The following is a 288,358-nucleotide window of genomic DNA, read 5'->3' as shown; positions in this document are numbered from 1 at the left end:
GACATATCTGTACATGAAATGTCATCAGCATCTGTTCGAACATGAACTTCTGGAACCTCAGCCGGCTCTTCTTCGGCAAACACTGGGGCTGGAATTTGCTCAGGAGTTGATGGAATTGGAACCGCTGGCACTTGTATTGGAGAGGCTGGAGCCATTGCTGGCACTTTGGAGACAGGTGTATAAGCTAGAGCCAGTGGTGATAGAGCAGGGACTGACGTGTTGATTATCGTTGGCTGGATTAGTCCCGGAGTTGGAGGTAAACAGAAGAATGCTGGCTGACTTGAAGAGAACATAGGAAAATCCATGGATGGGTGGATCCCTTCGCCAGGAACATACTCCTTCGCAGGTCTGACATCTGGAGGAGGTGGTGGTGGAAGTACGGGCAAATCTTCTTTGAGAAGATCTTGATACGATTTTGATGAACGACTTGTGGCTCATACCCAAGCTTCTGGACTACGTGCACATCGGACTCAGGATAGGGTATAGCCATCACCATGTAGACTTCTGTCTCCCAGATGGAACTTCCACAGCCAAACTTTGTCACCCCCCTGGAGTGGTTTGGCAGAGGCATGGCGGTTGTAGTCTTCTTGTTGTCTTTGTCGAGCCTCGCTCATTTTCTTACTGACAATCTCTTTGGCCTCTTGAATCCTTCTCTGATGGTCAGAAACCCACTCAAGGGACGCTTGCAGAGAATTGTTGATCGGAGCCTGCAACCCAAACGTCCGGTCTTTCGTCAGTTGCCTGTGTCGTCGCATTATCAAATAGAAGGGGGTGTACCCGGTGGAGCAATGCACTGTATTGTTGCACATCTTCAGTAACTCAGGCAATAGCCTGGGCCATTTTTCTTGTCTAGACACAGAGGCTGCTCGCATCATATGGACAAAGACTTGGTTGATACGCTCACAGAGCCCATTCCCCTGAGGATGGTAGGCGGTGGTTCGGAGTTTCTTACAGCTGTGGAATTGACACATTTCTTGGAAGAGTTGAGCCTCAAAGGCCGTTCCACAGTCAATTAGAACAGACTCAGGACAGCCAAGGGTTTGCACCCATTTAGAGTAGAACATCTGGGCTGTTGTTTTAGCTGTGAGATCTTTGACAGGTACCACAAAAACCCACTTGGAGTAATGATCCACCATGGTGGGAGCATAGGTATACCCGGACTTGGTAGGAAACAATTTCACATGGTCTAGCGTAACCAACTGGTTGGGTCTGTCACTCTGGATGGAATGGAGGGGTGCTCTTGCGTCCTTGAGCACATTCTTGGTGACGATACAGACAGAGCACTCACTGCACCATTTCTCAATGTCGCTCTGCATTCCAATCTAATTGAATCTTCGCCTGACAGTGCCTTTGGTCTTGGGGACTCCAAAGTGTCCCGGCTAGTCATGATATGCATTGAGGACTCTCAATCTCAGGAGAATCTCATGAAGTTGATCACCAGAGACCGGATTCAAAGAATTTCGGCACAGCAGTCCTTTGTGCACAAACAGTCGCTTTCTCTGTCGCTACAGACGTTTCAACTCACAACTCACAATGGGCCTGGTGTAGACAGGTTGGTACCTTTTTCTCCAGAAGGTAGTCCAGCAGATCCACCATAACTCAACTTTCATCTTGTAGAGTCTTCCAGGTGTACAGGTCTTCTTGTACCTTTTCGGACCGGGCTCACCATCCATGAGGGCGGTAACAACATTCTAGTTCGCAAGCCATTGATAAAAGGGGCATCTCCACATTTTCCCACACAACTTCGACAGGTGGTCGAAGTCGTGTGGGAAATCCGAGTCATCCGAGACAGCACATCGGCATTGTCATTAAAAAAGGAAAACAAAGGTGAGCTTCTAGTGCAGAGGACTTTGGTAAGTGAATACCCCTTTAAGTAAAAAATGTCCTGCTTACCAGATCTAGGTGTGCTGCGGGCACAACACCGTAGTGTGCATGTAGAATCGCAATGGCGTAGGAGGTCAGCTGGCCGCGGCTTCCTTCACAAGTTGCTCAAGGTCACTTCGGCAGTGGATAAGTGGCAGGCGGATAAGGTCCGAAAAAACAGACCGAAATAACAGTCCAGACCACACAGGATAAGTGTGCAAGGAAGAACAGTCAAATTTATTTGTAGTGCAACAACAAGTTTCGAGCCCGGGCTCTTCATCATGCCTGGCATCAGTATAGAGCCAGAACGGCTGACTGTAGTCTAGACATGCCAGGATGGGTGGTTCTATCAGTTTAAGAGCTCAGAATGCTGTCTCTTTCTCTTCAGCCCATTCAATAGGTAATCTTCCATTGTAATTCTCCATTTCCATACCCCGTAGGAGAGCTGTGAGGGGTTCTCCAATTTGAGCGAAGTGTGTGATTACGTGGCAGTAGTAGCCGGCAAATCCCAGGAAGCTCCTGACATCCTTCACCATGTGCGGGGTTGGCCAGTTCTTGACAACTTTCACCTTTTCAAAATTTGGCTGAACTCCCTCTGCACTGACAACGTGGCTCAGGTAATGGACTTGAGGTTTGTGCAAATGACACTTTGATGGTTTGATCTTCAACCCATGCTTGATCAGTACTTGAAAGGTGTCTGACAGATGACTGAGGTGGTCCAGGTAAGACTTGGTGTAGACGTTGACATCATCCAGGTACAACAAGACACTTTGGAAATTCAAATTACTCAGGCACCTTTCCATCAGATGCTGGAACATAGCGGGGGCATTGCATAGCCCAAATAGAAGCCTCTATTCTGGAGGACTGAAGCTCTCCATGTACAGTGACCCCTCGACCTACGATGGCCCCAACATACGATAATTTCAGCATATGATCATTCTTAGAGGCCATCGCATGTTGAAGGCAGCATCAACATACGATGATTTTGTATGTCGGGGCCATCGCATAAACGGCTATCCGGCAGCGTAGACTGCTTCAGTCCACTGTATGGTCACTAGCCATCCAAAATATCCTCCATGAAATTATAAATTTCTCTTGCATGTCATTGTCTGGCCGGCCAGAGATTCCCCCATCGCTGCTGCTCATCTCAGGGGTCAAGTCCTTGGAAAAAAAAAGTGTGGGAACTCCCCCAAGATTTCAACTCAAGGGCTGGTCCTGCTAATGGGAACAGTATTCCCACTGCGGAAAAAGTGCAGGAACTCAGTTCCCATGCGTTCCTGCAGGACTTGAGCCCTGGCTCATCTCCTACTTGTGATCTCCCTCTCCATAATCATCCATGTTCTATAAAATCAGGTCCTGCGCTGGAGGACTGTAACTTTATTTTCACAGCAAACAACTATCTATAAATGGCTACAATGTAACTTTACATTTCTCATGCAGTGGATGCATCAGGGGAATTGCATGGTTGTCGGAAGCTTCCCCCAGCAGAACCACTTGTATCCCGAGGTATGCAGGGAACTAAACCCCTAGTAATCAGCTTATTACCACTAAGGCTGCAATCTTCAAGTGGTTGGCATTGATTTTATGGATGGATGAAAGAATGGAGCTCGTGAATGCAATGAAAATGCAAAAATAAAAATAAAAAAAATTTCGCTTGCGATCGCTTTAGTAATTTTGTTGCGGTGGTGTTTTGATACAACTGTTAGACCAGCACCTTTCCCGTCTTTCTGCTGACAGTGTTGCCTCCGAAAAGCTGCCTCACCACTAAATACGTGGCATTTTTTTTAGTTTAGCATAATATTTTATTCATCAAGTAAAGTTTGCTGACACTAAACCGCAGATAAAACTATTTAAAGCTGCTCAGAAATCACAATGCCTCGGTTACACGAACCATCTGTGGATCAAGGCTGCTCTTCACTGCTCCGTCTTTACTCTTTGATCAAGTCAGTGATGTCATCCTTGTCGAGATCCTGAAGATCACTGAGACCCAAGGAAGCAGAATAAACACGGTTACCTCTGAATCACTTTATTCCTTTGCTTTACCTTGACGCATGAGAACAAAGCGCTCACAGGGACCCCCAATGTTTCACAAAATAATGGGTTGATCGGTTCTGTAAAACACACAAATTGCTTCTGATCCTCTAAATATATGTTTATGTTCCTTCAAGGTTAGGTTGAGCACATGGTGTCTAGGTTCTGGGACCCCCTGGTGGTCAGTTATGATCTGAAGTGGGTGTTTAATCTCTCTTAAAGGGGTACTCCGCCCCTGGCATCTTATCCCCTATCCAAAGGATAGGGGATAAGATGTTGGATCGCCACGGTCCCGCTGCTGGGGACCCCGGGGATCGCCACTGCGGCACCCCGCCATCATTACTGAACAGAGCGAGTTTGCTCTGTGCGTAATGACGGGCGATACAGGGGCCGGAGCAGCGTGACGTCATGGCACCGCCCCTCATGACATCACGGCCCGTCCCCTTAATGCATGTCTATGGCAGGGGGCGTGACGACCGCCACGCCCCCTCCTATAGACTTGTATTGACGGGGGGCGGGCCGTGACGTCACGAGGGGCGGAGCCGTGACGCAACGATGCTCCGGCCCCTGTATTACCCGTCATTACGTGCAGAACGATCTCGCTCTGCGCAGTAATGATAGAAGGGTGCGGCAGCAGCGATCCCCGGGGTCCCCAGCAGCGGGACCCCTGCAATCCGACATCTTATCCCCTATCCTTTGGATAGGGGATAAGATGTCTAGGGGCAGAGTACTCCTTTAAAGGGGTATTCTTTTTCTTTTCATATTAATTGGCTTCAGAAAGTTAAACAGATTTGTAAATTACTTCTATTAAAAAAATATTAATCCTTCAAGTACTTATCAGCTGCTGTATGCTCCACAGGAAGTACTTTTCTTTTAGATTTTTTTTTTTTTGTCTGACCACAGTGCTCTCTGCTGACACCTCTGTCCATGTCAGAAACTATCCAGAGTAGGAGAGGTTTGCTATGGGAATTTGCTCCTGCTCTGGACAGTTTGTCAGCAGAGAGCACTGTGGTCAGACAGAAAAGGAAATTAAAAAAGAAAAGAACTTCCTCTGGCGCATACAGCAGCTAATAAGTACTGGAAAGATTAAGATTTTTTTAATAGAAGTAATTTACAAATCTGTTTAACTTTCTGGGAGCTATTGATAAAAAAATAAATAAAAATAAAAATTCCACCGGAGTACTCCTTTAAGTCTATAGGCTATGTAATGCAAAGTTTGACGGGTCCTCCAAAATGAGAGAGTCCTGCCACCATTACCACAGCACTGGGTCCAGACAGGGAAGCTTCTGCCATGAGGCAAGTTGGATAACTTGCCTCAGACGGTGCAACCTGGTGTAAAAGGGGTTGGGGAGTTTGTCATATCTGTTGTAAGTGTGATGGAACAGAGAGCCATCAGCTTCCTATCCCGATGTTCATTCCTTCCTGTGTTTTAGCACGCCTACCGATTGCACCATGATGCCTGAATATGAAGCCTGTGGCCTAAAAGTGGTCAGGAGCGCACATTGGTGACAAGGTGCAGTTGATGTGATTACATCATTTTTTTTTCCATGCAGGAAGTACTGGGGGGGGGGGGGTCTGCCCAATAGGGTGTGGGGGTCAGCCCAGGGGGTCTATGTCATGAGGGAGGTCTGCCTATATGCCTAATGAGGGGTCTGCCTAGCTAACTGAGGTGGGGGTCTGCCTGACTACCCAATAGGGAGGGGCGGGGGCTGCCTACCTATATCATAAGGAGAGTCTACCTATCTGCCTAACGAGGGGTTGGTGGTCTGCCTACCTAATGGGAAGGAGATTTTTGAAGAAAAATTGAGAAATTAGAGGGGAGGTGGGGCAGTACCTACCTAATGTGGGGGAAGGAGTAGGGAGGGACTACCTAATGGGGACAATTCATGCTTAGTGGCCAATAATAGGGGCCTACCTACCTGGCAACCTGTATGGGAGCATCTACGTATATACTGTATCGGGGGGCACAAGGGGGCCATAACTTCTATTTAGCAAGCACAAAAAGAAACATGATTACTGTGAGAGCACCAAGGGAGGCATTATTACCATTTCGGGCCCTATAGAAGGTAGTTTGTATAGAGGTGACCAGGGGGCAAGAAATGAGAGTAGCCTCATATGTTTGTCAGGCAATAAGTTATGCTGGCAGTCTAGGCTTACTGTGATCAGAGAAAATCCCACCCCTATGAGTCACTGTATGTAAATGCACTGTAATCACTTACATGCATTCCGTTTTCCTCATCCCTGTGTTGGACAATTACACATCCCAACAAGTACTGGCAATTGAAGACCTCCAAGACTTGCTTGGATTAGTAGTTTCCCTTACAGTTGGGAAGGAATCCTTTTTTGTGTGCTTTCGGTTCTACTAAGCCTTAAAGGGGTACTCTGCCAAAAAACATCTTATCCACTATCCAAAGGATAGTGGAGAAGATGACATTATCATGGGGTCCTGCCCCTGGGGACCCCGGCGATCTCTGGGCCGGCAGCAGTGGCATCCGGAACACGGAAGCTTGACGTCATGCCACATCCCCTCCATTCATGCCTATGGGAGGGGGCGTGACGGCTACTACGTAGCCGTCACACCTCCTCCCATAGACATGAATAGAGGGGGCATGGCGGCTATAGTCACCAGTCATCCGGCACGGAGTGGAGTCCGCTCCGTGCATGGATGACTAGGGTGCCGCGCGCAGATCGCGGGGGTCCCCAGCATCAGACCCCCGCGATCAGACACATTTTTTTCCCTATAATTTGAATAGGGAACAAGTTTTTCAGTGGAGTACCCCTTTAAAGCCTTAAGCCTCCTCTACTAAAATTATTATCAATGCTGTATTGTAAGTTGAGATCCAGGAGCATCAAGGTACTAAGTAAAAGTACATATACTCTTGTTGAAATGTGTATATCTATGGTCTCTGTATACAATTTCAGATTTCTACAATTTCTGATAATTTGATACTTTAAAGGGGTACTCCAGTGGAAAACATTTTTTTCTTTTTTTCTTTTTTTTTCCAAATCAACTGGTGACAGAAAGTTAAACAGATTTCTAAATTATTTCTATTGAAAAATCTTAATCCTCCCAGTACTTATCAGCAGCTGAGAGGAAGTTCCAGAGGAAGTTGTGTAGTTGTGTATTTCTGTCTGACCACAGTGCTCTCTTCTGACACCTCTGTCTGTGTCAGGAACTGTCCAGAATAGGAGCAATTCCCCATTGCTAAACTCTCCTGCTCTGGACAGTTCCTGACATGGACAGAGGTGTCAGCAGAGAGCACTGTGTTCAGACAAAAAATAAATTCAAAAAGAAAATAACTATGTGTGGAGCGTACAGTAGAGCTGATAAGTACTGGAAGGATTAAGACTTTTAAATAAAAGTAATTTAGTCATTTACAAATCTGTTTAACTTTCTGGCACCAGTTGATTTTAAAAATATTGTTTCCCACCGGATTATCCCTTTAATGGTCCAGAAAATGCAGGTTTATAGAGCCGAGTGGGAAAGAGTTAAGTGGTTCTTCAATTATCTTTGGCAATATTCTGTAAAGCTGGAAAAGAAAAGCAATATGTAACGGCAGATGCGGCTGAGCGGACAAAACGCAAGTAATACTCTACGTCCGACACCTATGGAAAATGAAGAACATCTTAAAATCCCTCCTGTGGCCCCGTGGGATGTGTCATATCGGAGCAGATACATAGCTTTTTGTGCAAGACGTGATGGTACAGAGCATGTAAAGTGACCTTAAATATACATGTTAAGCGGGAGCGGCGCAGGCGAAGGCGGCCGGGGAATTGAGCGAGGTCGTGTGTTTTGATGCCGGTGTCAGGTTAAATTACACGGTGGTTTTTTAATAGCTTGATCAAAATACAAATCGGAACAGAACGAACCAAAAAAAAAAAAAAAAAAAAAAAAAACAACAACAGCACAAAGGCAAATCCCCCGAAGGCACCGAGGGAGAGGTAAAGCCACAAGACTCAGCTGCCGAGTGGGGAAGTGACATTTCTATTTGTCAATTGATCTGTCCCTTCCATTTCTCACCGTGACTGGAAATTAATTAGAATGCTAATTACATGGCGGGGCCCGGATTGGGGGGGGGGGGGGGGGGGGCTGATGCTGGAGGGAAGCCGAAGTTTACAAACTCATGGCTTCAGCTAAATTGGCTAATGCATAGGAAAGCAGAAAAGATGTACCGTATTTTTGGCCGTATAAGACGCACTTTTTCTTCCCCAAAAATGGGGGGGGGGGGAAGTTGGTGCGTCTTATACGGCGAATACACGCCTATCGCGGTGGTCCCTGTGGCCATCAACGACAGGGACCCGCGGCTAATACAGGACATCACCGATCGCGGTGATGTCCTGTATTAACCCTTCAGACGTGGCGATCAAAGCTGACCGCCGCGTCTGAAGGGAAAGTGACACTAACCCGGCTGCGCAGTTGGGCTGTTCGGGACCGCCGCGGTGAAATCACGGCATCCCGAACAGCTTACAGGACACCGGGAGGGACCTTACCTGCCTCCTCGGTGTCTGCTCCGTGCCAGGATCCCCTGCATGGCCGGCGCTCTCCTTCGACGTCATCACGTCGTCGTGCACGACGTCCCGTCATCCAATAGGAGCGGCGTGCGTAGCGATGTGATGACGGCGACGTGATGACGGCGACGGAGAGCGTGGATCCCGGGGATGAAGACGTCCGGAGCATCGGGGACGCGGCGACAGCAATGAAGCGACATCCAGGGCAGCGGTGACGAGCGGTGAAGGGTCCGGAGCGGCGGGGACACGTGAGTACTACCTCCTATATCAGTGGTCTTCAACCTGCGGACCTGCAGATGTTGCAAAACTACAACTCCCAGCATGCCCGGACAGCCAACGGCTGTCCGGGCATGCTGGGAGTTGTAGTTTTGCAACATCTGGAGGTCCGCAGGTTGAAGATCACTGTTGGGTTCAGAATCTTTTTTTTCTAGATTTTGCACCTTTAAAATTGGGTGCGTCTTATATGCCGGTGCATCCTATAGGGCGAAAAATACAGTATTAGGTAACACGCTTATTTAAAGGAGTCCTCCTTTTTACGGTGGCTCCATCTCGGTTGCGCGTGGCTCCGCACTGCAGCTCTCGAATTGATCTCTTTGTGAAGTCGCTACGATGGTTTTAAAAACCTTTAGTGTTGAGACAAATCTCCTGCCACCAAGTTCAGTAGTAAAAGTTTAAAATGTTCAATAAAAAGTGCTATATCCCAGTTTCGGAAGGCCATTAAAGAAAGGAAAATGAAGCGTATATCCTTACAGGAGCGCCATGTTAGGGAGACGCCTTCCAGTCTGGGGGTTAACCTGGTGACATCTGGCGGCCATAAACTACAATGATGGGTGTGAGACAAAGATATGAAGGATTTAGTGATTTGTAACACACAAATCTATGTGAAAAAAATATATATATATAAAATGTCTACAATGAAAGCCAGGATAACAACTGGGGCCCCAATATAAAACCTCCAATAGGGCCCCCACCGTGCGCAGTCCACCTATAATGCTGGTATTTTCTTATGGGATAGTGGGACCATACCCCGCGACAGTAACAATAATAGGTTAGTATAAAAGCTTAAAGGGGTACTCCGACCTTAGACATCTTATCCCCTATCCAAAGGATAGAGGATAAGATGTCTGATCGCTGAGGGTCCGGCCACTAAGACCCCCCGCACTCTTCGTACCTGCATCCCAGCGTTCTAAACATTATGTTCCGAACACTGCCTTCGGGCGTGATGTCACACCATGCCTCCTCCATTCATGCCTATGGGAGGCCGTCATGCCCCCTCCCATAGACATGAATGGAGGGGGGAGTGGCATGATGTCACAACCACGGAAGCCGGTATTCAGAACATAATTGTCATGAACCCGGGGACGGGGGGGGGGGGGGGGGGGATTCAGGGAGAAGTGAGCCCTAAAGCTGTCCATATAAACCACACTTCCTGCCTACTTGTCTACCTTCCCTAAACGATGGATCAACAACTTGGAGCCAGTCCCTTCCTTGGCCTAAAGTGCATGGGTGTTGAAGTAAAAAAAAACAAACAGAACTGTACAAAGTCGAGGAACAAGTCAGGAACATAACAGGAATACAATAACCAACAAACAGATATATAAATACAAATAAGGCAGAATATAGCATACTAACAGATCAAGAAATTAAGAGCACTGTTTACACTGGACTCAGAACAAGGAATGCACTAGACATCCCCACCCCAAACACGGTGGGACATCAATACCAAAGCCAAAAAGGCTCCTAGCCTGTGTGTACTCTCCACTGACTGATCAAGATACTGGCATAGGAGGAAACAAAAATCCTAAATACAAATAAACATGGGTACAGACACAAGGCTAACTAACTCCTAGATAGACAGATTAGTACAAGGCTCAGAACAGGAGATCCAGAATCAAACAACTTCAAAACAGGACTGACAAACGCATAGTGTGAATATGGACTAAGGCAACACAAAGCATATGCTAACAAACACAAGAATACTAAAACCTGACAAAGGTCAAACAAGGCAAGCCAAAATCTATATATCAAACAGGACAGATAACCATGGTTAAAACTCAGGATATGTGCTCAAACAGACATAGTGAACATATAGCAAACATGGTCAGAGTAAAAGATCTAATAGCCAGCCCAGAACAGCACTTGAATAGGTCTTATATATCCTCCCAGTGCTGAAGTCAAGAAGGTTAACTCTTTCCATCCCATGAAGAATTAGCACAGAAACTGTTCAGACATAAACAATGTCTGAACAGGACTCAAAACAGAAAAATCTAAATACAGATAAATGGACATTACAAAAATGTTCAGAATGCTGGATTACCGACCGGAGATAGTGGGGGGGGGGGTTCCCTTGGGGCAGAGTACCCTTTCAAAGCTCAGATATAACCCTGTGTCCTTCCTTTCCTTATTCTCATGGCTTTATCATGAGATAAAATGACTTTGGGTGATGTTTGAGTAAACTTTGTCCCATTTGTGCCAGGTTTGTTGTCTGAACAGTCGGCAAGCGTGTCAGGCTTGGGGGAAACCCAGCGTGAATTCCACCTGTTTAGATCTGAGAGGATCGTCTTCAAGGAAACCAGATCTGGAGGCAACTTCCTTGCTGTGGCTTCTCTCTGATAACACAGGAGGCAGGGGAACTGGGGAAACTGATACTAAAATATAATAAAATCATAACAATATTCTAATGAGCTATTTATTTGATAAATTTTGAATTACAAAGTAACTAATCTCTAAGAGAATGAGATAAGCACACGAAACAAAACAACGCGCTAATACGAGTCCTGGAAATCTCATTACATCGTTGCTTCATTTGTACTTTGGCTGGCGTTCTCGGCAGGACGATACCGTACAAGATAAATAGTCCTCAACGCGTTCTTCATTTTTCTTTCTTTTTTTTTTTTTTTTGTTTTGGTTCCTTCATTTTTACGACGCGTTCCTTCCGGACAGAATGGAGTCATGTATTTAGTATGGCACATAAAGTACAGTTAAATGTGTAGCTATTAGTTCAGTGCTTGTGGCTGGGAGAGCAGCTGGGATGAGAGAGGCAGCTGCAGTCTGGGTCGCCCCGAGTCATGAATGACATTTGTGATCACATATATAATCATCTATGAGCGTCGCATTTACTTCACTCCATTATTTATCCAACTGGTGGGGAATTACTGCAGATGCAGAGAGATTTCTGGAAATTTCTTTATGCAACTAAGACGCGGCGTCCATGATATAGAGATATGGAGATAAGCAGCGTGATGTGATCATACAGATGTGCCAACCCTCACTTTTCCTCAAATTGAGTTAAAGGGGGTGTCTAGCTAAGTAAACTGTATATGGTGCCAAAATGTATAATAAAGCAACTTACTAGTATAATGTTACTAACCATACTGCAGAAGTCTTCCATATCAGTTGTATTATCTAGCTTTTAAGCCAGTGTTTCCCAAACAGACTGCCTCCAGCTGTTTCATAACTACAACTCCCAGCATGCTCAGACTTGACTAACCGGAACCCCACGATCACGCTGCAGGTGGTCCGATGAGTATCACAAAGCCCAAGTAATGGTTTAGACTACATGATCAGTACTGATCACAATATTTTAAAGGGGTACTCTGGTGGATTTTTTTTTTTTACATTTTTTTTTTTTCAAATCAACTGGAGCCAGAACGTAAAACAGATTTGTAAATTACTTCTATAAAAAAAAAAAAAAAAAAATCTTAATCCTTCCAGTACTTATCAGCTGCTGTATGCTCAACAAAAAGTTGTGTAGTTCCTTCCAGTGTGACCACAGTGCTCTCTTCTGCCACCTCTGTCTGTGTCAGGAACTGTTCAGAGCAGGAGAGGTTTGCTATGGGGATTTGTTCAGACTCTGGACCAGTGGATTCCAAACAATATGACTCCAGTTGTTGCAAAACTACAACTCTCAGCATGCCAAGACTTGACTCACCAGACCCATCTGCGGGTGGTCCGATGAGTATCACAGAGCCCCAGCAATGGTTTAGACTCCATGATCAGTACTGATCACGACATCCTTTCCAGTTTGACCACAGTGCTCTCTGCTGACACATCTGTCCATATTAGGAACTGTCCAGAGTAGGAGCAAATCCCCATAACAAACCTATCCTGCTCTGGACAGTTCCTAAAATGGACAGAGGTGTCAGCAGAGAGCATTGTGGTCAGACTGGAAAGGATTACACAGCTTTCTGTGAAGCATACAGCAGCTGATAAGTACTGGAAGAATTTTTAATAGAAGTCATTTACAAATCTGTAGAACTTTCTGGCACCAGTTGATTTGAATTTTTTTCCCACTAAAGTACCCCTTTATGGTTAACAGCAGAATCGGCAGGATTGCTGATTTCCGCCAACAGCATCGGGCCCCCTGCTGATAACAGCCAGGACCTGCAGTCTATGAAGCAAGTGCAGCTACTTGCTACCTAGATAGTACATCGGCTGTCCAGCCATGCTGGGAGTTGTAGTTTTGAAACATCTGGAGTTCCACAGGTTGAAGACCACTGCGGCCTTTGTCATCACCCAGACCCCCCTTTAGTTTTCTACTCACCTCCCCTCGGTGGGAAGGAAGGGTGAGCTGGTCCGGGCCATCTATGCTGCTTTACCGGGAGGCCCTCTTCTCCGCTCCGGGCCGGCCCCGGACTAGTGACGTTGCCTTGACGACGAAGCACAGGGACGTTCATGCTCAGGGACATCTGCTGCGCACGGACGTCCCTGTGCGTCGTCGTCAAGGCAACATCACTAGTCCGGGGCCGGCCCGAGCGGAGAAGAGGGCCTCCCAGTGAAGATGGAAAGCCCGGAATGACTAACCCACCCCACCGGACGGTCCCTGCAGCATAGATGGCCCGGACCAGCTCACCCTTCCTTCCCACCGAGGGGAGATGAGTAGAAAACTAAAGGGGGGGTCTGGATGATGATGAAGGCTGCAGTGGTCTTCAACCTGCGGACCTCCAGACAGCCCGGAACGACCTCCAGATAGCCCGGAACGACTAACCCGCCCCACCGGACGGTCCCTGCAGCATTGATGGCCCGGACCAGCTCACCCTTCCTTCCCACCGAGGGGAGGTGAGTAGAAAACTAAAGGGGGGTCTGGATGATGACGAAGGCCACAGTGGTCTTCAACCTGCGCACCTCCAGATGTTTCAAAACTACAACTCACAGCATGCCCGGACAACCGATGGCTGTCCGGGCATGCTGGGAGTTGTAGTTTTGCAACTTCTGGAGGTCCGCAGGTTGAAGACCACTGAGAAGGGATTGACAGGCGGAGAGTTCACTCAAGCATAAGCCGAGGGGGGGGCGTTTTCAGCACAAAAAATTGTGCTGAAAAACTCGGCTTATACTCGAGTATATATATACACGGTATATCTCATCAAGTCCAAATTTATTCCAGCTCTCAATATTTTTTATTATTACTATTATCCATATATTGTTTTTTTTGCTTCTGATTGCTGCTTTTCAGTTTTTTTGCCGTCCATATGGCCTCCCTCTCCTGCAGAACATATGTAACCTTTTTATATATGACTCCGGTTATTAGCAGGGAATACAATGTAATCGCCATGACACTGAGAAGTGGACGCCATTCAAATTTTTTTTAAAGCAGCGAATAAGCAAGTCATTTGTTTCCAAAGCCGAACATAATGCAAATTTTAAAGCAGACCCAGCGGTCATGTATGAATCTCGCAGCAGTCACAGCGCACATTGCTGCGGCGTCTGTTCACTCGCCATTTGCAGAGCAGGAAATATTAAATCATAGTTTGAAGCGCGTTCTCTTTTACTTTTATGTGCATAAAAATTACAGAAAAAAAGATAAATAAAATCTGAGGTATTGAAGTTTTTTTATGGAACTTTTGACTACATGTTATCATCCTGTCTAAGGGTACGTTCACACGCGCGGATTTTTTAGCGGGTTTTCCACTGCGTATTTGAAAGGGGCGGGCTCTTCTCGGCTGTCCGCAGCAGATTTTCAGCGGCGGAATTTACACTGCGGAAAATCCACCACAGTCCCTACTGACTTCAATGGGGTTTGCGGCGGATGTTCCGCAGTGTACATTTCGCTGCGGAAAATTGGCTGCGGACAGCCGAGAAGAGCCCGCCCACTTTCAAATACGCAGCGGAAAACCCGCTAAAAAATCTGCGCGTGTGAACGTACCCTTACGATGTTTCTGGTAGTGATGAGCAGCAGGGGCCATATACAAATTTGCGATATTTCGCAAATATATGGACGAATATTCATCCCATGTTCGCGAAATTCGCATATTCGCCATGTTCGTTCACTTTTTTTTCTATGTGAAAATTCGTAATGAAATTTGCATAGTGCGCATGTGCGATTATATCTTTCACCTAAAAGAAGGCAGGGCTCAGTGTCCCCTGGAAGTGCTGATATTAGCAAATATTTGCATATTCGCATATGCTAAATATTTGTGCTCCACACCGACTCAGTAAATAATATTGGAGCCATCTTTGGACCACAAGCTGGAAGCAGGGAGGGATGATCACTTTTTTTTGTTACACAGTACACATCATTCTTGTGATTTGTACTGTGAAGCAAAAAAAAAAAAAAAAAGAACATTTGTCATTACGAATATGTGGTTACGGGGGGTGTGGAGCAGGGCAGATGTTGTTACCCTAGGGGCAGATGGTATTAATCCCTTGTATTCGTGACGCCAGTGCATGGTTAAGCCTATAACCACTTGAAGGTATACCGCTGGATCCTGGGCTAGGCACGGGGGTCAATAAAGACTCCGACGACAAGTTAAGGACAATGGTAGCTTTACTGAGGGTAGACAGAGGGTAAAGTCTATACAGTTCAGCCAGAGCCACAAGGAGGGGACCAGTGACACAGAGACCTTAATCCCTTAACGACGCAGGACGTATATTTACGTCCTGCGCCGGCTCCCGCGATGGGTCCCGGCGCTAATCAACGGCCGGGACCCGCGGCTAATACCACACATCGCCGATCGCGGCGATGTGCGGTATTAACCCTTTAGAAGCGGCGGTCAAAGCTGACCGCCGCTTCTAAAGTGAAACTGAAAGTATCCCAGCTGCTCAGTCGGGCTGTTCGGGACCGCCGCGGTGAAATCGCGGCGTCCCGAACAGCTGATCGGACACCGGGAGGGCTCTTACCTGCCTCCTCGGTGTCCGATCGACGAATGACTGCTCCGTGCCTGAGATCCAGGCAGGAGCAGTCAAGCGCCGATAATGCTGATCACAGGCGTGTTAATACACGCCTGTGATCAGGATGAGAGATCAGTGTGTGCAGTGTTATAGGTCCCTATGGGACCTATAACACTGCAAAAAAAAAGTTAAAAAAAAAGTGTTAATAAAGGTCATTTAACCCCTTCCCTAATAAAAGTTTGAATCACCCCCCTTTACCCATAAAAAAAATATAACAGTGTAAAAAAAAAAATAAATAAACATATGTGGTATCGCCACGTGAAATAGTCTGAACTATAAAAATATATCATTAATTAAGCTGTACGGTCAATGGCGTACGCGCAAAAAAATTCCAAAGTCCAAAAAAGCGTATTTTGGTAACTTTTTATAACAATAAAAAATGAATAAAAAGTGATCAAAAAGTCAGATCAAAACAAAAATCACACCAATAAAAACTTCAGATCACGGCGCAAAAAATGAGTCCTCATACCGCCCCATACGTGGAAAAATAAAAAAGTTATAGGGGTCAGAAGTTGACATTTTTAAACGTATAAATTTTCCTGCATGTAGTTATGATTTTTTCCAGAAGTGCGACAAAATCAAACCTATATAAGTAGGGGATCATTTTAACTGTATGGACCTACAGAATAATGATAAGGTGTATTTTTCACCCAAATATGCACTGCGTAGAAACGGAAGCCCCCAAAAGTTACAAAATGGGTTTTTTTTTTCGATTTTGTCGCACAATGATTTTTTTTTCCGTTTTGCCGTGCATTTTTGGGTAAAATGACTAATGTCACTGCAAAGTAGAATTGGGGACGCAAAAAATAAGCCATAATATGGATTTTTAGGTGGAAAATTGAAAGGGTTATGATTTTTAAAAGGTAAGGAGGAAAAAACGAAAGTGCAAAAACGGAAAAACCCTGAGTCCTTAAGGGGTTAAAGGGGTACGCTGGTGGAAAACTTTTTTTTTCTTTTTTTAAATCAACTGGTGCCAGAAAGTTAAACAGATTTGTAAATGACTTCTATTAAAAATTCTTTACCCTTCCAGTACTTTTTAGCAGCTGTATGCTACAGAGGAAATTCTTTTTTTTTTTTGTCTTGTCCACAGTGCTCTCTGCTGACACCTCTGTCCGTGTCAGGAACTGTCCAGAGCAGCATAGGTTTGCAATGTGGATTTTCTCCTGCTCTGGACAGTTCCTGATACGGGCATCAGGTGTCAGCAGAGAGCACTGTGGACAAGACAAAGAAGAAATTCAAAAAGAAAATAACTTCCTCTGGAGCATACAGCTGCTAAAAAGTTCTGGAAGGGTAAATATTTTTTTATAGAAGTAATTCACAAATCTGCTTAACTTTCAACACTCTGGACAAACACACTAGGCACGACTGCACTGGACCTCAGCAGGAAGCGAGAGCTAAGAGCTCCAAGAAAGAGAAGCTCCACCCAGGGCTTATATGGGGGAGACTAGCAGGGAGCCCATAGGTCACTCCTGGGATCACCTGGTCACTGGTACCTCCTGGGTAACAATCACATGACATATCACATGGTATAACTCTTAAAGCAACATTACATTTTATAACACTTTACATGGTAAACCATATTTACAATGGGGAAACAAGTGCAGGGGAACTTGGGGACAATGAAGGAGACTGCCTGACAGGACAGCAGGAGCACGGGGTAACACCTCCTGCACTTGGCCACCACAAATATATATTACTATATTCTAAATATTAGCGAAATCGCAAAGTGCCGATATTTGCCGCAAAAACTCACATTTCGGATATTCGCGCTCAACACTAGTTTCTGGCAGAGCTATTAGAGGGTCTCTGGCTACAGAGAAAAAATATATATAATTATAAAAAATGAATTGAAAAGTGTCTTAAAAATCAACAAATACATCCCTCCAGATGGTAACAATTTCACTTGAACATATTGCTCATTCCTGGGCAGACGGCTGCTTACGATGCAGAGACGTATAGGAACAACGTCTGCGTCTGGTTTACTGGTTTCGCTCAGTTGCCGGAGATAACCGGATCCTTTTCTGACATATGACTTAAAGGGGTAGTCCGGCCTCATATATTTTATCCCATGTCCAAAGGATATGCCGGGCGCTGCCTATGAGACCTGACTTCACAGTCACACCCCCTTGTGACATCATGCTACGCCCCCCTCCATTCATGTCTATGGGAAGGGGCGTGACGGCCGTCACGCCCCTTCCCATAGACATGAATGGAGGGGGCATGGGCATGACATCACGTCCGGGTCTCGGAGGCAGCGCCCGGCACAGAATGCCGGGGGTTGCCTCAAGATCGCGGGGGGACCCCTGCGATCATACATCTTATCCCCTATCCTTTGTATAGGTTATAAGATGTATAAGGCAGGAATACCCCTTTAAAGGTGAAGTGTCTGATTGCAGGGGGTCTGACCGCTGGGACCCTGCCCGATCTCCAGAACGGGACCCCTCTCCTATCTCCCTTCCGGGATGACTGCTCCACCAGTCCCCACCTTCCGGGATGACTGCTCCACCAGTCACCGGCGATTGAAGTGTGTCATCACCGCCAAGTATAGTTTATTATGGAAGGATGGGATTGTGGAGATCGCATGGGGTTCAACAGGTTGGACCCCCCCCCCCCCCTTGATCAGACACTTATCCCCTAAAATATGGATAGACAATTAGTTTTATAGCCCAGATAACCCCTCAGCCCCCATTTTAGCAATACTCTTGAATATTGATCCAACAATCTAAGAATTCAATAGTATAGTGACCCAACGATCCAAGAATTTAAAAACATACTGATCCAATGATCTAAGAATTTCACAGCAAAGTAAACCAATGATTCAAGAATTCATAGTCATCATAGACTTAAAAGGGGGCTTGAGTCCCTACCCTTTTAATGCACCTTCCCTATAAAGCCCTCACTGATTGGGACCTTCGTGGGACTGCTGAAGGTCCCTTACCTTGGGAACTTTGTTGTGTTAAAATATGTAAGGTTTTTACAAACATTTTTTTAATTTAGAAGTGCTTTTTTTCTGCTTTAGCCCCTGCCCCCCAAAATATCTGTCCACGTCCCTGATCATAGTGATCAAATGATCCAAAAAATCAACAACATAATGATCCAAGAAATCAACAACATAGTGATCCAAGAAATCAACAACTAAGTGATCCAGTGATCCAAAATATCAACAACATAGTGATCCAAGAAATCAACAACATAGTGATCCAAGAAATCAACAACAAAGTGATTCAGTGATCCAAAATATCAACAACATAGTGATCCAAGAAATCAAAAACATAGTGATCCAAGAAATCAACAACTAAGTGATCCAGTGATCCAAAATATCAACAACATAGTGATCCAAAATATCAACAACACAGTGATCCAAAAAATCAACAACATAGTGATCGAGTGATCCAAGAGTTCAAAGAAGTCAACAAAATGTTAATCTCACAATCCAAGACTAGATCAGTATAGTGATCCATTCCAATGACCAATTTATCAGCATAGTGATCCAATAATCCAGGGAATTGGCAGCATAGTGATCCAGTGAGTCTATTATCTCATGGGTATTGACCGTGGTATTGGTTACCCTCCATTTTCTCTCAGCTACGCCATACCAGGGACATAAAGTATGTGGGACCCTGTATTTTAGGTTACTCTACAATAATGTGCAAGGGAAAGACCATATTACTTTTATAGAAAATAAAGGTGTATGGTTCCTAGATGTGATGGGGGATAACAATGGTGAATATAGTACCCCCAGTGCATGTTAATACAATCACATATGTCTCTACAAGTAACCTTAAAGGGGTACTCCGCCCCTACACAACGTATCCCATATCCAAGGATAGGGGATAAGATGTCTGATCGTGGGGGTCCTGCCGCTGGGGACCCCCGCGATCTCCCTGCTGCACCCGGAATTCATTTAGAGCATCGGGTGCAGCGCCGGAGGCTCGTGACGTCCCCCTCCCATAGACTTGCTTTGAGGGGAAGTGGCAGTGATGTCATGAGCGGGGCATGACCATGAGGTCACTAGCCTCCATCCAGCATCGCCAGTCATCAGGCACAGAGCAAAGTTAGCTCCATGCATCAGATGTCTGGGATGCTGCAGCCATGCTTTGGGACCCCCGCGATCAGACATCTTATTCCCGATGCCCTATTTCCTAGGGGATAACATGTCTAGGGACAGAGTACCCCTTAAAGGATTGCAATTTTTTTTTCTGAGACATATTTAAATGGACACGGTCACTTAAAAAAAAATTATAAAAAAAAAATATTGTCAAAAGTTTGATTTGTCTGAGGCCCAGGTGATCTCTCATCGATTGTTAGATCAGGAGAAATGCTCAACTAAACCGATAGAGTGAGGCCATGTCCATGTTGCCAAAATGTGTGAAATGTCTGCCGGGAAAATATAGGTGGACATTTCACATATTTACATGATTTGGTGGCACGAAGACCACTTGGAAATGCCCCTTCTTTATGGAAAGCAATGCACTTCTGAGTGGAATCCCCAGAAACAATAAACCAGTTCAATGTTCAAGCGGATGCCAGAAACTGAAAATTGCGCCGTGTGCACAGTGCAGCAGGTGATAGCCGAGGAGAGAAGCAGACTGATGATCCGTCAGGGTCAGAGCACGAGACCCTGACCAATTAAAACCATTCACATGTATCTAGGATATGTATATATATATATATATATATATATATATATATATATATATATATATATATTTTTTTTTTTATTTTTTATTTTTTTTTTATTGTTTTTAAAGTGACAGGGACACTTTATGACATTATATTCCAAAGAATACGGAATAAGGTGTCTCTGTGCAGCCCCCGGCATTCTGTGCTGGGCGCTGCTCCCGAGACGTGACACCATGGCCATGCCCCCTTGTGATGTCACGTCATGTCCCATTCATGACACCATGGCCATGCCCCCTTGTGACGTCACGTCATGTCTCCATTCATGTCTTTGGCCAGGGGCTGCATGGAGATCGCAGGGGTCACAGCAGCAGTACCCCTGCGATCAGACATCTTATCCCCTATCCTTTGGATAGGGGATAAGCTGTCTAAGGCCGGAATACCCCTTTAACATCACAGACACATTATTTTTCCATTAACAGAGCCAGAGACTTTATTTTTTTATTTTATTTTTTTGTGGAAAGGGTTTCCTGTTTTTACAGACATTCTTTATTTAACCATATATTATACTACTGAGCAGCAAAAAAGTCTATATTTGCTGGGTTGAATTACATAAAAAATAAATATAAATTGATCTCACCATAGTGGTTAACAGGTATCAAGCACCAAGTACACAATCTGCTACAATAGAAATAACAGTCTGGAACGAAGAACCTGAAGTGACACCTATGGCATAAACACCTCCGGACAGAGTATCATGAAATCATGTATGCATCATATATGCAAAATAATATATATATATATATATATATATATATATATATATATATATATATATATATATATTATATATACATTTTGCCCCTCTCTCTCTCTCTCTCTCTCTCTCTCTTCTGAAATGGCATGCTCATTTAAAGGGGTACTCCGCTGCTAGACATCTTACTCCCTATACAAATTCTAAACAAACGTCGGGTTCCTGCGACAGTGGTCATGACATCATGACCGCGCCCCTCGTGATGTCACGCCCCCTCCATTCATGTCTATGGGAGGGGGCGTGCCGGCTGACACGCCCCCTCCCATAGACATGACTGGAGGGGGAGTGTCTTGACATCATGAGAACGCTGGAACAACGGAGTATCACTTTAATCGGGTTTATGCTTTTGGCAGCAAGAACAGTTCTACCAGATTATGGAAAACACCATCTCATTTGGGGCCCTTGGATGGACTTTCTGTCCTCAGACGATCATAGGCCCTTACATCTTTTGCCCCTAGATATTTTCTTCCATTCGGTCTTTTTAGGTGTGTGTCCTTGCATGCGGTGTCAGTCTGTCTCACGCCTGGGGTCTCGCCAGCACGGTCTGTACCATCCCTCGACAGTGCTTTCCAGCCTCTCTCTTGATTTCCTCTCCTTATTTCCCTCCTCTCTTTTTTTCCTCTTCCTCTTCTTGTCTTTTTCTCTTCCTGTTTCCTAATTTTTTTAATTTTTTTTGGTTCTCGTTTTTTCTTTTGTTTAATGTATGCCTTATTCCTGGAGCACCAATGGCATTTTCCCTTTGATTGGTTTGGCCTACTACTCCCTTTTGAGGCATTATGCACTACGAAAGACTGTAACTACCCTCTGGAGTTATTGGTTCCTCCCTGATCCAGGGATTTATTCTGATGGCCATATTGTGGTTGGGAAGGAATTTTTCCTCCGTCGTGGGGCAGTTGGCATAAGCCTCACTGGGGGGGGGGGGGGGGGGGTTGCCTTCCTTCTGGATCAACACAGTAGGGTTTTAGGTTGAACTTGATGGACTCGTCTTTTTCCAACCTTACAAACTGTGTTACTAGGTTGTCACACCACCATTGGTTGCTTTGTCAATATTTGATTGCTCTATGCCATTGGTATTGTTTTATATAGCCTCACGGGTTATTGTATATGGTTTGCTTATTTCCAATTCTTAAAGTGTACCTGTCCTCAACAAAATCTTTTTATATAACGTAGATAATACCATTATATGTATATTTGTAATATGCATTGGTTAAAAAAAAAAATATGTATATTTTTGTCCCTGCAGCTATTGCATGTGAGTCTCTATGAGGAGTCCAAATACAGGAAGTGATGGTGGACAAGCAGGGTTCTTTACACTAAGAAAAAGCCAGACCCCCACTATATAAGGGGCGGCCATTACAATTTGCTCTCTTTGAGATCAATCTTTACTGAGAACAAAGAAACAGTGCTAGTGATCAGCTACCTGGAAGGCCACAAAGCTACAGTCATTCCAGTAAGTCAAAGTCTATGTCTGCTGTCACTACAAATAGTCAAGTCCTACATATAGTAAAGCCTCAAGATAATTGTCTCAAGTATATTACAAGTCTAATTGGTTCTAGCAAGCTGTGAGGTCTTCTGAGTTACTGGCCTCCTCTCTGGGAACTTGGCCTAGCTGTGAAGATAATTCCATCTGTCTTAAACTCAGTAAAGCCTCTGTTAAACCATAACTGGTTTTGGACTCTCCTTTCCTTAACTAGCCATTGGAATAGCGGAGATACTGTTCGCGTGGTTCCGGTACAAAAAACCACTCTGGTGTCACGAACACTAGTGGTTAATAACATCTTGCCCCAGGGATGAATACCATCTGGCCCCACTACCTACACCGCTATACCCGTGGTCTTGCCATACACTGGTGGCCCACCACAGTAGAATTTACTCTTATGGCTGAGGCCCCTGAGTTCCTGTCTTTGTAATTCTCATCCATTTAGTCAGAATCCTTGTAATTGTGACTTATCCGAACGGCTCCGGCTCTTTCTTCTTCTATTTTGAGTCCTAGCAGGTAAGCTCTATGGATAAACATCACATTCAGAGCCCAAGCCGCACAGAATATGCCATTGTTGAAGCCAATTATCGGCACAGTGTGACCCTATTCTAATGCCGCCTCTAATGTTAAGCCACATTTCATGCTCTTCAGGTTGATAAAAGTAAAAACATAAGGAATGGCATAACAATATATCCCTGCTCTTATATATATATATATATATATATATATATATATATATATATATATATATATATATATATATATATATATATATATATATATATATTTAGATCAGGGTAAGTGTGCCGCACGGGAAACTGGGACAAAATGCCTATAAACTCGGCAGACTATACAATTACATGTAATATAGCAGCGGGGGTCATGCACATTAAAACTGAACATTTTATTCATTAATAACCTACAAATTCCATAAGAGAAGCATAAATATAAATACAATAAAAAGTGTTTAATGGGTGAGGTGCTGTACAATAGGGCACCAGAACGTCTCCAAAATCATCTTATCCTGAAATCAGGGGCTTAAATGGGTATTGCATGGAAAAAATAAAAATCATATCAACTGGCTCCAGAAAGTTAACCTCTTAAGGACGCAGGGCATACCTGTACACCCTGCACCCGGTCCCGGTATATAACGTGGGGTCACGCCGTGACCCCGTGTCATACTGGGTCGGTCCTGGCAGCTAATGACAGCCAGGACCCTGGGCTAATAGCGTGCAGAGGTCCCCTCACCTGTCTCTGTCATGTCCAGGCTTGAGCAATCGACCGCCAATAACACTGATCTTTGCCGTGACACGGCAATCACCTGCGTAAACTGAGGGTCCTGTTCCAATTTTTGTTTTGCCCATTCTGCAGCACCTGAAACTATGGATGCTGGAAGCCTGTGCTAGCATTTCTCCTGCGGTGTATATAGTAGTATATAGCAGTGTATACGGATACTGGAAGCCTGTGCTAGCATTTCTCCTGCGGTGTATATAGTAGTATATAGCAGTGTATACGGATACTGGAAGCCTGTGCTAGCATTTCTCCTGCGGTGTATATAGTAGTATATAGCAGTGTATACGGATACTGGAAGCCTGTGCTAGCATTTTTCCTGCGGTGTATATAGAAGTATATAGCAGTGTATACGGATACTGGAAGCCTGTGCTAGCATTTCTCCTGCGGTGTATATAGAAGTATATAGCAGTGTATACGGATATGGAAGCCTGTGCTAGCATTTCTCCTGCGGTGTATATAGTGGTATATAGCAGTGTATACGGATACTGGAAGCCTGTGCTAGCATTTCTCCTGCGGTGTATATAGAAGTATATAGCAGTGTATACGGATACTGGAAGCCTGTGCTAGCATTTCTCCTGCGGTGTATATAGTAGTATATAGCAGTGTATACGGATACTGGAAGCCTGTGCTGGCATTTCTCCTGCGGTGTATATAGAAGTATATAGCAGTGTATACGGATATGGAAGCCTGTGCTAGCATTTCTCCTGCGGTGTATATAGTGGTATATAGCAGTGTATACGGATACTGGAAGCCTGTGCTAGCATTTCTCCTGCGGTGTATATAGAAGTATATAGCAGTGTATACGGATACTGGAAGCCTGTGCTAGCATTTTTCCTGCGGTGTATATAGAAGTATATAGCAGTGTATACGGATACTGGAAGCCTGTGCTAGCATTTCTCCTGCGGTGTATATAGAAGTATATAGCAGTGTATACGGATATGGAAGCCTGTGCTAGCATTTCTCCTGCGGTGTATATAGTGGTATATAGCAGTGTATACGGATACTGGAAGCCTGTGCTAGCATTTCTCCTGCGGTGTATATAGAAGTATATAGCAGTGTATACGGATACTGGAAGCCTGTGCTAGCATTTCTCCTGCGGTGTATATAGTAGTATATAGCAGTGTATACGGATACTGGAAGCCTGTGCTAGCATTTCTCCTGCAGTGTATATAGTAGTATATAGCAGGGTATACGGATACTGGAAGCCTGTGCTAGCATTTCTCCTGCGGTGTATATAGTAGTATATAGCAGTATATAGAGAAGAGGGTTGCATTGACAATCCAACACAATGGGCAGCACATTGAACACATTTTAGAAGCGGTCAGAAACTTGTAAATAACTCATGAAAGAATAAAGTTACGTTAAAACCAATCACATCATTGTTTTTCTTGTGAAACAATACGTTTGATGTGTCACATGACCCTCTTCCTATTGAAAAAACAAAAGTTGGATTCAAAATGTCCGACTTCAAAATGGCCGCCATGGTCACCACCCATCTTGAAAAGTTTCCCGCTCACATATACTAATTTGCCACAAACAGGAAGTTAATATCACCAACCATTCCCATTTTATTACGTTGTATCCATATAACTGGCCCACCCTGTATATGTCCATACAAGTTGCAGCATTAGCTTCAGACTCCTATCTGTCACTGAGGCTGAACTAGGTGACATCCCCCTAAAAAATAAAAATAAAAATAAATAAAATAAAGATTGTCACTGGTTCCATTAAGAATTATAATTAAAATACTTTTCTTTGTATTAATTAATGAAAGGAACATGCGAGGCTTTCAAAGCATTCTAGTGTTTAAATGGCTTCATCCTCCCACTCAGGCGGTATGCTACGGTATTATTCACAGTCCATCTGGCGGCTGGCATTGACTAAGCTGTTACGGTATTTTCTTCGTGAATGGCTTACAGGGTGCAATTACCTTATTAAGGCACATGGTAAAAAAAATAACGATAGAAGATGGAGGGGTAAAGCGCGTCGATGTTGTTTTGGAACGGAGCAGCAGGTGTACCATGGCACCATTCATTGTTTATGGCAGTGTTTCTCAACCAGGGTGCCTCCAGCTGTTGTAAAACTATCATTCCCAGCATGCCCGGATAGCCGAAGGCGGTAAGGATATTTCGGGGGGGTCCTAGCACCCCTGTGATCAAGCACTTATCACCTATTCTGTGGATAGAGGTTAAGATGTTATGTAGCTGAATTCCCCTTTAAGAACAATGGGTGCAAAATTCTCAAATTCTCATCAAGGGTAGAAAGGGGCCAAAAGTGCCCATTTGGTATGATAGCATCTGTCCTATTTAGTCCAGTCGTACAGACTGCAGATGTCACCCAATAGTTAAAATCAATCAGTAGAATTACAAATAGTTGCAGTGTAGCCCTAGACTTAACTCCTTAAAGGGGTACTCCGGCGCTAAGACATCTCATCCCCCTATCCAAAGGATAGGGGATAAGATGCCTGATCGCGGGGGTCCCGCCGCTGGGGACCCCCGTGATCTTCCACGCCGCCCCCCGTTAGAATCAGCCCCCGGAGCGTGCTCTCTCCGGGTCTGATTACTGGCGATCACAGGGACGGAGCATAGTGACGTCACGGCTCCGCCCCCGTGCAACGTCACACTGTGCCCCCTCAATGCAAGCCTATGGAGGGGGCGTGACAGCTGTCACGCCCCCTCCCATAGGCTTACATTGAGGGGGCAGAGCATGACATCACACGGGGGCGGAGCCGTGACATCACTATGCTCCGTCCCTTTCAATTTTGCCCATAAAACTCCATATGATGCTTATTTTTTGCGCCACCAATTCTACTTTGTAATGACGTCAGTCATTTTACCAAAAAAATTACGGCAAAACGGGGAAAAAAAATCATTGTGCGACAAAATTTAAGAAAAAACACCATTTTGTAAATTTTGGGGGCTTTTGTTTCTACGCAGTACATTTTATGGTAAAATTGACACTTTACCTTTATTCTGTAGGTCCGTAAGATTATAATGATCCCCTACTTATATAGGTTTGATTTTTTACGTACTTTTGGAAAAAATCATAACTACATGCAGGAAAATTAATACATTTAAAATTGTCATTTTCAGACCCCTATAAATTTTTTATTTTTCTGCGTACGGGGCGGTATGAGGGCTCCCTTTTTGCGCCGTGATTTGAAGTTTTAATCGGTACCATGTTTGTTTTGATCAGACATTTTGATCGCTTTTTATTCCTTTTTTTATGGTATAAAAAGTGACCTAAAATACGCTATTTTGGACTTTGGAATTTTTGTGTGCGTACGCCATTAACCGTGCAGTTTAATTAACAATGTATTTTTATAGTTCGGACATTTACGCACATGGCGATACCACATTTGTTTATTTTTATTATGTTTATATATTTTTTACATGGAATTTGGGAAAAGAGGGGTGATTTCAACTTTTAACAAGGAACGGGTTAATGTGTGTGTTTTTAAACTTTTATTTTTTACTTTTTTTTTTTTTTTACACTTTCAGTCCCCTTAGGGGACTTTTAGGAGGAATCATTAGGTTCCTTATACAGATCATTATGGTTCCATAGAACCATATTGATCAGTGTGCTCTGCGCTCGATTGGTAAAGCCTGGCAGGGGCCAGGCTGGATCATTCAGAGCTCCGGAGCCGCCGCAGAAGGAGAAGCAAGCCCTTCGGCACCTCCTCCCATAGGCGTGAATGGAGGGTGTGTGGCGGATGTAATCGCCAATCATCCGGCACGGAGAGGAGTTCGCTACGTGCACAGGATGACTGGCGTGCTGCAGCAGAGATCGCAGGGATCCCCAGCGCCAGATCCTCCACAATTAGACATCTTATGCCTTATCCTTTGGATAGGGGATAACATGTTTTCCGGTGGAGTACCCCTTTAAGTGAATGAAAATATGAAACTATGTTAGGGAGCACTTGTCTTTAAAGGGGTTCTCCGGTGTTTAAACATCTTATCCCCTATCCAAAGGATAGGGAATAAGATGCCTGATCGCGGGAGTCCCGCCGCTGGGGACCCAGGTAGTCGCCGGTAATTAGACCCGGAGCGAACACGCTCCGGGGACTGATTACAAACGGGGTGCCGCGTGCATAATCCCGGGGTCCCCAGCGGCAGGACTCCTGCGATCAGGCATCTTATCCCCTATCCTTTGGATAGGGGATAAGATGTTGAAGCACCGGAGAACCCCTTTAATTAACCCATTTTAGGATGTGTCTACTTTGTACACTTTCTCGAGTTTAGTTAAAGGGGTACTTCTGTGGAAATGATTATTATTATTATTTTTTTTATCAACTGGAGCCAGAAAGTTAAACAGATTTGTAAATGACTTCTATTAAAAAATCTTAATCCTTCCAGTACTTATTAGCTGCAGTATGATACAGAGGAATTTATTTCCTTTTTGAATTTATTTTCTGTCTGACCACAGTGCTCTCTGCTGACACCTCTGTCCATGTCAGGAACTGTCCAGAGCAGGAGAGATTTGCTGTGGGGATTTGGTTCTACTCTGGACAGTTCCTGACATGAACAGAGGTGTCAGCAGAGAGCACTGTGGTCAGACAGTAAAGAAACTCAAAAAGTAAAGAACTTCCTCTGTATTATACAGCAGCTGATAAGTACTGGAAGGATTAAGATTTTTAAATGGAAGTAATTTACAAATCTGTTTAACTTTCTGGCACCAACTGATTTAAAAAAAAAAAAAAATAAAGGAGTACCCCTTTAAGGAATTAAATTTCTCCATTTACAAGTAAAAAAAAAAAAAAAAAAAAAAAAAATCACATATAGGCATATAATCATATGGCACATACATCTCCTAACAGAGCAATGCGAACTTCATTTTCTTTTAATAAGGTGATGACACACATTTTAGGATTTTGGGATATGCTGAGTCATGAGAAAAGATTCAAAGAACACATCTGTAATTTGGTTGTGTGTCCTATGTTGTCGGCAACACTAAGGCTAGTTTTTTTTTTTGTTTTTGTTTTTTTCAAAAAGGCCAACAAAAACTTCCAAATTGTTGCACAGAGTTGTATTTTTTTTTTTTTTTTTTTTTTTGTGGCAATCGCCCTGATCTAATAGGGGTAATTAAAGTAAAAAAAAAAAAAAGAAAAGTTTTTTCCAACAACAATGGACAGAAACATAACATAAATGTGGGAAAAGGTGTATTGCTCTCAGTAAGGGAAAGAAAAATATCAATCTTGCAGATATGATACATTTTATTGGCTAACAAATATAAAAAAGATTATATAAAATAGCAAGTTTTCAACACAACTTGGGTTTCTTTGTCAGTCGTAATGTGTTCCTTATGGTAAATAAACAAAATATTTCTAAAGTACTTTGTTAAAAAAATAAAAAATATTTTTTTTTTGTTTTCTATGTTTTATTTGTGTTAAAAAAAAGCTGCCACTAGGTGTCTCCCTACTTGTCCAGTGCACATTTCCCCCCTCCCTTGCACAGATTTTGGACTCCTGCTGGCCTGGCAGAAGTCTAAAATCAGGAAATGCCGTCTGGAGTGCTGAGGGGGGTGCAGCCTTAGCCAATCATAGCTCATCTGACACTGAACTGCTCTGAGCTGAGTGTAGCAGAGTGAGAGAGGAAGTTCTCCCCTGTATGGCTTCAGATGATGTCACGCCTGCTGGGGAACGACATTTCCAAGTCTGTGAATCTGACTGAGACTGAGCAGAAAAAATAGAGAAATATCAGGGTAGAAAACTAAAAAATAATAAAAATAAAGGCCGGGGGTGGTTTATTATAATGGGGGCAGTGACCTGGGAGAATTATAACATTTAACAAGATGATGACAGGTACTCTTAAATATCTTCATTTCTGGAAGTGCCAGTGCAGGAAGGGGTTAATGCATTCCCATTAGGTGCCAATCCTGCCTAGAGAAAAGGTGTAATAGGTAATTGTACCACAACAGTCCAGACATTTATGGGCCGAGATAAATTACCTTAGACTGTGGCCTTCAAACAGGTCAGGAGAAGTAAGGGGAAAGCTAAATGCCTCGCACGTTTCCCTCCTGCTCCCTCGTGAACTTTGATAAAAGGATAAATGAGGTGAATTAAACTTGCATCCAGTGGCATTTACACACTGGTCTGAAAACACATTAAAGTTCAATTTCTTAAACGTCGCTAACAAAATAATTTGTGGCATCAGACGAGTCAAAACCGTGAAGTCACTCCAGAGGATTCTGCACGGAGAAGTCACAGAATTATACTGTCCTTATTTTCTAGAGAAGATCCAATTCAATTCATGATAGATTGTAGGAGACTGCTAAAATACTGCCTTTTATTTACCAGACAATGCTGATATAATACTGCCTCCTATATACAAGAATATAACTACTATAATACTGCTCCTATATACAAGAATATAACTACTATAATACTGCCTCCTATATACAAGAATATAACTACTATAATACTGCTCCTATAGACAAGAATATAACTACTATAATACTGCTCCTATATACAAGAATATAACTACTATAATACTGCTCCTATATACAAGAATATAACTACTATAATACTGCTCCTATATACAAGAATATAACTACTATAATACTGCTCCTATATACAAGAATATAACTACTATAATACTGCTCCTATATACAAGAATATAACTACTATAATACTCCTCCTATATACAAGAACATAACTACTATAATACTGCTCCTATATACAAGAATATAACTACTATAATACTGCTCCTATATACAAGAATATAACTACTATAATACTGCTCCTATATACAAGAATATATCTACTATAATACTGCTCCTATATACAAGAATATAACTACTATAATACTGCTCCTATATACAAGAATATAACTACTATAATACTGCCCCTATATACAAGAATATAACTACTATAATACTGCCCCTATATACAAGAATATAACTACTATAATACTGCTCCTATATACAAGAATATAACTATTATAATACTGCTCCTATATACAAGAATATAACTACTATAATACTGCTCCTATATACAAGAATATAACGACTATAATACTGCTCCTATATACAAGAATATAACTACTATAATACTGCCCCTATATACAAGAATATAACTACTATAATACTGCTCCTTTACACAAGAATATAACTACTATTATACTGCTCTTATATACAAGAATATAACTACTATAATACTGCTCCTATATACAAGAATATAACTACTATAATACTGCTCCTATATGCAAGAATATAACTACTATAATACTACTCCTATATACAAGATTATAACTACTATAATACTGCTCCTATATACAAGAATATATCTACTATAATACTGCTCCTATATACAAGAATATAACTACTATAATACTGCTCCTATATACAAGAATATATCTACTATAATACTGCCTCCTATATACAAGAATATAACTACTATAATACTGCTCCTATATACAAGAATATAACTACTATAATACTGCTCCTATATACAAGAATATAACTACTATAATACTGCTCCTATTTACAAGAATATAACTACTATAATACTGCTCCTATAAACAATAATATAACTACTATAATACTGCTCCTATATACAAGAATATAACCACTATAATATTGCTCCTATATACAAGAATATAACTACTATAATACTGCCTCCTATATACAAGAATATAACTACTATAATACTGCCTCCTATATACAAGAATATAACTACTGTAATACTGTTCCTATATACAAGAATATAACTACTATAATACTGCTCCTATATACAAGAATATAACTACTATAATACTGCTCCTATATACAAGAATATAACTACTGTAATACTGTTCCTATATACAAGAATATAACTACTATAATACTGTTGTAGACCTCAGAGAATCCTCCGGGGGATGTGGGTTAATAAACAGGCGCTCAGTTCTTACTTCCTAATTTATTGTCATTTGTTTGATTTAGGTCTAATTGGCTTCTGGATATAATTGATTAATAAACCATCTGTACACTACAGACCCAGTGCAATGTTTGTCTTACATACAGCATTCAGTCCGCGTCCTGTACTACACCATAGGCGCGGTGACACGATCAGCTCTTCTGTGCGTTATGTAGCTGAGCTCCATGAATGTACATTAGGTTACATGGAATATGTCCTTGAACTATTTTATCTGATGAAAGAAGCCTGAGTCCCTGCAATTTACAAAGCAGAACCTTGGCTGATAAAAAAAAAAAAAAAAAATGAAAAAAAAAAAAAATGTATATATATAAAATAAAAAAACTTCTATATAACAATCTTTTTATCTCTATAGGTCTGTCCTGTACTCTCCTAGGTAAGATGGATCTAAAACTATTCATCACTTATTAATAGGACTGGTACAGAATATTATGCCATTTGGAGCCCTAGAAAAGCTGAATAACAACCACTACAGACAATGGAAAAGCTATCGTTAGTGGCTGTCACCCAGATAAGTCTCTCCAATAAGCTATATCTTCACATAAGTTATGTCACCCAGATAAATCCTGTCACCCAGGTAACAAATCTCCCAGATAAGACTTGTCACCAGGATAAGTCATCTCTCCCAGATAAGTAATGCCACCCAGATAGCTCATGTCTCCCAGATAAGTAATGTCATCCAGATAGCTCATGTCTCCCAGTTAAGTAATGCCACCCAGATAGCTCATGTCTCCCTGATAAGTAATGTCATCCAGATAGCTCATGTCTCCCAGTTAAGTAATGCCACCCAGATAGCTCATGTCTCCCTGATAAGTAATGCCACCCAGAAAGCTAATGTCTCCCAGATAAGTAATTCCACCCAGATAGCTCATGTCTCCCTGATAAGTAATGCCACCCAGATAACTCATGTCTCCCAGATAAGTAATGCCACCCAGATAGCTCATGTCTCCCAGATAAGTAATGCCACTCAGATAGCTCATGTCTCCCTGATAAGTAATGCCACCCAGATAGCTCATGTCTCCCTGATAACTAATGCCAGCCAAATAGTTAATGTCTCCCTGATAAGTAATGCCCCCCAGATAGCTCATGCCTCCCTGATAAGTAATGCCACCCAGATAGCTCATGTCTCCCTGATAAGTAATGTCACCCAGATAACTCATGTCTCCCAGATAAGTAATGCCACCCAGATAGCTCATGTCTCCCAGATAAGTAATGCCACTCAGATAGCTCATATCTCCTTGATAAGTAATGCCACCCAGATAGCTCATGTCTCCCTGATAACTAATGCCAGCCAAATAGTTAATGTCTCCCTGATAAGTAATGCCCCCCAGATAGCTCATGTCTCCCTGATAAGTAATGCCACCCAGATAGCTCATGTCTCCCTGATAAGTAATCTCACCCAGATAGCTCATGTCTCCCACATAAGTAATTCCACCCAGATAGCTCATGTCTCCCTGATAAGTAATGCCACCCAGATAGCTCATGTCTCCCTGACAAGTAATGCCACCCAGATAACTCATGTCTCCCTGATAAGTAATGCCACCCAGATAGCTCATGTCTCCCTGATAAGTAATGCCACCCAGATAACTCATGTCTCCCTGATAAGTAATGCCACCCAGATAGCTCATGTCTCCTTGATAAGTAATGTCACCCAGATAAGTAATGCCACCCAGATAAGTAATGCCACCCAGATAGCTCATGTCTCCCATGTAAGTAATGCCATCCAGATAGCTCATGTCTCCCACATAAGTAATGCCACCCAGATAAGTAATGCCACCCAGATAGCTCATGTCTCCCATATAAGTAATGCCACCCAGATATCTCATGTCTCCCACATAAGTAATGCCACCCAGATAGCTCATGTCTCCCAGCTAAGTAATGCCACCCAGAGAGCTCATGTCTCCCAGATAAGTAATTCCACACAGATAGCTCATGTCTCCCTGATAACTAATGCCACCCAGATAGCTCATGTCTCCCTGATAAGTAATGCCGCCCAGATAGCTCATGTCTCCCTGATAAGTAATTCCACCCAGATAGCTCATGTCTCCCTGATAAGTAATGCCACCCAGATAGCTCATGTCTCCCTGATAAGTAATACCACCCAGATAGCTCATGTCTCCCTGATAAGTAATGCCACCCAGATAGCTCATGTCTCCCTGATAAGTAATGCCACCCAGAAAACTCATGTCTCCCTGAAAAGTAATGCTACCCAGATAGCTCATGTCTCCCTGATAAGTAATGCCACCCAGATAACTCATGTCTCCCTGAAAAGTAATGCTACCCAGATAGCTCATGTCACCCAGATAAGTCATGAGCACCTGTAAGATTATATGTACATATAATGGTCCAGTACAGGTATCAAATTCCCAGAATCACTCAACCACAGCAGATGTTTATATTCTAAAAGCTCAATGACTACAATTTGCTCAAAAGGGAATAAATAAATAATAAATATTTTTTGTTGTCTAAAACTACAGTAGAACACCCCTCCTTAAGCATTTCATGGTAACACAACTCCAACCACTATAAAGATGCAACTCAACACTAGTGTTGAGTGGCATAAGCCATATTCGAATTCGCGAATATTCACGAATATATGGACGAATATTCGTCATATATTCGCTAAATTCGCATATTCGTAATATTCACGTTTTGTTTTCGCATATGCGCAAATTCGCGTATGCGAAAATTATCTTATGCGAAAATTTGCATATTTAAAAATCAGCATAAGCGAAAATGCGCACACCAGTCTCACACAGTAGTATTAGAGTCTTCTTTACACCACACAAGCTGGAAGCAGAGAGGGGTGATCACTGTGATGCATACTGGGAAAAAAAAAAATCAATATTCGTAATTACGAATACATAGTGCTATATTCGCGAATATTCGTGAATTTGTGAATATGCGATATTCGTGAATAAAATTTGTATTGCGAATATTCGCGAGCAACACTACTCAACACGAGTGTGGAATTTTACATTAGCAAAATGAAAATGAAATATATGCAAAAAGGTAAAACATTTAACTATATATATATATATATATATATATATATATATATATATATATATATATATATTATCTTTTTTTTTTTTTTTTTTTTTTTTTTTTAAATCAAAGCCTTACAAAAAGTCTTTTTTTAGATATTTCTGTTAATACACTAAAAGTTACTCTTTTGATGGGTTGTATGCCACAAAATGTACCCTAGTTCAAAATCAAATGAATAAAACAATAAATAAATGAATAAATAATAATAATACAAAAAAACTAAATAAATAATAATACTAAATAAAAATAAATAAATAACAAAACTAAATAAATAAATAATATTAATATTAAACAAATACAAAAAGAAATAATAATACTTAATAAATACAAAAAAAATTTTTTGAAAAATAAATATGTTTTCATCTATTTATTTTCAGTTTTTTTTTTTTCCATTATGTTAATAGAAAAACAAAAACCTAATATTTTTTTTGTTTTGGCATCAGCTATCTACACAGATTATGTATGGTTGCTTGTACCTTTTAGGCCATAACTTGTAGCTTCTAGGCCAGTGTTTTCCAACTAGTGTGCCTCCAGCTGTTGGAAAACTACAACTCCCAGCATGCCCGGACAGCCAAAGGCTGTCCGGACATGCTGGGAGTTGTTGTTTTCCAACATGCTGGGAGTTGTTGTTTTACATACTTACATAGTTCTTAAGGTTGAAAAAATCTTAAACCTCAACCTATAACCTTATGTTGTCCCTCCTGTGTTGATCCAGAAAAAGGTAAAAAAAATAAACGGATGCCAATTGCCCCCTACTAGGAAAAAAAATTCCTTCTCAGCTCCAAATATGGCATCAGAATAAAACCACGTTCTGTCCCTATAAATCTAGTATCCATAACCCGTAATGTTATTACTCTATTGAAATGTATCCAGGCCCCTTCTGATATCTATTACAGAGTTCCCCATGACCACCTCCTCCAGGAGAGAATTCCACAGTCTCACTGCTCTTACAGTAAAGAACCCCCGTCTGTGCTGGTGTAGAAACCTTCTTTCCTCTAGACGTAGAGGATGCCCCCTTGCTGTAGATACAGTCCTGGGTATAAATAGATCCTAGTGAGATCTCTGTACGGTCCCTGATATATTTATACATAGTTATTAGGTCGCCCCTAAGCCTTCTTTTTCCTAAACTAAATAACCCTAATTCTGATAATCTTTCTGGGTCCTGTAGTCCTCCCATTCCCCGTATTACTCTGGTTGCCCGTCTTTGAACCCTCTCCAGCTCCACTATATCTTTCTTGTACACTGGTGCCCAGTACTGTACACAGTATTCTATGTGTGGTCTGACCAGTACTGTACACAGTATTCTATGTGTGGTCTGACCAGTACTGTACACAGTATTCTATGTGTGGTCTGACCAGTACTGTACACAGTATTCTATGTGTGGTCTGACCAGTACAGTACACAGTATTCTATGTGTGGTCTGACCAGTCCTGTACACAGTATTCTATGTGTGGTCTGACTAGTACTGTACACAGTATTCCGTGTGCGGTCTGACTAGTACTGTACACAGTATTCTATGTGTGGTCTTACCAGTACTGTACACAGTATTCCATGTGTGGTCTGACCAGTACTGTACACAGTATTCCATGTGTGGTCTGACCAGTACTGTACACAGTATTCCATGTGTGGTCTGACCAGTACTGTACACAGTATTCCATGTGTGGTCTGACCAGTACTGTATACAGTATTCTATGTGTGCTCTGACCAGTACTGTACACAGTATTCTATGTGTGGTCTGACCAGTACTGTACACAGTATTCTATGTGTGGTCTGACCAGTACTATTCACAGTATTCTATGTGTGGTCTGACCAGTACTGTACACAGTATTCTATGTGTGGTCTGACCAGTACAGTACACAGTATTCTATGTGTGGTCTGACCAGTACTGTACACAGTATTCTATGTGTGGTCTGACTAGTACTGTACACAGTATTCCGTGTGCGGTCTGACTAGTACTGTACACAGTATTCTATGTGTGGTCTTACCAGTACTGTACACAGTATTCCATGTGTGGTCTGACCAGTACTGTACACAGTATTCCATGTGTGGTCTGACCAGTACTGTACACAGTATTCCATGTGTGGTCTGACCAGTACTGTACACAGTATTCCATGTGTGGTCTGACCAGTACTGTACACAGTATTCTATGTGTGCTCTGACCAGTACTGTACACAGTATTCTATGTGTGGTCTGACCAGTACTGTACACAGTATTCTATGTGTGGTCTGACCAGTACTATTCACAGTATTCTATGTGTGGTCTGACCAGTACTGTACACAGTATTCTATGTGTGGTCTGCCCAGTACTATTCACAGTATTCTATGTGTGGTCTGACCAGTACTGTACACAGTATTCTATGTGTGGTCTGCCCAGTACTATTCACAGTATTCTATGTGTGGTCTGACCAGTACTGTACACAGTATTCTATGTGTGGTCTGACCAGTACTGTACACAGTATTCTATGTGTGGTCTGACCAGTACTGTACACAGTATTCTATGTGTGGTCTGACCAGTACTGTACACAGTATTCTATGTGTGGTCTGACCAGTACTGTACACAGTATTCTATGTGTGGTCTGACTAATGATTTGTACAGCGGTAGAATTATTTCCCCTACTGATGTCCCCCATGATTTTATTAGCCTTGGCAGCAGCTGCCCGACACTGGTCATTACAGCAAAATTTACTGTTAACTAAGACTCCTAAATCCTTTTCCATGTCAGTCATTTAGGGACAGCAGGAGTCACACTGGTTGGGAATCGTTGCTGTAGAAGATGGTCATTAGTGTTACTAGGTCTCAGGCATAAATGAGGATCAGGTGTCCTAAATGTGGTGTTATCGCTCTCACACTTCCTAATACTGGTAACTGTCCGGGTATGCTGAGAGTTGTAGTTTTGCAACAGCTGGAGGCATGCTGGTTGGAAAACACTGTTCTAGGCCCTAGTTCATGTGCTATATCCAACACTGGTGTCCTTCTATGGGGCAGACGTGCCTTGGAGCACCAGGGCTCTGGTATGACTGCAACCCCTAAAGTTACACCATTGTCTATTGATATATAATATAAGCAATTCATGGTCCACTATACGGCACCTGGAGCCTGTCACAATTTTCTATGAGATAGGTGAGACAGAGGTTCTACCAGGACCCATAGACTTCTACGCATGTACATTTTTGGCACTTCAGAGCTGGAATTAAGCTGCAGCTCGAACCCTCAGTCTATATTGCTTATACACAAAGGAATTAACTGGAAAAAGGAACATGTGGAAGATGGAACAGGTTAATAAATGCAAAGTTAATAAATGATTGTTATTATTATATTAAATATTACTACTACTACTACTACTACTACTACTTTTACTACTACTAATAATAATAATAATAAATTGCATAATTGCTACTACTTAATAAATGCTAAATAATAATAATAATTACAAAATAAATAATTCATTAAATTATTCATAAATAATGAATACATCTACAAGATAAATACTAAAAATAATAAATAATACTTAAAATTATAATATAAAATAATACTTAACAAACACTAAATAACATAATTTTTTTTGTTTCAATATGAATAAAAAAAAACATAAATGTTTATTTTTGGCGCCAGCTGTATGAGATAGATAGATAGAAAAATATGAGATAGATAGATAGATAGATATAAGATAGATAGAAAAATATGAGATAGATAGATAAAAGCCAAAAAGGTATTGCAGCACTACTCAGCCTCAATGTGTGGGTGCCAGCGTCCAAAAAACTTTTTGACCAAAAGTCCTCAGTTTAAATAGGATCCAACAATAACGCAGCACTCCAAAGAACGGTGAAAAAAGTGTTGATTTATTCCTGTCACATCAGTACAAGCAACGTTTCTGCTCCTATGGAGCCATTTTCAAGCTTAGTGTCACACATCAGTAGGGGGTTTAAATACCCATGTGCATTAAACATCATACAAATTTCAATTAAGTGCTCATTACATAAAAACATTAAAATTTTATAAACAGTGTGTACATACATCTTCCATTGTGTATATATCATAGATCTTCAGTGCATATTTCATATATTAAAGTGCAAATTAGTGCATATTAGTGCATATAAGTGTTTTAAAACATAGCAGCGCTCGAAATTGAATGCTCCACTAACATTATGTTGATACATAGCAGCTGTATGATATAATTATACATATATAATATAATGAAATGGGGAGTTTGACTCTTACCCGCTCTGTACTTGTTTAAAGGCGTCCAGTGGCGTGGGTGAAAACACCACTGCGCCTGTGCAGGAAGCGGTCCCAGTCCAGAGCTGTCGCGCGAACAAGTCACGTGACTAACCCTGGGTCATGTGATCACTTCCGCATACTACTGCACTGAAAGCGTCGCCCGTTGTCCTGGTTACCACCTGTGCTGATCAGCCCTGGTGTAAAGCAGAAAACAGGCGCAGCGGATGTTATAAAGATATATGCCAGACCTGAATACAAGTTATTCCATAAAGGCTTGTGATGTATACTTATTATTAACCGAATCTATATAAATAGTGCATGAAGGTCAGTTCGTTAACCAACAAGGGTATTGGATAAAGAAAATAAAGAATATATATACAAAAAAATTAATAAATAAAAAAATACAAAAAAATAAAAATAAATAAATAAATAAAAAAATAAATAAAAATTTAAAAATAAATTTTTTATAATAAAAAAATACATAAAGAAAGATAAATAAAAAAATGAAAAAAATTTTTTATAAATAAATATCACTCCTTATTTATAAGGATCCCTTCTTTTTTAGGACAATTTTATACCCAGACACACCTTACATTTACATCTCAGTACCGCTCCTCTTATGTAGGACTTTCATCCCTCAGAGTCATCTCTGATCTCCAAAGGGATGTCTGTCACCGGGGGACAGTGACATTGGGATTGTAGGGTCCCAACATGTCTCCGTCTACCCACCTACATCTTAATTGGAGCTTCTCTGCTATCATAGCAGCATCAGTCACACTCAATGTGGTCTGGGTTGTCCATTGATGGTATATGAATAAAAAAGAAATAATAAAAAGACAAAGTAAAAAAAGGAAATAAAAAAGGAAAGAGATTTGGAAAAAATAAAGAAATAAAGAAAATAAATGTGTGTTGAGACAGAGTCACCCACCAACTGTATAGGGGGACTATCTCTCAATTACACATCAAACTGTTGGAGAGGGGAACCGACATGCATGCACACTGAACCAATTCAAATTCTATAATACCATATTATATTCAAGAAAGGCACATATTCTAAGCATAACTCTTGAAGTTTATTGATCTCTAGAATAACGCCATACAGATGATCTACACAGAGCAGGTAATGTCTTCTCCTTGATGTTTCATCTTGAATTAAATCTATAAGAATAGACAAACAGAAAAAATTGTAAAAATAATATCCACATTATACATAGTACCCTATCCAAAACTGTGTGTAACCGCCTTAGGATTCAGAGTCAAAACTCTATGTGGCACCTCTGGTTATGCACTCTCTGCCATATTCTAAATAATGTTAAAATCTACATTTAAGCCCTTTGGTCTTAGTGAATCCAACTTATGAATCCACCACATTTCTCTCCTTTTCAATAATGCCAGTCTATCACCCCCTCTTGTTGGTGCTGGTACAAAGTCAATCGCCATAAATTTCAAGTCCTTCTCGGAATGTTTACACTCAATAAAATGTTTAGGAACTGGTAAATCAACTTTACCTTTCCTTATGCTATACCTGTGATTGTTAATTCTAACTTTTAAGCTCCATGTGGTCTGTCCCACGTATAACTTCTTGCATGGGCACATAAGAATATATATGACCCATGTAGAGTCACACGTGAGGAAATACCTACATGTATGTACTTGTTGGGTTACTGGATGTATAAATGTAGATCCTTTCATCATCTGATTACAATTTATACAGGACAGGCAAGGGTATGATCCCATCCTCCTAGGGGTCAAAAATGTCTGCCCTGTTTTTTTCTCCGGTATGACTTCTGTTTTAACCAATTTGTCCTTGATGTTCTGACCTCTCCTATAGGACATGAGTGGACCAACTGAAAATTCATCAATCTCCTTGTGAGATAGATAGATAGATAGATAAAAAAAAACAAAGGATAAGGAGCAGCACTCTGTAAATTATAGGTCGAAGATGGGTGCACACGGTCGGAATCCCAGGTCACGGGAGACACTTCACAATGTAGAAAGGAGAAGACTGTAGCACTCCAATAAGATGAAAAGTGAATGTGGCTTTATTCCAATTCAAACATCAAGTTTGATGTTTGAATTGGAATAAAGCCACATTCACTTTTCATCTTATTGGAGTGCTACAGTCTTCTCCTTTCTAGATAGATAGATAGATAGATATGAGATAGATGGATAGATAGATAGATAGATATGAGATGATAGATAGATACAGTCCTGTAGGGGAACCGCACTCCCATATGGATTGCGGGTGCAAGCTGGTCCAACCGGGGAAGGGTCCCCAATTACAAACAAAAAAATGCAGCAGCACTCCGTTGTGGATGAAAAAAGTGGAGTTAGGCTTTATTCATCAGGTGCAGTACACAATGTTTCGACCGTCTCTCACGGTCTTTGTCAAGCTTGACAAACGCTTGTCAAACGCTTGACAAAGACCGTGAGAGACGGTCAAAATGTTGTGTACTGCACCTGATGAATAAAGCCTAACTCCACTTTTTTCATCCACAACGGAGTGCTGCTGCATTTTTTTGTTTGTAGATAGATAGATAGATAGATAATAGAAAAATATGAGATAGATATGAGATATATAGATATGAGATAGATAGATAGATATATAATAGAAAAATATGAGATAGATAGATAGATATGAGATACATAGATATGAGAGAGATAGATATGTAGAATGTTATAATGTATAATGTTATAATGTAACAAACTGAAGCACCCTTTAATGTCTGCATATAGTCTCCCATCAAACATTTTGTTCAACTTCCCTTGCTGAGGGTCTGTTTCAATGTTCCAGTGTAGGTTTGAGGAATCGGTCTGCTCTGTAAATGTAAGGGTTTAGCTTAGAGGAAGGCATTTAACATTATTTTAGCAAAATTTGGTTTTTTTTTTTAAACGACGATAATAATAAATAATGAATAAATACATAAATACTACTACTACTAAATAAATGCTTAATAATAATAATAATAATAATAATACATAAATAACACTACTACTAAAAATATACAAAATAATGATAATGAATAAATAAATAAATTAATAAATAATACTACTACTAAATAAATACTAAATAAATAAAAAAATAAAAGGTTTTCATTTATTTATTTTCAATAATAATAATAATAATAATAATAATAATCAAAATAATAATTATTATTATAACCCCATAAAATGTTTTGTTTTGGCATCAGCTGTCTGCACAGGTTATGTATGATGGCTTGTAGCTTCTAGGTTATTGTTTCCCAACCAGTGTGCCTCCAGCTGTTGCCAAACTACTACACAATACACCATATGCAAGAACTGGAGCGATGTAGCTCTTCCTTAAAGGGGTACTCCGGTGCTCCAGTGTTCTGAATATTTTGTTCAGAACGCTTGGAGCCGGAGGCCGCGATCGTGATGTCATGACCAGTGATTAGTGGCACAGGCCATATTCGAAATTGCGATGTTTTGCGAATATATGGGCGAATATTCGTCCTATGTTCGCGAAAACCGCATGTTTGCAATATTCGCTGCCTTTTTTGTTTTTTCAATACGAAAATTCCTCATAAAATTTGCATGCGCAATATCGCGTGATCTTCTGCAGCGAGATTCTCATTGGCCCACAAGCTAAAAGAAGGGAGGGATTAATATTCGCAAATATTCGCCTATGCAAATATTTGTGCGCCCCTCTCACACAGTAAATAGTATCGGAGCTGGAAGCAGGGAGGGATGATCACTGTGATGTGTACGGTGAAAATTATTGTTTTTTTGAATATTCTTAATTGAGAATATATAGTGCTATATTTGCGAATTCGCGAAGTTGCGATATTCGTGACAAAAATTTGCATTGCGAATATTCGCGCCCAACACTCTTCATGACTACGCCCACTGGTGATGTCATGCCACTCCCCCTCCATTCATGTCTATGGGAGGGGGCGTGTCGGCCGTCCGGATTTTGCACGAACATTAAACACGTGTTCACATTTTGCGCAATTTCACGACGGAATCCCATTGGATTCAATTCCTATAATGATATTGTATCACTGCTTTTGCTGCGGAGCAGTGTTTACCAACTAGTGTGCCTCCAGCTGTTGCAAAACTACAACTCCCAGCATGCCCGGACAGCCTTTGGCTGTCCGGGCATGCTGGGAGTTGTAGTTTTGCAAGGTCTTAGACCCTCAGGCTGTATTGAGGAATTAGCTGGAAAAGGGAAATGTGGAAAATGGAACAGGTTAATAAAACGAAACATTTTTCAGGCGTCAGAAAAGCCTTTTTTTTTTTTTTTTTTTTTTTTTTGCGCGGTAAAATCCCTGGCAGCAATTTTCCAGCATCCAGGATATGTTTTGTAATTATGTATCGGGGAAATGAATGGGTCTGTGTAGCCGTGTGACAACCGGCCAGCAAAACCCGGGAAACATCAGCCAATAAGATGATTGATAGTGTGTAGTATTTTCCAATGTTGCGGTGGCAGATGGCGGGTTTAGGTAATTAGACACGAGGGGGTGTAAATGGCGGTGACATTACACAGAGGCTCGAACCGCTTTACAACGTTGTCAGACTTCATGGGCGTCTGCAAAGAGCGTAATAGCTCCTCGCGTCCCATTGTGTTTCATTTGGATTAAATTTTAATAAAAAAAATCACCCCCCCCCCTTTTAATCATTTATTTGTCCTTCCCTTCAAATCGCGACTAATGTAGATAAAACATTGTGTTTACTGTATTCCGAAACTGAGGATGTGTGCACACTGTGGTCTCCAGCCCCCGGCCCAGATATTCTCCAGATCAGGTGGATTTATAGTGTATCAGCCATCTGGTACATAGATAGATAGATAGATAGATAGATAGATAGATAGATAGATATGAGATAGATAGATAGATATGAGATAGATATATAGATAGATAGATAGATAGATAGATATGAGATAGATAGATATGAGATAGATAGATAGATAGATAGATAGATAGATAGATAGATATGAGATAGATAGATATGAGATAGATAGATAGATAGATAGATAGATAGAGAGATAGATAGAAAAATATGAGATAGATAGATAGATAGATAGATATGAGATATATAGATGGATAGATAGATAGATATGAGATAGATAGATAGATATGAGATAGATATATAGATAGATATGAGATAGATAGAAAAATATGAGATAGATAGATAGATATGAGATAGATAGATGGATAGATAGATAGATAGATAGATAGATAGATAGATATGAGATAGATAGATAGATAGATAGATAGATAGATAGATAGATAGATATGAGATAGATAGATAGATAGATAGATAGATAGATAGATAGATAGATAGATAGATAGATAGATAGATATGAGATGATAGATGGATAGATAGATAGACAGATATGGGATAGATAGATATGAGATAGATATATAGATAGATATGAGATAGATATATAGATAGATAGATAGATAGATAGAGAGATAGATAAATATGAGATAGATAGATAGATAGATAGATATGAGATAGATAGATATATAGATAGATAGATATATATGAGATAGATAGATAGATAGATAGATAGATAGATAGATATGATATAGATAGATGGATAGATAGATAGATAGATAGATAGATAGATAGATAGATAGGAGATAGATAGATAGATAGATAGATATGAGATAGATAGATGGATAGATAGATAGGAGATAGATATGAGATAGATAGATAGATAGATAGATAGATAGATAGATATGAGATAGATAGATATGAGATAGATAGATACATACAGTCATGTAGGGGAACCGAACTCCCATATGGATTGCGGGTGCAAGCTGGTCCAACCGGGGCAGGGTCCCCAATTGCAAACAAAAACATGCAGCAGCACTCCGTTGTGGATGAAAAAAGTGGAGTTAGGCTTTATTCATCAGGTGCAGTACACAACGTTTCGACCGTCTCTCACGGTCTTTGTCAAGCTTGACAAACGCTTGTTAAACGCTTGACAAAAACCGTGAGAGACGGTCGAAACGTCGTGTACTGCACCTGATGAATAAAGCCTAACTCCACTTTTTTCATCCACAACAGAGTGCTGCTGCATTTTTTCGTTTGTAGATAGATAGATAGATAGATAGATGATAGAAAAATATGAGATAGATAGATAGCTATGAGATACATAGATATGTAGAATGTTATAATGTATAATGTTATAATGTAACAAACTGAAGCACCCTTTAATGTCTGCATATAGTCTCCCATCAAACATTTTGTTCAACTTCCCTTGCTGAGGGTCTGTTTCAATGTTCCAGTGTAGGTTTGAGGAATCGGTCTGCTCTGTAAATGTAAAGGTTTAGCTTAGAGGAAGGCATTTAGCATTGTTTTTGCACAATTTTGGTGTTTTTTAAAGGGTTTTCTGTCTTGGGAGGCTGTATATGTCCTTCTTATAATTAGTTTTATACAATTTATTTTGTGTGTTGGTGATTTGAGCAGGAATAGTGCAAGAATTCTTACCACCCTGGGGAAAACCTTTGACACGCCCCACCTTACTACTGGGGTGACACACTGTAACAAACCTCCTTCTCATGTAATCACCTTACTACTGGGGTGACACACTGTAACAAACCTCCTCCTCATGTAATCTCCTTACTACTGGGGTGACACACTGTAACAAACCTCCTTCTCATGTAATCTCCTTACTACTGGGGTGACACACTGTAACAAACCCCCTCCTCATGTAATCTCCTTACTAATGGGGTGACACACTGTAACACACCTCCTCCTCATGTAATCTCCTTACTACTGGGGTGACACACTGTAACAAACCTCCTCCTCATGTAATCTCCTTACTACTGGGGTGACACACTGTAACAAACCTCCTCCTCATGTAATCTCCTTACTACTGAGGTGACACACTGTAACAAACCTCCTCCTCATGTAATCACCTTACTACTGGGGTGACACACTGTAACAAACATCCTCCCCATATAATATCCTTACTACTGGGGTGACACACTGTAACACACCTCCTCCTCATGTAATCTCCTTACTACTGGGGTGACACACTGTAACAAACCTCCTCCTCATGTAATCTCCTTACTACTGGGGTGACACACTGTAACAAACCTCCTCCTCATGTACTCACCTTACTACTGGGGTGACACACTGTAACAAACCTCCTCCTCATGTATTCTCCTTACTACTGAGGTGACACACTGTAACAAACCTCCTCCTCATGTAATCACCTCACTACTGTGGTGACACACTGTAACAAACCTCCTCCTCATGTAATCTCCTTACTACTGTGGTGACACACTGTAACAAACCTCCTCATCATATAATCTCCTTACTACTGGGATGACACACTGTAACAACATGATTTTCTGTCTTGGGAGGGACATATGTTCCATTTAGGATTGCTTTTGAGCATTTTTGTGTGTCCTACTGTGTTCTTTGTTTAGTTTTGCTTTTACACAATTAGTGTTTTTTATGCTTTTTTTCTTGTCTTTGGAGACTGTACACTCTATGATTGTTTTACACAATTTTTTAGTGTGGTTTAAGTGGTTTTCTATGTTGAGTGGCGCCTTTACTTTATTTATCATTGCATTTGTACAATTTTTATGTTTTGGTTTGAGTGGATTTCTGTTCTGGGAGCCGTATATTTTTGCTATACTTTTTTGCTATATATATATATATATATATATATATATATATATATATATATATTATTTTTTTTATTTTTTTTAATGCAGGTATACTCTACTTTTGCACATCCTTTTTAAAATTCACAAAATTATTAAGCGTCATGTGCCATTTCTTAAATTAGAACCCAAAAAACCTGCCAGAAAATCTGCAAATTTTCATGCAAATGACAATCCCCCCTATGGAGCGTAAATTGATACATTGCAGAGATCTTTCTCGGTAAACAGAACAAATTTGCAGCTTTTGAACAGAATGAAATGTTCCAATTCCCGACCATCGAGCACAGACTCTGAAACGTGACGCCGTGGATCAGGGCTCGGATTCTATTGGGTGATGCCGTCACGTCGCTCACATTCGCCTTATTTTGCAGGATAGCAGAGCGTTCTGTGCGGAGGATTCACTGGAGAGCTCTGGCTGTATTACCGGAGTTCTCCGTAGCCCGGGGCGTTCAACGATCAACACAAGGAAAGTTTAATTACAGATTGTGCAAACACAACATCGCAACGCGGCTCGGACCAGACATCGATTCCCATAAACTATTAACAGACGTGTAACTGCGGAGCATATAACACCCATCATGTACACAGCAGGAGGGTGATACATGGGAAAGGCCAGATATTGGGCCCCAAACTTACCATATTTTTCGCAGGGGGGGGGAGTTGGTGCGTCTTATACGTCAAATACACATTAAAACCCTGTCCTATCGTGTCGGTCCCTGCGGCCATCACTGGCCGGGACCCGCTGCTAATACAGGACATCACCAATCGCGGTGATGCCCTGTATTAACCCTTCAGACGCGGCGATCAAAGCTGACCGCCTCGTCTGAAGCGAAAATAACACTAACCCAGCTGTTAGGCGGGCTGTTCTGGACCGCCGCGGTGAAATCGTGGCGTCCCAAACAGCTTACAGGACACCAGGAGGGACCTTACCTGCCTCCTCGGTGTCTGCTCCGTGCCGGGATCCCCTGAATGGCTGGCATTCTCCTTCGTCATCATCACGTCGTCGCGCACTCCACCCCGTCATCCAATAGGAGCGGTGTGTAGCGGCATCATGGCGGCGACGGAAAGCGAGGATACCGGGCAGCAGAGATGTACCGGAGCGACGGGGACACCCCGGGGACGTGGCGACAGCGATGGAGGGCGACATCTAGGGCAGCGGTGACGAGCGGTGACGGGTCCGGAGTGGCAGGGACACCTGAGTACTACCTCCTATACCAGTGGTCTTCAACTTGCGGACCTCCAGATGTTGCAAAACTACAACTCCCAGCTGACTTCAACTACAACTACAAAACTACAACTGGGTCAGCTGACTTCCTGTGAACTACAGAATGACAACATCACCTATCAGTTTGCTACATCTATCTCTCAGACCCCTCCCCATCCAGCTCTATCTGTATACTGCTACCTCTATGGAATCAGGATATATAGTCATTATACACAGGGGTCAAGTCCTAGGGGGAAAAAGTGTGGGAACTCACCCAAGATTTCCGCTCAAGGATTGGTCCTGCAGGACTCCTGCTATTTGGAACAGCCTTCCTGCTGTGGAAAAAGTGCAGGAACTCAGTTCCCATGTGTTCATGCAGGACTTGAGCCCTGGTTATACACCTCTCGTCCCAGCTCTATCTGTATACTGCTGCTGTTATCTCTTTGGGATCAGGATGTATAGCAGTTATACACCTCTCCTACTGCTGCTGCTATCTCTGTGGGATTATGATATATATATATATAGTAGTTATACACTTCCTCTACAGCTCTATCTGTATACTGTGGCTGCTATCTCAATAGGATCTGGACATATAGTAGTTATACACCTCCCCTTCAGCTCTATCTGTATACTGCTGCCGCTATATCAATGGGATTAGGATATATAGTAGCTATATACCTCCCCTCCCAGCTCTATATGTATACTACTGCTGCTGCTATCTCTATGGGATTATGATATCTATAGTGCTTATACACTTCCTCTCCAGCTCTATCTGTATACTGTGACTGCTATCTCAATAGGATCTGGACATATAGTTGTTATACACCTCCCCTTCAGCTCTATCTGTATACTGCTGCTATGTCTATGGGACCAAGATATATAGTAGTTATACACCTCTCCTCCAGCTCTGTCTGTATACTGCTGCTGCTATCTCTATGGGATCAGGATATATAGTAGTTATACACCTCCCCTCCAGCTCTATCTGTATCCTGCTGCTATCTCTATGGGATCAGGATATATGGTAGTTATACACTTCCTCTCCAGCTCTATCTGTATACTGCTGCTGCTATCTCAATAGGATCTGGACATATAGTTGTTATACACCTCCCCTTCAGTTCTATCTGTATACTGCTGCTGCTGTCTCTATGGGATCAGGATATATAGTAGTTATACACTTCCTCTCCAGCTCTATCTGTATACTGCTGCTATTTCTATGGGACCAAGATATATAGTAGTTATACACCTCTCCTCCAGATCTGTCTGTATACTGCTGCTGCTATTTCTATGGGATCAGGATATATAGTAGTTATACACTTCCTCTCCAGCTCTATCTGTATACTGCTGCTGCTATCTCAATAGGATCTGGACATATAGTTGTTATACACCTCCCCTTCAGCTCTATCTGTATACTGCTGCTGCTATCTCTATGGGAGCAGGATATATAATAGTTATACACCTCCCCTCCAGCTCTATCTGTATACTGCTGCTGCTATCTCTATGGGATCAGGATATATAGTAGTTATACACTTCCCTCCAGCTCTATCTGTATACTGCTGCTGCTATCTCTATGGGATCAGGATATATAGAAGTTATACACCTCCCCTCCAGCTCTATCTGTATACTGCTGCTGCTATCTCTATGGGATCAGGATATGTAGTAGTTATACACCTCCCCTCCAGCTCTATCTGTATACTGCTGCTGCTATCATGATAACTTTTTTATACACTCTGATGTCATACTGCACAGTGCACACAATGACTCACAATTTGATGTCTGAACAATATCCTCAATGACATAGATGCGTCCTAATTCTACAGTGATGCTCAATGGAGTAGTTACTGCTGTGACTGATATATCAGCCAACAAAGCATCTGTAAGGATATGCCAGACACAGCAACGCCAATAGACATGCCAGGGACAGCAGTGGGCATGCCAATGAGCCCGGCACAATGCCCTTTCCATACAACTTAATAACAAATATGTATTTCTTTACTTTTTTGCTGATGTACAGATGTAGCCATGTATTGTGTTAGAATGCTGCACCATAGTATGTATATTTAAAGGGGTACTCCCGTGGAAAACTTTTTTTTTTTTTTTTAAATCAACTGATGACAGAAAGTTAAACAGATTTGTAAATTACTTCTATTAAAAAATCTTAACCCTTCCAGTACTTTTTAGGGGCTATATGCTACAGAGGAAATGCTTATCTTTTTAGATTTCTCTTCCGTCATGACCACAGTGCTCTCTGCTGACCTCTGCTGTCCATTTTAGGAACTGTCCAGAGCAGGAGAAAATCCCCAAAACATATGCTGCTCTGGACAGTTCCTAAAATGGACAGCAGAGGTCAGCAGAGACCACTGTGCTTGTGATGTCAGCAGAGAGCACTGTGGTCATGACATCAGAGAAATCTAAAAGGATAAGCATTTCCTATGTAGTATACAGCCCCTAAAAAGTCCTGGAAGGATTAAGATTTTTTAATAGAATTAGTTTACATATCTGTTTAACTTTCTGGCAGCAGTTGATTTAAAAAAAAAAAAAAAAAAAGTTTTCCACGGGAGTACCCCTTTAATGCACCAGGGAAATAGAGAACCCTGAAATAGAGAAGCTGCATATTGTAATACAATGGAAGAAAAAACATGATTTTGTATATTCTGTTGAGAGTTGTTCATGCTATATATATATATATGCGAAAAAATGCCAGCAGCACACCCGTTGTTAAAGTGCAAAAGGTGGGATTTTATTAACCCATATCTAGTGTGACGTTTTGACGGCATCCCGCCATCTTTTTCAAGCATGTATATATATATATATATATATATATATATATATATATATATATATATATATATATATATTAGCCACCTTGTGGTTGTGATGGGAGCCACAGACTCTTGAGGGCTGTGATAGTATGTGGGGGTATTGTATTGAATTAGCATAATGAGAAATTGAAGTCGTAAACGAAGCATCTCTATCTCTTTCATGGTTCTGCAGTTAAAGGGGTACTCTACTGAAAAATAAATAAATAAAGATAAATAAAAATAAATAAATAAATACAATTATATATATATATATATATATATATATATATATATATATATATATATATATATATTATTATTATTATTATTATTATTATTATTATTATTTTCTTTTAAATCAACTGGTGTCAGAAAGTTAAACAGATTTTGTAAATTACTTATAAAAGAAAAAAAAAAATTCTTAATTATTCCAGTACTTATAAGTTGCTGTATGCTCCACAGGAAGTTATGTAGTTATTTCCAGTCTGACCACATTGCTCTCTGCTGACACCTCTGTCCATGTCAGGAACTGTCCAAAGCAGGAGAGGTTTGCTATGGGAATTTGCTCCTACTATGGACAGTTCCCAAAATGGACAGAGGTGTCAGCAGAGAGTATTGTGGTCAGACAGGAAAGAACTACGCAACTTCCTGTAGAACATACAGCAGCTAATAAGTACTGGAAGGATTAAGATTTTTCAATAGAAGTAATTTACAAATCTGTTAAATTTTCTGGCATCAGTTGATAAAAAAAAATAAAAAAAATAATGATAATTCCAGCGGAGTACCCCTTTAACTCTTTACTCTTCTACAAGGAACCTGGTCAATCTTGAATGCAATGGTAGAATGGAGCTTAATAAAGTAGCACGGTTCGGTAATCTGTAGAAATTTGTTCAAAGAAATGTACTTAATCGATTAGAACAAGCACTGTCCATAAGCCGGCTCAAGACCCCCCTGAATAAGCCAAAGCAGCAGTACTCGTCAGGGTGCACATGCAATACAACATTTCTCCTGTAGTGGCCGCTGCAGTACAGATAAGCTACAGTGACTTCTTTCATTCAACTGAATGGAAGACAATCCATGGCAATCACATGATCGCAACTTCAGCTGTCATCATAAAGGCTAAGAAACACAGGGAAGAAGCTGGAATCACTGGAGCTGAACGGAGCTTCATACCCAAATAAAGAGAACATTTGTATATTGAGCCACAATGTGACGCGTTTCTCGGCACAATGGTCGCTTCGTCAGGCTTTGCCTGACGAAGCGTCCATTGTGCCGAGAAACGTGTCGCATTGCATTGAAGTACCCTCCATGTGTTCCTCATCCTCATGTTGGGGCTGGAAATATGCAGAAGGACTACACTTGTGTTTGATGCCCATAAGTGATTGTCCATTGTTGTGTATGGTGTGCACCACCACCTGGGGTAGGCACAATCTTATTTCTGGATTTTATCTTATTTGGATTAAAGGGATATTCTAGTGAAAAAAAAAAAATAATAATAATAATCATACCAAGTGGCTCCAGAAAGTTAAACAGATTTGTAAATTACTTTTATAAAAAAAAAAAAAAAAAAATCTTAACCCCATCAGCACTTATCAGCTGCTGAAGTTGAGTTTTGTTTTGAGTTTTCTATCTGACAACACTCTCTGCTGACAACTCTGTCTGTCTCAGGATCTGTCCAGAGCAGGAGAGGTTTGCTATGGGGATTTGCTTGTACTCTGGACAGTTCCTGAGACAGACAGAGGTGTCAGCAGAGAGCACTGTTGCCGGATTGAAAGAAAAAAACAACTTAGCTTCAGCAGCTGCTAAGTACTGGAAGGATTAAAATGATTTAATAGAAGTAATTTACAAATCTGTTTAACTTTCTGGAGCCAGTTGATATGAAAAAAAAAAAAATGTTTTTCACTGGAATACCCCTTTAACTACTCCATGGAGCTCTCCCTCCTGTTATTTCAGGTCATTAAAGAGGAGTCTATAATAAAGATAACCACTGAACTATCTCCAGGAGCGACAGCGATAGACAGAAGATGTACAACGCCAAACGTGTCTCCTGTATCCCTCTTCTATATTCGCCTACATGCACCAAGTTGGCTTATGCACCATTCTGTTAATGGACCGCGTCACTTCTTTGCACCGAAGCTCCGTCCATTGCGTTTCGCGAACTCTCACTACAGACGAATATGAGCAAAACGCCGCAGACTTGTGATGCTGGCTCCATGACTCAGCACTCCGGATGGAGGAGGTGATTAAGGAATAGCTGGGGGGTGATTGTAGTTTATGAGGTAATAACCATTTTCCAGTTAAGTCTACACGGTGGATGAATGTTACAATCTTTCCATACTTAGAGGAATATTCACAGAGCTGCAGTCAGGGGCTAAAATATTTCTGTTTAGTGAACTCCTAAAATAACTGTGCTATACAGTTCTAGTCTACATTACCCGCTGGTCTGGTCTACATTTCCCACGGGCCCTAGTCTAGTCTACATTATGCTCCAGTCTAGTCTACATTACCCCCGGGCCCCAGTCTAGTCTACATTACGCCCCAGTCTAGTCTACATTACCAGCTTGTCTGGTCTACATTACGCCCCAGTATAGTCTTCATTACCCACTGGCCTGGTCTACATTTCACCCCGGGCTAGTCGACACTACGCCCCAGTCTAGTCTACATTACACCCCAGTCTAGTCTACATTATGCCCCAGTCTAGTCTACATTACGCCCCAGTCTAGTCTACATTACCTGCTGGTCTGGTCTTCATTACGCCCCAGTCTAGTCTACATTACCTGCTAGTCTGGTCTACATTACGCCCCAGTCTAGTCTACATTGCACCCCAGTCTAGTCTACATTACGCCCCAGTCTAGTCTACATTACGCCCCAGTCTAGTCTACATTTCGCCCCAGTCTAGTCTACATTACGCCCCAGTCTAGTCTACATTACGTCCTAGTCTAGTCTACATTACCTGCTGGTCTGATCTACATTACGCCCCAGTCTAGTCTACATTGCGCCCCAGTCTAGTCTACATTACACCCCAGTCTAGTCTACATTACGCCCCAGTCTTGTCTACATTACTCTCTGTTCTTGTCTACATTATGCCCCAGTCTTGTCTACATTACTCCATGGTCTAGTCTACATTACCCCCCAGTCTGGTCTACATTACACCCCAGTCTAATCTACATTATGCCCCAGTGTTGTCAACATTACGCCCCAGTCTTGTCTACATTACTTCCTGGTCTAGTCTATATTACTCCCTGGTCTAGTCTAAATTACTCCCTGGTCTAGTCTACATTATGCCCCAGTCTATTCTACATTACGCTGTAGTCTGGTCTGCATTGCTCCCTGGTCTAGTCTACATTATGTCATGGTCTAGTCTACATTATACTCTGGTCTGGTCTACATTACTCCTCGGTCTAGTCTACAATATGCCCTGGTCTAGTCTACATTATGCCCTGGTCCGATCTACATTACTCCTCTGTCTAGTCTACAATACGCCCTGGTCCCATCTACATTACTCCTCGGTCTAGTCTACATTACACCCTGGTCCGATATATATTACTCCTCGGTCTAGTCTACATTACACCCTGGTCCGATATATATTACTCCTCGGTCTAGTCTACAATATGCCCTGGTCCGATCTACAGTACTCATCGGTCTAGTCTACAATATGCCCTGGCCTAGTCTACATTACACCCTGGTCCGATCTACATTACTCCTCGGTCTAGTCTACAATACGCCCTGGTCTGGTCTACATTACTTCCCAGTCTAGTCTACAATATGCCCTGGTCTGGTCTACATTACTCCCCGGTCTAGTCTATTTACTTTATGGCCGCATATCAGCTTACACTCCATGGGCCGGGCGCTCTTCACCTGGCTCAATATATGGCGGAATGTAAAACAATTACCATGGCCCGATTCAGACTAAACTCTGATAAATAAATTTAAGGAGGTTCGCTCATTACTCAGGATACAAATTCAATACATTATCTCTAGTAAACTATGTTAGTAAAACTATGCAATTTACATGACAACCATAGGATCACCACATGTAGTTTAAACCAGTAGTCCTCAATCTGTGGTATGTGCACCCCACAGGGGTGTGGGCCACAAGCTAAGAGGATACATGCTTTGCCTTCTACTTCCTTGTACTTTTGGTGCTGTAACATTGACGGTATTCAGCAATGTCAGGAGGTACCGATCAATGCCCACCCTAATCCGGCCACCATTGTACACAGTGACCCTACCAGCCACCTTCTCCTGCTGCCTGTACCATTTGTTTTAGGCAATAATGTTTCTATAGTGCTACAGGAGGCACATCTGGCTACACGGGCATACTTGGCTACAGGGGGGCATACCTGGCTAAGTAGGGGAACACCTAGCTACTCCCTGTAGCTAGGTTACAGTGGATACATTGTATCTGGCTACATGGGGCATAACCAGCTATAGGGGGCTTATCTTAGGACAGGGGGCATACCTGGTGACATGAGGAATACATATCATGTCAGAAAATACTGAGGGTTCTAAGTCGTTATTATTGAGTATTTAGTTAAATGGGTATTTTAGTTTAGGGAGGTGGTTCAAACAAAAATACAATATACTTACCTTCCTCACTCCCCCACTGCTGCTGGTATCATAGAGCTCCAATCCTCGCTGCTCAGTCCTTCTGGGGTTGGAGCTTGGCACATGCTATTGGTTCCTCAGCCAATCAGTGGCCATAGCCTTGTCCCGCCTCAGGCACTGAGTGGCCAATACCATTATCTGACCCTAAACCTGGAAGCATTGTGCAGCAGGGACCAGCACTTGTCAGTGGGGGAGCAAGTATGGTAAGAAAAGATTATTTTTTACCACCTTCCTAAGCCCCATTCCTGGATTTTAAAGTCCCAGATATATATTTTGCATTGTGGCTCTTATTCTTGCTCTTTGGAAGCTTTTCTACATAACCATTGTTTATACAAGTCACCACATTGGAACATTTTCTACACAGAATAATATTATTGCTGTTTTTGTAATTTTGTGTTGTTATTTTGTTAAGTACATTACGCCACGAAGCATGAATTGTATTCTCACTATGTAGGAGCAATGAGGCCTTCTACCTCTTCGCATATATGGAAATAAATGTCATTATTGTCATAGGACGGCCGATTGACATAACCGTCTATTATTCCTCCTCGGCGCCCCCCGCTGTGCAGAAGCAAGGCTAGCGCTGGTGCATTTCCTTAGTGAAGTCTTGCTGATAGTTCCTCATTATACTGCTATATAAGGTGCACAAATAGAGCACTTTAATCCCCGGCGACTATTGTGTACACTAGAAATACTATCCAGTGGTTCACAGCTACAATAGACACAAAAGGCTAAACTCAATAAAGAAAAGGCGCACAATTTCATAGCGTGGTTATTGCGCTCCCCGATTGTGAGCGGACGGCTGGATGCCGAGGGGCTCTTGTTAACCTCACGTTGGAGAGATTTGATTTTTTCATTTTTTTTAACCTTAACAAAGCCAAAATATGTAAAAGCTTTGATGAAAGACGCGAGCCGTAATTGACAAGCGAAATCGTTCTGTTGGTTGGATATTTCATTTGCTGCGCGTGTATGAGAACGGCTTCGTAGGGCACCACCGCGACAATACTTCCATGACCACGGGGAAGGTTTGCGACCTCAAAAATGAGCTCCAAATTGCAATATACAATGAATTCAGAAAGTCTTCAGACCCTTTCATTTTTTTTTTCACATTTTGTTGCTAAAATAAAAGATAAATAAATAAATAAAAACGATCATTCCGCACTCAATACTCTATAATGAGAATGTGAAAACAGAATTTTAGAAATAAAAATGCTTAAAAAATCATTCAAATAGAAAAAAACTAAAATTTCACACGGATATACGTATTCACGACGTTCACTATGACACTTGAAATTCAGTTCTGGCTCCTCCCATTTTTCTTGATCCTCTCTGACATGTTTCTCCACCTCGGTTGGAGTCATCTGTGGTAAATTCAGCCGATTGGACAAGACCCGACCCTGTCTATATAAGCTCTCACAGCTGACAATTTATATCAGAGCAAAAACAAGGCCATGAGGAGAAAAGAACTGCCTGTAGAGCTCAGAGACAGGATTGTTTGGAGGCACAGATCTGGAGAAGGGGAAAAAACATTTCTGCTGCACTGAATGCTCCCAAGAGAACAGTGGCCTCCATAATTCTTACATGGAAGAAGAAGGAAAAACCAGGACTCTTCTTAGAGCTGCTGCCCAACCAAACTAAGTAATCGGTACAGAAGGGTCTTGGTAAAAAAGTAGACCATGAACCCAATGACTAAGCTCAGAAGATCCTGTGTGCAGGTAGTAGAAACTTCCAGAAGATCCAGAACAATCACAGCAGCCTCCACAATCTGAGCTTCCATAATCTGAAAGAAGCCTCCTCAAAAAGAAAAAAAAAAACACATAAAAGATGTCTGGAGATTACAGAAAAGGGTCAGACTGTGAGGAACAAGATTCTCTGGTCTAATGAAACCAAGATTAAACTTTCTGGCCTCAATTTTAAGCATCCTGTCTGGACCAGGCACTGCCCATCACCTGCCCAATACCATCCCTACAGTGATCATGGTGGGGGCAGCATCATGTCTGGGGGAAACCAGGTACTGCTCATCACCTGCCCAATACCATCCCTACAGTGATCATGGTGGGGGCAGCATCATGTCTGGGGGAAACCAGGCACTGCCCATCACCTGCCCAATACCATCCCTACAGTGATCATGGTGGGGGCAGCATCATGTCTGGGGGAAACCAGGCACTGCCCATCACCTGCCCAATACCATCCCTACAGTGATCATGGTGGGGACAGCATCATGTCTGGAGGAAACCAGACACTGCCCATCACCTGCCCGATACCATCCCTACAGTGATCATGGTGGGGGCAGCATCATGTATAGAGGAAACCAGGCACTGCCCATCACCTGCCCAATACCATCCTTATAGTGATCATGGTGGGGGCAGCATCATGTCTGGAGGAAACCAAGCACTGCCCATCGCCTGCCCAGTACCATCCTTACAGTGATCATGGTGGAGGCAGCATCATGTCTGGGGGAAACCAGGCACTGCCCATAACCTGCCCAATACCATCCCTACAGTGATCATGTCAGGGGCAACATCATGTCTGGAGGAAACCAGACACTGCCCATCACCTGCCCAATACCATCCTTACAGTGATCATGGTGGGGACAGCATCATGTCTGGGGAGACCAGGCACTGCCCATCACCTCCCCAATACCATCCCTACAGTGATCATGGTGGGGGCAGCATCATGTCTGGGGGAAACCAGGCACTGCCCATCACCTGCCCAATACCATCCCTACAGTGATCATGGTGGGGGCAGCATCCTGTCTGGACGAAACCAGGAACTGCCCATCACCTGCCCAATACCATCCCTACAGTGATCATGGTGGGGGCAGCATCATGTCTGGAGGAAACCAGGCACTGCCCATCACCTGTCCAATTTCATCCCTACAGTGATCATGGTGGGGGCACCATCATGTCTGGAGGAAACCAGACACTGCCCATCACCTGCCCAATACCATCCCTACAGTGATCATGGTGGGGGCAGCATCATATCTTGGGGAAACCAGGTACTGCCCATCACCTGACCAATACCATCCCTACAGTGATCATGGTGGGGGCAGCATCATGTCTGGGGGAAACCAGGCACTGCCCATCACCTGCCCAATACCATCCCTACAGTGATCATGGTGGGGGCAGCATCCTGTCTGGACGAAACCAGGCACTGCCCATCACCTGCCCAATTTCATCCCTACAGTCATCATGGTGGGGGCGGCATCATGTCTGGAGGAAACCAGACACTGCCCATCATCTGCCCAATACCATCCCTACAGTGATCATGGTGGGGGCAGCATCATATCTTGGGGAAACCAGGTACTGCCCATCACCTGACCAATACCATCCCTACAGTGATCATGGTGGGGACAGCATAATGTCTGGGGGAAACCAGGCACTGCCCATCACCTGCCCGATGCCATCCCTACAGTGATCATAGTAGAGGTAGCAACAGAGAGATGTCAGGTTTGAACAAGAGCTGAAAGAAGCAATGTACAGAGATATGCTTAATGAAAACCTGACCCAGTGTGCTCTGGACATCAAACTGAGTGATGTCCGAAGACAATCTTCCGAAGTACACAGCCAAGACAACAAACAACCCCCTAAGGGACAACTCTGTGAATGTTTTGGAGTGGCCCAAACATAGCCTGAACCCAATGGAACATCTCTGGAGAGACCTGAAAATGGTTTCCACCAATGGTCCCATCCAACCTGACAGAGCTGAGAGGATCTGCAGAGAAGAATGGCAGAAAATCCCCAAATCCAGGTGTGTAAACCTCGTGGCCTCATCCCCAAGAAGACTGGAGGCCAGAATCACTGCCAAATAGGCTTCACATTAGTGAAGGGTGTAAATATTTATGCCATTGTAAGCTTGTAGTTGTCTGTAAAGGTGCATTATTACAAATTAAACTTTCCTGAATCTATATGGTTTCGAATCACTGCCTCACAAAAAAATTCTCAAATCCATGCCTCCAAGGTCAAGGATGATATTTTGTGTGTTTTTGGGTGTATATAGAGGGGAAGGTCTTAAGCAGAGTTCAAAGTTTATCTGTCAGCTCTCCTAATGTCATTCTTTTTAATAAATTATTGTATTTTCTATAGATAAATTTAAAGAAGTACTCTGCCCCTCGACATCTTATCCCCTATACAAAGGATAGGGGATATGATGTCTGATCGTGCGGGTCCCGCCGCTGGGGTCCCACACGATTTCCCTCCTGCATCCGTTCATTTAATGCAAGTCTATGTTATGGGGCGTGACATCATGAGCAGGGCGTGACCATGATGTCACGGGCACACACCTCCACTCATCCGGCACGGAACAAAGTTCTCTCCGCGCACCGTATGTCTGTGGTACCGCCACCGAGATCGTGTTGCTCCTCAGCGACGGGACCCCCCTGCGATCAGGCATCTTATCCCCTATCCTTTGGATTGGGGATAAGATATCTAGGGGCGGAGTACCCCTTTAAGTCTATTCTCTTATAGCTCTGTGTTGTGCCATTCCTCTGTTATGATGGCTCCTGACATCTAGGACTGTCGGAAGGAAGTGAAGTCCAGCAATTGTAATCAATGAAAACCACTTCATTAAGGAGAACAGGATGGTGCAGTCCGACGCATTTCAAGTATAGACTCTTCATCATAAACGTCTAGTAATGGACAGTTCTGTCACACTCCTGACCAACCGAGATAAAAGAACTCAGTGCTTATTTGCTTCATCCTGTTTTTATGATCTTTGGGTTAAAGGGGTACTCCACTGGCCAGCGTTCGGGAACATTTAGTTCCACATGCTGTGTGCCCGCTGTGGGGTCAAACATGCCCCCTCGAGATGTCACATCATTTGCCCCTTCAATGCAAGTCTCCCTTAGACTTGCATTGAGGTGGCATTGCGTGACTTCCTGAGGAGAGCGTGGGCGACCCCAGCAGTGCACACACGGCATTCGGAAATAAATGTTCCTGAACGCTGGTCTCAGTGGAGTACCCCTTTAATGCCTTGTGGTCTGAAAAGACAGGCTTTTTTTTGTCTTACATATTTGTAAATTACTTCTATTAAAAAATCTTAATCCTACCAATACTTATCAGCTGCTGAAGTTGAGTTGTTCTTTTCTGTCTGACCACACTGCTCTCTGCTGACACATCTGTCTGTCTCATGAACTGTCCAGAGTAGGAGCAAATCCCCATAGCAAACCTCTCCTTCTCTGGACAGTTCCAGAGACAGACAAGAGGTGTCAGCAGAGAGCACTGTGGTTAGACAGAAAAGAGCAACTCAACTTCGGCAGCTGATAAGTACTGGTAGGATTAAGATTTTTTAATAGAAGTAATTAAAAAATCTGTTTAACTTTCTGGAGCCAGTTGATATGAAAAAATAAATATATATGTTTTTTAACGGAATACCCCTTTAAACAGTGACAAGCATATGCCATGGACTCTATTAGACTGGGAATGCAGTCAGGTAGTTGCCGAACAGTCCCACTATTCGGATTACAATTCGGACTACCGACATTTGTGGATTCCTTCTTATTACTGGGAGGGAAAGTCTAAATATTGGAAGACTATATATGCTGTATTTTTCACCCTATAGGACGCACCGGCATATAAGACGCACCCAATATTAAAGGGGTACTCCGGTGAAAACCTTTCTTCTTTTAAATCAACTGGTGGCAGAAAGTTAAACATATTTGTAAATGACTTCCATTAAAAAATCTTAATCCTTCCTGTACTTATTAGCTGCTGAATACTACAGAGGAAATTCTTTTCTTTTTGGAATGCTCTCTGATGACATCACGAGCACAGTGCTCTCTGCTGACGTTATTATAATAATAATAATGCTTTATTTATTGTTGTCCTTAGTGGGATTTGAACCCAAGTCCCTAGCACTGCTCACCACTGAGCCACCATGCTGCCCTTAGCATACATCTGCTATGCACGGTTGCTAAAATGGATGTCAGCAGAGAGCACTGTGCTCGTGATGTCATCAGTGTTCCAAAAAGAAAGGAATTTCCTCTGTAGCATTCAGCAGCTAATAAGTACTGGAAGTATTAAGATTTTTTAATAGAAGTAATTTACAAATATGTTTAACTTTCTGCCACCAGTTGATTTAAAAGAAAAAGGTTTTCACCGGAGTACCCCTTTAAAGGTGGAAAACCAAGGGAAAAAAAGATTCAGAACCCAACAGTGATCTTCAACTTGTGGACCTCCAGATGTTGCAACATCTGGAGGTCCGCAGGTTGAAGACCACTGGTATAGGAGGTAATACTCACGTGTCCCTGCCTCTCTGGACCCGTCACCACTGCCCTGGATGTCGCTCCATCGCTGTCGCTCTGGACGTCTTCTTCCCCGGGATCCACGCTCTCCGTCCCCATCATCACGTCGCCGTCATCACGTCGCTACGCATGCCGCTCCTATTGGATGACGGGACGGCGTGCGTAATGACTTGATGATGACAAAGGAGAGCGCCGGCCATGCAGGGGATCCCGGCACGGAGCAGACACCGAGGAGGCAGGTAAGGTCCCTCCCGGTGTCCTGTAAGCTGTTCGGGACGCCGCAATTTCTCCGCAGCGGTCCCGAACAGCCCGACTGAGCAGCCGGGTTAGTGTCACTTTCGCTTCAGACGCGGCGGTCAGCTTTGATCTCCGCGTCTGAAGGGTTAATACAGGGCATCACCGCGATCGGTGATGTCCTGTATTAGCCACGGGTCCCGGCCGTTGATGGCCGCAGGGACCGCCGTGATAGGTGTGTATTCGCCGTATAAGACGCACCAACGGGGAAGAAAAAGTGCGTCTTATACGTCGAAAAATACGGTATATATATATATATATTAGACTGTATGTTTATACCCCACGCCTGCAGAGGAGGGATTCTTGCACTGATTTTCGGTGTTTTGACTCCTATAATTCCTCCCATCAGGGATCTCCATCTTTCCCTTAGCTCTGATGACAACTTGAAGATTGTTCTTGTGCAGCAAGATCATTGCTGATGTTTCCGCAGGCAAGAAAACAAAGACGCCATGGACGCCCGCAGGCGACGACCGAAGTTTGCAGAATACCAGATTAGCAGAGACTTCAGATGGCGGATAAAAGGATTTTCCTTGCTTAGCATTTTCTTCAGTGTTGTTATAAGGATCTGACTAAGACCTGACTCCAGGAGTGGCAGCAGTGAAGGGGTTACTGGGCTCATTGCTGGGGGACGCCAGGAGAACGGAGATGGAAATAAACCCAAAAGATAACCAACAAAGAAGAAACGATTTCCGTAATTACCGTATATACCCGAGTATAAGCTGAGTTTTTCAGCACAATTTTTCGTGCTGAAAACGCCCCCCCCCCCTCGGCTTATACTCGAGTGAACTCTCTGCCTGTTAATCCCTTCTCAGTGGTCTTCAACCTGCGGACCTCCAGATGTTGCAAAACTACAACTCCCAGCATGCCCGGACAGCCGATGGCTGTCCGGGCATGCTGGGCGTTGTAGTTTTGCAACATCTGGAGGTCCGCAGGTTGAAGACCACTGCGGCCTTCATCATCATCCAGACCCCCCTTTAGTTTTCTACTCCCCTCCCCTCGGTGGGAAGGAAGGGTGGGCTGGTCCGCGCCATCTATGCTGCAGGGACAGTCCGGTGGGAAGGGTTAGTCGTTCCAGGCTGTCCATTTTCACTGGGGGGGGGCCCTCTTCTCCGCGCTCCAGGCCTGCCCCGGACTAGTGACATTGCCTTGACGATGACGCACAGGGACACGCATGAAAGCGTCTGGATGATGATGAAGACCGCAGTGGTCTTCAACCTGCGGACCTCCAGAGGTTTCAAAACTACAACTCCCAGCATGCCCGGACAGCCGTTGGACATGCTGGGAGTTGTAGTTTTGCAACATCTGGAGGTCCGCAGGTTGAAGACCACTGATGAAGGGATTGACAGGTGGTGATGATGATGAGGAGGATCAAGAGGGGAAAGGTTTTGGCACAGGGACTGATGAAATAGCACAGGAGGGTAGCGGCTCCATTTTTATGCTGATATCAATAACTGGTGTCAGGTTGTGCGTCGTCAATGTGCAAAATAATATGTGCAATTGGCGGTAAGGCAAGGAGTGTGTCACCAAACTATGTATATCTGAAAAGGGGTCACCGACATGAAAGGTTTGGGGAGCTCTGATCCACAGTATGCTGTCCTGTCTGATCCACAGTATGCTGTCCTGTCTGATCCACAGTATGCTGTCCTGTCTGATCCACAGTATGCTGTCCTGTCTGATCCACAGTATGCTGTCCTGTCTGATCCACAGTATGCTGTCCTGTCTGATCCAGAATATGCTGTCCTGTCTGATCCACAGTATGCTGTCCTGTCTGATCCACAGTATGCTGTCCTGTCTGATCCACAGTATGCTGTCCTGTCTGATCCACAGTATGCTGTCCTGTCTGATCCACAGTATGCTGTCCTGTCTGATCCACAGTATGCTGTCCTGTCTGATCCACAGTATGCTGTCCTGTCTGATCCACAGTATGCTGTCCTGTCTGATCCACAGTATGCTGTCCTGTCTGATCCACAGTATGCTGTCCTGTCTGATCCAGAATATGCTGTCCTGTCTGATCCACAGTATGCTGTCCTGTCTGATTCAGAGTATGCTGTCCTGTCTGATCCACAGTATGCTGTCCTGTCTGATCCACAGTATGCTGTCCTGTCTGATCCACAGTATGCTGTCCTGTCTGATCCACAGTATGCTGTCCTGTCTGATCCACAGTATGCTGTCTTGTCTGATCCAGAATATGCTGTCCTGTCTGATCCACAGTATGCTGTCCTGTCTGATCCACAGTATGCTGTCCTGTCTGATCCAGAGTATGCTGTCCTGTCTGATCCACAGTATGCTGTCCTGTCTGATCCACAGTATGCTGTCCTGTCTGATCCACAGTATGCTGTCCTGTCTGATCCACAGTATGCTGTCCTGTCTGATCCACAGTATGCTGTCCTGTCTGATCCACAGTATGCTGTCCTGTCTGATCCACAGTATGCTGTCCTGTCTGATCCACAGTATGCTGTCCTGTCTGATCCACAGTATGCTGTCCTGTCTGATCCACAGTATGCTGTCCTGTCTGATTCAGAGTATGCTGTCCTGTCTGATCCACAGTATGCTGTCCTGTCTGATCCACAGTATGCTGTCCTGTCTGATCCACAGTATGCTGTCCTGTCTGATCCACAGTATGCTGTCTTGTCTCATCCAGAATATGCTGTCCTGTCTGATCCACAGTATGCTGTCCTGTCTGATCCACAGTATGCTGTCCTGTCTGATCCACAGTATGCTGTCCTGTCTGATCCACAGTATGATGTCCTGTCTGATTCAGAGTATGCTGTCCTGTCTGATCCACAGTATGCTGTCCTGTCTGATCCACAGTATGCTGTCCTGTCTGATCCACAGTATGCTGTCCTGTCTGATCCACAGTATGCTGTCCTGTCTGATCCACAGTATGCTGTCTTGTCTGATCCAGAATATGCTGTCCTGTCTGATCCACAGTATGCTGTCCTGTCTGATCCACAGTATGCTGTCCTGTCTGATCCACAGTATGCTGTCCTGTCTGATCCACAGTATGCTGTCCTGTCTGATCCACAGTATGCTGTCCTGTCTGATCCACAGTATGCTGTCCTGTCTGATCCACAGTATGCTGTCTTGTCTGATCCAGAATATGCTGTCCTGTCTGATCCACAGTATGCTGTCCTGTCTGATCCACAGTATGCTGTCCTGTCTGATCCAGAGTATGCTGTCCTGTCTGATCCACAGTATGCTGTCCTGTCTGATCCACAGTATGCTGTCCTGTCTGATCCACAGTATGCTGTCCTGTCTGATCCACAGTATGCTGTCCTGTCTGATCCACAGTATGCTGTCCTGTCTGATCCACAGTATGCTGTCCTGTCTGATCCACAGTATGCTGTCCTGTCTGATCCACAGTATGCTGTCCTGTCTGATCCACAGTATGCTGTCCTGTCTGATCCACAGTATGCTGTCCTGTCTGATTCAGAGTATGCTGTCCTGTCTGATCCACAGTATGCTGTCCTGTCTGATCCACAGTATGCTGTCCTGTCTGATCCACAGTATGCTGTCCTGTCTGATCCACAGTATGCTGTCTTGTCTCATCCAGAATATGCTGTCCTGTCTGATCCACAGTATGCTGTCCTGTCTGATCCACAGTATGCTGTCCTGTCTGATCCACAGTATGCTGTCCTGTCTGATCCACAGTATGATGTCCTGTCTGATTCAGAGTATGCTGTCCTGTCTGATCCACAGTATGCTGTCCTGTCTGATCCACAGTATGCTGTCCTGTCTGATCCACAGTATGCTGTCCTGTCTGATCCACAGTATGCTGTCCTGTCTGATTCACAGTATGCTGTCCTGTCTGATCCACAGTATGCTGTCCTGTCTGATCCACAGTATGCTGTCTTGTCTGATCCAGAATATGCTGTCCTGTCTGATCCACAGTATGCTGTCCTGTCTGATCCACAGTATGCTGTCCTGTCTGATCCACAGTATGCTGTCCTGTCTGATCCACAGTATGCTGTCCTGTCTGATCCACAGTATGCTGTCCTGTCTGATCCACAGTATGCTGTCCTGTCTGATCCACAGTATGCTGTCCTGTCTGATCCACAGTATGCTGTCCTGTCTGATCCACAGTATGCTGTCCTGTCTGATCCACAGTATGCTGTCCTGTCTGATCCACAGTATGCTGTCCTGTCTGATCCACAGTATGCTGTCCTGTCTGATCCACAGTATGCTGTCCTGTCTGATCCACAGTATGCTGTCCTGTCTTATCCACAGTATGCTGTCCTGTCTGATTCAGAGTATGCTGTCCTGTCTGATCCACAGTATGCTGTCCTGTCTGATCCACAGTATGCTGTCCTGTCTGATCCACAGTAGGCTGTCCTGTCTGATCCACAGTAGGCTGTCCTGTCTGATCCACAGTATGCTGTCTTGTCTCATCCAGAATATGCTGTCCTGTCTGATCCACAGTATGCTGTCCTGTCTGATCCACAGTATGCTGTCCTGTCTGATCCAGAGTATGCTGTCCTGTCTGACCCACAGTATGCTGTCCTGTCTGATCCACAGTATGCTGTCCTGTCTGATCCACAGTATGCTGTCCTGTCTGATCCACAGTATGCTGTCCTGTCTGATCCACAGTATGCTGTCCTGTCTGATCCACAGTATGCTGTCCTGTCTGATCCACAGTATGCTGTCCTTTCTGATCCAGAGTATGCTGTCATGTCTGATCCAGAGTATGCTGTCCTGTCTGATCCACAGTATGCTGTCCTGTCTGATCCACAGTCTGCTGTCCTGATGGGTCGACCAGTTTCCAATTTCCTGTCTCCCGTCTTAGCTTCCCGGCTCTCATCTCGTATTGAAAGTTAAGGGCTGTGATAATCTACATGTATACAAACTTTCAGCCATAATTTAAAAAAGAAAAAGCTCTAAATCTCCTACGTGCAATATACAATGATATAGTGTTTGTAATTAAGTGTTTGATGGGGGAAAAAAACAAAATATGAAAACAGGAGTCGGTCTAGTCTTCCAGTTACATCTGCTGACTATATGAGAAACAGGCAGCTGTGATCGAGCGTCTACTCTCACGTCTGGCCCGTGGCTTAGCCGAGACGGCTGACACTGCACTGTGCAATCATCCTGCGAAGGGAATACCCAGTGGAGCAATGGAAAAGTGTAGCAATTCAATGGCTCTCAATGGCACGCAAGTCTACAGAGAACCCCCCCCCCCCTACCCCCTACCATTCCCTCACTCGACCTCTCCCCCGGGGAAGCCCCTAGCTTTCTCCATGGCATTTCATTTTTTCTCATCCTGCTGACAAAAACCTGAAGATTCGAAGGCGTCTGACGAGCGAGGATCACAGTTGGTGAATTTGTATTCGGCTGTCGCGCTCCGAGGCTTTTTATAAGTAATGAAAACCAATTAGAAAATTCTCCGAAGGTACAATGAGCAAGAACTCTGCAATCTTCTTCCAGGATGAACTAATGGCTGTTGTGTGCGCAGGTTTTTATTTATTTATTTATTTTTTTAGTTTTTGTTTTCATAATGTTTAGTTTGTGTTGTATAAACGCACCAGGTCTTATTTTACTTGCAAGGCATAGCGATGAGGAATGTCAGCAATTATCTCTACATTAGTCTGACGATGGCGGCACTGCCGGATAGTCTTGATAGACCGCCGTAGTGTTGCCTAGACCTAGGAACTTTGTGGTTATACAGCTGTTCCTACTATACAGGTCTTCTGAGGTTTCTCTTTCTTTCTTTTTTTTTTTTTTTTAAATATACAGATCTTTGCCTTTCGAGAAAGCATGTGGAGGCCGCGATAGTTAAGGCTTGGTTTAAACTGCGTCACCGGTCACCTAGACATTTTATCCCCTGTCCAAAGGATATGGGATAAGATGTCTGATCGCGTTAGTCCTGCCACTGGGTACTCCCGCGATCTCCCTGCTACACCCAGCAGTCGTTTAGATCATCGGGTGCAGCGCCAGAGGCTCGTGACTTCATGGCCGTGCCCTGCTCAGGATGTCACGGCCACACCCCTCAATGCAAGTCTATGGGAGGGGGCGTGACGGCCGTCACGCCCCCTCCCATAGACTTGTATTGAAGGGTGTGGCCGTGACGTCATGAGCGGGGCGTGACTGTGATGTCATGAGCCTCTGCCACGTATCGCCAGTCATCCGGCACAGAGCAACGTTTTCTCCCTGCACTGGATGTCTGGGGGGTCGCAGCCAAGATTGCGGGGGTCTGCAGCGGTGGGACCCCCATGATCAGACATCGCATCCCCTATGCTTTGGATAGGGGTAAGATGTCTAGGGGTGGAATACCCCTTTAAGATGCTGGATGTACAAATATAGCAGTGATGCTATATCACCATTTAACAACACTTTGGGCAAGAAGGAGCTATGTCCAAAGAAGAGGACTATAGCTGGCACAACTACAAGCTCCAGTACTGGTGATAAGCCACTAGTCCACAACACCAAAAGCAAACAAAATTCCCCGTACAATGGTTGACAGTGCTCTAGTCAAACAGATCATTGACACAATAACCCAATTGAAGAAGAAAAATAACTCACTCAGAAATATTCATTGGAGACGTGGGGACGGACATACACAGGCAGATGCGTTATCGCACCAATGGACATTTTTGGGTGAGTTGCCACCATCTTTTTCTTCTTCTATTGAACAATAGGAGCTGTCAATGCACATCCAGAACAAAGAGTCCCACCCAAACAGTGTACAGCATCTCTACATCTGTTGGTGGCCAAAATGACTTATGCTATAGAACTCCCGTGGTGGCCCCATTCCCTTTATTGGGATGAGCAATATTTAAGTCTTTGGGGTTTCTAGAAGTCGTTTAAGAAACTATGTAATAAAAGAAAACAAAACAAAAATAAATAAATAAAAACCTAAATTAAGCAGCTCTTTCTTCCCCTCTCTAAGTAGGAAGTCCGAGCAAGTAAAAAAGAAATCAAAAGTCAAATTATATCAAGAAAATGATCTATATATTTTGTGAAAAAGGATTTTAGCAGTCATAAAATATAAAGGGCTAAATGCAATAAGGATGTCGAGATACCAAGTACTCAGCGATACCAATTACTGAAAATGTCATGTGACAGAAGAGGTGGTTCTAGACTGTGTGAAGCCGTAGTCGGCAGTAAAGAAAATAAACAGGTACATACCTTCCTTCGCTCCCCCGGAGCCTCAGGTAACCGGCTCCGGCCTCCGTCGCGATCCTCTTCCTGGTTGCCGGTGGTCAGCGAGTCATACTGCACTCAGCCAATCACCAGCCGCAGTGAAGTCCTGACTTGGCCGGCGATAGGCTGAGCGGCAGTCTGACGTTTTCGGCCCCGGCAGCAGGTGCCCATGTAGTGAAGAATTGTGTGTCCTGAAGCATTCTCACACTGCCGCTCAGCCTATCGCCGGCCGAGTCGGGACTTCACTGCGGCCGGTGATTGGCTGAGTTCAGTATGACTCGCCGAACACCGGAAACCAGGAAGAGGATCGCGGTGGAGGCCGGAGCTGGTTACCAGAGGCCCCGGGGGAGCAAAGGAAGGTATTTACCTGTTTATTTTTTTACTGCCGGCAGTATGGATGATAGTTTTCCTATTCCCGAGTTCTCCTTTAAGGAGTATTCTGGGATTTCTTTTTTTATTTGACTATGCTACAGGGGCTGTAGAGTTAGTGTAGTTTATAATATATAAAATGAAAAGAGGGGAACTTGCACTCACCGTCCATGTAGTACATTCATTCACAGGACCTCCGTGCGGCAGGGAGACATTCAGATGAGAGCGCTCAGAGGCTAACATCCATTTTTGCACACAGCTGTGTGCTTCTTCCGGCCTCACTTATAAAGTAGTTTATAATATAGTGTCTGTACTTGTGTTTCATGGTGGTCTCGTAATTCTTCTGTGATTTTTTTGCCCCAATGTTTAGTTTTAACAGCATACACAATGACCGTTGTCTCAGGTTTTCCCATGCTGCAGTGCGGCCCGAGACAATGACAGTGGAAAGTTGTCTTTGTTTTAATGGGTGGAGCGACCGCTGGGTGAGAGAGATCATTCTGCAGTGAATTGTAGTTTTGCAACAGCTGGAGGTGCCCTGATTAGAAAACACTGGTCTATTGCTTTGAAGATATCACAGGTGTGTTTTAAAAGGTGGGGTGGCTAATGTGTGGGAGGGAGAAAAGTGACCTCACACTTACAAACAAGGAATCCTGGGACTTGTAGTTTAAGGGAACATACTCCAACAAGAAGTAGCCAGTTCACAAAATAATAGCCTCAGCATTATGGTGATCTCACAACTCAGCCATTTAGCCCCAAGACAATTGCAGATCCTTCCTAATCATGTCCATTACTGTCTGGTAGGTAGGTACTAAAATCACTTTATGGTGGAGAAGCCCATTGAAGTAAATCATCTACATGTAGCTGCAGTCACTATAAAGTTTTAATCCACATAGGAAAACGTCTATTATCAGGAACGCAAGACACTTATCAAAATTGATCATCTTTTTCCTCCAGACAACATAAACTTTGCTGATCCCCTTTGAGAACATTCTAGAATGTTGCCAAGGTGAAGCAGAAGGGTAAACAAACTTTACGGGAAAAGACAATAAAGCTGGTGGAAGTTGTCCTCTCCTGCTAACGCTGAAAACTCTCTTTTATTTCCCATGGTCAGAGCTAATGACTCATTAACCTTGATTTCCTCAAGACGGGCGAACGGAACACGAATATCATACATGGACCTTTTTTTTTTTTATTCCGTTGTCGTGGAAACAGTAATGACAATTTCTTAGAATTGTGCCTAATGTATTCCTAGCTTCCAGGGCTGCACCTCGGCGTTGGTTTTTCCGTGATGGCAATGTGGTCTGACGGTAATGGGCGCAGAGCGAAGCATTTCATTCTTCAATAATGTCTCTCATTTTCTATCTGACTTTTTTTTATTCTCCGCGCGGGAGCCCTACTGATGTCTTATGTGATATGTATTTACTATGATCAATTCCGCTAATGACTTCAATACTTTAAGCATTTGCTGTTATAACGCACTAGTTGTGGCTGACAAAGGAAACCGGGCAACAGATTGAACAGGAAAAAAAGAAAATACAAAACACATACATGGCAAATGTGGTGCCAATATAAAAAGGGGTCAAAAGGTTAACCCAGGGAATTATAGACCTGTTAGTTTAATCTCTGTTGTATGTAAATTGTTTGAGGGTTTTCTAAGAGATGCTATTTTGGAATATCTTGATACAAATTAATGTATGACTCCGTATCAGCATGGATTTATGAGGGATCGGTCCTGTCACCTGATCAGCTTTTATGAGGAGGTGAGCTCCAGACTGGACCAGGGGCAATCGCTGGATGTCGTATATCTGTTTTTTTCCAAAGCATTTGATACGGTGCCACATAAAAGGTTGGTGCATAAAATGAGAAGGAACGGGCTGGGGGAGAATGTGTGTAAGTGGGTAAGTATCTGGCTCAGTGATAGGAAACAGAGGGTGGTTATTGATGGTACTTATTCTGATTGGGTGACTGTTACTAGTGGGGACAACAGGGGTCAGTCTTGGGTCCTGTTCTATTTAATATATTTATTAATGACCTTGTAGAGGGGTTGAATAGTAAAGTAACAATCTTTGCAGATGATACTAAACTCTGTAAAGCGGTAAACACTATAGAGGACAGGGCACTGTTACAAATGGATCTGGATAGGTTGGAGGTTTGGGCTGGGAAATGTCAGATGAGGTTCAACACTGATAAATGTAAGGTAATGCACATTGGGGAAGAAAAATCTGGGCTGGGATTATGTATGAAATGGCAGAACACTTGGGACGACTGACGTGGAAAAGGACTTAGGAGTCTTAGTTAGCAGTAAATTTAGCTGTAGTGATCAGTGTCCGGCAGCTGCTGCCAAGGCAAGTAAAATCATGGGGTGCATCAATAGGGGCATAGATTCCCACGACAAGGAAATACTTCTACCGCTGTATAAATCACTAGTCAGATCACACATGGAATACTGTGTACAGTACTGGTCAGACCACACATAGAATACTGTGTACAGTACTGGTCAGACCACACATAGAATACTGTGTACAGTGCTGGGCACCAGTGTACAAGAAAGATATAGAGGAGCTGGAGAGGGTTCAAAGATGGGCAACCAGGGTAATACGGGGAATGGGAGGACTATAGTACCCAGAAAGATTATCAGAATTAGGGTTATTTAGTTTAGGAAAAGGAAGGCTTAGGGGAGACCTAATAACTATGTATAAATATATCAGGGGGCAGTACAGAGATCTCTCCATGATCTATGTATACCCAGGACTGCATATATAACAAGGGGGCATCCTCTACATCTAGAGGAAAGAAGGTTTGTACACCAGCACAGATGGGGGTTCTTTACTGTAAGAGCAGTGAGACTGTGGAATTCTCTGCCAGAGGAGGTGGTCATGGGTAACTCTGTAAAAGAGTTCAAAAGGGGTCTGGATGTATTTTTGGAGAATAATAACATTGATGGTTATGTGTAATAGAATTATAGGGACAGAACGTTGATCCAGGGATTTATTCTGATTCCATATTTGGAGTCCGGAAGGAATTTTTACCTCCAGTATGAGGTTTTTTTTTTTCCTTCCTCTGGATCAACTCAGTAGGGACTCATTTGGGACTCATTAGGGTTATAGGTTAAACTTGATGGACTCTGGTCTTTTTTCAACCTTATGAACTATGTACATACATATATACAAAACACATCCATGCATACATACAAAACACATCTATCCATACATTCAAACAAAGCACATCCATCCATAGAAAACACACCCATCTCTTCATACAAAACACATCCATTTGTACATACAAAGCACATCCATACATACATTCATACAAAACACATCCATACATACATACAAAACACATCCATCCTTACATACATAACACATACATACATACATACAAACAAAGCACATCCAACCACACATACGAAACACACCCATCTTCCAAAACACATCCATTCATTAATACAAAACCTATCCATTCATACATACATCCATACAAAATACATCAATTCATACGTATAAAACACATTCATTCATTTATACATACAAAACATATCCATCCTTACATACAAAACACATCCATCCATATATATTAAACACATCCATACATACATACAAAACACATCCATACATACAGTACATACATACAAAACACATCCATCCATGCATACAAAACACATCCATCCATATATACTAAACACATCCATCCATACATACAAAACACATCCATACATACAGTACATACATACAAAACACATCTACCCATCCATACAAAAAACATCCATCCATACATACAAAACACATCTATTGATACTTACAAAACACATTCATCCTTACATACAGAACACATCCATTCATACATAAAAAAAACACATCCATTTATACATACAAAACACATCCAACCATACATACAAAACACATCCATTCATATATACAAAACACATCCATTCATACATACAAAACACATCAATTTATACATACAAAACACATCAAACCATAGATACAGAACACATCCATTCACACATAAAAAACACATCCATTCATACATACAAAACACTTCCATTTATACATACAAAACACATCCAACCATACATACATAACACATCCATACATACATACAAAACACATCCATTCATACATACAAAACACATCCATACATACATACAAAACACATCTATTCATACATACAAAACACATCCATCCTTACATACAAAACACATCCATTCATACATACAAAACACATTCATTCATACATACAAAGCACATCCATCCTTACATACAAAACACATCCATCCTTACATACAAAACACATCCATTCATACATACATAACACATCCATTCATACATACAAAACACATCCATCCTTACATACAAAACACATCCATCCTTACATACAAAACACATCCATTCATACATACAAAACACATCCATTCATACATACAAAACACATCCATTCATACATACAAAACACATCCATCCTTACATACAAAGCACATTCATCCATACATACAAAACACATACATTCATACATACAAAACACATCCATTCATACATACAAAACACATACATTCATACATACAAAACACATACATTCATACATACAAAGCACATCCATCTTTACATACATAACACATCCATCCTTACATACAAAACACATCCATTCATACATACAAAGCACATCCATCCTTACATACAAAACACATCCATTCATACATACAAAACACATTCATCCATACATACAAAACACATCCATTCATACATACAAAACACATCCATTCATACATACAAAACACATCCATTCATACATACAAAGCACATCCATCCTTACATACATAACACATCCATCCTTACATACAAAACACATCCATTCATACATACAAAGCCCATCCATCCATGCATCACATCCATTCATGCATACAAAGCCCATCCATCCATGCATACAAAACACATCCATTCATACATACAAAACACATCCATACATACATACAAAGCCCATCCATCCTTACATACAAAACACATCCATTCATACATACAAAGCCCATCCATCCATACATACAAAACACATCCATTCATACATACAAAGCCCATCCATCCATGCATACAAAACACATCCATTCATACATACAAAGCCCATCCATCCATGCATACAAAACACATCCATTCATACATACAAAGCCCATCCATCCATGCATACAAAACACATCCATTCATACATACAAAACACATCCATTCATACATACAAAACACATCCATTCATACATACAAAACACATCCATTCATACATACAAAACATATCCATTCATACATACAAAACACATCCATTCATACATACAAAACATATCCATTCATACATACAAAACACATCCATTCATACATACAAAACACATCCATTCATACATACAAAACACATTCATCCATACATACAAAACACATCCATTCATACATACAAAGCCCATCCATCCATGCATACAAAACACATACGTTATACATACAAAACATATCCATTCATACATACAAAGCCCATCCATCCATGCATACAAAAACATCTCTCCATACAACATAATTAGCATATTTTCAACATAGATAGCAGATGGTTACATAGGTGTACAACACAGGCGACAAATAGGTACATAGACTCGATACAATTGTAACAAACTAACAGCTCAGGAAATGTTGAAATACAAATATCATCTACAGGGAATCCTTGCACCTTTTATATGCACCAAGTTACAGTAGAGTTCTATACAGTGTGAATGGTGCAAACATCACCATCAAACCAACAAATAGTCTAGTCTTAAAATGATACATGAGGAAAACATTTTTCACACTTTACATACATTACATACAACCGAATGGATGGCCTATGTGAGTCTGAACATGCCTTTGCGTTGCTCATGGACACATTTTACAGCACTCCATGTGGTTAGATTTGGTATTGCAAATAATAGCCGATTTCTATGTTTCTGTTTCATGTGGTCAGATCTGGTATTGCAAATGGGAATTCATTTGTTCTGTATGTTTCTTTTGATTCTCCTGTTTCCACTTTAGAGCAGCACATCCTGTGGCCAGGAGGGGTATTGCACTTGAAACTCAAATTGCAACTCAATTTTAATATGAGAACAAAGAAGAAGAAAATCAATATACGTTGGATGTTCAAAACGTTTCCACATTTTGTTGTTCTCTATTTCAAAATAAAACACAGAGAAATTAAATCACGTCAGATGACGTGCTGGGATATGATCAATTATTATTCCTCCCGCCAACGCCGTTTCCAATGAAAATAAGGCTAGTTTTAGGGAACTTTTGAACATCACTTATGTATTTTTCTTTTTTTTTTTAAGTCCTTTACTGTTGTTTCCATGGATATTCGTCCCTTTTCATGACATTTATAACGGGCGAAAAAAGTGACCTCCTAAATTTAATTTCTATCTCCCCTCCTGGAACAAGTCATTGAAGCTCTTTTGTTAGGCCTATAAAAGTGAAATGAATAAAGGTTGTTTGGCGTGTAATTTGCTCTACAATGTCCAGCTGTTTCCTTCTATTACCGCTGACTCTGGGCCAAAAAGTTCATCTCTTTCAAGATTGTCAGGCTTTTCTTTTGGTTTTGTTTTGGTGCATCAGGATGGACTCATTTTTCGCACAGCTGCTCTGTGCGCCTGTAGTACTTGGCCGACTCCGAGCCTATGTGGCTAATTAAGGAACTTTTGGATAGACGGCCACTAGGGTCTTCGGTGCAGGACCTCACGCGGAGAGAGCGCCCATTGTGTCCGCATTGTCCGGACAGAACCTTTTCTTCTGGAACCAGAAATAGACCCCGACTCTGTTTGAGAAGGAAAGGTTATCCGTGTGCGGAAATAATGGCTGTCGCTTCAATCATGTATGTTTACGGAATCATTTTTGTCAACAAAACAATTTAATAGTCGGAATCGCTGGCACAACAACAGCTCTGACTCTCATTTTCCCCCTTTCCTCTCCAGCGTCGCTAACCTTGTTTCCTTCTTGCAAATTAATCCGCAAAACACAAGCACCTGCCGGAGCCATACTTCATTTTCTGTAGTGCTAAAATTATGTTTACAAAACTTTAGCTTTGCGGATGGAGCTTTATCAGCCCAAATTATCTTGTTTTTGCCTATTTTTTTCCCTCCAATTTTACAGGCTTTTATACAATTAACCAATCAAAGGCTCGAGATTAAATGGCATCTGGAAAAAAATCAGTGTGCATAGACAAAAACCCAAATGATGTAACAAAGGTATAATATACAGTACCGAATAATAAAGAGACGAACGTAATACATATTTCTTTTTTTTTTTTTAAAGATGGTTATAAATACAAGTACATGAATCGATTTGGAATTAATAAATATTTAAAAAAAATGATAATAATAATATATATACACTGCTCAAAAAATAAAGGGAACACTAAGATAACACATCCTAGATCTGAATGAATGAACTAATCGTATGAAATACTTTCGTCTTTACATAGATGAATGCGCTGACAACAAAATCACATAAAAATTATCAATGGAAATCATTAACCCATGGAGGTCTGGCTATGGAGTCACACTCAAAATCACAGTGGAAAACCCCACTATAGGCTGATCCAACTTTATGTAATGTCCTTAAAACAAGTCATAATGAGGCCCAGTAGTGTGTGTGTGGCCTCCACGTGCCCGTATGACCTCCCTACAACGCCTGGGCATGCTCCTGATGAGGTGGAGGATGGTCTCCTGAGGGATGTCCTCCCAGACCTGGACTAAAGCATCCGCCAACTCCTGGACAGTCTGTGGTGGATGGAGCGAGACGTCCCAGATGTGCTCAATTGGATTCAGGTCTGGGGAACGGGCGGCCAGTCCATAGCATCAATGCCTTCCTCTTGTAGGAACTGCTGACACACTCCAGCCACATGATCTAGCATTGTCTTGTATTAGGAGGAACCCAGGGCCAACCGCACCAGCATATGTTTTCACAAGGAGTATGAGGATATCATCTCGGTACCTAATGGTAGTCAGGCTATCTCTGGTAAGCACATGGAGGGCTCTGTGGCCCCTAAAGAAATGCCACCCCACACCATTACTGACCCACTGGCAAACTGGTCATGCTGGAGGATGTTGCAGGCAGCAGAACGTTCTCCACAGCGTCTCCAGACTCTATCCTGTCTGTTACATGTGCTCAGTGTGAACCTGCTTTAATCTGTGAAGGGCACCAGTGGTGAATTTGCCAATCTTGGTGTTCTCTGGCAAATGCCAAACGTCCTGCACGGTGTTGGGCTGTAAGCACAACCCCCACCTGTGAACATCAGGCCCTCATACCGCCCTCATGGAGTCTGTTTCTGACCGTTTGAGTTGACACATGCATATTTGTGGCCTGCTGGAGGTCATTTTGCAGGGATCTGGCAGTGCTCCTCCTGCTCCTCCTTGCCCATAGGTGGAGGTAGCGGTCCTGCTGCTGGGTTGTTGCCCTCCTACGGCCCCCTCACATCTACTGATGTACTGGCCTGTCTCCTGGTAGCGCCTCCATGCTCTGGACACCACGCTGACAGACACAGCAAACCTTCTTGCCACAGCTCGCATTGATGTGCCATCCTGGATGAGCTGCACTACCTGAGCCACTTCTGTGGGTTGTAGACTCCGTCTCATGCTACCACTAGAGTGAAAGCACCACCAGCATTTTTTGCCTATAATTTCCACCTGTTGTCTGTTCCATTAGCACAACTGCATGTGAAATTGAGTGTCATTCAGTGTTCTTCCTGAGTGGATAGTGGGATTTCACGGAAGTGTTATTGACTTGGAGTTACATTGTGTTGTTTAAGTGTTCCCTTGATTTTTTTGAGCAGTGTATATACACATTTCTCAACAAATGCCCAGGAGATAGTGCTGGGGTATTATTATACAAAAAACAACCAAACCCACACCTAGAATTACTTCCATGCGGGGGTGCAAAACCCCTTTAAAGTGTACCCTCCCTTAAAACTTCACTTTTATTTGATTATATTTTAAAATTTGCATTTTAGTGAGGAAAATACTAGGTTAAAAACCCAACAGCTTAAACACACTCTTATTGGTATGAGTGGACTTCCTACTGAAAACCAGTTTGAGAGCCCTATGCCTGCAGTGCTACAGGGCCACGTGGAAGGTTATCACGGTTTTAATAACAACACCTTCACCCACGTGGCCCTGTAGCACTGCAGGCACAGGGCTCTCAAACTGGCTTTTGGTAGGAAGTTTTGAATAAATACCAAAAATAAATAATAATAATAAGCAGATTCATCTGAATTCATATATTTGTGCTTCACTTCAGGCAACTCCTGGAGCAGGGACAGGGAACAGTGACTTTTGTCATTGACAGGAGTCCCTTCTCCTGTATTACTGAGCAGCATGGCATACATTGTATGCCTGCTGCTCAGTTTACATGCTGGGAAAACAGCACCAGGCCCAATGAATTATAGCCACCCAGAGGTAGGGGGTGATGCTAAAAGCATCGCTATTGGTACTGTTCACAGCCCAATGAGGGTTCCTAACAGGCATATGTTCAGTATAAAGTTTCCATGTTGCCATAGTGAACTATGAAAACTAAGAAGAGGAGCAGGGGCTTTTGTCGAAGACAGTATCTCCTTCTTTTTTCAGTTAGTAGTTATGCACTACGGATCCTTGCGTAAAGTTTTTTTTATTTGTATATAAAAGGAATGTAAGCATGGATGTTACTCTACTTGCACTCTTATTCTCTGCACTTGGCCTAGAGAGTGTTCACCGAGCAAGAGGCATTCAGTATCCTCCACTCTAAAACATACTGCAGGTAGATGCACAATGTAGCAGTTTCTCCTTTAGGTGGTATATATATATATATATATATATATATATATATATATATATATATATATATATATATATATATATATGGCCGCACATCCCACATCCAAATGTTTAACATTGATCATTTGTTACTCAAGTCATCAGTGAGCGTTAAAGGGGTATTCCCACCATAGCCATCTTATCCCCTATCCAAATGATAGAAGGATAAGATGTCTGATCGCGAGGAGCCTGCCGCTGGGACCGCCTGCGATCTCCGTCCAGCACTTGCATTCTATGCCAGGCTGCTGCTCCATTCTCGGAAACCTTTGTGTTTCCGGGACTTGAGACGTGACGTCACGCCATGCCCCCTCCATATATAACTATGGGGCGGTCGTCACACCCCCTCCCATAGACATGAATGTCTAAGGGGCCGGAATACCCTTTAAATCCCTAAGCTTCTCTCAATTCTCTGGCTGGGAGCACATGGTTGGGTGAGCTTTGTGATTAGTTCATACTGGTGTGTTGCGCCCATTGTTGCTGTGTCACTGTGTCCGTGGGATGGTGTTGCAGTAGTGGCAGTAGTGGCGCTGGTGGACCACTTGGTTGTTCTTCCCATGGGCACTTGTGTTGTGGCAACGGTTATCGCTGCCCAGCAATGTGTCATTTTAGTTAGGGATCTGCTTGAAGTGGGGGGCCATGAAGTGGCAAGTGGGCTTGTACAGATTCATCAATATGTATTTTATCTACCTGATATTAGTTTGAAATTATCCTAAGAAGCAATGGGTCAACAGATTTTTGTGGTACATTATATATGATCACTCTTCTTACTGAAGGAATATGCCATTAATGGACACGTCTGGTGGCGGTCTACCTGCCATGAGAACAAGGGATGTTAATCCTTCTTTCTCTTCTTTCAGGGAGGGTTAAAAAATTGAATATTGGTGGTGATGGCACCAATCTTTTTGAGCCTGTTTCTGGGTTCTGATACAATAATGTAACGATGTATAAATATGGCGCATTGTGACTGAGGTGCAGCGATGGCTTTTTCCTTTTACCTTGTTGAAAGTGGTTTCAAAACGATTAAAAGCCAAACAATCTGAAGGGTGAGACAACCAAAAGGGATAGACTATGGGAGCGCGCACTCCCGAAGAGCTGGGTTGGGAATTCTAATTTGCTGTTGGTTGTGTAACAGATTTGGAGACAGATGTTTCATGTTTCATGCGATTACGCTCCATGTTATTAACTGCTAGTGACAACTTTGAGGATGAGTGAATCAATGGGTTTTCAGATTTCCCCGGGAGATAAACAGAGGTGGGAGGGCTTCTTGCCAACTCCATCAATGAGCGCAGAGCACTCAGTGTAGTTTCCATGTTACAGGACCGTGATACATAAATAGTGTCTTAGAAACTACAGATGTAGCAGAAGTAATTTACTCTGAAATAGCAGAGATGAGTGTCACATAGTGGGAATAGTGCGGCCCTACACTCCCTTCACTCCACTATTACTAGATACTTAGAGCCCCTAACTGGGCAACGGCCCCTACACTGACCAAGTACATGGGTAAAAACAAATAAGGGACATCAGACATCTTAACCGAGTGGATACTAGGGATCGACAGATATCGATTTTTTAGGGCCGATACCCATAATCGGTGGAGGTTAGGGCCGATAGCCGATAACTTATACCGATATTCCGGTATAAGTTATCGGCTATTTATCTCCCCGCGACACCGCTTCTCTCCCGGGCGTCACTGCGCAGCGGCGTCTATACTGTGTTACTACGTTACTGCCCGGAGTGGAGAAGAGGACCCCCGGAGAAGAAGGACAGCCTGGACCGGTTCACCCTCCACCCGGAATGCTGCCGGACACTACAGGAAGGATGGATGGCCCGGACCACCCTGACAGTGCGCAGCGACGCACCTGACGTCACTGCGTAGCGGTGTCTATGCAGCGTACTAGGCCGGAGCCTGCCCGGAGTGGAGAATAGGACCCCCAGAGAAGGACAGCCCGGACCGGTAATTGCCGATACCGATAATGCCCAAAATCGTGATTATTGGCCGATATTATCGGCTATACCAATAATCGGCCGATCCCTAGTGGATACGTCAGAGACAAAATCAGAATAGACAGAGAGCAGGTCAGAGGTCAGAACCAGAAGAGAATATCAGAGCCAAATCTGATCCAGAGACATAGTAAATTACAGGCGGGGTCAAACAGTAAGGGTGCATGGTAAAGATGCAACCAGTTGTACTTTGTAATATAAAAGGGAAACACATTGTTGGAATATAAGGATGTAAATGTGCATTCTGGTGCGTTACGCACCAGAATGCACATTTACATCCTTATATTCCAACAATGAGTTTCCCTTTTATATTACAAAGTACAACTGGTTGCACATAAAACAAGCCTCATATGGGTCTGTGGACGAAAAAATACAAGAGTTACGACTCTTAAAAGGTGAGAAGAAAAAAACGAAAATGCCAAAAAGGGAAAAGGCCAAAATAGGCTGTTGCCAGAAAGTTAAAAAGATTTGTAAAGGATTTCTATTAAAAAAAAAAATCTTTATCCTTCCAGTACTTTTTAGCAGCTGTATTCTACAGAGGAAATTATTTTCTTTTTGAATTTCTCTAATGTCTCGTCCACAGTGCTCTCTGCTGGCACCTGATGCCCGTATCAGGAACTGTCCAGAGTAGGAGAAAATCCTCATAGCAAACCTGTGCTGCTCTGGACAGTTCCTGACACGGACAGAAGTGTCAGCCAAGAGCACTGTGGACAAGACAAAAAAGAAATTCAAAAAGCAAAGAATTTCCTCTGTAGCATACAGCTGCTAATAAGTACTGGAAGGTTATTGATTTTTTAATAGAAATAATTTACAAATCTGTTTAACTTTCTGGCTCCAGTTCATTTAAAAAAAAAGTTTTTCACTGGAGTACCCCTTTAAGGGTTAATCATTAATCAATGTGGTCTTCCTGGTTTTTCCATTCTTTTAGTTTTGGACACCCCTGAAAAAACAAACATTGATCTCACGATTGGACCGATTCCATAATTTAACAGCTTATTCCAATTATGTTTGTCATTTATTGTTACTGCCTAAATAGATCCAGAATTCTGTGCAGTCAATTTTTGTAATTAACTTTTTTTTTTTTGCATTTTCATGACAAATTAGTTGCAGTTGGTTAAAAAAAAAAAAAAAAAAAAAACAACAATGTTGGACAGATAAAGATGGTCTCCATGAGTTAAAGGGGTTATCCAGGAAAAAACTTTTTTTTATATATCAATTTACTTCTATTAAAAAATCTTAATCCTTTCAGTACTTATGAGCTTCTGAAGTTAAGGTTGTTCTTTTCTGTCTAAGTGCTCTCTGATGACACCTGTCTCGTTGGGAAACGCCCAGTTTAGAAGCGAATCCCCATAGCAAACCTCTTCTAAACTGGGCGTTTCCCGAGACAGGTGTCATCAGAGAGATCTTAGACCGAAAAGAACAACCTTAACTTCTGAAGCTCATAAGTACTGAAAGGATTACGATTTTTTAATAGAAGTAATTTACAAATCTGCTTAACTTTCTGGAGCCAGAAAAGGGCATCTTACGATGGAATGAATGGGTTATCCTGTACCATGTAAATGTGGCACATAGGCTCTGGCAGAGAAAAAAAAAAGACTCTGACCCCTACAGATGTTCCCCTTTCTTACCATTGTTCATGGCTCAACATAAGACATTTCATGAGCTGACTATAGCACTGATTATGTTAATGCTCTGTCAGGAGTTCTTTATCCTATATATGTCTATGTGTTCCACCCAGTGGTTGTGATGTGAATTGCAGCTAGTTGCAGGCTTTTCTTGCACATCATGAGAATCTGGAATCCTTAAAGGAGGTAAGTGATGTTTCTAAAATAAATATTCTGCTGGGGTCAGGCAAAAACAAACAGACCTGTACTTACCTAGCCCCAGTCCCCCACTGGTCCCTTATGGGTCTTGTCTTGCTCCATCTGATCCCCAAATCTTCTGTTTTCTTATTGCTTTTGAGCACTCACTGCAGGAACATTGCTGCGATCAGTGATTGGCTGAGCTAGAAGGTCCTCCTTTCAGAAGCTCGGAGAAGATCAGACAACCAGATGGAGCTAACAGTGAGCTAATGCTCTGTCTGGAGTTGTTTGTCCCATGTATGTCTAAGTGTTCCATCCAGTGGTTGTGATATGAATTATAGCTAGTTGCAGGCTTTCCTAACATGTCATGAGATATTGGTTTCAAAAATTAATATCCTGCTTGGGTGAGGAAAAAACAAACAAACCTATACTTACCTAGCCCCAGTCCCCCGCTGGAACCTTATTGCTCCTGTCCTGCACCCTCTGATCCCCCAATCTTCTGTCTTCTTACTGCTTTTGAGAAAAGTGCTCATTGCCAGACTTGAATGGAACATCGCTGCGATCAGTGATTGGCTGAGACAGCAGGTCCTCCTCAGAAGCAGGAAGAAGAGAGAAGATTGGGGGACCATACAGAGCTGAATGGGAGCTGCTGGGGACCAAGGATAAGTAAATATAGTTTTTATTTTCTTTAGTTTTCTGGCCCCAGCGGGATATTAATTAAATACATTTTAATTAATAGCAGGATATTAAATTAATTTTAATTAATTAAAAACACCCAATAACCCCTTTAAAGGGGTACTCCACTGCTCAGGAGCTCGTAATGTCAAAGCCCCGCCCCCTCATGACATCACACCCCTCCGCCTCAATGCAAGTCTATGGGAGGGGGCGTGACATCTGTCACGCCCCCTCCCATAGACTTGCATTGAGGGGGCGGGGCGTGACATCATGAAGAGGCGGGGCCATGGCGTCACGAGCTCCCAATGCCGGCTCCAGCATTCGGAACAGTTTGTTCGAAACGCTGAGCAGCGGAGTACCCCTTTAACTAAATTCAGGGAAATGGTATTGGTGGACAAACCTGTATTTCTCCATGACCTGTGATATTTTTCTTGCCCTTGACAATAGGCTGGATGGACCCAGCAATGAGCTCACGCGGTGAACCGAAAGGTTAATGTGAACGTTCCAGAACACATTAGAGATACGAGCGCATAAAACGCGGCTCAAGATGTTAACTCAGCCAAGTCAGGGGCTCGGATACATAGTGTACGGAGGCCAGACTTAAATGGAAAACCAATAAAGCAATATTATGATGGGGAATCAATATGTATGTGTAGTTAATGAGGAGAAAAGGTCGTCGCAGATGGACAGCGATGCCGAGGGAATGGAGAGAATTGATATTCTACAAAGACCATGGCGGCCGGGGAAGATCAGAGGGCAAAGTATCCAGGATCCAAATACTTCTGCCTTGTGTTACCTGTCTCATATTGTATTTCTGTGTATTAAATAGTAGGACATTGTGACTGTGCCCGTCCAGTCCCCTCCAATGCTCTACAAGAGACATTACCCGATTGTAAATGTCCCAGAAATCCTTCATCCCGATAGCTTAGGCATTTTCTTCTGCCAGGGATGACAGCTATATTTATCACTCACTGACACAATACTGGATACAATGTTGTGGATATATCGATTATCTGCCGTCATTATGGACTCAATCAACGTAAGTCCAGGTGATGGGATCCCTAGAGGAAGACATTTCTGTCATAACTTACTTTCCTGTGTATAGACGTAGTAGGGCTCCATTTTATTTGGCTACGAGCTGAATACCCCGTGTTGCCCGTTTTTTTCCTTCCGAATCTTTGTTGGGGAGGAAAATAAACAAAGGAGGAAGCTTTTGACTTCATAACTCGTCCTCATATATTGTTGTCATATCCCAACCCCATATCCTGACCTCCTATCCCAACCTTCTATCCCGTCCTCCTATCTCGACCTCCTATCCTGACCTCCTATCCCAACCTTCTATCCCGTTCCCCTATCTCAACCTGCTATCCCAACCTCCTATGCCGACCTCCTATCCCGACCTCCTATCCCATCCTCCTATCCCAACCTCCTATCTCAACCTCCTATCCCGATCTCCTATCCTGACCTCCTATCCCGACCTCCTATCTCGACCTCCTATCCCGACCTCCTATCCCGTCCTCCTATCTCGACCTCCTATCTCAACCTCCTATCCCGACCTCCCATCCCGACCTCCTATCCTGACCTCCTATCCCGTCCTCTTATCTCTTCCTCCTATCCCGTCCTCCTATCTCGACCTCCTATCTTGACCTCCTATCCCATCCTCCTATCTCGATCTCGTCCTATCTCGACCTCCTATCACGACCTCCTATCCTGACCTCCTAACCCGTCCTCCTATCTCGACCTCCTATCCTGTCCTCCTATCCTGTCCTCCTATCTCGACCTCCTATCCCGACCTTTTATCTCATCCTCCTATCCAGTCCGTCTATCCCAGTGTCCTACCTCGACCTCCTATCCTGACCTCCTATCACGTCCTCCTATCTCGTCCTCATATCCCATCCTCCTATCCCGACCCTTAATATGTGTACCAGGTATTGAAATATCTCCAGGCGTACGCAAGTTATGTGGGAACATATATTTCCCATTGATTTGCATGGGACTTTAAACAAAAACCCTGACCCTCACAAATGGGGGTAGTTAAGGGTTAAATTAACTATCCTATATTTTATATGGACATAAAGTAACATGTGATCAAGTATTATCAAAATATCTCCAGCCGTTTGGAAGTTATGCGGTAACATATATTTCCCATAGACTTGTATGGGACCTTAAACATAAACCCAGCCCCTGGCAAATGGGGGTGAGTAAGGGTTAAATCACCTATCCTATGTTTGTCGGTGACATATAAGTAACATGTGACCAAGTTTCATGTAAATATCTTTAGCCATTTGGACGTGATACTGGAACATACATACATACATACATACATACATGTGCATAACCAGAGTAGCCCTTTACAAGAGAGGCTGATGCTAGCAGAGCCCTCAACAGGTTGCAATTCACATCATGGCCACTGGGTGGCCACCGATACATCACAAACTGCATAAACAACTCCTGACCAAGTATAGCAAAAATGAGAAAAAATTAGGAAGGACACAAAAGTACTGGGGGAGAGGAAAAGTCCAGAGGAAAAGTTGCTGATGCCAGTAGCAATCAATCAGCTTGCATTATTTAATTTTGGAAAGACCTGTGAAAAATGAAAGAAGCGATCTGATTGGTTGCTATGGGCAACTCAAACCTCCCCCTGTATATCTAGCACAATATTCTATAGTGCCAGCTAGTGGTAGAACTCTCAACAGGCTGCAATTCACATCACGGCCACTGGGTGGCCACCTATACATCCAAAACGGCATAAGCAACTCCTGACTGAGAATAACAAAAATTTGAAAAAGTGAGGAAGGACACAAATGTACTGTATATTTACCAAAATCCTCTATAGTGCCAGCTAGTGGTTGCTGCAATTCACATCACGGCCACTGGGTGGCCACCTATACATCCAATACAGCATAAACAACTCCTGACTGAGAATAACAAAAATTTGAAAAAGTGAGGAAGGACACACATGTACTGTATATTTACCAAAATCCTCTATAGTGCCAGCTAGTGGTTGCTGCAATTCACATCCCAGCCACTGGGTGGCCACCTATACATCCCTATGGCATAAACAACTCCTGACTGAGTATAACAAAAATGTGAAAAAGTGAGGAAGGACACAAATGTACTGTATATTTACCAAAATCCTCTATAGTGCCAGCTAGTGGTAGAACTCTTGAAAGGCTGCAATTCACATCCCAGCCACTGGGTGGCCACCTATACATCCCAAATGGCATAAACAACTCCTGACTGAGTATAACAAAAATGTGAAAAAGTGAGGAAGGACACAAATGTACTGTATATTTACCAAAATCCTCTATAGTGCCAGCTAGTGGTAGAACTCTTGAAAGGCTGAAATTCACATCCCAGCCACTGGGTGGCCACCTATACATCCCATATGGCATAAACAACTCCTGACCGAGTATAACAAAAATGGGAAAAAGTGAGGAAGGACACAAATGTACTGTATATTTACCACAATCCTCTATAGCGCAGCTAGTGGTAGAACTCGTAAAAGGCTGCAATCCACACCAATGCCACTGGGTGGCCACCTACACATCCCATATGTCATAAAAATCTCCTGACAGAGTATAACAAAAGTGAGAAAGGACACATGTACTGTGTATCTACCACAATCCTCTACAGCGCCAGCTATTGGTAGAACTGTATATAGCACAGATAGTTATTATTTCTATGTTTATTGCTTTAACATGTCCCATATTAGATTAGATGACAATTAATGACTGCGCCTGTATTTCCCGGATCTGTTCTTGGTATCTGGAAGTTGGGTGTAAAAGTTACCTAAAAATCGATACAAGTATTAACACAGAGATGAGGTTTAAGCAGATACACGAGATACAAGGGGGTATATCAGAGTTTATCTATAACACAATAGACCAATGTAAATTATAGCAGCTATCAAAGTCTGCACCTTTGCATCTCCCCGGAGATGATCCAGAGGAACACGCTAACCTCGGGCGCCGGCGGATAGATGTTTTATCTCCGTTTTGTCGCAAACACAATTCAAATTAGGTCAACAGCTCCCAGCGAAGAACATTACACGTTACATTTGCCAGATAAAGCCGAAGAAAAAATATCTCATCCTATCTGAGTAAGAAGGAAATATTAATACAATGTGGCGCAGTGTCTTATGTTAATCCGTCATTGCGGTGCGTGGCTCAATGCTCAAACACCCGGGGGGCAAATGGTCGCCCCGAGGATAAGGCATTAGTGGTAATAATGCATCAGAGATGGTACCTTGATACAGAAGCATCACTTTCTGTTGTGACTGTTTTGTTACCATCACTTACTGCTGTTACTATTTTGTTACCATCACTTTCTATTGTTACTATTTTGTTACCATCACTTTTATTGTGACTGTTTTGTTACCATAACTTTCTAATGTTACTCTTTTGTTACCATCACTTTTATTGTGACTGTTTTGTTACCATAACTTTCTAATGTTACTCTTTTGTTACCATAACTTTCTATTGTTACTATTTTGTTACCATCACTTTCTATTGTTACTATTTTGTTACCATCACTTTCTATTGTGACTCTTTTGTTACCATAACTTACTGTTGTTACTATTTTGTTATCATCATTTTATATTGTTACTGTTTTGTTTCCATCACTTTATATTGTTACTGTTTTGTTTCCATCACTTTATTGTTACTATTACATCTTTTTTTTTTTTTTTTTATCAGGGTCCGGGTGGGATCATCACAAGATTCACAACTCCAGACCCTTCAGAGAGAAGGAATTTAACAGAAGATTGAGATGTATTGGTGTAAAGTTTAGGGTTGGAAGGAAAGATCGAGCGAGAAATATGGCGTCTGTGAACTTTACAAGTGAAACGGGTAACTTTGTCTCATTTCTTCTTTTTATTTTTATTTTTTATTTAGACTCCATGTTGGAACCTGTGTCCACATCTGTGTCCTGTTGTTTTTAATGGAAATTCTGAACTGAATTTCATATAGAGGGGATTTCTTCCACCATAAATCTGAAAGTTGTGATAGATATGAGATAGATAGATAGATATGAGATAGATAGATATGAGATAGATAGATAGATAATGAGATAGATATAAGATAGATATGAGATAGATAGATAGATAGATAGATAGATATGAGATAGCTAAATAGATATGAGATATATGAGATAGATAGATAAATCGATAGATAGATAGATAGATTGATAGATATGAGATAGATAGAAAGATATGAGATAGATAGATGGATAGATAGATAGATATGAGATTGATATATATGAGATACATAGATAGATAGATAGATAGATAGATAGATAGATAGATATGAGATAGATAGATATGAGGAAGATTTATATGAGATAGATAGATATGAGATAGATAGATATGAGATATAGAGATAGATATGAGATAGATAATATAGATAGATAGATATGAGATAGATAGATATGAGATAGATATGAGATAGATAGATAAATAGATAGATATGAGATAGATATGAGATAGATAGATAGTTATTAGATAGATATGAGATAGATAGATAGATAGATAGATAGATAGATAGATAGATCGGAGAAAATTAGATAGATATGAGATAGATAGATAGATCGGAGATAATTAGATAGATATGAGATAGATAGATAGATAGATAGATATGAGATAGATAGACAGACAGATAGATAGATAGATAAATATAAGATAGATAGATATGAGATAGATAGACAGACGGATAGATATTTAGCATTTCTATATAACATTTAGCCCAGTACTGCATAGACACCACATACAGTATTGGGACGTATTGGGCTTCTTATGATCCACCTCCCTCTCGTAGACAATGACTGACAGTAAATCGATCTCTATACCGCCCTCGTACTCACAATACCGCCATCATCTCCCTGTTCGTCATTTTCTGGCCCGTGAGCCGATCATCCATTAATACTTTGTCTCTCTGACCTTGTTCCCTTACACACAGGTCCATCCTCTCTATTAGAATCACCACAGATCAGGGTCTTACACAGTGGAGATCAATACCCTGATGGACACCTCCGGAGGACCCCCTAATGTCAGGTACTGTGTATAAATGACATCATATATTATACATCACTCATGGCTTGGTCTACTGGATCTGTTCTTGGACTTTGATGAAATATAAAACAATGCAGCTTAATCTATTGTGCAAAGACAAAGTAAAAACTAAGATAACCAAAAAAATAAACCAATAGATGTAATGGTGGTCTGGGGCAGTGTTTTCCAAACAGTGTGCCTCCAGCTGTTGCAAAGCTACAACTTCCAGAATCCTACAATCTCTTCCTTACAGCTTAGCCCCTCCTAAGAACAGCATACGATGTGGTGAGGAAATGTGGTCAGGATATGAGGCCGAAATATGGGGGTGGCGGTGTAAGGATATGATATGAGGACGGGATGTGAGGACGGGACATGAGGATCGGATATGGGGATGGGATATGAGATCAGGATATGAGGACAGGATATGAGGGCAGGATATGAGGACGGGATATGAGGACGGGATATGAGGATGGGATAGGAGGACAGTATATGAGTACAGGATATGAGGACGGGATATGAGGACGGGACATGAGGATGGGATATGAGGACAGGATATGAGGACGGTTCTGAGGTCAGGGTTATGAGGTCAGGATATAAGAACGGTATATGAGTACGAGATATGAGGACGGGTTACAAGGTCAGGATATGAGGTCAGGATATGAGGTCAGGATATGAGGATAGGATATGAGATCGGGATTTGAGGACAGGATATAAGGACGAGATATGAGGTCAGGATATGAGGTCAGGATATGAGGTCAGGATATGAGGTTAGGATATGAAGATAGGATATGAGATCGGGATTTGAGGACAGGATATAAGGATGCTATAAGAGGTTTCCTCTCCCACAAGCTTTATGCAAGAAGAGAGGGGAATGCTGGATACTCTGTTAGTGAGCAAAAAAAGACAAGAAATAGGATTTGATACACTGCATGCTAGTAAAAGTGTAAACCACATAACCCAAAATCAATGAGCCGGATATGAATTCAAGTTCTTAAACACTGAAAGGAAAGTGTGTAACACATTGTGATACTTGTGCCTATGGAGACAAATATCTTTCTTATACCCTTGAGTAGACTACAATCTTAATCGGGGGCTCAGGTTGGTCAAGAGCAGAAAAAGCAGGTTAAAGAATAACAACATTGTGGCGGAGTCCGACCCCGAATACAAATGTTTCCAATTTAAAGTCCACGACTCCTTCACTTAACACATCATCGCTCCGGTTAATTGCTACACAAATCGCTTCCTAATGTAAGCGGGTCAAGGGCGCCCAGGCTTGTTTCACGTCGGCGTTATGTTTAATGACAACTTGTCCTTTTATTTAGATCCCGCAAAGCAGAAACTCGTGTGATTGAGTAGAAATGTTAGGTTAAAGGCCTGGCGGAAAACACCGGCACATGAAGCGGAGCAGATTCATGTCAAGACTAAGAAGTACGGGGAAATTCAATGAAATGGATTGTCTGCTTCAGAATTATTTTTTTTTATTATTAATTTTATTTTTGTATTATTTATTTATTATTTTGAATTACTTTTATTTATGCGTTATTTATTTATTTATTTTTTTAATTAATTTTATTTATGTATTATTTATTTATTTATTATTTTTAATTCATTTTATTTCTGTATTATTTATTTATTTATTTATTATTTTTAATTCATTTTATTTATGTATTTTTATTTATTTATTTATTATTTTTAATTAATTGTATTCATGTATTATTTATTTATTTTTAATTAATTTTATGTATGTATTATTTATTTATTTATTTATCATTTGTTTATGTATATTATTTATTTATGTATTTATTTTATGATTACCCTTTTAGATCATTTAACATCTACAAAGAACATCTGTCTCTGGAGGACCCAATATGTCTGTACATGACATAGGAAGCCCACTGATTTCAGTGACAACTATGCAGTTCTTAAGTCAACCTGTGGTGGCGCTATATGTAAATTGAACAGTTGCTTCCAAATTTCCTCATAAGTCAGTGATCTCAAACTGTGGCCCTCCAGATATTGCAAAACTTCAACTCCTAGTATGCCCAGACAGCCAATGGCAACTGCGCAATTCTTAAGTCAACCTGAGGTGGTGCTATAGGAAAATTGAGCAGTTGCTTCCTAATTTCTCCATAGATCAGTGGCCTCAAACCGTGGCCCTCCAGATGTGGCAAAACTTCAACTCTCAGCATGCCCGGACAGCCGTTGGCTGTCCGGGCATGCTGGGAATTGAAGTTTTGGAACTTATGGAGTACCACAGTTTGAGACCACTGCCATATTGTGAGGCCACTATATTGCCAATAGTCCCATAGAATTGAATGGGGCTTCCAGCAATTGTGGAGACCATCTGTTTAAGCAGCAGTCTACGGATTTTCTTGGAAGTTTCAAAAGTGTATCCTGCCGCCTCAAAAACATTGTAGTTACACCTTAAATAATTTGGATATTTGGGCAATTATGGAAATGTATGTTCAATATCTGCCCAAAACCTCCAAGCAAACAACTTGAAATCCTTCTTGTCACTAGAGAGGAACAAAGTCATTCTGGACAATTGGAATTTTCTCAAACTTTCCCCCAAAACTCAGATTATTCTGCAACTTTTGAAAATGTATCCATTGATGCCCTGCACCAATAGTGTAGTGTGCCATGGAAAGTATGGACTGAAGCAGGGACTCCTATCAAAGGCAGGAGTCCCTGCTCATGTACACTACATAGTAAATCATGTGCTGTACGTCACTCAGTTAACTTGCGGTACACAGCTGCATGAATGGGAGCGTCAGTGCTGTATGCATTTCCTCTTATGTTGACTACATTTATGGGGGCCAAGCAAGGGAAGAAGGAAAGAAGGGTAAAATAAAAAGAGAAGGATGAAGGTAGAGGAAAGAGGAAGGAAGGAAGGAAAATGGGGAAGGAAGAAAAAGAAGGAGGAAGGAAGGAAGGACGGAAAGAAGGAAGGGACATAGGAAGGAAGGGGAAAAGAACATGAAAAGGATGAAGGTAGAGGAAAGAGCAAGGAAGGAAGGAAAAGAAGGAGGAAGGAAGGATGGAAAGAAGGAAGGGACATAGAAAGGAAGGAAGAAAGGAAGGGGAAAAGGATGAAGGTAGTAGAAATAGCAAGGAACAAAGGAAGGAAGGGGAAAAGAAAAAGAAAAGGATGAAGGTAGAGTAATGAGGAAGGAAAGAAGGAAAAGAAGCAGGAAAGTAGGACGGAAAGAAGGAAAGGACTTAGGAAGGAAGGAAGGGGGAAAGAATGACGGTAGAGGAAACAGCAAAGAAGGAAGGAAGGAAGGGGAAAAGAAAAGGCTGGAGGTAGAGGAATGAGAAAGGAAGGAAAAGAAGGAGGAAGGAAGGACGGAAAGAAGGAAAGGACATAGGAAGAAAGGAAGGGGAAAGGATGAAGGTTGCAGAAAGAGTAAGGAAGGAAGGAGGAAGAAAGGAAGGAAGGAAGGGACATAAGAAGGAAAGGAAGGGAGGGGGAAAGAAGAAAAACAGAAAGGAGGGAAGCAATGAAGGGCATAAATTAGAGAAAATAATAAAAGAATAAAGAAGGAAATAAAGCAAGGAAGGAAGGGAGGATGGAAGGAAGAAAGGAAGGGAGGAAAGGAAGGGAGGGAGAACAGAGACCTGTAGAGAATACAGCAAGCTACAGACAATATGAGAAATGTTACAGTTGGTAGAAAATTGTTTCCAGTTGACAATCTACAATGTAGCTCAGTTGTCTTGATGATACAGATAATAAGGAGCCAAAAGACACCACAGAAATAATGTAAAATGGTTTAGAAATAATAAGTGAGCAATTGTCAGTGCACAGAACAGCAATGTTGTCACTTGTTACACCAGTTCTATGACCACGTAGTATTCTGTTTTTTTTTTTTTCCGTTTTTTTGAAAATTGTGGAAACATTTCTCATAGATTCGGCAGCAAAGCAAATAGAAAAAACTGTATTCCAGCCCCACTGGAGCTTTATAAAAAGCAATCTGTACACGGCACTATGGAATATGGCAAAACGGTGTAACTGATGGCCCCCAGGACACGTATGAAGCCTAAACCCAAATGCAACAGATGTATCGAAAACCTTGTATCAATGTATCTTCCCTACATATGGACGACCAGAGGGACTGAGAGGGACTGGCACAGAACAACTGAACAACACATGTCACCCACTAACATTATTTTTAGCCTCCAGTAAGAAATTACACCAGTTCTGTTATTTATTTCTTGGAAAAATCTGAACATTTTTGGCTCCGTATTTTAACTATTTGCTATCCAGATAGTTATTCCCCTCCCCCCGAGAGTTTATTTCAGCTTAATCAAAACATATTCAAAGATTTTGTCCATAAATCTCAGAAAATATTTGGCCGCGATTGTAAAGTTGTCTCGTAAATTAAAATGGCTGCCAAAGAAATTGGCTTTGGTGTGCCAGTCAATAAATAGGAGCGAGGCTGCGGAGCCTGTGCCAGGAAGCTGCATCTCAGCCTTATTGTGTCACCAAACCAATCTGCTCCACTTGTCAGATGTGTTTGTATTCTGCCTTGGTGAGTAATGTTCTGTGGATTAGGAAACACGAGGCTCACTGACTGGCGGTAGACATGTTTATATGTGATGTACCTGACATTGACTGACATGGAAAGTTTTCTGTTTGGTTTGTGTTTTACGTAAATAGTGCGGTTCAGCCAAGAGTGTTACGATAAAACGTACTGAAAGAATAGATTATCACAGTGTTACTGTAGATATATTACAGGACAGTGTTATGAGTGGTATATTCTTGTATATAGGAGGCAGTATTATAGTAGTTATATTCTTGTATATAGGAGGCAGTATTATAGTAGTTATATTCTTGTATATAGGAGGCAGTATTATAGTAGTTATATTCTTGTATATAGGAGCAGTATTATAGTAGTTATATTCTTGTATATAGGAGCAGTATTATAGTAGTTATATTCTTGTATATAGGAGGTAGTATTATAGTAGTTATATTCTTGTATATAGGAGCAGTATTATAGTAGTTATATTCTTGTATATAGGAGCAGTATTATAGTAGTTATATTCTTGTATATAGGAGGTAGTATTATAGTAGTTATATTCTTGTATATAGGAGCAGTATTATAGTAGTTATATTCTTGTATATAGAGAGCTGTATTATAGTAGGTATATTCTTGTATATAGGAGGCAGTATTATAGTAGTTATATTCTTGTATATAGGAGCAGTATTATAGTAGTTATATTCTTGTATATAGGAGGCAGTATTATAGTAGTTATATTCTTGTATATAGGAGGCAGTATTATAGTAGTTATATTCTTGTATATAGGAGCAGTATTATAGTAGTTATATTCTTGTATATAGGAGCAGTATTATAGCAGTTATATTCTTATATATAGGAGGCAGTATTATAGTAGTTATATTCTTGTATATAGGAGGCAGTATTATAGTAGTTATATTCTTGTATATAGGAGCAGTATTATAGTAGTTATATTCTTGTATATAGGGAGCAGTATTATAGTAGTTATATTCTTGTATATAGGGAGCAGTATTATAGTAGTTATATTCTTGTATATAGGAGCAGTATTATAGTAGATATATTCTAGTATATAGGAGCAGTATTATAGTAGTTATATTCTTGTATATAGGAGCAGTATTATAGTAGTTATATTCTTATATATAGGAGGCAGTATTATAGTAGTTATATTCTTGTAATTAGGAGCAGTATTATAGTAGTTATATTCTTGTATACAGGAGGAGTATTATAGTGGTTATATTCTTGTATATAGGAGCAGTATTATAGTAGTTATATTCTTGTATATAGGAGCAGTATTATAGTAGTTATATTCTTGTATATAGGAGCAGTATTATAGTAGTTATATTCTTGTATATAGGAGGAGTATTATAGTGGTTATATTCTTGTATATAGGAGCAGTATTATAGTAGTTATATTCTTGTATATAGGAGCAGTATTATAGTAGTTATATTCTTGTAATTAGGAGCAGTATTATAGTAGTTATATTCTTGTATATAGGAGGAGTATTATAGTGTTTATATTCTTGTATATAGGAGCAGTATTATAGTAGTTATATTCTTTATATATAGGAGCAGTATTATAGTAGTTATATTCTTGTATATAGGAGCAGTATTATAGTAGTTATATTCTTCTATATAGGAGGCAGTATTATAGTAGTTATATTCTTGTATATAGGAGGCAGTATTATAGTAGTTATATTCTTGTATATAGGAGCAGTATTATAGTAGTTATATTCTTGTGTATAGGAGCAGTATTATAGTAGTTATATTCTTGTATATAGGAGGCAGTATTATAGTAGTTATATTCTTGTATATAGGAGGTAGTATTATAGTAGTTTTATTCTTGTACATAGGAGCAGTATTATAGTAGTTATATTCTTGTATATAGGAGGCAGTATTATAGTAGTTATATTCTTGTATATAGGAGGTAGTATTATAGTAGTTTTATTCTTGTACATAGGAGCAGTATTATAGTAGTTATATTCTTGTATATAGGAGGCAGTATTATAGTAGTTATATTCTTGTATATAGGAGCAGTATTATAGTAGTTATATTCTTGTGTATAGGAGCAGTATTATAGTAGTTATATTCTTGTGTATAGGAGCAGTATTATAGTAGTTATATTCTTGTATATAGGAGGTAGTATTTTAGTAGTTATATTCTTGTGTATAGGAGCAGTATTATAGTAGTTATATTCTTGTACATAGCAGCAGTATTATAGTAGTTATATTCTTGTATATAGGAGCAGTATTATAGTAGTTATATTCTTGTATATAGGAGGCAGTATTATAGTAGTTATATTCTTGTATATAGGAGGCAGTATTATAGTAGTTATATTCTTGTACATAGGAGCAGTATTATAGTAGTTAGATTCTTGTATATAGGAACAGTATTATAGTAGTTATATTCTTGTATATAGGAGCAGTATTATAGCAGTTATATTCTTGTGTATAGGAGCAGTATACTCCAGCTGTCCGGGCCTTCTGGGAGTTGTAGTTTTTCAACAGCTAGGGTAAGCCTGGTTGGGAAACTCAGATGTCAGTTAATATTACTGTATCACTGATACATTTGAGTCTGTTGTCCTATGAGAATGGAGATTACATAATGTATATTAAGCATTGGTGCATTATGTTGATTTTTTTGTCTCCCCCATTCACTGGTTGTAGGAAACACCACCGTTTTGTTTTTCTTTCGCCTCTGTTCTGATATCTTACCGTATTTTGGCGTACAGCATGTAGCGGTCCCAGTGCTGAGCAATGTCCTGTAAGTGGATTACAATTAGATTAAGGCATTTTAGGGCCCAATTAGATACAGAAGCCTTAACTTCCATTAAGCCATGGAACGGTCTCCGCAGACTTAATGTTCTCCATGGCTTGTAATGGAAGACAGTCGTCCTTAGCTAAGTCAGGATTGATAAGATTATGACGGGAAGACATTGACACTCCAGCGCCGATCATTAGAGAAAGGTCAAAGATGTCAATGATACGATCTATAGAGAGTTCAGATTATGGCACCGTGGACTGGACTATGTGTAATTAATACTATACAACCGAAGATGATACAATGTAACAAACCTTCAGCTTATGACACTGTGGACTGGACTATGTGTAATTAATACTATACAACCAAAGATGATACAATGTAACAAACCTTCAGCTTATGACACTGTGGACTGGACTATGTGTAACTAATACTATATAACCAAAGGTGATACAATGTAATAAACCTTCAGCTAATGACACCATGGACTGGACTATGTGTAACTAATACTATATAACCAAAGGTGATACAATGTAACAAACCTTCAGCTCATGACACCGTGGACTGGACTATGTGTAACTAAAACTATAGAACCAAAGGTGATACAATGTAACAAACCTTCAGCTTATGGCACCGTGGACTGGACTATGTGTAACTAATACTATATAACCAAAGGTGATACAATGTAACAAACCTTCAGCTAATGACACCATGGACTGGACTATGTGTAACTAATACTATAGAACCAAAGGTGATACAATGTAACAAACCTTCAGCTTATGACACCGTGGACTGGACTATGTGTAACTAATACTATAGGACCAAAGGTGATACATTGTAACAAACCTTCAGCTTATGGCACGGTGAACTGGACTATGTGTAACTAATACTATACAACCAAAGGTGATACAATGTAACAAACCTTCAGCTTATGACACTGTGGACTGGACTATGTGTAACTAATACTATACAATCTGAGGTGATACATTGTAACAAACCTTCAGCTTATGGCGCCGTGGACTGGACTATGTGTAATTAATACTATACAACCAAAGGTGATACAATGTAACAAACCTTCAGCTTATGGCGCCGTAGACTGGACTATGTGTAACTAATACTATACAACCAAAGGTGATACAATGTAACAAACCTTCAGCTTATGACACAGTGGACTGGACTATGTGTAATTAATACTATACAACCTGAGGTGATACAATGTAACAAACCTTCAGCTTATGACACAGTGGACTGGACTGTGTGTAATTAATACTATACAACCTGAGGTGATACAATGTAACAAACCTTCACCTTATGACACAGTGGACTGGACTATGTGTAATTAATACTATACAACCTGAGGTGATACAATGTAACAAACCTTCAGCTTATGACACCGTGGACTGGACTATGTGTAACTAATACTATACAACCTGAGGTGAAACATTGTAACAAACCTTCAGCTTATGACACCGTGGACTGGACTATGTGTAACTAATACTATACAACCTGAGGTGATACAATGTAACAAACCTTCAGATTATGACAATGTGAACTGGACTATATGTAATTAATACTATACAACCTGAGGTGATACAATGTAACAAACCTTCAGCTCATGACACTGTGGACTGGACTATGTGTAACTAATACTATATAACCAAAGGTGATACAATGTAACAAACCTTCAACTTATGACACCGTGGACTGGACTATGTGTAATTAATACTATACAATCTGAGGTGAAACAATGTAACAAACCTTCAGCTTATTACACTGTGAACTGGACTATGTGTAAGTAATACTATACAACCAAAGGTGATACAATGTAACAAACCTTCAGCTTATGACACTGTGGACTGGACTATGTGTAACTAATACTATACAACCTGAGGTGATACATTGTAACAAACCTTCAGCTTATGGCGCCGTGGACTGGACTATGTGTAATTAATACTATACAACCAAAGGTGATACAATGTAACAAACCTTCAGCTTATGGCGCCGTGGACTGGACTATGTGTAACTAATACTATACAACCAAAGGTGATACAATGTAACAAACCTTCAGCTTATGACACAGTGGACTGGACTATGTGTAATTAATACTATACAACCTGAGGTGATACAATGTAACAAACCTTCAGCTTATGGCACCGTGGACTGGACTATGTGTAACTAATACTATATAACCAAAGGTGATACAATGTAACAAACCTTCAGCTAATGACACCATGGACTGGACTATGTGTAACTAATACTATACAACCAAAGGTGATACAATGTAACAAACCTTCAGCTTATGACACCGTGGACTGGACTATGTGTAACTAATACTATACAACCTGAGGTGATACAATGTAACAAACCTTCAGCTTATGACACCGTGGACTGGACTATGTGTAACTAATACTATAGGACCAAAGGTGATACATTGTAACAAACCTTCAGCTTATGGCACGGTGAACTGGACTATGTGTAACTAATACTATACAACCAAAGGTGATACAATGTAACAAACCTTCAGCTTATGACACTGTGGACTGGACTATGTGTAACTAATACTATACAATCTGAGGTGATACATTGTAACAAACCTTCAGCTTATGGCGCCGTGGACTGGACTATGTGTAATTAATACTATACAACCAAAGGTGATACAATGTAACAAACCTTCAGCTTATGACACTGTGGACTGGACTATGTGTAACTAATACTATACAACTCGAGGTGATACACTGTAACAAACCTTCACCTTATGACACAGTGGACTGGACTATGTGTAATTAATACTATACAACCTGAGGTGATACAATGTAACAAACCTTCAGCTTATGACACCGTGGACTGGACTATGTGTAACTAATACTATACAACCTGAGGTGATACATTGTAACAAACCTTCAGCTTATGACACCGTGGACTGGACTATGTGTAACTAATACTATACAACCTGAGGTGATACAATGTAACAAACCTTCAGATTATGACAATGTGAACTGGACTATATGTAATTAATACTATACAACCTGAGGTGATAAAATGTAACAAACCTTCAGCTCATGACACTGTGGACTGGACTATGTGTAACTAATACTATATAACCAAAGGTGATACAATGTAACAAACCTTCAGCTAATGACACCATGGACTGGACTATGTGTAATTAATACTATACAACCTGAGGTGATACAATGTAACAAACCTTCAGCTTATGACACTGTGGACTGGACTATGTGTAATTAATACTATACAATCTGAGGTGATACAATGTAACAAACCTTCAGCTTATGGCACCGTGGACTGGACTATGTGTAACTAATACTATATAACCAAAGGTGATACAATGTAACAAACCTTCAGCTAATGACACCATGGACTGGACTATGTGTAACTAATACTATACAACCAAAGGTGATACAATGTAACAAACCTTCAGCTTATGACACCGTGGACTGGACTATGTGTAACTAATACTATACAACCTGAGGTGATACAATGTAACAAACCTTCAGCTTATGACACCGTGGACTGGACTATGTGTAACTAATACTATAGGACCAAAGGTGATACATTGTAACAAACCTTCAGCTTATGGCACGGTGAACTGGACTATGTGTAACTAATACTATACAACCAAAGGTGATACAATGTAACAAACCTTCAGCTTATGACACTGTGGACTGGACTATGTGTAACTAATACTATACAATCTGAGGTGATACATTGTAACAAACCTTCAGCTTATGGCGCCGTGGACTGGACTATGTGTAATTAATACTATACAACCAAAGGTGATACAATGTAACAAACCTTCAGCTTATGACACTGTGGACTGGACTATGTGTAACTAATACTATACAACTCGAGGTGATACACTGTAACAAACCTTCACCTTATGACACAGTGGACTGGACTATGTGTAATTAATACTATACAACCTGAGGTGATACAATGTAACAAACCTTCAGCTTATGACACCGTGGACTGGACTATGTGTAACTAATACTATACAACCTGAGGTGATACATTGTAACAAACCTTCAGCTTATGACACCGTGGACTGGACTATGTGTAACTAATACTATACAACCTGAGGTGATACAATGTAACAAACCTTCAGATTATGACAATGTGAACTGGACTATATGTAATTAATACTATACAACCTGAGGTGATAAAATGTAACAAACCTTCAGCTTATGACACCGTGGACTGGACTATGTGTAATTAATACTATACAACCTGAGGTGATACAATGTAACAAACCTTCAGCTTATGACACTGTGGACTGGACTATGTGTAATTAATACTATACAATCTGAGGTGAAACAATGTAACAAACCTTCAGCTTATTACACTGTCAACTGGACTATGTGTAACTAATACTATACAACCTGAGGTGATACAATGTAACAAACCTTCAGCTTATGACACCGTGGACTGGACTATGTGTAACTAATACTATACAACCTGAGGTGATACATTGTAACAAACCTTCAGCTTATGACACCGTGGACTGGACTATGTGTAATTAATACTATACAACCAAAGGTGATACAATGTAACAAACCTTCAGCTTATTACACTGTGGACTGGACTATGTGTAACTAATACTATACAACCAAATATGATACAATGTAACAAACCTTCAGCTTATGGCACCGTGGACTGGACTATGTGTAACAAATACTATACAACCAAAGGTGATACATTGTAACAAACCTTCAGCTTATGACACCGTGGACTGGACTATGTGTAATTAATACTATAGAACCAAAGGTGATACAATGTAACAAACCTTCAGCTTATGACACAGTTGACTGGACTATGTGTAACTAATACTATACAACCAAAGGTTATACATTGTAACAAACCTTCAGCTTATGACACTGTGGACTGGACTATGTGTAACTAATACTATACAACCAAAGGTGATACAATGTAACAAACCTTCAGCTTATGACACTGTGGACTGGACTATATGTAATTAATACTATACAACCTGAGGTGATACAATGTAACAAACCTTCAGCTTATGACACTGTGGACTGGACTATGTGTAACTAATACTATACAACCAAAGGTGATACATTGTAACAAACCTTCAGCTTATGGCACCGTGGACTGGACTATGTGTAATTAATACTATACAACCTGAGGTGATACATTGTAACAAACCTTCAAGATAAGACATTGTGGACTTTATTATACATAATTATACAACCTGAAGTCTTCCAATGTAACGAGTCTTCAGCTTATGACACAGTGGACTGGACTATATGTAACCTACGATGGCCCCAACATATGATCATTTCAACATACGATGGCCTCTCAGAGGCAGCATCAACATACGATGCTTTTGTATGTCGGGGCCATCTCATAAACGGCTATCCTGCAGCGCAGACTGCTTCAGCTGCCCCCAGATAGCCGTATACGGTGCCCCGTGTGGTCCGCTGACGATCACTTACCTGTCCTCGGGGCTCCGGCGCGTCCTCTTCGGGATCCTCTCCATCGTCGGCGCTCTCCATCGTCCTCATCACATCGCTGCGCACGCCGTCCCGTCATCCAATAGGAGCGGCGTGCGTAACGACGTGATGGCGGCGACGGAGAGCGAGGATGCCGGGGAAGCAGAGGCCTTGCCGGAGCGTCGGGGACACCTCGGGGACGCAGCGACAGCGATGGAAGGCGACATCCCGGGCAGCGGTGACGAGCGGTGATGGTCCGGAGCGGTGGGGAGACTTGAGTACAACCTTTAATACCAGTGGTCTTCAACCTGCGGACCTCCAGATGTTGCAAAACTACAACTCCCAGCATGCCCGGACAGCCTTTGGCTGTCCGGGCATGCTGGGTGTTGTAGTGTTGCAACATCTGGAGCTCCACAGGTTGTAGACCACTGTCCTATACTTTACATTGCACGGATCCCTCAACATACGATGGTTTCAACAAACGATGGTCCATTTGGAACTGATTACCATCGTATGTTGAGGGACCACTGTATATGACCCAATGTGATACATAGTAACAAACCCTTGGCTAATCACACTGTGGACTGTACCGTATGTAATCATACAACACAAGGTGATACAATGAAACAAGCCTTCAGCTAGAGATGAGCGAACTTACAGTAAATTTGATTCGTCACAAACATCTCGGCTCGGCAGTTGATGTCTTTTCCTGCATAAACTAGTTCAGCTTTCAGGTGCTCTCGTGGGCTGGAAAAGATGGATACAGTCCTAGGAGACTCTTTCCTAGGACTGTATCCACCTTTTCCAGCCCACCGGAGCACCGGAAAGCTGAACTAATTTATGCAGGAAAAGTCATCAACTGCCGAGCCGAGAAGTTCGTGACGAATCAAATTTACTGTAAGTTCGCTCATCTCTAGGCACAACGCTCACATAGGTGTATACACAATGAGACTGCAGCGGCTTCCCACGCCGACCGGCGGACGTGAAAATATGCAAGAAAGGAGGAAGGAGAAAATGGAAGCTGAGGTCGCGAAGTGGGACAAATCCGGGATATGGAAGTGAATTCCTTTATTTAAAATACATGCAACGCGTTTCAAAACACTCAGGTTTTTTCATCAGGCATTATGTCTGATGAAAAAACCTGAGTGTTTTGAAACGCGTTGCATGTATTTTAAGTAAAGGAATTCACTTCTATATCCCGGATTCGTCCCACTTGATGAGGGTGCGACCTCAGCTTCCATTTTCTCCTTTCTTGCTCTCTCCCTATGAGAATTCATGCATGCTCGGCCAAGCCAAGTACACTTGTATGGGAGGGGATCGGGAGCAGGGCTCAAGTCCTGCAGGAACTCATGGGAACGGAGTTCCTGCACTTTTTCCACAGCAGGAATGCAGTTCCCATTAGCAGGGGTCCTGCAGGGCCAGCCCTTAAAGGGTTACTCCGCCCCTAGATATGTTATCCCCTATCCAAAGGATAGGGGGTAAGATGTCTGATCGCGGGGGTCCCATAATTACAACTCCCAGCATGCTCCAGCTAAACCCCCAATGACTAGACTGGAGTTGCATGTCCTTTCCCAACACACCATGGGAAATCCAAGACCAACATTCTCCAACCTGAGATCCTCCGGCACTTAGGCTGCTTAGAAGAATGGCGGGTTGGACATCAATGACCGAGACCAACGATTATGATCAATGAGGGGTTAAAGAGCTGGTTAACAGATAGACGGCCAAAATAAAGAATAGTGGGGACATCAATGACGGAAATCACGAAAATGCCTCCAAAAGATCTAAAGAACCAAATAAAGAATAACTCTACTGGAAGTGGAAACCAACTTGATGGCACGTTCGATGGTCATTCAATGGTTTATATGAGTCCTACGATAAATATTGTTCATGCCTCTATTATTAATATATATTTATTTTAGAATTTTTTGACTCATGCTCCTTACATTTTGGTCAACGTGTCTCAACGCGACCCCCCCCCCCCCCAACCCCCCCTCGCCCCCATCACAGAGTGTTCATGCATCTGCGGAGCCATGATAGATGACTTTAGTTGATTTTTTTTTTTCAATTAAGAAAGTTAAACAGATTACATTTAAATTCCATCCATTTAAAAATCTTAATCTTAACAGCTGCTGTATGCTCCACAGGAAGTTCTTTTCTTTTTGAATGTCCTTTCTGTCTGACCACAGTGCTCTCTGCTGGCACCTCTGTCCATTTTAGGAACTGTCAGGAGCAGGATAGGTTTGCTATGGGAATTTGCTTCTACTCTGGACCGTTCCTAATATGGACAGAGGTGTCAGCAGAGAGCAAATTAAAAAAAGAAAAGAATTTCCTGTGGAGCATACAGCAGCTGGTTAGTACTGGAAGGATTACGATTTTTTTTTTAAATAGAAGTCATTTACAAATCTGTTTTTAAATTTCTGGCATCAGTTGATTTCGAAAAAAAAATTTTTTTTCCAGTGGAGTACCCCTTTAATTTCCAGCAGTAAAGCGATGTATCACCGGGTTACATGAAAGTTACAGGACAGTGAAGTGTATTTACAATTACTACAGAGCGCGGTGGTCAATGGCTATTAATAGGCCCCGGACTTAAGGGCATCCCGGGCTGGAGTCACTCAATTGAATTCAATCAGATTGATGGAAAGTCCTAATCAACTGGGATATCCTGAGGGCCCCAACACAATGAATGATTTTACCAACCTGTCACATGGATGGATTGTAGTGACATCTGGGCCGGGGACAAAATATACCGCATTTCTATACCGTTTTATAATTAATGGTGGTATATGGTTACAGGGTTTTATTCACATAGCTGTATATATATATATATATATATATATATATATATATATATATATATATATATATATATATATATATGTATTTGATATTGTCGACTTCTCAATGCATGTACAGTGGTCCCTCAAGTTACAATATTAATTGGTTCCAGGATGACCATTGTATGTTGAAACCATCATATCTTGAGACCATAATTCAATGGAAAATGTCATCCAAAAATAGGAAAAAGGGAGGATTAAAGAAAAATAAGTAGATAACTGATATAGATAAAGCAAATCCTTACATATAAATGTAAGAAAGATCTGCTGGGAGCTGTAAATTACTGTCTATTTCAGTGTTTCCCAACCAGGGTGCCTCCAGCTGTTGCGAAACTACAACTCCCAGCATGCCCGGACAGCCTTCGGCTGTCCGGGCATGCTGGGATTGTAGTTTTGCAACAGCTGGAGGCACCCTCTTTGTGAAACACTTGTCTATGTAGAGGACAGAAGCTTCTTCAGGGTCCTGTACAGTACACAATGTCCTAAAAAAAAGAAAAATGGAGCCGCCCTCACCTGATGTCCAAAGGAGCAGCTAACCCTGGTACAGGTAAAGAGTACAGAACATGTAATACTTTCCTGTACTGTAGGGGGCGCTACCAGACACCAGTCAGTGCATACACTTCAGTAATACAGGTAAAGAGTACAGAACATGTAATACTTTCCTGTACTGTAGGGGGCGCTACCAGACACCAGTCAGTGCAAGCACTTCAGTAATACAGGTAAAGAGTACAGAACATGTAATACTTCCCTGTACTGTAGGGGGCGCTACCAGACACCAGTCAGTGCATACACTTCAGTAATACAGGTAAAGAGTACAGAACATGTAATACCTCCCTGTACTGAAGGGGGCGCTACCAGACACCAGTCAGTGCATGCACTTCAGTAATACAGGTAAAGAGTACAGAACATGTAATACTTCCCTGTACTGTAGGGGGCGCTACCAGACACCAGTCAGTACAAGCACTTCAGTAATACAGGTAAAGAGTACAGAACATGTAATACCTCCCTGTACTGTAGGGGGCGCTACCAGACACCAGTCAGTGCATACATTTCAGTAATACAGGTAAAGAGTACAAAACATGTAATACCTCCCTGTACTGTAAGGGGTGCTACCAGACACCAGTCAGTGCATACACTTCAGTAATACAGGTAAAGAGTACAGAACATGTAATACCTCCCTGTACTGTAGGGGGCGCTACCAGACACCAGTCAGTGATTGAGCCCAGGACTGGGGAGTGAAGAGCGCTACTATGTGCTATACCCGACTATATCTAGAGATGGGTGGAGGACTCAATAGTGAGGACCCTGACCATGCAACAATTTTTAACACGTCTGCATGACATGACAATTCCCCCCCCCCCCCTACATTTACACATTTAAAAACGACCCAAAAGAAGCATCAGGCCGAAGTGAAACAGCATGTTGCCTCTGTGATTGCCCCTGTTTACCGACCACCTCTGCCAGCGTTCCAGCCGACTGTTATTTGCTGTAACGCAAGATGTTTATGCACCAAGAAAATAAACATTTTGAAGTAAATTCTACAACATTTTTTCATACCTTTATAGGATTGCATCTATCGGATCTGGTTCAATAGTATATTATATGATCATAAGCCATAACAAGCTTGTTAAGTAGCCCTATAATGTATTATAAGTAGTATAGTCCATTTGTTACTTTTTAGTCCTGGAAAACTATTATGAAGCTCAATAATAGATTAGGCAATATATATATATATATATATATATATATATATATATATATATGCAGAATATAGTAACCACAAGACAGTCTATAGATACAATAATGGCCATACTGCTCCAACAAGTCAAGTCTACCGTCTTTTGGGCATGAAACTGACTAGGAATGACAAAGAGCCTTTCACCTCCTAATGTCTCAGCCAAAGAGATCACCACTAAGACCTTTCCCATTAAATCATTGATTCGTCCCACAATATGGCGGCATCAAACATTTTCCAATATCAACTTTGACCGATTTACGTGTTGAAATCACATTGAAAGGTCAATATGACAAGTCATGATATTCAGATATTCCATTCAAATGTTCCAGACCTCAAAGATGGAGAAATGGATAAACATGCCGACCCACTATCCATGATGCTTCCCAGAGGCCCAAAGCTTCTTAAAGGAATGTACAGAAAGTCCACTTACCTATGGAGACAAAAACAAAGAAGAATGAAGGGTTAATCATCTGAATTATCAAATTATAGTCAATAGTCAATTAAATAAAGAGATTCTTGGGGGAACTAAACCCATAGCCCATTCTTTCACTCTCACCAACCTATTTAATTGTCTATATATAGAGCAGTTTACCCTTTCTTAGTTGTCATTAGATGCAGGGAGGGAGAAAAATATGTCATCCAGCCATCCACTCTGTCTCTGTCCAAACCCCTCTCTGAAAGCAGCCCCCACCATGTGGTTTTTGCATTGATGACTCAGTCTCCCTTTAGTGCTGAGAGCTTGGAGGTGTGTGCAGCTTCAGCCAATCAGACACTGAACTCCTCTATGCTGCTCAGAGCAGGAGGGTGAGGGCTTCTCCCTGAGAGTGAGCTGGCAGAGCAGAGCCGCAATGACTGCTGGGAGATGTAGGCAAGGGAAGGAAAGGATGGCAAAGAATATCAAGCAGACATAGAAGGCAACAGGGGTCACATGAGCCATGCAATATATATATATATATATATATATATATATATATATATATATAATGTGTAATGGATACAGCACCAAAAAGCCGGAGACTCAAATGTTAATGGAGTGTGACTTTATTTGCTCCCCAAAGTGCAAAGTTTGCGCAACAAACTGCCTATTTGAAAAAGGCAGTTTGTTGCCGAAACGTTGCACTTTGGGGAGCGAATAAAGTAGGTTGGTGACAGCACTGTGGAGTACAGTGCTGTCTCTCCTACATATTTTCTTTATATATATTCTTTCCTGGAGTACCCCTTTAAATAAGGCTAAGTTGCAAGAGGCCACATATTTACATATGCAGCATAAACAGCTCCCGACGGAATATCACAAAATCAAGTTTTTTGTTTTTTTGTTTTTTGTATTTTTTTCCACTGAACTGCCTGTCTCGTGACATACATTGACCCTTTATTACCCTAAGGGGTCTATAAAGTTTGTCATATCTTGAGTCTATTCGCCTACATGTTTGGTTTTCCTTTTTAGTCATACAGCTGCGTCCATCCTTTACCTTTCCACACATTTAGTTAAGGACCCCAATTTCTCACTATACAAATTCAGTACCTTGTAGAAAGATAGCAAAACCCATGACAGGCTGCAGTTTACATAGCAACCACTGGGTGACCACATACAGGCAAAAACTGCATAAACAGCTCCCAACAGAGCAAAGAAAAATGATGCTTTTTGTGATAAGCTAGTGACCTTTTGGCACATATTTTTGGATTAACTGAGTCAGGAAGAAAAGTTAGAAAGGACACATGCATAGTAAGGTTTTTTTTTTGTTTGGGCAGTGGCAGTGTGAAGCCTCCCTCCTCGTCACATCAAACAAATAATGTCATTATATTCTGTAGTAGAGATCTGTAAAAACTCAATTATACAAGACCCATGCAGACGACTTATCCATGTGCAGAAGGTCTAATAACTGTGACCCACTGTAACCTTGCTTTATACTACTGCACTGCTCTCTGCTAGTCCAGCATTGCAACCTTTATAGGTGCACCTGATACCAGATTTACAAAATTTTCAGATTAATCAAATTTTTTGAACGTAACAAACCTCCCCAAAGAAAACAACTTAAATCGGATTCCCGGGACTCGGTAAACACCATTTTGAAGGCGCATTCCTTATGAAGTTATTGCAAAACGATTTCCTAAAAAACCACTAAGTGACAGTAAATGTTGGTAATGGAAGCAAATAATACATTTACATCTTTCAATTACACGTTTTGTTAGAAACACAATTTCCGATCTGTAATTCATCTACGGTAAAGTGCGTTGTTTATACTGCCTTAATCCCTACGAACTGAACTAATACAAACTTCGGCGCTTCCCATTGAACACAATGACTATAATGATTCCTATATACAGCCTGAGCGCATAAACCCGAACAAGTAAACATGATACAAAAAACATAAGCAAATCGGGGAGAATTCACCATCCAGGACCAGCTACCTTTTTTTATTATAGGCCCATATAAGTCAATGGAGGGTGAATTAAAATGCTGGTCTTATATGTGGCAAATCCGAAACTGTCACGCTCATCGCAACGCAGCCAAGGTGAATTTCCTCATCTCCAGTTGACGTTGTTAATAAAGCCATATCGTCGAGGTTGCTGAAATGATGGGTTTTCATAAGAGCCCCATATCCTATTGTCCTCCTTTCTAATAATTATTTCCCAATGGATCACATTAATTTAATTTTCAAAGCTCATTAGTCAATCTTGTCCTTCAATTAACTCCTAATTTACATTGGTCCTTGCCAAAGGGTTAGGAGAATTTTATTGAAGACCGAGATACCTTAACATCTAGTTTACAAAGTTATTAATTTTTTGCCTTCAACATCATTGTTAAGGAAAAAAATCCAAACAAGTTTGATTCTTTTTATTAATTTATCCTTAAAGTGGCCAAAGATGACACTAATCTCCAAGACATAGGCAGCAATGTCAATGGATGTGATGCATCGCAACTTAGATCCTTATACTTTAAGGGTCAAGCATTCTAGAGCACCATGAAAACTACTTATGGTACAGGGACACCTGTTATTTCAACAAGAGTCCCTGCTTCAATACAAGTGGCGATGCATGGGCCAGGTGTTCTAGGCTATCATGGCAACCTATAAAACTTCAGGACTCCTGTCATCAACTATACAATAAACAAACTACAGCTGATTAAGGCAAGTGGCGATGCATGGGCTAGGTGTTCTAGGCTACCATGGAAACTAGTTAGAGTACATGGACTCCTGTCATTAACAAGAGTCCCTGCTCCTGTACAATAAACAGCCTACAGCCTATGGAGGTAAGTGGCAATGTATGGGCGAGGTGTTCTAGGCTACCATGGAAAGCATTTAGAGTACAGGGATTTGTGTCATTGACAAGAGTCCCTGCTCCTATACAATAAACAGCATTTAGCCCAAGTTGGTAGGTGATGATGCATGGAGGGAGTGTAAGACCAAATCCCATTCGGCATTCAATCAAAAAAATAATAATTTGATGGCCCAAGGTGAACTAAACCCCAGGAAAATAATTTTTTGAGGTTCTGTTCTTTTTTCTGACCTGTAACACAAGAATTAAAGGAAATCTGTCACCAGTGTCACCTGCAGTAACCTGTCGGTACCAACAGATGCAGGTGACACTGATGATAATGATTCTCACCTTATCCTGTTCCATAGTGGAGATCTCCGGTAATTTTCTCCGTTAGCTCCAGTCCTGGCAGCCGGCTTTGGGCATGGGCGGAGCTTTCTGACATCACCGCTGCTGCTCCCGGCTGGGTCTTGCTGTGAGGGAACAGCAGCGGTGACATCAGTAAGCTTCGCCTGTGCTCCAATCCGGGTGCTTGAAGCGGAGCTAATGGAGGAGATTACCAAAGATCCCCGCTACAGAACGGGACAAGGTGAGTACCATTGTCATCAGTGTCACCTGCATCTGTTGGTACCGATAGGTTAGTGTGGGTGACACACGTGACAGATTTCCTTTAAATGTTGCCATAAGTATGTAGCTGTGCTTGGTATCGTATCACAGCGCAGTGTATGTCTCTATAATGAGACTAAGCTGCAATGCCTGGAACAGCCACTATTAATCCTATGGCGCTGTGCCAGAAAAACAACCAACGGGATGCAATGCCTGATGCATAACAGCTTCTTTTGTCAGCTGATCGGCAGGGGTGATCAGACAGCAGAAGGGGTTGAGAATATTTATTAGGGGTGTGCTTCATGGATCAATTGGGAAACAGTGCCAATCCATCAAGGAGCTAGGGAACGCCCCCAGTGCATAGAAGACCCCAATTTACATATGACGATTTTTAATGATATTGTGGGACCTGAGTCACATAGAATAATAAGGTAAAGATCATTGTGTCCAGCATCACTCCGCAGGACCGGCAGGGTATTGCAGGTGATGCTTCTGTCAGTTTCCCTTTAAGGAAGAGCCCTGCGTGTGTCACAAATAATTTTATTCGGCTTCCGATCAGGGATTTATACACCGCAAGGTTGAATAGTGAAGTTTACAGCTCAGGATGAAGTTCAATGGATACATGTCAAGAAGGATTGGATGCTGTTCTCACAAGGAATGGCATCAATAGCTGTCAATCAAATACTAACGGAGACATTGATCCGAAAAGCTGCTCTGAAAGCAAGGTCAGAAGAAAGGAGGTTATTACTTCTAAGTTCTTTGAAGTTTGGAAGTTGCCAGATGACAAATGCAGAAACGATGACAGATTGAGCCTGACTGGACATTTCTCATCTTCACTGGTAGACAAAAGTTACAGAGTTTTTTTTTTACCCTAATATTTCTGCAAATCTCGTAAGGGACACTGATTTCTTATCATACAAATTCAATGCATTATCACAACATGCTAATAAATCCTCGACGGGCTGCAATTCCAATTACAGCCACTTGGTGTCCATATAGAGGCAAATATAGAGTAAACAACTCCTGACAGAGTACACTGATTTCTTATGATACACGCTCAATCTTACGACATGCTAACAAACCCAAGATGGCCTGAAACTCCAATAACAGCCACTTGGTGGTCACATATAAGCACATGTAGTATAAACAACTCCTGACGGAGTACACAAAATCTCTCCAAAAGACTACTTCTTTGAGAAGACCACGCCGTTACCCAGAACAGATTTTAAAAAGAAAAAAATGCTTATTCCCCTCCTATTTTCTCATGACACATTCCATCTCATCACAAGGTGCCTTCATGCTGCTTCCCCCAGCAATTGAATGTAATCAACAGGGAACATAGCAGCAAGTGCTCAATTTCCCTATAGCACCCCCAGAGGTAAATTAAAGAATTACACACTTCTCCCAAAAAATAAATAAAATCCATCAATCAATCAATCGGCTAACTGTATAATACACAGATGTGCTAAGACATGATCTTTTTACTAACTCTTTACTTTGATTGATGGTTTAAAAAAGATTCTAATAATAAAATGTGCATTAAAGGGGTACTCATGTGCTCCAGTGTTCTGAACATTTTTGTTCAGAATGCTTAGACCTGGAGGCTGCGATTGTGACGTCACAAACACGTCCCCTCCACCCATGTCCATGGGAGGGGGGCATGTCTGCCAACACGCCCCCCCCTCCCATAGACATGAATGGAGGGGGCGTGACATTGCAAGGCGACCACTGCCACAGAAACCTGACATTTGTTTAGAATGCCAGGCACTGCAGGAGATCATGGGGGGGCCCCAGCAGCGGAACCTCTGCGATCAGACATTATATCCCCTATAATTTGGATAAGGGATAAGATGTCTAGCAGCGGAGTACCTCTGTAAGGACCTTACATTGAAAGTAAAGCAAATTAAAAAGAAAAAAAAAACAATAATGCAGTTGAAATGATTTCAGATATTCAATATTGGGGAACTCCTAAGCACCCGCAGAGCACTGTGGCATCTTTGTGTCGGTGAATTAAAAAAATATGAAAATATATATATTATTATATATATTTTTTTATTCACCGACATTTATGTAACAGTGCAATGTCCGATGGCAAACACAAAGATGCTGCAGTGCTCTGCGGGTGCTTAGGTGTGCCCGAACATTGAATATTTGAAATATCTGAAGGATATATATATATATATATATATATATATATATATATATATATATATTTATTTATACAGCTATGTGAATAAAACCCTGTAACCATATACCACCATTAATTCTAAAATTGTAAAAAAATAATAATAATAATTAAAAAAAAATTATAATAAATATATATATATATATATATATATATATATATATATATATATATATATATATACATACAGTGGTCCCTCAAGTTACAATATTAATTGGTTCCAGGACAACCATTGTATGTTGAAACCAATGTATGTTGAGACCATAACTCTATGGAAACCTGGTAATTGGTTCTGAAGCCACCAAAATTTCATGCAAAAATAGGAAAAAGCGAGGATTAAAGAAAAATGAAGTAGATAACTAATATAGATAAAGCAAATCCTTACATAATAAAAGTAAGAAAGATCTGCTGGGAGCTGTAAATCACTGTCTATTTAAGTGTTTCCCAACCAGGGTGCCCCCAGATGTTGCAAAACTACAACTCCCAGCATGCCCGGACAGCCTTCGGCTGTCCGGGCATGCTGGGAGTTGTAGTTTTGCAACAACTGGAGGCACCCTCTTTGGGAAACACTGGTCTATGTAGAGGACATAAGCTTCTTCAGGGTCCTGTACAGAACACACAATGCCCTAAAAAAAGGAAAATGGAGCCGCCCTCACCTGATGTCCAAAGGAGCAGCTAACCCTGGTACAGGTAAAGAGTATAGAACATGTAATACCTCCGTGTACTGTAGGGGGTGCTACCAGACACCAGTCAGTGCATGCACTTTAGGAATACAGGGGTTTTACCAGTGAATGCCCATTTCTGTTGGTCGGTTCTTCCAGCCATTGACACGTTTCGCAGATTCCATAGCATTGTTGAGTCTGGTTTCAAGTTACAATGGTCCAGAAAAGACTATTGTATGTTGAGGCCATTGTAAGTTGAGGGATCACTGTATATATATATATATATATATATATATATATATATATGTTATTGTATGTATTTAATAGTGTCTCATCTTCAGGGTAAGATCTACAGACAGTGAGAGTTCCTGTTTGCGCAGCGGGGACATAAGAATGAGATGTCTCTGGCTGATATTCCGCAGCCATTCCACAATTCCGGGCCCAAAACTAACACACAACAGAGTCAATATAAAATCCCAGTTAGAAGCCTTTGCTGGTGCTGGATCCCTGCCCATTGCAGACTCTTATACACACACCATCCATCTCCTCCCCCCGCAGCTGCTCTCAAATGGTTCCCAGCAAGTGGCAAATTCCTTAATTGTGTTATTAGCTGAATTATTAATTGATATAAAAACAGCATTTTACTGGGCATAAAAAGTCATGGGGAAATTAGATAAAGCCGGCACAAGAGCGGGTGACTCTGACGGCGCTTCAGTACATTAGTGTAGTCACGCTGACTCTACGCGGCAAATGCATCTTCTGGTGTTGTGTTCAAGAACATTATCATCCAGAAAACACAATTTTGCATCTAGGAACTGAATAGTTAGAACTAAATAATTACTAGTCCAATAAACAGTCCAAATGAAAGATTATAATCTGCCTCCTCCGACCAGAATCACTAACATTCTCCATAGGCCTACGGCGGCCATCTTCCCTCATTGATCATTTCTATGACTTTTTTTTCATGCTGCTTCCCTATTCTAGAATAATGTCCTCCAGTCACCGTATGCTTTCTGTTATAGTGAATTCTACAGATGTGTCCACTCTTATCCTTCCAATTTCTCATGATGGAAATTTGTTACAATATGGAAACTGAGTCCTTATCAGGCTGCAATTCACATAACCGCCACTGGGTGACAACACATGGGGCATAAACACCTCCCAGCAGAGTATTGTCACGTCATGGGGTTTTTCCTAAGCTGCTCATCTCTTATCCTCTTTGGTATCAGTTGAGCAATGAGGAAAGCGAGCACATTTATACCCTTTTAAAGTGCACCTGTCACCTGAAATTCTATTACTAAAGCCCAAACAGTATCAGAGAGCTCTCAGGAAAAGGATACAAGTAATATATTCCTTTTTCTGCCTGTGGAAACTTTTTTCTTATATTGAAGTGTCAAAGAGGCGTGACCCAGAGAGCTGCAATGCCTATCTGCTTTTATTTCCTGCCCTCTTCCTTTTGTGATGGACAAACAGGGCTTGGCTACCAATGCCAAGCCCTGTTTAAATTTTGTACAGGGACAAAGTTTTGAATTGCTGCACATGCTCAATGGATATTTCCAAGTTCAGCAATGTAAGCCTTGTGTCACCCTGCATCCGCCACAATTTGAAACCACGGCTCATGAAAGGAATTTAAACAGTGCTTGGTGCTGGATGAACTGCTCCTTTACATAGTAATCATGAAGCGCTAGACAAAGGTATGTTATGCCACCTTGGGACAGATAGAGTACCCCAGTTGGAGGCTACATCTGTTACTTCAATCATGGCTGTTGGAACCTCCAGATGTCGCGGTCAATAGGAACAGTGACATGATGGCAATTTGGTTGGCGGGGTCGGGGTTTGGGGTGGTGGGGGTGGAGGGGTTGTTTTTACATAGCCAGATCACCTCCTTGGTTGAACTTGATGAACATGTGTCTGTTTTTCGACTGTAATATCTAAAACGCAGAGGGTAGTAGAATATCAATAATAAGTTAAATGACAATACACTGCAAAAAAAAATAGTATTGCAGTGTACTGTAAGTTCCCCGAATATATATATATATATATATAAAAAAAAAATGTAAAGACAAGAAATATAAAAATATAAACATTACTGATATTGCTGCATGGAAAATTGTCCAAAATTTTAACAAAAATGTGTTTTAGGGGTGAGAATATTGGGATAAAATGTATTTTTCTAAATATTTTAAAAGTAGAAAAAGAAATAACAAAAACAATCAAAATTTGATATTGCTGTAATGGTAATGACCATGATTTTTATTTTTATTTTTTATTTTTTTTAATTCTCCATACATTATATAGTAAAAAGGGTGTTATTAAAAATAACCATTGTGTGCCAAAAAAAAAAAAATTATAATAATAATATTATTAATAAAATAAATAAATAAATACAATAAATAAAATAAATAAACAAAATAAAAAATATAATACATAAAATAAATAAAAAATTCAATAAAATAAATTAATTAATTAAAATAAATAAATCATGGCTCTTAAAAGGCAAACAGGGAAAATGACAAATGGTCTGCATTTTCAAGGAGTTAATGTCCAGACCCTCACAAGCACCTATGGCAGTGATTGATACAAACTCCATTAGATTGAGTCATAGTTTTCACACAGCGGCTCCTATATACTGAAGGATAATGTGCAGGATACGTCCTCAGGGAGTTATCCTTGTACAATACCGCACCATCTAGCTACAGTATATACCGTATGTAATTATACTTTATTACCGCAGACAAAAGAAAACACCAAACATAATATTGACTGATTCATTTCCATAGACAGTGACCGACAAAAGAACCCATTATGTGAGTCACAGATTATACAAACAATCGTATACAGTGCATTAAGTTTAATTTATTGTATAATTTATGTGATATTAATGGATATTGTAGTCATAGGGCCTGATAGAAAAACACTTCTACTTTACATCATAGTGACTATGAGACGGTCTATGAGGATTCTAGTGCAAATCAGACTATGACATCTTAGAAATAAATTTAAAAAAAGTGTCCATAAATATATTTTTTGCTAAAATATACAAAAAAATATACAAATATATATATATATATATATATATATATATATATATATATATATATATATATATATATATATATTGTATCACTGCAGTCAAAGCAACCCTACAGAAGAAAAAACACTGGGTCCTAAACAGCCAAAGGGGTTAAAACCTACAACACAGTAAAACATTAGAATCGACTCAGTCCCCCGGACAATGACTGGGAAATCTATAGGAATGAGTTACAGTGCACACACCGTCCTACAGGATTGTGGTGATAGAAGACATAATAGGAGGGATAAAAAAAATCTACAATTCTAAGATGGTGTAAACTTAGTGACTGTTATATTGACTACTGGAAAAAAAAAGTCTGATCCTTCCTTTTTCCCCCCTTTATCCTCCTGGGGGCAGCACCTTTGCATACGTATATATATATATATATATATATATATATATATATATATATATATACTTAGGGTTGTATTCCACCACTAACCTATTTATATGATTACACAACAGATAGGGAGACACTGTCCATGGTACTGAAATAATTGTACTCTGAACATGGTGCTGAAATGGTTATCTGATAATGGTACTCTGCCTGTAATACTGAAATGGTACTCTGTAATACTGAAATGGTACTCTGTCTGTAGTACTGAAATGGTACTCTGTCTGTAGTACTGAAATGGTTATCTGATAATGGTACTCTGTCTGTAGTACTGAAATGGTACTCTGTCTGTAGTACTGAAATGGTTATCTGATAATGGTACTCTGTCTGTAATACTGAAATGGTACTCTGTCTGTAATACTGAAATGGTACTCTGTCTGTAGTACTGAAATGGTTATCTGATAATGGTACTCTGTCTGTAGTACTGAAATGGTACTCTGTCTGTAGTACTGAAATGGTTATCTGATAATGGTACTCTGTCTGTAATACTGAAATGGTACTCTGTCTGTAGCACTGAAATGGTTATCTGATAATGGTACTCTGTCTGTAGTACTGAAATGGTACTCTGTCTGTAATACTGAAATGGTACTCTGTAATACTGAAATGGTACTCTGTCTGTAATACTGAAATGGTACTCTCTCTGTAGTACTGAAATTGTACTCTGTCTGTAATACTGAAGTGGTGCTCTCTCTGTAGTACTGAAATGGTACTCTCTCTGTAGTACTGAAATGGTACTCTGTCTGTAATACTGAAATGGTACTCTGTCTGTAGTACTGAAATGGTACTCTGTCTGTAATACTGAAATGGTTATCTGATAATGGTACTCTGCCTGTAATACTGAAATGGTACTCTGTTCATGTCACTGAAAACATACACTGTCCATGATATTAAAAAGATACAGAAGTGTTACTCTGTCCGTGTAGTCTATGGTATTGAAATTATTCTCTGACCATGATGCTGAAGCAATACTCTCTCTCCATTGACTCTTTCCATGGTACTGAAATGATACTCAAACCATGATAAATAAATGGTTATCTGTTCACAGTACTGAAATTATACTCTGTCCATAGTATTGAAGGGAAACTCTGTCCATGGTAATACAATGGCACTCTAACCATGATGCCACAATAATTATCTTTCCATAGAAGTGAAATGGTACTCTGTCTGTAGTACTGAAATGGTACTCTGTCTGTAGGACTGACATGGTACTCTGTCTGTAGGACTGACGTGGTACTCTGTCTGTAGTACTGAAATGGTACTCTGTCTGTAGTACTGAAATGGTACTCGGTCTGTTGTACTGAAATGGTACTCTGTCTGTTGTACTGAAATGGTACTCTGTCTGTAGTACTGAAATGGTACTCTGTCTGTAGGACTGACATGGTACTCTGTAATACTGAAATGGTACTCTCTCTGTATTACTGAAATGGTACTCTGTCTGTAGTACTGAAATGGTACTCTGTCTGTAGTACTGAAATGGTACTATGTCTGTAATACTGAAATGGTACTCTGTAATACTGAAATGGTACTCTGTCTGTAATACTGAAATGGTACTCTGTATTACTGAAATGGTACTCTCTCTGTAGTACTGAAATGGTACTCTGTCTGTAATACTGAAATGGTACTCTCTCTGTAGTACTGAAATGGTACTCTGTCTGTAGTACTGAAATGGTACTCTGTCTGTAATACTGAAATGGCACTCTCTCTGTAGTACTGAAATGGTACTCTGTCTGTAGTACTGAAATTGTACTCTGTCTGTAAGACTGAATGGTACTCTGTCCATGGTACTAAATGTACAGAAATACTACTCTAACCATGTCTCTGAAAAAAATACTCTGTCCATGATATAAAAAAAATTCTGTTGTTACTCTTTCTGTGTAGTCTATAGTATCTAAATGATACTCTGACCATGATACTGAACTACTCTATCCATGGTACTGAAAAGGTACTCTGTCTATGGTGCTGAAATGGTACTCTGTACTACTAAAATGGTACTCTGTCTGTAATACTGAAATGGTACTCTGTCTGTAGGACTGAAATGGTATTCTGTCTGTAGTACTGAAATGGTACTCTGTCTGTACTACTGAAATGGTCCTCTGTCTGTACTACTGAAATGGAACTCTGTCTGTAATACTGAAATGGTACTCTGTCTGTAGGACTGAAATGGTACTCTGTCTGCAGTACTGAAATGGTACTCTGTCTGTAGTACTGACATGGTACTCTGTCTGTAGGACTGAAATGGTACTCTGTCCATGGTACTGAAATAGTTATCTGATTCTGTTCACGGTACTAAAATTGTACTCTGTCCATGGTAATAAAATGGCACTCTAACCATGATACCACAATAGTTCCATAGAATCTTTCCATAGAAGTGAAATGGTACTCTGTCCATGGTGCTAAAATGGTACTCTGTCCATGGTGCTAAAATGGTACTCTGTCCATGGTGCTAAACTGGTATTCTGTCCATGGTGCTGAAATGGTACTCTCTCCATGGTGCTAAAATGGTACTCTGTCCATTGTACATGTCCATTTCTCTGTCATTGTCAATGTATCTTGAATGTTGTGGTAGAACCTCTTGGACATCTCAGCCCTCCTACACTTCACATTTCAAATTTTTTCAATATTCTTTTATCTATCCACTTCATAATTTGGGAGGGACCTGACCTCTGGCACCCTGCCCCCCTCCCAAAGAAAGGTGGACACACTTTTGGTAGTTTTTCTTTACAGAATATAGGCCCGTGATACATTTCCCTGTGTGAGCAGAATGTCCCTTTTAGGACACAATTCATTGGCAAAATCCCAACATTGGAACAAAAACATATTTTGTAAGGATACATTTGCAGATCCGTTCAGGGTAATCTATGTTCTTCATATGTTTCAATGAAAGAGAAATTCATCTTAAGAAGCCGGATTTTAGTGCAGATATATGGAGCAGTCTTGTAATTTAAATTAAGAAGAGAAAGGGAAAGACTGTAAATAAAATCTCCTATAAATCTCCCGTATTAAACCATGTTCATGGAAACAATCTCCGCAGCGCCCGGCGTCACCCTCAGATATCAGGATCACTATTTTGTGACAGATTTATCAAGATTTGGACGTTGCTGCCTGTCTGCGCTCAAAGCCTTCCGCCTGCCTGAGAATTCAGGGGGAAATGATAAAATGTCGGCGGCTGCAATTCATTTCCCATTTCCCATATTATACGGATCTGTCCTGGTGCCGCCTGCTTTACTAATCAATGAGCGGCATTGTACTGACCCAGGCGGCTAACACTTCCCCCGAAATGTCAGCAAATCCGCATCATTCTGTCACATTCTGGCAAAAGTAGTAATTTAGTAATAACCGCATGACAGTCACCGAATTAACTGGACTGGTGCAACAGCAACAATTGCTATCGAGCCATAAAGACTGTGTCTGAGTTATAAGGCGGACAAGACCGTGCCAGAATATGCCTTATCCTGTAACGAGGGTCTGCTTCTCAAACACTTTATCTATCTTTCTATCTATCTATCTCATATCTATCTATCTATCTATCTATCCATCTATCTATCTATCTCTCTCTATCTATCTATCTCATATCTATCTATCTATCTATCTATCTCATATCTATCTATCTATCTATCTATCTCATATCTATCTCTATATCTATCTACCCATTGATCATCTATCTATATTTTATCTATCTATCTATCTCTCTATCTCTCATCTGTCATTGTCTAAACTCAGTATGTAATCCTGATACACTAACAAGTTAAATTACAAATGTTGCTCTGCTGCCCTTATCTAGCTCCTATTACAGTGGGGGGGGGGGGGGGGGGGGAGTATTTAGTCAGCCACCAAATGTGAAAGTTCTCCCAATTAAAAGGATGAGAGGCTGTAGTCGTCATCATAGCTACACTTTAACTATGAGAGACAGAATACAGGAAATCACATTGTAGAATTTCTAATTAATTAGTTGGTAAATTCCTCTGTGAAATAAGTATTTGGTCACCTACAAACAAGTAAGATTTCTGGCTCTCACAGACCTGTAACTTCTTCTTTAAGAGTCTCCTCTGTCCTCCACTTGTTACCTGTATTAATGGCTCCTGTTTGAACTTATCAGTATAAAAGACACCTGTCCACAACCCCAAACAGTCACACTCCATACTCCACTATGGCCAAGACCAAAGAGCTGTCGAAGGACACCAGAAACAAAATTGTAGACCTGAACCAGGCTGGGAAGTCTGAATCTGCAATAGGCAAGCAGCTTGGTGTGAAGAAAATCAACTGTGGGAGCAATTATTAGAAAATGGAAGACATACAAGACCACTGATAATCTCCCTCGATCTGGGGCTCCACGCAAGATTTCACCCCGTGGTGTCAAAATGATCACAAGAACGGTGAGGAAAAATCCCAGAACCACAGGGGGCGAACTTGTGAATGACTTGCAGAGAGCTGGGACCAAAGTAACAAAGGCTATCATCAGTAACACACTATGCCATCAGGGACACAAGTCATACAGTGCCAGACGTGTCCCTCTGCTTAAGCCAGTACATGTCTCATATCTATCTATCTATCTATCTATCTATCTATCTATCTATCTATCTATCTTACTATCTATCTCATATCTATCTATCTCATATCTATCTATCTCATATATATATATATATATATATATATATATATATATATATATATATATATATCTTACTATCTATCTCATATCTATCTATCTAATATCTATCTATCTATCTATCTATCTATCTAATATCTATCTATCTATCCATCTATTTGTCTATCTATCTATCTATCTCATATCTATCTATCCATCTCATATCTATTTATCTATCTCATATCTATCTATCTTCTATCTATCTATCTATCTATCTCATATCTATTTATCTATCTATCTATCTATCTCATATCTATCTATCCATCTCATATCTATTTATCTATCTCATATCTATCTATCTAGCTTATATCTATCTATCTAGCTTATATCTATATATCGATCTATCTATCTATCTCATATCTATCTATCTATCTATCTATCTATCTATTTATCTATCTATCCCATATCTATCTATCTATCTATCTATCTATCTCATATCTATCTATCTATCTATCTATCTATCTATCTATCTATCTATCTATCCATCTCATATCTATCTCATATCTATGGATCTCTCATCTGTAATTGTCTACACTTAAATAAATAATCCTGATACACAAACAAGTCAAATTACAAATTTAGCTCTGCTACATCCCTATGATTAATTCTACATCTTGAGTCTAAATAATGTTTGTTTTATGTGACAGACACAGATCCAATGATTGTAATGGTTTTGCTACATGATGCTCCTTCCTATCCAAATTGAATAACTGCTATTTTAATGACAGATGTGTCCACCCTTAAGTTTCCATTTTAAAGTTTTCTTATGGATTCTAATTTTTCATGCTGCAAACTAAATCTATAATCCAATCCTGCTAGCAAAACAATTAGCAGGCTGCAGTTCATTACACAACCACTAGGGGACCAGGTACAAGCGCATACACTATAGCATAAACAACTCTTGCTAGAGTATAAGAAGAGCAGATAGCTCCCCTAGTGGTGACTGCAATCAGACAGCATTTTGTCTTCAATCTCATCACTATTTGAATAGAAACAGGCGTTTTGGGAGAGATATTTTAGAATATTGAGCCCCTTAAACAATATTCATAGTCACAGACTAGTCTGACTAGTAAAATGGAATAAATGAAGGAACCTTGTGCTTTCACACTGTATTTAGCCTGGGCTTTAATGTATGTTGTCTCAGTAAAAGGCAATAATGAAGCGGGGGCTGGGGTTAAAGGTGCAGATGTGTCTATGAATTTTATTTTTATGCATTTGGCTTATTAACATTATTCCAGATGAGAAATATATTTTAAAACTTCTCATCATATAAAATGATACTAAAATATGAACAGCTTAACTCTCTTATCCTTACGGAAGATTTCTGCTAAGACCCTTATATGTATAAATAATATAAAAGAAAACTTAGATAGCTCTTACTTTTTATTACTCAGTGCCGGTGTCTTTTTAAAGGAGTATTCTGGTGTCAAAAATGTACATTTAAATAAAATTATCCTCTTCAGGATATAGTATATAACTTACTATTATAGTGTTATAATAATGTGTACTGGCTTCAGCATGTTTGTGTGTGATTTACCCCCAACAGGAAGTTGTGTAGTCCTCTCAATGTCAGTTCCACAGCTCTTTTCCTTTCTTCTGACAGGAAGTTGTGTTGTCCTCTCAATGTCAATGTAATGTTGCGTCAGCAGCTCCCTAGCTCCTTCATCTCTCCTGACAGATAGTTTTGTAGTCCTCTCCTTGTCAGTAAGGTGTTGTCTCAGCAGCTCCCTGGATTCTCCCTCTCTCCTGACAGGAAGTTGTGTGGTCCTCTCATTTTCAGTGTGGTGTAGTCTCAGCAGCTCCCTGGGTCCTCCCTCTCTCCTGACAGGAAGTTATGTGGTCCTCTCATTTTCAGTGTGGTGTTTTCTCAGCAGCTCTCTGGATTATCCCTCTCTCCTTACAGGAAGTTTTCTAGTCCTGTCATTGTCAGTGTGGTGTTGTCTCAGCAGCTCCCTGGATCATCTCTCTCCTGACAGGAAGTTGTGTGGTCTACTCATTTTCAGTGTGGTGTAGTCTCAGCAGCTCCCTGGATTCTCCCTCTCTCCTGACAGGAAGTTTTGTTGTCATCTCATTGTCAGTGTGGTGTAGTCTCAGCAGCTCCCTGGATCCTCCCTCTCTCCTGACAGGAAGTTATGTGGTCCTCTCATTTTCAGTGTGGTGTTTTCTCAGCAGCTCCCTGGATTATCCCTATCTCCTTACAGGAAGTTTTCTAGTCCTCTCATTGTCAGTGTGGTGTTGTCTCAGCAGCTCCCTGGATCCTCCCTCTCTCCTGACAGGAAGTGTTGTAGTCCTCTCATTGTCAGAGTGGTGTTGTCTCAGCAGCTCCCTGGATCATCTCTCTCCTGACAGGAAGTTGTGTGGTCTACTCATTTTCAGTGTGGTGTAGTCTCAGCAGCTCCCTGGATTCTCCCTCTCTCCTGACAGAAAGTTGCGTGGTCATCTTATTGTCAGTGTGGTGTTGTCTCAGCCGCCACCCGCTCCTCCCTCCCTCCTGAGACAATGCATTATCCTCTGATGTTGCAGGAGGCATGGCCGGATCTTGTCTCTGAACTCTAGGCCCACCCCCAGAAAGATGTCATCACCCCTGACCAGCCCAGCCCCTACAGCCTACATCACCATTTCCCTGCTGTATATATATATATATATATATATATATATATATATATATATATATTTATTGGGACATTTAGGGAAGAATGAGAAATAGTTATAGTTACAGCATGCTGCCTTGTACTGAGCAATGCCACAGGCAGGGAAGCAGTCAGGGAATGAATACAGCAGTGGCAAACCCCCTGATTGACCTATATTCTGCTGTGTAATAAAATTCTTTGTAGCAGCTCTGGGTATGGAGTTGACAAGAGTGCTGTGAGGAAAATAGGAATGGTGGGAGGGCTGAGGGAAAGCAATGCATTCTGGGTGTTGTAGTTAGGACCATCTGCTTAACATAATGTAGTAGGGGACATGAGAGGAAAAAGGATTACATGCCCACAAAACAAATGGATTTACAGTGGTTTCGGAACTGGGGCAAACAGGTTATGTACTTTTTTTAAAATGTTTTTGCCTGATGTTGGAGTACCCCTTTAAAGGGGTACTCTGTTCCCTTGCATTCGGAGCTCCGCTCCCCAGAGTCCGGAAGTTATTGCTCCGAACGATGTGTGTGCAGGCTTCCGTGTTCATGGCTGCCCCTCGTGACGTCACGCAAGCCCCCTCGCAACATCACGCCCGCCCCCTCAACGGAAGTCTATGGGAAGGGGGTGTGACAGCTGTCACGCCCCCTTCCCATAGACTTTCGTTGAGGGGGCGGGCGTGATGTTGCGAGGGGGCGGGCTTGACATCATGAGGGGCAGCCCTGAACACGGAAGCCCGCACACACATCTTTCGGAACAATAACTTCCGGACTCTGGGGAACGGAGTACCCCTTTAACAAGACCAGAGACATCAGGTTAGCTGAATTGTATATTAGAGTCTGAGGGAGACATGAATCCACACTCAGACTCAACTGTGACTCAGACTGCCTTGTCCAATATAATCACAGTGAAGATATCAGGGGGTTCCAGAAAGGGAAAATAGCCCTAATATGGGGGACGTGGTGTTTTGTATTTAAAGGGGTACTCCGGTGAAAACCTTTTTTCTTTTAAATCAACTGGTGGCAGAAAGTTAAACATACTTGCAAATTACTTCTATTAAAAAATCTTAATCCTTCCAGTACTTATTAGCTGCTGAATGCTACAGAAGAAATTCCTTTCTTTTTGGAACACTGATGACATCACGAACACAGTGCTCTCTGCTGACATCTCTGTCCATTTTAGCAACCATGCACAGTAGATGTATGCTAAGGGCAGCATGGTGGCTCAGTGGTTAGCACTGCTGCCTTGCAGTGCTGGCGACTTGGGTTCATATCCCACTAAGGGCAACAATAAATAAAGCATTATTATTATTATTATTATTATTATTATAATAACGTCAGCAGAGAGAACTGTGTTCATGATGTCATCAGAGAGCATTACAAAAAGAAAAGAATTTCCCCTGTAGTATTCAGCAGCTAATAAGTACAGGAAGGATTAAGGTTTTTTAATAGAAGTAATTTACAAATATGTTCAACTTTCTGCCACCAGTTGATTTAAAAGAAAAAAAGTGTTCACCGGAGTACCCCTTTGAACCCAATGACATTGTGACGAGGATCTAATCTTATGTTTCTAGTTAATTGTCGATAAAGTAATGGGAGATCAGATGTGTCCACCTTTACTTTTGCACCAATTTTGTTAAGGATTCTAATTTGTCATGATGCAAGTTTAATAGGGTAGAAAAACCCTCAACAGCTGCAATTCACATCACAACCACTAGGGTGAAGTTATTATTGGGGGGGTATCCCGTTTATATGCTAATTTTACGCCAAACAAATGTTGAAAAATGTATGCAAAATATATGACTTTCCCAATCTCCTTTTTATACCTCCTTTGCCACTTTTTGAAAAAGCTGATATGGCTTAAAGGGGTGCTCCAGTGGAAAAAAATTATTTATTTATTCATTTATTGTATTTATTTTTAAATCAACTGGTGCCAAAAAGTTATACAGATTTGGAAATTATGTATATACGTGGTAACACTGGGCTCTTTGGAAAATTAAATGCCTATCCTGCCGTCTGGTAAATTGTGGGTCCCTGATGCCCAACAAAGTGTGAATAAAGATATAATAAAATAAATACTGGCACCAGTATTTATTTTATTATAGATTTGTAAATTACTTTTATTTAAAAATCTTAATCTTTCCAGTACTTATCAGCTGCTGTATGCTCCACAGGAAGTTGTGTAGTTCTTTCCAGTCTGACCACAGTGCTCTCTGCTGCCACCTCTGTCCATGTCAGGAACTGTCCAGAGCAGGATCAAATCCATAGCAAACCTCTCCAGCTCTGCACAATTCATGACATGACAGTACTTATCAGCTGCTGTATGTTTCAGAGGAATTTATTTTCTGCCTGACCACAGTCCTCTCTGCTGACATTTTAGGAACTGTCCAGAGTAGGAGAAAATCCCCATAGAAACCTCTCCTGCTCTGGACAGTTCCTGACATGGACAGAGGTGTCAGCAGAGAGCACTGTGGTCAGACTGGAAAGGACTACACAACTTCCTCTGGATACATACAGCCGTTGATAAGTACTGGAAGGATTAAGGTTTTTTAATAGAAGAAATTTACACATCTGTTTAAAGGGGTACTCCGCTGCTCAGCGTTTGGAACAAACTGTACCAAACGCTGGAGCCAGTGTCGGGAGCGCATGACATCATAGCCCCGCCCCCTCATGGTGTCACACCCCACCCCCTCAATGCAAGTCTATGGGAGGGGACCCCCTCCCATAGACTTGCATTGAGGGGGTGTGGTGTTACTTCATGAGGGGGCGAGGCTATGATGTCATGAGCTGCCGGCACCGGCTCCAGCGTTCGGAACAGTTTGTTCCAAACGCTGAGCAGCAGAGTACCCCTTTAAGTTTCTGGTATCAGTTGATTAAAAAAAAATTGTTTTCCACTGGAGTACCCCTTTAAAGTATTACCTCACATCAAAAGGATCCTGTCTCCTGCTTTATGCTGCCCAAACCGTGGGCAGCATGAAACAGGTACAGGGATCGGGGCCCCAGAAAAAAGCTGCTGTAACCCAGGTAAGTAGTTTTGGGGAGGAGGGGGTTGTCCGCATGCCTGCTCTCCGACCTTCAGGGTTAAATTATAGTGTTCCAAGACCTCACTGTATGGGCAGCAAAAAACTGGTGGCAGGTTCCCTTTAACCCAAGTGGACCTGGGATCATTTGTGTCTTTGGGGTCACAACTGGCTCCAGAAATTTAAACAGATTTGTAAATTACTTCTATTAAAAAATCTTAATCCTACCAATAATTAACAGCTGCTGAAGTTGAGTTGTTCTTTTCTGTCTGGCAACAGTGCTCTCTGCTGACATCTCTGTCTGTCTCGGGAACTGCACAGAGTAGAAGAGGTTTGCTATGGGGATTTGCTTCTACTCTGGACAGTTCCCGAGACAGATGTCATCAGAGAGCACTTAGACAGAAAAGAACAACTCAACTTCAGCAGCTCATAAGTACTGAAAGAATTAAGATTTTTTTAATAAACTTTTTTTTTTCTGGAATACCCCTTTAAGACAACATTTATGCCAGAAATGTACTCTAGCTAATAGCCAATACAGAAAGTTACAAACATAGACATAGCAGTAGGTTGATCCAAACATAATAATGGCTACTTTTAGGCAAAGACATAATTATAAAAATAAACCTGAAGTGCCTAAAATGTAGCTTTTAATAAATAGGTTAAAATTCACCAAACGAATGTATAGAACTGTGTAACTAGAATACTCTAACAATACTGCCCCCTATATTAGAGGTAGTGGGCTGGATCTCCGGGTATACAAGTCAAATTAGCAATATACCAACAATGTGCCACCATTAGCCATTGGCTGTCCGGGCATGCTGGGAGTTGAACTTTTGCAACATGTGGAGGGCCACAGTTTGAGACCACTATTCTAAACCATCAGCCTGGGCCCATTTATATAATCATTTAAAAAGTTGGAGAGTCACTTTAAGGTCTATTGTTCAGGTTGGCACCCCATCCTTCTATGTGAGGAGCGGGTGTTGTCTACCGGTAGACGGCACGTGCTCCATTCATTTCTATGGGAGTGCTGATGATGCCAAGAGCTCTACTCGGGTCTTTTCGGCGTTCCAATGGAAATGAATGGAGTGTGTGCCAGCTGCAGCATGCGCTCCTCACCAAACACTGGTGTCCCGTCCTGGTGAACGCGGGGGGCCCCAGCGGTCGGACCCCCTGCGATCAGTAGCTTGTCCCATATCCTTTTGTTTTTTATGCCGGAGATCTCCTTAAACAGATTGTTATTCCTTACTATAGGCAATGTATCGTGGACTCTTACGATACGACGTGACAGCTTTATTTTCGCTCAGCGGCCCGGTTGGCATCGATGGTCCGTGGCCAGGTTACAGTAGGATTACATGTAGATTAGTGCTCCATACTGGGAATGCAATAGTTGTGCCAGCAGTGACCGCAGTGCTCAAGGATTCCTGCAATGTAAATGTATCTGGGCTTCTGATCCCTCCGGCACATTGTACAGGGTGTACACCACTTAGATGTCAATTCACAAATGTCTAAGTGATTTCCCAATGATTTACAGCCACAATACACCGGGACACAATACCCACAGATTTCTCTTTTTTTTTTTTTTTTTTTTTTAAGGACAAATCCTGACCCCCTCTTCTGGGCTCATTTTCTATTCCAAACCTATTTAGATGGACTTCAAACTGCGCACAATTTACAGTCACCTCTTTACATTTAGTAAAATTACTTTCTGGAGCCAAAGTCTTTTCATCACCTTAATGAATGAATTTATCACCTCACGGCTCCATTGTCTGCACAGGCTGAATAAATATTTTGTGGATGTCGGGTTAAAGAAAAGACGGGGAGGTTGTACTCCGGTACATTCCCACCGAGCACATGAAAGGCCTCCTATTTATACATTAATGCGGAAGGCCGGAATGCAATCTACAAGGAGAGCGACCGAAACCTCTGTAACCTGCACATAACCCAATGTATGATATAGGGGCACTCTACCCAATCACCACTGATATCATTGTGCGGATTTAGTGCTTATTAACCTCATACAGCTCAAGAACATTCTTATAGATCCAAATGTGGTTATTCTGCATACAATAGGATAGAGACTGAGGAAGGAGAGACAATAGGAAGGAAGGAAAGAAGGGGAACGAGGGAGGAAGGAAGGGGAACGAGGAAGGAAGGAAGGGAGGGAGGAAGCAAGAAAGGAAGGAAGGAAGATACAAAGGAAGGAAGGCAAGAAAGAGATACAAAGGAAGGAATAAAGGGGAACAAGGAAGGAAGGAAGGGAGGAAGGGATAAAGGATAAAGGAAGGAAGATAGAAAGGAAGGAAGGAATGAAGGGGAACAAGGAAGGAAGGAAGGGGAACGAGGAAGGAAGGAAGGATGGGGAACGAGGAAGGAAGGAAGGGAGGGAGGGAGGGAGGGAGGGAGGAAGAAAGAAAGGAAGGAAGGGAGGAAGGATAAGGGAAGGAAGGAAGATAGAAAGGAAGGAAGGCAAGAAGGAGATACAAAGGAAGGAATAAAGGGGAACAAGGAAGGAAGGGGAATTAGGAAGGAAGGAAGGAAGGGAGGAAGGATAAAGGAAGGAAGGGATAAAGGATAAAGGAAGGAAGATAGAAAGGAAGGAAGGGAAGAAGGGGAACGAGGAAGGAAGGGAAATGATGAAGGAAGGAAGAGAGGGGAATGAGGAAGGAAGGAAGATAGAAAGGAAGGAAGGAATGAAGGGGAACAAGGAATGAAGAAAGGGGAACGAGGAAGGAAGGAAGGAAGGAAGGAAGGAAGGGAGGAAGGGAGAAAGGATAAAGGAAGGAAGATAGAAAGGAAGGAAGGAATGAATGAAGGGGAACAAGGAAGGAAGGAAGGGAGGGAGGGAGGATAAAGGAAGGAAGGGAGGGAGGGAGGAAGGATAAAGGAAGGAAGATAGAAATGAAGGAAGGAAGGAAGGGGAACAAGGAAGCAATGAAGGGGAATGAGGAAGGAAGGAAGGAAGGGAGGGAGGGAGGAAGGATAAAGGAAGGAAGATAGAAAGGAAGGAATGGATGAATGAGAGACAAAGGAAAGGAGGAAAGAAGGGGAACAAGGAAAAAAGGAAGGAAGGGGGAAGGGAAGATGAAAAGGGAAGAGGAAAATAAATAAAAAAGGGTGGAAGAATGGATAGAAGGCAATAAGGGTGGGAGAGAGGTGAGGATTATGGAGGGAGGAAGAAATGAAGAAAGGTAGAAAGAAAGGGAGAAAGGAAGGAAAAAGGAAGGAAGAGAGGTAGGAAGGAAGGAGAATTAAGAAAATGTGGGAGGCCTATGAAGTGGGAAAAGGAGAAAGGAAGTGAAAAAAGGAAGGAAGGAGAGAGAGAAAGATGAAGTAATGGTTGGTTGGATGCATAAGGTATGGGAAAGGGAGGAAAAAGGAAGGAAGGGAGCAAGAGTGGGAGAAGTCTTAGAAAGAGTAGAAAAAATAAGGAAGGAGGGTATGATGATCATAAGAAAGAAAAGAAAGAAGGTTAAAGGCATGCTAAAAAGTTAGGTTGAGGGTAAGAAATAAGGGGGGGGAAAGGACGAGGAAGAAGACAAAAAGAAGGGAAAGGAGGGAGTAAGGAAGTAAAGAAAGAAGAGGAATAGAGCAAAGGTGGGATAGAGGAGGGGGGAGGAATAAAGAAAAGAAGAAGACAGAGAAAGGGAATGAGGGATAGAGGAGGGATGAGAGGAATGAAGGAAAGGTAAGAAGGAAGAAAGGAAAAAAGGAGGAGAGGGATGGAAGGTAAAAGGATACTGAATGAGAGAATGACTAAGAAATAAATGAAGGAAGAAGTAAATTCTGGAATACCCCTTTAACGGAAAAGTAGGACGTAGAAAGAAGGGTAAGGAATAAGAGTTAAAGAGGAAATAAAAGAAAAGAAAAACTTGGAAAAGAAGAAACATTAGAAGGGGTTAAGAAGATTATGGTGGATGGAAAAAAGGAAGAAATAAAGTGAAAAGTGAAAGAAGGAAGGAAGGAAATAAAGGGGGGTGAGATTTATGGGGTGATTTATTGTATCAAATTAAATAGGGAATAAACTCAATTGTGAAATACAATAATAAAGTGTATAACATAATTGTCAGAACCTATAGGGATAAAAGGTCCTGACAGGTTATTTGTTGTTTTTTGTTTCTGGGTTACGCTCGGCTGTCTGGACTGGTCAACTGACCTTGATTGAACACCTCCTGTTCTGGCTCCATATAAGCTGGTTGTCTACTTCCAGTCTTTGCCTACTAAAGAGCTCAGTTTGTAGTCCTAGCAAGCTTAAGGGTATGTTCACACTATGGAATTCCCCGCAGAATTCCGCGGTGTGAACTTAACAATAGTGTGAATGGGTCTCCGCGAGACCCGTTCACACTGCGGAGTTTCAGCGGCGGACAATTCCGCCACTGAAATTGTTCCGCGCAAAGAAAGAACATGTTCATTCTTTGCGCTGAAGTCCGCGAGCACTGCATAGCCATCAATGGTGACGGCTCAGTGCCACGCGGTCCTACCGCCATCTGCCAGGCTGAATCTCCGCTTGCTGAATTCAGCGAGCGGAGATTCCGTTCACACACTGTAGTGTGAACATACCCTTATACTGTTTCTGATATATCCGGCATTTTTTACCCTTTGGCTCAGCTCTCTGACTCCTCTTCTGGTATTAGAGTTTTTGTACTTTGACAACTCCTGGCTTTTGATGCGGATAGTGGACTTTGATTTATTGTGTGAGTATTTGTTAGTTTTGCTTCTGTTAGTCTGTTTGTTCCCTACTGTTCCTTGACCTATGTCTGTATTATTGTATTTTGTTATTTTGACAGTTGACTTCCCTCACTTGTCTAGGGAGGGATTGTCACCGTGGTTACAGACCCGTCGCCTAGGGCAGGTACGTAAGTAGGCAGGGATAAGGGAGTGGGTGAGTATAGTGTGCACTTCTTCCCTGTCCAGACAGGACAATAATAAAAATTTTGGAAACCAATAAGTAAGATTATATGATAATAGTCTCTATGCTCTGCTGTCATCCTCACACGTCTATCGTATTCTTATCACATGCATATATTTTGTTAAAAATGACATTTTAGTCATATGTGGACATTTTCCTCTCTGGTCTCATCCCCCACATAATAGCATTGTTTATTATTTAGAAAGCCAGTTCATGAAGAATCCCTCTCGTCCTTTGTTCTAATCTGCTCTGATACCAACCCGGGTGCCTACTGCATAGACATATTTTGGCGTCCTTAGAATAACTTCTAGCACAGATGTCACCTCAGTGTGTTCCCCACAGGACAACCCCCAGCACAGATCCCGAAATATGCAAAGATTATTATCCCATTAACCTTCATGCATTTTGACTATAAGACAGACGCTAGGCTCAGCCTGCTAAAACAGGCACCAGAGGCAGGAGACTGCGTCAGTCACTGCCGTTCTCCCATCTTTTGCAGACTACATTATGGCTGTCCGGGCATGCTGAGGATTGAAGTTTTGCAACGTCTGGAGGGCCACAGTTTGAGACCACTGACTAAATCAATGGTTTGATTTACAGAACATATTTCTTGAAGGAGATCTCAAGCATAAATTAACTAAGTAGCTGATCATGGGGGACCCGACCTCTAGAGCACCCTGCGATCACCAGGATGGGACGCCGGCTCTCTCAGTGAGGAGCGAGTGTCATCTACCGGTAGACGGCACGCACTCCATTCATTCCTATGGGAGCATCGGTGATGCTCGAGAACTGTACTCTGGTTCTTTTGGCACTCCCATGGGAAGCACCGTGCTCCTCACCGAGCACCGGGTCCTGTCCCGGTTATCACGGGGGGCGTTGCATGATCGGCTACTGATCCCCTATCCTGTGGATAGTGGATATGTTATTTTCCGCTGGAGATCTTCTTTAAAGGGGTGCTTTTCCCCTAGACATCTTATACCCTATCCAAAGGATCTCTGTGTGACACCCAGCAATCGTTTAGAGTGCTGGGTGTGGGCGGCTGGGTCGTGATGCCCCTCGTGACTTCTCCTCAATGATAGTCTATGGGAGAGGGTGCGGCGGCCGACACAAAGGGGTGTGTGTCCGTGACATCTATCCCTCTCCAAGCATTCAGGACAAAATGTTCTGAACGCTGGGGCAGCAGAGTACCCCTTTAAAGACATTGGGGGTATTCATGAAAAATGGAGTAGGTGAACGTCTTTTTACTCCATTAATTCAAGTGGTGGAAACCATGTACCTGCACCAAATCTGGTACCGATCCCATTTCTTACATCAGTACTCCACTTTGCATGGTGTTTTTGTGTGACAATTATGCAACTTTATAATAATGCTGTCCACAGTTAGTTTGCATGCTTTAGTTTTTATGTTCTTTTCGTTGGTGGTGATTCACGCCCTTTTGGGTGCTTTGTGCCAAAGTGTGCAACTTTTTCAAAATTCATGACCTCTGGAAAAACTCAAGACACGTCTACCACAGCAAAAAAAAGCACGTAAATGAAAAGTCATAAAAATTTACACTGTACCAAAATATTGCGCCAAATTTACCCAGGAAAGCCTGAGTAAAAGGCTTTATAAATGCCCCCATTGTACCCAGGAAATCATTGCTTTGCATTGTATGATCAGGGACTTGTGTAGGACACAATGGGTTATTTACACTTGGGCACAGCTAAAAGCCATATTACAGGCCCAGCGTCAGGCTTAGTGACACTGTGACCCTCATCTGTCTTGTGAGTGTCTTTCTTTAAATGCAAATCTCAATGAATGACTTGAAGGACGTTTATCCAAGGACTTTATGTCATTTTCGCATTACATTATATCTCCTGAATCAATTACAGCTGAGACCACCCACTGTCAGGATGGGGTATAATAGGCAGGACCCAAGAATGATATACTGGCTGCAGATGTGCCTTCCCTTGGCTTTAGTAATAGTAAGGGTTTCCAAACCACGTGACTCCGGCTTTTGCAAAACTGCAACTCTACAACGACCACCTTTCCTCTTGGCTTGGCTTTTCTCATGTGGTGCAAGATGGTCGACTTTGGAGAAAACAAAACCTTGATGCTCTGTCAGGTGTTGTTTATGCTGTTTCTGTCTTTCTATGTGGTCACCCAGTGGTCTTGATGTGAATTGCACCCCGTCTGACAGCCGCAGATATTTTAATAATGTTATCCTCCACTAAAGATACCTTGAAAACGGAGTCCTGAATGTTATTTCTGATACTTTTAGGAAATTAAAGGGGTTATGAAAACCTTAATGGGGTACTCCACCTCTAGACATCTTATCCCCAAACCAAAAAATCTCTGGCCAAGCATCCCGACATTCTAAACATATATGTTCAGACGCCGGCTTTGGGAGGCCGTGGTTGTGACGTCACATTGTGCCCCCTCCATTCATGTCTATGGGAGGTGACGTGACGGCTGTATACTTCTGCTCCACAGTCATCGCGCCCCCTTCCCATAGACATGAATGGACGGGTGTGGCATCACATCACGAATACGGAAACCCAAAGCCGGCATCTGAACATAAATGTTCAGAAAGCCGGGGTGCCGAGCCAGAGATTGTGGGGGTCCCAGCAGCTGGACACCCATGATCATACATCTTATTCCCTACTCTTTGGATAGAAGATAAGATGTCTAGTGGCAGAGTACCCCCTTTAACTCACCTTCTTCCACTCCCCCGTTTTGCCAATATGGCTCTCTAGTAATCCGATACTGTTCTTCTTCAGCATTCTAGGGCCCAAAGCGTTAGACTGCACCAAGCTTATCGCCGACCGCAGAAATGTCCCGGTGATATGCTGAGTGGCAGTGTCATGTAATGGGCCTATTTCTGGTGCCTGGGCCTGTTACATTTAAAGGGGTACTCCGGTGCTCCAGTGTTCTGAACATTTTGTTCAGAATGCTTGGAGCAAGAGGCCGTGATCGTGATGTCACAGCCATGCCCCCTCATGACATCACACCATGCCCTCTCCATTCATGTCTATCGGAGGGGGGGTGTCGACCAACACACCCCTCCTATATACATGAATGGAGGGGGGGGGGTTGGAATGACGTCACGGGGGGACGTGGCCAGGACTTTACGACCCCGCGATCTTCGGGCCGACAAAAGCAGCGTCCGGAACATTGAGCGTGAAACTCTCGAGTTCGTGATGTCACGCCACGCCCCCTCCATTCATGTTTATGGGAGGGGGCGTGGCAGCTAGTACGTAACTGTCACGCCTCCTCCCATAGACCTGAATGGAGAGGGTGCGGCGGCTGAAGTCACCAGTCATCCGGCACGGAGCGGAGTTCGCTTCGTGCATGAATGACCAGGGTGCTGCGCCGGCGATTGCGGGGGTCCCCAGCAGCGAGATCCCCACTATCTAACATATTATCCCCTATCCTTTTGATAGAGGATAAGATATTTTGCGTCGGAGTACCCCTTTAAGGTTTGTTATTTTTCTTGCTGCAGCCCGGGCAGAATAACGAAAATAAATAAAAAAACAAATATGTTGGATAACTTCTTTAATAAAAACAAGATCTCACCACATCTTTCCGCCTCTTCTTTCATCTGGGAAACATGATGGATCTTATTATTAATGTTGTTTGCAAACTCCAGGGTCTCCCATTAGAAGTATTTCCACCAAATATTAACAAGCCGGTGTCAGGATTAGCACCTCCGAGCAGGTGATAAGTCTTAGACAGTAATGGTTCCATATCTATCGGAATATGTAATGAAGTGAGATTTCTTCATTTGCATGGAAGTTAATGTAGCCGGGAATGTATGGTTCTCCCTCAGGAGGATTTCCAATCAGAGGATTTTTTATTTTTTTTGCATCTGCAAAGCTTTCTAGAAGAGCGCTCGTGTATTTATTACCTAACGCTGAACGGCTCCTGGACCGAGATATGGCGTATACTGATGATGGAGGGTCCCCCAATGAACCATCCCTTTCATCGGCAGAGATGTAACTTGGCTTTTCTTTACCTGGGGCAAATATTCAGCTTGCAACTAAACACGCTGGCCTTGGTTGAGTAACTTGATGGCGCCATCCCTGGCGCCAAACATTAATGCGCAAGCCCTATTTGGAAAATATATACATATATATATATATATATATATATATATATATATATATATATATATATGTGTATTTTTTTTTTTTTTTTATAATTATGCCCAATCATCCACAGAATACATTATGTGTTTGGGGTGCTGCATCCGAGATTGGGGGGTCCCCAGTGGCATGACCCCCGCAATTAGACATCTTATCCCCTATCCTAGAGGATGAGATGTCTAGGGGTGGAGTACCCCTTTAACCTTCTAAAGGGGTTATCCAACATAAGGTGACTTTAGTTATTAGGTGTCATACAGTAATGGACATGCTTACCAAGGATCTGTGCTTGTGTTGGTGGTAAATGACCGTGTCCTGTGCCCCCATCACGCTGCTGGCTTGTTTTTGAGAACTGGTTACTTCCGATTTCCATGGCCTGCCTTAGACTACAATTCCAAGATCCATTGTTTCAGGGTGGATGGTAAGTTCTCCCATTTCAATACAGCTACGCTCCCTTTGATCACATGGCTTGCCTGACATTACATGACACACAAGCTGTAGATCTGCACCAGGACACTGGCTTTATACACAAGAGACAAAGCAGCCCAGCCTATAACTTGTGACGTAATGTCTTGGGCCTCACAGTGAGCTGGGAAAGGTACGAGACAACGCTCATTTTGTAGGCGCAGAAAGTGAGCTTTTATTTACCCCCCCCCCCCCCCAACAGACCCATATGAGGCTTGTTTTTTTGCAAAGCAAATTGTACTTTGTAATTACACCTTTCATTCTGGAATAAATTGTACAGTGCAAACAAAAAAATTTATTTGTGAGGAAGATAGAAAAAAAAAATAATTTTTGCAACTTTTGGATTTTGTTTTTACGCGGGGCACTTTTCGCTACAACTGACATGTTCTCTTTATTCTGTAGAATAAATTCAATTAAAACGATACACAGAAAATTAAGTGTAGGGTAGTTGGGCAGCAGGATTCCAGGTATCAATCCATCTTCTTTATTAAGTTAACCACACAACATAAAAACGATATGCATTAGGCCTGACGGGTTTTGATCTTACGACCATAATCATAGACCCTATGGTACCCATGGTAAAATGCTTTGCTATTATTGTATTGTTTAAAAATAATAATTATAATCATCATCATTATAATTATTATTAGTAGTAGTATTATTAATTATTATTATTTTATTTTAATTGATTTTTTTTTTTTTTTTAACAAGATAAGTATGTTAAAAATTTCCCTATTCCAACCCCAATACATTTCTTACAGCTTTTGGCTGCCTGGGCATGCTGGGAATTTTTTGGGTAGTTTGCAAAAAACTATAATACATAATGTATGATCAGGGAAGCTGAATGCAACAAAAGCAATGTGTTCAGCTTCCAAAACACATCTAATACCATTGTTTCCCAACAAGTGCACCCTCAGCTGTTGCAAAACTACAACTTCCAGCATGCTCGGACATATTGGAAGATCACTCCCTACATCAGGGTTTGGGTATGCTGGGAATTGTAGTTTTGCAACTGCTGGAGACACATTGTTTGGGGAACACTGCTCTAGGATGTGTCAAAAGTTTTTTGTTTTTTTAAAGTGACAGTGCCCATTTAACTTAACTCGGCAGCCCCTCCAATGGCATCGCTATGCCTTTACAGGTCATACAGAGCGAGGTCCCCTTCGTAAGACAACTTCTTTAAAGGGGTATTCCAGTGAAAAACATTTTTTTTCATATCAACTGGCTCCAGAAAGTTAAACAGTTAATCTTCTATTTAAAAACTCTTAATCCTACCAGAATTTATCATCTGCTGAAGTTGAGTTGTTCTTTTCTGTCTGTCTCAGAGCAGTAGAGGTTTGCTATGGGGATTTGCTCCTACTCTGGACAGTTACGAGACAGACAGAGATGTCAGCAGAGAGCACTGTGGTCAGACAGAAAAGAACAACTCAACTTCAGCAACTGATAAGTACTGGTAGGATTAAGATTATTTAATAGAAGTAATTTACAAATCAGTTTAACTTTCTGGAGCCAGTTGATATGAAAAAAAAAAAAAAAATGTTTTTCACTGGAATACCCCTTTAAGTGCACAGACACCATTTCCTACAGAACGAGGAAACAAACATTGCTCCATTTCCACCACTGCTGACAGTCATCATCCTTTCCCTGGAACGTTTCATTGAGTTTTAGGATGAATTCCTTTGTCATCCACAGTCTTTTCCACCCAGGCCCACGCTTAATTCTTTCCCCTTGACTGATTTGACAGATTTGTTTAACAAGTGATTGACAGGCACCGTATGCCATATGCAGCCCGCTATTTGGACACCTTACAGAAGGCCCAGGAGCAGATGTAGTCGGCTCAGCCAGGGCCAAGGTAAAGAATGGGGGGGGGGGGGGGGGGGAGATGTAGGTGCGTTAGCAAGCCAAATTTTTAGACACAGTCAACAATGTTCAATCCTAAGTAATGAGTATTTACAAACAATAAATAAATAAATACATAATTAATACACAATTCTGATGAATAATTACAAACTAACTGTATTAAGATTACAGAACTCCAACGGGTCTAAATATTTTGGAGTTCTATGCAAATTATATATTGTAATATATAGTATACAACCTAATGGAAACCTTATGCTTTGTAATTCTGACCCTCAACCTCATGCTTCCTAAACTTTAACCAAAAATTTGTAAATGTCATCTTGTATTTATGTCTCTTTCTGTCGGGAGTTGTTTTTGCTATATGTGTCTGTGATCGGTCCCCCGGTGGTTGTAATCTGAATTGCAGTTTATTCAGAGTTTTGCTAACAAGTCTTTAATAATGCAATGTTTCCCAATCAGTGCTGGAAAAAACTACAACTCCTAGCGTGCACCGACAGCACACTGGATATGAAACACTGGTATTGTGTTTAGGAAGCTGAACACATTGCTTTCATAGCATTCAGCTTCCCTGATCATACAATGTCTATTGTAGTGTATCCCTACCAGTCAGCCTCAAGTTGTTGCAAAACTACAACTACCACCATGCTGGGAGTTGTAGTTTTGCAACTGCTAAAGGCCCACTGGTTGGGAAACCCTGTAATGTATAGATTATGTGTGTACATATATATATATATATATATATATATATATATATATGTATATATATATATATATATATATATATATATATATATATATATTTAGTAGTAGTTGTAGTAGTAGTAATAGCAGTAGTAGTCATTGTTGTTGTTGTTATTATTAATATTATTATTACTATTACTGTTAATAATAATAATAATAATAATAATAATAATAATAATAATAATATATTATTAATAATAAACTATTATACCAGAAATGCAAATAATATATATATAAAAAAAAAAAAAAAAAACTGTCAAAAGCATTACAACTCATCATCAAGGGAGTCTTACATTTCTATATTTATTAAGATTTTTTTTTTATAACTTAAAAATTATGATTATGTCCATTCAATCCATACTAATCACATTGTGCTAAAAAAATATATTATTTTCCATTACTTATTATTTTAAATAAATAAATTACATTTTAATTATTTTTTTTTTTTTTTACTTTTATTTAACTTTTATTGCTCTGATCACTATTTTGATTACTTAATAGATAATTTTAATAATTTTCCAACAATACTTCGAAAAAAAAAGAAAGAAGAAAAACAGATCTAAGGGTTACGGGAAGGTTCTAGACATGTGTTTGTTAGGGATGATTGATCTGCGTCTGTCTGAAGATGAACTCCATCATTCTTGGAAGCATGGGATTCAGAGGAGACTCGTAAAGCCTGAGCCTTGCACAGTAACAGAGCTGGGCGCTTGCTGCTTGTCAGCTGGCTGCAGAACAGAGTGCCTGGTTAAGTGCTGCGGAGCACAGGGGGAGCAGGGGATATTAATATAAAGCGGTGGAAACAAGATATGACAGCGCTCGACAGGAGCAAAGACAAGCTGGCTGGGGCTGGAGATGGCTGTTGCCGGGCTTTACAGGCCTGGCTGGTGAATAGCACTCTGTCAAGCAGACAACATTAGACTTTTGTGAGCTCGACTGATTATGATGGAAGGACTGGACTGCCGCTGCTCGGTACACTATGTATTACTGGCTGAGGGACTTGTCAAGAAACGTGGTCTCTTCAATCTCTACACTGCGGGAAGATATAATGTCTACAGCAGTGTTCCCAACCAGTACACCCCCATTGTTTCCCAACCAGTGTGCCCCCGGCCTCTAGTGACTATTTAGTGATCACTAGAGGCCGTAGAGCAGTGTTTCCCAACCAGGGTGCCTCAAACTATTCTCCTGTCAGGATTGGATGGAATTTTTTTTTTTGCATGGCCTCTTGTGACCATTTATTAATCACTAGAGGCTGTAGAACAGTGTTTCCCAACCAGGGTGTCTCTAGATATTGCAAAACTACAACTCCATTTAGTGATCACTAGAGGTCGTAGAGCAGTGTTTCCCAACCGGGTGCCTCTAGCTATTCTCCTCTGAGGATTGGATGGGATTTCTTTTTGCACAGCCTCTAGTGACCATTTAGTAATCACTAGAGGCTGTAGAGCAATGTTTCCTAACCGGGGTGCCTCTGGCTATTGCAAAACTGCAACTCCATTTAGTAATCACTAGAGGCCAAAGAGCAGTGTTTCACAGACAGGGTGATTCTAGTTTTCGCAAAACTACAACATTTGGCTGTCCGGGCATGCAGGGAGTTGTAGTTTTTCAATAGCTAGAGGCACACTGGTTGGAAAACCCTGCTCTGCGGCCTCTAGTGATTACTAAATGGTCACTAGAGACTGTGCAAAAAGAAATCCCATCCAATCCTGACAGGAGACTAGCTAGAGGAACCTGGTTAGGAAACACTGCTCTAAGGCCTCTAGTGATCACTAAATGGACACTAGAAGCTGGGGGCCCACTGTTTGGGAAACACTGGGGGTGTACTGGTTGGGAAACACTGCTGTAGACATTATATCTTCAGCCTTTGGCCATCCGGGCATGCAGAGAGTTGTAGTTTTGCTACAGCTGGAACCACCCTATTTGGGAAACACTACAGCCTCTAGTGATCACTAAATGGTCACTAGAGGCTGTGAAAAAAGACATCTCATCTAATCTTGACAGGAGAAGGTAAAGGCACCCTGGTTGGGAAACACTGCTCTTCAGCCTCTAGTGATTAGAGATGAGCGTATTTTTGAAAAATTTGATTCGGACGATTCGCCAAATTTTCTGAAAAAATTTGGTTCTACTCGAATTTATTTGCGGTGAATATGCATTAAAAATTGCTATTTCTGGGATACAGAGAGCCTCAATAGGGGTGTAGAACACTTTGCCTTGCTGTAACACGCATATGGAGTGGGCTGGGTTACTGAAATAATACTGTTATTCAGTATGACATGCAGATTAGAGGTGTCACTATTAGAATCACTGATGCAGAGCAGCACAATGACAGAGCCTGGTGGTGGCGACAGTATGAGGAGACCATATAGAGGCTGAATGACACAGCGTGGAGGTGGCGGCAGCATGAGGAGACCATATAGTGGCTGAATGACACAGCGTGGAGGTGGCGGCAGCATGAGGAGACCATATAGTGGCTGAATGACATAGCCTGGAGGTGGCAGAATCATGAGGAAACCATATAGTGGCTGAATGACACAGCCTGAAGGTGGCATCTGCATGATGAGAACATATGGTGGCAGTATGAAAAAGCCTGGAGGTGGCATCAGCAGCATCAGGAGTCATGAAAGTGACCCGGTGACATAGTGCGGCAGTGGGTGGCAATGCCAGTACCCGGTGACGAAGGTGGGTGAAAAAAGGAGAACTTGGCCTCAGATGTGTGGCATCAGGTGGGTGGCAGGATCAGAATAGTAGCTGAGACAGGTAGGCAGAAGACATTTTTTTTGTAAAAGTGTTAGTGTGTTTGTGACACTCATGTTTCTGAAGACAGGAACACCGGTGGATGTGGATTCGCTGAACCTGTGTGGCAGATGACTCAGACTGCACCTGGGAGCGAAGTCTAAAGTGCCGCTGGTTTTCACCAGAGCCCGTCGCAAAGTGGGATGGACTTGTTCCGGCAGGCGGCACCCAGGTCGCTACCCCTGGCACGGTTCGACCACACAAGCGGCTGAGGAGATGCGAGGCACAGGATGTCCTGCTGTCAAGGAAGAACTACCCCATTTCAGTACCTTGCGTCTCAATCTGGCAGGCACAAAGGATTTTCCCGGAGAAACTTGCTGAATTATGGCAGGAGCAGCAGGAATCAAATGGTCATGAGGAATAATATGCCTAGGCGTGGAGTCCAAACCAGTGATGTCAGAGGATCTGGAGAGAGCATGTTCTGTGGTGTTCTTGTCTGCTGGACGGAAGTGGATGAAGAAGTTGAACCTAGAATAGAACAGTGACCACCTTGCCTGGCGGGGGTTCAAATGCTGAGCAGACTGAAGGTATAGAAGATTCTTATGGTCGGAGTAGATGCTGACTGGATGCAAAGAACCTTCCAATAAATGTTGCCATTCCTCCAATGCTAGCTTGATAGCGAGGAGTTTATGATCTCCAATGGAGTAATTCCTCTCAGCAGGAGAGAAGGTTTTGGAGAAGAAACCACAAGTTACAGTCTTGCCTTTTGCATTTTTCTGAGTAAGATTGGCACCCACTCCAATAGATGAGGCATCAACTCCAAAACAAAGGGTCTCTCTCGATCAGGTCTTGTAAGCACGGTAGCAGAGGCAAATGCAGACTTTAAAATGGAGAAGGCGTCTCCAGCCTCTTGAGGCCAAGACTTAGGATTAGAAGCCTTCTTAGTGAAAGCCACAATAGGAGCAACCAAGGATGAAAAAATGTGGGGTAAATTGATGATAATAGTTAGCGAATCCAAAAGCGTTGAACAACACATAGACCTGAAGGATGAGGCCAATCCAACACTGCAGACAATTTATCTGGATCTATCTGCAGGCCCCGATGAGAGACAATGTAGCCAAGAAACGGAAGACTAGACTTCTCGAACAGACATTACTCAAGTTTGGCGTAGAGATGATTCTTACGTAGTCGCAGAAGAACCAGACAAACATGAGTACGATGCTCCTCTAAGTTGGAAGAGAATATCAGGATGTCATCTAGGTATACGACAAAACAGATGTAGAGAAGATTCCAGAAGACATCATTGACAAACTCTTAAAAAATGTTTACGAGATACTCAAAATTTCCGTTACAAGTATTGAAGGCCGTTTTCCATTCATCTCCTTTGCGGATACGAATGAGGTTATAGGCTCCACGAAAATCCTATTTGGAAAAGACATTGGCACCACGTAGACGGTCGCAAAGTTCAGAGATGAGAGGTAGAGGGTAACGGTTCTTGACAGTGATTTTGTTAGGTCTCCTGTAGTCAATTCAAGGACGTAGTGAGCCATCCTTCTTCCCCACAAAGAAGAAACCAGCTCCAGCAGTAGAAGAGGACTTACGGATAAATCTCTTTTGGATATTCTCCTGGACATACTCAGCCATGGCTTTGGTCTCAGGAACCGATAGAGGGGATATCCTTCCACGAGGAGGAGTGGTACCAGGCAGAAGATCGATAGGGCAGTCGTAAGGATGATGTGGAGGCAGAGACTCCGCCTGTTTCTTGCAGAATAGATCAGAGAAATCTTGATAAGGTGGTGACAAGCCAGGTAAAGGAGGAGGTCGAGAAACAACTTTAGGATGAACTGGTTGGAGGCAAAGATTTTAACAGAATTGTCCCCAGCAAATCATTTCTCCAGTTCCCTAATCCAGTTGCGGAGAATGGCGTTGCAGCCAGGGAAGGCCAAGAAGAATCTCTGAAGTACAGTGTGGCAGAACATAGAATTTAATCTTTTCTTTATGCAATACACCCACTTGCATGACGAGATATTCTGTATGGAAGTGAACCATACAGTCCAGATTTTGTCCATTAACAGAGGAGATGAACAAGGGCTTGGCAAGCCGAGTAAGAGGAAGATGATACTTGTGGAGCAAAGAAGCATCAATAAAGTCACCTGCTGATCCAGAATCCAAAAATGCTGTAGCGCTGAAGGAAGACTTGGCTGAAGCGAAGACATGTACAGAAATAGTCAAGCGAGGAAAGGTGGTATTCACACCTAGGGTCGCATCTCCTACGTGCCCTAGGTGCGAGCGTTTTTCCGGAAGCTGTGGGCGAGCTGTACAGTCCTTGAGGAAGTGCTCTGGGCTGCACAATACAGGCACAAATTCTCACTGCTTCGTCGTGATCTCTCATATTGCGTAAGACGATAACCACTTGCATAGCCTCTTTGGCAAGAGGCACAGGAAACTGAAGAGGTGGAAGTTGAAACATGGGTGCCAGGCGAGGATATCTCTGTGTTCGGGCAGGTTCCCTCTCTTAGCGCAGTTCCTCCTGTCTCTCAGCAAAACACACGTCAATGTGTGTTGCCAAGTGGATAAGTTCAGTCAAAGAAGATGGAGGATCACGTGCTGCAAGGGCATCTTTAATCCTGCTTGACAGTCCTTTTTTTGAATGTGGCACACAAAACCTCATCATTCCATGCAAGTTCAGGGGCTAGAGTACGGAATTGAACCGCATAGTCACCAACAGAAGAATTCCCTTGACAGAGGTTCAGCAAAGCCATCTCAGCAGAAGAGGCATGTGCGGGTTCATCAAAGACACTGCAAAATTCTGCCAAGAAAGCCGACAAATTGGAGCATACCAGATCACCTTGATCCCAAAGGGGTGTAGCCCAGGCCAGGGCTTTTCTGGACAGTAGACTAATGACAAAGGCTACCTTTCATGTTCCGTGGGAAACTGTTCAGACATGAGCTCCAAGTGCAAAGCCTCTGCATAACAAAGCCTCTGCATAACTTGGAATTCTCATCATACTTAGAAGGTAAAGGCAGATGTAGCTGGGAGGAAGAAGACACTGCAGGAACTGGTGGTGGGAGTGGGCCAGGTTGCGGTACCTGCTGCTGTTGTTGCTGCAAGGCCAATAGCTGTTGTAACATAGCAGACAGTTGGGTAAGTTGCTGCGCCTGTTGCGCCAATTGCTGAGACTGATGTACCACAATGGAGGGAAGATCTACGACTTCAGGCAGGGGTACCTCAGTGAGATCCATGGCCGGATCTTACTGTAACACTCACGTTTCAGAAGACAGGAACACCAGTGGATGAGGATCCGCTGGACCTGTGTGGCAGATGACTCGGACCGTACCAGGGAGCAGAGTCTAAGGTGCCGCTGGTTTTCACCAGAGCCCGCTGCAAAGCGGGATGCAGCAGGCAGCACCCAGGCCGATACCCCTTGTACGGCTCGACCACACAGGTGGCTGAGGAGATGTGAGGCACAGGGGAGATAAGGCAGCTCGTAGTCAGGATAGCAGAAGGTAAGGGCTGGCGGCACAGTAGCATAGTCAGGATGTAGCAGGAGGTCAGTAGGCAGATGGCAGAGGAGCAAGGTCAGGTCACGGAGCAAAGGATCAGATACACGGCAAGGCAACTCTCAAGAATGCTTTCTCTCCGGCACAAGGCAACAAAGATCTGGCAGGGAAGTGTGGGAGGAGGAGGAATTTATCAATGATTCACAGGTGTACCACACTAATGGGCGCACTGGGCTTTTAACCTCTTAAGGACGTAGGGCATACCTGTACGCCATGTCGAAAATGAAAGTGAAAGCTTCCTGGCAGCTCAGTCTTGCTGATCAGGACTATAGCGATAAAATCCTGAATGCATGAAGAAGCTGCGCAAGCGCAGTGAAACACATTGCATCTTGGGAATAGTGTTTTTATCCTTATGATCCTATGTAGCTTGAGTTGGTCCTGCGCCTGACTGAGCCGGCGTTCACGTTGAAGCTATCTTTACCTGCATCCTCCACTTCTTGGCTGGGCAGTAGCTGCTGACTGTCCTCTATTAGATCATCCTCACTAAATAGTGAAGCTGAACCCACAGCATAAGATACTTCTGTGGGGAAGGGAACAGCATGCGAGCTGAGGGTTGTGTCTGAGGAACCCACCGACTGTTGACTGAGGGTGTCAGATGTCACTTGTGATGAAGTGGATGACCGCGTTAACCAATCGATGACGGAAGATGAGTTGCTGGTCGAGACACAACTAGTAGCTGATAACGGGAGCTCAGGCCTCTCGCTGCGAATCCTGCTGCCATTCACCCCTAGTCTGCTGCGACCTCTGCCTGATGACTGCCTGATGAATTTAGGCCTCTTCCACTCCTCTTTGCACTTCCTGGCACTTCTCTGCCTGACATACTTAGTGTGTATATGAGAGGAGTACAATGCGCTCCACTACCCTTAAAACAGTATTTGTCTACAACACCAGCAGGTGTGTACTTTTGGCTGGCCTTTCACAGTATCTAGGCCCTTGAGACTTTAATAGGAACAAAATGGTTCACCACCTAGATGTACATATGTGGTATGCACTTATGAGGGTAGCACAATGCACCCCAGTACTCTTAAAACAGTATTTGTCTAAAACACCAGCAGATGTGTACTTTTGGCTGGGCTTTCACAGTAACTAGGCCCTTGAGACTTTTACAGTGGTACACCACTTAGATGTACGCACAGGTTACACTTAATAGAGGACAATACGCTTTTAGTGCTCTTCTCACCCTAACTGGCTGGCTACTATTAGCTTTTCAGTTGTTGTACACACCAGTGCTGCAGCACACAGTCGCTGTGTAATACACCCACAATTTCACTTACTCTCTCCATCTCTCTCCCTTCCCTATCAGTGCTTCTAGACTAGATTTGGGCTTAAGGTGAATCACTGCTGTAAAAAAGCTTTTCTGTGCAACACACTGCTCTCTGTCCCTCTCTCTCTGCAATAGAACGCTGATGTGAGTGGCCGCAAAATGGCTGCCGATTATATAGGTCTGTGACATCACAGGGGTGGCTGGCTGCTGATAGGCTGCATGTGATTCAGGGACATCCAAACGACCCTTGTTCCCGCCTTCCCAGGATTCCTTGGCCGATGTCCTCACATGTGGATCCACCATTTTAGATGCCCTGGAGCCTGGACCGCACTAAATTAAATGACATTTTTTATTTTTATTTTTTCAAATCAACTGGCTCCAGAAATTTAACCTGTTGGTGACACATGACGTTCCGGAACGTCATGAATGTCCAGTAGTTAAGGACACATGACGTACCCAAACGTCATGGCAAAAACATGGGGGATGCCTGCTGTAATCATCGGCGATTGCCGCAAACCGCCAGTGAAATCGCACAGGCGATTTGCGGCGATTTCGGCCTGATCGGGTCTATTGTGACCCGATCAGCCGGGAAAATGGCGATAATCGGGGTTGTCATAGACTACCCCGATCATCCTAACCAATAGGAGCGAGGTGGCACGCTGCCACCTGTGATAGGCCGATCACAAGAGACGGTCTATCACAGGCCTCAGGCCGGGGTCAGGGTTAACTTCCCCTGGTCTCCCCGCCCCTAGGCGTGCGGGGAGACCAGGTGAAGACAGAAGATGGCGGCAGGGACGTGCGGTACCTGAGGAGGAGCAGCGGTGGTGGGGACCGGAGGAGCAGAGGACCAGGAGCGTCTGCGGCGGTGGATCGTTGGTGGGTAAGTGGATGTCGGCGGCGTTGTTAGTAGCAACAGTGAAGATCCAGTGATCTTCACTGTTGCTACTAACAGTTTGAAAACTACAACTCCCAGCATAACTAGGTAGCCTTTGGCTGTCTGGGCAGGCTGGGAGTTGTAGTTTTGCAACATCTGGCGGGCCTCAGTTTGAAGACCACTGTATAATGGTCTTCAATCTGTGCTCTTCCGGATGTTGCAAAACTACACATCTCAGCATGCCCAGCCATGCTGGGAGTTGTAGTTCTCTAACATCTGGCCCTTCAGATGTTGCAGAACTACAACTCCCAGCATGCCTGGGCAGTCTCGGCTGGGAGTTGTAGTTTTGCAACATCTGGAAGAGCACAGATTGAAGACCATTATACCAGTGGTCTCAAAACTGTAGCCCTCCAAATGTTGCAAAACTACAACTCCCAGCATGATCAGACTACCAAAGGGCATGCTGGGAGTTGTAGTTGGAACTCCAGCTGTTGCAAAACTACAACTCCCAGCATGTATGGTCTATCAGTGCATGCTGGGAGTTATAGTTTTGCAACAGCTGGAGGCACACGGGTTGGGAAACACTAAGTTAGGAAACAGACAATGTTTCCCAATCAGTGTCTCTCCAGTTGTTGCAAAACTACAACTCCCAGCATGCATTGATAGCCAAAGGACATGCTGGGAGTTGTAGTTAGGCAACAACTGGAGGTTGCCCCCCCCCCTGTGAATGTACAGGGTACACTCACATGGGCAGGAGCTTACAGCGAGTATCCGGCTGCAAGCTTGAGATGCAGCAAATTTAGCGTGGCAGCTCAAACTCCAGCGGGAAACTCGCTGTAATCCCCCGCCCGTGTGACTGTACCCTAAAAACACTACACTACACTAACACAATGGATATGAGGATGGAATATGAGGACAAGATATGAGGTCAGGATATAAGGACAGGATATGAGGACGGGATATGAGGAAGGGATATGAGGAAGGGATATGAGGACGGGAAATGAAGATGGGATATGAGGACGGGATATATGGTCAGGATATGAGGACGGGATATGAGGATGAGATGTGAGGACGGGATATGAGATCGGGATATGAGGACGGGATATGAGGTCAGGATATGAGGACAGAATATGAGGACAGGATATGAGGACGGGATGTGAGGATAAGATATGAGGATGGGATATGAGGACAGGATATGAGGACAAGATATGAGGATGGGAAATGAGGATGCGATTTGAGGACTGGATATGAGGAAGAGTTATGAAGATGGGATATGAGGAAGGGATATGAAGATAGGAAATGAGGATGGGATATGAGGACAGGAAATGAAGTTGGGATTTTAGGAAGGGATATAAGGACGGATATGAGGTTGGGATGTGAGGATGGAATCTGAGGTTGGGATATAAGGACAGGATATGAGGACGGGATATAAAGATGGGATATGAGGAGGATATGAGGACAGATATGAGGTCGGAATATGAGGACGAGATATGAGAAGAGGATATGAGAATGGGAAATGAGGATGAGATATGAGGTCGGGATATGAGGTTGGGATATGAGGACGGGATATAAAGTCAGGATATGGGGTCAGGATAGGAAGTCGGATATGAGGACAGGATAGGAGGTCGGGATATGAAGACGGGATATGAGGACGGAATATGAGGATGATATATGAAGTTGTGATATAAGAACAGGACATAAGAAGAGATATGAGGACAAGATATGAGGACAAGATATGAGGACAGGATAAGAGGATGAGATTGCTTTTTCCCTCCCAAAAGGTGTAGACTTTGACTGCCGGACATACTGGGAGTTGTAATTTTGTAAAGAAACAAAATAAACTATCCATATTTTCTCTAGTTATTTTAGCCTTCACGTCCCTTTTCCTCACGGTGAGACGCCTGACCCTTCCTCTCCCTTCTCATGTTGAGCTCGGCCCAGTAATTGTATTTCACTCTCCGCTTTGTCGCGCTCTCTGTCGCTTCACACCGTGACCTTGCCCACAACCCTCATCAGATCTATTTATGTTTCTAAGTAATTTAAAAGGGTTTTCTCGTGTCCTTGTGAAGTTTAAAGGGTTCACTGAATGCCCAGGAGCCACGCGTTATACTGTAAACAGACGTGCAGCCCCAGCATAGACTTCGGATAACCTTGCTCGGCCTCGGAATGGCGCAGAATCCCGACTACATGCATTGCTAAACAAGGTTTGCTTACAGACTGTGACAGCTGCCATCGGCTTGACATGAACAACACCGAAGGCGGCTTTGTAAACGCTCGACGAAAATGTGGCGTAGTAAATGCATTTCTCAGAGCTTGTAATTTTATAAATGTATTATGTAACTATGTATAATACAGATATGGTTACCGATGCAGCGCAGCCTCGTTTCGCACAGTGCGATGAGATATCATCATTGTATTAGATCAGTCATTCCCAACCAGGGTGCCTCCAGCTGTTTCAAAACTACAACTCCCAGCATGCCCGGACAGCCTTTGGCTGTCCGGGCATGCAGGGAGTTGTAGTTTTGCAACAGCTGGAACGACCCTGTCTGGAAAACACTGCTCTACAGCCTCTAGTGATCACTAAATGGTCACTAAAGGCCACAAAAACACATCCCATTCAATCCTGACAGGAGAAGGGAGAGGTGAGTATTTTCACAACACCTTGCAAGAGGAACAGATTGCTTGTGAATAGATCAGTGATTCCCAACGAGGGGCCTCCAGCTGTTGCAAAACTAAAACACCCGGCATGCCCGGACAGCCAAAGGCTGCACTTTAATACACAATGTATGATCAGGGAAGCTGAATGATATGAAAGGAATGTGTTCAGCTTCCTTATACCACTGTGCAATATATATATATATATATATATATATATATATATATATATATATGTGTATATATATATATATATATATGTGTGTGTGTATATATATATATATATATATATATATATATATATATATATTTGTGTGTGTGTGTGTGTATATATATGTCACGATTCGGCTTCCAGGTAGTGGATCCTCCGTGTCAGCGAGGGATTGGCGTGGACCGTGCTAGTGGACCGGTTCTAAGAGGCTACTGGTTTTCACCAGAGCCCGCCGCAAAGCGGGATGGTCTTGCTGCGGCAGTAGCAACCAGGTCGTATCCACTAGCAACGGCTCTACCTCGCTGACTGCTGAGAAGGCGTGGGACAGAAGGACTAGGCAGAGGCAAGGTCAGACGTAGCAGAAGGTCGGGGGCAGGCGGCAAGGTTCGTAGTCAGGATGGGTAGCAGAAGTTCAGGTACACAGGCTTTGGACACACTAAACGCTTTCACTGGCACAAGGCAACAAGATCCGGCAAGGGAGTGCATGGGAGGAGGTCAGATAAAGGCAGGGAGCAGGTGGAAGCCAATTAGACTAATTGGGCCAGGCACCAATCATTGGTGCACTGGCCCTTTAAGTCTAAGAGAGCTGGCGCGCGCGCTCCCTAGAGAGCGGAGCCGCGCGCGCCAGCACATGACAGCAGGGGACCGGGACGGGTAAGTGACCTGGGATGCGATTCGCGAGCGGGCGCGTCCCGCTGTGCGAATCGCATCCCCAACGGCCAAGACAGTGCAGCGCTCCCGGTCAGCGGGACTGACCGGGGCGCTGCAGGGAGAAAGACGCCGTGAGCGCTCCGGGGAGGAGCGGGGACCCGGAGCGCTAGGCGTAACAGTACCCCCCCCCTTAGGTCTCCCCTTCTCTTTGTCCGGTAACTGCCTCCCCTGGGATGAGGACACCGGGAAAGAATGGAGGGTTTCCTCAACGGCAGGCAGTACAGCAGGAGTGGGAATGGGGAGGGAGGGCAGAGGGCGAGGCCTGGCACGGGGCAGTGTGACACCAGGACGGGGGCCATGGGGAGGCACAGAGGCTTGCCTGACGGGACTGGGAGGGGGGGAGAGGCACTTCCTGTGGCAGGCAGAGTCCCAGTTCCTGATCTCCCCGGTGGTCCAATCAATGGTGGGGGAATGAAGCCGGAGCCAAGGCAGACCGAGGAGGACCTCAGAGGTACAGTTGGGGAGAATGAAGAACTCAATCCTTTCGTGGTGGGGTCCGATAGACATCAGGAGGGGTTCTGTGCGGTAACGCACGGTGCAGTCCAATCTGGCTCCGTTGACCGCGGAAATGTAGAGCGGTTTGACGAGACGGGTCACCGGGATGCTGAATTTATTAACAAAGGACTCCAACATAAAATTCCCGGAGGCACCAGAGTCCAAGCAGGCCACGGCTGAGAGGGAGGAGTTGGCTGTAGGAGAAATCCGCACGGGCACCGTGAGACGTGGAGAAGAAGACTTAGAACCAAAAGATGCAACACCCACGTGAGCTGGGTGCGTGCGTGCGTTTCCCAGGCGTGGAGGACGGATAGGGCAATCCACCAAGAAATGTTCAGTACTGGCACAGTACAGACAGAGATTTTCTTCTCTACGGCGATTCCTCTCTTCCTGGGTCAGGCGAGACCGATCCACTTGCATGGCCTCCTCGGCGGGAGGCCCAGGCGAAGACTGCAAAGGATGCTGTGGGAGAGGTGCCCAGAGATCTAAGTCTTTTTCCTGGCGCTCCTTGGTGTCGCTCAGAAAAACGCATGTCAATGCGGGTAGCCAAATGGATGAGTTCTTGGAGGTTGGCAGGAATCTCTCGTGCGGCCAGCACATCCTTGATGCGACTGGATAGGCCTTTTTTAAAGGTCGCGCAGAGAGCCTCATTATTCCAGGATAGTTCAGAAGCAAAAGTACGGAATTGTATGGCGTACTCGCCAACGGAAGAATTACCCTGGACCAGGTTCAACAGGGCAGTCTCGGCAGAAGAAGCTCGGGCTGGCTCCTCGAAGACACTCCGGAGTTCAGCGAAGAAGGCCTGGACTGTGGCTGTGGCAGGATCATTGCGGTCCCAGAGCGGTGTGGCCCAAGACAAGGCCTTTCCTGAAAGAAGGCTTACTACGAACGCCACCTTAGACCGTTCTGAAGGAAACAAGTCCGACAACATCTCCATATGCAGGGAACACTGAGACAAAAATCCACGGCAGAGTTTAGAGTCCCCATCAAATTTGTCCGGCAGGGACAAGCGGAGGTTAGGAGCGGCCACTCGCTGCGGAGGAGGTGCAGGAGCTGGCGGAGGAGATGGTTGCTGCTGTAGCAGAGGCAGAAGTTGCTGTAACATGGCGGTCAACTGCGACAGCTGCTGTCCTTGTTGGGCAATCTGCTGCGATTGCTGAGCGACCACCGTGGGAAGATCAGCGAGACTTGGCAGCGGCACCTCAGCGGGATCCATGCCGGATCTACTGTCACGATTCGGCTTCCAGGTAGTGGATCCTCCGTGTCAGCGAGGGATTGGCGTGGACCGTGCTAGTGGACCGGTTCTAAGAGGCTACTGGTTTTCACCAGAGCCCGCCGCAAAGCGGGATGGTCTTGCTGCGGCAGTAGCAACCAGGTCGTATCCACTAGCAACGGCTCTACCTCGCTGACTGCTGAGAAGGCGTGGGACAGAAGGACTAGGCAGAGGCAAGGTCAGACGTAGCAGAAGGTCGGGGGCAGGCGGCAAGGTTCGTAGTCAGGATGGGTAGCAGAAGTTCAGGTACACAGGCTTTGGACACACTAAACGCTTTCACTGGCACAAGGCAACAAGATCCGGCAAGGGAGTGCATGGGAGGAGGTCAGATAAAGGCAGGGAGCAGGTGGAAGCCAATTAGACTAATTGGGCCAGGCACCAATCATTGGTGCACTGGCCCTTTAAGTCTCAGAGAGCTGGCGCGCGCGCGCCCTAGAGAGCGGAGCCGCGCGCGCCAGCACATGACAGCAGGGGACCGGGACGGGTAAGTGACCTGGGATGCGATTCGCGAGCGGGCGCGTCCCGCTGTGCGAATCGCATCCCCAACGGCCAAGACAGTGCAGCGCTCCCGGTCAGCGGGACTGACCGGGGCGCTGCAGGGAGAAAGACGCCGTGAGCGCTCCGGGGAGGAGCGGGGACCCGGAGCGCTAGGCGTAACAATATATATATATATATATATATATATATATATATATATATATACACATACATTGTATATATATATATATATATATGTATATATATATATATATGTATATATATATATATGTATGTATATATTGGAGTCCCAGCAGTTATAATGCAAAGAAGCCTTGCCCAAGTATGTAGAGACCCCAACGTACATTTCGCTTCAACTGTACTTCATCAGGGTGTGTTCCTTTAGGTATAAAACCCAGAGCTATGGTCACAGATGGCTTTTGGAGTAAGGTACATTTTTTCCAACCTGCTTGATGATGGTTTCCAGAAGAAATATATATTACAAATATGGTCCAATGTACTCTTGTTGACCGTATACCCAATGTCAGAGCTTCATATTAGACACCTCCTCTCTGCTACATCTTCTTTGGTGACTATTTAGCTATACTTTACCATGCCGATCACATACTTGTGCGCACTAAATCTAATAATGGCATTCTATTTATACAGGAAATCTATCAGAAATGAAAAGCTATAGTGATTTTTAATTATTTTATCACCGTCTGCATTAAAGCCGTAGGAAACACTTGTAATAAATTGTTGTTCTAAGTGCTCCTGGATGTTATTGTCTGAGAATCCGGGAGGAGGATTCTTCTCATAGGTAACAAAGGAAATAAAGGGCACAGATATCCTCCGCTAACTCCGCTTCCTTTCATATGACATTTTACATCTCTATTTTGTATAACAGTTTTATTGTAGTGGTTTCCAATCTCTGACACTCCAGCTGTTGCCCATCTACAACTCTCAGCATGTCCCGATAGACTGTGTAAGGTAGGGATAATAATTCATGACTACAAGGGTTGTGTTTCTGGGCCTCTTCCTGGCCCTTAAACGTCACATTAATCTAGTGACCACTTCTATCTCTCCTCCTGCCGTAACGTCCTGTTCAACATAATACCATGACTTCCCCTTCCACTACAACATAATACCATGACTTCCCCTTCCACTACAACATAATACCATGACTTCCCCTTCCACTACAACATAATACCATGACTTCCCCTTCCACTACAACATAATACCATGACTTCCCCTTCCACTACAACATAATACCATGACTTCCCCTTCCACTACAACATAATACCATGACTTCCCCTTCCACTACAACATAATACCATGACTTCCCCTTCCACTACAACATAATACCATGACTTCCCCTTCCACTACAACATAATACCATGACTTCCCCTTCCACCTTCCACTACAACATAATACCATGACTTCCCCTTCCACTACAACATAATACCATGACTTCCCCTTCCACCTTCCACTACAACATAATACCATGACTTCCCCTTCCACTACAACATAATACCATGACTTCCCCTTCCACCTTCCACTACAACATAAACTTCCCCTTGTCACTATAGCTGTCTCTTCCTCCTGCCACTACAATCTCTTCTTACCCCGGCTATGACAACTTTCCTTTCTCACTACAACTCCCTTTTCTTCAGCTTTCTCTTACCCCTGCCATTACAACTTCCTCTTGCCACAACTTCCCCTTCCACCTACCACTAAAAATTATTTTTCAAGCCCCTATTTGACTTGTCGCTACAGCTTCCTCTTCCTTCTGCCAATACAACTTCCTCTTCCACATATCACTATAATCTCCTCTTACTGGTTAAACTTTCTCTTGCCAATCCAGCTCTCCCTTCCAGAGGTGTAGCTTGTAGCTTCTGGGCCCCGATGCTAAATCTGCAACAGGGCCCCATATGCCAATTATAATACTCGTTTCATTTGGGGCAGATGTTCTTTGGGGGCCCCTTAGGCCCCGGTGCGACTGCAACTTCTGCTACCTCTATGCTATGCCCCTGTTCCCTTCCTCTTACCTCTAAAAATTCAATTTCCTCCCATCACTATAAATTCCCCTTTCCCTTGTTGCCGCAGCTTACTTTTGCTCCTTTTAATACAACTTCCTCTTCCTCTTGGTACTCCAACTACCCCCCCCCACTATAACTTCCTCTTGCCATAACTTCCCCCTCCATCTCTCAGTAAAGCTTCCTCTTGCTACTAAACATTCATCTTTCCTCCTGTTTCTACAAGTCCCCCCTTTTCCTTGTCACTGGAGCTTCCTCTTCCTCCTTTCAATACTGCGTCCTCTTCCTCTTGGTACTTCAACTTCCCCTTCCCCAATGCAACTTCCTCTTGCTATAACGTCCCCTTTCACCTACCTCTAAAACTACCTCTTAGTACTTGAACTTCCTCTTGGCACTTTCACTCTTTATTCCTCTTACCACTTAAACTTCCTCTTCCTGTTATTACACATTACTTTTTTATTGTTGCTACAGCTTTTTCTATCTTTTGTCACTAAAACTTTCTCCTCCTTCTAGAACTCCAACATCCCCTTCTCCTGCCAAAACTTTCCCTTTCACCTACCACTAAAACTTCCTCCTACTCCTGCCACTACAGCTTCCTCTTTACTAAAAGCTGTATTATTCATTAAGTTACACTATTGGGAGGGGGACAGTATTACAATGTCCGTGTTTAGGTAAGACCCCAAAGAATAGGTAAATTTACTAGAACATTACATCTTTTTTTCAATATCTACCTAGAGCATCTACCTAGAACATCTGCCTAGAACATCTGCCTAGGCACTCGCTCCGTCTGGAGAAGAAAAAGTTTAGTCTAAAGGGGCGACACGCCTTCTTTACCGTGAGGACTGTGAATTTATGGAACGGTCTACCTCAGGAACTGGTCACAGCAGGAACAATTAACAGCTTTAAAACAGGGTTAGATACATTCCTGGAACAAAATAACATTAAAGCTTATGCAGAATTATAAAACTACATCCCTTTCCCTTATCCCCTTACACCCTTCCCTTCAATTCCCTGGTTGGACTTGATGGACGTATGTCTTTTTTCAACCATACTAACTATGTAACTATGTAACTATGTAACACCTACAAAGAGAATCTACCTAGAGCATTTCATGATGTCTTGTACACATTCAAGGCCCCCATTGCCAGAGACAGCAAAACGACCCCAAAATATCATTGACCTCCACTATATATCATTGTAGGTACTGTGTTCTTTTCTTTGTAGGCCTCATTACATTTTCGGTAAACAGTAGAATGATGGGCTTTACCAAAAATCTCTATCTTGGTCTCATCTGTCCACAAGACGTTTTTTCCAGAAGGATTTTGGTTACTCAAGTACATTTTGGCAAAATGTAGTCTTTCTTTTTTATGTCTCTGTGTCAGCAGTGGGGTCCTCCTGGGTCTCCTCCATAGTGGGGTCCTCCTGGGTCTCCTCCATAGTGGGGTCCTCCTATGTCTCCTCCATAGTGGGGTCCTCCTGGGTCTCCTCCATAGTGGGGTCCTCCTGGGTCTCCTCCATAGTGTGGTCCTCCTGGTTCTCCTCCATAGTGGGGTCCTCCTGGGTCTCCTCCATAATGGGGTCCTCCTGGGTCTCCTCCATAGTGGGGTCCTCCTGGGTCTCCTCCATAGTGGGGTCCTCCTGGGTCTCCTCCATAGTGGGGTCCTCCTGGGTCTCCTCCATAGTGGGGTCCTCCTGGGTCTCCTCCATAGTGGGGTCCTCCTGGGTCTCCTCCATAGTGGGGTCCTCCTGGGTCTCCTCCATAGCGTTTCATTTCATTTAAATGTCGACAGATAGTTCGCGCTGACACTGATGCTCCCTGAGCCTGCAGGACAGCTTGAATATCTTTGGAACTTGTTTGGGGCTGCTTATCCACCATCTGGACTATCCTGCGTTGACACCTTTCATCATTTTTCTCTTCCGTCCACGCTCAGGGAGATTAGCTACAGTGCCATGGGTTGTAAACTTCTTGATAATGTTGCGCACTGTGGACAAAAGCAAAACTAGATCTCTGGAGATGGACTTGTAACCTGGAGATTGTTGATATTTTTCCACAATTTTGGTTCTCAAGTCCTCAGACAGTTCTCTTCTCCTCTTTCTGTTGTCCATGCTTAGTGTCGCACACACAGACACACAATGCAAAGACTAAGTGAACTTCCCTCCTTTTTATCTGCTTTCAGGTGTGATTTTTATATTGCCCACACCTGTTACTTGCCCCCAGGTGAGTATAAAGGAGCATCACATGCTTGAAACAATCTTATTTATCCACAATTTGGAAAGGATGCCTAATTTTCTCCAGCCCATTTTTGGAGTTTGGTGACATTATGTCCAATTTGCTTTTTTTCCTCCCTTTTTTTGTTTAGTTCCAATACACACAAAGGGAATAAACATGTGTATAGCAAAACATGTGTTACTGCAATCCTTTCCTGTGAGAAATACTTCATTTTCTTGAAAAATTTCAGGGATGCCAACATTTACGCCATGACTGTATAACATCTACCTAGAGCATCTACTCAGAACATTTACCTAAAACATCTACCTATAACATGTACCTAGAGGATCTACCAAGAACATCCAACTAGAACATCTACCTAGAGCATCTACCTAGAGCATCTACCCAGAGCATCTACCTAGAGCATCTACCCAGAGCATCTACCTAGATCAAGCATCTAGAATTAATAGGCAAATTCATCTCAGCTACATCTGTATCTGGAGATGTCCAGGAGGGATTTCCTATCTTTGTTATACAGATGATTTCTGATTAAAATGCACAAAACCAGCAAACGGCTTTAAATTGAGAACGCTGACACATGGATTACAGCCGACTTCACCCTCTTCACAGTTGTTGTCACTCACCGCGGCCGCGCTAATGCCCGACATCCAAGCCCGAGCTTTATTAGTTTAATCCCGAAGACTAATGATTGGTTAATGTAATATTAAAGCGTTGGCCCATTCATCGTATCCCCTCACCGCGCTGCACACCGCAAGACGCCGGCTAATTAAGGTCCCTCCGAAGACTCCATAAAAGGTAACCTTGCATTATTAGAAGGATCAGCGTTCATGGAATGCAGACACAGCATTGCCGCTGATCCCCAGGCTCAAATACAACCATGATAACTCAATAAGGAGCTTGTCACGTCTTCATGTTTGGCCTCAAAAAACTTTTACATTTTAAGTTTTATTTTTAGCTTGTACATTGGACACTGCCTGTTTCAATTGCTATTGACCATAGATAGAGATTAATAATAGAAAGAGGTCAAATCAACACCTCCTGATGTCAAAAACATGATTCAAAAATGTTAGCGAAAAACTACTTTTTTTTAAACTAAAAAAGTTTTAATAACAGGTAATATAGTCCCATGTAAGCCAGATTGTCATTCCCTCATACAGAGTTGTAGATAGTCATAGCCACTGCCATAGCTCCAGGGCCGTCTTTACCGTGGGGCAAAAGGGGCAGCTGCCCTGGACCCTGTCATTCCTGAGGGCTCAAAACAGCAGCTAACCCTTTAGCTCCACAATAAAGCAGTTAGCCGCCACTCCAGGAAGGGCCGGGCTGCGGCTCACTGTTCTAAAGCGGCCGCTGCAGGAAAGAAGAAACCACGGACGGCCAGGTGAGTGTGTCTGTAGTGTGTGTCTGTAGTGTGTCTGTAGTGTGTCTGTAGTGTGTGTATGTAGTGTGTGTCTGTAGTGTGTAGTGTGTCTGTAGTGTGTGTATGTAGTGTGTGTCTGTAGTGTGTCTGTAGTGTGTGTATGTAGTGTGTGTCTGTAGTGTGTAGTGTGTCTGTAGTGTGTGTATGTAGTGTGTGTCTGTAGTGTGTCTGTAGTGTGTGTATGTAGTGTGTGTCTGTAGTGTGTAGTGTGTCTGTAGTGTGTGTATGTAGTGTGTGTCTGTAGTGTGTCTGTAGTGTGTGTATGTAGTGTGTGTCTGTAGTGTGTAGTGTGTCTGTAGTGTGTGTATGTAGTGTGTGTCTGTAGTGTGTGTATGTAGTGTGTGTCTGTAGTGTGTGTCTGTAGTGTGTGTCTGTAGTGTGTGTCTGTAGTGTGTCTGTAGTGTGTCTGTTGTGTGTATGTAGTGTGTGTCTGTAGTGTGTAGTGTGTCTGTAGTTTGTGTATGTAGTGTGTGTCTGTAGTGTGTCTGTAGTGTGTGTATGTAGTGTGTGTCTGTAGTGTGTAGTGTGTCTGTAGTGTGTGTATGTAGTGTGTGTCTGTAGTGTGTCTGTAGTGTGTGTATGTAGTGTGTGTCTGTAGTGTGTAGTGTGTCTGTAGTGTGTGTATGTAGTGTGTGTCTGTAGTGTGTCTGTAGTGTGTGTATGTAGTGTGTGTCTGTAGTGTGTAGTGTGTCTGTAGTGTGTGTATGTAGTGTGTGTCTGTAGTGTGTGTATGTAGTGTGTGTCTGTAGTGTGTGTCTGTAGTGTGTGTCTGTAGTGTGTCTGTAGTGTGTCTGTAGTGTGTGTATGTAGTGTGTGTCTGTAGTGTGTAGTGTGTCTGTAGTGTGTGTATGTAGTGTGTGTCTGTAGTGTGTGTCTGTAGTGTGTGTATGTAATGTGTGTTTGTAGTGTGTGTCTGTAGTCTGTCTGTAGTGTGTGTATGTAGTGTGTGTCTGTAGTGTGTGTCTGTAGTGTTTAGTATGTGTCTGTAGTATGTGTCTGTAGTGTGTGTATGTAGTGTGTGTCTGTAGTGTGTTTGTAGTGTGTCTGTAGTGTGTGTCTGTAGTGTGTGTCTGTAGTGTGTGTATGTAGTGTGTGTCTGTAGTCTGTGTCTGTAGTCTGTGTCTGTAGTGTGTGTCTGTAGTGTGTGTCTGTAGTGTGTCTGTAGTGTGTGTATGTAGTGTGTGTCTGTAGTGTGTAGTGTGTCTGTAGTGTGTGTATGTAGTGTGTGTCTGTAGTGTGTGTATGTAGTGTGTGTCTGTAGTGTGTGTCTGTAGTGTGTCTGTAGTGTGTGTCTGTAGTGTGTGTCTGTAGTCTGTCTGTAGTGTGTCTGTAGTGTGTCTGTAGTGTGTCTGTAGTGTGTGTCTGTAGTGTGTGTCTGTAGTGTGTCTGTAGTGTGTCTGTAGTGTGTGTCTGTAGTGTGTGTCTGTAGTGTGTGTCTGTAGTGTGTAGTGTGTCTGTAGTGTGTGTATGTAGTGTGTGTCTGTAGTCTGTCTGTAGTGTGTCTGTAGTCTGTCTGTAGTGTGTGTCTGTAGTGTGTCTGTAGTGTGTCTGTAGTGTGTGTCTGTAGTGTGTGTCTGTAGTGTGTGTCTGTAGTGTGTCTGTAGTGTGTCTGTAGTGTGTGTATGTAGTGTGTGTCTGTAGTGTGTAGTGTGTCTGTAGTGTGTGTATGTAGTGTGTGTCTGTAGTCTGTCTGTAGTGTGTCTGTAGTCTGTCTGTAGTGTGTGTCTGTAGTGTGTGTATGTAGTGTGTGTCTGTAGTGTTTAGTATGTGTCTGTAGTGTGTGTATGTAGTGTGTGTCTGTAGTGTGTTTGTAGTGTGTCTGTAGTCTGTGTCTGTAGTGTGTGTCTGTAGTGTGTGTATGTAGTGTGTGTCTGTAGTCTGTCTGTGGTGTGTCTGTAGTCTGTCTGTAGTGTGTGTATGTAGTGTGTGTCTGTAGTGTGTGTCTGTAGTGTTTAGTATGTGTCTGTAGTATGTGTCTGTAGTGTGTGTATGTAGTGTGTGTCTGTAGTGTGTGTCTGTACTGTTTAGTATGTGTCTGTAGTATGTGTCTGTAGTGTGTGTATGTAGTGTGTGTCTGTAGTGTGTTTGTAGTGTGTCTGTAGTCTGTGTCTGTAGTGTGTGTCTGTAGTGTGTGTATGTAGTGTGTGTCTGTAGTGTGTGTCTGTAGTGTTTAGTATGTGTCTGTAGTATGTGTCTGTAGTGTGTGTATGTAGTGTGTGTCTGTAGTGTGTGTCTGTACTGTTTAGTATGTGTCTGTAGTATGTGTCTGTAGTGTGTGTATGTAGTGTGTGTCTGTAGTGTGTTTGTAGTGTGTCTGTAGTCTGTGTCTGTAGTGTGTGTCTGTAGTGTGTAGTGTGTGTCTGTAGTGTGTAGTGTGTGCCTGTAATGTGTAGTGAGTGTCTGTAGTGTGTGTCTGTAGTGAGTGTCTGTAGTGTGTGTCTGTAGTGTGTGTCTGTAGTGTGTAGTGTGTGTCTGTAATGTGTAGTGAGTGTCTGTAGTGTGTGTCTGTAATGTGTAGTGAGTGTCTGTAGTGTGTCTGTAGTGAGTGTCTGTAGTGTGTGTCTGTAATGTGTAGTGAGTGTCTGTAGTGTGTCTGTAGTGAGTGTCTGTAGTGTGCGTCTGTAGTGTGTAGTGTGTGTCTGTAGTGTGTGTCTGTAGTGTGTCTGTAGTGTGTGTCTGTAGTGTGTAGTGTGTGTCTGTAATGTGTGTCTGTAGTGTGTGTCTGTAGTGTGTAGTGTGTGTCTGTAGTGTGTGTCTGTAGTGTGTAGTGTGTGTCTGTAGTGTGTAGTGTGTGTCTGTAGTGTGTGTCTGTAGTGTGTAGTGTGTGTCTGTAATGTGTAGTGTGTGTCTGTAGTGTGTGTCTGTAGTGTGTAGTGTGTGTCTGTAATGTGTAGTGTGTGTCTGTAGTGTGTGTCTGTAGTGTGTAGTGTGTGTCTGTAGTGTGTAGTGTGTGTCTGTAGTGTGTAGTGTGTGTCTGTAGTGTGTGTCTGTAGTGTGTAGTGTGTGTCTGTAATGTGTAGTGTGTGTCTGTAGTGTGTGTCTGTAGTGTGTAGTGTGTGTCTGTAGTGTGTAGTGTGTGTCTGTAGTGTGTAGTGTGTGTCTGTAGTGTGTGTCTGTAGTGTGTAGTGTGTGTCTGTAATGTGTAGTGTGTGTCTGTAGTGTGTGTCTGTAGTGTGTGTATGTAGTGTGTGTCTGTAGTGTGTCTGTAGTGTGTAGTGTGTGTCTGTAGTGTGTAGTGTGTGTCTGTAGTGTGTGTCTGTAGTGTGTAGTGTGTGTCTGTAATGTGTGTCTGTAGTGTGTGTCTGTAGTGTGTGTCTGTAGTGTGTGTCTGTAGTGTGTATCTGTAGTGTGTAATGTGTGTCTGTAGTGTGTGTCTGTAGTGTGTATCTGTAGTGTGTAGTGTGTGTCTGTAGTGTGTGTCTGTAGTGTGTGTCTGTAGTGTGTATCTGTAATGTGTAGTGTGTGTCTGTAGTGTGTGTCTGTAGTGTGTATCTGTAGTGTGTAGTGTGTGTCTGTAGTGTGTAGTGTGTGTCTGTAGTGTGTAGTGTGTGTCTGTAGTGTGTAGTGTGTGTCTGTAGTGTTTGTCTGTAGTGTGTATCTGTAATGTGTAGTGTGTGTCTGTAGTGTGTGTCTGTAGTGTGTATCTGTAGTGTGTAGTGTGTGTCTGTAGTGTGTAGTGTGTGTCTGTAGTGTGTAGTGTGTGTCTGTAGTGTGTAGTGTGTGTCTGTAGTGTGTCTGTAAGTGTATTTCTGTTAGTGTGTGCTTGCCCAGGGTCCAATCAAAATTAAAGACAGCCCTGCCTAGCCCTATATCCAAATATCTTGCCCTAGGTAGCACTTCACACCAGCTAGGTTCACACTACGGCATTTCCGCCTGCAATTCCGCTTTGAAAATTGCAGGCAGAAATTCCGGGTTTCCGTTCACAAATTCACACTTCGGAATTTGTGAAGCGGAATTTGTGAACGGAAAATCCACTTGGAAATTTCTGCCTGAAGAATGGCGTTGCTTATTCTTCAGGCGAAAATACTTGCGGAACATATGCCAGTCTATTAGACTGATTCAGTAGGCGCTGGCCGCACTCGGAATCTCCGGGTGGAAACTTTCTGCCCGGAGATTCCGCAGTGTGAACCTAGCCTTTGTGTCTATTCACATGGTGGATTTTCAACTTGTGGAATTTCACCTCAAATTAAAGCCCATAGACGTCTATGGGATTCCGCACTCCCATTCAAACTTCTGAATTTCCGCTTGTGGAATTCTGCAAGCGGAAATTCAGAAGTGTGAATGGGAGTGCGGAATCCCATAGACGTCTATGGGCTTTAATTTATGGCAGAATTCCACCGTGTGAATAAACCCTTAGGCTAGGTTCACACTACGGAATCTCTGGGCAGAATTTCTGCCGGAGATTTAGCCGGCACCACTAAGACCGCACGGGCTGCATTGCCGTCCCCATAGACGGCAATACATTTCTTGGTGGATCTTTTGGGAGATCAGCTCAGAAATGCATTGACATCTTTGGGGACGGCAATGCAGTCCACGCGGTCCCAGTGTCGCCGGCTTGATCTACGGCAGAAATTCTGCCCAGAAATTCCACAGTGTGAATCCAGCCTTACAGTCATGTCCACCTTTTTTTTTCCACAAATTTTATTAAGGACTTTGATTTCAATGCAATAACATGACATGTCAGCAAAACCCTAAACAGGCTGCAAGTCACATCACAACCACTAGGTGGCCACATATAGACACATACAGCATAAACAAAGCCTGACAGAGTATAGAAATATATATATATATATATATATATATATATATATATATATATATATATATATACAGTGATCCCTCAACTTACAATGGCCTCAACATACAATAGTTTCAACATACAATGGTCTTTTTTGGACCATTGTAACTTGAAACCAGACTCAACATACAATGCTACGGAAAGTCCAGATCTGTGAAACGTGTCGCAACTGGAGGAACTTACCTATCAGAATTGGCAGTTTACTGGTAAATCACCTCTATCACTGAAGTACAAGCACTGAATGGCTGTCTGGTAGCGCCCCCTACAGTACAGGGAGGAACTACAAGTTCTGTATACTCCTTACCTGTGCCAGGGTTAGCTACTCCTTTGGACACCAAGTAAGGGCGGCTCCATTTAGGACACTGTGTGTACTGTATAGGACCCTGAAGAAGCTCCTGTCCTCTACATAAACCATTGTTTCCCAACCTGGGTGCCTCCAGCTGTTGCAAAACTACAACTCCCAGCCGTTGGCTGTCCGGGCATGCTGGGAGTTGTAGTTTTGCAACAGCTGGAGGCACCCTGGTTGGGAAACACTGACATTTACAGCTTCTAGCAGCTATTTCTTACTTTTATATGTAAGGACTTACTCTATCTGTAGTGTCTACCTATTTTTCTTTAACCTCTTGAGGACACAGGGCGTATGGATACGCCCTGCATTCCGAGTCCTTAAGGACACAGGGCGTATCCATACGCCCGTGGGAAATCCGTTCCCCACCGCTAGCCGGTTGGGGACCGGAGCCAGATGCCTGCTGAAATCACCCCGGCACATCAGGACCCCCCCCCCCCCATGTCGGCGATCAGAGAAAATCGCATGTCAATTCAGAAATGCGATTTTCTCCAATTCCGGGCTTATCGGGTCTCTGGTGACCCGATCACGTGGAAAATAGGGCTGATCAGAGTTGTCAGGTCTGCGATCTCCTCCTATCCCCTGCCATTAGTCAGAACAGAGTTCTTACCAATGGCAGCGCAGGACAGGGGGTTGCCATAGCAACCCCCCACTCTGCCCGCCCCTGGATGTGGAGGGGATCTGGGAAGAAGATGGAGGCCGTACCTGCAGGAGAAGATGCCTGGGGACCCGGGATCTTTGCTGGAGCCTGCTGGATACTGGATCAGGTAGGGAATTGTCGTGGGGGGGGGGGGATTGAAAGTGAAAGTAAAATGATCTTTACTGTGGCAACCACTAGGAAGGCCAAACTGCAAAAAGTTGTAGTTTTGCAACATCTGGAGGGTCACAGTTTGGAGACCAAACGATAGCCCTCCAGATGTTGCCAAACTACAACTCTCAGCATGCCTCGACTGCCCAGGCATGCTGGGAGTTGTAGTTCTGTAACATCTGTCCCTTCAGATTTAGCAATTTTCATGACATTTTTGAAAATTGCTGCTCTACTTTGAAGCCCTCTAATTTTTTTCAAAAAACAAAACTATGTCCATTTTATGATGCCACCATAAAGTGGACATATTGTATTTGTGAAGAAAAATAAAATGTATTTGGAATATCCATTTTCCTTACAAGTAGAGAGCTTCAAAGTTAGAAAAATGCTAAATTTTCACCGAAAAAAGGATGCCAGTAACGACGAAAATTTACCACCAAAATAAAGTAGAATATGTCACGAAAAAACTGTCTCAGAATCAGAATATTTGGTAAAAGCGTTTTTGCATTATTAATTCGTAAAGTGACGGTGGTCAGAATTGCGAAAAAGGGCTCAGTCCTTAAAGGGGTACTCCGGTGAAAACCTTTTTTCTTTCAAATCAACTGGTGGCAGAAAGTTAAACATATTTGTAAATGACTTCTATTAAAAAAATGTAATCCTTCCTTTACTTATTAGCTGCTGAATACTACAGAGGAAATTCTTTTCTTTTTGGAACACAGAGCTCTCTGCTGACATCACGAGAACAGTTCTCTCTGCTGACGTTATTATAATAATAATAATACTTTATTTATTGTTGTCCTTAGTGGGATTTGAACCTAAGTCCTCAGCACTGCAAGGCAGCAGTGCTAACCACTGAGCCACCATGCTGCCCTTAGCATACATCTGCTATGCACGGTTGCTAAAATGGACAGATATGTCAGCAGAGAGCACTGTGCTCGTGATGTCATCAGTGTTCCAAAAAGAAAGGAATTTTCTCTGTAGCATTCAGCAGCTAATAAGTACTGGAAGGATTAAGATTTTTTAATAGAAGTAATTTACAAATATGTTTAACTTTCTGCCACCAGTTGATTTAAAAGAAAAAAGGTTTTCACCGGAGTACCCCTTTATGGTGAAAAAGGGCTGCGTCCTTAAGGGGTTAATCCTTACTTTTTCCTATTTTTTGGATGACATTTTGGTGGCTTCAGAACCAATTACCAGGTTTCCATAGAGTTCTCCTCTCAACATACAATGGTCTTAACATACAATGGTTGTCCTGGAACCAATGAATATTGTAATTTGAGGGACCACTGTATGTATATATATATATATCTATATCTATCTATCTATCTATCTATATATATATATATATATATATATATATATATTTTTTTTTTTTTTTTTGCTTTGAATGGAAATAAAAATTAAAAAAATCCAAAGCTAAATAGCAGAAATCAGGGATCTAGATGTCATATATGAATCTTCTCAGCTCCTCCTCCTCTATAACATGCTGCCTGCAGATTGGATGGAATTTTTAACTTGGCAGGTTCCCTTTAAAAAAAATAAAAAATAAAAGTTCAAGGGCAAAAAGTAAAAAAAAAAAAAATGTAAAAAATTTAAAAAAGTTATAGAAAGTATAAATAATGGAGGGAAAAATAAACCAGAAAGCATCTCAACGTACAGAAAAGTATAATAAAGCTTTTTCATTTTCCTTTGCTATATACAATGTATTTGTTCCTTCTATATTCTTTTTTTCCGGGGGAAATAATATTTTGCGCTATCCTATAGGGATATCTTAATAAGTTGCCGTAGCAGGTACACAATCTCTTCCCTAAACATAACACCCATAAAGTGAGATTTATGAGCGCACTTAGCGATATTAGACAAGGTAACACCTCATCGTAATATACAACGTCTCCGCACTGATCGCACATGGGGGATAGACAATCTGCGGAGTGCCACCGCTCGCCGTATATATCACGCCATTGTACACAGAGGCGGAGATAATTCTCATAACTTTTTAATGAATGCCTGATGAATCTCTCGCTCTTTGCCTATAGTCTGTTATGGAGAACGGCGTCTACCACCGCCAGGTAACCTCCTGGGAGCGAGACGATTTATTGAGTAACACATTACCGCCTCCATTTGTGAAGATGTGACCTTTTTTTTGAAGCTCGGGAAATCCATAAGTCATATGGAAGCCATTATTTGTCCAAGCTAATTAACCATATTTTTAACGGATTACTTTGCGGCATGTCAAGGGGAGACGCGCGCGCCGATGTTTATCTGCAGGAGATGGCGCTGGGGGCGCGAATGTGATTGGAGAAAAGTTTTTAATTTTATTTTTTTTACTTAAGTTGAGGATGATCTGGATGTGAGAATGTGTAGAATATGTAAGATAGTAATGCGGGTACTAAGAGAAATGGCATTGTTCTCCATACATTGTTATCTATACATTGTTCTCCATACATTGTTCTCCATACATTGTTATCTATACATTGTTCTCCATACATTGTTCTCCATACATTGTTATCTATACATTGTTCTCCATACATTGTTCTCCATACATTGTTCTCCATACATTGTTCTCCATACATTGTTCTCCATACATTGTGCTCCATACATTGTTCTCCATGCATTGTGCTCCATACATTGTGCTCCATACATTGTTCTCCATACATTGTTCTCCATACATTGTTCTCCATACATTGTCCTCCATACATTGTCCTCCATACATTATGTTCCATACATTGTTATCTATACATTATTCTCCATACATTGTTCCCCATACATTGTTCTCCATACATTATTCTCCATACATTGTTCTCCATACATTGTCCTCCATACATTGTTCTCCATACATTGTCCTCCATACATTGTTCTCCATACATTGTTCTCCATACATTATTCTCCATACATTGTCCTCCATACATTGTCCTCCATACATTGTCCTCCATACATTATGTTCCATACATTGTTATCTATACATTATTCTCCATACATTGTCCTCCATACATTGTTCTCCATACATTGTCCTCCATACATTGTCCTCCATACATTATGTTCCATACATTGTTATCTATACATTATTCTCCATACATTGTGCTTCACACATTGTTCTCCATACATTGTGCTCCATACATTGTTCTCCATACATTGTTATCCATACATTGTGCTCCATACATTGTCCTCCATACATTGTTCTCCATACATTGTCCTCCATACATTGTCCTCCATACATTATGTTCCATACATTGTTATCTATACATTATTCTCCATACATTGTGCTTCACACATTGTTCTCCATACATTGTGTTCCATACATTGTTCTCCATAAATTGTGTTCCATACATTGTTCTCCATACATTGTGCTTCATACATTGTTATCTATACATTGTCCTCTATACATTATTATCCATACATTGTTCTCCATACATTGTTCTCCATACATTGTGCTCCATACATTGTCCTCTATACATTGTTCACCATACATTGTACTCCATACATTATTCTCCATACATTGTGCTCTATACATTGTTGTCCATACATAGTTGTCCATACATTGTTCTCCATACATTGTTCTCCATACATTGTTCTCCATACATTGTGCTCCATACATTGTTCACCATACATTATTCTCCATACATTGTGCTTCATACTTTGTAATACTCAACCACTAGACATAATACAATTCTATAACACTCTATACTTAGAGTACTACAACCCCCAACATGAGCGAACCATTGGACATGTCCATAATACAATTGTCTTATACTCTATAAATAATACACTTAAACCTCCAATATCCCCTGACCACTTGGTATAATCAGCCATTTTAGAGATAGCAGGTGTTAGGTGAAGATCTCTGTGAGGGACAGTGAGTGGTGACTAACACACATAGGAATAGGAGCCACATATATAATAATTGTAATAAAGCATCAGAGAGAGTTCTGTTCTGTGAGTGCAAAATATGTTTTTATTGAAAGTTAAATGTGACAGTGTGAAGTGTTGCAATGCCATGCATAGAGGTTTTTTTTTGCCACTTCTGTGCACTTTCAAGAATGCCAATCCTGGTGCTATGCCCCAAAATGGGAATAATTTTTCACAGCTCGTAAAAATCCATTGCTTCTTCAATGTAGAGACACAAAATATCCTGCTTCTCCCATAAAGGGATCATTTTTTTACCTTAAAGGGGTATAGGTCACGGTTACACCCCGCTCGTTCTGTCACGACCACGCCCCCTCAATGCAAGTCTATGGGAGGGGGCGTGACGGCTGTCACGCCCCCTCCCATAGACTTTCATTGAAGGGGCGTGACCGTGACAGCACAAGTTGGGCATGACTGTGACGTCACAAGCCACCGATGCTGCACCTTATGCTCTAAACAAATGCCGGGTGCAGCAGGGAGATCACAGGTGTACGTCTTATCCCGTATCCTTTGAATAGGGGATAAGATGTCTAGGGGCAGAGTTACCCTTCTTTAATTTTAAAAAGCATAAAAAAATCTAGTGCAGTGTGCCGTGTGTTCTTTTATTCAATATGTTAGCTACCACCAAGCAGTGTATATGTATGTATGTATGTGTATATGTATGTGTGTGTATTTATGTGTATATGTATGTATGTGTATATGTATGTATGTATGTATGTATATATGTGTATATGTATGTGTGTATTTATGTGTATATGTATGTATGTGTATATGTATGTATGTATGTGTATATGTATGTGTATATGTATGTATGTATGTATGTATGCATGTATGTGTATATGTATGTATGTATGTATGTGTGTATTTATGTGTATATGTATGTATGTATGTGTGTATTTATGTGTATATGTATGTATGTGTGTATTTATGTGTATATGTATGTATGTGTATATGTATGTATGTATGTATGTGTGTATGTATGTATGTATGTATGTGTGTAAGTATGCATGTATGTGTATATGTATGTATGTGTGTATTTATGTGTATATGTATGTATATGTATATGTATGTATGTGTATATGTATGTGTGTATGTGTATATGTATGTATGTGTGTATGTATGTGTATGTATGTATGTATGTATTTATGTGTATATGTATGTATGTGTATATGTATGTATGTGTGTGTGTGTGTGTGTGTGTGTGTGTGAGTGTGTGTGTGTTCCAGCATCAGCATGAGGACAGGATATGAGGTCGGGAAATGACGTTGAGATATGAGAATGGGATATGAGGATGGGAAATGAGGATGGGATAGAAGTTAAGGATATGAGGTTGGGATATGAGGTCAAGATATGAAGTCGGGATATGAGGACAAGATATGAGGACGGGATATGAGGATGGGAAATGAGGATGGGATATGAGTTTGGGATATGAGGTCGGGATGTATGGATAGGATATAAGGACGGGATATGAGGACAGGATATGAGGATGGGATATGAGTTTGGGATATGAGGTCGGGATGTATGGATAGGATATAAGGATGGGATATGAGGACAGGATATGAGGATGGGATATGAGGATGGGATATGAGGACGGGATATGAGGTTGGGATATGAGGTAGGGATAAAAAGAAGTGATATGAGGACGGTGTTACGCCGAGCGCTCCGGGTCCCCGCTCCTCCCCGGAGCGCTCGCTACACTCTCGCTACTGCAGCGCCCCGGTCAGATCCACTGACCGGGTGCGCTGCGATACCGCCTCCAGCCGGGATGCGATTCGCGATGCGGGTGGCGCCGTGGCTTTCTTTCACAATGTTCCCTGCACTTGGAGATGATGTCGGACCAGTTTCCTACTGAAAGGTCTAAGGTGGCTTTCGTAGTCAGCCTTCTGTCTGGAAAAGCTCTGTCATGGGCCACACCGCTCTGGGACCGCAATGACCCCGTCACTGCCTCTGTACACTCCTTCTTCTCGGAAATTCGTAGTGTCTTTGAGGAACCTGCCCGAGCCTCCTCTGCTGAGACTGCCCTGCTGAACCTGGTCCAGGGTAATTCTTCCGTTGGCGAGTACGCCATACAATTCCGTACTCTTGCTTCTGAACTATCCTGGAATAATGAGGCCCTCTGCGCGACCTTTAAAAAAGGCCTATCCAGCAACATTAAAGATGTTCTGGCCGCACGAGAAATTCCTGCTAATCTACATGAACTCATTCATCTTGCCACTCGCATTGACATGCGTTTTTCCGAAAGGCGTCAGGAGCTCCGCCAGGATATGGACTTTGTTCGCACGAGGCGTTTTTTCTCCCCGGCTCCTCTCTTCTCTGGTCCTCTGCAATCCGTTCCTGTGCCTCCCGCCGTGGAGGCTATGCAAGTTGACCGGTCTCGCCTGACACCTCAAGAGAGGACACGACGCCGCATGGAGAATCTCTGCCTGTACTGTGCCGGTACCGAACACTTCCTGAAGGATTGTCCTATCCGTCCTCCCCGCCTGGAAAGACGCACGCAGACTCCGCACAAAAGTGAGACAGTCCTTGATGTCAACTCTGCTTCTCCACGTCTTACTGTGCCTGTGCGGATATCTGCCTCTACCTTCTCCTTCTCTACTATGGCCTTCTTGGATTCCGGATCTGCAGGAAACTTTATTTTGGCCTCTCTCATCAACAGGTTCAACATCCCGGTAACCAGTCTCGCCAGGCCCCTCTACATCAATTGTGTTAACAATGAAAGATTGGACTGTACCATATGTTACCGCACGGAGCCCCTTCTAATGTGCATCGGACCTCATCAAGAAAAAATTGAGTTCTTGGTCCTCCCCAATTGCACTTCCGAAATTCTCCTTGGACTACCGTGGCTCCAACGCCATTCCCCAACCCTGGATTGGTCCACAGGGGAGATCAAGAGATGGGGTATCTCTTGTTTCAAGGACTGCCTTAAACCGGTTCCCAGTACTCCCTGACGTGACCCTGTGGTTTCCCCTGTAACCGGTCTCCCTAAGGCCTAAATGGACTTTGCTGACATGTTTTGCAAAAAACAAGCTGAGACTCTACCTCCTCACAGGCCTTATGACTGTCCTATTGACCTCCTCCCGGGCACTACTCCACCCCGGGGCAGAATTTATCCTCTGTCCGCCCCAGAGACTCTTGCTATGTCTGAGTACATTCAGGAAAATTTAAAAAAGGGGTTTATCCGCAAATCCTCCTCTCCTGCCGGAGCTGGATTTTTCTTTGTGTCCAAAAAAGATGGCTCCCTACGTCCTTGCATTGACTACCGCGGTCTTAATAAAATCACGGTAAAGAACCGCTACCCTCTACCTCTTATCTCTGAACTCTTTGATCGCCTCCAAGGTGCCCACATCTTTACCAAACTGGACTTAAGAGGTGCTTATAATCTCATCCGCATCAGGGAGGGGGATGAATGGAAAACGGCATTTAACACTAGAGATGGACACTTTGAGTATCTGGTCATGCCCTTTGGCCTGTGCAACGCCCCTGCCGTCTTCCAAGACTTGGTTAATGAAATTTTTCGTGATCTCTTATATTCCTGTGTTGTTGTGTATCTGGACGATATTCTGATTTTTTCTGCCAACCTAGAAGAACACCGCCAGCATGTCCGCATGGTTCTTCAGAGACTTCGTGACAATCAACTTTATGCCAAAATGGAGAAATGTCTGTTTGAATGTCAATCTCTTCCTTTCCTAGGATACTTGGTCTCTGGCCAGGGACTACAAATGGATCCAGACAAACTCTCTGCCGTCTTAGATTGGCCACGCCCCTCCGGACTCCGTGCTATCCAACGTTTTTTGGGGTTCGCCAATTATTACAGACAATTTATTCCACATTTTTCCACCATTGTGGCTCCTATCGTGGCTTTAACCAAGAAGAATGCCAATCCTAAGTCCTGGCCTCCTCAAGCGGAAGACGCCTTTAAACGGCTCAAGTCGACCTTTTCTTCTGCTCCCGTGCTCTCCAGACCTGACCCATCTAAACCCTTCCTATTGGAGGTTGATGCCTCCTCAGTAGGAGCTGGAGCGGTTCTTCTACAAAAAAATTCTTCCGGGCATGCTGTTACCTGTGGTTTTTTTTCTAGGACCTTCTCTCCGGCGGAGAGGAACTACTCCATCGGGGATCGAGAGCTACTGGCCATTAAATTAGCACTTGAGGAATGGAGGCATCTGCTGGAGGGATCTAAATTTCCAGTTATTATTTACACCGATCACAAGAATCTCTCCTATCTCCAGTCTGCCCAACGGCTGAATCCTCGCCAGGCCAGGTGGTCTCTGTTCTTTGCCCGGTTTAATTTTGAAATTCACTTTCGCCCTGCCGATAAGAACATCAGGGCCGATGCTCTCTCTCGTTCCTCGGATGCCTCGGAAGTAGAGCTCTCTCCGCAACACATCATTCCTCCTGACTGCCTGATCTCCACTTCTCCAGCCTCCATCAGGCAAACTCCTCCAGGGAAGACCTTTGTCTCTCCACGCCAACGCCTCGGAATCCTCAAATGGGGTCACTCCTCCCATCTCGCAGGCCATGCGGGCATCAAGAAATCCGTGCAACTCATCTCTCGTTTCTATTGGTGGCCGACTCTGGAGACGGATGTTGTTGATTTTGTGCGGGTCTGCACTGTCTGTGCCCGGGACAAGACTCCTCGCCAGAAGCCTGCTGGTCTCCTTCACCCTCTGCCTGTCCCCGAACAGCCTTGGTCTATGATTGGTATGGACTTTATTACAGACTTACCCCCATCCCGTGGCAACACTGTTGTTTGGGTGGTCGTTGATCGATTTTCCAAGATGGCACATTTCATCCCTCTTCCTGGTCTTCCTTCAGCGCCTCAGTTGGCAAAACAATTTTTTGTACACATTTTTCGTCTTCACGGGTTGCCCACGCAGATCGTCTCGGATAGAGGCGTCCAATTCGTGTCAAAATTCTGGAGGGCTCTCTGTAAACAACTCAAGATTAAATTAAACTTTTCTTCTGCTTATCATCCTCAATCCAATGGGCAAGTAGAAAGAATTAACCAGGTCCTGGGTGATTATTTACGGCATTTTGTTTCCTCCCGCCAGGATGACTGGGCAGATCTTCTACCATGGGCCGAATTCTCGTATAACTTCAGAGTCTCTGAATCTTCTTCCAAATCCCCATTTTTCGTGGTGTACGGCCGTCACCCTCTTCCCCCCCTCCCTACTCCCTTGCCCTCTGGTTTGCCCGCTGTGGATGAAATAACTCGTGATCTTTCCACCATATGGAAAGAGACCCAAAATTCTCTCTTACAGGCTTCATCACGCATGAAGAAGTTTGCTGATAAGAAAAGAAGAGCTCCCCCCATTTTTTCTCCCGGAGACAAGGTATGGCTCTCCGCTAAATATTTCCGCTTCCGTGTTCCCAGCTACAAATTGGGACCACGCTATCTTGGTCCTTTCAAAGTTTTGTGCCAGATTAATCCTGTCTCTTACAAACTTCTTCTTCCTCCTTCTCTTCGTATTCCTAATGCCTTTCATGTCTCTCTTCTTAAACCACTCATCCTCAACCGTTTCTCTCCTAAACTTATTTCTCCCACTCCTGTCTCCGGTTCTTCGGACATCTTTCCTGTAAAGGAGATACTGGCCTCCAAAAAGGTCAGAGGGAAAACCTTTTTTCTGGTTGACTGGGAGGGCTGTGGTCCTGAAGAGAGATCCTGAGAACCTGAGGACAATATCCTAGATAAAAGTCTGGTCCTCAGCTTCTCAGGCTCAAAGAAGAGGGGGAGACCCAAGGGGGGGGGTACTGTTACGCCGAGCGCTCCGGGTCCCCGCTCCTCCCCGGAGCGCTCGCTACACTCTCGCTACTGCAGCGCCCCGGTCAGATCCACTGACCGGGTGCGCTGCGATACCGCCTCCAGCCGGGATGCGATTCGCGATGCGGGTGGCGCCCGCTCGCGATGCGCACCCCGGCTCCCGTACCTGACTCGCTCTCCGTCGGTCCTGTCCCGGCGCGCGCGGCCCCGCTCCCTAGGGCGCGCGCGCGCCGGGTCTCTGCGATTTAAAGGGCCACTGCGCCGCTGATTGGCGCAGTGGTTCTAATTGTGTGTTCACCTGTGCACTCCATATATATACCTCACTTCCCCTGCACTCCCTCGCCGTATCTTGTTGCCCTTGTGCCTAGTGAAAGCGTTCCCTTGTGTGTTCCTAGCCTGTGTTCCAGACCTCCTGCCGTTGCCCCTGACTACGATCCTTGCTGCCTGCCCCGACCTTCTGCTACGTCCGACCTTGCTTCTGTCTACTCCCTTGTACCGCGCCTATCTTCAGCAGTCAGAGAGGTTGAGCCGTTGCTAGTGGATACGACCTGGTCACTACCGCCGCAGCAAGACCATCCCGCTTTGCGGCGGGCTCTGGTGAATACCAGTAGTGACTTAGAACCGGTCCACTAGCACGGTCCACGCCAATCCCTCTCTGGCACAGAGGATCCACCTCCTGCCAGCCGGCATCGTGACAGATGGGATATAAGGATGGGAAATAAGGACGGGATATGAGGACGGGAAATGAGGACGGGATATGAGGATGGGAAATGAGGTCGGTATATAAGGATGGGAAATAAGGATGGAATATGATTACAGGAAATGAGAACGGGGTATGAGAAGGGGATATGAGGAGGGGATATGAGGTCAGGATATGAGGACAAGATATGAGGACGGTATATGAGGTCGGGATATGAGGTCGGGATATGAGGACGGGATATGAGTTCGGGATATGAGGTCGGGATATGAGGTCGGGATATGAGGTCGGGATATGAGGTCGGGATATGAGGTCGGGATATGAGGACAGGATATGAGGACGGTATATGAGGTCGGAATATGAGATCGGGATATGAGGACGGGATATGAGTTCGGGATATGAGGTCGAGATATGAGGTCGGGATATGAGGTCGGGATATGAGGACGGGATATGAGGAGGGGATATGAGGATGGGATATGAGGACAGGATATGAGGTCGGGATATGAGGACAGGACATGAGGACGGTATATGAGGACAGGATATGAGGACGGTATATGAGGACGGGATATGAGGAGGGGATTTGAGGACAGGATATGAGGTCAGGATATGAGGACAGGATATGAGGACGGTATATGAGGTCGGGATATGAGGTCGGGATATGAGGACAGGATATGAGGTCGGGATATGAGGTCGGGATATGAGGTCGGCATATGAGGATAGGATATGAGGACGGGTTATGAGGACAAGTACTTCCTCTTTTGTTGCTTTTCCTGCCCCACAAAGATTAGGTAGGAAAAACCAGGCAATGCCAGGCACTCAGCTAGTAATCAATAAATAGAACACTACAACACCCAACATGGCCTGACAGCTGGATATAACCATAACATTGGCCTAGAGGCTTCAGAATCTCCTGAGACTTGTTGTTCCTTTAGAGTCTGTGGACTGAGAGTTCCTGCTCTCCCCCCAGAAGGCTCCAGATGGAGGAGCACGCGGCGCTGTGATCATCCTCATACATTTCTGTTATAATTAATCATTGGTGCTGCCATCAGTCATTCTGTGCCTAATAAACCTGTCTATTCTGCTGAGCGTCACATGAGTCTTGTTTATTCCATAACTGACACAAATATATTATTCCTGAATTGTGCGGATAATAGATGAACAGACCTTATAATTAACCATAAAATACATAAGACGTTAGCAGAAGAACAATACACAGCAGACATCCTTACATCTCCAAATAAACTGGGGATAGCTCCAAGACAAAGAGATGGAAATATTACAAGAATATGACTACTGTAATACTTCCTCCTACTGTATATACAAGAATATAACTAATATAATACTTCCTCCTACTGTATGTAGAAGAATATGACTACTATAATACTTCCTTCTATATATAAGAATATAACTACTATAAATCTGCTCCTATATACAAGAATATAACTACTATAATACTGACCCCTATATACAAGAATATAACTACTATAATACTTCCTTCTATATTTAAGAATATAACTACTATAAATCTGCTCCTATATACAAGAATATAACTACTATAATACTGACCCCTATATACAAGAATACAACTACTATAATACTGTCTCCTATATACAAGAATATAACTACTATAATACTGCTCCTATATACAAGAATATAACTACTATGATACTGCTCCTATATACAAGAATATAACTACTATAATACTCCTCCTATATACAAGAATATAATTACTATAATACTGCTCCTATATACAAGAATATAACTACAATAATACTGCTCCTATATACAAGAATATAATTACTATAATACTGCTCCTATATACAAGAATATAACTACTATAATACTGCCTCCTATATACAAGAATATAACTACTATAATACTCCTCCTATATACAAGAATATAATTACTATAATACTGCTCCTATATACAAGAATATAACTACTATAATACTGCTCCTATATACAAGAATATATCTACTATAATACTGCTCCTATATACAAGAATATAATTACTATAATACTGCTCCTATATACAAGAATATAACTACTATAATACTGCCTCCTATATACAAGAATATAACTACTATAATACTGCTCCTATATACAAGAATATAACTACTATAATACTGCTCCTATATACAAGAATATAACTATTATAATACTGCTCCTATATACAAGAATATAACTACTATAATACTGCTCCTATATACAAGAATATAACTACTTAAGAAAAAACTATGGGCTGGACCTTTACAATTTAACACTTCACCCGTCGATGTATATTGGATTACCCCTTTAATGTATCCTTTTGAAATATATATTTATATATTAGACATTTGACAATTAAATATTGTATATTACTCATGGATAATCATATTTAGACCAATATATATATATGGCGGTATGTCCAGGTTACTAAGTCGTAATGTGTGAGTTAGAGAAGAAGCATTGGGTCAGTCTTGAATTATCCATAAAGATGATGTAACAGACGGCGGACGCTGTGTTAAATGTCTTGACATTTCCTATTCTAGCAGACGTGCCGTTACTTTCCCTCTTGGCCGAGCGGACGGAGCCGTCATCTATATTCTCATCCATTGTGGCGTCCATAACCCCGGGTGGAGCTGAATGCATTGTCCACATGAAGGTCATTCTAGTGACCCTAATGGCATTAATAAAGGACGAGATCAGATTTCATGATCGCCGCATTTACGGAGACAAAATATTCAATGCTCAGAGACGAGATTACATTTTATATTTAAAGGAACGGGCCACGTTTTAGAAATGTTTCAATGTTTTCCACCTTAAAGGGGTACTCCAGCGCTTAGACATCTTATCCCCTATCCAAAGGATAGGGGATAAGATGCCTAATCGCGGGGGTCCCGCCACTGGGGAACCCATGATCTTTCACGCTGCACCCCGTTTAAAATCAATCCCAGGAGCGTGTTTGCTCCGGGTCTGATTACTGTCGATCATGGGGCCGGAGTGTTGTGATGTCAAGGCCCGTGTGACGTCACGCTCCGCCCCCTCAATGCAAGCCTATGGGAGGGGGGTGTGACAGCTGGAGAGGATTTACATGTCTTTATTAATGTGTCTATCTCCTGTATTTTGCTCCCATATCCAAAATCTGCTCACTCATTCTCACATCCTCTGCATAGGAAGGGCATGTCTCTGCAAGCACTGAGCCCACCCTCACTCACCATGCATTCACCTCCTCCCTGAGTCTGCTGTGCTGTGCTGGGTCTCTTCATCCAACTCTTCAATCCCCTCCTCTCTGTTTTCATGCTGCAGTCTGATAGGACAGGAGTGAGCACAGAGGAGTGCCAGTCCCGACCTCACTTCCTGGACTTTGTCCTATCCAGTGCTTCAGCTGAGACAAAGATGATGCTTAAGCTGGACAGGAATATGTTCTGCATCGTATGGGGACCCCTATTGGCCTTTTTTTTTTTTTTATTAAAGGGGTACTTATTTTTTATTTATTTTTTTTAATCAACTGATGCCAGAACGTTAAACAGATTTGTAAATTACTTCTATTAAAAAATCTTAATGCTTCCAGTACTTATTAGCGGCTGTATACTACAGAGGAAATTGTTTTATCACCCGTGCTTCTTCTGGCCTTCAGAGGAGATCTTGCAAAAAGGGCAGCAGTCGCCTCTGAGCTCTCCCTAATCTATATGTGGAATCTACGCTACAAACTATTCTTGTGGCATGGTTTAGCACCCCGCGTGTGTGTTACATGACCTTCTGTCAGGTACCGCTTTCCTGCTGGAGCACTTTATTACAAACTGTGGCAGACGATCAGGATATCTAGAGCCCGCCCCCAAGTACACGTGCACTTGTATCTTTACATTCCCACTGATGTCCCCCACTGTATCTATTGGTTATTGTCATCGATGATACACAACACTGGAGCAAGAAGAAGTTGTTGCGCTGCAGAAGCCCCTAGCGTTTTGCATACCAGGAACTGCAGTTCCAAGCTCCTCCTACAGGCACGAAACACCCCACGAACAATGAACGCCGAAACAGTGGAAACCAGAGGCGTTGAGGATATGAAACTTAAACATTTTTTTTGAGGATTTTTTTTTTACCCTTTTAGACCCTATTAAAGGGCTACTTCACCGAAAAACATCTTATCCCCTTTCTAAAGGATAGGGGATAAGATGTCTGTTCACAGAGGTCCCGCCGGTGGGGATCCCCACGATATCCGGGGAACCCCGTTCCATGCCGGATGACTGGTAGCTACAGCTTCCACTCCCCCTCCATTCATATCTATAGGATGAGGCGTGATGGCTATGTACTAGCTGTCAGCCCATAGACATGAATGGAGGGGGTGTGGTGCGACAAATGTGGTCACAAATGCAGAAGCTCCAGTGTTCCAGACACCACTGCTGCCAGCCCAAAGATTGCAGGGGTCCCCAGTGGCGACCCCCCTGCGATCAGACATCTTATCCCCTATGCTTTGAATAGGGGATAAGATTTTTTTTTTTTTTTTTTCGGTGGAGTACCCCTTTAAAGAATTTTGTTGTCTCTTTAAGTGAAAAATGAAATTACATTTATTTTTTTTTATTTTTTTTAAATCTTTTTAATTTATGTTAAACACATCCATTGGATCTGGAAGCCTCACAACGTCTGATTACCTATAAGCCGTTATTTGTCACCGCCGCGGTCTTTATCTGCTGAGAAATTTAAATAGTTTATCGGAGTATTATCACCGCCTCTCCGCTGAGATAACTGGCGTTCTCCAGAATTGCACGTATTATCCTCCCAGCTCCTAGCGTGCACCCAGCGTGCGGAGACCAGTGGAAACGTTTGCTGTAAAGAAGACTTTCCTGACATCTCGGCACCGATTGACAGGAGAGGGACCCCGCGTCTCTTCCAGCATTAGAATACCCACATAAATCACTGTCCGAGCGCTCACTCCTATTGACAGGTTCATTCCTCTCTCCAGATTGGTTTAAGGAAACATCCCGGAATACTAATACGATTCTCTATCAATTAAAAGTGTAAAGTTATCCTGCAGAATACATAATACGGAGCTTGGAGCCTTAAATTGGAAGCATCACTTTTTACTCCACCTATTTTTTAATCTCTCATTTTATATTTATTATTTCAAACTAATCGTAGTCTGTAAGTTCTCGCGAGCAGGGCCCTCACTCCTGTGTCATATTGTTATTTCTGATACTTGTCATTATATGTACCCTAATATTGTAAAATTCTGCGGAATCTGTTGGTGCTATACAAATAAAATTATTATTATTATGACAGAATTATGGATAGCGACCATCTTGCCAACGTAGCGGCAGCAGTAGTTCCAGAGATTTTCTTTATAGCTGCCAAGTAGACAAAAAACTAAAAAAGGCTTAAAGGGGTACTCCGACCCTAGACATCTTATCCCCTATCCAAAGGATGTCTGATTGTGGGGGTCCCGCTGCTGGGTTCTCCCGGGATCTCGGCTGCAGCCCCCCCCCCCCCCGCTGTCATTACTGCACAGAGAAAACACGCTCTGTTTGTAATGAAGGGCGATACAGGGGCCGGTGCATCGTGAGATCACGGCTCCGCCCCCTCGTGACATCATGGCCCACCCAAGTCTATGGGAGGGGGCGTGATGGCCGCCATGCCCCCTCCCATAGACTTTTATTGAAGGGGTGGGCCATGACGTCATGAGGGGGCGGAGTCCGTGACATCACAATGCTACATCCCCTGTATTGCCCGTCATTACGCACAGGGCAATTTTTTCTCTGTGCAGTAATTACAGCGGGGTGCTGCACCCAAGATCCTGGGGGGCCCCAGCAGCGGGACCCCTGCAATCAGACATCTTATCCCCTATCACAAAGGATAGGGGATAAGATGTCTAAGGGCAGAGTACCCTTTTTAAGGGATATGCATAAGGCTGCCTTCATATTAGATAGGGATAGGCATAAGGTTATCCTTTATATAACATAGGGATAGGCATAAGGCTATCCTTCATATAAGATAGGGCTAGGCATAAGGCTATCCTTCATATAAGATAGGGCTAGGCATAAGGCTATCCTTCATATGAGATAGGGCTAGGCATAAGACTATCCTTCATATTAGATAGGGCTAGGCATAAGGCGATCCTTTTTATAAGATAGGGATAAGTATAAGGCTATCCTTCATATAAGAGAGGGCAAGGGACTATTAAAGATATTCAGAATATTGGGCCGACTATTTGGGCCAAATGGTCCTTATCTGTTATCTGCTGACACATTCTATGTTTCAAGGCACAGGAATAACGAATTAGCTGGTTAGTGATAAACTACATGTAAAATGTTGGTATATTTACTGGAACGTTGTCTTTGAAGTTGCGATTCTGTGTTCTGTGACCTGCGGAGGATGATTTCTCTCATTCCAATAACAGGTAAATCCACAAGAATTGAAGAAGAAGTAAAAAGAAGGTGGACAAAAAAAAAATCGTCAATTAATGTCGGCGGCGAGACGGGCGTGATTGATACGGTGTTAGTGTAGCCGGAAGGATTCCGATCCATCCTCTTCTCTTCTTTATTCGTCAAGGAGTCTGGTGGATTTTAGAGTGAAAAATGGAGCCGGTTGTATCTCCAGTTTATCAATGTCGGCAGCCCAGGTGTCAAACTCCGAGAAATCATTTGTCATCCCAATGTTGGCTGGCATCTGCTGACCACAGAAAAGAGTGGAGGGTGGCAGGGGAAAGGGAGGGGGGCACAAAATTAAATGTTATTCTGGCACAGCACAAACTCCATCCAATATTCAGCTGTCACGGGGAAGAGAACTTTATTCCGCTGAATGATTTAGAAAGAGGAAAAGCCGAAGTGACGGGGGACTGGCCTTTGGTTAAAAAGCCGAGGAGTTGTCAGGTGGTGATTGGCATACAAGGGGAAAGATCATTCAGGGGAGTCTCCGAGTCGGAATAACTCAGCCAGATCTCATTAAAATACTTAAACCAATTATAGCAGAAAACAAAGCCGTTGGCCTACACCGGCAGAAATCTAATGCGCTATTCTTGTACGCCGGTGACGCGCACGACTGAGATCACTGTCAGCCTCGCAAATGTAAAAAAAATCCGAACAAACCTTCATATTAGAGAAAAGTTTTGTGTTATAAAAAAATTTTATAAAAAAATAACCAGTGGTTCCTATCTCCTTGCACCAACTAGAAAAGAGGGAAATATCTGCACCATGTTCGGTAGTGCCGTCGGCAACTTCTGCTGCGCTTCTGGTTCCTTTGACTATGACACAGACCCCCCTGAAGTCCATCAGGTACAGACTTATCCCTTTAAAGGGGTATTCCAGCGTTCTGAACACTTTGTTCAGGACACTTGGAGCCGGAGGCTGTGATCGTGATGTCGTGGCCATGCCTCATTGTGACATCACGGCATGTCCCCTCTTCCTTCATGTCTATGGGAGGGGGCGTGATGACATGCCCCCTCCCATAGACATGAATGGAGGGAGCGTGGTGTGACATCACAAAGGGGGGTGGCTGTGACATCACAACTACTGCCGCAGGAACCCGGCATTTGTTTAGAACTCCAGGTGCTGCAGGAGATCATGGGGGGGGGGGGGGGAAGCAGCGGGACCCCGGCAATCCAACATCTTATCCCCTATCCTTTGGATAGGGGATAAAATGTCTAGCAGCGGAGTACTCCTCTAAATTCTACATACAAAACATTTAAGGCTATGTTCCATTTTCTGCAGCACAATACTGATCACAGGACCCTGATTACTAATCGAGGGGGATGGCAAAAGGTGGCAGAACCTACAGTAAGGATAGGTTATGAATATTAAAATGTCCCCCTAAACTCCACACGTAGAAATGCTATTCTTTGTGTAGAGAAAATAAAAAATGAGGTTTATAAAAAAATATATGCAAACCAAGTAGAAAATAACTCAAAGCAATCAGAGCCCCAATGTGTTTCTTCCTAGTGATAACTGAGGTTCGTCAGGGGACTTTAAAGGAGATATCAAGTGGTCAAAAACTTTTCCTAAGGATAGGGGATAAGTTTCAGATCACGGGGAGGTCCGACCGCTGGGGCGCCCCGTGATCTCCTGTACGGGGCCCGACAGCTGCGGGAAGGGGGAGGTGTTGACCACCACATGAAGTGGTGGCTGACACGCCCCCCTCAAAACAACTCTATGGCAGAGCCGGAGCGCTGCCTTCGGCAATCTCCAGCTCTGCCATAGCGATGTATTGAGGGGGCGTGTCGGCCACCGCTTCGTGCGGTGGTCAACACACACCATCTGACCAGCGAGCCGGGGATAAGTTTTTCACCACTGGACTACCCCTTTAAGACAAACCAAGTTTTTAGATAGAAAATGGACTGGAGGCCAACATAGTTCATATTTCCTACATGTCTGGATAACAACACTTCACCCAGAAGATTGTAGCAGTGCCACTACACAACACTACTAAAAGCCAAAGGGATGGCCAAAGGGATGATCAAATCTCCCAAAAATTCATTAAGGTTTATAAGAGATTTAAAAAAGAAATAAAAAAAATCTAAAAAATCTAAGGGAAAGGCCCCTCCCATGGACATAAATGGAGGGGGCATGGCGTGATGTCACAAGGGGGCATGGCCACGACATCACGATCACGGCCTCCGGCTCCAAGTGTCCTGAACAAAATGTTCAGAATGCTGGAGTACCAATTGGGCGGGACTGTGAAGTCATGACCACCTCAGCAGGAACCCAGCGTTTGTTTAGAATGCCGGGTGCTGCGGGAGATCGCGGGGGCCCCCAGCAGCGGGATCCCCGCGATCAGACAACTGTCTAGCAATGGCATACCCCTCTAACATGACAAAATCTTTTTGAAATGACAGAGACATTTTTAACTTATTTTAAGTAAAAAAAATAAATAAATAGAAGCTTATAAGATCACCATATGGGATATTTTATTAATTTGGCCATTTACAGATGTGGCAATACCATTTTTTCATGCATTTTTTATGTATTCTAAGGTATTTGTTAAAAGTTTAAAACCTTATTTTGTATTTTTTTTTTTTTTTTTCCTTTTTTTAGGCCCACTAAGACTTGGAAAATGGCATAATTTAATTAGTGGTTCTACTGATAATTACTAGCTGCTAGCTATTTAAACAAAATTGCAGTAAACATTGTACAGTTTTACTACAAATAGCACAATTCTACCATGATTATGCAAATTGTGGTAAATTTGCTCAATTTTCCCACTGATTTTGGCAAATAGCAGTAAAAATGCATCTGTAATTTGCAGTGGTACTGCTAATTAAATGCACCCATGTGAACACAGCCTGAAAGGAGTATCAAAAAAAGCAGACCAGGGTGGAGTCCTTCATTAGGTCCGTTCATAAACAGCAACTCTACATTAGTGTCACTATTAACTGCAATGTCTGAGTGGTTAAACAGCTGGGATCAGTGTTATTCCTGATCCCGGCCAATGTAGGTTGGTGACAGCTGTATAGCACAGACAGCACCCGCCACATATGAAGCAGGCTCATCTCCTAATGCATCACTGGTTACAGATCTGTTCATTCCACTGACTAATACTAATCAAACAGCAGCAAAATAAAAATTGTAAAATATAAAAATTCTGTAGATTATGAGAAAACATTTTCTATCCCGGATTAAGTCGAAAGCTTTTCCAGTTGGATATCACAATCGTCCCCAGTGAGACCCCGAACTCTCCGCTCCATTAAACAGAAAATGTGTTAGTTTTAGTAAAATATAATAATTTTAATTAATTAGTCACAGTTAAGGAATCTTCTTCGTTAGCACAAGGAAGGATTTACCAAATTGGAGGATAATTGGACTTTTAAGATAATGAGGGAATCTTGCAGTGACACAATGCTAATGCGTTATGTCTCAGTGAATTTAAGAGACCCTAAAATGACATTGTGTGCTATGGATCATTCTAATAATTTTAGAGCCGTTCCCTCTTATAATTATTTTTCCAATAACTTTCTCTGTTATTTGTGCTTTAATTGAAGCTCTGTCCTGAAGATGAGGGTCTGTGTGTTCTCTGATCAAGTTCTATATCATGGCATGAGTTTTATATCGGTACGACATTGGCTTACAAGGGAGCAACCAATAGGGGCAATAGACAGGCATTTGTATCCTTTTATAGCAGAGCTATTTTTCCTTTTTTTGCTCCAGCATGACTGTGAGATGGTGTCTATTGATGGGGGACATGCTGAGAAGGGGGGCACAGTGTGGATGGAAGTGGACATGCTGAGAAGGGGGAACAGTGTGGATGGATGTGAACATGCTGAGGAGGAGGAGCATAGTGCGGATGGATGTGGACATACTGAGGAGGAGGAGCACAGTGTGGATGAATGTGGACATGCTGAGGAGGAGGAGCACAGTGCGGATGGATGTGGACATACTGAGGAGGGGAGGCACAGTGCGGATGGATGTGGACATACTGAGGAGGAGGAGCACAGTGTGGATGGATGTGGACATACTGAGGAGGAGAGGCACAGTGTGGATGGATGTGGACATACTGAGGAGGGGAGGCACAGTGTGGATGGAAGTGGACATGCTGAGGAGGAGCACAGTGTGGATGGATGTGGACATACTGAGGAGGAGGAGCACAGTGTGGATGCATGTGGACATACTGAGGAGGAGAGGCACGCTGTGGATGGGTGTGGACATACTGAGGAGGAGGGCACAGTGTGGATAGATGGGGACATGCTGAGGAGGGGGGCACAGTGTTGATGGATGTGGACATTCTGAGGAGGGGGTTCAGTGTGGATGGATGTGGGCATGCTGAGGAGGAGAGGCACAGTGTGGATAGATGTGGACATACTGAGGAGAGGCACAATTTGGATAGATGTGGACATACTGAGAAGGAGAGGCACAGTGCAGATGGATGTGGACATTCTGAGGAGGAGAGGCACAGTGTGGATGGGTGTGGACATACTGAGGAGGAGGGCACAGTGTGGATGGATGTGGACATACTGTGGAGGGGGTAACAGTGTGGATGGATGTGGACATACTGAGGAGGGGGGCACAGTGTGGATGGATGTAGACATACTGAGGAGGGGGGCACAGTGGGGATGGGTGTGGACATACTGAGAAGGAAGGACACAGTGTGGATAGATGTGAACATGCTGAGGAGGAGAGGCACACTGTGTATGGATGTGGACATGCTGAGGAGGAGAGGCACAGTGTGGATGGGTGTGGACATACTGAGGAGGAGAGTCACAGTGTGGATGGACGTGGTCATGCTGAGGAGGAGAGGCACAGTGTGGATGGATGTGGACATTCTGAGGAGGGGGCTCAGTGTGGATGGATGTGGACATGCTGAGGGGGAGAGGCACAGTGTGGATAGATGTGGACATGCTGAGGAGGAGAGGCACACTGTGGATGGGTGTGGACATACTGAGGAGGAGGGCACAGTGTGGATGGATGTGGACATGCTGAGGAGGAGAGGCACACTGTGGATGGGTGTAGACATACTGAGGAGGGGGCACAGTGTGGATGGATGTAGACATACTGAGGAGGAGGGCACAGTGTGGATGGATGTGGACATGCTAAGGAGGGGGGCACAGTGTGGATGGATGTGGACATTCTGAGGAGGGGGTTCAGTGTGGATGGATGTGGACATACTGAGGAGGAGGAGCACACTGTGGATTGATGTGGACATACTGAGGAGGGGGGCACAGTGTGGATAAATGTGGAAATGCTGAGAAGGGGGCACAGTGTGGATGGACGTGGACCTGCTGAGGAGGAGAGGCACAGTGTTGATGGATGGGAACATGCTGAGGAGGAGAGGCACAGTGGGGATGGATGTGGACATACTGAGGAGGAGAGGCACAGTGTGTATGGATGTGGACATGCTGAGGAGGAGAGGCACAGTGTGTATGGATGTGGACACGCTGAGGAGGAGAGGCACAGTGTGTATGGATGTGGACATACTGAGGAGGGGAGGCACAGTGTGTATGGATGTGGACATGCTGAGGAGGAGAGGCACAGTGTGTATGGATGTGGACATGCTGAGGAGGAGAGGCACAGTGTGTATGGATGTGGACATACTGAGGAGGGGGGCACAGTGCGGGTGGAAGTGGACATGCTTAGGAGGAGAGGCACAGTGTGGATGGATGTGGACATGCTGAGGAGGAGAGGCACAGTGTGTATGTATGTGGACATACTGAGGAGGGGAGGCACAGTGTGGATAAATGACTGGGAGAGCATGGTAAGTGAGCCATTACACCTTGTTCACACTGGTGTGGTGCTGTGCGGTGTTCGTTGCTGCCGTGGCCCGTGTCTTCGGGGGGGGGTTCCGCCCATAGACTGGTTTGAGTGGCATTGGGGCCGCTTTGCCGGTGGGTCGTTCCCCCCTGTGGGCATTGGTGTCGCGGCGGTGGTGGTCGCTGCCCGGTGCTGCGCCATTTTATGCTAGGGACGTTAGGGACCCACTCTAAATAGGTGGCCTTGACGTGGCGAGTGGGCTTGTACTTTTTGATCAAAAATGTATAATAACAACCTGTTAGTTTTTGATATTATGCTGAGAAGCAATCAGATCATTATACAAGATTGTAGATGTGCACCATGTCTGTTTTTCTACCCAAATTCACACCCGAATGTGGATAAATGTGGACATGCTGAGAAGGGGGCACAGTGTGGATGGAAGTGGACATTCTGAGGAGGAGAGGCACAGTCTGGATGAATGTGGACATACTGAGGAGGGGGGCACAGTGCGGGTGGAAGTGGACATGCTGAGGAGGAGAGGTACAGTTTGGATGGATGGGAACATGCTGAGGAGGAGAGGCACAGTGTGGATGGATGTAGACATACTGAGGAGGGAGGCACAGTGTGGATGAATGTGGACATACTGAGGAGGGGGCACAGTGTGGATGGATGTGGACATGCTGAGGAGGGGGTCACAGTGTGGATGAATGTGGATATACTGAGGAGGGGGGCACAGTGTGGATGGATGTGGACATGCTGAGGAGGAGGGCACAGTGTGGATGGATGTGGATATACTGAGGAGGGGGGCACAGTGTGGATGGATGTGGACATGCTGAGGTGGAGGGCACAGTGTGGATGGATGTGGATATACTGAGGAGGGGGGCACAGTGTGGATGGATGCGTACATGCTGAGGAGGGGGGACACAGTGCAGATTGATGTGGACATACTGAGGAGGTGCACAATGCGGATGGATGTGGACATGCTGGGGAGGGGGGCACAGTGTGGATGGATGTGGACATACTGAGGGGGTGCACAGTGTGGATGGATGTGGACATGCTGAGGAGGGGAGACACAGTGCAGATGGATGTGGACATACTGAGGAGGAGGGCACAGTGTGGATGGATGTGGACATGCTGATAAAAGGCGCAGTGTGGATGGATGTGGACACACTGAGGAGGGGGGGCACAGTGTGGATGGATGTGGACATACTGAGGAGGAGGGCACAGTGTGGATGGATGTGGACATGCTGATAAAAGGTGCAGTGTGGATGGATGTGGACACACTGAGGAGGGGGGGCACAGTGTGGATGGATGTGGACATACTGAGGAGGGAGGCACAGTGTGGATGAATGTGGACATACTGAGGAGGGGGGCACAGTGTGGATGGATGTGGACATGCTGAGGAGGGGGTCACAGTGTGGATGAATGTGGATATACTGAGGAGGGGGGGCACAGTGTGGATGGATGTGGACATGCTGAGGAGGGGGGACACAGTGCAGATGGATGTGGACATACTGAGGAGGTGCACAATGCGGATGGATGTGGACATGCTGGGGAGGGGGGCACAGTGTGGATGGATGTGGACATACTGAGGGGGTGCACAGTGTGGATGGATGTGGACATGCTGAGGAGGGGAGACACAGTGCAGATGGATGTGGACATACTGAGGAGGAGGGCACAGTGTGGATGGATGTGGACATGCTGATAAAAGGCGCAGTGTGGATGGATGTGGACACACTGAGGAGGGGGGGCACAGTGTGGATGGATGTGGACATACTGAGGAGGAGGGCACAGTGTGGATGGATGTGGACATGCTGATAAAAGGCGCAGTGTGGATGGATGTGGACACACTGAGGAGGGGGGGCACAGTGTGGATGGATGTGGACATACTGAGGAGGAGGGCACAGTGTGGATGGATGTGGACATACTGAGGAGGAGGGCATAGTGTGGATGGATGTGGACATGCTGATAAAAGGCACAGTGTGGATGGATGTGGACACACTGAGGAGGGGGGGCACAGTGTGGATGGATGTGGACATACTGAGGAGGAGGGCACAGTATGGATGGATGTGGACATACTGAGGAGGGGGGGCACAGTGCAGATGGATGTGGACATACTGAGGATGGGGGCACAGTGTGGATGGATATGGACATGCTGATGAAGGGCACAGTGTGGATGGATGTGGACATACTGAGGGGGGGCACAGTGTGGATGGGTGTGGACATGCTGAGGTGGGTGGGGCACAGTGTGGATGGATATGGACATGCTGAGGAGGAGGGTCACAGTGTGGATGGATGTGGACATGCTGAGGAGGGGGGGCACAGTGTGGATGGATGTGGACATGCTGAGGAAGGGCACAGTGTGAATGGATGTGGAAATGCTGAGGGGGGCACAGTGTGGATGGATGTGGGCATGCTGAGGAGGGGGGACACATTGTGCATGGATGTGGACATACTGAGGTGGAGGGGGGCACAGTGTGGATGGATGTGGAAATGCTGGGGGGGCACAGTGTGGATGGATGTGGACATGCCGAGGAGGGGGGGGGGCACCGTGCAGATGGATGTGGACATACTGAGGGGGGTGCACAGTGAGGATGGATGTGAACATACTGAGGGGGGGTGCACAGTGCAGATGAATGTGGAAATGCTGAGGGGGGCACAGTGTGGATGGATGTGGACACGTCGAGGAGCGGGGGTCACAGTGTGTATGGATGTGGACATGCTGAGGAGCGGGGGGCACAGTGTGGATGGATGTGGACATACTGAGGGGGGTGCACAGTGTGGATGGATGTGGACATACTGAGGGGGGTGCACAGTGCGGATGGATGTGGACATACTGAGGAGGGGGGCACAGTGCGGATGGATGTGGAAATGCTGGGGGGGCACAGTGCGGATGGATGTGGACATACTGAGGGGGGTGCACAGTGCGGATGGATGTGGACATACTGAGGGGGGTGCACAGTGTGGATGGATGTGGACATACTGAGGAGGGGGGACACAGTGCGGATGGATGTGGACATACTGAGGCGGGTGCACAGTGCGGATGGATGTGGACATACTGAGGAGGGGGGACACAGTGCGGATGGATGTGGACATACTGAGGGGGGTGCACAGTGTGGATGGATGTGGACATACTGAGGAGGGGGGACACAGTGCGGATGGATGTGGACATACTGAGGGGGGTGCACAGTGCAGATGGATGTGGACATACTGAGGGGGGAGCACAGTGCAGATGGATGTGGACATATTGAGGAGGGGGGACACAGTGCGGATGGATGTGGACATACTGACGGGGGTGCACAGTGAGGATGGATGTGGACATACTGAGGGGGGTGCACAGTGCGGACGGATGTGGAAATGCTGAGGGGGGCACAGTGTGGATTGATGTGGACACGTCGAGGAGCGGGGGGCACAGTGTGGATGGATGTGGACATACTGAGGAGGGGGCACAGTGTGGATGGATGTGGACATGCCGAGGAGCGGGGGACACAGTGTGGATGGATGTGGACATACTGGGGGGGTGCACAGTGCGAATGGGGGGCACAGTGTGGATGGATGTGGACATGCTGAGGAGCGGGGGCACAGTGTGGATGGATGTGGACATATTGAGGAGGGGGGCACAGTGTGGATGGATGTGGACATGCCGAGGAGCGGGAGGCACAGTGTGGATGGATGTGGGCATGCTGAGGAGGGGGGACACATTGTGCATGGATGTGGACATACTGAGGTGGAGGGGGGCACAGTGTGGATGGATGTGGAAATGCTGGGGGGGCACAGTGTGGATGGATGTGGACATGCCGAGGAGGGGGGGGGGCACCGTGCAGATGGATGTGGACATACTGAGGGGGGTGCACAGTGAGGATGGATGTGAACATACTGAGGGGGGGTGCACAGTGCAGATGAATGTGGAAATGCTGAGGGGGGCACAGTGTGGATGGATGTGGACACGTCGAGGAGCGGGGGTCACAGTGTGTATGGATGTGGACATGCTGAGGAGCGGGGGGCACAGTGTGGATGGATGTGGACATACTGAGGGGGGTGCACAGTGTGGATGGATGTGGACATACTGAGGGGGGTGCACAGTGCGGATGGATGTGGACATACTGAGGAGGGGGGCACAGTGCGGATGGATGTGGAAATGCTGGGGGGGCACAGTGCGGATGGATGTGGACATACTGAGGGGGGTGCACAGTGCGGATGGATGTGGACATACTGAGGGGGGTGCACAGTGTGGATGGATGTGGACATACTGAGGAGGGGGGACACAGTGCGGATGGATGTGGACATACTGAGGCGGGTGCACAGTGCGGATGGATGTGGACATACTGAGGAGGGGGGACACAGTGCGGATGGATGTGGACATACTGAGGGGGGTGCACAGTGTGGATGGATGTGGACATACTGAGGAGGGGGGACACAGTGCGGATGGATGTGGACATACTGAGGGGGGTGCACAGTGCAGATGGATGTGGACATACTGAGGGGGGAGCACAGTGCAGATGGATGTGGACATACTGAGGAGGGGGGACACAGTGCGGATGGATGTGGACATACTGACGGGGGTGCACAGTGAGGATGGATGTGGACATACTGAGGGGGGTGCACAGTGCGGACGGATGTGGAAATGCTGAGGGGGGCACAGTGTGGATTGATGTGGACACGTCGAGGAGCGGGGGGCACAGTGTGGATGGATGTGGACATACTGAGGAGGGGGCACAGTGTGGATGGATGTGGACATGCCGAGGAGCGGGGGACACAGTGTGGATGGATGTGGACATACTGGGGGGGTGCACAGTGCGAATGGGGGGCACAGTGTGGATGGATGTGGACATGCTGAGGAGCGGGGGCACAGTGTGGATGGATGTGGACATATTGAGGAGGGGGGCACAGTGTGGATGGATGTGGACATGCCGAGGAGCGGGAGGCACAGTGTGGATGGATGTGGACCTGCCGAGGAGCAGGGGGCACAGTGTGGATGAATGTGAATATGCCGAGGAGCGGGAGGCACAGTGTGGATGGATGTGGACCTGCCAAGGAGCGGGGGGCACAGTGTGGATGGATGTGGACCTGCCGAGGAGCAGGGGGCACAGTGCGGATGGATGAGGGACATTCTGAGGGGGGACATGGGATGGATGGAGGGATGACCACTCACACTAGGGCCCAAGAACCTGTCTTGTCCTCCCTGTATCTCACATCATGTCTATCCCTCTTCATGTTCCTATCTTCCATGTCTCTCAGTCATTGTCTCCTATCTACTTATCTATACATCTGTGTCCTCCTGATGTGATTGATGTACAGACACATTAGTCCACGGTAACCAGTTTTACATTAAGAAATATTCTCTGACAAAGGCAAGAAGAAAGTTACAGCAGCCGGCGGAGTAGATTAAGCCGGAGTCCTGACAGATTCATGTGTTCACAGTCAGAGAGAGCGCTCCAGTAATTACAGGATCCCAGCTTCCCCCAGGCAGAGGAGCAGACAGGAACCTGACTACTCTCTCCTCAGGTAACGCAGCTTTATCACTTGAATTAGTTGAAAGAATCCAGGATGACTTTGTTCTGCCATAGCATCCGGCTAACAAAGAAAACTCCATCTTAAACTCTAGATATAATGAGCCGCAGTCAGAAACAAGTGATCGGCCCCGAACAAAGCTCCTCTCTAATTACCTACTTATCTAATGGGGCTCCCCCTTTTTTGGGGGGACGATCTCTTTGGTGCAGTCATTATGCAAAAATCTAAAAATTTTCCATAATTCCTACATTTAGTCCAGTGTATTAACTTTATTATTTTATATATATATATATATATATATATATATATATATATATATATATATATATTTTTTTTTTTTTTTTTTTTTTTTTTTTTTTTCCTTCAAAAATTTGCCACTGGTTCATTTCCCACAGAATCTTTATTAGGGTATGTTTCCCCCCCCCCCCCCCAATCTTCCTAGACATAAGGATAAAGAATAACATCCAGGCTGCTTGCAGACACCATGGGGGGAAGGCGGGGGCTTACAAGCCAACTACATAGTGTTCTGTAATTGAGTTTAATGGAAATATGTAAGAAGTGTGGTCCCTGGTGGTGACTGTAGGCAGCCTGGATTTCATCATTTAACCTTTTGTTTATGCAGGGGATTTGGAGCTTAGTACATGCTAAATGGAGCTTCAACACCAATAAAGCTAACAGATAATAATAATATTAATAATAATCATATTAAATAATATTTATGTATTATTTTTAACAATAATATTATTGTTATAATATTAATTAAAACAATAAAAAATAATAATAATAATACTTGTTAAGTATATTATTATATATTATTTGTATATTATTTTAACAATAATATTGTTATAATATAATTTTTAGAATAATAATAATAGCTGTACCACGAGCCACACCAGAGAGGCAGCGGGAGATTAGGGAGGTAAAAAAGTAACTCAGAAGCTGGTGTAGGAAGGAGGGGTTTAAGTTCAGGAAGAGAACTGGGCCGACTTCACTGTTGGTTCTACCGTAGGGACGGGCTGCACCTCAAATGGGGTGGGGGCAGCTGTGCTTGGGGAGAGGATGGCTAGAAGGGTGTAGGAGTGTTTAAACTAGGGACTGGGGGGGAGGGAACCTACAACATAGAGGGGAAAGATAGTGTAGATAGAGAGAGGGGGACTTATTAATGTACCTGGGGGTGGAGTGGAGGGGGGGGTTAGAATAGTTAACAGGGATAGGAGCGGGAGAGGGGTTAGAATAGTTAATAGGGATAGGAGTCGGGGAGGGGTTAGAATAGTTAATAGGGATAGGCTTCATAGGAAAAACATACACCATTGAATTGAAGGATGACTAATGCCAGAAGTCTGACCAATAAAACAGATGAACTGGAGTGGTTGATGTTTGAGGAGGATTATGACATAGCGGGTATAACAGAGACTTGGTTGGACGATAGCTGTGACTGGGCGGTCAACATACAGGGTTATAGTCTATTCAGGAAGGATCTGACAAAACGGAAAGGGGGAGGAGTTTGTATTTATGTAAAGTCCAGTCTGAAGGCCGCACTGCGGGAGGATATACGGGAGGGAAACGATAATGTGGAGACATTATGGGTAGAAATATATGGAGGAGTTTGTTATAAGCCACAAACATAATGGAAGAGACAGAAGATTAATTACTGAGGCAAATAAACAACAAATCAGAATGAGGAGATAATAATGGAGACTATAACTATCCTGATATAAACTGGAGACTGAGACCTGTGAATCTCATAAAGGGAACAGGTTTCTGACTATAGCTAAAGACAATTATCTGTCCCAAATGGTGCAGAGCCCGACCAGAGGGGGCGCCCTACTAGACTTAATATTAACCAACAGACCTGACCAGAGGGGGCGCCCTACTAGAATTAATATTAACCAACGTACCTGACAGAGTAACTAATGTGCAAGTAGAAGGACACCTAGGAAATAGTGATCATAATATAATACATTATAACTTGTTCTTCAATAAAGGAATCTCTCGAGGGGCCACAAAAACAATGAACTTTAGGAAGGCAAAGTTTGATCAATTCAGAGAAGCCCTTAACAATATAAAATGGGATAATGTCCTCAAAAACAAGAATACTGACACTAAATGGGAGACTTTTAAGGATATTTTAAATTCTCACTGCAAGAGGTATATACCTTATGGTAATAAAAGGGTCAGGAATACAAAATAAAAAATAAAAGAAAAATAATGTGGATGAATAAAAATGTTAAGGGGACAATAAATGACAAAAATAAAGCATTTAAACTACTAAAACATGACGGCAGGGAAGAAGCATTAAAAAGCTATAGAGAAAATGTAAAATATGTAAAAAACAGATAAAAGCCACAAAAATAGAGACTGAAAGACTCATTGCCAAAGAGAGTAAAACTGACTCCCAAATGTTCTTTAACTATATAAAAGCAAAAAGGTCAAGAATGAAAGTGTGGGCTCTTTAAAAAAAGAATGAGGAAGAAATTGTAGACGGGGATCATGAAAAAGCAAATATATTAATGAAATGCCAGGTGAAATACAGCGAGATAAGATAAACTACAGTACAGGTCACCTGTCTAGCCCAGGAAGAAGTACAGGTCACCTGTCTAAACCAGGAAGAAGTATGGGTCTCCTGACTAATCCAGGAAGAAGTACAGGTAACCTGTCTAATCCCAGGAAGAAGTACAGGTCACCTGTTTAACCCAAGAAGTACAGTGCCACATACAAAAAAATCTAAATAGACAAATCTCCAGGTCCAGATGGCATTCACCCCCGTGTTCTAAAGGAATTAAATAATGTAATAAACAGACCCCTATTTTTAATATTCAGTGACTCTATAGTAACAGGGACTGTTCCCCAGGACTGGTGCATGGCGAATGTGGTGCCAATATTTAAAAAGGGGTCAAAAGGTGACCTTGGGATGTATAGACCTGTTGGTTTAACCTCCATTGTATGTAAATTGTTTGAGGGTTTTCTAAGAGATGCTATTTTGGAGTATCTTGATAAAAATAAATGTATGACCCATATCAGCATGGCTTAATGAGGGATCGGTCCTGTCAGACTAATCTGATCAGCTTTTATGAGGAGGTGAGCTCCAGACTGGACCAGGGGCAATCGCTGGATGTCGTATATCTCGATTTTTCAAAAGCATTTGAAACAGTGCCATATAAAAGATTGGTACATAAAATGAGAAGGATTGGGTGGGGGGAGAATGTGTGCAAGTAGGTAAGTAACTGGCTCAGTGATAGATAACAGAGGGTGGTTATTGATGGTACTTATTCTGATTGGGTGACTGTTACTAGTGGGAACCACAGGAGTCAGTCTTGGGGCCTGTTCTATTTAATATAATGACCTTGTAGAGGGGTTGAATAGTAAAGTAGCAATATTTGCAGATTATACTAAACTCTGTAAAATGATAAACACTAAAGAAGACAGAGCACTGCTACAAAGGGATCTGGATAGGTTGGAGATTTGGGCTGAGAAGTGGCAGATGAGGTTCAACACTGATAAATGTAAGGTAATGCACATGGGGAAGAAAAATCCGGGCTGGGATTATGTATTCAATGGGAGAACACTTGGGACGACTGACGTGGAAAAGGACTTAGGTGTCTTAGTTAACAGTAAATTTTGCTGTAGTGATCAGTGTCGGGCAGCTGCTGCCAAGGCAAATAAAATCATGTGGGGGCATCAATAGGGGCATAGATGCCCACGACAAGGAAATAATTCTACCAATGTACAAATCACTAGTCAGACCACACATGGAATACTGTGTACAGTACTGGTCAGACCACACATAGAATACTGTGTACAGTACTGGTCAGACCACACATAGAATACTGTGTACAGTACTGGTCAGACCACACATAGAATACTGTATACAGTACTGGTCAGACCACACATGGAATACTGTGTACAGTACTGGTCAGATCACACATAGAATACTGTGTACAGTACTGGTCAGACCACACATGGAATACTGTGTACAGTACTGGTCAGACCACACATAGAATACTGTGTACAGTACTGGTCAGACCACACATGGAATACTGTGTATTGTACTGGGCACCAGTGTACAAGAAAGATATAGTGGAGCTGGAGAGGGTTCAAAGACGGGTAATCAGAATAATACAGGGAATGGGAGGACTACAGTACCCAGAAAGATTATCAGAATTGGGGTTATTTAGTTTAGAGAAAAGAAGGCTTAGGGGAGACATAATAACTGTGTATAAATATATCAGGACAGTACAGAGATCTCTCCATGATCTATTTATACCCAGGACTGCATATATAACAAGGGGGCATCCTCTACGTCTAGAGCAAAGAAGGTTTCTACACCAGCACAGACGGGGGTTCTTTACTGTAAGAGCAGTGAGACTGTGGAATTCTCTGCCTGAGGAGGTGGTCATGGAGAACTCTGTAAAAGAGTTCAAAAGGGGTCTGGATGCATTTTTGGAGAATAATAACATTACTGGTTATGTATACTAGATTTATAGGGACAGAAGGTTGATCCAGGGATTTATTCTGATGCCTTTTTGGAGTCGGGAAGGAATTTTTACCTCTAGTATGAGTTTTTTTTTTTTTGCCTTCCTCTGGATCAACTCAACTCAATAGGGACTTATTAGGGTTATAGGTTGAACTTGGTAGACTCTGGTGTTTTTTCAACCTTATGAACTATGTTACTGCAAACAGTATGAAAAACAGTCCTATAATATAGGACAAAACAGCAAGAAAATGAGGGACAGATCGGTACAGAAAGAAAACAAAAATGAGGGCTTACAATCTATAAATAAATATAGAATCAACAGAGTCCTTAAAAATGTATATTCTTTTAAACTTATTTAATCAAATGTTTTGATTCTTATATATTCACAACTAAACAATTCTTAATAAGGATTTAACCTTTGTGGGCTGAGTGCTGTCGGGCTCGCCAACTTGTCGATTCAGTATTACAAATAGGATCAATCAATAGAAAAACAAAGATAAATGATAATTAATTTTAGAATACAGTACTCAGTCACTATAGTGTCTTCATAATTGGACAGTGTTATGAATTAGTATCTAATTCCACTGCTCTGTAACACTATGTTTTTGTATTTGTTGTTGTTTTTATTTTTATTTTTTTTAACATATTGCCTTTATGTAACCTATTTGTAAATATTTACATTCTTACAAATCAACAGTTCTTATTATGAAATTAACCTTGGTGGATCCAATCCCGGCGAGCTCGCCAACTCGTCAATTCCGGATCATAAATAGGATCGATATAACAGGGACGATGAATGATAATTAATTTTAGGATACAGTAATCGGTCAATAGAATGTCTTGACTACTGGACACCGTTATCAATTAATGTCTAATTCCACCGCTGTGTAACACTTTGGCCAATTGTAAGACTTTGTACACATTTGTGTGATCTATTTGCAAATATTTAGATTTTTGCAAATCAACAATTCTTATTATTGGGATTAACCTTGGTGGCCTAAATCCTGGCGAGCTTGTCAACTTGTCGATTCAGTCTCACAAATAGGATCAGTAAAAACAGCAAAAAATAAAATTAAAATAAAAGATAATTTTAGGATACAATTGGGTATACTTCCAGGATATACATGGAACAGACCTTAGTCAAATAGGCATTAGGATAAAATTATTATAGAAATAATTATTATAGAAAGCTAAGGTTGGTGCCCCACTTTTTTTTGGCTTATTACAAGATTGGGAAGGGGTATTTGAAACTGAATTTGCCTTTTTTGTGTAAACTGTGCTTGTGAATGATTGTTTGAAAAATTCTTATTTATTTATTTATCTATTTTTTTTAAGGGGGCAAGAATAAAAAAAATAAAAAAATGTGGCAAAATGTGTACCAAATTTTCATTAGTATGTGCCATGTGCCAACAAACCTTGCCTAAATTTTACCATCTAAAAGATGGTGCAGACTAAGAGTAAACAGTGGTAAGATTTTATGCCTGATTTGAAGGGATTATCCAGGAATAGAAAAACAGAGCTAATTTCTTTCAAAACAGCTCCCCCAATGGAACTGTGCTGCAGAACTACACCCAACCTGGAGACTTACGGGGAGCGGTGTTTGAAAGAATTTAGCTCTGTTTTTCAATTCCTGGATAACCCCTTTAAATTAAAACTAGAAAGTTTTTGAATAAGCCTCAGAGATTTTTATTTTTTTAGTATTATGTTCAGAAATGTCTTCGGAATCGAGCGTTTCAGTCCTTTGAATTGTAACGCCCATTTCCTAATGGTTGCCTATCTACCATATCCACTTTCAACTCTTGTACTTTATCTTTTACATTCGCTTTGAGTTTTCCTTTTACTGTTACCTCTATTTTTCTCATATATTTTAGCGAATGTTTATAGAAAAATGACAGAACCCGCGGCTTTCGCGCAGGCTGTAGTTACCCTTCACAAATGCGCCGCAGAGAACTGTAATTCATGCACATAAATAGCCATTCTCTCCCAGTCCCCATTTATCCCCCAACGTTATCATTACATAAATATGTCAGATCTACGATACCCGCTAGAATATGGCGCATTTCTCCAGCCCGTTATTCCCTGCCAGCTTATATTCAAAATACACATAGACAAGGGGATGAGCGGCGGAGTTACAGGAGAGCGCTGACAGGGCTGATACATTGTGCCGTGTAATTCACTTTTCAATACCTGATTTCATTTGGAATCCTTGAGTTGTCATATAAATCACTCGATTCTAAAAGAGAAGGCAGCACGGAAGGTAAAAATATAATAATATTACAAAAGATCATTTCATTCTCAAGAGCAAATAATGAAAAAAAAATATTTGCAGAAGGAGATAAAATGTTTAGAAAGAGGCAGAAGCCATCGAAAAAAAACAAATGAATTATTCAGATGTTTGTCGTTACCGGGGAAATTCTATTTTCCGTGGTGGAGAGAGGGCAAAATGCGATGCGACATGACCAAAATGCGACGCAGTATGGTCCTCCTTGTCATCTCACTCCCGCCAAACACAAAGGTCATGTGACCTCCATCTTGCCTTTGGGCTTGCTCTAGTGCCTTTCACCAAGCCGGGCTCCTAGGCTATGTTGCAAAAGAAACCTGACCCCTTAATGTAACGTTTCACCTTCACATGACTAAACTAAACTAGAAGAAGGAGCTCATTGAGCTGGGTTTAGGCAAAGTTGAAGGGTTCTCGGCACAGGCATTGCTTGTAGCTACTGGGTCCCGAGGAAAAACTGCAACAGGGCCCCATGTGCCATTTATAATTCTGGTCTCTTATGAGGCAGATGTGCCTTGGTACCCCTTTAGGTACCAGGATCCCATTGTGACTGCACCCTCTATAGTTACGCCCCTGGTTCTCGGTCGTTTCGGTGAGGAAGCAAGGACATGCCGGGAAATGTAATTTTAGGGTGGCCGAAATTATAGCATTGGTGGACCAGGAACCAGACTTCTGTCCATCAAACATTCAAGGGCAGGGGCATAGCTATATGGGGTGCAGAGGAGGCAGTCACTCCGGGGCCCTGGTGCCTAAGGGGGCCCCAAAGCAAATCTGCCCCATTAGAGACCAGTAATATAATTGGCATATGGGGCCCTGTTGCAGATTTTACTTTGGGGCTCAGAAGCTACAAGCTACGCCTCTGTTCAAGGGGGCTTAGTAGTATACAAGCCATGGGGAGTATTTATTTATTTTTTAAGATGGTCCTCGGATAGCCCCTTTATTCAGAACTAGAAAAAGAGAGCTCAAACAGTGCCACACGTGTTTTGAGGTTGTGGGTGGTATAACAGCTCGGCACCATTCACTTTGATGGGACTGAACTGCAATACCACAAACAACCTGAGGACAAGGGGGGCACTGTTTTTTGAAGAAATCATCTTTGTTTTTGTTTTTTTGTTTTTCTAATTCTGAGAGGAAGTGTCACAAAGTCATGTTGTTGTGTTAAGATATATGTTGTGTTAAGATATATATATATATATATATATATATATATATATATATATATATATAACGAACATCTATAACAGTGTTTCTCAACCAGGGTGCCTCCAGCTGTTACAAAACTACAACTTCCACCCTACAAATTAGAGATCTGTGTCTTCTCCAGATTTTGGTGTCTTGTTCTTCTTTTACATCCTAACAAACGTATCCCACTATATGCTTATTGTATTATAAAAAATAAATACCTCAAGCCAAATGTTTATTGAATATCATAGTAGATTACATTTTTTATTTTTTTTTCAATATTGCAAACAAGCAATCCCCTTATGTCATATGTGAAAACTCTTTTTGGTGCACGTGTGGCTCGGAGGGACCTGAGAGTACATCCCATGATTGGTTTTAATAGATTTTCTCACTGGCTACGGTAAATGTGGTGTGGGTAGGACGGATACTTTTCTAAAGAGAAGCTTGTTAGTTCTCTGCACTATATATGTCTGTACCTGTCTGGTTACAATGTGATAATAATTTAGTTTTTCACACAAAAAGAAAAAAAAATCATATATACATATATATATATATATATATATATATATATATATATATATATATATATATAAAATTATTATTATTATTACTATTATTATTTAGACTATAATTTTTTCTATTATTATTATTTATATTATTATTACTATTTTTATATCTACTATAATTTTTTCTATTATTACTACTATTGTCAATAATAATAATGATAATAATAATAATAATAACAATAATTGTTATTATCATCATCATCATCATTATTATTTCTATAATAATTATTATTATTACTATTATTATTTATATTATATTTTTTTGTCTATTATTAGTATTATCATTATCAATAATTATTATTATTACTATTATTATTATTTTATATTTTCTCAATTTTTATTATTATTATTACTATTTTATATCTATTATTATTATTATTATTATTATTGTCGATTATTATTACTGTTGTTAATAATAATAATTGTAATAGTTGTTGTTATCATAATTATCATTATTTATATTATTATTATTATTATTATTATTATTATTATTATTATTATGATTATTACTACTACTAATAATAATAATATAATAGCAATAACAACAATAATAATAATAATAATAATAATAATGACAACAACAAATACTTTGACAACTACTACTACTACTACTACTACTACTACTACTATTATTATTATTATTATTATTATTATTATTATGATTCATTATTATTATTATTATTATTATTATTATTATTATTATTATTATTATTATTCTCCATGCAGTCAGTGTGGGATAATGGACTATTCCTATTCCTTTACCCCAGTCATTTATTGATGTAAAGTTTTCCACTCAGCGAATTCCTCAGTTTTTCATCAGTCACACATTCTGCATAACTGGATGTGACTTTATTGCTCGGCTTGTAATGTCTACTATGGATGTTTGTTCTTTCAGTCTTCAGTAAAAGGTTCTCATTACATAAAATGTAGTGGTGCCCATCAGTTTGTCATCCAAATCAATAAGGCGCTCCCTACATCCATTGAGACTGGTTACTCCGCCCTATAAAACTCAGGATTAGTATTACTGATAAATACCTGGTAAATATTATATAAAGGTTGAGTGCTGTATATTAGGGATGAGCAGCAGGTGCCATATTCGAATTTGCGATATTCGCCATGTTCTTTCCCTTTTTTTTCCATGTGAAAATTCGTAATGAACTTTGCATAGTGTGCATGCGCAATTATATCTTTTACCTAAAAGAAGGGAGGGATCAGTGTCCTCTGGAAGTGCCGATATTCACGAATATTTCCTTATTCGCGTATACAAAATATTTGCGCTCCACACCGACTCAGCAAATAATATTGGAGCCTTCTTTGGACCACAAGTGGAAGCAGGGAGGGATGATCACTTTTTTTGTTACACAGTACACATCATTGTTGTGATGTGTACTGTGAAGAAAAAAATATGACTATTCGTCATTACGACTATATATATTGCTATATTCTAAATATTCACAAAATCGTGAAGTGCCGATTTTCGCGGTAAAAATTAGCATTTCGAATATTCGCGCTGAACACTACTGTATATTGGGTCACGCTTGAAGGGAAAAAAAAAAAACATTTCACAATACTCTGTCGGCAGATGTTTCTGCTGTGTGTGGCCAACCAGGGATTTGATGTGTTTTGCTGCCTGACGCCACGCCCCCTCAATGCAAGTCTATGAGAGGGTGCGTGGAAGACGCTATACCCCCTCCCATAGACTTTCATTGAGGGGGTGTGGCATTACGTCACGAGGGACGTGACATCCTGACCATGCACCCAGCGTTTGGAACAAAATGTTCCTTTACGTTGGGGCAGTGGAGTACCCCTTTAAAGGAGTACTGCAGCCGAACACAACTTAGCCCCTATCCTGTGGATACATGTCTGATTTTGGGGGTCCGAGCGCTGGGATACCCTGCAATATCCTGTACGGGAACCTGGAACTGTGCCCCTCCACCTCTCCTATAGAGCTGAATGGAGGGGATGTGTTTGATGACCCCTAGTGAGGTAGACCACACAAGCATTAGCCGTGCAGAGCCACAGCAGTTCTGGGTCCACATTCTGGAGATCGTGGGGGGTGCCAGTGGTTGGACCCCCGTGATCAGACACTTATCCCCTAACCTGTGGATAGAAGAGAAGTTGTCTTTGGCCGCAGTACTACTTTAACTAAATTTGAAGTGGAACTCAGGTACAGAACATCTTATGCCCTATCCAAAGGATAAGGGATAAATGTGTGACCATGGAGGGGTCTTACCACTGGTTGGACGAGTTTTTGGGTGAGTGCCGATCTATTTCCTTACTCTCTTATGCTAGTAATCTACATATCGCTGTACTTGAACAGAGCCTCACCTCACTGGAATATGTTTCTCAGCCTATGAAAGTGTTTCTCAGCCTATGAACTGCCATTACTCCATTACACCCCACTAGTAGTATACATAGCGATTGGTGCACCCTACCCTTACATTTTCTGTTGCAGTATGTACCATACAGGGTCACTCCATTTTGGGGGCTCCATACATGTGTCCTGGATTGGCTGAGGAGTGCCCAGTTTAATAGATGTAGAGAATGTAAGCAGCAATGCTGTATGCATCTATGCACCTGGTCCAGTCAGCGTGTCCGATGTGAATCAAATAGGATGACTGATTCAAAATAATCCCCTCAAAATGAGTATCGGGAAGAATAGACAAAATAATAATAATGATAAATAATTTTTTCTATCTCTCGAGTCACGTGTGGTCAGACCCACTTTCTATGCAGCCAACTCTTCCCTCCCTATCATTATGCCTTAGTACTTTGTTCTTCCCGGTGTTGAACCTTTGATTAATTTGCAGCTCTGCGCTCATCATCTGGTGCATCAGCAATGGCCGCTGAAGGGAATATTACCCCCGGAGAGTTAATTCCTCTGTAGAAACAGACAGCGGGGAGGGAACTGCGTGAATGATGAATATATCCAGAATAACATCTGTATATCTCCTCTCAGCCTCAAAACAATATACCGGAAACAACTCACCATGAAATGTTACAGTTTGTTCCAATCTTAAACAAATTCATCCATCTATTTTCAGAAACGGAACATTCTGTTCTTCAAAGGTGACAACAGATGCGAGCAATCAATAACGTAATGTACCAGCAAACACAGCCAGAAAGAGACTATTGTGTAAAGAACAACATAAACATAGATAACCCAGGAGCCATGTAATGATATGCAACATCTCTACAACCTCGGTACATGGGACCAAGCCAAGACACCATGACCTAGACGTGACACCAAGACCAAGCCATGACACCAAGACCAAGACATGATGTCATAACACCAAGACCAAGCCATGATACCAAGACCAAGACGTGACACCAAGATCAAGCCATGACACCAAGACCAAGCCATGACACCAAGATCAAAATGTGACACCAAGACCAAGTCATGACACCAAGACCAAGCCATGACACCAAGACCAAGCCATGACACCAAGCCAAAGCCATGACAACAAGACCGAGCCATGACACCAAGACCAAGCATGCAAACCAACTAAAAAGCTAGCAACTATGTAATGATGCAAACCCAATAATTAGAAATAATGAAACAATTTTATTAGACACAAAAAATGTGTACAAAGACTTAAAATATGTATGACCGGAGTGGAGGATTGTAATCCTAATACACTTTGCCCTGTGCTAGGTATAATAACAAAAAGGGAAATAGTTCCAATACAATACAATGATAACTTACAATGAATTGCAATTACTTCTATACCCACAGAAGTAAAAAATCTTTGGATACATATAAACCATGCAAAATGCAAATGACATTGAACCTACCTATAAATAATAAAGTGTCTATGTTTACCTAAATTGATATATGCATACATATAGTGTGCAAAATATGTATAATGAAAGCAGAACTACTGGGGTGTTCTCAAGCTGACCAATGTTTACACAACCCTACCGGGACTCCACACGTTCCACCAACTTCTATGGCAAGACCAAGACCAACCCTGACCCCAGACTCTGAGGAGGGATTCAACTAGAGATGTCTGAACAGGTACAATGAGTAATAGTACTTTTAATTGTAGGTTCTGCTATCCAAAAAAGGGTTGTCTCATTGAAGACAGTCTTTATCAGCATTATCATATATCAGTCTATTTCAGCATTCCCAGCAAAAGGCCAGTAAGGCATTTGTTTCCAATACAGCACACGTGTCTATCCCTACCTTTCCAAAAACTAAATTTTCTCAAGATACAATTCCATACATCTTGACATACTAGCAAAACCCTCAATAGGCTGCAATTCAAATCACAACCACTGTGTGACCATACATAGAAACATATAGCATAAACAACACCTGACAGAGCATGACAATATTATGTTTTATTTCTAAGCTGGTCATCTCATGGCATACATTTTGGGATATGTGGAGAAATGAGGGAAGATAAGGGAGGACTCATCTGTAGGTATCAAAAGGGAATCCGGAGCTAAATGTAAAAAGTAGATGAAGTCCTCCTTAAGATTTTCTACTCGCTTTCTCCTTACATATAAACTCTGATGTTGCAACATAGGTAATTCATACAATCTATATGCCAAAGTAATTTTTGAACTAGTTATGGATCTGGTTATATTGTTTATCATATGAAAATGAGCCTTGACACACTAGTGAAATAGTCCTATAGTGTTGGCTCAATACTACAAAAAGATTCTAGAGACAGAAAGACACAACACATGTAGTATATAGTATGCATTGTACCAAGAGAATATAGACAATAGAGGATATACAATAGGTGCCATACTGCCCCAACAAGTCAATTTAGGGTTGATATGACAAGTCATGATATTCCATTCAAATGTTCCAAACTTCAAAGATGGAAAATGGATAATGGACCCACTATTCTTTATGCTTCCTCGAGACCCAAAGCTTCTTAAAGGGATGTACAGAAAGTCCACTTACCTATGGAGACAAAATCAGAACAGAAGGAAGGGTTAATTTTCTGAATTACTAAATGTTTAAAACATAATAGTAACTTAAAAGGTTTCATTCACAATTACTATTGAATAGGGTTAAGTTGCAAGTGGCCACTCATAGATCACATATAGCATAAACAGCTCCCAACAGAGTTTCACAAAATCATCACATATGAGATCACATATATCAGTTGTCCGACACAGTTTCCCTCCGGCGAGCACCTGATGCAAACTGATGCTAGAACTGATCCTATTCATTTGAATGGGTCAGTTCACAATCATCCAGCATCTCAATTTTAACGCCGGATGGTTGGACATGCCGGAGGGCACTGGACAGGGGAACACAGTTTGCTGTGTTCCCCTGTCCGCTGTCCAGAAACAATGGATACCATACAACTGATGACAACTTGTCATCAGTTTGGGCATCAGTTGCGTCGAGATATAGGCTGAGTTCCCCCCTTGACGGATGCCGGACATATGTGAACCCAGCCTTAGCTAGTTATCTCATGACCCACATATTGGCATATATTGAACCATGAGGAACTGGTAGAAATGACACATCATAAATCTACCAAAAGCTCCAACATTGATCACCTAACAGATAATTTGCCTTCATCTAAAACACCAATTGGGTCACTTCATTAAGGCTCGGTTCACATCACGTTTTCTCCCATATGGGAGCACATAAGGCAGAGGAGAGCTAAAACCTCATGCTCCCGTATGCCTTTCTATGCGCTCCCGTATGTAATTCATTTCAATGAGCCAGCCGGAGTGAAACGTTCGGTCCGGTCGGCTCATTTTTGGGTGACCACAGTTTTAGGTTCGGTTGTAAAAGTGCATACGGCGTAAAAATGAGCCAACCGGACCAAACATTTCACTCCGGCCAGCTCATTGAAATTAATTACATATGGGAGCACGAGGTTTTAGCTCTCCCCTGCCGTATGTGCTCCCGGGTGGGAAAAAACTTGATGTGAACCAGCCCTAACAGTGCGAGTGTCACGATGCCGGCTGGCAGGTAGTGGACCCTCTGTGCCAGAGAGGGATTGGCGTGGACCGTGCTAGTGGACCGGTTCTAAGCCACTACTGGTTTTCACCAGAGCCCGCCGCAAAGCGGGATGGTCTTGCTGCGGCGGTAGTGACCAGGTCGTATCCACTAGCAACGGCTCACCTCTCTGGCTGCTGAAGATAGGCGCGGTACAAGGGAGTAGGCAGAAGCAAGGTCGGACGTAGCAGAAGGTCGGGGCAGGCAGCAAGGATCGTAGTCAGGGGCAACGGCAGAAGGTCTGGAAACACAGGCAAGGAACACACAAGGAACGCTTTCACTGGCACTAAGGCAACAAGATCCGGCAAGGGAGTGCAAGGGAAGTGAGGTAATATAGGGAAGTGCACAGGTGAAAACCCTAATTGGAACCACTGCGCCAATCAGCGGCGCAGTGGCCCTTTAAATCGCAGAGACCCGGCGCGCGCGCGCCCTAGGGAGCGGGGCCGCGCGCGCCGGGACAGAACAGACGGGGAGCGAGTCAGGTAGGGGAGCCGGGGTGCGCATCGCGAGCGGGCGCTACCCGCATCGCGAATCGCATCCCGGCTGGCAGCAGGATCGCAGCGCCCCGGGTCAGAGGACGTGACCGGAGCGCTGCAGCGGAGGGAGTGAAGCGAGCGCTCCGGGGAGGAGCGGGGACCCGGAGCGCTCGGCGTAACAGTACCCCCCCCCTTGGGTCTCCCCCTCTTCTTGGAGCCTGAGAACCTGAGGAGCAGACTTTTGTCAAGGATGTTGTCCTCAGGTTCCCAGGATCTCTCTTCAGGACCACAACCCTCCCAGTCTACTAAAAAAAAATTTTTCCCTCTGACCTTTTTGGCAGCCAAAATTTCCTTGACCGAGAAGACGTCCGAGGAGCCGGAAACAGGAGTGGGAGGAACAGATTTGGGAGAAAAACGGTTGAGGATGAGTGGTTTGAGAAGAGAGACGTGAAAGGCATTAGGGATACGAAGAGAAGGAGGAAGAAGAAGTTTATAAGAGACAGGATTAATTTGACACAAAATTTTGAAAGGACCAAGATAGCGTGGTCCCAACTTGTAGCTAGGGACACGGAAGCGGACATATTTAGCGGAGAGCCATACCTTGTCTCCAGGGGAAAAAACGGGGGGAGCTCTTCTTTTCTTATCCGCGAACCTCTTCATGCGTGAAGAAGCCTGTAAGAGAGAATTTTGGGTCTCTCTCCATATAATGGAAAGGTCACGAGAAATTTCATCCACAGCGGGCAGACCAGAGGGCAAGGGGGTAGGGAGGGGGGGAAGAGGGTGACGGCCGTACACCACGAAAAATGGGGATTTGGAGGAAGATTCAGAGACCCTGAAGTTATACGAAAATTCGGCCCATGGAAGGAGATCTGCCCAGTCATCCTGGCGGGAGGAAACAAAATGTCGCAAATAATCACCCAGGATCTGGTTAATTCTTTCTACTTGTCCATTGGACTGGGGATGATATGCAGAGGAAAAATTTAATTTAATCTTGAGTTGTTTACAGAGAGCCCTCCAGAATTTAGACACGAATTGGACCCCTCTATCCGAGACAATCTGCGTAGGCAACCCGTGAAGACGAAAAATGTGTACAAAAAATTGTTTAGCCAACTGAGGCGCAGAAGGAAGACCAGGAAGAGGGATGAAATGTGCCATTTTGGAGAATCGATCAACGACCACCCAAATAACGGTGTTGCCACGGGAAGGGGGTAAATCAGTAATAAAATCCATACCAATCAGAGACCAAGGCTGTTCAGGGACAGGCAGAGGATGAAGAAAACCAGCGGGCTTCTGGCGAGGAGTCTTATCCCGGGCACAGATAGTGCAGGCTCGCACAAAGTCCCCAACATCCGTCTCCAGAGTCGGCCACCAATAGAAGCGGGAGATGAGTTGCACAGATTTCTTGATGCCCGCATGACCTGCGAGATGGGAGGAGTGACCCCATTTGAGGATTCCGAGGCGTTGGCGTGGAGAAACAAAGGTCTTTCCTGGAGGAGTCTGCCTGATGGAGGCAGGAGAAGTGGAGATCAGGCAGTCAGGTGGAATGATGTGTTGCGGAGGGAGATCAACTTCTGAGGCATCCGAGGAACGAGAGAGAGCATCGGCCCTAATGTTCTTATCGGCAGGACGAAAGTGAATCTCAAAATTAAATCGGGCAAAGAACAGAGACCACCGGGCCTGGCGAGGATTCAGCCGTTGGGCCGACTGGAGGTAGGAGAGGTTCTTGTGGTCGGTGTAGATAATAACAGGAAATCTTGATCCCTCCAGCAGATGCCTCCATTCCTCAAGTGCTAATTTAATGGCTAGAAGCTCTCGATCCCCGATGGAGTAGTTCCTCTCCGCTGGAGAGAAGGTCCTAGAGAAAAAACCACAAGTGACAGCATGCCCGGAAGGATTTTTTTGTAGAAGAACAGCTCCAGCTCCTACTGAGGAGGCATCAACCTCCAATAGGAAGGGTTTGGAAGGGTCAGGTCTGGAGAGCACGGGAGCCGAAGAAAAGGCAGACTTGAGTCGTTTAAAGGAGTCTTCTGCTTGAGGAGGCCAGGACTTGGGATCAGCATTTTTCTTGGTTAAAGCCACGATAGGAGCCACAATGGTAGAAAAATGTGGAATAAATTGCCTGTAATAATTGGCGAACCCCAAAAAGCGTTGGATAGCACGGAGTCCGGAGGGGCGTGGCCAATTTAAGACGGCAGAGAGTTTGTCTGGATCCATCTGTAGTCCCTGGCCAGAGACCAAATATCCTAGAAAAGGAAGAGATTGGCATTCAAACAGACATTTCTCAATTTTGGCATAGAGTTGGTTGTCACGAAGTCTCTGAAGAACCATACGGACATGCTGGCGGTGTTCTTCTAGATTGGCAGAAAAAATTAGGATATCGTCCAGATATACCACAACACAGGAGTATAACAGATCACGAAAAATTTCATTGACAAAGTCTTGGAAGACGGCAGGGGCATTGCACAGTCCAAAGGGCATGACCAGATACTCAAAGTGTCCATCTCTGGTGTTAAATGCCGTTTTCCACTCGTCCCCCTCTCTGATGCGGATGAGGTTATAGGCGCCTCTTAAGTCCAATTTAGTGAAGATGTGGGCACCTTGGAGGCGATCAAAGAGTTCAGAGATGAGGGGTAAGGGGTAGCGGTTCTTAACCGTGATTTTATTAAGACCGCGGTAGTCAATGCAAGGACGTAGGGAGCCATCTTTTTTGGACACAAAGAAAAATCCGGCTCCGGCAGGAGAGGAGGATTTACGGATAAAGCCCTTTTTTAGATTCTCCTGGACGTATTCGGACATGGCAAGAGTCTCTGGGGCAGAGAGAGGATAAATTCTGCCCCGGGGTGGAGTAGTACCCGGGAGGAGGTCGATAGGGCAATCATAAGGCCTGTGAGGAGGTAGAGTCTCAGCTTGTTTTTTGCAGAAAACATCCGCGAAGTCCATATAGGCCTTAGGGAGACCGGTTACTGGAGGAACCACAGAGTTACGGCAAGGGTTACTGGGAACCGGTTTTAGACAGTTCTTGGAACAAGAGGACCCCCAACTCTTGATCTCCCCAGTGGACCAATCCAGGGTTGGGGAATGAAGTTGAAGCCAGGGAAGTCCAAGGAGAATCTCCGAGGTGCAATTGGGGAGGACCAAAAGTTCAATCCTCTCATGATGAGATCCGATGCTCATAAGAAGGGGCTCCGTGCGGAAACGTATGGTACAGTCCAATCTTTCATTATTTACACAATTGATGTAGAGGGGTCTGGCGAGACTGGTCACTGGGATGTTGAACCTGTTGACGGGAGAGGCCAAAATAAAATTTCCTGCAGATCCAGAGTCCAAGAAGGCCACTGTAGAGAAGGAGAAGGCAGAGGCAGACATCCGCACAGGCACAGTAAGACGTGGAGAAGCAGAGTAGACATCAAGGACTGTCTCACCTTTGTGCGGAGTCAGCGTACGTCTTTCCAGGCGGGGAGGACGGATAGGACAATCCCTCAGGAAGTGTTCGGTACTAGCACAGTACAGGCAGAGGTTCTCCATACGGCGTCGTGTCCTCTCTTGAGGTGTCAGGCGAGACCGGTCGACCTGCATAGCCTCCACGGCGGGAGGCACAGGAACAGATTGCAAGGGACCAGAGGAGAGAGGAGCCGAGGAGACGAAACGCCTCGTGCGAACAGAGTCCATATCTTGGCGGAGTTCCTGACGCCTTTCAGAAAAACGCATGTCAATGCGAGTGGCTAGGTGAATAAGTTCATGTAGATTAGCAGGAATTTCTCGTGCGGCCAGAACATCTTTAATGTTGCTGGATAGGCCTTTTTTGAAGGTCGCGCAGAGGGCCTCATTATTCCAGGACAATTCTGAAGCAAGTGTACGGAATTGTACGGCATACTCGCCAACGGAAGAATTACCCTGGACCAGGTTCAACAGGGCAGTCTCAGCAGAAGAGGCTCGGGCAGGTTCCTCAAAGACACTTCGGATTTCCGAGAAGAAGGAGTGTACAGAGGCAGTGACGGGGTCATTGCGGTCCCAGAGCGGTGTGGCCCATGACAGGGCTTTTCCGGACAGAAGACTGACTACGAAAGCCACCTTAGACCTTTCAGTGGGAAACAGGTCCGACATCATCTCCAGATGCAGGGAACATTGGGAAAGAAAGCCACGGCAAAACTTAGAGTCCCCATCAAATTTATCCGGCAAGGATAAGCGTATCCCAGGAGCGGCCACTCGCTGCGGAGGAGGTGCAGGAGCTGGCGGAGGAGATGACTGCTGAAGCTGTGGTAGCAACTGTTGTAGCATAACGGTCAGTTGAGACAGCTGTTGGCCTTGTTGCGCTATCTGTTGTGACTGCTGGGCGACCACCGTGGTGAGGTCAGCGACAACTGGCAGAGGAACTTCAGCGGGATCCATGGCCGGATCTACTGTCACGATGCCGGCTGGCAGGTAGTGGACCCTCTGTGCCAGAGAGGGATTGGCGTGGACCGTGCTAGTGGACCGGTTCTAAGCCACTACTGGTTTTCACCAGAGCCCGCCGCAAAGCGGGATGGTCTTGCTGCGGCGGTAGTGACCAGGTCGTATCCACTAGCAACGGCTCACCTCTCTGGCTGCTGAAGATAGGCGCGGTACAAGGGAGTAGGCAGAAGCAAGGTCGGACGTAGCAGAAGGTCGGGGCAGGCAGCAAGGATCGTAGTCAGGGGCAACGGCAGAAGGTCTGGAAACACAGGCAAGGAACACACAAGGAACGCTTTCACTGGCACTAAGGCAACAAGATCCGGCAAGGGAGTGCAAGGGAAGTGAGGTAATATAGGGAAGTGCACAGGTGAAAACCCTAATTGGAACCACTGCGCCAATCAGCGGCGCAGTGGCCCTTTAAATCGCAGAGACCCGGCGCGCGCGCGCCCTAGGGAGCGGGGCCGCGCGCGCCGGGACAGAACAGACGGGGAGCGAGTCAGGTAGGGGAGCCGGGGTGCGCATCGCGAGCGGGCGCTACCCGCATCGCGAATCGCATCCCGGCTGGCAGCAGGATCGCAGCGCCCCGGGTCAGAGGACGTGACCGGAGCGCTGCAGCGGAGGGAGTGAAGCGAGCGCTCCGGGGAGGAGCGGGGACCCGGAGCGCTCGGCGTAACAGCGAGCAAGGTGCCTCCATAAACAGTGAAGGGAATGTGGCACCAAAATGTATTGTCAGCAGATTATTCCCCCATAAGCAATACTGCCTAAAAAGTGCTCACCAGTGCCAGGAAGCTTTACCAGCACAAACCTCCAATTCACACTGCCATCTAACATTAAGGGTACCCGTCACAATCTTCAGTGGCAGGATATGTTGAAAGCTCGCTGGAGACTGTGATAGGTGTCATGTAAGTTTCCATATTTTCCAGCTGGCGATTGTGACAGGGCCACTGAATCACAACTTATCTTCCTGCGATCTCCTAAACTGGACTTTGGCTCTCTAAAAGGAGCATATGCTGCTTACAGCACATGCTCCATTCATTCTCTACAGAAGGAGCATGGGCTGTCTTGTTCAGGAGATTATGAGTGGTCCCAATGGTCAGACCCCTGGAGATCAGTGTGTAAAGTACAACATAAACATAGATAACCCAGTAGCCATGTAATTATATGCAACATCTCTACAACCTCCATCTGTGGGATCAAGCCATGACACCAAGACCAAGCCATGACACCAAGACCAAGCCATGACACCAAGACCAAGCCATGACACCAAGACCAAACCATGACACCAAGACCAAGCGATAACACCAAAACCAATCCATGACACCAAGACCAAAACATGACACCAAGACCAATGTTACGCCGAGCGCTCCGGGTCCCCGCTCCTCCCCGGAGCGCTCGCTACACTCTCCTCACTGCAGCGCTCCGGTAAGATCCACTGACCCGGGGCGCTGCGATACCGCCTCCAGCCGGGATGCGATTCGCGATGCGGGTAGTGCCCGCTCGCGATGCGCACCCCGGCTCCCGTACCTGACTCGCTCTCCGTCGGTCCTGTCCCGGCGCGCGCGGCCCCGCTCCCTAGGGCGCGCGCGCGCCGGGTCTTTGCGATTTAAAGGGCCACTGCGCCGCTGATTGGCGCAGTGGTTCCAATTAGTATGTTCACCTGTGCACTTCCCTATATCACCTCACTTCCCCTGCACTCCCTTGCCGGATCTTGTTGCCATCGTGCCAGTGAAAGCGTTTCCTTGTATGTTCCTAGCCTGTGTTCCAGACCTCCTGCCGTTGCCCCTGACTACGATCCTTGCTGCCTGCCCCGACCTTCTGCTACGTCCGACCTTGCTTCTGTCTACTCCCTTGTACCGCGCCTATCTTCAGCAGCCAGAGAGGTTGAGCCGTTGCTAGTGGATACGACCTGGTCACTACCGCCGCAGCAAGACCATCCCGCTTTGCGGCGGGCTCTGGTGAAAACCAGTAGTGACTTAGAACCGATCCACTAGCACGGTCCACGCCAATCCCTCTCTGGCACAGAGGATCCACTACCTGCCAGCCGGCATCGTGACAGTAGATCCGGCCATGGATCCCGCTGAAGTTCCTCTGCCAGTTGTCGCTGACCTCACCACGGTGGTCGCCCAGCAGTCGCAACAGATAGCGCAACAAGGCCAACAGCTGTCTCAACTGACCGTTATGCTTCAGCAGTTACTACCACAGCTTCAGCAATCATCTCCTCCGCCAGCTCCTGCACCTCCTCCGCAGCGAGTGGCCGCTTCTGGTCTACGACTATCCTTGCCGGATAAATTTGATGGGGACTCTAAGTTTTGCCGTGGCTTTCTTTCCCAATGTTCCCTGCACCTGGAGATGATGTCGGATCAGTTTCCCACTGAAAGGTCTAAGGTGGCTTTCGTAGTCAGCCTTCTGTCTGGAAAAGCCCTGTCTTGGGCCACACCGCTCTGGGACCGCAATGACCCCGTCACTGCCTCTGTACACTCCTTCTTCTCGGAAATGCGAAGTGTCTTTGAGGAATCTGCCCGAGCCTCTTCTGCTGAGACTGCCCTGTTGAACCTGGTCCAGGGTAATTCTTCCGTTGGCGAGTATGCCGTACAATTCCGTACTCTTGCTTCAGAATTATCCTGGAATAATGAGGCCCTCTGCGCGACCTTTAAAAAAGGCCTATCCAGCAACATTAAAGATGTTCTGGCCGCACGAGAAATCCCTGCTAATCTACATGAACTCATTCACCTAGCCACTCGCATTGACATGCGTTTTTCCGAAAGGCGTCAGGAGCTCCGCCAGGATATGGACTCTGTTCGCACGAGGCGTTTCTTCTCCCCGGCTCCTCTCTCCTCTGGTCCCCTGCAATCTGTTCCTGTGCCTCCCGCCGTGGAGGCTATGCAGGTCGACCGGTCTCGCCTGACACCTCAAGAGAGGACACGACGCCGCATGGAGAATCTCTGCCTGTACTGTGCTAGTACCGAACACTTCCTGAAGGATTGTCCTATCCGTCCTCCCCGCCTGGAAAGACGTACGCTGACTCCGCACAAAGGTGAGACAGTCCTTGATGTCTACTCTGCTTCTCCACGTCTTACTGTGCCTGTGCGGATGTCTGCCTCTGCCTTCTCCTTCTCTGCTGTGGCCTTCTTGGACTCCGGATCTGCAGGAAATTTTATTTTGGCCTCTCTCGTCAGCAGGTTCAACATCCCGGTGACCAGTCTCGCCAGACCCCTCTACATCAATTGTGTAAACAATGAAAGATTGGACTGTACCATACGTTTTCGCACGGAGCCCCTTCTAATGTGCATCGGACCTCATCACGAGAGGATTGAACTTTTGGTCCTCCCCAATTGCACTTCTGAAATTCTCCTTGGACTTCCCTGGCTTCAACTTCATTCCCCAACCCTGGATTGGTCCACTGGGGAGATCAAGAGTTGGGGGCCCTCTTGTTCCAAGGACTGCCTAAAACCGGTTCCCAGTAACCCTTGCCGTGACTCTGTGGTTCCTCCTGTAACCGGTCTCCCTAAGGCCTATATGGACTTTGCGGATGTTTTTTGCAAAAAACAAGCTGAGACTCTACCTCCTCACAGGCCTTATGATTGTCCTATCGACCTCCTCCCGGGCACTACTCCACCCCGGGGCAGAATTTATCCTCTGTCCGCCCCAGAGACTCTTGCCATGTCTGAATACGTCCAGGAAAATTTAAAAAAGGGCTTTATCCGTAAATCTTCCTCTCCTGCCGGAGCCGGTTTTTTCTTTGTGTCCAAAAAAGATGGCTCTCTACGTCCTTGCATTGACTACCGCGGTCTTAATAAAATCACGGTTAAGAACCGCTACCCCCTACCCCTCATCTCTGAACTCTTTGATCGCCTCCAAGGTGCCCACATCTTTACCAAACTGGACTTAAGAGGTGCTTATAATCTCATCCGCATCAGAGAGGGGGATGAATGGAAAACGGCATTTAACACCAGAGATGGACACTTTGAGTATCTGGTCATGCCCTTTGGCCTGTGCAACGCCCCTGCCGTCTTCCAAGACTTTGTTAATGAAATTTTTCGTGATCTCTTATACTCCTGTGTTGTTGTATATCTGGACGATATCCTGATTTTTTCTGCCAATCTAGAAGAACACCGCCAGCATGTCCGTATGGTTCTTCAGAGACTTCGTGATAATTAACTCTATGCCAAAATAGAGAAATGTCTGTTTGAATGCCAATCTCTTCCTTTCCTAGGATACTTGGTCTCTGGCCAGGGACTACAAATGGATCCAGACAAACTCTCTGCCGTTTTAGATTGGCCACGCCCCTCCGGACTCCGTGCTATCCAACATTTTTTGGGGTTCGCCAATTATTACAGGCAATTTATTCCACATTTTTCTACCGTTGTGGCTCCTATCGTGGCTTTAACCAAAAAAAATGCCGATCCCAAGTCTTGGCCTCCTCAAGCGGAAGACGCCTTTAAACGGCTCAAGTCTGCCTTTTCTTCGGCTCCTGTGCTCTCCAGACCTGACCCATCTAAACCCTTCCTATTGGAGGTTGATGCCTCCTCAGTGGGAGCTGGAGCTGTCCTTCTACAAAAGAATTCTTCCGGGCATGCTGTTACTTGTGGTTTTTTTTCTAGGACCTTCTCTCCGGCGGAGAGGAACTACTCCATCGGGGATCGAGAGCTTCTAGCCATTAAATTAGCACTTGAGGAATGGAGGCATCTGCTGGAGGGATCAAGATTTCCAGTTATTATTTACACCGACCACAAGAACCTCTCCTACCTCCAGTCTGCCCAACGGCTGAATCCTCGCCAGGCCAGGTGGTCCCTATTCTTTGCCCGATTTAATTTTGAAATTCACTTTCGGCCTGCCGATAAGAACATTAGGGCCGATGCTCTCTCTCGTTCCTCGGATGCTTCTGAAGTTGAACTCTCTCCGCAACACATCATTCCTCCTGACTGCCTGATCTCCACTTCTCCAGCCTCCATCAGGCAAACTCCTCCAGGAAAGACCTTCGTTTCTCCACGCCAACGCCTCGGAATCCTCAAATGGGGTCACTCCTCCCATCTCGCAGGTCATGCAGGCATCAAGAAATCTGTGCAACTCATCTCTCGCTTCTATTGGTGGCCGACTCTGGAGACGGATGTCGTGGACTTTGTGCGAGCCTGCACTATCTGTGCCCGGGATAAGACTCCTCGCCAGAAGCCCGCTGGTTTTCTTCATCCTCTGCCTGTCCCCGAACAGCCTTGGTCTCTGATTGGTATGGATTTTATTACTGACTTACCCCCATCCCGTGGCAACACTGTTATTTGGGTGGTCGTTGATCGATTCTCCAAAATGGCACATTTCATCCCTCTTCCTGGTCTTCCTTCAGCGCCTCAGTTGGCTAAACAATTTTTTGTACACATTTTTCGTCTTCACGGGTTGCCTACGCAGATCGTCTCGGATAGAGGCGTCCAATTCGTGTCTAAATTCTGGAGGGCTCTCTGTAAACAACTCAAGATTAAATTAAATTTTTCTTCTGCATATCATCCTCAATCCAATGGACAAGTAGAAAGAGTTAACCAGGTCTTGGGTGATTATTTACGACATTTTGTTTCCTCCCGCCAGGATGATTGGGCAGATCTTCTACCATGGGCCGAATTCTCGTATAACTTCAGAGTCTCTGAATCTTCCTCCAAATCCCCATTTTTCGTGGTGTACGGCCGTCACCCTCTTCCCCCCCTCCCTACCCCCTTGCCCTCTGGTCTGCCCGCTGTGGATGAAATTTCTCGTGATCTTTCCATCATATGGAGAGAGACCCAAAATTCTCTCTTACAGGCTTCATCACGCATGAAGAAGTTCGCGGATAAGAAAAGAAGAGCTCCTCCCATTTTTTCCCCTGGAGACAAGGTATGGCTCTCCGCTAAATATGTCCGCTTCCGTGTCCCTAGCTACAAGTTGGGACCACGCTATCTTGGTCCTTTCAAAATTTTGTGCCAGATTAATCCTGTCTCTTACAAACTTCTTCTTCCTCCTTCTCTTCGTATTTCTAATGCCTTTCACGTTTCTCTTCTTAAACCACTTACCATCAACCGTTTCTCTCCCAAATCTGTTCCCCCCACTCCTGTTTCCGGCTCCTCGGACATCTTCTCCGTCAAAGAGATTCTCGCATCAAAAAAGGTCAGAGGGAAAACCTTTTTTTTAGTTGATTGGGAGGGTTGTGGTCCAGAAGAGAGATCCTGGGAACCTGAGGACAATATCCTAGACAAAAGTCTGCTCCTCAGGTTCTCAGGCTCTAAGAAGAGGGGGAGACCCAAGGGGGGGGGGGTACTGTTACGCCGAGCGCTCCGGGTCCCCGCTCCTCCCCGGAGCGCTCGCTACACTCTCCTCACTGCAGCGCTCCGGTCAGATCCACTGACCCGGGGCGCTGCGATACCGCCTCCAGCCGGGATGCGATTCGCGATGCGGGTAGCGCCCGCTCGCGATGCGCACCCCGGCTCCCGTACCTGACTCGCTCTCCGTCGGTCCTGTCCCGGCGCGCGCGGCCCCGCTCCCTAGGGCGCGCGCGCGCCGGGTCTTTGCGATTTAAAGGGCCACTGCGCCGCTGATTGGCACAGTGGTTCCAATTAGTATGTTCACCTGTGCACTTCCCTATATCACCTCACTTCCCCTGCACTCCCTTGCCGGATCTTGTTGCCATCATGCCAGTGAAAGCGTTTCCTTGTATGTTCCTAGCCTGTGTTCCAGACCTCCTGCCGTTGCCCCTGACTACGATCCTTGCTGCCTGCCCCGACCTTCTGCTACGTCCGACCTTGCTTCTGTCTACTCCCTTGTACCGCGCCTATCTTCAGCAGCCAGAGAGGTTGAGCCGTTGCTAGTGGATACGACCTGGTCACTACCGCCGCAGCAAGACCATCCCGCTTTGCGGCGGGCTCTGGTGAAAACCAGTAGTGACTTAGAACCGATCCACTAGCACGGTCCACGCCAATCCCTCTCTGGCACAGAGGATCCACTACCTGCCAGCCGGCATCGTGACAACCAAGCAATAACACCAAGACCAACCCTGACCCCAAACCCTGTCTGCAGCACGCGCTGGGGTCCCATTCAGGAGATTGCAGTTGGAGCAACTGGACACTTGTCCCCTATCCTTATTCTTGGGGGATAAGTTGTGCTTCAATGGACAACCTCTTAATGCATATATTCATGTCACGATTACTCCCATTTAAGTCAATAGGCACATATGAATACAGATGTAGCAAGCTTCCTCTAGTGGAGTCTATTTGCAGTCTTTCAGGATAATTTGGTTGAATATCTCTATTCCAGGAGACTCATTCACATGGTGGAATTTCTAAGCAGAATCCTGTGAAAAAAAATTTTGCTAGGAAATTCTGTTGCAGCAGAGTCCCAGTCTTTTCAATGGGATTCTGTTGCACTGTACCCATGGTGGAATTTCCGCGACAAAAGCATTGGCCGCAAAACTCCCAATTTCGGCCTCCGCAGAAAGAATTGACACACCGATTCTTTCTGTGGAATCTGCTCGGAAATGCATTGCTGTCTATGGAGGGTAAAAGAGGGTAGAAATTAAAAACTAGAAATACAATAAACAAAAAAACTAAGGGAAAAAAAGATATAGATGGTGTATATAAATAAATAAAGTACAATAAATAAATAACTATATAAATAAATAAAAATAGATAAATATAAATACCGTATATACTCGAGTATAAGTTGAGTTTTTTAGCATGATTTTTCATGCTGAAAACGCCCCCCTCGGCTTATACTCGAGTGAACAAAAAACGCTTCTGGCTTAGCTGTGAGGGGATGGGCCAGGCCATCCATCTTCGGCCATCTATGCTGCAGGGACCGTCTGGTGGGGACACCAGGAGGCCCTCTTCTCCGCTCCGGGCTGGCCCCAAACTAGTGACACTGCATTGACGTCCCTGCACGTCATCATGAATGCAACGTCACTAGTCCGTGGCCAGCCCTGAGTGGAGAAGAGGGCCTCCCGGTGAAGATTGACAGCCCGGAATGACTAATCCTCCCCACCAGACGGTCCCTGCAGCATAAATGGCCGAAAATGGATGGCCCGGACCAGCTCACCCTTCCACTACTGGGGAGGTGAGTAGAAAACAAAAGGGGGGCCTGGATAATGAAGAAGGGATTGACTGGCGGTGATGATGAAGGGGGGATGACGAGGGGGATGATGATGAGGGTGATAATGACAGGGTGATGATGACGGGGTGATAATGACAGGGTGATAATGACAGGGTGATGATGACGGGGGTGTTAATGACGGGGGTCTGGATGATGACAGGGGGGGATGATTACATGGGGGGATGATGTATTTCCCACCCCAGGCTTATAGTCAAGTCAATAACTTTTCCTAGGTTTTTGGGGTGAAATTAGGGGCCTCAGCTTATATTCAGAACGGCTAATACTCGAGTATATTTGGTAAATAAATAAATGTGATTGAGAAGTGTCACTAATAAGAAAGAACCAGAAGGGTTGGATGATATTTGTATTCAGCTCCACCTTGGTCATTCCCAAAAAAATAACAAATAAAATAAAAAACTATGGGGGAGAAAAGCTATAGATGGTGTTAGGTTTAGTCCACTAGAGCGAAAAGGAAAATGAATAGATTAATTAAATAAAATAAATAACTTAATATATATATATATATATATATATATATATATATATATATATATATTAAATATAAATTATAATATAAATTTATAAATATTAATAACTACATAAATAAATAAATACACACACATATATACAAATAAATACATATAAATAAATAACTATAATAATAAATAAATACATACATACAAATAAATAAATATATATAAATTAAAAGAATAACAATATAAATAAATACATACAAATAAATAAATAAATCGAAAAATATGATTGAGCAGTGCCACTAATAAGAAAGAAACAGAAGGATTGTATAATATTGGTATTCAGCTCAACCTCGGTCATTCCAGGTTCGCAACCCTCACCGATCCATCTCTGTATTGAGGAGATTGACTGCGGAGTTAGAATTTCTCACGCTACAGTCAGTAACAGTTTATAGATTTCGCCTCTGGTGAATCTACAATTGCACAGTTCGAGAGTTATGACGAATGGGCTTTATTCACCGTCTGCCTTGAATGGAGGCAATCGATTCGCTCATATCTTCTTTTCACACTTCAATTGATAATAGCGAGTACATACACACACCTGCCTATAGGAGTTAAGGCCGGCTATAAAGTGTTACTGATAACCTCGGCTTCAGACAGAATGAGTTTCGATCAACGAAAAAATTTGCTTGGAAATTGACCCAAATCCAACGCGGGATCACAAAATGTAAAACCGTATATAAGACACCAGAAGCAACTAAAACTATCTGGAAACAAAGTCAACGCTACTTTTAGGGTCTCCAGGATTTGTTCCTATAAAAAAAAAAAAATAAGGTGTTTAGTTATGATGTAGTACGGTGGTCTCCAAACTATGGAACTCAAGTTGTTGTAAAACCTCAACTCTTGCATGATGGGAGTTGAAGTCTTGTAAAAGCTAAAGGTTCATAATTCGGAGACCAATGATCTAGAAGATGTTGTCAAGGATGTTGCAAAGAACATTTTTGAACATGTTAAATCTTTGGCAACATCTTCTAGATCTGATGGTGGAAAACTTCAACTCCCAGCATGCCCGGACAGCCAACGGCTGTCCGGGCATGCTGAGAGTTGAAGTTTTGCAACACATGGAGGACCATAATTTCAGACCACTGTTCTATGACGACCATTGAATGTCATTCATTCTTATTGCTTACAGTGCCGGCTCTGCCTTTAGGCAAATTAGGCAGCCGCCTAGAGCGCACTCTTGATGGGGGCGCCGCTTTACCACTAGTGTCAAGGATTTCGAATAGAGAAAAATTTTTCTGAAAGGGGTTATCCAGGAAATAAAACTTATATATATATATATATATATATATATATATATATATATATATATATATATATATATCAACAAGCTCCAGAAAGTGAAACAGATTTGTAAATTATTTCTATTAAAAAATCTTAATCCTTCCAGGTTTCGGGCAGCTCTGGTCATGACATCACACCCCCTAATTCATGTCTATGGGAAAGGGGTGTTGCGCCTGTGGTCGAGCGATTTTTCAATTTTCCCTTAATGTTTTTTCCTCGCCTTTTAATAGCCATAATTACATTTTCCACCTACAGAGTTTTTTGCACCACCAGTTGTACTTTGTAATGACTGCACTTATTATACGCCAACATCTATGGTGAAACAAAAATAAATAAATAAATAAATAAATAAATAATTGTTACGCCGAGCGCTCCGGGTCCCCGCTCCTCCCCGGAGCGCTCGCTACACTCTCCCCACTGCAGCGCTCCGGTCAGATCCACTGACCCGGGGCGCTGCGATTCCGCTTCCAGCCGGGATGCGATTCGCGATGCGGGTAGCGCCCGCTCGCGATGCGCACCCCGGCTCCCGTACCTGACTCGCTCTCCCTCGGTCCTGTCCCGGCGCGCGCGGCCCCGCTCCCTAGGGCGCGCGCGCGCCGGGTCTTTGCGATTTAAAGGGCCACTGCGCCGCTGATTGGCGCAGTGATTCCAATTAGTGTGTTCACCTGTGCACTTCCCTATATCACCTCACTTCCCCTGCACTCCCTTGCCGGATCTTGTTGCCATTGTGCCAGTGAAAGCGTTTCCTTGTGTGTTCCTAGCCTGTGTTCCAGACCTCCTGCCGTTGCCCCTGACTACGATCCTTGCTGCCTGCCCCGACCTTCTGCTACGTCCGACCTTGCTTCTGTCTACTCCCTTGTACCGCGCCTATCTTCAGCAGCCAGAGAGGTGAGCCGTTGCTAGTGGATACGACCTGGTCACTACCGCCGCAGCAAGACCATCCCGCTTTGCGGCGGGCTCTGGTGAAAACCAGTAGTGACTTAGAACCGATCCACTAGCACGGTCCACGCCAATCCCTCTCCGGCACAGAGGATCCACTACCTGCCAGCCGGCATCGTGACAGTAGATCCGGCCATGGATCCCGCTGAAGTTCCTCTGCCAGTTGTCGCTGACCTCACCACGGTGGTCGCCCAGCAGTCACAACAGATAGCGCAACAAGGCCAACAGCTGTCTCAACTGACCGTTATGCTACAGCAGTTACTACCACAGCTTCAGCAGTCATCTCCTCCGCCAGCTCCTGCACCTCCTCCGCAGCGAGTGGCCGCTCCTGGTCTACGCCTATCCTTGCCGGATAAATTTGATGGGGACTCTAAGTTTTGCCGTGGCTTTCTTTCCCAATGTTCCCTGCATCTGGAGATGATGTCGGACCAGTTTCCCACTGAAAGGTCTAAGGTGGCTTTCGTAGTCAGCCTTCTGTCTGGAAAAGCCCTGTCTTGGGCCACACCGCTCTGGGACCGCAATGACCCCGTCACTGCCTCTGTACACTCCTTCTTCTCGGAAATCCGAAGTGTCTTTGAGGAACCTGCCCGAGCCTCTTCTGCTGAGACTGCCCTGTTGAACCTGGTCCAGGGTAATTCTTCCGTTGGCGAGTATGCCGTACAATTCCGTACTCTTGCTTCAGAATTATCCTGGAATAATGAGGCCCTCTGCGCGACCTTTAAAAAAGGCCTATCCAGCAACATTAAAGATGTTCTGGCCGCACAAGAAATCCCTGCTAATCTACATGAACTCATTCACCTAGCCACTCGCATTGACATGCGTTTTTCCGAAAGGCGTCAGGAGCTCCGCCAAGATATGAACTCTGTTCGCACGAGGCGTTTCTTCTCCCCGGCTCCTCTCTCCTCTGGTCCCCTGCAATCCGTTTCTGTGCCTCCCGCCGTGGAGGCTATGCAGGTCGACCGGTCTCGCCTGACACCTCAAGAGAGGACACGACGCCGCATGGAGAACCTCTGCCTGTACTGTGCTAGTACCGAACACTTCCTGAGGGATTGTCCTATCCGTCCTCCCCGCCTGGAAAGACGTACGCTGACTCCGCACAAAGGTGAGACAGTCCTTGATGTCTACTCTGCTTCTCCACGTCTTACTGTGCCTGTGCGGATGTCTGCCTCTGCCTTCTCCTTCTCTACTATGGCCTTCTTGGACTCTGGATCTGCAGGAAATTTTATTTTGGCCTCTCTCGTCAACAGGTTCAACATCCCAGTAACCAGTCTCGCCAGACCCCTTTACATCAATTGTGTAAACAATGAAAAATTGGACTGTACCATACGTTTCCGCACGGAGCCCCTTCTAATGAGCATCGGATCTCATCACGAGAGGATTGAACTTTTGGTCCTCCCCAATTGCACTTCTGAAATTCTCCTTGGACTTCCCTGGCTTCAACTTCATTCCCCAACCCTGGATTGGTCCACTGGGGAGATCAAGAGTTGGGGGCCCTCTTGTTCCAAGGACTGTCTAAAACCGGTTCCCAGTAACCCTTGCCGTGACTCTGTGGTTCCTCCAGTAACCGGTCTCCCTAAGGCCTATATGGACTTTGCGGATGTTTTCTGCAAAAAACAAGCTGAGACTCTACCTCCTCACAGGCCTTATGACTGTCCTATTGACCTCCTCCCGGGCACTACTCCACCCCGGGGCAGAATTTATCCTCTCTCTGCCCCAGAGACTCTTGCCATGTCTGAATACGTCCAGGAAAATTTAAAAAAGGGCTTTATCCGTAAATCCTCCTCTCCTGCCGGAGCCGGATTTTTCTTTGTGTCCAAAAAAGATGGCTCCCTACGTCCTTGCATTGACTACCGCGGTCTTAATAAAATCACGGTTAAGAACCGCTACCCCCTACCCCTCATCTCTGAACTCTTTGATCGCCTCCAAGGTGCCCACATCTTTACTAAACTGGACTTAAGAGGTGCTTATAACCTCATCCGCATCAGAGAGGGGGATGAGTGGAAAACGGCATTTAACACCAGAGATGGACACTTTGAGTATCTGGTCATGCCCTTTGGCCTGTGCAACGCCCCTGCTGTCTTCCAAGACTTTGTTAATGAAATTTTTCGTGATCTTTTATACTCCTGTGTTGTGGTATATCTGGACGATATCCTAATTTTTTCTGCCAATCTAGAAGAACACCGCCAGCATGTCCGTATGGTTCTTCAGAGACTTCGTGACAATCAACTCTATGCCAAAATTGAGAAATGTCTGTTTGAATGCCAATCTCTTCCTTTTCTAGGATACTTGGTCTCTGGCCAGGGACTACAAATGGATCCAGACAAACTCTCTGCCGTCTTAGATTGGCCACGCCCCTCCGGACTCCGTGCTATCCAACGCTTTTTGGGGTTCGCCAATTATTACAGGCAATTTATTCCACATTTTTCTACCGTTGTGGCTCCTATCGTGGCTTTAACCAAAAAAAATGCCGATCCCAAGTCTTGGCCTCCTCAAGCGGAAGACGCCTTTAAACGACTCAAGTCTGCCTTTTCTTCGGCTCCCGTGCTCTCCAGACCTGACCCTTCCAAACCCTTCCTATTGGAGGTTGATGCCTCCTCAGTGGGAGCTGGAGCTGTTCTTCTACAAAAAAATTCTTCCGGGCATGCTGTCACTTGTGGTTTTTTTTCTAGGACCTTCTCTCCGGCGGAGAGGAACTACTCCATCGGGGATCGAGAGCTTCTAGCCATCAAATTAGCACTTGAGGAATGGAGGCATCTGCTGGAGGGATCAAGATTTCCAGTTATTATTTACACCGATCACAAGAACCTCTCCTACCTCCAGTCTGCCCAACGGCTGAATCCTCGCCAGGCCCGGTGGTCTCTGTTCTTTGCCCGATTTAATTTTGAAATTCACTTTCGGCCTGCCGATAAGAACATTAGGGCCGATGCTCTCTCTCGTTCCTCGGATGCCTCGGAAGTTGAACTCTCTCCGCAACACATCATTCCTCCTGACTGCCTGATCTCCACTTCTCCAGCCTCCATCAGGCAAACTCCTCCAGGAAAGACCTTTGTTTCTCCACGCCAACACCTCGGAATCCTCAAATGGGGTCACTCCTCCCATCTCGCAGGTCATGTGGGCATCAAGAAATCTGTGCAACTCATCTCCCGCTTCTATTGGTGGCCGACTCTGGAGACGGATGTTGTGGACTTTGTGCGAGCCTGCACTATCTGTGCCCGGGATAAGACTCCTCGCCAGAAGCCCGCTGGTTTTCTTCATCCCCTGCCTGTCCCCGAACAGCCTTGGTCTCTGATTGGTATGGATTTTATTACTGATTTACCCCCTTCCCGTGGCAACACTGTTATTTGGGTGGTCGTTGATCGATTCTCCAAAATGGCACATTTCATCCCTCTTCCTGGTCTTCCTTCAGCGCCTCAGTTGGCTAAACAATTTTTTGTACACATTTTTCGTCTTCACGGGTTGCCTACGCAGATCGTCTCGGATAGAGGCGTCCAATTCGTGTCTAAATTCTGGAGGGCTCTCTGTAAACAACTCAAGATTAAATTAAATTTTTCTTCTGCATATCATCCCCAATCCAATGGACAAGTAGAAAGAATTAACCAGGTCTTGGGTGATTATTTACGACATTTTGTTTCCTCCCGCCAGGATGACTGGGCAGATCTCCTTCCATGGGCCGAATTCTCGTATAACTTCAGAGTCTCTGAATCTTCCTCCAAATCCCCATTTTTCGTGGTGTACGGCCGTCACCCTCTTCCCCCCCTCCCTACCCCCTTGCCCTCTGGTCTGCCCGCTGTGGATGAAATTTCTCGTGACCTTTCCATCATATGGAGAGAGACCCAAAATTCTCTCTTACAGGCTTCATCACGCATGAAGAAGTTCGCGGATAAGAAAAGAAGAGCTCCTCCCATTTTTTCCCCTGGAGACAAGGTATGGCTCTCCGCTAAATATGTCCGCTTCCGTGTCCCTAGCTACAAGTTGGGACCACGCTATCTTGGTCCTTTCAAAATTTTGTCTCAGATTAATCCTGTCTCTTACAAACTTCTTCTTCCTCCTTCTCTTCGTATCCCTAATGCCTTTCACGTTTCTCTTCTTAAACCACTCATCATCAACCGTTTCTCTCCCAAATCTGTTCCTCCCACTCCTGTTTCCGGCTCCTCGGACATCTTCTCCGTCAAAGAGATCCTAGCATCTAAAAAGGTCAGAGGGAAAACCTTTTTTTTAGTGGATTGGGAGGGTTGTGGTCCAGAAGAGAGATCCTGGGAACCTGAGGACAACATCCTAGACAAAAGTCTGCTCCTCAGGTTCTCAGGCTCTAAGAAGAGGGGGAGACCCAAGGGGGGGGGTACTGTTACGCCGAGCGCTCCGGGTCCCCGCTCCTCCCCGGAGCGCTCGCTACACTCTCCCCACTGCAGCGCTCCGGTCAGATCCACTGACCCGGGGCGCTGCGATTCCGCTTCCAGCCGGGATGCGATTCGCGATGCGGGTAGCGCCCGCTCGCGATGCGCACCCCGGCTCCCGTACCTGACTCGCTCTCCCTCGGTCCTGTCCCGGCGCGCGCGGCCCCGCTCCCTAGGGCGCGCGCGCGCCGGGTCTTTGCGATTTAAAGGGCCACTGCGCCGCTGATTGGCGCAGTGATTCCAATTAGTGTGTTCACCTGTGCACTTCCCTATATCACCTCACTTCCCCTGCACTCCCTTGCCGGATCTTGTTGCCATTGTGCCAGTGAAAGCGTTTCCTTGTGTGTTCCTAGCCTGTGTTCCAGACCTCCTGCCGTTGCCCCTGACTACGATCCTTGCTGCCTGCCCCGACCTTCTGCTACGTCCGACCTTGCTTCTGTCTACTCCCTTGTACCGCGCCTATCTTCAGCAGCCAGAGAGGTGAGCCGTTGCTAGTGGATACGACCTGGTCACTACCGCCGCAGCAAGACCATCCCGCTTTGCGGCGGGCTCTGGTGAAAACCAGTAGTGACTTAGAACCGATCCACTAGCACGGTCCACGCCAATCCCTCTCCGGCACAGAGGATCCACTACCTGCCAGCCGGCATCGTGACAATAATAATAATATATATATATATATATATATATATATATATGTGTGTGTGTGTGTGTGTGTGTGTGTGTGTGTGTGTGTGTGTGTATCCTCTAGGGGTTAGAAGTTTACCCAAAATTATTTCCAAAAGTTTTGGGTGCTCCAAAATTTCCCAAAACTTTTAGGAAATTCAGAACAAATTTGTAAAATACAATTTTTTTTAAAATACAAAAATTAATCTCTACTTCATATCTGTCCCTGCTGTTTGGATGCTGTGGTCAAATGTTTTTTGCCATCTCATGTGACTCTTAGCACCATTATCTTCTGGTAAAAATTAGATATCAAATATACGAAAAATATGAGTTTGACCAATTATAAAAAAGCGATAGATTGCTACTAAAGACCTCAGAGATCTGGAGAGACGGAATATAAACCCTATGTGAAAAGGTAAAATAACAAGGACATGGACTGAGGACCCTGTAGAGTGTTCTCCAGAGATGTCCTATTTTATAACAAATAGAAGAGACCAAGTTCAGCCGGATTACAGCCACAACAGAGATGTCTATTTTATTTTTAAAAATCTGGAGCCAGCGGGAGCCCCACACCCCCGGAACTGAAGAGAAAAATAAGCACAAACCGCACACAACAGGAAAACACAAGGGACAGGATAAAAGGATTTCTGCTATTTAGTTTTTTATATGGCAACAGGAGCATTGGGCAGGAAGGGTGAGACCGAGACACAAGGTATAGAGGAAAACGGCAACCGTTTCTGTAAATGATTAATTCTGGCAAGGTTAAAGGTGAATAAATAAATATAAAAAAATAATAATATTAATAAATAAATTAAACAACAAACTAATAAAAGGGGAATATGATGAACTAACATACAAAACTAATGGTTAATATTGTAGACTACACAGTATAATATAACTACTATATTACTTCTCCTATATATAAGAATATAACTACTATAATACTTCTCCTATATACAGGAAAATAACTACTATAATACTGCTCCTGTATACAGGAATATATCTACTATAATACTGCTCCTATATACAAGAAAATAACTACTATAATACTGCTCCTGTATACAGGAATATATCTACTATAATACGGCTCCTATATACAAGAATATAACTACTATAATACTGCTCCTATATACAAGAATATAACTACTATAATACTGCTCCTATATACAAGAATATAACTACTATAATACTGCTCCTATATACAAGAATATAACTACTATAATACTGCTCCTATATACAAGAATATAACTACTATAATACTGCACCTATATACAAGAATATAACTACTATAATACTGCTCCTATATACAAGAATATAACTACTATAATACTGCTCCTATATACAAGAATATATCTACTATAATACTGCTCCTATATACAAGAATATAACTACTATAATACTTCTCCTATATACAAGAATATATCTACTATATTACTTCTCCTATATACAAGAATATAACTACTATAATACTGCCTCCTATATACAAGAATATAACTACTATAACACTGCTCCTATATACAAGAAAATAACTACTATAATACTGCTCCTGTTTACAGGAATATATCTACTATAATACTGCTCCTATATACAAAAATATAACTACTATAATACTGCCTCCTATATACAAGAATATATCTACTATAATACTGCTCCTATATAAAAGAATATATCTACCATGAGGCCGGCTTTTCCAATTGTTTGATGGTTCAATAAAGATTACACTTTTGTACAGGTGAGTGCCGATTTGCATTTCTTTCTCCGCATCCATAACTATTATAATACTGCTCCTATATACAATAATATAACTACTATAATACTGCTCCTATATACAAGAATATAACTACTATAATACTGCTCCTATATACAAGAATATAACTACTATAATACTGCTCCTATATACAAGAATATAACTACTATAATACTGCTCCTATATACAAGAATATAACTACTATAATACTGCTCCTATATACAAGAATATAACTACTATAATACTGCTCCTATATTCAAGAATATAACTACTATAATACTGCCTCCTATATACAATAATATAACTACTATATTACTGCTCCTATATACAAGAATATAACTACTATAATACTGCTCCTATATACAAGAATATAACTACTATAATACTGTCCTCTATATACAGGAATATAACTACAATAATACTGCTCCTATATACAAGAATATAACTACTTTAATACTCCTCCTATATACAAGAATATAACTACGATAATACTGCTTCTATATACAAGAATATAACTACTATAATACTGTCCTCTATATACAGGAATATAACTATGATAATACTGCTCCTATATACAAGAATATAACTACTATAATACTGCTCCTATATATACAAGAATATAACTACTATAATACTGCTCCTATATACAAGAATATAACTACTATAATACTGCTCCTATATACAAGAATATAACTACTATAATATTGCTCCTATATATACAAGAATATAGCTACTATTATACTGCCTCCTATATACAAGAATATAACTGCTATAAAACTGCCTCCTATATACAAGAATATAACTACTATAATACTGCTCCTATATACAAGAATATAACTGCTATAATACTGTTCCTATATACAAGAATATAACTACTATAATACTGCTCCTATATACAAGAATATAACTACTATAATACTACTCCTATATACAAGAATATAACTACTATAATACTGCTCCTATATACAAGAATATAACTACTATAATACTGCTCCTATATACAAGAATATAACTACTATAATACTGCTCCTATATACAAGAATATAACTACTACAATACTGCTCTTACATACAAGAATATAACTACTATAATACTACCTCCTATATACAATAATATAACTACTATAATACTGCTCCTATATACAAGAATATAACTACTATAATACTGTTCCTATATACAAGAATATAACTACTATAATACTGCTCCTATATACAAAAATATAACTACTATAATACTGCTCCTATATACAAGAATATAACTACTATAATACTGCTCCTATATACAAGATTATAACTACTATAATACTGCCTCCTATATACAAGAATATAACTATTGTAATACTGTCCTCTATATACAGGATACTATATCCTACTGTTAGGTGTTTCTTTATGGATTGGTGGATGCTGATCATTTCTCTTTTAGATTTCACTGTCATAAAGCATCTTGGTATAAGTGTAAATGGAGTTTCCAGTAAACCATATTGCGGACATAAATGACTGATCACTCGGTAATGAGTCCTAAGGCAGACGGTAAAACCACTGAAATATGAGAAGTTACATGGTTCTGCCGCTAACATTAGGTATCTTTGCACTTGGATAATGTATTCAATAGGTTTGAAATCCCAACCACTCTGCACTTATATATTACATGTGGTCAGTAATGGGGGCTCCAAAATAGTATCAGGAGGGCCCCAGATGGGAAAACCATTAGCAAAGTAGATTCTCTGGAGGACATGTATAAGGTGGTCTACTGACTTGGAGCATATGTCGATGACTTTAGTATGGCACATTGTTCACCTGCATTATGGATCCTAGTTCTACTGAACCCTAGGTAGACCTCCAGTCTGGCTCAGCAGAACCTGGGGAGGTCCAGGCGCTGCGGTGTAGACGTTTAAATAAGATCTTATTATAGCCATCTAAAACCAGACTTAATTGGGTACTCTTCCCCCAGACATCTTATCCCCTATTAAAAGGATAGGGGATAAGATGTCTGGTCACACTGCTGGAGACCCCCGCGATCTCCCTGCTGCTCCCATCGTTCATTTAGAGCATGGGGTGCAGCGCCGGAGGCTCGTGACATATCATGGCCGCACCCCGCTCATGATGTCATGGCCACGTTCCCTTAATGCAAGTCTATGGAAGGGGGCGTGACGGCTGACACGCCCCCTCCCATAGGCATGAATGGAGTGGGTGTGGTGTGACGTCACAACCACTGCCTCTGGAACCCGGCGTTTGTTTAGAACAAAATAGTACCCCTTTAAAGAGCTTGGATACAGTTGGACACAGTCTCAGGAGCCCTCAGAGTGGCATAAACAACTTTTTAGGTCAGTTGGGTCACTTTCAAGTTTATTCAGTCTGAATCAATCTAATTTGACTGATTGGGATGTGAAACAAATTTTCGGTAATTTGCTCATCTCTATTCCCAAGCAATGGTAACTATGGAAGTAAATGGTTTATGTAGGGGAAATATGTAACCAAATAATATTACCGTATATACTCGAGTATAAGCCAAGTTTTTCAGCACGATTTTTTGTGCTGAAAACTTATACTCAAGTGAACTCTCCGCCTGTCAATCCCTTCTCAGTGGTCTTCAACCTGCGGACCTCCAGATGTTGCAAAACTACAATTCCCAGCATGCCCGGACAGCCATCGGCTGTCCGAGCATGCTGGGTGTTGTTGTTTTGAAACATCTGGAGGTTCGCAAGTTGAAGCCCACTGCGGCCTTCGTCATCATCCAGACCCCCCTTTAGTTTTCTACTCACCTCACCTCGGTGGGATGGAAGAGTGAGCTGGTCCGCGCCATCTATGCTGCAGGGACCGTCCGGTGGGGAGGGTTAGTCGTTCCGGGCTGTCCATAGGCCCTCTTCTCGGCTCTGGGCAGGCCCCGGACTAGTGACGTTGCCTTGACGACGACGCACAGGGACATCCGTGCGCAGCAGACGTCCGTGATGTCCCTGCGCATGAACATCCCTGTGCCTCATTGTCAAGGCAACGTCACCAGTCCGGGACTGGCCCGGAGCCAAGAAGAGGGGCTCCCGGTGAAAATGGACAGCCCGGAACGACTAACCCTCCCCACCGAACGGTCCCTGCAGCATAGATGGCCCGGACCAGCTCACCCTTCCTTCCCACCGAGGGGAGGTGAGTAGAAAACTAAAGGGAGGTCTGGATGATGACGAAGGCCACATTGGTCTTCAACCTGCGGACCTCCAGATGTTTCAAAACTACAAATCCCAGCATGCCAGGACTGCCGATGGCTGTCCGGGCATGCTGGGAGTTGTAGTTTTGCAACATCTGGAGGTCCGCAGGTTGAAGACCACTGAAGTAGGGATTGACAGGCGGTGATGATAAAGGGGGGGGGGGATGATGACAGGGTGATGATGATAGGGGTGTTGATAACGGGGGTCTGGATGATGACAGGGGGAGATGATGTATTTCCCACCCTAGGCTTATAGTTGAGTCAATAGCTTTTCCTGGGTTTTTGGGGTAAAATTAGGGGCCTCGGCTTATACCCGAGTATACACGGTATACCCCAATAACTCTTTATTCCCACAGTCCCCAGAACTGGAACCAAAATTTTACATGCGATGAAAGTAATAATTCAGCTTTATGCTCCGGTAATGGATCAGAGCCGAAGCCTTCTCTTCCGTCCTCATAAAGCTGCTTTATCGAGTGGTTATTGAGTTGTTTTTCTTTATTTTCTTTTCCCCATTCGAGGAGTAATAAATGGCACGTCAGCGGTAAGACTCACATATAGTATACATGAAAAGGAGATATTTATGGTGTGTTCACATGGCGGTGGCAGCGGCGGCTCCAGTACACAGCGTGCTGCCTGATACAGAATGCGCCACTCTATATAACGGATGGGCCGTCTCTATCAGATGGAGGAGCCGCCTGCATTTTGCCGGCTTCCATTTATTATTTCCCATCTTCTCCATCTTCACCTCCATCCGTGCAGCTAATCAGCCTTGATAGATAGAAGCTCAGGCTTGTACCTTCCTGCTGGCACCCGGTCCCCTCATTTGTCACCCAGTCCATGTCTTCGGCTTACCCAATCCTTAATTTCAATGTGATAATGGAGATAGGAGTCCAGGATGATGGAGTATAGGCAGCAACTGTAACTAAAGTCCAATGAATCCTCCAATGTGTCTCTTATACCAAAAGTTCTTCAAGGAACTTTCCCAGGAGCCTCGGTAGATCGCTAATACTTGATATGGAAAAAAAAAAAAGGGGGGGATATACATATACCGGTGCACCCTATGCCTTTATCTTGTGTTAACAAGAGTGTGTGAGTGGTGAGTGTGTAAGTGAACTGCTCAGCTTGTTGTGTTGCGCTCAGGGAACAACACCGAAAATCTCCTTGGGGGCGTGAGTAACAGCAGAAGCCCGTGTCCGTCTGTGCCTGGAATCCTGGAACGGTCGCAGAACTGGAGGGAACCAAAACTTGTGGTGATGTGGGGAGAAAAAGGGACACTTTCTCCGGCACTTGCTGGAAGTAACTCTGTAATGATGATCTCAGACTCCAATGAGGTGAAAGTAATAAGCATTTTATTCATGCAAAAACGGGATGACAACGCGTTTCGAGAGGACAGCACCCCTCTTCCTCAGGTCATAGACCCAGGAGTAAGGCAGAGACAGATCCAGGTACAGGCAAAGGTCTTTAGCTGGCAGTGTACTTGCATTGTCAGGGCCAGGCAAACAGGTCAGGGCAGCTGCTCAGTTTCGGAGTCAACAGTCCGGGTCATACACTGGAAAGGCGATACAGTACACGGGATTACGAAAACAAGAAGAGGTCAAACACACAATATGGAATACCTGAAAAAACATCTTCACTTTGAACATTAGTCCACAAATAACTTATTTGGCCAAGGAGGAGCAGGTGTGGCTGTCTGATGTAGGCAGTAGCGGAAGGGGAATGGTCATGGAGAGATTTTGGGTTTGCACGCTGGCCCTTTCAATGGCAGGGAGCACACACTCGCACCCTAATGGCAGGAGACAAAAATTAACCTATTCTTTGGCAAAGTGCTCTATAGATAAGACAATTGTAGCTCATCCTTTTAAGCTTCCACTAAACTCATGTCTTCAGTGAGCTCCCCCTTGTGGCGGCTTCAGGTATTCATAATCAATGTTGGTATGATGATAAGCATTGAGAGCAGCTTCTCTAAACATGAAAGACACATGACCTGCTCCTATCCAATGGACTGATTCCACCCGATTCCACCTTTTTGCTCCAGTATTCGATGCACTTAGTAGTTAATGCCCAGTTCAGGAAGGCGGATTTTAATATATCTCCACTGTTACGCCGAGCGCTCCGGGTCCCCGCTCCTCCCCGGAGCGCTCGCTACACTCCTCTCACTGCAGCGCTCCGGTCGGTTCCACGGACCCGGGGCGCTGCGATACCGCCTCTGGCCGGGATGCGATTCGCGATGCGGGTAGCGCCCGCTCGCGATACGCACCCCGGCTCCCGTACCTGACTCGCTCTCCGTCAGTTCTGTCCCGGCGCGCGCGGCCCCGCTCCCTAGGGCGCGCGCGCGCCGGGTCTTTGCGATTTAAAGGGCCACTGCGCCGCTGATTGGCGCAGTGGTTCCAATTAGTGTTTACACCTGTGCACTTCCCTATATCACCTCACTTCCCCTTCACTCCCTCGCCGGATCTTGTTGCCTTAGTGCCAGTGAAAGCGTTTCCTTGTGTGTTCCTAGCCTGTGTTCCAGACCTCCTGCCGTTGCCCCTGACTACGATCCTTGCTGCCTGCCCCGACCTTCTGCTACGTCCGACCTTGCTTCTGTCTACTCCCTTGTACCGCGCCTATCTTCAGCAGCCAGAGAGGTTGAGCCGTTGCTAGGGGATACGACCTGGTCACTACCGCCGCAGCAAGACCATCCCGCTTTGCGGCGGGCTCTGGTGAAAACCAGTAGTGACTTAGAACCGATCCTCTAGCACGGTCCACGCCAATCCCTCTCTGGCACAGAGGATCCACTACCTGCCAGCCGGCATCGTGACAGTAGATCCGGCCATGGATCCCGCTGAAGTTCCTCTGCCAGTTGTCGCTGACCTCACCACGGTGGTCGCCCAGCAGTCACAACAGATTGCGCAACAAGGCCAACAGCTGTCTCAACTGACTGTTATGCTACAACAGTTACTACCACAGCTCCAGCAACCATCTCCTCCGCCAGCTCCTGTACCTCCTCCGCAGCGAGTGGCCGCTTCTGGACTACGACTATCCTTGCCGGATAAATTTGATGGGGACTCTAAGTTTTGCCGTGGCTTCCTTTCCCAATGTTCATTACACTTGGAGATGATGTCGGACCAGTTCCCCACTGAAAGGTCTAAGGTGGCTTTCGTAGTCAGCCTGCTGTCTGGAAAAGCCCTGGCTTGGGCCACACCGCTCTGGGACCGCAATGACCCCGTCACTGCCTCTGTACACTCCTTCTTCTCGGAAATTCGAAGTGTCTTTGAGGAACCTGCCCGAGCCTCTTCTGCTGAGACTGCCCTGTTGAACCTGGTCCAGGGTAATTCTTCCGTTGGCGAGTATGCCGTACAATTCCGTACTCTTGCTTCTGAATTATCCTGGAACAATGAGGCCCTCTGCGCGACCTTTAAAAAAGGCCTATCCAGCAACATTAAAGATGTTCTGGCCGCACGAGAAATGCCTGCTAATCTTCATGAACTTATTCACCTAGCCACTCGCATTGACATGCGTTTTTCCGAAAGGCGTCAGGAGCTCCGCCAAGATATGGACTCTGTTCGCACGAGGCGTTTCTTCTCCTCGGCTCCTCTCTCCTCTGGTTCCCTGCAATCTGTTCCTGTGCCTCCCGCCGTGGAGGCTATGCAGGTCGACCGGTCTCGCCTGACATCTCAAGAGAGGACACGACGCCGCATGGAGAACCTCTGCCTGTACTGTGCTAGTACCGAACACTTCCTGAGGGATTGTCCTATCCGCCCTCCCCGCCTGGAAAGACGTACCCTGACTCCGCACAAAGGTGAGACAGTCCTTGATGTCTACTCTGCTTCTCCACGTCTTACTGTGCCTGTGCGGATGTCTGCCTCTGCCTTCTCCTTCTCTTCTGTGGCCTTCTTGGACTCTGGATCTGCAGGAAATTTTATTTTGGCCTCTCTCGTCAACAGGTTCAACATCCCAGTGACCAGTCTCACCAGACCCCTTTACATCAATTGTATAAACAATGAAAGATTGGACTGTTCCATACGTTTCCGCACGGAGCCCCTTCTAATGAGCATCGGATCTCATCACGAGAGGATTGAACTTTTGGTCCTCCCCAATTGCACCTCGGAAATTCTCCTTGGACTTCCCTGGCTTCAACTTCATTCCCCAACCCTGGATTGGTCCACTGGGGAGATCAAGAGTTGGGGGTCCTCTTGTTCCAAGGACTGTCTAAAACCGGTTCCCAGTAACCCTTGCCGTAACTCTGTGCTTCCTCCAGTAACCGGTCTCCCTAAGGCCTATATGGACTTCGCGGATGTTTTCTGCAAAAAACAAGCGGAGACTCTACCTCCTCACAGGCCTTATGATTGTCCTATCGACCTCCTCCCGGGCACTACTCCACCCCGGGGCAGAATTTATCCTCTCTCTGCCCCAGAGACTCTTGCCATGTCTGAATACGTCCAGGAGAATCTAAAAAAGGGCTTTATCCGTAAATCCTCCTCTCCTGCCGGAGCCGGATTTTTCTTTGTGTCCAAAAAAGATGGCTCTCTACGTCCTTGCATTGACTACCGCGGACTTAATAAAATCACGGTTAAGAACCGCTACCCCTTACCCCTCATCTCTGAACTCTTTGATCGCCTCCAAGGTGCCCACATCTTTACTAAATTGGACTTAAGAGGCGCCTATAACCTCATCCGCATCAGAGAGGGGGATGAGTGGAAAACAGCATTTAACACCAGAGATGGACACTTTGAGTATCTGGTCATGCCCTTTGGCCTGTGCAACGCCCCTGCTGTCTTCCAAGACTTTGTTAATGAAATTTTTCGTGATCTGTTATACTCCTGTGTTGTTGTATATCTTGATGATATCCTAATTTTTTCGGCCAATCTAGAAGAACACCGCCAGCATGTCCGTATGGTTCTTCAGAGACTTCGTGACAATCAACTCTATGCTAAAATTGAGAAATGTCTGTTTGAATGCCAATCTCTTCCTTTTCTAGGATACTTGGTCTCTGGCCAGGGACTACAAATGGATCCAGATAAACTCTCTGCCGTCTTAGATTGGCCACGCCCCTCCGGACTCCGTGCCATCCAACGTTTTTTGGGGTTCGCCAATTATTACAGGCAATTTATTCCACATTTTTCTACCATTGTGGCTCCTATTGTGGCTTTAACCAAAAAAAATGCCGATCCCAAGTCTTGGCCTCCTCAAGCGGAAGACGCCTTTAAACGACTCAAGTCTGCCTTCTCTTCGGCTCCCGTGCTCTCCAGACCTGACCCATCTAAACCCTTCCTATTGGAGGTTGATGCCTCCTCAGTGGGAGCTGGAGCTGTCCTTCTACAAAAAAACTCTTCCGGGCATGCTGTTACTTGTGGGTTTTTTTCTAGGACCTTCTCTCCGGCGGAGAGGAACTACTCCATCGGGGATCGAGAGCTTCTAGCCATTAAATTAGCACTTGAGGAATGGAGGCATCTGCTGGAGGGATCAAGATTTCCAGTTATTATTTACACCGATCACAAGAACCTCTCATACCTCGAGTCTGCCCAACGGCTGAATCCTCGTCAGGCCAGGTGGTCTCTGTTCTTTGCCCGATTTAATTTTGAAATTCACTTTCGGCCTGCTGATAAGAACATTAGGGCCGATGCTCTCTCTCGTTCCTCAGATGCTTCTGAAATTGAACTCTCTCCTCAACACATCATTCCTCCTGACTGCCTGATTTCCACTTCTCCAGCCTCCATCAGGCAAACTCCTCCAGGAAAGACCTTTGTTTCTCCACGCCAACGCCTCGGAATCCTCAAATGGGGTCACTCCTCCCATCTCGCAGGTCATGCGGGCATCAAGAAATCTGTGCAACTCATCTCTCGCTTCTATTGGTGGCCGACTCTAGAGACTGATGTGGTGGACTTTGTGCGAGCCTGCACTATCTGTGCCCGGGATAAGACTCCTCGCCAGAAGCCCGCTGGTTTTCTTCTTCCTCTGCCTGTTCCCGAACAACCTTGGTCTCTGATTGGTATGGATTTTATTACTGACTTACCCCCATCCCATGGCAACACTGTTATTTGGGTGGTCGTTGATCGATTCTCCAAAATGGCACATTTCATCCCTCTTCCTGGTCTTCCTTCAGCGCCTCAGTTGGCTAAACAATTTTTTGTACACATTTTTCGTCTTCACGGGTTGCCTACGCAGATCGTCTCGGATAGAGGCGTCCAATTTGTGTCTAAATTCTGGAGGGCTCTCTGTAAACAACTCAAGATTAAATTAAATTTTTCTTCTGCATACCATCCTCAATCCAATGGACAAGTAGAAAGAATTAACCAGATCTTGGGTGACTATTTACGACATTTTGTTTCCTCCCGCCAGGATGACTGGGCAGATCTTCTACCTTGGGCCGAATTCTCGTATAATTTCAGAATCTCTGAATCTTCCTCCAAATCCCCGTTTTTCGTGGTGTACGGCCGTCACCCTCTTCCCCCCCTCCCTACCCCCTTGCCCTCTGGTCTGCCCGCTGTGGATGAAATTTCTCGTGATCTTTCCATCATATGGAGAGAGACCCAAAATTCTCTCTTACAGGCTTCTTCACGCATGAAGAGATTCGCGGATAAGAAAAGAAGAGCTCCTCCCATTTTTTCCCCTGGAGACAAGGTATGGCTCTCCGCCAAATATGTCCGCTTCCGTGTCCCTAGCTATAAGTTGGGACCACGCTATCTTGGTCCTTTCAAGATTTTGCGCCAGATTAATCCTGTCTCTTACAAACTTCTTGTTCCTCCTTCTCTTCGTATTCCTAATGCCTTTCATGTTTCTCTTCTTAAACCACTTATCATTAACCGTTTCTCTCCCAAATCTGTTCCCCCCACTCCTGTCTCCGGCTCCTCGGACATCTTCTCCGTCAAAGAAATTTTAGCATCTAAAAAGGTCAGAGGGAAAACCTTCTTTTTAGTGGATTGGGAGGGTTGTGGTCCAGAAGAGAGGTCCTGGGAACCTGAGGACAATATCCTGGACAAAAGTCTGGTCCTCAGGTTCTCAGGCTCCAAGAAGAGGGGGAGACCCAAGGGGGGGGGTACTGTTACGCCGAGCGCTCCGGGTCCCCGCTCCTCCCCGGAGCGCTCGCTACACTCCTCTCACTGCAGCGCTCCGGTCGGTTCCACGGACCCGGGGCGCTGCGATACCGCCTCTGGCCGGGATGCGATTCGCGATGCGGGTAGCGCCCGCTCGCGATACGCACCCCGGCTCCCGTACCTGACTCGCTCTCCGTCAGTTCTGTCCCGGCGCGCGCGGCCCCGCTCCCTAGGGCGCGCGCGCGCCGGGTCTTTGCGATTTAAAGGGCCACTGCGCCGCTGATTGGCGCAGTGGTTCCAATTAGTGTTTACACCTGTGCACTTCCCTATATCACCTCACTTCCCCTTCACTCCCTCGCCGGATCTTGTTGCCTTAGTGCCAGTGAAAGCGTTTCCTTGTGTGTTCCTAGCCTGTGTTCCAGACCTCCTGCCGTTGCCCCTGACTACGATCCTTGCTGCCTGCCCCGACCTTCTGCTACGTCCGACCTTGCTTCTGTCTACTCCCTTGTACCGCGCCTATCTTCAGCAGCCAGAGAGGTTGAGCCGTTGCTAGGGGATACGACCTGGTCACTACCGCCGCAGCAAGACCATCCCGCTTTGCGGCGGGCTCTGGTGAAAACCAGTAGTGACTTAGAACCGATCCTCTAGCACGGTCCACGCCAATCCCTCTCTGGCACAGAGGATCCACTACCTGCCAGCCGGCATCGTGACATCCACAATCTGTCAACAATAGGGACATGCACAGACATTTTGGGGGGCAGGGGCTGAACTGAAGAAAGGGCACATCTCATAATTATTTATATAAATTCCCATATAATGATGCCAGACAGCTCAGCATTGGCCAGGGCACTTGTAGGAAAAACATCAAAAGGGCAGGGACTCAAGAACCCTTTTCAAGTCAACCTGTGCCCGTTCCTGTTCAACAATGTACGTTTCGACATCTCTACACGCCCGCCAAGGACCAAGGGTGATGTTTCAGAAGGTTCGTATTGAATTCCGGTGTCTTAAGAGACATTGGCCGTTCCCTGTAGGCTCGGGTTAAGATTCATTACTGGAATACTCTTAGAAAGAAATGAGTGAATATCAAAACTGAATTCCTACGTTCCCCAAGGAGAAATTCATTGCTGCAGGTAAGATTCCAGGCAATAACAGAGTTTCATTAGCATTCAAAGTTTCTCCTCGGTTATGGCCCCAGAGCGTGTAACGTTTGGATAAGCATCTGTGTCTCAACCTTCATCAATACCGTGATTTACTGCTAAACCTGTACGGTGGAGACTACGGATGTGTTCCTTAATGCTAGGACTTAATCCTATTATATGCACTTATGATATCTCCCAGTCTCCCGCGCAACTTTCCCTCATTACCGCGTGAAGTTTATGTTGTTATTTTATACTTTTAATTAAGATAAATGAAGAAAAATGTAAGAGCGTTCCTTGATGTATTTCATGTTTGTGAAACGCGGCTAAACCCTCAGTGGGGCATTCAGAAAGAATAAGAAAGGTTCTCATTAGGATAAAGCAGTGATCTCCAAACTCTATACCCCCGGCTATTGCAAAACTACAACTCCCAGCATGCCAAAGCCTGGTCGGGCATGCTGAGAGTTAGAGTTTTGCATCAGCTTGAGGTCTGTAGTTCATTGACCCCGCCAATAGACATCTCCTTACTCCTGGGGTGACACACTGTAACAAACCTCCTCCTCAAGTAGTCTCCTTACTACTGGAGTGACACACTGTAACAATCCTCCTCATGTAATCTCCTCACTACTGGGGTGACACACTGTAACAAACCTCCTCCTCATGTAATCTCCTTACTACTGCGGTGACACACTGTAACAAACCTCCTCATGTAATCTCCTTACTACTGGGGTGACACACTGTAACAAACCTCTTCCTCATGTAATCTCCTTACTACTGGGGTGACACACTATAACACACCTCTTCCCCATGTAATCTCCTTACTCCTGGGGTGACACACTGTAACAAACATCCTCCTCATGTAATATCCTTACTACTGGGGTGACACACTGTAACAAACCTCTTCTTCATGTAATCTCCTTACTACTGGGGTGACACACTGTAACAAACCTCTTCCCCATGTAATCTCCTTACTCCTGGGGTGACACACTGTAACAAACCTCCTCCTCATGTAATCTCCTTACTACTGGGGTGGCACACTGTAACAAACCTCCTCCTCATGTAATCTCCTTAATACGGGGGTGACACACTGTAACAAACCTCCTCCTCATGTAATCGTAATCTCCTTATTACTGGGGTGACACACTGTAACAAACCTCCTCCTCATGTAATTACGTTACTACTGGGGTAACACACTGTAACAAACCTCCTCCTCATGTAATCACCTTACTACTGGGGTGACACACTGTAAGAAACCTCCTCATCATATAATCACCTTATTACTTGGGGGACACACTGTAACAAACCTCCTCTTCATGTAATCACCTTACTAATGGGGTGACACACTGTAACAAACCTCCTCCTCGTGTAATCTCCTTACTACTGGGGTGACACACTGTAACAAACCTCCTCCTCATGTAATCTCCTTACTACTGGGGGTGACACACTGTAACAAACCTCCTCATCATGTAATCTCCTTACTACTGGGGTGACCCACTGTAACAAACCTCCTCCTCATGTAATCTCCTTACTACTTGGGGGACACACTGTAACAAACCTCCTCTTCATGTAATCACCTTACTACTGGGGTGACCCACTGTAACAAACCTCCTCCTCATGTAATCTCCTTAATACGGGGGTGACACACTGTAACAAACCTCCTCCTCATGTAATCTCCTTACTACTGGGGTGACACACTGTAACAAACCTCCTCCTCATGTAATTACGTTACTACTGGGGTAACACACTGTAACAAACCTCCTCCTCATGTAATCACCTTACTACTGGGGTGACACACTGTAAGAAACCTCCTCATCATATAATCACCTTACTACTTGGGGGACACACTGTAACAAACCTCCTCTTCATGTAATCACCTTACTACTGGGGTGACCCACTGTAACAAACCTCCTCCTCATGTAATCTCCTTACTACTTGGGGGACACACTGTAACAAACCTCCTCTTCATGTAATCACCTTACTACTGGGGTGACCCACTGTAACAAACCTCCTCCTCATGTAATCTCCTTAATACGGGGGTGATACACTGTAACAAACCTCCTCCTCATGTAATCTCCTTACTACTGGGGTGACACACTGTAACAAACCTCCTCCTCATGTAATTACATTACTACTGGGGTAACACACTGTAACAAACCTCCTCCTCATGTAATCACCTTATTACTGGGGTGACACACTGTAAGAAACCTCCTCATCATATAATCACCTTACTACTTGGGGGACACACTGTAACAAACCTCCTCTTCATGTAATCACCTTACTAATGGGGTGACACACTGTAACAAACCTCCTCCTCGTGTAATCTCCTTACTACTGGGGTGACAAACTGTAACAAAACTCCTCCTCATGTAATCTCCTTACTACTGGGGGTGACACACTGTAACAAACCTCCTCATCATGTAATCTCCTTACTACTGGGGTGACCCACTGTAACAAACCTCCTCCTCATGTAATCTCCTTACTACTTGGGGGACACACTGTAACAAACCTCCTCTTCATGTAATCACCTTACTACTGGGGTGACCCACTGTAACAAACCTCCTCCTCATGTAATCTCCTTAATACGGGGGTGACACACTGTAACAAACCTCCTCCTCATGTAATCACCTTACTACTGGGGTGACACACTGTAAGAAACCTCCTCATCATATAATCACCTTACTACTTGGGGGACACACTGTAACAAACCTCCTCTTCATGTAATCACCTTACTACTGGGGTGACACACTGTAACAAACCTCCCCCTCATGTAATCTCCTTACTACTGGGGGACACACTGTAACAAACCTCCTCCTCATGTAATCTCCTTACTACTGGGATGACACACTGTAACAAACCCCTCCTCATGTAATCTCATTACTACTGGGGTGACACACTGTAACAAACCCCTCCTCATGTAATCTCCTTACTACTGGGGTGACACACTGTAACAAACCTCCTCCTCATGTAATCTCCTTACTACTGGAGTGACACACAGTAACAAATCTCCTCCTCATGTAATCTCCTTACTACTGGGGTGATACACTGTAACAAACCACCTCCTCATATAATCACTTTACCACTGGGGTGACACAATGTAACAAACCTCCTCCTCCTCATGTAATCTCCTTACTACTGGGGTGACACACTGTAATAAACCCCCTCCTCATGTAATCTCCTTACTACTGGGGTGACACACTGTAACAAACCTCCTCCTCATGTAATCTCCTTACTACTGGGGTGACACACTGTAACAAACCTCCTCCTCATGTAATCTCCTTACTACTGGGGTGACACACTGTAGCAAACCTCCTCCTCATCTAATCTCCTTACTTCTGGGGTGACACACTGTAAAAAACCTCCTCCTCATGTAATCTCCTTACTACTGGAGTGACACACAGTAACAAATCTCCTCCTCATGTAATCTCCTTACTACTGGGGTGACACACTGTAACAAACCACCTCCTCATGTAATCACTTTACCACTGGGGTGACACAATGTAACGAACCTCCTCCTCATGTAATCTTCTTACTACTGGGGTGACACACTGTAACAAACCCCCTCCTCATGTAATCTCCTTACTACTGGGGTGACACACTGTAACAAACCTCCTCCTCATGTAATCTCCTTACTACTGGAGTGACACACAGTAACAAATCTCCTCCTCATGTAATCTCCTTACTACTGGGGTGACACACTGTAACAAACCTCCTCCTCATGTAATCTCCTTACTACTGGGGTAACACACAGTAACAAATCTCCTCCTCATGTAATCTCCTTACTACTGGGGTGACACACTGTAACAAACCTCCTCATGTAATCTCCTTACTACTGGGGTGACACACTGTAACAAACCTCCTCATGTAATCACTTTACCACTGGGGTGACACAATGTAATGAACCTCCTCCCCATGTAATCTCCTTACTACTGGGGTGACACACTGTAACAAACCCCCTCCTCATGTAATCTCCTTACTACTGGGGTGACACATTGTAACAAACCTCCTCCTCATGTAATCTCCTTACTACTGGGGTGACACACTGTAACAAACCCCTCCTCATGTAGGCTACGTTTCCACTTGGTCTTTTTTCTTGCCATTTTTGGAGATCTGCCACTGCAGTTTTTGAGCCAAAGCCAGAAGTGTATTCAAAAGGAATAGGACATATAAAGGAAGGATTAACACTTCTCTTCCCTTATGGATCCACTTCTGACTTTGGCTAAAAAAACTGCAGTAGCAGTTTTCTAAAAACTGCCAGAAAAACCAAGTGGAAACTTAGCCGTAATCTCCATACTACTGGGGAGATTCACTGTAACAAACCTCCTCCTCATGTAATCTCTTTAATACCAGGGTGACACACTGTAACAAACCTCCTCCTCATGTAATCTCTTTAATACCAGGGTGACACACTGTAACAATGGGGACAAAACAAAAAAAAATACTGTATTTTTCGCCCTATAGGACTCACCGGCATATAAAATGCACCCTATTTTAAAGGTGCAAAATCTAGAAAAAAAAGATTCTGCACCCAACAGTGATCTTCAACCTGCGGACCTCCAGATGTTGTAAAACTACAACTCCCAGCATGCCCGGACAGCCGTTGGCTGTCCGGGCATGCTGGGAGTTGTAATTTTGCAACATCTGGAGGTCCGCAGGTTGATGACCACTGAATAGGAGGTAGTACTCACCTGTCCCTCCCGGTGTCCTGTAAACTGTTCGGGACGCTGCGATTTCATCGTGGCGGTCCAGAACAGCCCGACTGAACAGCCGGGTTAGTGTTATTTTCGCTTCAGACGCGGCGGTCAGCTTTGATCGCCGCGTCTGAAGGTTTAATACAGGGAATCACCGCGATTGGTGATGTCCCCTATTAGCCTCGGGTCCCGGCCGTTGATGGCCGCAGGTATTTGCCGTATAAGACTGTATAGAGTTTTGGGGAAGAAAAAGTGAGTCTTATACGGCGAAAAATACTGTAGTAAAAAATAAAAATTGTAAAAAACAAAGTAAAAAAATGTAAATAAGCCCCACAACTTATAAAAGTTTACATCACTCCTTAAATATAATGTTAACTATAGAGCACGGTCAATATTGAAAACATAAAAAAAAAAAAAAAAGTCCAGAATAGTATTTTGTAGTAGTAAACAGTAGTTTTATTGCTTTTGTTTTTTCTTTCTTTGTTTTTTTTTTAAGTAATTATTTAAAAAAAAAGAAATAATTATTATGGAAATATGTTATTTAAAAAATATATATGTATATATTTTTTTGGTCACTGCACCTGCACTCACATTTAAGCTCAGAAATGTTTTATTTATACAATTATCACTTGTCTGGGTACTAGTACCAATGGAATATTTTGTGTGATGCTACCGCCAGAGTTTTCTGGGATGTGAAATTTGGAGCCAAAATCTGCAATTTTGGCGCCAAAATTGCAGATTTTTGTGCCAAAATCGGCAATTTTGGCACAAAAAAAAAATCCAATATTGCTGCTCCAATAATACTGGGCACAAAAAAAGAAAAAAAATGGCATTGGATAGGGTATAAGATGTTTTCCGGCAGAGTACCCCTTGAGGGGTACTCCGTTGCACACATCTTATCCTAATTAAAGGATAGGGATAAGATAGACAGCACAGAAAAAAGTCCTCAGCACACGTGTACTTGATGCAAATAAAACATAACATAACAACATAACAGGCAAAAACGAGAGGATTGCACCGACGAGCGCTAGTTTTGTGTCATGTGATACTTTCTCAAGGCCTAAGATGTTAGGGGATAAGATGTTTGATCGTGGGGGACCCACGCGATCTCCGAGCCGGCACCCCAGTCATTCGGGTCAAGGAACGATGCAGGCCACCACGCCCCCTCCATTCAAGTCTATGGGAGGAGGCGTGGCCGTCAAGCCCTCTCCCTCAGACATGAATTTAGGGGGCATGGTGTGACGTCAAGCTTCCGTGTTCCGAATGCCACTGCTGCCAGCCCCGAGAATGTGGGGGTCCCCAGCAGCAGGACCCTCTTGATCAGACATCTTATCCCCTATCCAAAGGATAACACATTTTCTGGTGGAGTACCCCTTTAACCCCTTAAGGACTCAGCCCATTTTGGCCTTAAGGACTCAGACAATAAAATTTTTACGTTTTCGTTTTTTTCCTCCTCGCCTTCTAAAAATCATAACTCTTTTATATTTTCATTGCCAGACTAGTATGAGGGCTTTTTTTTTGCGCGACCAGTTGTCCTTTGTAATGACATCACTCATTATATCATAAAATGCATGTTGCAACCAAAATACACTATTTTTGTGGGGAAATTAAAAAGAAAAACGCAATTTTGCTAATTTTGGAAGGTTTCGTTTTCACGCCGTACAATTTATGGTAAAAATGACGTGTGTTCTTTATTCTGAGGGTCAATACGATTAAAATGATACCCATTATTACATACTTTTATATTATTGTTGCGCTTAAAAAAAATCACACACTTTTTAACCAAATTAGTACGTTTACAATCCCTTTATTTTGATGACCTATAACTTTTTCATTTTTCCGTATAAGCGGCAGGATGGGGGCTCATTTTTTGCGCCATGATCTGTACTTTTTTTGATACCACATTTGCATATAAAAAAAAACTTTTAATACATTTTTTATAATTTTTTTTAATAAAATGTATTTAAAAAGTAGCAATTTTTGACTTTTTTTTTTTACGTTCACGCCGTTCACCGTACGGGATCATTAACATTTTATTTTAATAGTTCGGACATTTACGCACGCGGCGATAACAAATATGTCTATTAAATTAATTTTTTACGCTTTTTGGGGGTAAAATAGGAAAAAAACGGCCGTTTTACTTTTTTATTGGGTGAGGGGATTTTTCACTTTTTTTTACTTTTAATTTTACATTTATTTACATTTTTTTTTTAACACTTGAATAGTCCCCATAGGGGACTATTCATAGCAATACCATGATTGCTAATACTGATCTGTTCTATGTATAGGACATAGAACAGATCAGTGTTATCGGTCATCTCCTGCTCTGGTCTGCTCGATCTCAGACCAGAGCAGAAGACGCCGGGACCTCCGTGCGGCGTTCAGAATGATCGGATCCCCGCAGCAGCGCTGCGGGCGATCAGATCATTCATTGAAATCGCATATTGCCGCAGATGCCGGGATCTGTATTGATCCCGGCATCTGAGGGGTTAATGGTGGACGCCCGCGAGATCGCGGGCGTCGGCCATTGCCGGCGGGTCCCTGGCTGCGATCAGCAGCTGGGAACAGCCGCTCATGACACGGGCATCGCTCCGATGCCCGCGGTTATGTACAGGACGTAAATTTACGTCCTGGTGCGTTAAGTACCACCGCACCAGGATGTACATTTACATCCTGCGTCCTGAAGGGGTTAATTAAATTGATAATTTATTTCAATTTTGCCATAAAAATATGTTATTTTTTTTTGTCACCATAGATTTTATGGTAAAACGAGTGATGTCATTATAAAGTAATATTGTTCAATTTATCTTTCATTTATCAATTTAATTAATCAATTTATCTTTAAAAATAACGAGATGATTCTGCTTATACAGTCCAAGTCTACACAGCAAAGCTTAAAAGTATAGTGACTGCTCTAATGGGCAGAGTGAAAACTGCAATATTTACACCCACTGTCATTTCAGATATCCTGACACTGAATCTAATAAATAATTCCACTTTCTTGGGGTGGCGATATACTCTACATATTTTTGCAGAGCGGAGTTTCTCTCGATTTTTCTGTGTGCATTGGAATTTCTCTTTTATTACGTAGTCAGGTCAGGACACACTGAACCAAAGGATAAAACCTTCATTCTGTAGCAGAAAGTTTAATTACATATTTATTGTTTTTCATTTGAATAGTTTTTTTATTTTTTATTAAAGTTTTCATACACAAAAGGGTAATGACAAAATAAAGGAATCTTTTTCCATAGTATTTAATCTGGCGCTATAGTTCAGGGAGGTAGGCGGCAGTCGTGTTTGGTTTAGAGTTTCCTAAATCAATCAAAAACAAACAAAAAGAAGAAAAAGCGCCACACGTGTTTTATCACAATATGACACGGTATTTGATTAAACAGATCATGGCGTAACATATGGCTCAACACATTATGACATAACTTGAATGAACAGATGCAGTGATATAAGCAAAATAATGTCACTTCTCTCATTTCGAGGGGGGGAAATTTATCATGCGGATATGTGTGCAATAAAATAGCACGTTTTTTGCACAGTAAGGTTTGAAGGTGAGCCTGCGCGTCACAATCAGATCAGAGTGCTGGGTCCGCCTCCAAACCTTACTGCACACACAGGGCTGCGGAGGGGTAGCCCTATGTGTCTGCTCAAAATCTGCAACTTATTTCTCACTGCAAAGCTAATTTCCTGCAACGTTAAAGGGGTACTCCGCTGCTAGACATCTTATCCTTTATAGATAGAGGATAAGTGTATGATTGGAGGGGGGCCGAATGTGATCTCCTGTATGGGGCCCACGGTTGTCCGGGCATGCTGGGAGCTGTCATTTTGCAACAGCTGGAGGCATCCTGGTTTGAAAACACTGCTCTATGGGACTACAAGGATTTTTCTTTTCTTCTTCCCTTTTTAGCTCATACAAAAATCAAGTCAAATAAATAAATAAATAAATAGATAAACCTGACGCCTCACCGACTCGTATGGGGCTGATAAGGAAATGAAATTCCACCGAGATGTCTGATTTATTCGACCGCTCCGCATCTCGGAATCCTACACCATTATTTAAAAAAAAAAAAAGATTTAACACAGTTTGATCCCGTCATGTGATTTAAAGGAAAGGGCGGCTGCCGTGCAGTTTATGTTCAAAGCCGGATCCTTAAATATGTTTTTTAATCTTGAAGACCACATCAAACATTATTTTTTTCTTTTTGCCGATAATTCAAGGAGCTCCCCATAAATAATGCATGGAATGCGAGCAACCTGAAACTCTTACGGAAGAGATTAAGAGGGGAGATATGTCCTCTGATCCCCCCCCATCCCCCGTCTTCTTACAATAAATGTGTAAATATCATCTCTTATTCCCCGGGGCCACATTAAGCTAAAGAGGACGGGAAGTTTTAGCTGGAAATCAAATTTGAAATTCACGCTGGGAATGGCCTATCTCTTAAACGTATTATCAAGCCCTTATTGGCCTCTATCGAGCGTACGCTGTCACCGCGCCGCGATGCACCACTTAACCACAGTCAGACAATGCGCAAGGACAGTGGAGATCAACAACGAGGACCAGGGATTTTTTTTTAAACAAAATTCCACTGTATATAATGACTTGTCGTGAAGCCTAATACCTGTTTCGGTTGACATACCGAGAAGACAAAAATATCTCAATGAGGGCTGGAAATAGTATCAAAGCCAGGGTCATGTCTATAAAGAACCTTAAAAAAGGGAACCTTGTCTATTGATAAAGGGAAAATTATAGATATAAAATTATCAAAAATCTAAGAAAAAAAGTATTTTATAGAAAAGGAGCGGAATTAGTTACTTTGATGCTATATCATTATACATAAGGTGCAGTGTAGCCCTACTCTCACCCCAACCATGTTCCCTACCTACTACGATAATCTGTCCTAAATGGCGGCCCCTTAACTTGTCGACGGTCCCTACACTCACTATGTGTTTTCGCTATATGTTTTGTAGAACAGGAGTGGAATTAGTTGCTTTGATGCTATGTCATCAAAGGTAGGGAGCAGTGCAGCCCATCTCTCACCCAAACTGCTGTCATTACATACTTGGATGATTCATCCTAAATGGCGGCCCCCAACTGGGTGATTGTCCCTATACTCACTTTGTGCATAAGGCACTAAAGGGTGGATCAGACGGGCCAGGTCAATAACACATGGACATGCAAAGTACAGAGTCAGGGAAAATTAAAAACAAGCCAGAGGGTCAGAATCAGGACAAAAAAGCAGGGGTCAGCCTGAAGAGTCAGAGCCAGGTCCAAAGAGGCAAGAGGAAAGGCCAAGAAACATGCAACTGTCAGGACCACTATAACAGACTTCTAAGAAAAGCAGGCACTGTCATTTGAACAAATGTTCTATAGATCAATAGTACCCGCTATTATAAGAAACGTTGTAACATATCTTATTAGACAACAATAATTTTCTCCTGTTATCATTTTTATTCCTTCTTCCCCCTCTCCTACTGTCAAATTATATTTTCTGAAAATCTGCTCAGCTTTGTCCTGTAAATGCAAGAGTAGCAATACAAGTCTTTGGAGGGAGTAGGAGGGAGCACAAGAAAAGCAATACAAGTCTATGGTATGGAGGGAGTAGGAGGGAGCACAAGAAAAGCAATCCAAGTCTATGGAGGGAGTAGGAGGGAGCGCAAGAAAAGCAATACAAGTCTATGGAGGGAGTAGGAGGGAGCACAAGAAAAGCAATACAAGTCTATAGAGGGGGAGGAGGGAGCACAAGAAAAGCAATACAAGTCTATAGAGGGGGGAGCACAAGACAAGTGATACAACTCTTTGTAGAGGGGAGGAGGGAGCACAAGACAAGTGATACAACTCTATGTAGAGGGGAAAAGGGAGCACAAGACAAGCAATACAAGTCTATAGAGGGAGGAGGAGGGAGCACAAGAAAAGCAATACAAGTCTATAGAGGAGGGGAGCACAAGACAAGTAATACAACTCTATGTAGAGGGGAAAAGGGAGCACAAGACAAGCAATACAAGTCTATAGAGGGGGAAAGAGGGAGCTCAAGACAAGCAATTCAAGTCTGTGGAGGGGGAGGAGGGAGCACATGACAAGCAATTCAAGTCTGTGGAGGGGGAGGAGGGAGCACAAGACAAGTAGTACAAGTCTATGGAAGAGCAGCTGGAGGCACACTGGTAAGAAAACAATGCCCCAGTGAATTTACAATGAATTAATGGGGACTTCAAAAGGCCCTTTGCTTGTTGCATGCTGCCCGATTTTTTTAGCGAGTGCAGCTCTGCAGTAATGGATCAGCATTGGTGTCAAAGGCTTTTTGGGCATGTTGGGAATTGTAGTTTTGCAACAACTGGAGGCACCCTGGTTGGTAACACTACAATAAGGTCTGCTGACTGAACATGGTCACCAGTTAATCATATTTGGTCCATTAAGCTCTAAAGATTTAAGCTCTAAAGATTTTCTGATATTCAAATCGATCATTGGGTAGAGACCAATGATCCCTAATTGGAGAATCTTTGGCCAGAGATCAGCAAATATGGACATTATCTGGAAATTGACCAGTGTTTTTTTTTTTCTTTTTCTTACTAGAAAGATCCAGTTACTGGAACATGCTCTTTTTAACTTTTTTTTTTTGTGCATTATGATGTTAGCAACCATCTTGACTGAATTATTTTTAACAGCATTTTTAGAAATGCTTTACGGAAGGCACCATAGACAAAGGCAACAATAGACAGGAACTGTCCCATTCACATGAATGGGAAAGGTTTATGGGCTGGCACTGTAACCTCTGCAGAGGTCTTTTTTTTTTTTTTGAAGGAAGGGGAGGCTGATCTGTGAGCAACATCTGTTATCTATACATTGGTGTCACCTTTCACTGTACAACTCCTGATCTGTACCAAACAGGAAGTCTCAGCTTAGTTTTAGGCCTAGTGGCCAGAATGGAAATTGCAAAATATCAAAATTATTTTACAATGTAGGCAGTAAAACAATAAATTAATTAATTAAAAAAAATAATAATAATAATGATTACTTATTTGTTAAATTATGAAATGAAATATTACAAAAAAACTTTATTTTAACAATAAGCTATTTTTTTGATGACACATTCACTTTATAACTTTGCTAAATTTAACTCTACAGCACGGGGAGTTAACAGTTCAGGGCTTCAGGGTTATACATTTAGATAATACAGGGTGGAAGGGGTTAATATATTTTATTATATGAGTCAAGTTAAGTTGTCACATGACTATGAGCAACCTGACAACTAATATGAGTCTAGTCGTTACTATGTAGAGACCATACTGTAACCGGTAATAAAAGGATATTATAACCATGTCACCGCACAGGGTGGGAGGATTACGGGAGAGTTGTCATTTTTGACTTGATTTTCTCACTTATTTTGGAGAAAAATTAAGCAAAACAATTCTTATAAATACCCTCTGAGTGATCGGTGGTTTCTGCTAGTTCTGGGCTTGTTAATATGTACGGAAACCATGTGCCAAGTCCTGTACCCAGCTGTGGGGATCATTTACATAGATGGCAGGCAGACATTTAATATAGGGCACGATAAGAGGAGATCTAGATAAGGGGAACACTGTGGAGCCCCATAGACCTTGTGTATAACCATCTGCTCAACACAGAGGTGATTATGTGCAATAAGAGGAGGGGAGCGGGGGGTGATATAAGAGTAGAGGGGCGATATAAGGGGGCCCATATAAGAGGACAGGGTGATACAAGAGGAGGGGGGCCATATAAGAGGAGTGGGCGATATAAGATGAGGGGGAGATATAAGAGGAGGGGGTGATATAAGATGAGGGGGAGATATAAGAGGAAGGGGGCGATATAAGAGGAGGGGGAGATATAAGAAGAGGGGGCGATATAAGATGAGTGCGAGATATAAGAGGAGGTAGTGATGTAAAGGGGGCGTATAAGATGAGGGGGAGATATAAGAGGAAGGGGGCGATATAAGAGGAGGGAGGCCATATAAGAGGAGTGGGCGATATAAGATGAGGGGGAGATATAAGAGGAGGGGGCGATATAAGATGAGGGGGAGATATAAGAGGAAGGGGGCGATATAAGAGGAGGGGGAGATATAAGAGGAGGGGGCGATATAAGAGGAGGGGGAGATATAAGAGGAGGTAGTGATATAAAGGGGGCGTATAAGAGGAGGGGGAGATATAAGAGGAAGGGGGCGATATAAGGGGGGCATAGAAGAGGAGGGGACGACATAAGAGGAGGCGATGATATAAGATAAGGGGGAGATATAAGAGGAGGGGGGCGATAAAAAAGGAAGGGGGCGATATAAGGGGGGCATATAAGAGGAGGGGGTGATAAAAGAGGAGGAGGGCGATATAAGAGGAGGGGGCGATATAAGAGGAATGGGGCGATATAAGAGGAGGGGGGCGATATAAGAGGAAGGGGGGCGATATATGAGGAGCGGGGATATAAGAGGAGGGGGCGATATAAGATGAGGGGGAGTTATAAGAGGAGGGGGCGATATAAGATGAGGGGGAGTTATAAGAGGAGGGGGCGATATAAGATGAGGGGGAGATATAAGATGAGGGGGAGATATAAGATGAGGGGGAGATATAAGAGGAAGGAGTGATATAAGGGGGGCATATAAGAGGAGGGGCTGATAAAAGAGGAGGGGGGCGATATAAGAGGAGGGAGCAATATAAGAGGAATGGGGCGATATAAGAGGAGGGGGGCGATATAAGAGGAGGGGGCGATATAAGAGGAGGGGGGATATAAGAGGAGGGGGCAATATAAGAGGAGGGGGGCGATATAAGAGGAGGGGGGATATAAGGGGGGCATATAAGAGGAGGGAGAGATATAAGAGGAGGGGGCAATATAAGATGAGGAGGAGATATAAGAGGAGGGGAGATATTAGAGGAATGGGGTCATTTAAGAGGAGGGGGAGATATAAGAGGAGGGGGCGATATAAGAGGAGGGAGGCAATATAAGATGAGGGGGAGATATAAGAGGAGGGGGCGATATAAGGGGGGCATATAAGAGGAGGGAGAGATATAAGAGGAAGGGGCCAATATAAGGGGGGCATATAAAAGGAGGCGGTGATATAAGAGGAGGGGGGCAATATAAGAGGAGGGGGGCAATATAAGTTGAGGGGACGATATAAGAGGAAGGGGAGATATAAGTGGAGGGGGTGATATAAGGGGGGCATATAAGAGGAGGGGGAGATATAAGAGGAGGGGGAGATATAAGAGGAGGGGGCAATATAAGGGGGGCATATAAGAGGAGGGGGGCGATATAAGATGAGGGGGAGATATAAGAGGAGGGGGCGATATAAGAGGAGGGGGCAATATAAGAGGAGGGGGGTGATATAAGATGAGGGGGCGATATAAGAGGAGGGGGCGATATAAGAGGAGGGGGGTGATATAAGATGAGGGGGAGATATAAGAGGAGGGGGGCGATATAAGAGGAGGGGGTGATATAAGATGAGGGGGCGATATAAGAGGAGGGGCGATAAAAGAGGAGGGGGCAATATAAGATGAGGGGGAGATATAAGAGGAGGGGGCGATATAAGAGGAGAAGGCGATATAAGAGGAGGGGGAGATATAAGAGGAGGGGGCGATATAAGATGAGGGGAGATATAAGAGGAGGGGGCGATATAAGAGGAGGGGGTGATATAAGAGGAAGGGGGCGATATAAGAGGAGAAGGCGATATAAGAGAATGGGGGAGATATAAGAGGAGAAGGCGATATAAGAGGAGGGGGAGATATAAGAGGAGGGGGGCGATATAAGAGGAGGGGGAGATATAAGAGGAGGGGGGCGATATAAGAGGAGGGGGAGATATAAGAGGAGGGGGCGATATAAGAGGAGGGGGGCGATATAAGAGGAGGGCGCTCTCAGCCTTCAGTTAACATTATTACAATTGATGGGTTCGCTATATTGGTGATAGATAGATATGAAATAGATAGATAGATAGATAGATAGATAGATTAAAAAAAACAAGGGATAAGAAGCAGCACTCTCTGTGACAAAAGTAGGAAATGGGTGCAAACGGCCGGAATCCCAGGTCACGGGAGACACTTCAGATATGTAAAGGAGAGGACTGTAGCACTCCAGTAAGATGAAAGTGAATGTGGCTTTATTCCAAGTCAAACATCAAGGCAACGTTTCAGCTGCACACAGGCAGCCTTTATCAAGCCAATGTGTCTTGGATGATGGCTACCAAATTGAACAACGGAGTTATAATCAGAACTCTTCGTATATAGGTCCGTGTGTAAAGTATTGTCGACTATAGAAACCGTAGTAACAAAATATGAACTGAATGATGTGAATAATCTAGTGCGAACTGAATACATGGATTGATGGAGTTAAGAAATGAATGAAAGGCATGTCATTCTAGCTCACTCCCTCTCCAGATGAGGAACACATCATCTATGTACTGCCACCACTTCAACACTCGGTCGCAGCGGGGCGATACATAGATAGATGTTTCCTCCATGGCGCCCAAGAAGATATTTGCATACTTGGGCGCCACGTCCATGCCCATTGCAGTACCGGGGCATACAGTTGATCATTGAAAAAGAAATAGTTGTTCTCAAGTCAACAGTTTGATCAATAGTGTGGATAATGCTGGACCTCATGTGGCTGGAGTGTGTCAGCAGTTCCTACAAGAGGAAGGCATTGATGCTATGGACTGGCCGCCCGTTCCCCTGAATCCGATTGAGCACATCTGGGACGTCTCGCTCCATCCACCACAGACTGTCCAGGAGTTGGCGGATGCTTTAGTCCAGGTCTGGGAGGACATCCCTCAGGAGACCATCCTCCACCTCATCAGGAGCATGCCCAGGCGTTGTAGGGAGGTCAAACGGGCACGTGGAGGCCACACACACTACTGAGCTTCATTGGGACTTGTATTAAGGACATTACATAAAGTTGGATCAGCCTGTAGTGGGGTTTTCCACTGTGATTTTGAGTGTGACTCCATATCCAGACCTCCATGGGTTGATGATTTCCATTGATAATTTTTGTGTGATTTTGTTGTCAGCACATTCAACTATGTAAAGATGAAAGTATTTCACACGATTAGTTCATTCATTCAGATCTAGGATGTGTTATCTTAGTGTTCACTTTATTTTTTTGAGCAGTGTAGATACATAGATAGATAGATAGATAGCAACAGGAGAATACAGCAGCACACGGCTAGCACAAAGATATAGATGAAACATGAGTATATAGATAAAACATGAGTATATAGATAGAACATGAAAAGCTATACAGCTGTAATGCAATAAATGAAGATATGAAACTATAAAAATATGAGGTACTTAGCTTGCAAATTTGGCGCCAAAATTACATTAGTTTGGATCAATAGTGCTGGCCAATTTATCCTTTGGTTGTATTACACATACGGGGGAGTGGCTACCTCCATGTTGGCTCCTGCACCCCACCCACTTCTATTAGGTGTATATAAGGTGCCTTGGATGTTTCCGACCTTGCAATGCCTGTTGTACTGTTCACACAGAGGCATATACACAGGGTAGGGTCTGTCCCAGAATGAGGTCACCTTACCGTGGTGGGACGGTCCACGCTTTTTGGCGCCAAATTTGCAAGCTAAGTACCTCATATTTTCATAGTTTCATATCTTCATTTATTGCATTACAGCTGTATAGCTTTTCATGTTCTATCTATATACTCATGTTTTATCTATATACTCATGTTTCATCTATATCTTTGTGCTAGCAGTGTGCTGCTGTATTCTCCTGTTGCTGTATATTTAGCCCAGCAGCTTGCACCTGCAAGCCGGGTTTTTACATTAGTTTGGATCAATAGTGCTGGCCAATTTATCCTTTGGTTAGATAGATAGATAGATAGATAGATAGATATAGATTGACTAATTTTCTTAGTGACCATAAACATTTCGGCACTTTGGTCTTATAAGACTTTTAACCTCTTATAAGACTTAGAACACTGATGTAGTCATGCACTGACATCTGGGGGTCTGGATGGAGGAGCGGAGTGCAGGGGTCTGGATGTAGGAGCGGAGCGCGGGGGTCTGGATGTAGGAGCGGAGTGCGGGGGTCTGGATGGTGGAGCGGAGTGCAAGGGTCTGGATGGAGGAGTGGAGAGCAGGGGTCTGGATTGTGAAGTAGAGAGCGGGATCTGGATGTAGGAGCGGAATGCGGGGGTCTGGATGGAGGAGCGGAGTGCGGGGGTCTGGATGGAGGAGCGGAGTGCAGGGGTCTGAATGGAGGAGCGGAGTGCGGGGGTCTTGATGGTGGAGCGGAGTTCGGGGGTCTGGATGGAGGAGCGGAGTGCGGGGGTCTGGATGAAGGAGCAGAGTGTGGGGGTCTGGATGGAGAAGCCGAGTGTGGGGTCTGGGGGGTCTGGATGGAGCAGCGGAGCGCGAGGGTCTAGATTGAGGAGGAGATCGCGGGGGACTGGATGGAGAAGCAGAGTGCGGGGGTCTTGGGGGGGTCTGGATGGAGGAGCGGAGTGCAGGGGTCTGGGGGGGGCGTCTGGATGGAGGAGCGGAGTGCGGGGGTCTGGATGGAGGAGCGGAGTGCGAGGGTCTGGATGTGGGAGCGGAGTGCAGGGGTCTGGATGGAGGAGCGGAGTACGGGGGTCTGGATAGAGGAGTGGAGTGCGGGGGTCTGGGGGGGTCTGGATGGAGGAGCGGAGTGCGGGGGTCTGGAGGTAGGAGCGGAGTGCAGGGGTCTGGATGGAGGAGCGAAGTGCAGGGGTCTGGATGGAGGAGCGGAGTGCCGGGGTCTGGATGGAGGAGCGGAGTGTGGGGTCTGGATAGAGAAGTGGAGTGCGAGGTCTGGGGGGTCTGGATGGAGGAGCAGAGTTCGGGGGTCTGGGGGGGTCTGGATGGAGGAGCGGAGTGCGAGGGTCTGGATGTAGGAGCAGAGTGCGGGGGTCTGGATTTAGGAGCGGAGTGCAGGGGTCTGGATAGAGGAGCGGAGTGTAAGGTCAGGGGGGGTCTGGATGGAGGAGCGGAGTGCGCGGTTCTGGATTGAGGAGCCGAGTGCTGGGGTCTGGATGGAGGAGTGGAGTGCGCGGTTCTGGATTGAGGAGCCGAGTGCGGGGGTCTGGATGGAGCAGCAGAGTGCGCGGTTCTGGATTGAGGAGCCGAGTGCGGGGGTCTGGATGGAGGAGCGGAGTGCAGGGGTCTGGATAGAGGAGCGGGGTACAGGGTCTGGGGGGGTCTGAATGGAGGAGCGGAGTGCGCGGTTCTGGATTGAGGAGCCGAGTGCGGGGGTCTGGATGGAGGAGCAGAGTGCGCGGTTCTGGATTGAGGAGCCGAGTGCGGGGGTCTCGGTGTCTTTATGATGATACATAACATAGTAATTCTCTTTGGTTGGGATGTTGTCATGTTTGCTGAGAGTCTGTAAATAATCATCCGGCTCCTTCCCCTGCCCCATACATTATGTATGCTCTTTCCTACTTCTCCAGTCTTTAATAAACATATATTCATCCTCCCGTTGCGCAGACGTTACTTATCAAAGCCTGCGGTAAAGGTTGGAGGAGACTCGGCGCAGCCTCCCGTGTAGTTCACCACATCGGACGTGTTAACAAATGACCAGAGATGAAGCTACATCCGCTCTGCGGGAGTAATATTTACAATGCAGAACACACTTATCCTATGGAGTGTCATGAAGTCTGACAGAACGGAGCCAGCATGAGGGACGGGGGGACATCATTGTAGTACACCACCCGGAGACCCCCAGAAGCATTTACCCGTCCTTGGATTATCATTATTCATGCCATCGTTCTCACTACTTTATGTATTTTTTTAGATGACAATTTTTTGAAGACTTTCTTAGATATGCAAAGTCTATAAGACAGTATTCCCAACCTGTGTAAAGATGAAGCTACAAGTTCTCTTTGTGTCTGTGAGCAGCATGCTGTGAGAGGGGAAGAGGGAGCAGGGGGGTCATTAAATACAATAGATGGGAGGAGGGGGATGCAGCTGAAGCTTTTCTCTGTCTGTATTCTGCATGCTGTGAGAGGGGAAGAGGGAGCAGGGGGATCATTAAATACAATAGATGGGAGGAGGGGGATGCAGCTGAAGCTTTTCTTTGTCTGTGTTCTGCATGCTAAAATAGGGGAAGAGGGAGCAGGGGGGACCTTAAATACAATAGATGGGAGGAGGGGGATGCAGCTGAAGCTTTTCTTTGTCTGTGTTCTGCATGCTTTTAGTATGCAGAACACAGACAAAGAAAAGCTTCAACTGCATCCCCCTCCTCCCATCTATTGCAAGAGGGATCAGAAAAGAACTACACAACTTCCTGTCAGGAGAGAGGGAGGGATCGGGGAGCTGCTGAGACAACAATACACTAACAATGAGAGGACTACGTAATTTCCTGTCAGGAGAGAAGGAGTAGACAGGAAGCTGCTTAGACAACACCACACTGACAGTGAGCAAACTACACAACTTATTGTCAGAAGAGAGGGGGGAATCTGCCGAGACAACGCCACACTGACATTGAGCGAACTACACAACTTATTGTCAGGAGAGAGAGTGGAGCCAGATGCAGGAGACATCACCATACTAGCAATGAAAGTAATACACAACTTACTCTTAGGAGAGAGGGAGGATCCAGGAAGCTCCTGAGATAACACCACACTAAACCTGAGAGGACTACACAGCTTCCTGTCAGTGTCGGATCCAGGGGGGGCAATGGCGATTTATTTCCCCCATCACATTCAGGACATCCCTGTGTCCCTATCTTTTCGAGACACAAGGATGTCCCGGTTACCTGTCTGTGGCCCCGGCTCAACTTTAAAAATGCAGGGGCCGCCGGGAGGTAGCGCACGAAGGGACGTCACTGACGTCCCATGTGTGCGCCCATAGGAGCAGAGCAGAATGGAGCAGCGAGGGAGGAACTGGGAATCTGCCGAGACAACACCACACTGACAATGCAAGGACTATACAACTTCCTGTCAGGAGAGAGCGTGGAGCCAGATGTAGGAGACATCACCATACTAGCAGTGAAAGGACTACACAATTTGCTCTTAGGAGAGAGGGAGGATCCAGGAAGCTCCTGAGATAACACCACACTAAGCCTGAGAGGACTACACAACTTCCTGTCACTGGTGGATCTAGGGGGGCAACGGATCAATCCCACCCCCCTCCCGAGATTAATCTCCCCATCACATTCAGGACATCCCTGTGTCCCAATCTTTTCGGGACACAAGGATGTCCCAGTTACCTTTCTGTGCCCCTGGCTCAACTTTAAAAACGCAGGGGCCGCCGGGAGGTAGCACACGCAGGGACGTCACTGACGTCCCATGTGTGTACCCATAGGAGCAGAGCAGAGCGGATTAGAGAGGATGCACGCATGGTAAGTTACCAGTGGCACATCGTCTTTGGTGCTCCGACCACCGCTCTTCCTGTCCCGGGACCTACTGCTATGGCCTATAGGCCATAGCAGTAGATCATGACCCCTGACCGGAGGAGCCATGGTTGGAGCTCTGAAGTGGGGCAGTACATAGACATACAGCCTCCAGCCATACACTGTATATGGTTGAAGGCTGTATGTCTGTGGGGGCCACTGCCTAATAATGTGGGGGGAACTACAACCTAATGTGGGGGAACTATACTGCCAACCTAATGTGGGGGAACTATACTGCCAACCTAATTTGGGGGAATTACTGCCTAATGTAGGGGAAATACAACCTAATGTGGGGGAACTATACTGCCTACCTAATGTGGGGGAACTATGCTGCCAACCTAATGTCGGGGAAACTATACTGCCAACCTAATGTGGGGAAAATATGCTGCCAACCTAATGTGGGGGAACTATGCTGCCAACCTAATGTGGGGGAACTATACTGCCAACCTAATGTGGGGGAACTATGCTGCCAACCTAGTGTGGGGGAACTATACTGCCAACCTAATGTGGGGGAACTATGCTGCCAACCTAATGTTGAGGAACTATACTGCCAACCTAATGTTGGGGAACTATGCTGCCTACCTAGTGTGGGGAACTATGCTTCCTACCTAGTGTGGGGAACTATACTGCCTACCTAGTGTGGGGGACTATACTGCCAACCTAATGTGGGGGAGCTGTGCTGCCTACCTAGTGTGGGGGAACTATACTGCATACTTAAAGGGGTACTCCACTGCCCCAGCGTTCAGAAAATGTTGTTCCAAACCCAGTGTGCGGGCTGACGTCACAGCCACACCCCTTGTGACGTCACACTACGCCCTCTCAATGCAAGTCTATGGGAGGGGCATGTCGACCACTGCACGATACTCTAATGACGCCCCTCCTGAGACTGGATTCTGGATCTGCCTTTGCTTCCTGTCACAGGTGAATCGAGCAAAAACATGCTGAGGCCAGTACTATTGTAGTAATGTATTAGTAGGTTATATGTCTTGGGGCAGCTGTCTTAAATGCAATTTTCTGATACCGGAATAACCCTTTAACATTTCTGTATCTCTAGTGTGAATTGCAGAGGGCAGCAGAAGAAGTGAGTGGATATTTGATACAATAGCAGGGAGGTGAGGATGTAGTATATATATATATATATATATATATATATATATATATATATATATATCACTGGATGTCTGGGGTGCCGCAGCCGAGATCAGACATCTTGTCCCAGATCCTTTGGATAGAAGATTAGATGTCTAGGGGCGGAGTACCCCTTTAAATCCTCTGTGCTGTTTGGTTATAATCCTGGAGTCTATGTATACAGTGACAGGTCCTGTAATTCTGCTCATTCTGGTTGATAACAGCCTTTTATACTCTCAGTAGTCAATTGATACCAACATAGTCCTTCCAAACCTGACCTTCTGGAGAGCGATAGGAGATCAGCATCAAACCAAAGACATGGCGTGACAGATGTGAGCGCCGCTGCTTTGTTATTTAGTTTTCCGACATTTGATTGGAGTGTTTGATATACAGCTCATGTGTATAAAACAATTTGTCACAAATGAGAGCGCAACACTCACAGACCATTAATCCTTCCCAAAAAAACACAACCAGACGGTGATTGATGGAGCCGTGCAAAACGCCTCTGTTACCTAACCGCGGGACAAACACCACATCCCAGCAATGTACTGACACATTCTCATCAAGTCACAGGTAATGAGGGAACATCCCAAATCCTAAATGTAATGTAGACCTGGAGAGAGATGATAACATAGATGATCTATACCATAGATGGAACAAGATGGGACCTTAGGAGACATCTATACCAAATATGGAACAATATGAGACCATGGAAGATATATATATATATATATATATATATATATATATATATATATATATATACACCATAGATGGAACAAGATGGGACCTTAGAAGATATCTATACCATAGATGCAACAAGATGAGACCATAGAAGATATCTATACCATAGATGGAACAAGATGAGACGTTAGAAGATGTCTATACCATAGATGGAGTTAGATGAAATCATAGAAGATATATATATATACCATAGATGGAGATAGATGGGGCCATAGAAGATATATATACCATAGATGGAGTTAGATGAGACCATAGAAGATATCTATACCATAGATGGAGATAGATGGGGCCATAGAAGATAACTGTCCATAGATGGAGTTAGATGAAATCATAGAAGATATATATATATATATATATATATATATATATATATATATATATATATATACACACCATAGATGGAGCTAGAAGATATCTATACCATAGATGGAGATAGATGATACCATATACAATATCTATACCATAGATGACACTAGATCATATCATAGAAGATGTCTATATCATAGATGGAGATAGACGATACCATAGAAGATATCAATATCATAGATGGAGCTAGATGAGACCATAGAATATATATATATATATATATAATATATAATATATATATTCTATGGTCTCATCTAGCTCCATCTATGATATTGATATCTTCTATGGTATCGTCTATCTCCATCTATGATATAGACATCTTCTATGATATATATATATATATATACCATAGATGGAGTCAGATGAAATCATAGAAGATATCTATACCATAGATGGAGATAGATGGGACCATAGAAGAGATATGTATACACAGTTGGTGATAAATTGTTGCTACTACATTGGTACTTATATGACGACAACTAAAAACTAGAGATTAGCAAATTGATTCAGAATGAATCAAATTTGTAATAAATTTCCCCAAAGTTTAGAATTTTGAAAACCTGAAACTTTGAGGATTCATCTCAGTTGGCTTTTTACCACCAGTTTACTTTTTAACAACAGTTTACACTTACCAGTGCCAGACAGTTCTAAATAGATGGTCATCCTTGAACAAACTAAACAAGTCCTATTATGGCTCCAGTACGGTGACATAAATACAAAATATTTTGACTAATGTTATTGATGCGATGAGAAATGTCGTGCAGGGTTAACATTAAAGCCTTCCTTACATCTATTCATCTACATCTTCCCATATTGTAACTTGTGGGAACATTCTCTAGAGTCTTAGAGACTTTTCTTCATAACTCGCGATCTCCCGTATCACTTATTATCTTCCTTTCCCTACTTTGAATGTTCTTCGGCTTTTTTAATAACTTTCTTTATGAACTAGAAATCCATATTTAAGAAGCGGCGCTGCCGGCGCTGTATTGAGGGGTGTAATTATTCTATATTCTCTAGAAGCCGTGCCCGTCCTGATACAAGATGATACGGTTTTAGCTTTTGTTGCAGCAGACTGGCATTGAGCGCTCTAATACAGATTTAAACTCCCAGCTGAACTACAAAATATAAACCTGAATACGATAAAATTACTTCTATTAAATTTGTATTAAAGGGATTTTTTGTGTATTTTCTATAGAAAAAAAGTCTTTTTTTGGGGTAAGGTAATGGATTTCTTCACTAAAAAAATGTGATTAAAATTCAGAGATAAAGTTTGAGCGCTGCCAAGTTTTCCTGATCTCTGCCCCCGGCTCAGTGTCAGTTCTGCCATCATCTGCGGCCGGAGACTGATCGGTTGCTAGAGACCTGCTGTCTAACAACCAAAGGGTTTCATTGTAACCATGGCAACCGGTTACCAATGACCCATACATAACCTGTATGATTAATTATATTTTGGTAAATACAAGTTAACAAGTGATATCCAGTAGACCCGCGCCTGAGTTCACCGGCCCACAGTTGTACAGGTGATCACAATGTAGCTTTATGAATATATCATAGTACGAGCAGAATAGAAGAATAAACTAAGGGAAATTGCATATTCCAGGCCTTTCAACAGTATAACATTTTTTATTTCTCTACCTTCAAAGTTTTCTGTAAATTTTCAAAAAGAGAAGGGGGAGGAGGGGGATGAAGCTGCAGTGTGTCTGAGAGACTGCAGGTTGTGAGAGAAGGGAGGAGGGGGATGAGGCTGCAGTGTGTCTGAGAGACTGTAAGCTGTGAGAGAAGGGAGGAGGGGGATGAGGCTGCAGTGTGTCGGAGAGACTGTAAGCTGTGAGAGGGGGGAGGAGGGGGATGAGGCTGCAGTGTGTCGGAGAGACTGCAAGCTGTGAGAGGGGGGAGGAGGGGGATGAGGCTGCAGTGTGTCTGAGAGACTGCAAGCTGTGAGAGGGGGGAGGAGGGGGATGAGGCTGCAGTGTGTCTGAGAGACTGCAAGCTGTGAGAGGGGGAGGAGGGGGATGAGGCTGCAGTGTATCGGAGAGACTGTAAGCTGTGAGAGGGGGGAAGAGGGGGATGATGCTGCAGTGTGTCTGAGAGACTGCAAGCTGTGAGAGGGGGGAGGAGGGGGATGAGGCTGCAGTGTGTCTGAGAGACTGCAAGCTGTGAGAGGGGGGAGGAGGGGGATGAGGCTGCAGTGTGTCTGAGAGACTGCAAGTTGTGAGAAGGGGGAGGAGGGGGATGAGGCTGAAGTGTGTCTGAGAGACTCCAAGCTGTGAGAGGGGGGAGGTGGATGAGGCTGAAGTGTGTCTGAGAGACTGCAAGCTGTGAGAGGGGGGAGGAGGGGGATGAGGCTGCAGTGTGTCTGAGAGACTGCAAGTTGTGAGAAGGGGGAGGAGGGGGGTGAGGCTGCAGTGTGTCTGAGAGATTGCAAGTTGTGAGAAGGGGGAGGAGGGGGATGAGGCTGAAGTGTGTCTGATAGACTGTAAGCTGTGAGAGAAGGGAAGAGGGGGATGAGGCTGCAGTGTGTCTGAGAGACTGCAAGTTGTGAGAGGGGGATGAGGCTAAAGTGTGTCTGAGAGACTCCAAGCTGTGAGAGGGGGGAGGCGGATGAGGCTGAAGTGTGTCTGAGAGACTGCAAGCTGTGAGAGGGGGGAGGAGGGGGATGAGGCTGAAGTGTGTCTGAGAGACTGCACGCTGTGAGAGGGGGGAGGAGGGGGATGAGGCTGCAGTGTGTCTGAGAGACTGCAAGCTGTGAGAGGGGGGAGGAGGGGGATGAGGCTGCAGTGTGTCTGAGAGACTGCAAGCTGTGAGAGGGGGGAGGAGGGGGATGAGGCTGCAGTGTGTCTGAGAGACTGCAAGCTGTGAGAGGGGGAGGGGGATGAGGCTGAAGTGTGTCTGAGAGACTTTAAGCTGTGAGAGGGGGGAGGGAGCAGCAGGAGTGAGATGTGGATAGCTGATTGGCTCAGAACATGTGACTTTGCAAGACGAAACCCGGGCCGGAGATCCCAAGGGCTGCAAAAGTACTGCATGGACTGCATTACTGTCCCCATGTTAATTCTTTTGGTGGATTTGCTCAGAAATGCAGGATCTTCGTCAGAAATATGTGGTGTGAACCCGGCCTTAGGCTACACCAACATGGGGTGAAAACATTGTCAGTAAAATCCCCAGCAGGATACAGTATAAGCCAATCCCATGAAGAAAAGAAACATTAGGAGGGGATTTATAATTAGCGCAATATTTTGTGGTCATTTGTTTCCTTTTCATTTGCGCAGTATTTCTGCCAGAGTTTCTGGGAAGAATTTTCCATCGGTTTTACACAGTTTTGGTTGTAAAAAGTCATAAAATTTTACACAACGGGTTGCAAAGTAGCACATTTTTACGCAAATCATTCAGACTCATTCGAGAAAACAACTTGAATGCCGTGTGGCAACTTTTTTTTTAATTTGTCGCAAGTTTTTGCAGACCGTTTCATTTTTCTGTGGTGGTAACTGCGCCAAATTTATTAAATGGTGGTTTGGCATATTAATTCTGCTGCTGACTGTGGATTTGTTGATGTGTGGTGGGGTGTGTTCACATGGAGAGGGTGGGCTGTAGGGTTATTCAGAAATAGAAAAACGGAGCTGATTTCTTTCAAAAACAGTGCCACCCCTGTCCACAGGTTGTGTGCGGTATTACAATTTGGCTCCATTTGCTTAATTAAACTGAGCTGCAATACCACACACATCCTGAGGACGAGAGTGGCACTGTTTTTTTTAATTTTTTTATATTTTATTGAAATTGACTACATATTAAAATTCTGCAGAGTGTCAATGCTTATTGTGGCTGCACTGCTGACTGGTTGCAGATTTTCTCCTGAGTCTTCAGGGGAAAAGTCAAAATGTGCAGGAGATCCATAATGATATATATATATATATATATATATATATATATATATATATATATATATGTATATATATATACATATACTGTTTTATGTGGACTTGCAGCTGCAGATTTCCATACAAAAGCCTGAAAAAATCAACATTTAACAAAAGAATAAAAAAAATGCCAAAAGAGCCATTCTCAGAGCACAACTTTTTTTTTGGGGGGGAGGGGGCTTTTGGCTTTTTCCCCGGAATACCCCTGTCATGCAGCCCATTTGGCTTTTTTTTTAAATGTATTTCTTTTTGCATTTTTGACAAAGACAATAGCCTAAAGCTTGGTTCACACTGGATAAAAAATAAATAAATATACGTCCATTTTCCTGTCGCATTCTGCGGGAAATCCACTTATAGACTTAAATACGAGCAGAAAAATGTGCGCAGTGTCAACCCAGCTTTAGGTTATGTTCACACTGTGTATTTCAGGCGTGTTTCTAAATTAAAAAATAATGCATCCGTAAATCCGCAGTAAATTAGCACCTATTTTTGCAAAAATAATGTGCATTACGCTTTTTTTTTTGGGCATGCATAAAAAAAAGTGACAGGCCATGTATTTTTACGGATGCAAAAAATATGTCTGATATATATATATATATATATATATATATATATACTGAACTCACAATCACTTAACTATAGACTTGCATTAATTTAGCAAAAATGGACACAAATGTATTTTACCGTTTTTTTTTTTTTAAAGGGGTACTCTGCCCCTAGATATGTTATAGGGGATTAGATGTCTGATCGCAAAAGTGCCACCACTGGGACCCCCATGATCTCTGTGCAGCACCCGGCGTTCGTTTAGAATGCTGGGTGAAGGAGGCGGGGTTGTGGCATCACAGCCACGCCTCTTGTGACATCACACCACACCGCCCATCTATGTAAGCCTATGGGAGGGGGTGTGGCTATGGCCACGCCCCCTCCCATAGACTTGCATAGAGGGGGAGTGATGTGACGTCATCGGGGCGTGGCTGTGACATCACGACCCCCGCCACTCGCTCCAAGAGAAGTACCCCTTAAAATAAAATATGCCCGAAAATACACTATGGGAACATGGCCTGAATCTATTTCACACTTCCAGCTGTCTGAGGACGCACCGCGATGTTTTCGTGCCTCTACGTAACGCTGCGCTCCTGATAAATACATCCCCTGTCACACTGAGCTATTTCTTTATGGACTATGAATTTTATGGTTCCCATTGTCAATCTTACAATTTGCGCATGGCGATATTATTGAGGTCTGCGGCTCACGCCTCATTACACCGTGAACAAGATAGCTCAATCCTGACCCATGACCGGTAACAATGTATCCATTCATCACTGGGGACATTAGCTGCGGACAGGAGTGCTCCTTTAAGATAAATGCCTTAAGCCTCGCTGCTTTACTTTTTGAAATAGATAATTTGGTATCGTTTCCACTTTACTTGTTTCCCGGAAAAGACAAAGCTGAAAAGTCAAAGGAAAAAAAATAAATAAATCCCCTAGTCCTTAGTCACACGACTGAAATCAACATGGAGGACGCTGACTGAAGCCGCCAATGTAAAGAGTCAATAACCAGACCCACCAATCGCCTCCAATAACCGATCAATACAATAAAGACACAAGCGCAGAAATAACATTGTGATCAATCTGTGTTTCCTCTCGGGAGCCCTGACATTTTCCTTCTGTTCCTTGATATGAAATGCTCTATGACATCTAATGACTTATTGTAAGGATACGGCAGGGCGGCCGCCCATTGGATGGTGTCCTGTGTATTACCGTCTGTTTACACAACGTACTGTAAAAATAACATGTAATTATCAATACCATAAAGGGCAAAGTCTATAAATCACTGCTATATTATGTTGTCACAAGCTTATTCTGGAAAAAAAAAAAAAAAAAATATATATATATATATATATATATAGTGTACAGTGCCTAAATAACAGAAAATACCACCATACAGTACTCAAATAATACCAAAATATAAAGCTCACATAATACCATCATACGGTGCTTAAAGGGGTATTCCAGGCCAAAACTTTTTTTTATATATCGACTGGCTCCGGAAAGTTAAACAGATTTGTAAATTACTTCTATTAAAAAATCTTAATCCTTCCAATAGTTATTAGCTTCTGAAGTTGAGTTGTTGTTTTCTGTCTAACTGCTCTCTGATGACTCACGTCCCGGGAGCTGTCCAGCTCCTATGGGGATATTCTCCAATCATGCACAGCTCCCGGGACGTGACATCATCATTGAGCAGTTAGACAGAAAACTTCAGAAGCTAATAACTATTGGAAGGATTAAGATTTTTTAATAGAAGTAATTTACAAATCTGTTTAACTTTCCAGAGCCAGTTGATATATATAAAAAAAGGTTTTGCCTGGAATACCCCTTTAAATAACATCACATAAAACCATCTTACAGTGCTCAAATATTACTCAAATACAAAGCTCACATAATACCGTATTACAGTGCTCAAATAATACCAAATGGTTAAATGGTAAAATAATACCATCATACAGTACTCAAACAATACCATCATACATAGCTTGCATAATACCATCATACAGTGCTAAAATAATACTCAAATACATTGGTTAAATAATACCATCATAGAGTGTTCAAATAATACCACCATAGAGTGCTGAAATAATACCATCATAGAGTGTTCAAATAATACCACCATAGAGTGCTGATATAATACCACCATAGAGTACTCAAATAATACCACCACAGAGTGCTCAAATAATACCTCCATAGAGTGCACAAATAATACCACTATAGAGTGCTCAAATAATACCACCTTAGAGCGCTCAAATAATACCTTCACATTGTGCACAAATAATACCTTCATGGAGTGCTTAAATAATACCACAATAGAGGGCTCATATAATTCTGTCATTGATTGCTCAAATAATACCGCCAAAGAGTGCTCAAATAATACCTCCATAGAGTTATAAAATAATACCACCATAGAGTGCTTAAAAAATACCACCATAGAGTGCTCAAATAATAACACCATAAAGTGCTCAAATGATATCTCGAGAGAGTGCTCAAATAATGCCTCCATAGTGTGCTCAAATAATACCATCATAGAGTGCTCAAATAATACCAACATAGAGCGCTCAAATAATACCTTCATATTGTGCACAAATAATATCTCCATAGAGTGCTCAAATAATACCACAATAGAGTGCTCAAATAATACTGCCATTGATTGCTCAAATAATACTGCCATAGAGTGCTCAAATAATACCTCCATAGAGTTCTAAAATAATACCACCATAGAGTGCTCAAAAATGCCACCATAGAGTGCTCAAATAATACTGCCATAGAGTGTCCAAATAATGACACCATAAAGTGCTCAAATGATATCTCGAGAGAGTGCTCAAATAATGCCTCCATAGTGTGCTCAAATAATACCATCATAGAGTGCTGAAATAATACCTCCATAGAGTACTCAAATAATACCACCATGGAGTGCTCAAATAATACATCCATAGAGTGTTCAAATAATAACACTAAAATGTGCTCAAATGATATCTCGAGAGAGTGCTCAAATAATGCCTCCATAGTGTGCTCAAATAATACTATCATAGAGTGCTGAAATAATACCTCCACAGAGTGCTGAAATAATACCTCCATAGAGTTCTCAAATAATACCACCATGGAGTGCTCAAATAATACCTCCATAGAGTTCACACATAATACCACCATAGAGAGAGCCCAATTAACAGCTCCATGTATAAAGTATCAAACATATAACAACAGTGCCAATACCCGGTAATGCAGCTCATCTGATTATGTGGTTGTGCCCCAGGCATTGTCCGGACCTCCACTGATTCTAAGGACGGGCCATCGATGTCATGGTGTCGGGGAACCCCTTTATGTTCTATATTTTATCTCCTAATACCCCCTAAGTACAGACAACTTTGTAGTACCATGACCCTGAATACAGACGTGCATCCAGAAGAGATTGGAGGAGACTCTCAGGTCCCTCAGTGTTCGTATTTCTCTTCCGGAGGTGCCAAGAATAAAGCGGACTCTCTCAGTGGCCGAGAAGAAGGAGAAGCCAATATAAGCTTTTAAATTGGATTCACAGATATAAAATCTTGAACTGTCTGAACTCGCCCCTGGAAATCATCCATTAAGGATGTTACAGTTTACGGCATTAAATCTTCCAAACAACTGCGGTTTCTTGAAATGTCTCCGACTCCGGCGAGGTCATAGTATAGAGTCATTAACCAGTGACCCCAGTGCTGCCCGCACGCATTCCCAGTATGAAATGTAACCAACCGCCATTGATTTAACGCTTCCCAGAGCCAATTAGGTTGTTTCATGGTATCGGGTGAGATTTACGACATATATTTCTACTTGGAAGCCATCGGTGCCCTATGTTTGTGGGGACCGGGTTTATATATTGGTCCCTTGAAAAACGGGATTTGTGCAAAACTTGGGAACTAACTAAATGTCAATAATGTCTCCCTATCATGTGTAATGTCTATAATCTTTATATCACAGAAGAGATTGGTTAAAAAGTGTGCAACTAGAATTAGATCCATGTTTTTATTTATATATTTTTAATTTTTTTTTTATTTTACAATAAGTACAACTGACAGATTACAATGTTTGCTTATTTGAGACATCACATTGATTAAGCCAATGGCAAAGAGGGTACACAGCCCCATACAAGTCTATGGGAAATATATGATACTGCATAACTTCCAAACGGCTGGAGATATTGATAATACTTGGTCACATGTTACTTATATGTACACTTAAAATATAGGATCATTAATTTAACCCTTAACTATCCCAATTTGTGAGGGTCAGGGTTTTTGTTTAAAGTCCCATGCAAATCAATGGTTAATGTATGTTCCCACATAACTTATGTACGGCTGAAGATATTTCAATACCTGGTACACATAATACAGGTCGGGATAGGAGGACGGGATGGGAGGTCGGGATAGGAGGTCGGGATATGAGGTCAGGATAGGAGGTCGCATTAGGAGGTCGGGATAGGAGGTCGGGATAGGAGGTTGAGATAGGAGGTCAGGATAGGAAGACGGGATGGTCGGGATAGGAGGTCGGGATAGGAGGTCGAGATAGGAGGTCGGGATATGAGGACGGGATAAGAGGACAGGATAGGAGGTCGAGATAGGAGGACGGGATAGGAGGTCGGGATAGGAGGTCGGGCTAGGAGGTTGATATGGGAGGATGGGATAGAAGGACGGGATAGGAGGACTGTATAGGAGGTCGGGATAGGAGGTCGGGATAGGAGGTCGGGGTATGAGGACAGGATACGGGGTTGGGATATGACAACAATATGAGGATGGAATATGAAGTCAAAAGCTTCTTCTGTTGATTTTCCTCCACAACAAGGATTAGGAAGGAAAAACTGGGCAACGCTGGGTACTTAGCTAGCACAGAATATAACTCAGGATGAGTACAGGATAAGTAATGTAATGTATGTACACAGTGACCTCACCAGCAGAATAGTGAGTGCAGCTCTGGGGTATAATACAGGATATAACTCAGGATCAGTACAGGATAAGTAATGTAATGTATGTACACAGGGACCTCACCAGCAGAATAGTGAGTACAGCTCTGGGGTATAGTACAGAATATAACTGAAGATCAGTACAGGATAAGGCACATAAAATGTTGGATCCACATGTGAGGACATGGGGCAAGGAACTCTGGGAAGGTGGGAAGGCAAGGCAGGTAGGCGGGATGACCCTGAATCACATGCAGCATGCAGCCTATCAGCAGCCGGCCACCCCTGTGATGTTACAGCACTATTATAATTGGCAGCCATCTTGCGGCCAGTCACATCAGCGTTCTATTGCAGAGAGAGAGAGGGACAGAGAGCAGTGTGTGTTGCACAGAAAAGCATTTTTACAGCAGTGATTCACCTCAAGCCCAAATCCAGCCTAGAAGCACTGATAGGGAAGGGAGAGAGATTGAGAGAGAAAGTGCAATTTTGGGTGTAGTACACATCAACTGTGTGCTGCAGCACTGGTGTGTACAACAACTGAAAAGCTAATAGTAGCCAGCCAGGGTGAGCAGAGCACTAAAAGCTTTTGTCCTCTATTAAGTGTAACCTGTGCGTATATCTAAGTGGTGTACCATTTTGTTCCTGTTAAAGTCTCAAGGGCCTAGATACTGTGAAAGGCCAGCCAAAAGTACACACCTGCTGGTGTTGTAGACAAATACTGTTTTAAGCGTAGTGAAGTGTATTGTGCTCCCTTCATATACGTACTAAGTATGTCAGGCAGAGAAGTGCCAGGACATGCACAGAGGAGTGGCAGAGGCCTAAATTCATCAGGCACAGGCAGAGGTCGCAGCAGACTAGGGGCGAGTGGTAGCAGGAGTCACAGCGAGAGGCCTGAGCTCATTCTGCCACTAAATGATCTCCTCATGCTTCTGCCACCTCCAGGCTGTGCCATTCAGTCACTATATGGTCTCCTCATGCTGCCGCCAACTCCAGACTGTGTCATTCAGCCACTATATGGTTTCCTCATCTGCCGCCACCTCCAGGCTGTGCCATTCAGCCACTATATGATCTCCTCTTGTTGCCGCCAACTCCAGGCTGTGCCATGCAGCCACTATATGGTCACCATCAGTCAGTGTGGATTAATATAAGAACAGTGAAGGAGTCACACCACACAAAAACAAAAGTTTTAGATTTTAGAAAAACTGACTTTTCAAAAATGAGATCAGTCATAAATGAGTCCATATCAGATTGGAACGGAAATTGCATTAGACTTGTCAGTAAAAGCAGAAAAAGGAAGAGACCACTGTGGTACTCAGCAGAAGTGGCCAAAATCATAAAAAACTAAAAGCTAGCATTTAGTAATTATAAAACAACCCAGAAAAATGAAGATGGGGAAATCTACAAGAATAGGCAGAAAGAGACCAAGCAAGTTATAAGAACTTCTAAAGTGCAGGCAGAAGAAAAACTAGCTCAGTCTGTGAAAAAGGGGGTTAAGACATTCTTCAGATATATAAATGAAAAAAGGAAATTAAAACTAAATTAACTAAATAATAACTAAATTAAAAACAAAGGAAGAAAGGTATGTAGAAGTGAATAAAGAGCTAGCCGACTGCCTTAATGAATACTTCTGTTCAGTTTTTACAGAAGAAAAAGAAGGAAAAGGACCTCCATTAGGGAGGAAAACTAAGGAATCGTTTGATGCAGGTGTCTTTACAGAGGAACAGGTTCTACGTTTGTTGTCTAAAGTGAAGACAAATAAGTCACAGGGGCCTGATGGGATACACCCAAAATTATTAAACGAGCTTAGTAGCGAGCTAGCAAAACTATTAACAGATTTATTTAACCAATCACTGGTAACAGGAGTCGTCCCGGAATATTTGAAATTAGCAAATGTCATGCCCATTCACAAGAAAGGTAGCAGGGAGGAATCAAGAAACTATAGGCCAGTAAGTCTGACATCAATAGTGGGGAAATTAATGGAAACCCTACTAAATGATAGGATTGTGAAACATCTAAAATCCCATGGATTGCAAGATGAAAAACAACCTGGGTTTACTTCAGGGAGATCATGTCAAACAAATCATTGATTTTTTTTGACTGGGAGACTAAAATAAAAGATGGCGGAGGGGCAGTAGACATCACATATCTAGATTTTAGTAAGGTTTTTGACACTGTCCCAAATAGAAGACTTATCAATAATCTGCAGTCATTGAGCTTGGACTCCAATATTGTTGAATGGATTAGGCAGTGGCTGAGTGACAGACAACAGAGGGTTGTAGTCAATGGAGAATATTCAGAGCAAGGTCTTGTCACCAGTGGGGAACTCAGGGATCTGTACTGGGACCAATTTTGGTTAATATCTTCATTAGTGATATTACAGAAGGTCTCGATGGTTTGGTATTGGTCTTTTTGCTGATGACACAAATATATGTAACAGGGTTGATGTTCCTGAGGGATCCGGCAAATGGAAAAGTATTTAGGAAAACTAGAAGAATGGTCAGAACTCTGGACACTGAAATTTAATGTGGATAAGTGCAAGATAATGCACCTGGGGGGTAAAAACCCTTGGGCAGAATATAGAATATTTGACACAGTCTTGACCTCAGTATCTAAGGAGAGGGATTTAGGAGGAATTATTTCAGAAGACGGTAGGAAGACAATGTAATAGAGCAGCAGGAAATGCTAGCAGAATGCTTGGATGTATAGGGAGAGGTATAAGAAGTAGAGAGAGAGAAGTGCTAATGGTTGTATAGGGAGAGGTATAAGCAGTAGAAAGAGGGAAGTGCTCATGGGTGTATAGGGAGAGGTATAAGCAGTAGAGAGAGAGAGAAGTGCTCATGGGTGTATAGGGAGAGGTATAAGCAGTAGAAAGAGAGAAGTGCTCATGCCGCTGTACAGAACACTGGTGAGGCCTCACTTGGAGTATTATGTGCAGTACTGGAGGCTGTATCTCCAAAAGGATATAGATACTCTAGATCAGTGATTCTCAACCTGGGGTACAAGTATCCCCAGGGGTACTTAGCAGTTCTCCATGGGGTAATGGCAGCCACAGCCACTGGTAACTGGTCTGGAACACTTTGAAAAAAATGGTGGGCTGACATCACTGCACCGAGGAGAGGAGGACAGCAAAGGGGGAGTGCGGGCACTGGGCTGCTGTGGGCAGTAACTACCATCAGTTTTGTTGCTCCACTGTCCCTGTAGACCGGGGACCTACTACTATGAGCCATAACAATAGGTCCCCAAACCAGAGGAGCAGTGGAGCACCAAACCGGGACAGTATGGTGGACTTCAACTATATATGGGCAGTTTGGGGGCTATATTACAGCTATATTTGGGGGCACAGAGGGGGCCTAACAATTTTATGGGAATGCAAAGCGGGTACTATTTCTGTGTGTGACAATAAACATGGGGAGTTAATAAATAGGTGGGTATTGTACTGCAGAAAGGGCCTAAAATATTTGTTTGGCTGGTTCTGTGGAGAAGTCTTGAATGGGAGAAATCTTAACGGCGGTCTAGGCCAGATAGTGAAGAAAAGAAAAGTAAACAACTCCGGTTAGAGAAGACGTCACCTGTAAATCGGGGGAAAGGAACAGGGGGGCCTGTTATAAAGGAAAGTAAAGCATATGAATTATACTATAATCATTACAAAATGTCTCTAACATGTGGGCACAATTTTTTGGGAATGAACTGTCAAGGGTACTCTGGCAAAAAAGGTTCAGAACCACTGATCTAGAGAGAGTTCAGAGAAGATACTAAACTAGTACATGGATTGCAGGATAAAACGTACCAGGAAAGGTTACAGGACCTTAACATGTATAGAAGAAAGAAGAGACAGAGGGATATGATAGAGACTTTATATACATAAAGGGAATCAACACAGTAAAGGAGGAGAAGATATATAAAAGAAGAAAAACTGCAACAAGAGGACATAGTGTTATATAGAGGACATAGTGTAATATAGAGGACATAGTGTTATATATATATAGAGGACATAGTGTTATATATATAGAGGACATAGTGTTATATATATAGAGGACATAGTGTTATATATAGAGGACATAGTGTTATATAGAGGACATAGTGTAATATATAGAGGACATAGTGTTATATATATATAGAGGACATAGTGTTATATATATAGAGGACATAGTGTTATATATAGAGGACATAGTGTTATATATAGAGGACATAGTGTTATATATATATAGAGGACATAGTGTTATATATATAGAGGACATAGTGTTATATATATAGAGGACATAGTGTTATATATATAGAGGACATAGTGTTATATATATATAGAGGACATAGTGTTATATATATAGAGGACATAGTGTTATATATATAGAGGACATAGTGTTATATATAGAGGACATAGTGTTATATATATAGAGGACATAGTGTTATATATATAGAGGACATAGTGTTATATATATATATATAGAGGACAATAGTGTTATATATATAGAGGACATAGTGTTATATATAGAGGACATAGTGTTATATATAGAGGACATAGTGTTATATAGAGGACATAGTGTAATATAAAGGACATACTTGAGGACGGCCACGTGAGGTGGTTGAAACGTCGCTATTGCATTTTGATGATAAATAAAAGTCACTATTTTTACTACGCTGGAGTGCTGCTGCATCTACTTGGTTGCTGTATAGAATTGGGGTCCGAGGACCAGGACCCATCCACAGCCTGCACCCATCTCATCATTCTTTACTGCGAGTGCTGCTCCATCTGCTTCTCTAGGTATGAAATAGATAGATAGATAGATAGATAGATAGATAGATAGATAGATAGATAGATAGAAAGAAAGATAGATAGATATGAGATAGATAGATAGATATGAGATAGATGATAGATAGATAGATATGAGATAGATACATATGAGATAGATAGATATGAGATAAATAGATAGATAGATAGATAGATAGATAGATATGAGATAGATAGATAGATAGATATATAGATTGATATGAAATATATAGATAGATATGAGATAGACAGATAGATAGATATGAGATAGATATAAGATAGACAGATAGATAGATATGAGATAGATAGATATGAGATAGATAGATAGATAGATAGATAGGATAGATATGAGATAGATAGATATGAGATAGATAGATAGATATAGATAGATAGATATGAGATAGATATAAGATAGACAGATAGATAGATATGAGATAGATAGATAGATAGATAGATAGGATAGATATGAGATAGATAGATATGAGATAGATAGATATGAGATAGATAGATAGATAGATAGATATGAGATAGATAGATAGATAGATAGATATGAGATTGATAAATAGATGGATAGATATAAAATCTAGCAGCAACAGGAGTTTTTTGTCGATACAATAGATGGTGGCTATGATATCTTGTTTTTGTATTTAAGTTCTGATACACCTTTTTGATGGAATTAATAAAATTTTGACTTTCATGAATTTGGGGGGGGGGGTTGTAAATGAATCAGCTAGATTGTATATGCTTTACTTGGTGAGTGACCGGTCTTCCTGCCAAATTGAAGCTCTTCGGGAGACTGGGAAAGTTGGGTGGCACGCATTATGCGTGCCACCCAGCTTTCCCAATCTCCTGAAGGGAATATCTGTCTGAAACCCTAGCAGTGATAGGCTGCTCATCTTCTCTAACACTTCACTGAAGCGGTGCTGCCGTGTACTTACCTGCCCCTGCCATACTACATCAGTGCTATAACATCCATCCTGTATGACCGCCATCCCCCTCGATAGATATTCGGTACTGTAATATTGATTATATCCTGTATATTCATATCCTTTTGCCACCACTTGTCTGAAATCATAACCTGAGTCCTTGGAGGTGTTTTTTTTTTTTTTTTTTACCCGATATCTACAACGTTAAAACATATTACAACCACATTTCCCCCCGTGAATAGATCACATTATATTCTTCAGCGGTTAGGAAAAAAAAATGTAATGAATTTCTACCAGAAAGTGCACGTTAGCGTCTTCGGGATCGTCCTCGGATAAAGAGAAATATTTTTGGTGGCGATGAATGGATGTGCCGCTCCCGGCATCTGACAGACCTTCCGCCACGTCTGATGGATATGCCACCTGAGTCAGATATTTTCCAGTCTGTCAGGGGAAAGCGCAGAGAGTGCGGACTATTTCTTGTCACTATAGAATGAACTATAGACATCAAGCGGCGGCGGCGCGGGCGCTTACACGTGCTGCAGGCAAAGGCTGCCCTTATCTACCAATACTTTTAGCTGCTGTTAGATACCGGCGGAGCGGCCCGGGCTCATTACTGGAAAAAAAAAATATGTATATAAAAAATATTTGATAACGAAATTCATCCCGTGAGAATACATTTGCTTTGATATATGGACTCGAAAAAATAATAGAGAAGCGCGAAGAGCGATACCTGGTCCTCCGTTAGATGTGCAGCAAAGACGGGCGGGGGGAGGATGGGGGGATGGGGATTTACAAGGAGGCCTGAAATTGTTCTTTGGAGTGATCCGCTTAGGACTTTTACAAAGCTGAGTGCGAGGAAATGTATCTTCTGGTTCATGAATTCGAGGGGGGCGGACGACAACGTGGGTAAATGTATCAACTGGGACCAGTCGGGAACAGAAAGGGGGTGGGGTGGGGGTCTTAAACAATTCTTCTTCTAGATTGTATAAGCTTTACTAGCTGAGAAAGTGGTCTTCCTGCCATGTTGGAGCTCTTCAGGAGACTGGGAAAGCTGGGTGGCACGCAGTATGCATGCCACCCAGCTTTCCCAGTCTCCTGAAGAGAATATCTGTCTGGTAAAGCTGCCATCTTGGAGCTCCTCAGCTTCCCCAGTCTCCTGAAACCCTAGCAGTGATAGGCTGCTCCTCTTCCCTGCACTCTTCACTGAAGCAGTGCCGCCATGTACTTACCTGCGCCTGCACTGATGTCTTCTCTTTATCCTTACACTCAGCCAGCAATAAATCTCCCCCTCCCCTTACCCCCACACTATTATTTGCACCTGCCTGCCGGACAGTTAAGACATACTGTACTTTTCCATCCCGTTGCTGCAGTAGCAATGGCAGGATGTTTAAAACTCCTGGGCAATCTCCGCAGCTCCGGCCATGCAGAAACGTGATGGTAAAGTAGGATTTAGCTGTCCAGGCTCCGCTGTTTCACTCTCGGGTTGCAGAGGCTGACAGTTTTCGGACAACCTGCATAGGACTTCCGAAGCTCTTCCTTGGCCATTGTACATTGAGTAAGTAGTCATCATTGTGACATAGGAATCTTTAAGTCTCCTTCTATAGCTATAGCCTTCTCTACGGCATTATTTTACCATTTTATGATGTATCTTTCCCTACCTTTCTCCAAATTTCACTAAGGATTCCAATAAGACAAATTCAGCACGTTATCACGACATGTTAGTGAAACCCTCAACAGGCTGCAGTACAGGTTGCAACCACTGGGTGGCTTATGTAGACACATTTAGCATAAACGACTCCTGACAGAGTATCACAATATCATGTTTTCTTTGAAGGGGTACTCGGGTGGAATTATTATTATTTTTTTTAAATCAACTGGTTCCAGAAAGGGATACAGATTTGTAAATTACTTCTATTTAAAATCTTAATCCTTCCAGTACTTATCAGCTGCTGTATTATGCTCCAGAGGAAGTTGTATTTCTTTCTGGAGTTCTTTTCAGTCTGACCACAGACACCTCTGTCCATGTCAGGAACTGTACAGAGCAGAAGGAAATCCCCATAGCAAACCTCCCCTACTCTGGACAGTTCCTGACATGGACAGAGGTGTCAGCAGAGAGCACTGTGGTCAGACTGAAAAGAACTCTAGAAAGAAATACACTTCCTCTGGAGCATACAGCAGCTGATAAGTACTGGAAGGATTAATATTTTGTAAATAAACGTAATGTACAAATCTATTTAACTTAATGGCACCAGTTGATTTTAAAAAACAATGTTTTCCACCAGAGTACCCCTTTTAAGGGGTACTCCGCAGCCCCAGTGTTCAGAACATTTTGTTCCTAATGCTTGGAGCGGGCGGCAGGGAGCATGACGTCACGGCCATGCCCCTTGTGACATAATAGAAGCAGGGAGTGAGAATCGAAGATCCTCAGAAAAAAACGTGGTGCTCCAAAAGCGCTCCTTTACAAGGTAAGGATAACCATGGGTCAGACCAATGGTTATCCTTACCTTGTAAAATAGCGCTTTTGGAGCACCACGTTTTTTTCTGAGGATCTTCGATTCTCACTCCCTGCTTCTACTGACCAGACGCCCAGGACTGGTTCCCGGGACGGTGAGGTGCCAGCAGCCCTTTCAAGATCACATGTCCCTAGAGACCTGTGACCAAAGCCGATTACGGTGTTGTGCCTCGGACACAACACGCTCAGGTGAGCGCAACACCTTTCTTTTTCACCGTTTCACCACTGCTCAAGCAGAATCATGGCACATTAGTGCGCTTTTTGTCTGTTTCTTTTTCTTACATATTCGAGTATCCCCTTGTGACATAATACCACACCCCTCAATGCAAGTCTATGGGAGGGGGTGTGGCAGCTACTAAACCCCTCCCATAGACTTGCATTGAGGGGGTGTGGCATCACACCATGAAGGGTGTGGTCATGATGCCACAACTCCTGTCTCCCGCACCCAGAGTTCTAAACGAACGTTGGGTGCTGCACAGAGATCGAGGGGTCCCAGCTGCGGGACCCCAGCGATCAGACATCTTATCCCCTATACTTTGGATAGGGGATAAGACGTATAGGGGTGGAGTACCCCTTTAAACATTGTCATCTCCTGTCCCATACCCATTGCGATATATTAGGAAAAGAAGAAATATCCAGCATCCAGGTGAAATCCAAGGGTATGCTTTATTCGGAGATTTGCAAATACACGTGTAAACCCTGACGTGTTTCGCACGTTAGCGCTTAGTCATAGACTCTATGACTAAGCGCTAACGCGCAAAATGCAACAGAGTTTACACGTGTATTTGCAAATCTCCGAATAAAGCATACCCTTGGATTTCACCCGGATGCTGGATATTTCTTCTTTTCCTATCCGTGATTGCATAGCCAGGGGCGGAACCGGCAGATCCGGGCACAGGCGAGGTCAGAGACCAGGTCCGAGGTGAGCTGTCCTCACTTGGTATTTGGATCATTGCGATATGTTGAGCCACAAGGAAAAGTATATGTATTTGTTTTATAGCCTAATAACTCTTCTAGGATAATCGCTGATCCTCTATACCCATCGACTGACCTGCTTTTACAGCAAGCCACAAAATTACATATATATCGCTATAAGTGAGTTAATACCCAATTATAAGACTCCATCTAACCCTCCGGTAATAGAAGCTTTTTATGGTGAAGAACGTAAGACGTTTTTTTTCAAGAGAGAGATTGAGGTCTAAATCCTGATTTACCCAGTGACATGTGTCCCATTGTGTTAAAATGTAGTAGACATCCTCACAAATGGATGCGCGGCGAGAAGGAATGAGACGGAAATGAAGCCAATTAAAAGGAGTAGATTGGGTCTTTAATCACTCTAACCACATTTATTGACTTGGACAGGGGTCTTTGAAGTTGACTGTTTAGATTGCATTTGTGGTATATTCAGCCTCCTGACTGTCGACGGACTCATCAGATCCATCATTTTTCCATTAACTTAGTCTCTCTTCAACTTTTTTTTCCAATGAATGAAAACCCCCTCGGTATTCACCGCGCAGACAGGAGATTAAACACAACCCGGATGAATGCCGAGAAACTACTAGAATTAAGTGACACCTTGCCATTCAATGGAACGGACACGCTTCCTTCTATCACACATCTGCGCCATTTCAATCAGACCGGTGATCCGAGAGGAAGAAATATGACCTGATACTGTGGTTCCTTCTTCTCTCGCTTTCTTCTGTCTCTTTCATCATTTGTTCTCACCTCATATAGGGTCCTCGCGAAAAACATGGACAGTCGCAATCTATGGGAATATGTAAGGCAGAGGCGCCCATCCCATGACCCTTGACAGCCTTTATGTCCTTCCTTCTGAGATGTCTCCAATGTCTTACGATGCTCAGATTGGTGATCGGTGAATATGTTATGGCAAATGCTCACTATCGGCAATCATAAGATAATTGGATAGCCGGCACTCAACATTATTTCATCAGATTCTTCTTTTATTCTCAATATATCCTCACATTATAAGGTAGGGGTAGACGCAGACAGGGCAGTACCACAAGGCTACAGCAGCTGTTTCGCACCTCTTAGTTCTTCATCTGGTCTATGTACATGTCCGGGTGTTGTATTACACAATAGCAGTGCCGGATTGTGCAGCGGCAATGCCGGACTATCAATCTATCTTGGTTTAAAACGCTCAGTATGGCTCTGACTTCAGGGGAATGACTTGTCATGATGGGCGCATTCTGTAAGTGATAGGCACAGGGGCATTGTTAGCAAAGTGGGCGTGGACCATAACCATACCCTCAGTCCCAATGGCCAGTGAGTGGTAAATTTGCGAACATTGGTAAAACACTGAACCGCATTATTTTTGGTGATGTCGGATCAGCTGTTCAACAGAAGTTTTGGCTAATCTGCAGGCCCATGCACATACCCCTATGCACTACCCCATGCCTACACAGGTCGATAATGGTTCACAGAGCCAGAAATCTAGAAACGCATGTGAGCGGCACTGCGTACACACTTCGGTATGCTATCTCATTCACTCACTACACCCAGCACTCTGCACCTCTGCAAGCAAGTTTATACATTGGCCTGGAAATGAGCGGCAATGCAATCCCAGCAAGTGTTAAGTGAGCGACAATACATAGAGTACTGTATGCATTGCCGCTCAGTGTGCAGGGAGTGCGGCCTTTGACAGGGGTTCCCTCTCCTGTATATACCTTTCATAGCAAGCTATACAGATAGTGCAGGGTGCCTCCTGAAAAGAGTAGAGTGTCACCAATCAGTTAGGTGGCCTGAAACCTCCAATTAATGTCTCTGTACGCATACAGATGCATATGTCACTTATAGGCTTCAATGTTAGAAAATAAAGTACAAAAGGGGTTGCCTCTGTATGGAATAACGTAGCTGAATATGGCATTCTACACTGGTCAAGAATAGACATATCAATGGACGCGTATCGATACAATTACAATTTTCATTATAATTTCCTACCTTGTGGGGGACATGGATCCACTGGTTGGTGACAAGTAGACACAAATAGCATAAACTACTCCTGACAGAGTATTACAAAATCATGTTTGTTTTTTTTTCTTACATTTTAAAGCTGGTCATCTCCCCTTAGAATGTGTCAAGTCAGGAAAAAAGTAAGAAAGCACACAGCCTAATGGATGCCAAAAGAATGTTGAGGGGAAAGGGTCATATAGATATATGTATAGGCCAGGAGGCTTTTCCAGAAACTTCTAACTCAATGTAAATAGGCATAGGCAAGGGCCAGCCGTACAATGGGTCCAGCTGGGTCCATTGGACCAAGCCGGCACCTTCACAAGGGTGGAAAATTGCTGCCCCAAGAAGATTTTTAACATAACTCGCACATTCCCGCTTTTGGCGTGATACCCCGCCGTCCCGCAATGACGCCTACAGTTAAATGTGGTGCTCAGTGGAAAGTTTGAAAAAGTGAACAGCCATTGGCTCCTCACCCTGTCAATCACTCTTGTCCCCGTAGCTCTATTAAACCAGTAGACACAAGAGGCCAAACTCTTCCAATGCCGGGGGTGGAAAGAGGGGGCTTAGGGGGGGGGGGACTGCTGTCTACCTAATGTGGGAAATTGCTGCCTACTTAATGTGGGAGAATTTCTGCCTAGTTAAGATGGAGGAACTGCTTCCTATCTTTTGTGGGGAAACTGCTGCCTAGCTAATTTGGAGAAACTGCTGCATAGCTAATGTGGGGGAACTCGTGCCTACCTAATGGGAGAAAAAGTGCTGCCTTCATAATGTGGGGAAACTTCTTCCTACCAAAGGTGGGGAAGACTTTTGCCCACCTAACATGGGGGAACTGTGGCTTATCTAATATGAGAAAAATGCTGCCTACCTAATCTGGGGAAACTGCTGCCTACCTAAAGTGAGGGAACTGCAGCCTACCTAATGTGGGGGAACTGCTGCTTAGCTTATGTGGGGGAATTTCTGCACAGCTAATGTGGGGGGAACTGCTGCCTACCTTGTGGGAGAAAAACTGCTGCCAACCTAATGTGTGGGAAGAGGGGACTTGCTGCCTATTTATCGTAGGGGAACCGCTGCCTACCTAATGTGGGCAATGGCACAGTATTTTGTTTTTGAGGGGGGGGGGTGGAGCATATCACTCTTGGACCCAGGCAGCAGAATGTCTTGGGTCGGCCATGCCTAAGGATATGTTCACCTTAGTGGTGTGGAGCTCCGTTACAACTGCTAATAACAGGACTGGAACAAAGGCTGTGACACCGGACATCATTGGAACCCAACAGGTCCGATTCACCTTGGATGGGGTCAGTCAGGGTTCCATTATATGTCCATTATTTTTCATAATTTTACCAGAAAAGAAGATCTGACTTGCAGGATTTCTTATTCCGGTAAAGTCCCGTAATTTCAACGTGATTAGGAAAAAGAGCTCCTAACTCTGATGTGCACACAGCCTTACAATGGTGTTGTCTTCCTCTACCCCACATATAATACTTATGTATTAACATATTGCCATCTTAGTATTTACAAAATAGTAAGATTTAAAAAAAAATCTTTTAACCTAATATTTACGAATCAAATAGAAAGTCATTTTTTTTGTGAAAAACAAAACAACAAAACACCTCTCTTTCCTGGCTGCAGATTGACTGTCACTCTCAATACAAGCAGTATTGATCACACTGTGGCATTTACCGTGGCGTCCTATCTTGTTGATGAAGCGCTTTTATGCCGGCGATATCATATTAAAAGGAAACCTCTCCAGATCTTCTTTGACAGGTCCTCACAATAACGACCTTGTTCTCGGCTCAAAAACCACCTGATAAAAGTGCGGAATGATCGGCTGTGACCGGCGATTATCATCCTTGTAAACCGCCTGTTATCCTATGACAGGAGCCGGAATGATCTGGTGATACGTTGTGAGGAGGAAAAGAAACTGTCGGGGGGGATGAGCCCATGTGGACAGAGATCGAACCGCTAAACTGGTGCTTATCGTGCCAACTCATTACCATCTGAAAAGAACGTTTGATTTGTTATCCTTTATATTTACTGATAAAAGAGAGGTTTCCCGCAGAAGATGACCCTATATATCACTCTACGGTTAACCCCATAAGTATCCAGCAGTAGAAGCCATTATTTAGCACTAAGATTGCAGAGGGTACTGGTTTGATTGACAACTACCATGCCACAATAAGATAGGGGATAAGATATCTAGGGGCGTAGTACCCTTTTAAGTTGAAATCTTGGGTGAGTTTCCACATCTTTTTTTCCCCACGACTTGACCCCTACACTGGAATATTTTTTTTTTTTTTTAAATCAACTGGTGCCAGAAGGTTAATCAGATTTGTAAATTACTTCTATTAAAAAATCTTCATCCTTCGAGGACTTCTCAGCTGCTATATACACCACAGGAAGTTCTTTTCTTTTTGAATTTATTTTCTGTCTGACCACAGTGCTCTCTGCTGACACCTCTGTCCATTTTAGGAACTGCCCAGAACAGGAGCAAATCCCCATAGAAAACCTATTCTGCTCTGGACAGTTCCTAAAATGGACAGAGGTGTCAGCAGAGAGCACTGTGGTCAGACTGGAAAGAACTACACAACTTCCACTGGAGCATACAGCAGCTGATTAGTACTTGAAGGATTAAGATTTTTAAATAGAAGTAATTTACAGATCGGTTTACCTTTCTGGCACCAGGTGATTAAAAAAAAAAAAAAATCCAGGGGAGTACCCCTTTAACACTCCCATGTGTAGCAGGCGCCAACGTTAAAGGAGATGTCCGGTGCTCACTTTTTTTATTTTATCCGTTCCGGGCTGAAAAATAAAAGAAAACAAATTTTTTCTTACCTGCTTAGGCTCCCCCGGTGCTTCAGTACCAGTGTTCGGTCCCTGGGCTGTATTCTTCTTACTTCCTGTTAGCCCGGCACGTCACACGGAGCTTCAACCTATCACCGGCCGGAGTGATGTCCCGCCTCGGCCATTGATAGGCTGAAGCTCCGTGTGACGTGTCGGGCTAACAGGAAGTAAGAAGAATACAGCCCGGGGACCGAACGCCTGTACCGGAGCACCAGGGGAGCGTATGCAGGTAAGAGAAAGCTTATTTTCTTCTTTTTTTTGTTGCAGCCCTGAACGGATACAGTAAGAAAAGTGAGCACCGGACATGTCCTTTAAAAGAGTCTTTGGTATGACCTTGGAATTAAAATATTCCATGGTAGGAATATAGCAGTGTGTAGAGTGCAGCAGAATCCCATTAAAGACTAGTGATGAGCAGCAGGGGCCATATTTGAATTTGCAATATTTTGTGAATATATGGACGATTATTTGTCCTGTGTTCCCGAAATTCGCATATTCGCTATATTCGTTCACTTTTTTTCCATGCAAAAATTTGCATGGAAAATTTGCATGAAAAATTTGCATAAAAATTTGCATGTGAAAAAACTAAAAAAATAAATACAAATATTTGTCATTACGAATATATTAGCACTATATTCTAAATGTTCGAGAAATCGTGAAGTGCCAATATTCGCGATAAAAATTTGCAATACGAATATTTGCGCTCAACGCTATTGAAGACAAGATCCAATGCCTTGTCCCAACATTAGGGGGCGCCCAAAATGTTAGGTAGCGGCAGTAAATTACAATTGGCTCCTTGTCTGTAAAAGCTTTCGGTCCAGCCATGGTTAGGACGCATTACTTATGTCTCTTGGAAGTTCTGACCTCACAACTTCAAAACCATGCTGAGTATGTATTACCGTATATCA

Source organism: Hyla sarda, chromosome 2 (assembly GCF_029499605.1).
Source record: "Hyla sarda isolate aHylSar1 chromosome 2, aHylSar1.hap1, whole genome shotgun sequence".
Classification (NCBI taxonomy): Eukaryota; Metazoa; Chordata; class Amphibia; order Anura; family Hylidae; genus Hyla; species Hyla sarda.
This window is presented reverse-complemented; position numbering follows the sequence as displayed.